General features: G+C 41.8%; 1 long non-coding RNA gene across 1 annotated transcript; it reads left to right on the forward strand.

Moving 5' to 3' along the window:
* Window positions 1-5661: 5661 nt before the first annotated feature.
* Window positions 5662-173394, forward strand: LOC133233471 (uncharacterized). The gene is made up of 3 exons (XR_009731725.1): window positions 5662-5972; window positions 157417-157530; window positions 173146-173394. It is a non-coding gene; the product is annotated as an uncharacterized LOC133233471 (long non-coding RNA).
* Window positions 173395-234040: the final 60646 nt, after the last annotated feature.

A 234040-nucleotide genomic window follows, 5' to 3' on the forward strand; every position in this document is an offset into this window, starting at 1 on the left:
AGTTTCTTATCATATGCTTCCAGCCATCACAGCCTGAGGACAAAAGCCAACTGTCAGATTAGAAGAATATTGTGATTTTTGTATAATACAAAACTCAAGTTTTCTCGTTTTTTGGCTTCATAGTCAATCCATTCCCCTTATTCTTACTGAAAAAGTATTTAAATTGATTTAAAATTTTGTAACTGGAATATTGTACTATGGTGCCAATTTACTTATGGCATTGAAATATCCTGATGCGGATATCTTTGAGGAGGTAGGTAGATGGAATGAATTATATTATTACTGTTGTTGTTTTTCTTGTTATTTTTATCCTTTATCCATTTGTGGCAGAGCCTGCTTATTACACATCACAATATCCATACTGTTTCTTCCGGAGTAATATAATCCTGTATTTATGTGGGGATAATACATCCAGCTACAGGACAGCCTCCCTTGCAACAAGGTGTGAATGTGATTATGGTATGAAATTCTGTTAGTGATATATAAATGGGAAAACTGTGATTTATATCTGGAAATTCTCCTTAAAATGGAAAGAGTAGACTCTTTATTCTCTGAAACGTGAATATAGTGGTTGGAGCTCCAGCAACTAGCTTGAACCAGGAGGTGACCTGTCGAATGGCAGCCAAGAATGGCAAAGAACAGTGAAGAAAGATCTTGGCTCTCTAACACTTGGAGACTCCATACTGGCCAAGAACTGCCAATTTCTGGCCGTTATACGAAAGAGGTAGCTCAGATGGTAAAGAATCTGCAGAGACCTGGATTCGATCCCTGGTTAGAAAAGATCCCTGGAGAAATGGCAACCAGCTCCAGTACTCTTGCCTGGAAAATCCCACGGACAGTGAAGCCTGGCAGGCTACAGTCAATAGGGACGCAAAGAGCTGGACATGACCGAGCGAGCACACACACATACGAAAGAGGTACAAACTTTCTTATTTCCACCATCACTTTGGATTGCTCTGTTATATGCAGCCAAACCTATTCCTAATACATGTTCTGGGGAAATGAGAGAAACTTTAAGAGAAGTTGTCTGTATCAGTGTATTAAAGTACTTCCATGGTAGGATGTTTTGTTTCTGTTCACCTCTAGCTTGTTAGTCCTATCTTCCTTCCTTCAGTAATATTTTAGGCTTACCGTTAAGATGTCAGCTGTTTTGAGGATTCTTATTACATGTGTTAGTCGCTCAGTCATGTCTGACTCTTTGCAACCCCGTGGACTGTTGCCTGCCAGGCTCCTCTGTCCATGGAATTCTCCAGGCAAGAATACTGGAGTGGGTAGCCATGCTCTTCTCCAGGGGAATCTTCCCGATCCAGGGATTGAACCTGCATCTCTTACATTGCAGGCGGATTCTTTACCATCTGAGCCACCGGGGAAGTCTTTATTGCTATTCCTCTATCTTCAATATCTGTATAAGGCTGTTATAATTTCCTAAGTTCTCATCTCTCTCTTCACCAAAATCCCTGGGAGTTTCCAACATAAAATTACAGTTACATCAGTGGACTTAGAGGTTTCTCATTAATTCAGAAGGTACAAACTGTGGAAACCATTGTTCTAAGTGATTTTTTGTAGAAATCGATTTTAGATACTGTTTCTGTGATGATAGATTAGCAGACATTGACTTGAACATAGGCAGTCTTGATTCAACTGATAGTATTTGGTGAGAAGCAGTGGATAGAAAGAATTCCAAGCTTGAATCCCAGTTCTGATACTTAATAGCTATAAGAATTTGGAAAAAACACCTAAACTTCATGAGCCTCAATTTCTTTGAATATAAAATAAATTGTGATAAATATTAAAACGAGCTAATGCACATGTGAAAATAAACATTCTTGCACAAACCTTTGCAAATATCTGGCAGTTTGGGTCAATGGAAAATATCTAGGTCCAGCACTTAGCAGGATATTTTAGGTATTTGCTAGCAGGGTAATTTTGGCCAAATTAGTTAATGTTTTTGAGCCCCTTCTTGTCTGCAAAATGAGAAAAATAATATTGCCTTACAGGGCTGTTGTGAGTGTTAAATGCAATAATGTATGTGAAGATTATAAGATAGTACCTGGTGCCCCACTCCCCCAAATGATAGATAATAGTATTCTTGTGGTTCTTAACTCTCTTTAATTTTCTTGGTGATTAATGGTGAACTATGGCTTATTGACTCTTAAAGTAGGTAAGTAGCTGGGTTGTTGAATCATACTATAAATAGAGTATCTATTAATAGCTTTATGTCTGCCTAAAGTTACATATTAGGTAGAATACTGCAGCCTCAGTCAATATTTTTATTGATGCTATGCCTGAAGGTAAAGTTTGATGATAACACAAAGTTGAGATAGATGGAACCATGAACATGATATAATGAAAAGGACACAGGTATTGATGATTGAAGACTTGGGCTTGAGTCCCAAAATTCAGTCATGTGATGACTCAGTTTCCTCATCTGCAAAATTATAACACTAGCAAGAATAGGAGGCAGGTGCATTTTATGAGCATCTGTTCTTAAAGATACCACATAATATGATATGATATCTTAAAGATATCATATAATTCATGACTTAACTCTGAAAAATGATAATGGGTATGCTTGTTACCATCTAAACTAGTCCCAATAAGTGACAATAGTAAAAGCATAGTTCACCAGCTTCAAAAGTATATAATTATTGACAATTTCTTAAAAATTAGTGAATTTGAACTGTTTCAAATTTTATGCACAAAATGTGCCTTTACTTATATTTCAAATTCAGGTACTTAAGATTTGCATAAAATGAAAGCAAGTGAATTAATCTGGTCTGCTACCCAGGAGAAAGCTTCATTTTAGAGATTTTGAGGCCAGCTTGAGTCATTGGGAAGACTTGAGATGAGTAATTTGACCAAAACCTGATGATTGTTCCTAAAAAGATCAGCTTATAAGAGCATTGAAAATAAAAATCTTTCATCTTTTATCCCCATCTCTGAGACAAAAATATCTTACTGGTGTCAGGGAAAAAGGGCTGGAGTTAACTAGGTAAGTTAGATTTATGTATAAAGATGGATAAAGCTGGACTTTGTAGCTGTGCTGAGTGCTTGTCAGTCTCCTGTTTGTCATCCAGACTATAAGAAGGTTCTGACCACAGATATCTAAGGTATCTACCAACACTGGCTATACTGGATGCATTCTTTCAGCCTCTCCTGGTCCCTAAACCTTGGGTTTTTATGGCTTTGCCATAGCTACTGTGGTAAAGGGCTATGTGGGGGAGGGCCATGAATTTACGATACTTGAGACTGATGCTTCAAGTCTCTGGCCCCTCTTACCAATTCCAGATTTGTATGAAGTATGATGTATTTTCCCTAGCGGTTGCTGAAGAGGCCACAGTCTGGGTGCTTAGGGGTATTAAATCCTCATAGAACAAACTGTGACCAGTGGGGAACAGAAAGCAGGATGGAGCTAGCAGACAAATTCCCTCTCCATTTTTTCCTACAATAGACTGTTCCAAGTCATGGTTTTCCCTAATAGTCTGTCCAGACATGTCCTGCATGGCTAAGAAGGGAACCCCAGTAAAGCGATTATTTGTTACAGACTAGTAGCCAGTGTGGTCAGTGCATTACCTTGTATTTTCTTCCATCTTCTGACTATCTATCTTCTTCCATTTATCTTTTCCTTCATTTTTGCTGCCCTGGGATTGCACCTGCCAATAAGCTCTGGATTCAGATTCATTTTTTTTCCCCTGGAGAATTCAGATTAACTCACTATCAGCAGTGAATTGAGCTAGGTACTGAAGTCCCTGCTTTCTAAGAACTTACAATTTAGGCCAAAAGACAGGTATGTGAAGCATAACCTGTCATAATACAAGGTTATGCATGAGGACAACTCACAGTCTCATCTCTGAAGTCTTCCAAAATGTGGGTAGTTGTCTCTAGTTCTGGTTATTATTTTAATGTGTGTGATAATTGAAACATCTTGATTTGCTTATAACATTGCATATAGTCCTCTGAGATTTATTCAAGCTCCTCACTTTATTTTAGAGGCCAGCATTTTCCTTGGCATTTCAATAAGATATTTTGAATGTGTTCTTGTTGCTGCAGATATTTTGCTTTGGAACATACATCATTTTTTCATAATAGTAGCAGTTTATTATGCTTTTCTTTCCTAAAATCAAATTACTCTCAGATTTTTTTTTTTGCTTTCTCTCTTGAGCCAGATCATTGAATGCAATGATGTTTATCTGTAGATGCTGTCTAGACTAATTTTTTCCTGTTTTAAAAAATTAAGTTAGCAGACTTTGCAGCCTAGCTAGCTACCTGTATGGTACTATAGCGTAAATGAGTGCTTTGGACTTAGATTTTAATATTTCTGAACACTACTATCTCTAAGGGGAGTCAAAATTGTGACTGAATTTGAAATGTGCCAGAAATTTGCTTTAGTGCCAGAGATTTCTTTTGACCTAAGATGGAATATCGGAGAAGGCAATGGCAACCCACTCCAGTACTCTTGCCTGGAAAATTCCATGGATGGAGGAGCCTGGCAGGCTGCAGTCCATGGAGTCGCTAAGAGTCAGGCACGACTAAGCGACTTCACTTTCACTTTTCACTTTCATGCATTGGAGAAGGAAATGGGAACCCACTCCAGTGTTCTTGCCTGGAGAATCCCAGGGACGGGGGAGCCTGTTGGGCTGCCGTCTATGGGGTCGCACAGAGTTGGACACGACTGAAGCGACTTAGCAGCAGCAGCAGCAGCAAGATGGAATATAAAGCTTATTGTGGCACCAATCTCTTTGTTTTGAGAAGATTACTTCGGTAAATTGTCTTATTCATGTGGATATAAATTAAGAATATAGGTTAAATATTGCTGCTTAACGACTCTCCAAACTTGCAACAATAATGCTAATTTGTTGCATTTGTCTTGACATTTTTGAGGGCGAGGAATATAAGAGCAGCTGGGCTGGGTGCTCTGGTTTGGAGTCTTTCATGAGTTTGCAGTTAAGATATTGGCCAGAGCTGTCTTCAGAACCCATGACTTGGGCTGGAATATCCACTTGCAGGGTGTTTCACTCATATGGCCAGCACGTAAGCTAATTCTGACTGTTGGCAGGAGACCTGAGTTCTTCACCACTTGAATATTTCCATAGGCTGCTTTGATATCCCCAAGGCAGGGTAGCTGGTTTCCCCAGAGTGAGTAATGCAAGAGAAAACCAGGAGGAAGTGGCAGTGTTTTTTTGTTTTTGTTTTGACATAGCCTTGAAAGTCACACACTGTCACTTCCAAGTGTATTCTCTTGGTTACACTGACCAATGCTGATATGTTGTGGGAGGAGCCACACAAAGACTTGAATCATAGGGTAAGAAAATCATAAGGGAGTCATCTTAGAGACTGACTGCCAATTAAATAGTACTGTTGTGTGTGTGTGTGTGTGTGTGTGTGTGTGTTTTGGCTGCACTAGGTCTTAGTTGTGGGATCTTCATTGCAGCATGTGGGATCTAGTTCCCTGACCAGAAATCTAACCCAGGCCCCCTGTATTGGGAGCACACAGTCTTAGCCACCGGACCACCAGGGAAGTCCCTGTTTAATGTTCTTAAAAGCTCTTTTTTTTTTTTTTTAAACTGTGGGGTAATCCAAATGCAAATGTATCAGACTAAAATAAGGGATGAAAGTGAAAGTTGCTCAGTTGTGTCCCGACTCTTTGCGACCCCGTGGACTGTAGCCCGCTAGGCTCCTCTGTCTAGGGACTTCCCACACAAGAATACTGGAGTGGTTGCCATTTCCTTCTCCAGGGGATCTTCCTGACCCAGGGACTGAACCTGGGTCTCCCGCATTGCAGGCAGACTGTTTACCGTCTGAGCCACCTGGGAAGCCAAAATAAGGGATAGTTTGTTTAATAATAATGTTCTAAAAATCTGACTTGACTGGGGATCTGCATGCAACTCTCTGTAGAGATTAATTTGATTTTAAGTGACTTTTCTGTCTCCTTTGCTGGAGAATCCACAAGAGGAAGTGAGGACCACTCAAAGGTAGGGTAAAACTTCGTGTTCTTTTCAGCTGAAATCTTAGTAACTCAAGGTTCCTGTAACTCACCCTCCTGGCAAAGTTCCCCACAGACATTTCTGTGCTTATCCCAGAGGGGCCTGGCATCCATGTGCCCACAGGTCAACTGGCCAGGAACATCCTAGGACATTGCTTTGAGCTTCCTTTTCCCTACCATCTTCAGACAGGAATCCCTATCTTCGTCTCTACTTTGGAATTCTAATCCCAGGGCAGAGAGAAAACAACCCTTTCCTCAACTTTCTGGTCCCAGTGCCTTTCCAGGGCCCTGAATGGAGCTGCACTGCCTGTGCCTGGGCCAGCACGAAGTTTTTCAGGAAAAGAGGCCCCTTTTGCCTCTGAGTAACTCTCCACCAAGAACAGAAAAAAAGACAAGCATTTTTGGTTTTCGGGACTCTCATTTTGAATGTAACTGACTTACCTTTCACCTTAACTTATATTTACAGGCTGCTACTTTCTCCCATATATTTACATAGTCTGCTGGTTTCTCCCCATCCTGCCAAATGTCTTTCAAAACAATCAGCTGTCAGAGCTAACAAAATCTGTCAACACATGATGTGTGGCCTAGCACAGGGTTGTGATAAAAACTGATTTTGAGCATTAAAAATTCAAGCTGTCCTCTTCTGTTTAAGCATTAAACAAGTACTAATCATCTGCCCTAAGGTTGGTTGACTTTTGCCAGATCCTTGGCATGTTAAGCACTCTTATGATACCCCACACATGGCATCATTTACAACGGTCTCTTGCATACTGTCTAGATATTTTACGTGGAAGTGTTTAGCAAGCTGAGCCACGTGGCTTGGCTCCATCCATCAAGTCTCCTGAGCCAGAGCCCTGGGAATCTCTTTTTGGCTATTTCTCTGTTATGGTACACATTGCACATGTCTCTTGGGGATTCTGGCTCCTAAGCCTCTTCCACATCTATCACTTCCTCCTTTATTTCTACTGCCAATGACTTGGTTCAGGCCCTCATTAAGACTTGCATGGATCACTCCAGTCATATGCAAACTGGCCTCTTTCTGTTTTAATTCACCCTCCTCACTTCTGCTCCTGGAATAATCTTTCTAACAGTGAATTAAATCACATATTTCTCCTACCTAATGTCCCTCCATGAGTCTCCCCAAGGGTACTGGATCAAATTCAAGTTGTAGGTCAGCCCACAGATTTTTGCCTTCCTCTCCGACCTTATTGGGAGAAGGCAACGGCACCCCACTCCAGTACTCTTGCCTGGAAAATCCCACGGATGGAGGAGTCTGGTGGGCTGCAGTCTATGCGGTTGCACAGAGTCGGACACGACTGAAGCGACTTAGCAGCAGCAGCAGCAGCCAACCTTATTTCCCCATCCTTTCTTCTGTGCTTGTTTTCAGCTATGTAATTTGCAATTATCTCAAATTGATACCATTAATGTCCTAAACTTTTGCAAATATTATTCCTTCTACCTATGTGCATATCCTACTGGTTTTCAAGATCTAGATCAGGTGTCATTTCCTGTTAGACACCTTTTTATTCTGGGTTAGATGCACCTTGCATGTTCCACAGTATCTTCTAACATGTCTCTCTCCATGAGAGGTAAAGCAGGTACCGTACTTTAAGCGATGGGCTCTGGAGCTGGAGTACACGGCTTTAACCACGGTTCTTTTATTACTAGTTGTGTGACCTCTGGCATGTTTCTTAGCCTTTTTTTATGCCACAGTTCCCCTGATGGTAAATGATATTAGTACTCTTCTCAAGTGGTGGTCTTGGGCTTTATATTGAGTTGATACATATGGAGTACCTAGAATAATGTCTAGCTCAGAGCCTAGACTCTCTGTATGTCAGCTGTTCACAATAATTTCTTTTCAGTTTGTTGTTCCAAAAAGTTCTATGCTTTTATTTTTATTTATTTATTTTTTTAAATTTTATTTTATTTTTAAACTTTACAATATTGTATTAGTTTTGCCAAACATCAAAATGAATCCGCCACATGTATGCCCGTGCTCCCCATCTTGAACCCTCCTCCCTCCTCCCTCCCCATACCATCCCTCTGGGTCGTCCCAGTGCACCAGCCCCAAGCATCCAGTATCATGCATCGAACCTGGACTGGTGACTCGTTTCATACATGATATTATACATGTTTCAATGCCATTCTCCCAAATCTTCCCACCCTTTCCCTCTCCCACAGAGTCCATAAGACTGATCTATACATCAGTGTCTCTTTTGCTGTCTCGTACACAGGGTTATTGTTACCATCTTTCTAAATTCCATATATATGTGTTAGTATACTGTATTGGTGTTTTTCTTTCTGGCTTACTTCACTCTGTATAATAGACTCCAGTTTCATCCACCTTATTAGAACTGATTCAAATGTATTCTTTTTAATGGCTGAGTAATACTCCATTGTGTATATGTACCACAGCTTTCTTATCCATTCATCTGCTGATGGGCATCTAGGTTGCTTCCATGTCCTGGCTATTATAAACAGTGCTGCGATGAACATTGGGGTACATGTGTCTCTTTCCCTTCTGGTTTCCTCAGTGTGTATGCCCAGCAGTGGGATTGCTGGATCATAAGGCAGTTCTATTTCTAGTTTTTAAAGGAATCTCCACACTGTTCTCCATAGTTGCTGTACTAGTTTGCATTCCCACCAACAGTGAAAGAGGGTTCCCTTTTCTCCACACCCTCTCCAGCATTTATTCCTTGTAGACTTTTGGATCGCAGCCATTCTGACTGGCGTGAAATGGTACCTCATAGTGGTTTTGATTTGCATTTCTCTGATAATGAAAACCTCGAATAGCCAAAGCTATCTTGAGAAAGAAGAAGGGAACTGGAGGAATCAACCTGCCTGACTTCAGGCTCTATTACAAAGCCACAGTTATCAAGACTGTATGGTACTGGCACAAAGACAGAAATATTGATCAATGGAACAAAATAGAAAGCCCAGAGATAAATCCACGTACATATGGACACCTTATTTTTGACAAAGGAGGCAAGAATATACAATGGATTAAAGACAATCTCTTTAACAAGTGGTGCTGGGAAAACTGGTCAACCACTTGTAAAACAATGAAACTAGAACACTTTCTAACACCATACACAAAAATAAACTCAAAATGGATTAAAGATCTCAATGTAAGACCAGAAACTATAAAACTCCTAGAGGAGAACATAGGCAAAACACTCTCTGACATACATCACAGCAGGATCCTCTATGACCCACCTCCCAGAATATTGGAAATAAAAGCAAAAATAAACAAATGGGACCTAATTAAACTTAAAAGCTTCTGCACAACAAAGGAAACTATTAGCAAGGTGAAAAGGCAGCCTTCAGAATGGGAGAAAATAATAGCAAATGAAGCAACTGACAAACAACTAATCTCAAAAATATACAAGCAAATCCTACAGCTCAACTCCAGAAAAGTAAATGACCCAATCAAAAAATGGGCCAAAGAACTAAATAGACATTTCTCCAAAGAAGACATACAGATGGCTAACAAACACATGAAAAGATGCTCAACATCACTCATTATCAGAGAAATGCAAATCAAAAAGTTCTATGCTTTTAAAGGGATGGACTTTGTTTTCTCGGCGCCTAACACAAAGAACACATTTCTGTGAATCCATAGTAAACTATAAGTACCATATGTAAGGTATTATACTCTATGGTACTTTCCTATTTCCTAGTACTTTGACACGTTTAATTCACACAGGAGCAAGCTAGCAGTGTACATATCAGGACTTGAAAAAGTCATAGTAAGTGACAGCATATATTTATATATTACATTTTTCATTTCTAAAATAAGACTTCTAAGCTCAGAGAAGGATAATCTAAGTTTGCTGGAATTTTATTGCTTGGGTGATTTGTATTATAAAATCAGCCCTATTCTTTCTTGTTGGTATGAGACGTCTTTTATTATGTTGTATGCCACTATCTTCAAATTACCATGGAATCCACATATTGATCATGTTGTTGATTTAGTCAGAAGTTGTCTTTCCCATCATCTTTGACTCTCACATATTTTTGTATTTTAAGTAATGTTTTAAAATCACTTCATGTGTCCAATAGACTAATAAAAATAGAATTTTGCCATCTGCATTACATATCTCTGACAACAAATTGTTAAATAGCATGAGATTTCATTTTAGCAGCAACATCCTCTGGTAAATAAACAAGACATTTGCCATCCTCCATCTCTAGATTAATATGTTTTTATTTAATAAGTATACAATCATTTTGAAACTAACTGCATTGTTTAGCAGTCAATAATCTTCTGGATGTTTGTATTAGAACAAAATTTGACTATGAATGATAGAAACCCAAAATAACAGTGGCTTAAACAAGCTAGAAATCCCTCTCTCATGTAAATATAGGCAGTCTCAGGCTGGATGGCAGTTCAATCATCAGAGACCAAAGCTTTTTTATTTTTCTGCTCTACCATCCTTAATATATAGGTTTCTACTCCTAGTTTAAGATGGCTGCTTCAGCTCTAGTCTTTGCATCCCCAAGTCAGCCAGCAGGAAAGAGGAGAAGGGAAAAGAGCACTCTTGTTTTTTAAAGATACTTCCTGGAAGTTGCATGTTCCTTACAATTCGGCACAATTTGGTCCCTTAGATACCTAGTCAAAGGAAGATTTGGAAATGTGATCTTTATCCTGGGTGACAATGAATTTAGCTAAAATTGAGGGTTCTATTTCTGAGAAGATGGGGGTGAATGCATAGTAGAAGACTGGTGCGGAGTGCTACATTTTGTCTTTCATTTAACTGTCTCAGGTTCCTGGAGTTCAAGACTTTAAAAAGTTGGTAAATTGGCCCTGTTAATGTCAAAATTATGCATTGAAATAATTTTGACCCTTATTGTCTTAGCTAGTATGACACATTAAAAAAATTAAAAATAGAAGCTAATTTTAGAAGTATGTTGACTTTATGAATTGATTCCAAGTTAAAAAGTATATTAGTAGTATTGTATGTAACTTTCTCATAAAGGAGCAATACAAAATTAAAGTGGCATATTACACCAAAGGCCTGGATAACTAAAGGAAAAATAGGCAAATTGAATGTTATCAAGATGAATAACTTTTGTGTATCAGAGGACACTATCAACAAAGTGAAGAGGCAATCCATGGAATAGGAGAACTATCTGAGAGAGGATTAATATTCAGAATATATAAAGAATTTCTACAACTTAACAACAATAATTTAAAAATGGGCAAAAGACCTGAATAGACATTTCTCTAAATAAAACATACAAATGGCTAATAAGCACATGAAAAGATCATCACTATCACAAATCAGTAAGGAAGTGAAAATAAAAACACTTTATATTCATTGCTACTGCTAAGTCACTTCAGTTGTGTCTGACTCTGTGCAACCCCATAGACGCCAGCCCACCAGGCTCCCCCATCCCTGGGATTCTCCAGGCAAGAACACTGGAGTGAGTTGCCATTTCCTTCTCCAATGCATGAAAGTGAAAAGTGAAAGTGAAGTCGCTCAGTCGTGTCTGACTCTTAGCGACCCCATGGGCTGCAGCCTACCAGGCTCCTCCATCCATGGGATTTTCCAGGCAAGAGTACTGGAGTGGGGTTCCATTGCCTTCTCCGTCATATCCATTAGGATAGCTATTAAATGTAAAAATCAAGTAATAAAGGTTGATGAGGATGTGGAGAAATTGGAACCCTTATGCAGTGCTGGTGGCAATGTAAAATGAAACAGCTGTGTGGAAAACGGTATGGTGGTTCCTCAAAAAATTAAAAATGGAACTATCATGTGACCTAGCAATTCACTTCTGGGTATACACCTAATGTGGGATATTTGTATATGCTCAGAGTGGCATTATTCTCAAGAGTCAGAAGTTGGAAGGACCCCAAGTGATCATTAGTGGATGAATGGATAAATAAAATGTATTATATACATACAATGGAATATTGCTTAGTTGCTCAGTTGTGTCTGACTCTTTGATACCCTTTGGACTGTAGCCCGTCAGGCTACTCTGTCCATGGGATTACTTTTTAGGCCAGAATACTGGAGTAGGTTGCTACAATTTCCTTCTCCAGGGGATCTTCCTGACCCAGGGATTGAACCCACATCTCCCTATCTCGTACATTTCAGGCAGATTCTTTACTTGCTGAACCATCAAATATTATTCAGCCTTAAAAAGAATGGAAATTCTGACATATGTTACATTGGATGAATCTTGAAAACATTGTGCTAAGCGAAATACTTCTGTTACAAAAAGACAAATGTTGCTGGATTCCGCTTATATGAAGTATCCAGAGGAGCGAAATTCATGGAGACAGAAGGCAGAATGGTTATTGCCAGAGGTTGGAGAAGGGGGACATATGAAATTGTTATTTAATGTTTATGGAGTTTTAGTTTGAGAAGATGAAAAATTCTAAAAATGGATGGTGATGATAGTTCCATGACTATATGAATGTACTTAATGTAATTGTACATTTAAAACTGAGTAAAATGATGTTTTATGTTATATATATTTTTACCACAGTAAAAAATTGTTTAAAATTTTTTAAATGTGTTTTTTATACCCACATGCATTTATATAATCAGACTTGAAACCGACTCCAGAGTTTTTTCCAAAAATCTTAATCTTATTTTGAGATTCTATTAAAATGTTTCAAAACATATACAAAGAGAGAATAATACACAAGGAGCCCCCTAGTTCCCTTCAAGTAAGGCCCACTTTAACAGCTCAATATATAGTAAAACATTTTTCTGAATAATTAGGTCATTGCCCCATTTATGTACTCTCTCTACTACAGTGATTTGAAAGCCAACTATAAATTTTTCATCATTTTCAACTTTATTTTGTAGAGATATAGGTGTCCTAGGCAAAGCCTTAGAAAACCTGCTGTATCGCAGACCCTGCAAGAAAGAGCAGCATTGTGTAGATGAGATACTCTTTCTGTAAAGAGCCATAGCAAATATTTTAGGCTTTGTGGGTCACATTATGCCTGTTGAATATTCTTTTTCCTTTTAAATATCCCTATAAAAATGTAATAATCTTTCTTAACTTGTAGGGGGTTCAAACAAAAGAGGGATGCTTCCAGATTTGGCCCAAGGGCTGTAATTTATTGACCCCAGATAGAACTTGGAAGCCCTTCTAATGCCAACCCCCAGCAGAATGGCAGGTGTGGGCATCGAATAATGATTAAGTAGATCTTTCAGATGGCAAACAACTTCTATCTGGGCCTAACTCAAATTGGATGGTTTTGAGTCTAACTCAAATGCATGCATATAAAAACAAGAGACAGAATAGCCTCAGTTCCAATCTCAGTATATACAGGAAACCCCCTTTTCTTGAGGAAACTTAAGTGATGTTACTTGTAACCAGAAGAATCTAAATTCCTCTCATCTCCTGCAAATGTAAATTGGTAAAACACTTTGGAAGACAGTCTGTTAATATCTAGAAAGTTGAGTATGGGCATATTAATTACCCAGCATTTCCACTGTTAGGTTTTGTAACTAGAAAAATTCTTATACATTTGTGTGAGAAGGTGTATGTACAAGAATGTTCACAGCGTGCCTCATGTGTTCACAGTGGCCTCTCTTACCCTGTTCACGGGGCTCCCATGGCAAGAATACTGAAGAGGTTTGCCATTCCATTCTCCAGTGAACCATGTTTTGTCAGAGTCTGGACCATGTTTTGTTGTGAGTCTGAGTAAACTGTGGGAGATAGTGGACAGGGAAGCCTGGGGTGCTGCAGTCCATGGAGTAACAAAGAGTCGGACGTGACTTAGCGACTGAACAGCAACTGTTAACCTCGTCAGATCCCAGCTCTGCCACTACATAGGTATGTGACCTCAGTCAGCTACTTATTTCTCTGTGCCCCATTTTTCTCATCTGTAGGAGGGAAAAATTACTTAATCCTCACAAGGTCATCCCTATTAAATAATTTATGTAAGATGAAGGCACATAGCAAATGCTACATAAGTCGTAGCTGTTGTTATAGTTCATTATAGGAGCATTGGTCATAATAACAAAAAATGAAAACAACCCAAATCTCCATAAACAGAGTAAGCATACATAAACTTGTATATTCACATTATGGAATACTATAGAGTGCAGGAGTGAAAAGAATGAATTAGAACTATTTAAATCTTAGAAACAGTTTTAAAAGAAAAAGGCAGGCACAAAAAGATCTAGGTAGTATGGCCCCTAAATTATAAATTAGGAAAATTAAACATATTCTGTAGAGATGTATACATAGGTAGCAAAAGTACAAAGAAAAGCAAGGCAATGGGAAACAAAATTCAGTATAGTAGACAGGGAGATAGGACTGGGAAATATCTCCAGTGACATCTATAAAGTTCAAAGTTTATACATTGAGTGGTAGGTTCCTGTGTGGTGGCCTTATTATGCTATAAATATGGAATAATACATTCCAGTGAATTAAATATAAAGGTAGATTAAAAATTGCTTCAGCCACTATGAAAAGCAGTATGGAGGCGCCTTAAAAAACTAAAAATAGAGTTATCATACGATTCAGGAATCCCAATCCAGGACATATATCTGGGAAAAAAAGCTGTAATTTGAAAAGTTACTTGCACCCCAGTGTTCATAGCAACACTGTTCACAAAAGCTAAGGCATGGGAAGCAACCCAAGTGTCCATCAGCAGATGACGGGATAAAAAAGGGATAAAAAAGATGTGGTATATGTATATAATGGAACACTGCTGCTGCTGCTGCTGCTGAGTCGCTTCAGTCGTGTCCGACTCTGTGTGACCCCATAGACGGAAGCCCACCAGGCTCCCCCGTCCCTGGGATTCTCCAGGCAAGAACACTGGAGTGGGTTGCCATTTCCTTCTCCAAAGCGTGAAAGTGAAAAGTGAAAGTGAAGTCGCTCAGTCCTGTCCGACTCTTAGCGACCCTATGGACTGCAGCCCACCAGGCTCCTCCGTCCATGGGATTTTCCAGGCAAGAGTACTGGAGTGGGGTGCCTACTCAGCCATAAAACGTAAGAAATAATGCCATAAGCGGCAACATAGATGGACCTAGAGATGATCACACTAAGTGAAGCAAGTCCAACAGAGAAAGAGAAATATTATATGATATCGCTTATATGTGGAATCTGAAAAATAAGACAAATGAACTTATTTACAAAATAGACATAGAAAATTGACTCATGGTTACCAAAGGGGAATGACTGGAATAAAGGGATAGATTGGAATAAAAGATTAACAGATGTACACCACCTTATTAAAAAGACGCACACGCAAAGATAAAAATTACATGGTTAAGAGCTGAGCTTATTGAAAGAAATAGTTTACATGTTCTAAAGGGACTCCACTAAAGAACTAAGTGGTTGAATGTAGTTTGCTGTAGAAAATACTTTTTTGATGAAAATTTATCAGTGTTGGTATGCTTCTGATTAAAATGTTTGTGTTCATAAATTCAAAGTCATTGTGCCCTGGGAGTCAAAATAGCTGGATTAAATAATCATTTACATAGTTAACAATACCTTAACAATACAATTAGCATTGAATTTATATAATGAGATTTACACATTCATAGGAAAATCATGAGTTCTGGGAGGGAGTCACATGGGCAGCAGGTGTTGGAAAACCTAAATAGTAGGCAAATCATTAAAACATAAAATAGCAAGAGAGTAATTCTTCTCTACACATAAGACAAATAGGAAAAATACAGGGAAATATGACTATGTTATAAAAAAGAAGAATGAATTCAATATTGAAGTGATCATTTGGGAAGTAAGAGTTACTTTCCCCAAGATTTAATGAAGCTCAAACATGGAGTTTAGGAGTGGACATATCGTTGGACAGCTTCTTTTCCGAAAGCCACTGCATACTTAGCCAGTTTCTCAGGCAGCAGCAAATACACTGCCTTCTCGATGTCTTCAGGGGTGAGGGTACAGCGTTTCCTGTAATACATTAGGTTGCAGGCTTCAGTGGAAATGCGCTCAAACATGTCATTGATCATGGTGTTTATGATGTCAATGGTGCGAGATGATATGCCCTTCTGGGGAACCACTTCTTTTAGGACCCTGTTTATGTAGAGTGAGTAATTCCTAAGGCCAGATTCAGAGCTGGAATGTGATTTCTTTTTGGAGATTGCTTTTTGGTGTCCTCTGCAGCGCTTGTTCCTCTTGGTGATGTTTCTGGCCATTGCAGATGTTGTTCTTATCAGTTACAAGTGGAGAGGAGAAGGGCCTACAGGTGGTGGGAGTGCTCATATTTATACTGGCATGTCACAGTCAGACTTCTGGGGCTCCTCTCTGATTGGAGGTCACTCTTCCTATGTCATAATCCCCTAGCAACAACACTGGTTTGTTGTTAAGGGGAAATCTTGTTTCTGGGCAACTTAAAACTCTCCTAAGAAGATAGTGTTGCAGAAGGATTGAGGAGGACTTTATAGCAGAAGAGTACTCATTTTTCATACTTGATTTTTTAGCAATTTGTGTGCATAATATATACTATTTTCAGAGTTGGCACACTTCATCAACTTGAGAGGTTGGTTGTAGGAAAGTAAAAGAACAAAATGCCATAAATCTTTTAATAGGTGGAATATCTGTTTATAGAAGTATATAAAAATTCATTTTATAAGCAAATGAATAAACTATTAAAAATCTCATAATGATGTTATAATAAAAATAAATATGTAAACTAATCTGCTTTTAAAAATTGTGACTTATTTAAAAAATGAATTCTAATTTATTTTTTGGACCACAACTCCTTAGGAGTAACTCAATAAAACTAGAGAATAAAACAAAACTCTTCTATTTTATTGTTTAAATTAAGATATATGAACTGTGTTCATTAATTTTTTATAATGGTATTAATGTAGGCCTTGAAAATTTCACAAATTTTATTACATGGTCTGCTTTTTACAAGTTATTGTAGTTCTTCTGTCATTATTAACCAAAAGAATTTGTAGGGTCATTCTTGATCATGTGTCATGTTGATACTCATGCTTAAAAAAAAAAATCTCCATTTGCTTTCTTAATCAAATTCATCCCTGGATAAAATAAAAAAGAAATAGAAGTAACTATAAAAATCCCAACTCACAAGCATTTCAGTAACTCATGGTTGCCATAACTATTAATGCTGCCAAGAAATGTCTTTCACTTTGAACTACTTCACAGCTAAGGGAGTCTGGGTTATGTGTAATTTCTGGAATGCTATCTGTAAGCCCTTTCCTTTTACTCCCACTCAAGACAGTAAATCTGAAAGAAGGCAAGAAAGAGTAATGTTATTATAGAGACACCTTTGAACAAGCTCTAATTTTTGAAGCCAAGAGGCATCATTTGTAAATGTCTATGCTTTATTGCTAGTAACATACCTCAGACTGCTCCTCATCACTGAGTATGGAGGCTGTTGCTTCCATGTATGCTTTGGGGTGATGGATCTTTAGTCAGATCTTGCTAATACTACATTCAGATTACTCAAGATACAATTACTTAGCTTAATTATAGCATCGGAGAAGGTGATGGCACCCCACTCCAGTACTCTTGCCTGGAAAATCCCATGGACGGAGGAGCCTGGTAGGCTGCAGCCCATGGGGTCTCGAAGAGCCGAGTCGGACACGACTGAGCGACTTCACTTTCACTTTTCACTTCCATGCATTGGAGAAGGAAATGGGAACCCACTCCAGTGTTCTTGCCTGGAGAATCCCAGGGACGGGGGAGCCTGGTAGGCTGGCGTCTATGGGGTCGCACAGAGTCAGACACGACTGAAGCGACTTAGCAGCAGCAGCAGCAGCAGCATAGCTCTATTTGCTGTTGTTTAGAAGCAGCTGTCAGGTGAAAACCATTCATCCCCTATTCTTCTGTACCCAACTGAAGACCTTTTACTAGTGTAACACTTCCGGCCTCTCTCTTCCTTCTTACTCCTGACCTTTTACTAGTGTAACACTTCCGGCCTCTCTCTTCCTTCTTACTCCTCCCTGGGACAATCTTCCCAGGAAGGGAGGTTGGGAGACAATGGGCACACCTATTTTAATCCCTTCTGGACTCTTGCTGGGATTTAACTCTGGGCAGCTCTGCTCCTGATGGACTGAGTAGGTCATTCTGCTTAACATGGAGGTGCTGCATGTTGCCCTACACCTATAGTTGCCCTACACCTAATGGCTGTTCTTTAGTTTGTCAGTAATGAAGCTGACATTTTATTCCTGTATTTCTGATCCCTATGACTCTCTCAATTGGTTCTGTGCTGAGTGGGAAGAAGGAAGGGTACAATATATTACAGTAGTTAAAAAAGACTTTAAAGCCAAAACGATAAGCTCTATGCTAAAATACTAACTGATCAGAAAGTTCAGAAAATGAGAGATACTGATTCTGTAAAATTTCTGGATACTTTAGAGTTAAGCTGAATTTTCTTTTAAATTTTAATGAATCGTTCTAAAATATGTATGAATTCACCACTGATATGCTGTTTTCCTTTTCCTTCTCCCTTCCTCCTCCTCCAGACAGTCTGGAACAGGGATAGACACTTCTTAGCATAATGTCCTTTAGGAGATGCCTGCTATTATCAGTCTGGGCAGTGCAGCAAGTTTAATTATTTCGCATCTATGATAACCTGAGAATGGGCACCGTGAAGCCCTCTCTCCTCTTCCCCTTTCTCCCCTGCCCCCACTCTCAAGGTCCTAGCCTTAGAGCAGAGCCTGATGACCTTCAGTAGGGGACATAATAGTCATAACAGAGCACACTGATATCCAGTGTGCTAGAGTTCTGGAATCTCTGAGCTTTTCAAGTATAGCCAGAGTCTAAAGTTAAGAACTATTTCATACATTTTTCCAGGCACTTCTTTTTTTTTTTTAAGGTCATCATCAAGACTCACAGTGATTATTCAACAATAACTGTGGCAGAAGTGATATCAATTCAAAGAAAACATGTTCTGATGAGAGTGTGCCCAGTGAACACTTAAGTTTCCTGTGGCTGCTGTGGAAAAAAAAAAAGAAAACAACACCACAAATTTAGTGACCTCTGAAAACAACACAAATGTATTACTTTAGAATTCTGGTGGTCAGAAATCCAAATGGGTTTCGCTGGGCTAAAATCAAGGTGTCAACAAGGCTGTTCCTTCTGGAGGCTCTAGGGGAGAACCTGTTTCCTTGCCTTTTCTAGCTTCTAGAGGCTGCCTATGTTCCTTGGCTTCTCCTCCATCTTCAAAGCCAGTAATGGATAGTTTTTCTCACACTGCATCATTCTGACAATGAGCTTCCTGCCTCCCTCTTCCATGTAAGAGGACCCTTGTGATTACATTGGACCCACCCAGATAAGCTCCACATCTCAAAATTCACATCTTAGTCACATCTGAAAATTACATTTTGCCATGTGAGGTAGTAGTCACATAACTGGGGGTTTGGGATATGAGCATCTTTGAGGGACATTATTCTTCCCCCCATGGCCACTATGAACAGAATGAGATTGTCAGGGAAAATTTGGGTTACCAATAGTATAGACGTGGGAGATGACTAGTACTGTCCTTAGTTGATAACTAGAAATATGTTCAAAAAGTGCTTTCTATATGTAGGCTAACTTTCTTGTAATTTGTATATTTTTTTCTAAAAATGAAGAGTTGTTTTGGATTCCTACTTTCTGTGCTGTGCCTCTATATTATGGCTCCAAAAATATGCTAAGTATAATCAGTTTTATCCTTGGAAGGCCAGAAGATGACATAGAAGAGATATTTTTCTTTACTCTTCCTCATTTTCAAATTTCCTTCTCTTCTCTTTTTTTCCAACTTGCTCTCTCACCAGTATTTATTTAATGCCAATCATGTGCCAGGCATTGCATACGTTACATGTGGGGACACAGAGATAAAGAAGGTCTACTTCTTACTTTCAAGGAACTCAGTTTATTGAGGTAGGCAGACAGGAAAGTGATAATAACTATGAACAGGGACCTAAAGGCTATGTCATGGCATCCACTGAATATAGCAAGAACATAGGGTTGGCCCTAGATCACTCAGCCTGCCAGACCAGGCTTCTCAGAAGACGTGATGTTTTAGTTGAATCTTAACAGATATAAAAGTTATTCAGGTAGATAAGGTTGGTGGTAGGGGTAGAGGAAACAGAGTTGTATAAATAAAATACCTCCAAGAAAGACATTTTTTGTTGTTGTTTGCTTTTGTATGAAAATGGAAGACCCATGGTCTGAAAGAGCCTGAGCTTGATTGCCCTTTCTTGTCTGGTGGTATTCAGGTGTGGGAGAAAGTGTAGTCTGCAGAAGGAGGTAAAGGGAGCCTGTTTGCCAGGGGAGAATCCAGTCTTAGTTTAGGCTGTGGTTCTCAAGATTGTATATATCTTGAAGTCACCTAGGAAGATTAAACAAATAAGCCCATGCCAGGGCTAGACCCCAGACTGTCAGATTCTGCAGGGAGGGAGGCTCAGGTATTTTTTCTTTTGACTTCTTTTAATGTGAAGTCAGGTTTGAGAATCACTAGTTGAGCTAAAATAGAGAAATATTTGAAAGTGTTGGAGAGTTCTTTGTAGACACTGGAATGGGAGTAGTAAGGGAAAGGGTTAAGAGGCAGAGAGGTAAGAAGGGGAGCTAGGAGGAGAAAGGTGGAGTGATAGAATGAGTAGATGAGGGGCTGATGATGGGGAAAGTGGCTCTTGAGGGTGACACATGTTCTCTGGTTATAGGACTCCAGGTTCAGAGACTTGAAGAGATGCAGATTGATGTAAATTTGTTTCTGTACAGTTATTCATTTATGGCCACACTGCTAGGCTTGTGGGATCTTAGTTCCTGACTAGGGATAGAATCTGGGTCCTTGGCAGAGAATGCAGAGTCCTAACCACTGGACTGCCAGGGAATTCTTTAGTTCATTTGTTTGTTTCTGTGCATTTAAATCAGGCTAATTCAAGTCAAGGCTATGGTTTTTCCAGTGGTCATGTATGGATGTGAGAGTTGGACTGTGAAGAAAGCTGAGCACTGAAGAATTGATGCTTTTGAACTGTGGTGTTGGAGAAGACTCTTGAGAGTCCCTTGGACTGCAAGGAGATCCAACCAGTCCATTCTGAAGGAGATCAGCCCTGGGATTTCTTTGGAAGGAATGATGCTAAACCTGAAACTCTAGTACTTTGGCCACCTCATGCAAAGAGTTGACTCATTGGAAAAGACTCTGATGCTGGGAGGGATTGGGGGCAGGAGGAGAAGGGGACGACAGAGGATGAGATGGCTGGATGGCATCACTGACTCGATGGACGTGAGTTTGAGTGAACTCTGGGAGTTGGTGCTGGACAGGGAGGCCTGGCGTGCTGCGATTCATGGGGTCGCAAAGAGTCGGACATGACTGAGCAACTGAACTGAACTGAATATTGCCAAAAAGCTCTTTCAGTGCTAGACAAGAAACAAATCTAGGAGAAATGAGGAGAGATAACAGAGGAAGGTGGAGCCAGGCTGGAGCCCACTTTGTTGTGGAGTCTTACTGTTTTATATTTCCATGTTTTAGGAGGAGTCAAACAAGCGAACTCTTCATGTTCCTTTTTCCTGCTTTGTTGACAGTTCTGTGGTGTAGGTCATTTCTCTTTGTCTTCATCTGATCTTCTTTTGCTGGGTTTCTGGGCTGACACTCCTAACCTCACCAGTACCAAGCTCTCTCCCTCCCATTGCAGAGTCACCTGTGTCCTGCTTTGGCTAATCTGAAAGCTAGGTCATTATTCTTAGGTGACCTGGAAGAGAGTAATTAGATTAGCTCTGTGCAGAGTAAGAATGTAATAAAGGAATTAGCCTGGAAAGTAAGTAGAAGGTTGTCAGTTCCTGATGGATTTGATGTTCTTTAGCAGAAAACAGAAAATGTATTGGGACAATAGAGAGAAGAAAACTTTTAATCCTGTTTTCAGTTCTGATTCAGATATTATAGTAAAACATCAATTAACTAAAAAGCAAGTACTCCCCCCCCCCCCCAAATCAATAGATTATCACGGTAAAATGGATTTTCCTATAACTATAATAAGAGTGCTCTTGCTAAGCACACAGAACAGGAATAAAAGTTGCCCAAGGTCACCTGGCCAGGAAGTTGTTGAGCCAGTCGATAATGGAAGCCTGTTAGGCATCCAAGCTGGAACTCTTAACCACTGGATATACTGCCTCTCATTAGCTGGCCAAGAAGGGAGGATCTTCCAAGTAGGAGGAAGGGAATGATTAACAGCATGGAGGCATAAAATGACAAGCTGTTTTCTAGAATGAGGGAAAACTCTTCCTAGAGTAGAGGGATTATGTCTGAGAAAGATGTAATGGTGCGTTTAGTTTATAACACATTTTAAACTGGAATCTAAGAGTTAAAATTATTCTATAAGTATTTGTGAGTCACTGAGAATTTTAAGTATTCATGTGATTGGCTCAAAGTGATGTTTTCAGAGAATGGACTTGGTGCCGAGTATAGGAACAAATGGGCTTCCCAGGTGGCTCTGGTGGTAAAGAACCCGCCTGCCAGGGCAGGAGACATAATGAGACATGGGCTCAGTCCATGGGTTGGGAAGATCCCTTGGAGGAGGGCATGGCAACCCATTCCAGTATTCTTGCCTGGAGAATCCCATGGACAGTGGAGCCTGGCAGGCTACAGGGTCACAAAGAGTCGGACATGACTCAAGTAACTTAGCACACATGCACAGAAACAAATAGAGGGAGAAACAAGATCAGAGAACCGAGCGATGTCATTGGTGGCCCAGGAGTGGGACAATAGAGGCCTGAACTGAAGGGGAACAATGAGCTGTCTGAGAGAATTGGTGAGATCTGATGATTAAACCTAGACAGCGTGTTAAAAAGCAGAGACATTACTTTGCCAACAAAGGTCTGTCTAGTCAAAGCTATGGTTTTTCCAGTGGTCATGTATGGATGTGAAAGTTGGACTATAAAGAAAGCTGAGTGCCAAAGAATTGATGCTTTTGAACTGTGGTGTTGGAGAAGACTTCTGAGAGTCCCTTGGACTGCAAGGAGATCCAACCAGTCCATTCTGAAGGAGATCAGCCCTGGGATTTCTTTGGAAGGAATGATGCTAAGACTGAAACTCCAATACTTTGGCCACCTGATTTGAAGAACTGACTCATTTGAAAAGACCCTGATGCTGGGAAAGATTGAAGGTGAAAGGAGAAGGGGATGACAGAGGATGAGATGGTTGGATGGCATCTCTGATTCAATGGACATGAGCTTGAGTCAACTCTGGTGGTTGGTGAAGGACAGGGAGGCCTGGCGCGCTGCAGGCCATGGGGTCACAAAGAGTCTGACACAACTGAGTGACTGAACTGAGCTGAACTGATGATTGATTTACTATCTGTGGCAAAGGAGAAGTAAGAGTCTAATATAATGCTAACTTTTACTGAGTACTGACTAGGTGTCTAGACACTGTGCTAAGTACTTCCCAGGTATTAACTCAATTAGTGTTTACAAAAGCCGATGATACAGATACTACCATTATCAGCATCTTTGCATTGGTGTGGAAACTAAGACACAGAACAGTTGCATAACTTGCCTCAGATTATACAGGTGGTTAGCAGTACAGCTGGGATTCAAGCTCAGGTTTCTGGCTGCAAGTCCCCTGCTCTTTGACCTCAAACATCCCGTTTCTCTTGTAATCCTAATGTGTATGGTGCTCTACCTGCTGCATGTATTTGTTTGACCATTGCATCTCATTTCATCTTCACTAGAGTCTGAGGAAGTAGGTGGAACCAGTAGTTCTTCCTGTCTCACAGCTGTAAATTTGGCTATTGCCAGCAAGTAAGTGGATGAACGAAGACTTGAACCCTGATCTTCTAACACCATCCCCAGCACTCTGGCCAAAGCCTCATGCTCTATAGAGATTACTGTGGGGAGAGGAGGAGGGGAAGGGAAAGTTCATTAAGCAAAGGACAGATGGAGCAATGGAAAGGATGTGATGTTAGAATTTAGACCCTCAGAAAGTTGTTTCTCTCACTTTACATGCAATAGAGTCCCTAAGGCTATGGTATATATAAAGGAAGAATCATTTCTTTATTCCACAAGAGAGAAGATTCTGACAGCCATCATATAGCTTTACATTCTAGACAGGTCAGAGAGGAAAAAAAATAAACACCTTTACCTAGGGGGAAAGGATGATTGATTCTAAATTAGGAGAAAGGATTTAAGGAAGGGAGTCTATACTAAGAGAATCCTAATAAGGTTTTATAACCACATCTCTTCTTCACTTGTCCTGAGATGCCCCTTTAAGCTGGTTATACACAAAGAAACAAGACAGATATGTTAACATAATAAAATTAGAGGCTGATAATCATAATAAGAAAATTATTTTCATTTTTAAACAGCTAAACTGAAACCAGGAGCTGTCAAGTATCTTTCTTTAAGTACATCAATTTTTTTTTTTTTCCCATTCTAGGTGATATAATAAAGTCTTGCCCTGGTTACACTAAAAGGAAAAAAAAAAAACACCCAGTGTTCTTGAATTTAATAAAATCCAAATACCTAAATCTAATGTCTCTCCAGGGCCCAATAAAAGAATATAAATCTTTTGGCAGTTCAGACTGAAGACATTCACAACAAAGGCCAATTTCCAATTTTCTTGTTGAGCTTTATCTTAGGACCAGCTTCTGAAGCAGTGAAGTCTAAGTACTAATCTCTTTGGGTAAGGCTGTATCACTACAGTTTTCTTAGAGGAGTGATGGATCCCAGGGACAGGGGAGCCTGTTGGGCTGCCGTCTATGGGGTCGCAGAGTCGGACACGACTGAAGCGACTTAGCAGCAGCAGCAGCAACACTAACATTCCGGAATATGCTGGAAGCTGCCATCTGAAGATATGATCTCTCCATTCTGTTGTGTCCTGAAATCACAATACCTGATTAACACCTGCAGAGTACTTCCTACCTTCCAAAGTATTAGGAGTTTATTAAAAGAAGAGTACTGTCGGAAGAGTTCTCAAGATAGTATAGTAGGAAAACCCTAAACATACCTCCTCATAAGCATGGCAAATTTAAAATGACTTATGGAGAAACCATTGATGAGAAAGATCAAAACCTACCAGAAAAGACCTTCATTAACTGAGATATAAAGACTGTACCACAACCAGACAGGTAGAAGGGATGGAGTCATGGTATAGTCAAGACTCATATCCCTGGGTAGGTGACCCACAAATGAAAATTATGTTTGCAGAGGTTGTCCCCAGTGAGATGATGGGGAGAATTCCCTAAAAATTATGATAATCATTTCATGATATATGTAAGGCAGATCATTATGCTGTATACCTTAAATGTATATAGTGCTGTATGTCAAGTATAAAACAGGAAGTAAAAAATAAGTATGGACTCAGTGCCCATGAATTAATAGAAAACAATTTCCTGGAGACCAGGACAAAGTGCGTTTTGTAGGAGTTGGCCACTATCTTTGTGGAGCAGCTCTCGTTGGTGTGAGTGGTGACAAGGTTCCTCAGACACAACAACCCTCAGTACAGAGGTCATGCCAACTTATTTTGACTGAAGAAATATGACCAAAGTTGATTTTTAAAAATCAACTTTCAAGATGAGTGGCTAATGTAAACAAACTAGGAACAAATTATTAACTACATATTATGTGCTAAGTGGACTTCCTCAATGACTCAAGTGGTTCTGCCTGCAATTTAGGAGACTCAGGAGACAAGGTTCAGTCTCTGGATAGAGAAGATCCCATGCAGGAGGAAATGGCAACCCACTCCAGTATTCTCACCTGGAGAATCCCATGGACAGAGGAGCCTGGCAGGCTACAGTCCAGAGGGTCGCGAAGAGTTGAACATGACTGAGCATGCATTCATGCATGTGCTAAGCACCATGCTTCATTTTAGCCTCTCAACAGCTCTGTGAGGAAGATATTATTATCCTCAAATTGTGAGTTCATAGTTACCCTTATATTTATGTTCACTCACTTGCATTCTGATGTATTTCCTTCAATGAGAAAAAACTGAGTGGGTTCTAGGTTTTCTGTTGGAAGCTGTCCAGAAATTCAGATATTCATGTGGGAGTATGGTAATCATATGAATGGCATCCATGTATATCTTAGTGGGAAAAAATGAGAATGGCTAGGCTTTAGCTTGAAATGTAATCCCGTGTAGAATTTCTCACCTCTAGGGGAAATATGGAGAAGGCAATGGTACCCTACTCCAGTACTCTTGCCTGGAAAATCCCATGGATGGAGGAGCCTGGTAGGCTGCAGTCCATGGGGTCGCTAAGAGTAGGACACGACTGAGCGACTTCACTTTCACTTTTCACTTTCATGCATTGGAGAAGGAAATGGCAACCCACTCCAGTATTCTTGCCTGGAGAATCCCAGGGAGGGGAGCCTGGTGGGCTGCCGTCTATGTGGTCACACAGAGTCGGACACGACTGAAGTGACTTAGCAGCAGCAGCAGCAGCAGGAGAAATATTGGGTAGCATATTTATACATATTTTTACTTTTAAAAGTATGTGTTTAAATAAATGCTGGATAGAGTGTGGAGAAAAGGGAAACCTTTTACACGGCGGATGGAAATGTAAATTGGTACAGCCACTGTGGAGAACAGTATGGAGGTTCCTTAAAAAGCTAAAAATAGAGCTACCAGTTGACCCTGCAATCCCACTCCTGGGCGTATATCTGCAGAAAACCATCATTTGAAAGTATGCATGCACTCCAGTGTTCATTACAGCACTATTTACAACAGCCAGGACATGGAAGCAACCTAAAGGTCCTTTGACAGAGGAATGGATAAAGAAGATCTAGAACATATAAAGAATGGATTACCACTCAGTCATGAAACGGAAAAAATAGTGCCATTTGCAGAGACATGGATGGACCTAGAGATTGTCATACAGAGTGAAATAAGAAAGAAGAAAAAACCATAATATCACTTATATGTGGAATCTAGAAAAGAGGCACAGATGAACTTATTTGCAAAGCAGAAATAGAATCACAGATGTAGAGAACAAACTTATGGTTACCAAGGGAGGTGGGACAACTTGGGAGATTGGGATTGACATATATACACTACTATGAATAAAATGGGCTTCCCAGGTGGCGCTAGTGGTAAAGACCCGCCTACCAATGCAGGAGGTGTACAAGATGCGAGTTCCATTCCTGAGTCGGGAAGATCCCCTGGAGGAGGGCATGGCAACCCGCTCCAGTATTCTTGCCTGGAGAATCCTATGGACAGAGGAGCCTGGTGGACTACAGTCCATACAGTTGCAAAGACTCAGACATGACTGCAGAGACTTAACACACACACATGTATAAAGTAGATAACCAACTGTATACCATAGAGAACTCTACTCAATGATCTGTGATGACCTAAATGGGAAGGAAATCTAAAAAAGAGTGCATATATGTATACATAAAACTGATTCAATTTGCTCTACAGCAGAAACCAATACAACATTGTAAAGCAACTATACTTTAATTTTTTATGAAAAAGTTATCTGTTTAAGGTGCATATAAAAAATGTTGCCAGCATATAGCACCATAATTTCTCAGATTTTATTACTTAGGACCAGTGTGAGCAAGAAACCAGGGATGATTTACTTAAAAACAAAGTAAAGACAAATATTAAATAATGAATGTAAATGTTAACTAATGAATATGAACAGGTATTATGAAGATATAAAAAAATCTTGAAGATAATATGTGAGTGACTGGCATTTGGGGAAAAAAAGTCTCTTCCTGGCCTGAGGTCTGGAGCTCAGGCCAGAGGTAAGAGCTGGTGTACATCAGTTTTTGTTGAATCAGCATTCATTCACCTTCCAGGGCCCTAGGAATCTTTTTGTGACTTTAGTTACTCCAGATGGGAATGTTCAAGAATGGAATAAAGTTGAAACTGAGTCAGACAACCAGGACCCTGGAAGTGTCAGTTCTCCCCCTTAAGTATTGTAGTCATAAATACTCAGAATGAGTGGGCTCTCTGCCTTAGGGTCTTTTTCTGGGTGAAAGTCAACGGCTCTTCAACCAGCTTTCTGTGGAAAAGGCAGGAAGTAATGTTTTTCTTTGATATTGCTGAGTTTTCCAAGATGCTCTTTTTGTTTTTAATTGAAGTGGTTTTCTTTACTTCTCAGAGTTGAAAGTTGTTCAGGGACTGTTTATCAAATACCAGTGTGCCTGGTACAGTGCTGACCAGGGATACAGAGAGAAATAACAGGCTGTTGCCCTTGAAGATCTGTGGAGAACCTTTTTAAGAATGCCACACACTGGTCAGGGAGATGGACTAGATTAAGAAGCCAATTCAGGACAGACAAACTTAGAAAATAATGAAGATTTCTAAGAAAACCTCTATATAATATACTGTGATGGGAATGGAGTGAGAAAACAGAGGATCATAGTCACATACGTATGGCTATATCCTTGAAACTTTAGGTGTCCAGGTTTGGCCTTAAGCCATTAGTAAAAGACAGTGGCTACCCTTAGGATTCCTTAGTATCTTTAGGGATGGGGTTTCCACATTTTTCTTGCAATACTCATACCTAAGATATTTTCTAATGTCTGTCCTGTGTGTGTGTGTGTGTGTGTGTGTGTGTGTGTGTGTATTCTCAGTCGCTCGGTTGTGTCCGACTCTTTGTGGCCCCAGGGATTGTAGCTGCCAGACTTCTCTGCCAATGGAATTTTCCAGGCAAGAATACTGGAGTGGGATGCCATTTCCTATTCCAGGGGATCTTCCTGACCCAGGGATTGAACTGGAGTCTCCTGCAAAAGTGAAGTGAAAGTGAAAGCCGCTCAGTCGTGTCTGACTCTCAAATGTCTATCCTAAATCCCTATTATTGAAAGTTCAGTTCAGTTGCTCAGTCCTGTCCGACTCTTTGCACTCCCGTGGATTGCAGCATGCCAGGCTTCTCTGTCCATCACCAACTCCTGGAACTTGCTCAGGCTCATGTCCATCTAGTCAGTGACGCCATCAAACCATCTCATCTTTTGTTGTCCCCTTCTCCTCCTGCCGTTAATCTTTCCCAGCATCAGGGTCTTTTCTAATGAGTCAGTTCTTAGCATCAGGTGGCCAAAGTATTGGAACTTCAGCTTCAGCATCAGTCCTTCCAATGAAAATTCAGGGTTGATTTCCTTCAGGATTGACTGTTTTGATCTTGCAGTCAGGATTGACTGGTTTGATCTTGCAGTCCAAGGGACTCTCAAGAGTCTTCTCCAACACCACAGTTCAAAAGCATCAATTGAAAAGTTATTGAAAAGTTATATTGAAAGTTAACCCATCCTCTTTTACAGAAGAGCTGTCTGCTGTTTCTTTCAATATCATGAATGATTAGAAAGAACTTCTGAGTTTGCCCTCTCCATCTTCAAATCTATGTCTAGATCCTATTCCAAATTCTACTATTTTCAGCCACTCTGGTCATGAACTGTATCATTCATTTTTTTCTTCTCATTTTTTACCTCCCCCTGCCAATAATTACACATCACCTTTAATGTTTCCTTCTAGCTATATAAACATGAATTTCTTTTGGTTTATTGTCTCCTCTCTTACTGTCTTTCATTTGCCCTTCTTGCTTTTTTTTTTCCCCTTGAATTTGTCCTTCCAAAAGTCCTAAATTTTAATTTTATTTAAAGTCTAAATCTTTGTACCTTTTAGTTGGATTTAATTTTCCTTCTTGGGGAATCAGTATTGTCCCTTTTGTGCATGTGTACTGGGTGAGGTAAGGGGAGCCCACTGGTTTAAATTATGCTTTGCTGGGTCATGAGGTCTGGAGTCACACTCTAATGTGTGAAAATCCAAGAGAGAAAATTATCCTTCTACTACACTGAATGCTTCCTGGGCTGTAATTTCCAGGAACTGGATCTTTAGGGGTACATTAATGCTGTTGCTGGCAGGCAAGCAACAGATGAAAAATAAATATACTTGAGGGCTCAGAGGCTATTTCTGAGGCTGGAGGCAGGTAGTCAGGCAACAGGAAGTAAACACAGCAAAACAGTAGGAATAAGATAATTTACCTTTGGTCCTTTGAGCAGCAGGGAGCTGGGGAAAGACTGTCCCAAGGCTTCTGAAGGGGCAGCCCTAACAGGTGGCTTGTAGAGCCTTACTAGCCATACAGCAGTTGACTCTGAGCAGCTGCATTTTACAGACCTGAAAATAGCTTGAAAATGAGTTTTCTCAGTCCTAAGAGTTGCACAAAGCAGGGCTGGTGAGGGACATGACAGCTGGACATCAGGGATATATGAATAGCTCTTTGGAAAGTACTTTCCATGCCCACTGTTGGACGGGAACCTTGTAACAACCCTGTGAGGAGCACAGCAGTGATATCATTAACACTTTGTTGCATAGATGAAGAAACTGAGGCTCGAGGAACTTAAACTGCCCAAAGTCATATACGTGGTTTTAATGTTGTACCAGGCTTCCCAGGGCATAAGAGATCGTGGGTAGAACTGGATCCTCATGATAGTTTATAAGCATTAACCTTTACTCACCAACTTTAGAGAATTTCAGATCTCCTGAAATTCAGTGATGAAAATAATGATATGGATAATAGTAATTATAATAAAAAATATAGCCACTATTGTTTAAGCACTTACCACATGCTGTTTAAACCTCACAGCAAACCTAATACCTAACAGTGATCTTTTCATCCTTGTTTAGCAGATGAAAAAAACGAGGTCCAGAGAGGTTTAGTACTTTGCCCAAGATAACACAGCTATTAAGTGCCTGATGTAAGATTATAACTGAAGTATATATAATTCCGAAGTCACATATTTCCAGCAGGAAAAATTCAGGGGGTAACTTAAGCAGTCCCCAGGGATGTCCTCTTGTGCTCAGTAAACACAGTCTTACTGACCACAGTAGCATTTCGTCTTCTCTCGGGTAGTGGCCCCATGGGGCTGCCCTGACTCCTGGCCTTGGCAGGCGTGGGGTTTCTGTCCACGGCGGCTCTGACTACTCCACCCGTGACCTCGTTACTGTGCCTTGCTCCAGTGTGCTCCAGCAGTCAGCCAGTGTGGGAGGGCCCGGTACGAACTATGTCCCAAGCAGCATTGCCTGATGCTCTGGTTACTTATAGAGATTTCAAGAGTAAAGCTCTTTATCTCTCTTCTGAAGACCTTGGGCATGAACCCAGAGAGGCAGAGCCAAAGGGCCTTAACTGTATGCCCTATGCTCTGCTCTGAATTCCTCTTCTTTTTCAACAGCTACTTCACATCTTTACACAAATCAAGTTGTCCCTCCAATCTCCCATCTCTTAGCAGCACACTCCTTTGACTTTTATGCAAATAAAGGCCAGTGGGCCAGTGACAGCCAAGTGAATCAGATCTTTTAGAATTAGCATACGTTTGGACCCTTAAACTTGAAGCCCCATTACCCTTATTATTATGACCATTGCTTGTTATTTACATATTGGATCCTCTTCCATTAAATTATGCTTGTGATATATTTTAGGCAACATGTTCTTACATTCACACATACAATGATTGCTTGATGTGTAGTTTATTATATGAATAAATGAATGAATGAATGTAGGTAAACAAAAATAAGTGGTTTCTAGTTTTTGCTAACTTTAGGCTAGGTTCCTACCAGACTCCTTAAATCAGTTCTACTCATTTATGCCTCAGGGTATTTGCACTTGTTCCTTTTTCTTAGGAACAAGTTTTTTCTAGAAAACAAGAACTTTTTTCTAGAGTTTTCCATTATTTCTTCCTTCACTTCATTCAAATCCGACGTAATCTCCTCAGAGAGGCCTTCCCAGACAACTTCATATAAAAATATTACTCCTTGAAGGTCTCTACCCCCTTTCTGATTCAGTTTTTCTCAATAGAATTATTTTATGTTGGCTTATTTTCTGTTTTACCCACTCAGTTCCATGAAGGTTGAGGCCTTTGCTTCATTCCCTGCTGTATCTCTGTAAGTTTTGAATGATCACTGGCAGATAGGAGCTTAATAAATATTTGCTGAATGGGTGAATTAAACTGAGAAAGGCTCTCCAAAGGGAAGTGTGCCTACATGCAGAGGCTTTTTTAGTCTTTGTTAGGCATTACTCTAGTGAAGACATTCAAAATTCAGCAGTCTGGTAACATCTAAAGTGTTGACTCCTCAAATGAGTTAACTGTTTATTGATCTCTTCTTCTTGCTCCTTGAAAATGTGCATCCAGATCTATAAAACTCTTAGTTCAGAGTTCATCATGGTGTTTTCAGCTAGGCAGCCTCATGATGAATGACTGCTTATAGTAAAACCTGATTTATCTGCCATCAAAAGGAAAAGGTAGATTTTAGTGTAAGGTTTTTATATATCCTTATACTAAAAAAAATCCCTATTTGGCTGAGATTAAAATGGTTAACAAGTATTTTGGAGCTTCACTTCTGCACATAGTGGAGTAATAATGTTTAGATTTACCCTCTTGCCTGAAATAAGTTAAAAGCAGGGAAAAATATATGAAACAATGGTTCTCAACATATTGAATACAAGATAAGAAAAATAGTGAAAAACAAAGCATGTGAGTCTTACAGTTGCCCAAATTTACTGTTTTGAGGCATTTTCTATAGGCTGTGGTGTAGTGAGGGGAACTTAGGACAGATGTCCAGCAGTCTCCCCAAGTTTAAGAGACTGAAGCTAGAAGTTCAGGTAGGTCAAATGATCAAGAGTTCACAAAACAGAATAGAAAAGCGAGAGACACACACAGAGAATTCCAGAGACCTGCACAGAATCCCTTTGACTATTCAACTGAGTGCTGATCAGCTCACGCATGTGTACAACTCAGCTGTGTTGGAGGGAAAAACCACTCAAAACTCTCAGAGGGAGCGATCTCTCCGGCTCACACGGCACAGGGTGCAGCGCCTGCTCCTGCCAGCAGAGATGGGAAATGTCATATTCATGGGGTGTCAGGTAAAGTTCTTGGAGGTATGTTCTCTTAGTAGACTGAAATTATTTTTTTTTCTAAATGTTTTTCTGTCCTGCCTAACAAAGTTTAAAAGCAAGACCTGAAGTTTGCAAGTAACTTGACCACATCCCAGAGCAAAACTCAACAATAATAAATATCTGGCATCCACTAGAATGTTACCAGCAAATAAGCAGGGAAATATAAACAATAAGAAGATTAAAAACTCCTAATAAGATTTAAAAGTTTATTAATAGAAGCTGACAAAAAATGACACAAATGATAATATTAATAGACAAGAACATTAAAACAGTGATAACACTATGCTATATATTCAAGAAACTAAAGGAAGGATTAAATATGTTAAGTAAAGATGTCAAAAAAAAAAAAAAAAGACCCAAACTGAAATTCTGGGGGGTGAAAAACATACTCGACTGTATTATTGGCAGATTAGATATTACAGAAGAAAATACTAGTGAACTCTCCAAATTTAAAAATAAGAAAAATGTAATAATAAAATTAAAAAACCAATTAAATATAGGCAAAAGATCAGCACAAATGCTCTGCTAAAAAATGTGGATGGCAAATAAACACATCATCATCATTAGTTATTGTTGTTTAGTCAGTAAGTCATGTCTGACTCTTTGCAACCCCATGGACTGCAGCTCACCAGGCTTCCCTGTCTACTGTCTCCAAGTTTGCAGAGACTCATGTCCATTGAGTTAGTGATGCCATCCAACCATTTCATCCACTCTCACCCCCTTCTCCTCCTGCCCTCAATCTTTCTGAGCATCAGGGTCTTTTCCAATGAGTTGGCTCTTCCCATCAGGTGGCCAAAGTATTAGAGTTTCAGCTTCAGCATCAGTCCTTCCAAAGAATATTCAGGACTGATTTCCTTTAGGATTGACTGGTTGGATCTAGTTGCAGTCCAAGGGACTCTCAAGAGTCTTCTCCATTCCTTAAAAAACTGGAAATAGAACTGCCTTATGATCCAGAAATCCCACTGCTGGGCATACACACTGAGGAAACCAGAAGGGAAAGAGACACGTGTACCCCAATGTTCATTGCAGCACTGTTTATAATAGCCAGGACATGGAAGCAACCTAGATGTCCATCAGCAAATGAATGCATAAGAAAGCTGTGGTACATATACACAATGGAGTATTACTCAGCCATTAAAAAGAATACATTTGAATCAGTTCCAATGAGGTGAATGAAACTGGAGCCTATTATACAGAGTGAAGTAAGCCAGAAAGAAAAACACCAATACAGTATACTAACGCATATATATGGAATTTAGAAAGATGGTAACAATAACCCTGTGTACGAGAGAGCAAAAGAGACACTGATGTATAGATCAGTCTTATGGACTCTGTTGGAGAGGGAGAGGGTGGAAAGATTTGGGAGAATGGCATTGAAACATGTATAATATCATGTATGAAACGAGTTGCCAGTCCAGGTTCGATGCACGATACTGGATCCTTGGGGCTTGTGCCCTGAGATGACCCAGAGGGATGGTATGGGGAGGGAGAAGGGAAGAGGGTTCAGGATGGGGAACACATGTATACCTGTGGCGGATTCATTTCGATATTTGGCAAAACTAATACAATATTGTAAAGTTTAAAAAAAAAAAAGAGTCTTCTCCAGCACCACAATTACGAAAATCCAAATTAAAAGTGCATTGAGATACTTTCACATCCTTAATTGAAAATGACTGACTTTACTATGTGAGAGTATGGATGTGGTGCAACTGTAACTCTCATCCACTGCTAGCTGAACTGTAAAATGGTACAACCACTTTGGAAAACAGCTTGACATTTTCTCAAAATGTTAAACTTATACCTACTGTATCCCAATACTAGGTATTAATCCAAAAGAAGTGAAAGCATATGTATATACAAAGACTTATACATGAATGGTCTTAAGAGCTTTATTTTTTATAGCCCCAAACTCGATATAACTCAAATATCCATCAGCAGGTGAGTGGACAATACAGTTGTGATATATTCATGTAATGAAATTCTATTCAGCAACTTTGAAAGAATGAACTATTGATACATATAATGATATAGATAAACTTCAAAATAATTATGCCGAGTAAAAGAAGCTAAACAAAATAGAGCACATAATGTGTGATCCATCTATATAAAACTGTAGAAATGTGAGCTAATTTATAGTGATGGGGCTTCCCAGGTGGCACAATAGTAAAGAAACTGCCTGCCAATGCAGGAGACATAAGAGAGGCGGATTAGATCCCTGGGTAGGGAAGATCCCCTGGAGAAAGCAATGGCTGCCCACTCCAGTATTCTTGCCTGGAGAATCCCATGGACAGAGGAGCCTGGCAGGCTACAGTCTATGGGGTCACAAAGAGTTGGGCACAGCTAGCATCTGAGCACAAAGTTGTTAAACATGCATAACAATTTTTTTCATAAAAATCTTTCAAAAAATAATTTCCTTTTTTTTTTTTATTTCTTAAAAGAGCCAAATGAACACGGTTAATACCTTCTGAGGGGCTCTAGGGTCATCATTATTAATATGAATTATTACTAGACAGCCTCAAAAATGAACTCAGACAACCATGTGATTCAGCCTATACCTTGGATTTGATCTGCTCTTCAAGTTCTTCTGGCCCATCTCTCTGCTGTTAGCTTCATGACCTTCTGCCAACAGCATGTCCTCTAACCTGAAATTCTATTTCTTGCACTATTGGCCTCAAATGTGTTACCAAATTTATACAGAGTAAAGCTCACATGCCATATAGCAGTTGTTCTCCTTCTTTACTTCCCAGTACTAAGAAGTTCTCACTCTGCTTTCCTAGGCTGTGCCCAGCCTTCTCTCATTCATTTTAAAAATCAGTCCCAGCTGGTAAGACACTTATTGCTTTTCAAAGGCTTGGCCAGTAAGTATTCTCTGTTTAGTAAATGAATGGATTAAACACTGTTAAATAATTCTATTACCTGAAATATGCTATCTTCTTTTTTGTCCCTGTATTTGAGTTGCTGACCTTTCAATGCTGTTTTCTCTTTTCCTTTTTTTTTTTAAAGTGCTGCTCTTTGAGATCCCACTGTTCCTCATGGTGATGGGACATTAAAGACCAGAGCTCTAAGGTGTTAGTAACATTACATTATAAGCATCTAAGTCACAGAGATGAAAGGAACAGCCTCATGAATGCTGTGGAAATGGCATGAACTTGGTTTTACTGTCAGCTCTATGCATAGGAAGATTGGCATAAATTTTGTTTGCCAAGTGGAGAGTTCGATATTTTCATATTACTTTTTCTTCTCTTCATCATTCTAAAGGTTTTAAGTTATTTCTGGTCCCTCTCTTAATCATTTATTTTGAATGCAACAAGGTTCTCTCTGCAGGTTTGTTGACAGCTTTTCATTGGACTTTTCTGAGAACAAGCATGTTAATGGCATATTTAATGCCAGGATAAGCCATTGATTTGAGTGTGTGATATTTGCTGGAACATTGTGTCCTGAATAAAACATAAAAACACACTAAAATGTAACCTCAGAAACTGAATATTTAAATAGTCATGAATGAGAAAGCTTAATCCAAATATTTTCTCCCATGTAGTATACAGAATGTAGAAATTTAAATCTATTGGATCAGTACTTGATTTTAAGAAATATTATGTTTCAGGAAAATTCCTTTTGAGACCAGATGTAGAATATAAATAAAGACATCAGAAAAGTTTCTTACTAAAAATAGCTACAAATGGTGTAACATATATGATACTAAAAAGTCATTTATTGGCATTTACCACTGAACTGTTGGTCTTTAGAAATGAATTGCTTTAATGTAGATGAATTTGGTATTGCTTGCTGTTATAATAAAATTATACTAAATAATAACCCCTGTGAGGTTGATGGTTTATTTAGTCTTCTTCTATTATTCTGCTATTGTAGTCACCATTAATTAAACTTAATCTGTGTTCAGAAATCTTAAGTTTGAGATAATAAAACAAAACTAATTTTTTTTTTTTACCCACCATGTTAAATTGCAACATTGGCCATAGTTCTTCAACCCTCCCTGTGTTCATGTTCTCTGTTGCATGAAACTGTAGTTTTACTCAGTCCCATAGGTGGGGTATATTTTATCAGGCCTATAATATTGGGCTTCCCTGGTGGCTCAGAGGATAAAGCGTCTGCCTGCAATGTGGGAGACCTGGGTTCGATCCCTGGGTGGGGAATATCCCCTGGAGAAGGAAATGGCAACCCACTCTGGTACTCTTGCCTGGAAAACCCCATGGACGGAGAAGCCTTGTAGGCTACAGTCCATGGGGTCGCAAAGAATTGGACGTGACTGAACGACTTCACTATAATATCGTTTTTGAGGAGAATGGAGCAGAGGTGATAGTGTGCCAGTTTTGAGCTTAGATCTTACATGATTCTGCTTCCCTTGTGCCTCTGCCATGGCTATGAGAAGAATGCGTCTAGCTAGTCTGGGGGTAGTAGGACGAGGATGAGGGACGCATGGAGTAGAGCCATATGAGCTGAGCCCAGGCTGGATCAGCTGATCACAGACATGCAAGTTAAGTAAATGCTATTGCTATATGCCACTGAGGTTTTATATTTTTTATTACATATGTTATTGAAGCAAGAGCTAACTGATAAATCCATAGATAAAGAAAATTTCAATGCCAATGCCAAATAAATATAGTGGATAAATATATTAATAGTTATCCTCAGTGAGTTTTCTAAACATTTGTAGTAAAATGATATGTAATGTTTTGCTTGTGTTGTTAAGAAAGGTTAGAAATAATCATGACATCAATTTCTTGGACAGATAGAAGTTAAATCAAACCATGATAATATTAAATTAAATCAGTGACATGGAAAGCTTAAAACTTGGGTTGTGACTTTACCTATTGATCTTCTTAAAAAATTATTTAATTTTAATTGCAGATAATTGCTTTACAGTATTGTGTTTGTTTCTGTTGTACATCAACAAGAATTGGCCATAGAAGGAAATGGCAACCCACTCCAGTGTTCTTGCCTGGAGAATCCCAGGGACGGGGAGCCTGGTGGGCTGCCGTCTATGGGGTCACACAGAGTTGGACATGACTGAAGTAACTTAGCAGCAGCAGCAGCAGCATACATATGTCCCCTCCCTCTGGAACCTCCCTCCCACATCCCACCCCATCCCACTCTTGTAGGTTGTCACAGAGCTCTGGTTTGAGTTCCCTAGGTTATAGAGCAAATTCCCACTGGTTATCTATTTTACCTTGTCTAACTCAATGAAGGAGAAGGCAATGGCAACCCACTCCAGTACTCTCGCCTGGAAAATCCCATGGACAGAGGAGCCTGGAAGGCTGCAGTCCATGGGGTTGCTAAGAGTCGGACACGACTGAGTGACTTCACTTTCACTTTTCCTTTCATTCATTGGAGAAGGAAATGGCAACCCACTCCAGTGTTCTTGCCTGGAGAATCCCAGGGATGGGGGAGCCTGGTGGGCTGCTGTCTATGGGGTCACACAGAGTTGGACATGACTGAAGCAACTTAGCAGCAGCAACTCAATGAAACTAAGCCATTCCCTGTGGGACACCCAAGACGGGTGGGTCATGGTGGAGAGGTCTGACAGAATGTGGTCCACTGGAGAAGGGAATGGCAAACCACTTCAGTATTCTTGCCTTGAGAACCCCATGAACAGTATGAAAAGGCAAAATGATAGGATACTGAAAGAGGAACTCCCCAGGTCGATAGGTGCCCAATAGGCTACTGGAGATCAGTGGAGAAATAACTCCAGAAAGAATGAAGGCATGGAGCCAAAGCAAAAACAGTACCCAGCTATGGATGTGACTGGTGATAGAAGCAAGGTCCGATGCTGTAAAGAGCAATATTGCATAAGAGCTTGGAATGTTAGGTCCATGAATCAAGACAAATTGGAAGTGGTCAAACAGGAGATGGCAAGAGTGAACATCGACATTCTAGGAATCAGAGAACTAAAATGGACTGGAATGGGTGAATTTAACTCAGATGAACATTGTATCTACTACTGTGGGCAGGAATCCCTTAGGAGAAATGGAGTAGCCATCATGGTCAACAGAAGAGTCCGAAATGCAGTACTTGGATGCAATCTCAAAAATGACAGAATGATCTCTGTTCATTTCCAAGGCAAACCATTCAATATCACGGTAATCCAAGCGTATGCCCCAATCAGTAATGCTGAAGAAGCTGAAGTTGAACGGTTCTATGAAGACCTACAAGACCTTTTAGAACTAACACCCAAAACAGATGTCCTTTTCATTATAGGGGACTGGAATGCAAAAGCAGGAAGTAAAGAAACACCTGGAGTAACAGGCACATTTGGCCTTGGAGTATGGAATGAAGCAGGGCAAAGTCTAATAGAGTTTTGCCAAGAGAACACACTGGTCATAGCAAACAACTTCTTCCAGCAACATAAGAGAAGACTCTACACATGGACATCACCAGATGATCAACACCATTATCAGACTGATTATATTCTTTGCAGCCAAAGATAGAGAAGCTCTATACAGTCAGCAAAATAAGACTGGGAGTTGACTGTGGCTCAGATCATGAACTCCTTATTGCCAAATTCAGACTTAAATGGAAGAAAGTGGGGAAAACCACTAGACCATTCAAGCATGACCTAAATCAAATCCCTTATGATTATACAGTGGAAGTGAGAAATAGATTTAAGGGACTAGATCTGATAGACAGAGTGCCTGATGAACTATGGATGGAGGTTTGTGACATTGTACAGAGGACAGGGATCAAGACCATCCCCATGGAAAAGAAATGCAAAAAAGCAAAAAGCTGTCTGAGGAGGCCTTACAAATAGCTGTGAAAAGAAGAGAAGTGAAAACCAAAGGAGGAAAGGAAAGATATAACCATTTGAATAAAGAGTTCCAAAGAACAGCAAGGAGAGATAAGAAAGCCTTCCTCAGCGATCAGTGCAAAGAAATAGAGGAAAACAACAGAATGGGAAAGACTAGAGAGCTCTTCAAGAAAATTAGAGATACCAAGGGAACATTTCATGCAAAGATGGGCTCGATAAAGGACAGAAATGGTATGGACCTAACAGAAGCAGAAGATATTAAGAAGAGGTGGCAAGAATACACAGAAGAACTGTACAAAAAAGATCTTCACGACCCAGATAATCACGATGGTGTGATCACTGACCTAGAGCCAGACATCCTGGAATGTGAAGTCAAGTGGGCCTTAGAAAGCATCACTACGAACAAAGCTAGTGGAGGTGATGGAATCCCAGGTGAGCTATTTCAAATCCTAAAAGATGATGCAGATGGTGCAAAATCACTGCAGATGGTGATTGCAGCCATAAAATTAAAAGACACTTACTCCTTGGAAGGAAAGTTATGACCAACCTAGATAGCATATTCAAAAGCAGAGACGTTACTTTGCCAACAAAGGTCCATCTAGTCAAGGCTATGGTTTTTCCTGTGGTCATGTATGGATGTGAGAGTTGGACTGTGAAGAAAGCTGAACGCCGCAGAATTGATGCTTTTGAACTGTGGTGTTGGAGAAGACTCTTGAGAGTCCCTTGGACTGCAAGGAGATCCAACCAGTCCATTCTAAAGGAGATCAGCCCTGGGATTTCTTTGGAAGGACTGATGCTAAAGCTGAAACTCCAGTACTTTGGCCACCTCATGTGAAGAGTTGACTCATTGGAAAAGACTCTGATGCTAGGAGGGATTGGGGGCAGGAGGAGAAGGGGACGACAGAGGATGAGATGGCTGGATGGCATCACTGACTCTATGGACGTGAGTCTGGGTGAACTCCGGGAGTTGGTGATGGACAGGGAGGCCTGGTGTGCTGTGATTCATGGGGTCGCAAAGAGTTGGACACGACTGAGCGACTGAACTGAACTGAACTGAAAAGATGATGTTGTGAAAGTGCTGCACTCAATATGCCAGCAAATTTGGAAAACTCAGTAGTGGCCACAGGACTGGAGAAGGTCAGTTTTCATTCCAGTCCCAAAGAAAGGCAATGCCAAAGAATGCTCAAACAACTGCACAATTGCACTCATCTCACATGCTAGTAAAGTAATGCTCAAAATTCTCCAAGCCAGGCTTCAGCGATGTGAACTGTGAACTTCCAGATGTTCAAGCTGGTTTTAGAAAAAGCAGAGGCACCAGAGATCAAATTGCCAGCATCCACTGGATCATTGTAAAGGCAAGAGAGGTCCAGAAAAACATCTATTTCTGCTTTATTGACTATGCCAAAGCCTTTGACTGTGTGGATCACAATAAACTGTGGAAAATTCTGATAGAGATGGGAATACCAGACCACCTGACCTGCCTCTTGAGAAACCTGTGTGCAGGTCAGGAAGCAACAGTTAGAATTGGACATGGAACAACAGACTGGTTCCAAATAGGAATAGGAGTACGTCAAGGCTGTATATTGTCACCCTGCTTATTTAACTTCTATGCAGAGTACATCATGAGAAACGCTGGGCTGGAAGAAGCACAAGCTGGAATCAAGATTTCCGGGAGAAATATCAATCACCTCAGATATGCAGATGACACCACCCTTATGGCAGAGAGTGAAGAGAAACTAAAAGGCCTCTTGATGAAAGTGAAAGAGGAGAGTGAAAAAGTTGGCTTAAAGCTCAACATTCAGAAAACGAAGATCATGGCTTCTGGTCCCATCACTTCATGGCAAATAGATGGGGAAACAATGGAAACAGTGGCTGACTTTATTTTTTGGGGCTCCAAAATCACTGCAGATGGTGATTGCAGCCATGAAATTAAAAGACGCTTACTCCTTGGAAGGAAAGTTATGACCAACCTAGACAGCATATTCAAAAGCAGAGACATTACTTTGCCAACAAAAGTCTGTCTAGTCAAGACTATGGCTTTGGCACTGGTCATATATGGATGTGAGAGTTGGACTGTGAAGAAAGCTGAGTGCCGAAGAATTGATGCTTTGAACTGTGTTGTAGGAGAAGACTCTTGAGAGTCCCTTGGACTGCAAGGAGATCCAACCAGTCCATTCTAAAGGAGATCAGTCCTGGGTGTTCACTGGAAGGACTGATGCTAAAGCTGAAACTCCAATACTTTGGCCACCTCATGCGAAGAGTTGACTCATTGGAAAAGACCCTGATGCTGGGAGGGACTGGGGGCAGGAGGAGAAAGGGACGACAGAGGATGAGATGGCTGGATGGCATCACTGACTCGATAGATGTGAGTTTGAGTAAACCCCAGGAGTTGGTGATGGACAGGGAGGCCTGGCGTGCTGCAATTCATGGGGTCACAAAGAGTCAGACACGACTGAGATACTGAACTGAACTGAACTGGTCTATTTTACATATGGTAGTATATATGTTGCCATGCTACTCTCTCTATTTATCCTACCATCTCCCTCCTGCCCACCTCTGTGGCCATGAGTCTGTTCTCTATGCCTGTGTCTCCCTTGCTGCCCTGCAAATGGGTTCATCAGTGCCATCTTTCTAAGTTCCATATATACGTGTTAATATATGATATTTGTTTTCCTCCTTATCACTTACTTTACTCTGCATAATCGTGTCTAGGTTCATCCATCTCATTATCACTGATTCAAATGCATTCCTTTTTATAGCCGAGTAATAATCCACTGTATATATGTACCACAGATTCTTTATCCATTCATTTGTTGATTTACCTATTAATCTTTTATACAATGCCTATTTCTTAGTAGGCATTCAATAGAAATTTGATGAATGAATAAATGAGTGAGTGAGTAGTTTCTTTTCCTCCCTTAATTTTATTTTTCCTCTTAATGATTTACTACAAAAAAGGCATACATTTAAGGACGAGTAACAAACAAACCAATCAGCAATTCAACAAATCTTTGTTCTAGGTCAGTGGTTCTCACCTGGATGTGATTTCATATCCTAGGGGACATTTTGCAATGTCTGGAGACATTTTTGGTTGTCATATCTGGGGGGTGGTGTGCTAAAAACATCTTCTAGGTAGAGGCCAAGGATATTGTCAAACATTCTACAGTGTACAGAATAGGTATAATTGGGCCCAGTATGATTTGGCCCAAGTAATATTTGTGTGTCCTTTGAGCTTTTGGTTTTCTCTTGTCTTGCAGGACCATGAATCTTTCTCCCATGTTTCTTTTTCTCTTCCTTGTGTAGTGCCCAAAGATTGCTTCTGATTTTTTAAATCCTTTTCTTCTCCAGTCCTTCCAGAACTGCTTCATTGAATCTCATCACTTTTCTGTGTCTTCCCTGTATTCCATACTCTTATGACTAGAACGGTTTCAATATTTTGACACTTAAGATGGCCTTTCTCTTTCTGGGAGCTATTTTTGCTTAATTCCCTTTTCTCTTCTATGCAGATTTTCTGGAAACTCTCCCTTGTTTGTCATTGTTAATGTTGTTTAGTTGCTCAGTTGTATCTGACTCTTTGCAACTCCATGGGCTATATAGCCTGCCAGTCTCCTCTATCCATGGGATTGCCCAGGCAAGAATACTGGAGTGGGTTGCCATTTCCTTCTCCAGGGGATCTTTCCTACTCAAGGATTGAACCCAGGTCTCCTGCTTGGTGGGTGGATTCTTTACCACCGAGTCATCTGGGAAGTCAGAAGCCCTTCCTTAGATCTCTGCAAAGTCTTATGACGGGAGTCCTAGTGCTGCTGTACGTCTTTCCCCTAATTACAGATAATTGAAAGTTGGTAGTAGTGTTGTTTTTTAATTATGACGAGTTGTTGGATTTATGTGTGTGTATTTTTCCTTCTTATTGATCTGTATAGTTTTTTGGAAGATGTGTATAGAGATTCAGATTTAGTTGGCCACTGTTACCTCAGCAATCCAGAAATGATATCATTATCTTTTTTTAATTTAAATTTATTTATTTGAATTGGAGGCTAATTACTTTACAATATTGTATTGGTTTTGCCATACATCAACATGAATCCGCCATGGGTGTACACGTGTTCCACCTTTTAACTTTGCTTATAGCATCATTGCAGTACAGAGATTTTGCAATTTTATGCAATGAGATCTTTCTTTACTGTGTATGGGCTTCTGTTATGCTTGAGAAAGTTTTCCTCTCTGCACCACTGTAAAGCTGTAATTTAACATTTTTCCCAGTATATATTTTAAAAAATATTTTATTTTTATTTATTTGGCTGTGCTGGGTGTCAGTTGTGGCATGTGAACTCTTAGTTCACAGCATGTGGGATCTAGTTCCCTGACCAGGGATTAAACCCAGGCCCCTGCATTGGGAGCATGGAGTCTTAGCCACTGGACCACCAGGGAAGTCCCCAGTATAATTTTTTAATAATAAAAAACTTAAATCTGAATGCACCTTGGTTGTGGGAGATAGGAATCTTAACTTTAATTTTTCCTGTAATTATTAAAATAACTAGTTACATAATATAAAATAATGTATTCTTTCAGGGGTGTTATGGATCCTTCCTAAATTCTTAGGCTAAAGAAATATTAAAGCCTATATAGGGAATGTGTAAAGGATTCCAATGTGAAAATGCCTTGAAGGCAGGAACCAAAGCATGGGATCCATGACTGAATCAAAGTTTATTAAATGGGTTGTTGCTGTGGCTCCGGCACTCAGTCATGTCCAGCTCTTTGTGACCCATGGACTGCAGCACACCAGGCTTCCCTGTCCTTCTCTATCTCCCAGAGTTTGCTCAAACTCATGTCCTCTGAGTTGATGATGGAAACAGGTTGAGATCAATATTAATTAGAAATATACTCCTTTTCACATAAATATTTGCAACCTATACAAACTTTTTCAAGTATTTAAAGACTAGTAAATGATGTGCTTTATGCACTCAGTCAGGAATGGCAAATACATTTTTCTTTTTTTCTAATTTTATTTTATTTTTAAACTTTACATAATTGTATTAGTTTTGCCAAATATCAAAATGAATCCGCCACAGGTATACATGTGTTCCCCATCCTGAACCCTCCTCCCTCCTCCCTCCCCATACCCTCCCTCTGGGTCGTCCCAGTGCACTAGCACCAAGCATCCAGTATCGTGCATCGAACCTGGACTGGCAACTCGTTTCTTACATGATATTTTACATGTTTCAATGCCATTCTCCCAAATCTTCCCACCCTCTCCCTCTCCCACAGAGTCCATAAGACTGTTCTATACATCAGTGTCTCTTTTGCTGTCTCGTACACAGGGTTATTGTTACCATCTTTCTAAATTCCATATATATGCGTTAGTATACTGTATTTATGTTTTTCCTTCTGGCTTACTTCACTCTGTATAATAGGCTCCAGTTTCATCCACCTCATTAGAACTGATTCAAATGTATTCTTTTTAATGGCTGAGTAATACTCCATTGTGTATATGTACCACAGCTTTCTTATCCATTCATCTGCTGATGGACATCTAGGTTGCTTCCATGTCCTGGCTATTATAAACAGTGCTGCGATGAACATTGGGGTACACGTGTCTCTTTCCCTTCTGGTTTCCTCAGTGTGTATGCCCAGCAGTGGGATTGCTGGATCATAAGGCAGTTCTATTTCCAGTTTTTTAAGGAATCTCCACACTGTTCTCCATAGTGGCTGTACTAGTTTGCATTCCCACCAACAGTGTAAGAGGGTTCCCTTTTCTCCACATCCTCTCCAGCATTTATTACTTGTAGACTTTTGGATTGCAGCCATTCTGACTGGTGTGAAATGGTACCTCATAGTGGTTTTGATTTGCATTTCTCTGATAATGAGTGATGTTGAGCATCTTTTCATGTGTTTGTTAGCCATCTGTATGTCTTCTTTGGAGAAATGTCTATTTAGTTCTTTGGCCCATTTTTGGATTGGGTCGTTTATGGATTCAACGCAATCCCTATCAAGCTACCAACAGTATTCTTCACAGAGCTAGAACAAATAATTTCACAATTTGTATGGAAATACAAAAAACCTCGAATAGCCAAAGCAATCTTGAGAAAGAAGAATGGAACTGGAGGAATCAACCTACCTGACTTCAGGCTCTACTACAAAGCCACAGTTATCAAGACAGTATGGTACTGGCACAAAGACAGAAATATTGATCAATGGAATAAAATAGAAAGCCCAGAGATAAATCCACGCACATATGGACACCTTATCTTTGACAAAGGAGGCAAGAATATACAATGGATTAAAGACAATCTCTTTAACAAGTGGTGCTGGGAAATCTGGTCAACCACTTGTAAAAGAATGAAACTAGAACACTTTCTAACACCATACACAAAAATAAACTCAAAATGGATTAAAGATCTAAACGTAAGACCAGAAACTATAAAACTCCTAGAGGAGAACATAGGCAAAACACTCTCTGACATACATCACAGCAGGATCCTCTATGACCCACCTCCCAGAATATTGGAAATAAAAGCAAAAATAAAAAAAATGGGACCTAATTAACCTTAAAAGCTTCTGCACATCAAAGGAAACTATTAGCAAGGTGAAAAGACAGCCTTCAGAATGGGAGAAAATAATAGCAAATGAAGCAACCGACAAACAACTAATCTCAAAAATATACAAGCAACTCCTACGGCAAATACATTTTGATTCATGTGTCAGCTCCAACTGACTGACCTAGAACACTGGGTATGAAGGATTCTGAGCCCAAGGTGCATATGTCTGAGCCTAAATCTGAGCTCAGTTGGAAAGAAGGGCCTGTAGTGACTACTGATGGTTAGAAATGGGATGGAGGTGTAAATGCAACACGCTTGCCTATCCCCATAAGCACCTTTTGTCATGATCATCATTTCCCAGGGTGGCATCTGGCATATGACAGAGCTTGAATACAGAAGCTAGGCTGTTGGGGCTATAACAAAATACCACACACTGGGTGGCTTATAAACAACAGAAATTTCTTTCTCACAGTTCTGGAGGCTGGGAAGTCCAAGGTCAAGTGCCAGCATGGTTGAGTTCTGGTGAGAGCCCACTTCCTGGTCCACTGCTTTTGAGCCTTCTCATGTGTCACCATACGGTAGAAAGTGATAGGGAGTTCTCTGGGGTCTCTTCTCTGGGGCCATAATCCCATTCATGAGATCCACCCATATGACCCAACACCTCCTAAAGGCTCCACCATACCACCATCTTTGGGGGTTGGATTTCCACACAAGACTTTGGGGGTGGTGGGGATTCAGATGTTCAGACCATAGCAGTCACATAGAAGCTGTATAACCTTAGGTAAATTATTTAGCCTGTCAGTATTTCACTTTATTTATATGCTCCATGGGGCCAATAATTATATTTACGGCATAAAATTGTAAAAATAATGACTTTTTGTAAAACACTTAGATAGTCCCTGGTTTGTTATAAACATTAGTTATTATCCTTGTCTTTAGTATCAGTTATTTTATTATATGATATATAATAATATATTGTGTTAGTATTATTATTATAGAGCTAATAAATATTTGTGGAGTGAACATATTTAGCTGTTTTATTACAATGTTTCTTTTGTGCATAGGAAATTATGCTAGTATCTGTGAATCCATTAACCATGCTTTTGAAAAGTGAAGTTATACTCAGTAAGAGTCACATACACATCAAGTATGTTATACTTAGTATCTACTTACTCAAAGAACAGACAAATTAAATTGTTTTTCCTATTACTATTGCAAATCCAGATCTATACCCATTTCCTTATCAAACTCAGAAGTGGGAAGATGAATAGGAGTGTTACAAGCTCCCCAGAATAAAGTAGTTATTAAATACAGGGCCTTAATATCATTAATGGTGAACTAGAATATTCTGACCTTTGACATTGATCTCCACAGTTGAATCTGTATTAGGCTAATCAATTTCAAAGAGAATTAATTTGAATAACAGAAATCCTTATTTAAGTATGTCATAAATACACTTTGCACAGCAGAAGAGCATATGAACTTGAGTCCTATTTTCAGGAAGAGTGTTTTGAACTTAAGGGGAGTGTTTTTCAATTTGTTTGTGTACATTAACTGCAAAGAAAAAGTCAAGCCATCATCAATAGTACAGCTGGAGGAAAGTATTGGATTTAAGCTTTGCTTTAAATGAATCTGTTTGTGTTCTGTTTTGGATCACTTCCTGAAGTCAATACTCATCGACCTTAAAGGACCTCTTTGAGCTCTAAAAAGATGTCTATCTATGGAGATAACATTTAGAAAGACTACAATTGTATTTTGAAATTCACGTCTAAAATTGACTTCTCTTTAAACACAATCATTCTTCTCTTCTGGGAAACAAACCACATGAAATTATGTAATTGTGTTTTTATTTTCTGCTGGAAATTTTACAGAATGTTATTAAGGTGATCTATGGCCAATGTTAGAATCTCAGACCAGTAACATCAGCATTATTTGGGAGCTTGTTAGAAATGCAGATGCTCAGGCCACACCTAGACCTCTTGAGTCAAAATCTACATTTCACTCAGATCTCTGGGTAGTTTGTAAATGCACTCAAGTTTGGGAAGTGCTGTTCTCTGTATTTGGATAACTGAATGACCTGAGACTTTTGCTGAACATCTGGTAGGTCGAGTAGTCCATGACACAGTTTAGACTGGTGGTCACTTAGATTAAGCTGGATAAGGTGGAAAAAAAAATGTTGCTCAAATGGCATGTTGATTTTTATAAAAAGAAGGTCGCCTGAGGATATTAAAATGAAGAAAGACAGTCTGATCATTGTGTACCATGCCCCTTCCTGTCCTGTCATTTACTTAATTAGAAACGTATTGCATCTGTTGTCTGCTTTTATAGCCAGATGCACGCTGAAGAGCCCATCACATCCAGTTAGTGATATAGGAGTTGGATTTTCATGAGAGAAAGTTATCTAATTACCGTGTCACTAAGCTTGTGCTAATTTCACAGTATTCATTTTTCAGTCCTTTATAGAGAGTGAAATTTAGAAATATCCAAAAAGAGCAACTCAGGTCTGCTGTATGACATCTGCAGTCGTTGGCTAATTTAAAATAAAACAACCACACAGCGCGACCCACATACGATCCTCCTGTTACTTCTCCAGACTCTTTCTGTTAAAGCTGGTATCCAAGGACATTTATCCTCTCCTTCCTTGATTAGAGCACCAGTGGATTAAAAGCTCTTTTTCATATGGTTTGTCACGGAGTAAGGGTAACTGATAGATGATCTCCCTTCTCCCGGAGACAGAGCAAGCTAATGAGATGTGATGACTGCCTCTGGTTGAAGAAGCAGGACTGATGAGTGCGCTAGTGACTCTACTGACCCCAGTAAACAGATTTTTATTGACAACCTGTTGACATAACAAACTAAGAGTTTGTGATTTAAGCTTTTCTAAGCCCTTAAATAAATAAGATTTTTTCCTAATAGTACTTATTTTACTATTGTCTAGGTTGTCTTGATTAAATACACCTACCACATTCCTGGATGCTCTCATTTTTTTTCCAGTTATTTACAAAATATGCTTTTGTATGTATACATATAAATATATATGTGTGTGTGTGTGTGTGTGTGTTTAACCACTCCCAGCAAAACTCAGCAACATATAAAACCTGGCTCCTGTAATTGATGTTTCAATTTCAATGTTGTTGGGAGATGGAAGAAAAAGGGTTAGATTGGAACCCATCTGGAAACACTCTGCTCTAAATCAGACTACACTGGTGAGTAACAGTTGTTGCCTTGGTGAGCTTTATTGCCATCGCTGATGCTGCTTGCTCTAGCCAACCTCCCACAAGGGACACATAATGGGAGCCCTGTATTCAAGCCCCTCTTGGAAGAAATCCATAAAAGAGCAGAGATGTGAACCCAGCAATAAATCCTAGAGGCGTTTGTGCCGGAGTCATGAAATGATACCAATAACTCCTTAGTAACACATTGAAGGGACAATAAAGGGAATCCACCAGGTTGTTTTTGATGTATTAGGGCTATTTTTAATTGAAACTCATCAAAAACACAAGAGAGCATGTGACAGCAGCTGCATGCTCATTGCTCTTCATTTATTTGAGATTTTATCTTAAACTCTGCTTTTATTCTGCCACTTATAGTTTGTTATTTAAAACACCCTTGAAGATTGGTTCAGCCCTCGTTCATCAGCCTACAACAAGCTCCACGCTTGTGCTTACCTTCATAAAATCTCATCCCTTAATCTCGTCTCATTTCCCTCAATAAATCAGCTAAGTACTCAACCAATCAGTATAGGCTAAGGTGTATACCTTCTGTGTCTAGCACTGTGCTAAGTGTCACAAAAAACATGAGGAAGGAGAATCACTGCTTATATTTTCAAGGAGCTCAGATCACATTTAGAAATGCACAGAATTAAACATGTGGGTTGGGTAGAGAATAAAGCAAGGTATAATTAAACGCTAATTATTTAAGGAGGGGAGAACTCAGCGTAGCTGGAGAAGAGGGTTTCTCTGAAGAACAGGCCCCTAAGGTGGGCTCTGAACAAGAAGCAGAGAGTGAGGCCAAGTGGGAGGTGGTCAGAATGGTGTAGGTCATAATGCTGTCCAGACAGACTGAGCTATCTGAAGCAGAAGCTTTATGTTGGAGATTGGTGGGAAAACATGTCTGTACTGGGGTTAGGATACAGGGTGGAGAAGAGGGTGTAGGAGGACTTCACTTGGAGAAGATCAAACTGGAGTCAGAGAGGCAAATTTTTGAGCATCTTGTAATGTGTGAGAGGATAAGGGTACAGGCAGCAGGAATAGGGAAGGAGGGGAGCTGAGGAAACAGTTTAACAGGTTTGGGACCCCTTCCTCCCTCTCACAAATTCCTTAGTTAGCTTCCCTCCTATGTAGTGTTTCTTGGAATATGTTCTGTAAACCACCTACATTGGACTTAGGAGGCAGACTTCTGGGTTTTATCCAGAAATTGCTGGAAATGTAGATTTGTAGTGACTCTACATATTTTACGTATGAGGAAATTGAGGCTCAGGAAGGCCTGTTTCCTAGGCTACACGCAGAGGATTAGTTGGGCTTCCCTGGTGGCTCAGATGGTAAAACTCGCCTAGTCATCACAAAGTTCAGCACAAACCTCAGCTGGAGTTGTTTCGCAGGCTCTGAGGTCCATTCTGTTTCCACCCAACCAGGTGTCGTTTCATTCGCTCTTTGTATAGAGAGGCTAAACTGGCAATGTTTATGTTGTTGCAGCTTTGATGTTTTTTTTTTTTTAAGTTTTGTGTTTTTTTTTTTTTTTTTTAGTTTTTTTGTGGGATAAACTTTCTAATAGAATAAAAAAGGAAGCCATCCACAATATTTCATTTCACCAAGTCAACTGTTATTATTCATAATGTTTCTAACTGGCATGTTGATCTTCCCTTCATCCTGTGAGAAGTACTCCTTTATGTAACTTTCAGTATTTTCCTAGGTATATGAAGAAAGACAAGACAAACGCTGTATAATATATTCACAATTGATACATCTGGATGAGATGTTCTTGGGCTCTACTTTTTAAACATCTGTTTTTTTTCCTGTAGGTTTGAAGATTTACTGGGAGAGAGGGAAGCTGCTTCCCCTCCTCTTCCTCTTCCCACTGACTAGAAAATAGCAATTAGCCCGGGACAGACTTTCATATAGAGATAAAAGCCACATGTTGAGGAAACCAGATTCTTCCCTGCAGACCCGGATCCTGTGTCTTTGGGCTATAAGGCACAACCCAGAAACAAACATCTATCTAATTCAAACAAACAAAACAAATCCCAACCCCTCCCCCCCCCACAACAAAAATATCCCATGAGTAGTTATGAATGTGTTTGCTGGAGCCAGATTGTCTGTGTCCAAATCCAGCTCCACTGCTTGCTAATTAGGCAGGTTATTTAAAGTTGTCTGTGTCTCAGTGGTAAAGAATCAGCCTGCCCATGTAGGAGATGCAGGTTTGATTCCTGGATCGGGAAGATCCCCTGGAGAAGGAAATGGCCACCCATTCCAGTGTTCTTGCTTGGAGAATCCCATGGATAGAGGAGCCAGGTGGGCTATAGTCCTTGGGTCGCAAAGAGTCGGACACAATGAGTGTTTAACCTTTTACTTTTTATTTTCAGTGTCAAACTAGTCATGAATCGGTGTTTTATTCGTTTATGTCCAGACTCCTTGTGCTAGCAGAAGCAAGAATAACCTCTGGGGCTATCTGTCTGTGAGAGCCTGGGTAACACTGCTGTCAACTGAGGTCAGAGAGGGACCAATGAGTGGATGTTGGCCTGGTAGCTGGGGACCAAGGTTCCTGGTTGTGTGATATTTCTGCTTTCAGTTTTCCCATCTGCAAAAGAGGGTTTGATTTTAAAGGACTGCTGTGGCTCTAGAATTTTCAAGTAAGCCTTGCCTTGAAAAGTTCTTTGAATTTAAGTGGAAGTCATTCATGACCACTTCAGTTTTCATTTCTAACACAGCAAGCAGATATTTGTTCATATGCCAGCCCTCTGATGACAGTTTATTCAGATCTTGCCCTCACCTTTAGAGTCTGATGCACTTGGATCTATCTGGGTGAAGATGTCTGCCTTCCTGAATGGATTCTGGTGCATTCACTTGTCCAATACATATTTATATTGTATTTATGTGCCATGCTCTAGGCTAGGCTCTGGATATACAGTGATGAACAAAGCAGTCACAGTCTGTGCCTCCTGGCACAGTGAGTCTCATGGGTATGTGAGACAGCCAGTGAACAAATAGAGCAGGAGTCCCCAACCTCCAGATCTAATGCCTTACAATCTGATATTATAGTAATAGAAATAAAAATGTATAGAAAATGTAGTGTGCTTGAATCATCCTGAAACCATCCGCTCCTCCCCAGTCTGTGGAAAATGGTCTTCCCCGAAACCAGCCCCTGGTGCCAAAAAGCTTGGGAACCACTGAAGTAAAGAAATATTAATAAAAGAATATATAATTATAAAATTATGTCAGGCATATTTTGATAGGCGGGGCTTCCCTGGTGGCTCAGCAGTAAAGAATCTGTGTATAATGCAGGAAACACTACATTACAGACACCCTGTAATGCGGGGTTTGATCCCTGGGTCAGGAAGATCCCTTGGAGAAGGAAATGGCAACCCACTCCAGTATCCTTGCCTGGGAAATCCCATAGACAGAGGAGCCGCGGGGTCGCAAGAGTCGGACATGACTTAATGACTAAAAAGCAACAATTATGATAGGCTGGTACTTTGGCCACCTCATGCGAAGAGTGGACTCATTGGAAAAGACTCTGATGCTGGGAGGGATTGGGGGCAAGAGGAGAAGGGGACAACAGAGGATGAGATGGCTGGATGGCATCACTGACTCGATGGATGTGAGTTTGAGTGAACTCCGTGAGTTGGTGATGGACAGGAAGGCCTGGCGTGCTGCGATTCATGGGGTCGCAAAGACTCGGACACGACTGAGCGACTGATCTGATCTGATGATAGGCTAGCTAAGAGATTTCTGAGGAGATGCATTTAATCACTCATGTAAGAAAGAATCAGCCATTTGAAGAGTTGATGGAGCTGGGAGAATGATCCAAGTGAAGGGACTACCCTGTACAGAGCTACAATTACCAGGAGTTCTTGCTAGAGTTGGTGTTTCATGTTCTTATCATAAATATAGCAACTTAAAACTTTTTTCTAAACTTTTTTGAAAAAAAAAAAAAACCCCAAATAAGAAAAACATTAAAAAATTGTATAAATAAGTGTATTGATTATAAAAAGCTGGAAAATACAGATGTCATGGGGGAATAAACCCCCTCTTATTATATCCAGATATGATTACTTTGATATTTAAAAAATTTCTTCTTATTAAAGTATAGTTGATTTACAATGTTATGTTAGTTCCTTGTGTATAGAGAAGTGATTTAGTTTAATATATATTTTAAATTATATATTTTCTTTTTAATATTCTTTTCCATTATAGTTTATTATAAGATATTGAATATAGTTCCCTCTGCTATACAGTAGGACCTTGTCATTTGTCTCTTTTATATGTAGTAGTTTGTATCTGCTAATCCTAAATTCCTGATTTATCCCTTCCCCTGACCCCTTTCCCCTTTGGTAATCATAAATTTGTTTTCTATGTTAGTGAGTCTATTTCTGTTTTGTAAAGAAATTCATTTGTATCATCTTTTATTTTTTTGCACATTTATTGCAGTATTTTAAAAATTGAAGTATACTTGATTTACAATGCTGTTTTAGTTTTAGGTTTAAGCAATGTGATTCAGTTATATATATATGTATATAACTATATCTTTTTCAGATTCTTTTCCCTTATAGTTTATTATAAGGTATTGAGTATAGTTACCTCTGCTATACAGAAGGTCCTTGTTGGTTATCTGTTTTATATATCAGTTCAGTTCAGTTCAGTCACTCAGTCGTGTCCGACTATTTATAAACATATATACTATATATATACTATATAAAAAAGTGTGTATATTTTAATCCCAAACTCCGGATTTGTGCCTTTGTCCTGTCCCCTTTGGTAACCATAAGCTTGTTTTCTATGTCTGTGGGTCTGTTTCTATTTTGTATATAAGTCCTTTTATATCATTTCTTTTTTTTTTTTTTTTTAGATTTCACATGCAAGCAATATCATGTGATATTTGCCTTTCCCTGTCTGGCTTACTTCACTTAGTATGACAATCTCATGTTGCTGCAAATGGCATTGTTTCATTCTTTTTTATGGCTGAGTAATATTCCATTGTATAAATATAGCACATCCTCTTTATCCATTCATTGTTGATGGATATTTAGATTGCTTTTACGTCTTGGCTATTGTAAATAGTGCAGCAATGAACATTGGGGTGCATGTATCTTTTGGAATTAGGATTTCCTCTGATTATATGCCCAGAAATGGGATTGGTGGATCACATGACAACCCTTATTTTTAGTTTTTTAAAGAACCTCCATATTGTTTTACCTAGTGGCTGCACCAATTTATACTTCCTCTTATAGTGTAGGAGGATTCTTTTTTTCCTGCACCTTCTCCAACATTTATTATTTCCTGACATTTTAAATATGGCCATTCTGACCAATGTGAGGTGAAACCTCATTATAATTTTGATTTGCATATCTCTAATAATTTTTGATATTGAGCATCTTTTCATGTGTCCATTGGCCATCTGATTGTCTTCTTTGGAAAAATGTCTATTTAGGTCTTCTGTGCATTTTTTTATTGGGTTGTTTGATGTTTTATTTTATTGAGTTGTATGAGTTGTTTGCATATTTTGGAAATTAATCCCTTGTCGGTAGCGTCATTTGCAAATATTTCCTCCCATTCTGTAAGTTGTCTTTTGGTTTTGTTTATAGTGTTTCCTTTTGTTGTGCAAGAGCTTGTAAGTTTGATTAGGTCCCATTTGTTTATTTCTATTGCCTTGGGAGACTGAGCTAAGAAATATGTTTTGTCTATATTCTCTTCTAGGAGCTTTATGGTGGTGAGCCTTATATTTAAATCTTTAAGCCAGTTTTAGTTTATTTTTGTGTATAGTGTGAGAGAGAGTTTTAGCTTCATTGATTTACATGCAACGGTCCAGCTTTGTGATCACCACTTGCTAAAGAGACTATCTTTTAGCCATTGCATATTTTTGCCTCCTTTGTCAAAGATTAATTGTCTGTACATGTGTGAGTTTATTTCTGGACTCTCTATTCTGTTTCATTGATCCATTTCTTTTCTTTTTTTTCAATACCACTCTGTTTTGATTACTGTAGCTTTATAATGGTATCGTCTGGACTCTGGGAGACTTATGCCTCCAACTTCGTTCTTTTCCTTAGGATTGCTTTGGCAATTGCTTTGGTCTTTTATGGTTCCATACAAATTTCAGAATTATTTGTTCTGGTTCTGTGAAAACTGTTATGGGCAATTTGATAGAGTTGCATTAAATATGTAGATTGCTTTCAATAGTATGGTCATTAATTCTTCCACTCTAAGAGCATGGGCTATCTTTCCATCTTTGTATCATCTTCATTTCCTTTATCAATATTTTAGAGTTCTCAGCTATATGAATCTTTCATCTCTTTGATCAGGTTTATTCCTAAGTATTTTATTTTTTGGTACAATTTTTAAAGGGATTTTTTTTTAAACTTTCCCTTCCTCATATTTCATTGTTAGTGTGAATAAATGAAACTGACTTCTATATATTAATTTTGTATCCTGTTTCCTTGCTGAATTTATCAGTTCTAGTACTTTAGTGTGGAATCTTCAGTGCTTTCTATATAGAATATCATGTCATAGTCATATAATGACAATTTTACGTTTTCCCTTCCAACTTGATACCTTTAATTTCTTTGTCTTGTCTGATTGCTATGGCTAGGACTTTGAATACTATGTTGAATAGAGATGATGAGAGTGGGAATCCTTGTCTTGTTCTAGATTTTAGTGCGACATTTTCTACCATTGAGTATTATGTTTGCTGTAGGTTATATTGAGATATGTTCCCTCTAATCATTTGGTAAGAGCTTTTATTTTTTAAAAAAATCATGAATAGATGTTGAATTTTATCAAATAATTTTTCTGCATCTGCTGAGATGATCTTGTGGTTTTGCCTTTTCTTTTGTTGATGTGGTATATCACATTATTTTATTTGCATATGTTGAACCATCCTTGTGATCCTGGGATGAATCCAACTTGGTTGTGGTGAATGATGTTTTTTATGTGTTATTGGGTTTAGTTTCCCAATATTTTGTTGAGAATTTTTGCATTTATATTCATCAAAGACATTGGCCTATAATTTTGGGAGGGTAGTACTCTCTTTGTCTGATTTTGGTATCAGGGTATGATGGCTTCATACTGTTCATGGGGTCTCAAGGCAAGAATACTGAAGTGGTTTGCTATTCTCTTCTCCAGTGGACCACGTTTTGTCAGAATTCTCCACCATGACCCATCTGTTTTGGGTGGCACTATATGGATGAGCATGGCTCATGGTTTCATTGAATTAGACAAAGCTGTGGTCAGTGTGATCAGTTTGATTAGTTTTCTGTGACTGGTTTTCATTGCTGACATCCATTGTATCACAGAAAAAGCAAGAGAGTTCCAGAAAAACATCTACTTCTGCTTTATTGACTACACCGCAGTCTTTGACTGTGTGGATCACAACAAACTGTGGAAAATTCTTAAAGAGGTGGGAATACAGACCACCTTACCTGCCTCCTGAGAAATCTGTATGCAGGTCAAGAAGCAACAATTAGAACTGGACATGGAACAAAGACTGTTTCCAAATCAGGAAAGGAGTACATCAAGGCTATATATTGTCACCCTGATAATTTAACTTATATGCAGAGCACATCATGTGAAATGCTGGGCTGGATAAAGAACAAGCTGGAATCAAGACTGCTGGGAAAAATATCAATAACCTCAGATATGCAGATGACACCACCTTTACGGCATAAAGTGAAGAAGAACTAGTTCAGTTCAGTTCAGTCGCTCAGTTGTGTCCGACTCTTTGTGACCCCATGAACTGCAGCACGCCAGGCCTCCCTGTCCATCACCAACTCCCGGAGTCTATTCAAACTCACGTCCATTGAGTCAGTGATGCCATGCAGCCATCTCATCCTCTGTTGTCCCCTTCTCCTCCTGCCCCCAATCCCTCCCAGGATCAGGGTTTTTTCCAATGAGTCAGCTCTTCGCATGAGGTGGCCAAAGTACTGGAGTTTCAGCTTTAGCATCATTCCTTCCAAAGAACACCCAGGACTGATCTTCAGAATGGACTGGTTGGATCTCCTTGCAGTCCAAGGGACTCTCAAGAGTCTTCTCCAACACCACAGTTCAAAAGCATCAATTCTTCGGCCTTCATCCTTCTTCACAGTCCAACTCTCACATCCATACATGACTACTGGAAAAACCATAACCTTGACTAGATGGACCTTTGTTGGCAAAGTAATGTCTCTGCTTTTGAATATGCTATCTAGGTTGGTCATAACCCTCCTTCTAAGGAGTAAGCGTCTTTTAATTTCATGACTGCAATCACAATCTGCAGTGATTTTGGAGCCCCCAAAAACATAAAGTCTGACACTGTTTCCACTGTTTCCCCATCTATTTCCCATGATGTGATGGGACCAGATGCCATGATCTTCGTTTTCTGAATGTTGAGCTTTAAGCCAGCTTTTTCACTCTCCTCTTTCACTTTCATCAAGAGGTTTTTTAGTACTTCTTCACTTTCTGCCATAAGGGTGGTGTCATCTGCATATCTGAAGTTATTGATATTTCTCCCAGCAATCTTGATTCCAGCTTGTGCTTCATCCAGGCCAGCGTTTCTCATGATGTACTCTGCATAGAAGTTAAATAAGCAGGGTGACAATATACAGCCTTGACATACTCCTTTTCCTATTTGGAACCAGTCTGTTGTTCCATGTCCAGTTCTAACTGTTGCTTCCTGACCTGCATACAGGTCAGGTGGTCTGGTATTCCCATCTCTATCAGAATTTTCCACAGTTTACTGTGATCCACACAGTCAAAGGCTTTGGCATGGTCAATAAAGCAGAAATGGATGCTTTTCTAGAACTCTCTTGCTTTTTTGATGATCCAGCGGATGTTGGCAATTTGATCTCTGGTTCCTCTGCCTTTCTAAAACCAGCTTGAACATCTGGAAGTTCACGGTTCACGTATTGCTAAAGCCTGGCTTGGAGAATGTTGAGCATTACTTTACTTGCATGTGAGATAAGTGCAATTGTGCGGTAGTTCGAGCATTCTTTGGCATTGCCTTTCTTTGGGATTGGAATGAAAACTGACCTTTTCCAGTCCTGTGGCCACTGCTGAGTTTTCCAAATTTGCTGGCATATTGAGTGCAGCACTTTCACAGCATCATCTTTCAGGATTTGAAAGAGCTCAACTGGAATTCCATCACCTCCACTAGCTTTGTTCGTAGTGATGCTTTCTAAGGCCCACTTGACTTCACATTCCAGGATGTATGGCTCTAGGTGAAGAGCCTCTAAATGTAAGTGAAAGAGGAGAGTGAAAACATTGGCCTAAAACTCAACATTCAGAAAACTAAGATCATGGCATCCAGTCCCATCACTTCATGGCAAATAGGAGAAACAATGGGAACAGTGAGAGACTTTATTTTGGGGGGCTCCAAAATCACTGCAGATGGTAACTGCAGTAGTGAAATTAAAAGACACTTGCTCCTTGGAAGAAAAGCTGTGACCAACCTAGATAGTATATTAAAAAGCAGAGATATTAGTTTGTCAACAAAGGTCCATCTAGTTAAGCTTTGGTTTTTCCAGTAGTCATGGATGTGAGAGTTGGACTATAAAGAAATCTGAGCACTGAAGAACTGATGCTTTTGAACTGTGGTGTTGGAGAAGACTCTTCAGAGTCCCCTGGACAGCCAGGAGATCCAACTAGTCAATCCTAAAGGAAATCAGTACTGAATATTCATTGGAAGGACTGATGCTGAAGCTGAAACTCCAATACTTTGGCCACATGATTCGAAGAACTGACTCATTGGAAAAGACCCTGATGCTGGGAAAGGTAGGAGGAGAAGGAGATGACAGAGGATGAGATAGTTGGATGGCATCACGAACTCGATGGAGATGAATTTGAGTAAGCTCTGGGAGTTGGTGATGGACAGGGAAGCCTGGTGTACTGCTGTCCGTGGGGTCACAAAGAGTTCGACATGACTGAGTCACTGAACTGAACTGAATGATGGCTTCGTAGAATAACTTTGAGAGTGTTCCCTCCCCTTCAATCTTTTGGAAGTATTTGAGAAGAATCAATATAAATTCTTCTCTGTATGTTTGGTAGAATTCTCCAGTGAAGCTAAATGGTCCTGGACTTTTGTTTGCAGGGAGTTTTTTAAATTACAGATTCTATTTTACTTCCAGCGATTAGTTTGTTCAAATTATCTATTTATTCTTGATTCAGTTTTTGTGGGCTGTAGGATGCTTTTGGACTTCCCTGGTGGCTCAGACAGTTAAGCGTCTGTCTACAGTGTGGGAGACCCGGGTTCGATCCCTGGGTCGGGAAGTTCCCTGGAGAAGGAAATGGCAATCCACTCCAGCACTATTGCCTGGAAAATCCCATGGACAGAGGAGCCTGGTAGGCTACAGTCTATGGGGTCACAAAGAGTCGGACATGACTGAGCGATCTTCACCATGATGCTTTTGAACTGTGGTGTTGGAGAAGACTCTTGAGAGTCCCTTGGACTGCAAGGAGATCCACCCAGTCCATTCTGAAGGAGATCAGTCCTGGGTGTTCTTTGGAAGGAATGATGCTGAAGCTGAAACTCCAGTACTTTGGCCACCTCATGCGAAGAGCTGAGTCATTGGAAAAGACTCTGATGCTGGGAGGGATTGGGGGCAGGAGGAGAAGGGGACGACAGAGGATGAGAGGGCTGGATGGCATCACTGACTCGATGGACGTGAGTCTGAGTGAACTCCGGGAGTTGGTGATGGACAGGGAGGTCTGGCGTGCTGCAGTTCATGAGGTCACAAAGAGTCAGACACAACTGAGTGACTGAACTGAACTGAACTGAATTGTTCATAGTATTCTCTCATGTCTTTTTTGTATTTCTGTGATAAGAGTTGTTACTTCTCCTCTTCCATTTCTTATTTTTTCATTTGGGCCCTGTCTCTTTTTTACTTGGTATGCCTGGCCACAGGTTTGTTGATATTTTTTTTCCCCATTCAAAGAACCAGCTTTTGGTTTCATTGATTTTTTTTCTATTTTTGAAAATCTCTATTTTGTTTATTTCCTCTCTAATCTTTATTAGTTACTTCCATCTGCTAACTTTAGGTTTTGTTGTGCTTATTTTTCTAATTCTTTTAGGTGGTAGGTTAGATTGTTTATTTGGGGGTTTTCTTATTTTTTAAGGAAGGCTTATATCATTATGAACTTCGATCTAAGCACTGCTTTTGCTACCTCATATAGATGTGGTATGGTTGTGTTTTCATTGTCATTTTGCATAAAGTATTTTTTAATTTCCTTTTTTATTTTATTGTTGACCGATTGGGTTTTTAGTAGCATGCTGTTTATCCTCCATGTAACTTTTTTCTCATTTCTCTTTCTCTTGTTGATTACTGTAAGTGGTTTTATACAGTTGTGACCAGAAGAGATGCTTGAAATAATTTCTATGATTTTAAACGTGATGAGGCTTGTTTTGTGTCCTAGTATGAGATCTGTTCTAGGGAGTGTTGTATGTGCACTTGAAAAGAATGTGTTTTTGCTTTGGTTTCTTTTTCTTTGGATGCAATGTTCTGAAAATACCAGTTAAATCGAACTATTCTATTGTGCCATTTAGGGTCTCTGTTATGTTATTGATTCTCTGGAAGATCTGTCCATTGATACCTTTTCCATTGTAGCAGGTGTAGTGGGGTGTTAAAGAGTCTTACTTTTTTGTATTCCCTTTAATTTCTCCCTTTATGTCTGTGTTGTTCAGTTGCTCAGTTGTGTCCAACTCTGCAACCCCATGGACTATAGCATGGCTGTGTTAGTATTTATGTATTTCAGTTCAGTTCAGTTCAGTCGCTCAGTCATGTGGTGCTCCTATATTGGGATGCATATATAGTAACAGGTATATTTTCTTTTCATATCAATCCCTTTATGATTACGTACTGTCCCTCTTTATATGTCTTTATAGCCTTTGTTTTAAAGTCTGTTTCATCTGATATGAGTATTGCTACCCCCACTGTCTTGTAATTTCTATTTGCAAGAAATATCTTTTTCCATCCACTCACTTTCAATCTATGTGTGTCCTTTGCACTGAAGTGGATCTGATGTAGGCAGCACATCATATGTTCTTGTTTTATCGTCCAGTCTGTCACTCCATGTATTTTGATCACAGCATTTTGTCCATTGACATTTAAAGTAATTATTGATAAATATGTATTTATTGCTATTTTAAACCTTGTTTTCCAGTTGATTTTGTATTTCTTCTTTGTTCCTTTCTTTTTCTTTTTGTTTTTCCTTTTGTAGTTTGATGGTTTTCTCTTGTACTCATGTTCTTTTCTTTAGGCTTTTGTGAATCTATTGTGTGTTTTTGATTTGTGGTTACCCAGTTTTTCAAGTATGTTAACCCATGACTCTACCTATTTTCTTTTTTTCAGGAGTTTTATTTACTTACTCATTTTTGGTTGTGCTGGGTGTTCGTTGCTGCATGGACTTTCCTCTAGCTGTGGCGAGTAGGGGTGACTCTAGTTGCAGCATGCAGGCCTCTCGTTGTCGTGGCTTCTCTTGTGGAGCATGGGCTCCAGGGCGCATGGGCTTCAGTAGTTGTAGCAGGTAGACTCAGTGGTTGCGGTTTCTGAGTTCTATGCTGCTGCTGCTGCTGCTGCTGCTAAGTCGCTTCAGTCGTGTCCAACTCTGTGCGACCCCAGGGACGGCACAGGCTTAATAGTTGCGGCTTCGTTGCTGTGTGGCTTGTGGGATCTTCCTGGATCAGGGATCAAATCAATGTCTCCTGCATTGGCAGGTGAATTCTTCACCACTGAGCCACCAGGGATACCTGCTATTTTCTTTAGACTGATAATCATATAGGCTTAAACACATTCTAAAAAATAAATCTATAGTTTCTCACTCACTTCCTCCACATTTTATTATTTTGATGTCTTCTTTTATATTTTCATGCTTATCCTTCTTCTGTTCATTGTAGGTTCCATCACTCTCCTGGGAATTATTTTTTTTAATCTGTCTACTGGTTTATTTAAGTGATTTACTTTCCAATTGTGATTTTCTATTTTCTATAGTTCTTTGCTTCTTTTCTACTTAGAAAAGACCTTTCAATATTTCTTTTAGAATAGGTTAATATTGCTGTATTTTTTTAGTTTTTTGCTAAAACTAGAATAATTTTTTTTTGGCTAAGCAACAAGATAATCTTGGGTAGAATATCCTAGCTTGAAAATTTTTTCCCTTTCAGGGCTTTGGGTATATCATGCCACTCCCTTTTGGCCTGTGATGTTTCTGTAGAGAAGTGAGTTGGTATCCTTGTGGGGGTTCCTTTGTAACTAACTCTTTGTTTTTCTCTTTCTGACTTTAGAATCCTCTCTTTACCCTTAACTTTTGCCATTTTAATTATAATATGTCTTAGTGTAGGTTTGTTTGGGTTCATCTTGTTTGGGACTCACTGTGATTCCTGTACTTGGATATCTCTTTCCTTTTTAGGTTTGGGAAGTTTTTAGCCATCATTTCTTTAAATTTGGTTTCAATCCTCTTTTTTCTTTTCTTCACCTTCTGGCATTCCTTGTGTGTGTAGATTGGCATGCTTTATATTATTCCATAGGTCTCATATATTGCTTTCATTTTTTCATTTGTCTTTCTGTCTGCTGTTCTGATTGGGTGATTTCCCTTATTCTGTCTTCCATTTATTTGTTCTTTTGCATTCTTCAGTTTGCTACTTACTGCCTTTAGCTTGGCTTTTGTCTTGGCAAATAAGTTTTTAAATTTTAGTTGGCTCTTCTCTACACCTTCTAGTTACATTTTACAGTAATCTGCATTTCTAGTGATAGTTTTCCTTAATTCTTTCAGTATTTTATGCCCTCCTTTTTGAATTTGGGATCTAGTAGACTAGAGTAGTTGTTCGGTTGCTAAGTCACGTCCAGCTCTTTGCAACCCCATAGACTGCTGCACACCAGGTTCCTCTGTCCTCCACTGTCTCCTGGAATTTACTCAAATTCATGTCCATTGAGTTGGTGATACTATCTAACTATCTCATCCTCTGCCACCCCCTTCTCCTTCTCCTTCAATCTTACTCAGCTCCAGGGTCTTTTTCAGTGAGTCAACTCTTTGCATCAGGTGGCCAAAGTACTGGAGCTTCAGCTTCTGTTTTATTGTTTGTTCTTTCAGAAGAATTTTCTTGATCTTTTAGCTGAGAGTGGTTCCTCTTCTTTTTCATTTTACATATATTTCTCTGACTCTATGAGGTTAGGAGAAACTGTTATCTACTGTGGTCTTGATGATCTATTTTTAATGTGGGAATATCCCACAAAAAACATCCCTGTGTTGGTTGCATGAATCTGATATTTTTGGTGGGAGGGCTGTTTTTAATATGGGTGCCTGGCATGTCTTTCCTCAGAGTGTGCTGGCTATTATCCCTTGATTGTCAGTGTGATTGGTATTGTGGTGACCAGAGCCTGCCCTGGATATTGAGCAGGGCCTCCTGTTTGCTCTGTGGTTGTCAGAGCCCTGTCTGGTACGGGGTCTGCTCCCTAGTTGTTGGAGTAGGAACCCCCAAATCCATTTCTGAGCTGTGGTGTGAGGTAGATGAGACTGGAGTACTTCTACTGGGAGAGGAGCCACTGTGTGTTCCTCTACAGGAGATGTCTGCTGGGAGGTGCACTCCATGGTGTCACCTGCCACCTGTTTGTTGTGTGGGCTCACAAAGTATACTGTTGGCAGTGCCCCCAGCCCCACCTCAAACATGAGAATGAAGGTCTAGGTGCTCCTTAGGCACTGTGTTCCCAAAGTCACCAGTGCAGATTCATTGGCACAGATTTGCTGAAGTCAGGCCCCAGGACAGCTATAGTCATGCACCTGCTCCTGCTGTAGGAGCTATGCAATCATCTCAGACCCCAGCCCCACCTGCACATGCGCCCACAAAGCCTGTAGCTGTTAACGTTGGACCTGCCCTAACCTTGAGAGCACCAGTAATTTGCTCAAATGTCCTGCAGGCACTGAGCTTACAAAGCCATTGGCAGTGTATAAATCCATGGGGTAGCAGAGCCACTGGGAGATGACTCAGATTTCAGCCCTGCTTCTGAAGTTGTTAAGGGGCGGGGGAGGGGAGGGTTGCGGCCTAGGATGGGCTCAGATTTCAGCCCCACCTTTGTGTGGGGACAATCCGCTGGTGCTTGCACACTCCCAGAACCCACAGAGGTGGGGCTGTGCCTGCTAAGGACATGCTGAGAACAAGGCTGCTATGCAGGGCCCCACCTCTCTTTGCACCCATTAGCCATGTGGCTCCTATGGCAGACCCCGGGTCTGTCCTACGTCCGCTTCTGATTGCAGCTCAAAGCACACTCCAGTGCCTTCAGACTGTCTCTGTGCAGCAAAGCCCAGTCCTCTCCCCAGGTCTGTCCACTGAAGCCCAAGTTTCCAGCACTTAGCCCCCATGCACACCAGTGGATGCATGTCCTGGACTGGGGAGTCCAGGGAGGTGGGCATGACCCTCTGTGCTGGTCTCTCTGTTTTGCCTGCTGGAGCCCAGTTGCCGCATTCTCCTCTGAGACCCTAAAGCTTCCCATCTGTCCCAGCTGATCTCCCAGCCAATGAAGGGAGTTCCTAGGGTGAGGCAAAATTTCCTCTTTGACAGCTCCCTCCTTCCATCCCGATTCCTATTTTCTTTCATCTTACCCAGTTACATGATGATCTTTCTTGCAACTTTGCTTGTATAAGTTTTCCTAGTATTCAATAGGTATTCTGTGAGAATTGTTTCACATGTATAGTTACTTTTAATGTATTTGTGGGAGGAGTAAGTTCCATGTCCTTCTTTTCTGCCATCTTGATCTCTGCCTCCACTTTGATATTATTAGACCTTATATCTGTATCACTCTCCATGTCTCTGCCTCCGTTGCTCTCTATTTAGCTCGGTGTCTATATCCATGTTTCCATATCTATATCTCTCTACAAGGAAGTGCATAGCTTGTATTATTTTACAACTTGCTTTTTTAAAATTTGTTAAGCAAATCTCAGGCATCATATCATTTCATCTGTATTTTAGAATACATATATCTTTTTCCTATGGGTGTTCATACTGCACTGAGATGGTGAGAAAAAGTGACGATAATGTTGTATCAATTGTTGCATTTGGGTCACAGAGAATAATTGAACATTTCTTATTCTAATACCTTTCTGGTAATGGAAACAGCAGTCACTAATGTTTATATAATGATTACAACCTTTTCACTCTCATTTTCTCATTTCATTCATTTCTTATTTCATTAGGAAGCATTTTTGTAGATGAGAAAAGAAGGCTCAGAGAAATGACAAGACTTCCTTAAATTGACACAAAACAGTGTGAGTCTAGGTCTGAATCCTGTGCTCCATCAGCATCCAAGAAGATGCTTTGGAATTTTAATTAGGTATTAATTAACAATTTGGATTGGAAGTATTCTCTTATCAAGACAGAACTGGCAAGACTGAGGTAAATATTTGAAGATACATTTAATAAGATTCTACTTTTAAGAACTTAATGCCAAATATACAATATAAAATAATTATTCTCCTCTGAAATGATAAATACACCCTTAAATTTAGAAAAGATTACATACCAACTGACCTAATTGGTTTCATTTCTGCCTGAGTTTTTGGACATTTTTGTAAAGTAACTAACATGGTCTTCCCTAGCATACACATTTGATAACAAATTTTAAGCTTGAAGCCATATTGTTAAGTAAGAACAAAGAGCTAGAAATATGATCTATGGAAAGGTAGACAACAATGGGCGTGCCTCCTTTCCACCAGGGGAAATCAAGCTTTTCTCCTTGTTACTCCTGTCTATCAGAGCAAACTGATTACTTAGATGTGTTTTGAATAGCTCATCTAAAATGGCTCGAGGCAAGCAGACACTTGAGGTTTTATAATCAACCTTCGGGCTTCTATGGATCATTCTTATGCACAGAAGGCAGCTTTGACAGGCTGACGCTCACACACAGGTTTTGCTGAGGGATTAAATTGGTTATATGTTGTTAAAAGGTTTTCTATCTGGGTTGCCAGATTTCCACAGAGAGAGATAAACAAGTATCGTTTAACTTGAAAATTTCCATGATGCTACTAGTATTAATAGCTTCTATTTTCATAGTGCTTTGAAATTTATTAAGAGCTTTTAATTATTTTATTAACAACACTTCACTGAATTTGGTATTATTTTCACTTTCATTTCTTAGATAAGGAAATTGAGATTAAGAGAGTGACTGAAAACTATTTTTCAAGCACAGGTTCCAGTGTATTCTGTAGCAAAATCTTTGCCTTGCATACTCAGCAATCATAAAAAACAATGATTTCAGTTTAAGGGCTGATCCTCTCATGAATCAATGGTAAGGTCTGTCTTTGATGATAAAGGTTACCCAAAGAGGAAAGCATCTGGTTTACTACTTTTTGAGCTTCTGGCTCTACTGAGGGGAATGACTTTTGGTTCCAGGAAAGATTACTCACTTCATAGGCAGTCCCCATGAAAGCCCATGGTTTGCATAGGTATCTAAACACTGCCGGACATTCTGACCAGGAGCAATCTTCCTGGAGGCTACAAGCACCTTGCACCATTTGGTTCAGTTTCAAACTGGAAGACAGGCTTGGAAAGAAAAGGTCTTTCTTCTGCACCTCCCTGCAGAAGCCTTGAGAAGATGTCTTTGATAGTGGTTCTCAAATTGCCCTTTGAGTGGTCTTGGAGTGGTCTGCAAGAAGTTAAGGGGGACTAAGCATGGCCTGTGAATGAGATAAATGAAGTGTCTCCCATGGAAGTGTTACTATTTTTCAAGTAAATGAGGTTGCTATTGGACTTAATTAAAATAAAAATTAATTTAAGAGCAGTGCCGAACGCCTAGTACCGTTTTGTCACGGTGTATGTTTGTAAGCAATGGCTGTGAAAACTGCTGACACTATCGTGTGGAGAATGGCTGTTATACAGAAAGGCCAGAAGTGACTGTTTACCTGCAGAGGAGCACAGCGTCAGAAGGCAGTTTCTTACATTCTTTTTCATACTGCCTAAACTTGTAATATTTCCCATTGTTGATAACGATGCAGGTTTTCCTCTTATGAGGACTGAGCCACAGGGATCCTCAAGATCAGCCAGTCAGAGTCCTCATTTTAAAGACGAAGACCCTGAAGCTAGGAGAGGTGAAATGACTCACCCCAGGTCACACAGTTATGGCAGGCTGAACCCATGCATGGAATGCTCTGACTCTTCGAGTCCTCAGTACTCACTGTGATGCCGCTACTTATAGTAGCCCTTGATTATGGCCTCATTATCTAAATCTACACAGTAGTCTTGTGAGGTCGATAGTATCATTTCCTCTTTACAGATGGAGAAGTTGAGGCACAAATTACTCATTAGGAAGTTGCCCAAAGCCATACATAAATGGCTACAGACTCAGTGGCTTCAACAACAGAAATGTATTTTTTTGCGGTTCTGGAGGCTTGAAATCCAAGATAAAAGATGCAGCAGAGGTTGGATTTCTGGGAAGGTTTCTCTCCCTAGCTTGCGGGTAGCCACCATCTTGCTGTGTCCTCACATTGTCCTTTCTCTGTGCACACAGAAAGTGAGTTCTGATCTCTTTCTTCCCCTGCTTGCATGTGTACATGCTAAGTCAGCTTAGTTGTGTCTGATTCTTTGCGACCCTATGGTCTGTAGCCCACTAGGCTCCTGTATCCATGGGATTCTCCAAGCAAGAATACTGGAGTGGGTTTCCATGCCCTCCTCCAGGGGATACTTCCTTTCTCTTATAAGGACACTAATCCTATTGGATTAGGGACCCACCCTTATGTTCTCATTTAACCTTAATGAGACTTTAAAGGTTCTATCTTCAGATATAGTCACATTGGCTGTTAGGGCTTCAACATATGGATATTTTTGAAGGGAATGAGAGGGACACAATTCAATCCAGAGTACTTTGTATTTCAAAATATTATCCAGAGACATGTAAAGTTTATGTGCCTACCAGCAATTCATGAAGAGTCTCCCCCTGTATCCCTGTGTACCCTGTATCCAACACTGGGTATTACCATTTAAAATTATTTGTCAGTTTGATGTGGTAAAAAATGGTCTTTTGTGGTTCTAATTGTAATAGTTTTTCACACATGCATATATTTTTGTTTTATGGATTTCTGATTTATTCCATTTTTAAATTTGGTATTCATTATTCAGTGCGCTTCCCAGGTGACACTAGTGGTAAAAAAACAAAACCTGCCTGCCAATGCAGGAGGTGTAAGAGATGTGAGTTCATTCCCTGGCTTGGGAAGATCCTCTGGAGAAGGGAATGGCAATCCACTCTAGTATTCTTGCCTGGAGAATCCCATGGACAGAGGAGCCTGGCAGGCCTCAGGTCATAGGGTCACAAAGAGTCAGACACAACTGAAGCAACTAAGCACATTCATTATTCAGTATGTATATGGGCAGGTACAGTTTTTGTCATACGTTGTAAAAAAAATGGTGAACTTCCTAGGTGGCTCAGAGGTAAAGAATCTGCTTGCCAATGTAGGAGACACAGGTTTGATTCCTGGTCTGGGAAGATCCCCTAGGGAAGGAAATGGCAACTCACTCCAATATTCTTGCCTGAAAAACTCTGTGGACAGAGGAGCCTGGTGGGGTGGGCTGTAGTCCACAGGATCACAAAGAGTCGGACACAACTTAGTGACTGAACAATAGCAACATAAAAATATTTTAAAGGTCGCTTTTACTTTTAAATTCTGTTCAAGAGAATTATCTTTTTAATTTTGTTGTGATCTACTTGTTAGATACTATTATACCTTAAAAATAATTTTTAATTACCAGCATTTATCTCCCCCCATTTTTTTTAAATTTAATTTTATTTTTAAACTTTACATAATTATATTAGTTTTGCCAAATATCAAAATGAATCCCCTTTTTTATTTCATGCAGGAAGTAAAAGTTTATTAAAGCAAACCTAAAAATATATTTTGATAAGCAAAAAAGAAAAAAAAATCACTAGATGTAACCTCAGAAAATGTTTATGTGTATTTTCCTCCAAACGTTCCTATCCAAATACATATTTGTTGTTCAATCACTTAGTCATGTCTGACTCTTTGTAACCCCATGGACTGCAGCACACCAGGCTTCCCTGTCCTTCACCATCTTCTGGAGCTTGCTCAAACTCATGTCCATCGAGTCGGTGATGCCATCTAACCATCCTATCCTCTGTCGTTCCCTTCTCTTCCTGCCTTCAATCCAGCATCAGGGTCTTTTCCAGTGAGTCAGTTCTTCTCATCACGTGGCCAAAGTATTGGAGCTTCAGCTTCAGCATCTGTCCTTCCAGTGAATACTCAGGGTTGATTTCCATTAGGATTGATTTATCTACTTGCAGTCCAAAGGACTGAAAGTACATATATGCAAATATAATACATATTACAGCAGCAGCACACACATATAAATGTATGTATTAAAAAGTTGAGCAAAAATGGGATCATATTTGTATCAAATGCAAATTATGTACAACCTGAAGCTCTTTGGCCCTGCTTTGCCTTGCGTCCCTAATGAGACTGTCTTGGCAAGTTTCACCTGCTACCGTTGTCCTTGCCACCTAAAGGAAGGGACACTGTGCCTATCCTTTGGCTGGATTGGAACTGCAGAGGCTGTGTCACTCCCATTGGCTCTCTGGAGAGGCCAAGGAGGAAAGGGCTAATGCCCTTGACTTTGACTAGTGACAGGAAGGTAGGAAGGGACCAGCAGAGAAATTGTTCATCCTTTCTTCACTCAATGGATTGTTCTAAGAGCAGTGTTCCATGTCACCTCTCCGGGGGTGTTTCATTTGAGCCATCAGCCCTACTCCTTAATAAGACACCAGAAGGTATTTGCTCTCCCTCTTTCCTTGACCACTTCCCTTTTCCCTTCCCTAATGCATCTCTAAGATTGCAGCTCCAATAAAGCATTAGCATGAAAGCTTTAGCCTCATGTTCGATGAGAGAATTTTGGTAAGGCCAATATTATTTTTGAATTTTTATCCCAGGATGCAAATAGGTCTGTGTAATCTTACACATTAATTCTGATGCCCTATATTATACATAGACTTTTTGAAGTTGTGCAAAAATGAGATCATACTTTTATCAAACCCAGTTCAAACCAGTGTATGGGTTGTGGCTATCTTGAGGGTTGTATTGAGAATGATTCTGAAGCTCTATTCTAATTTCAGCTGGAAAGAGAGTTATGATTTATAAGCAATATCTGCAGTGCATGTTGGGTTTGGCAGAGAATTAGAATGCATGAGCCAAATTGATCTCCTGAGAAGTTATCCAAGTTTATATGGCAGGAGTGGATTTTTCCCACACCCAGTGTTGAATATTATCAATCTTTTTTTTTTTTAAAGACTTTTCTAGTTTTATGGGTTAAGATCAATTATTTTGTTTTCTAGTTTTTTGATTTGGAGGTAATTTTTCATACTGTTACTGAGTTTTCTTTGTGAGTTGTCCATTTTCTTTTTCCTGCATTTCTTCCTTCCCCTTTCCCTTCTCCCTTCTTCTTTCTTTTCTTTTTCCTTCCTTCCTTCCTTTCCTAAAATTTAATTTTGATGTATACGATTTAAAATTCAGATAATAAAATGGCTATAAAGAAAGAACAGCTGCCCTTCTCTAACTTTTCTATCCCTGGGTCCTCTCGCAATAAAACCATTGCCATTTCTTTCAGCTGTCATTTCTTTTTGGGGGAAGGAGAAATTTGTCTCACTGTTTCTAAATAATATGCTTACACTGCTATCACTTGATTTGTAAACTTTAGATATTATCAATGGACTTCCTCCTATAGAAGAGGAGAACTTCTTGTTTTATGTATTCCCAATTCTTATCTCCTCACACCTCCCCCTGCTTTTCCTTCTACTATTCTCCCGATACAGATGTATTGGTGTAGTAATTTTGGGATAAGTCAATATTCAGGATGTGCATAGTTACAACTGCATGTATACTGTAACAGCTAAATCTCAAAGTGTATTATGATTTCTTGTCCAACTTGTTTCCCCCCATTGCAGTTGATTGCCTCAGTTTTTTGTGTTTTATCACTAATGGAGCCCAGACTAGCTGGTAAAGCTGTATAAAGCTGTTCAGTATAACCAAAGACTTCAGCTAATCTATTAATTCCACTTTTTTTTTTTTTTTCTTGAATGCCCTTCTAAAGCTCCTGACCTCTGCTCTGATCTTTTTTGGTTGTTTTTTTTTTAAGCCTGCTGCCTAGCCATTCTCCTGAGATTTTTCACTATCATCCTGAGAATTCTTTTCATCTGATTGGGTTTAACAACTTCTTTCTTTATTTTACCCCCTCATTTTGATAGAGTGCATTCTCTACTTGCTTTTTCAAGAAAAGATACAGAGGAGGTACATTTTTGAAATCTGGATTTTTTTTTTTTCCTATTTGGCCATTTAATGGGTGATTTGTATGGGTACAGAATTTGACACTGCTGCATTAGTCAGAATAGGCTAACTGTTGTACCAAACAGCTCTCATATCTCAGGGTCTTAACACAAAAAAAGTTTCACTCACTTCATTTTAAGTGCAGTTGTTCAGTAGGTAGATTTCTACATGGTGTTTTTTAAGGACTCAGGTTTCATCTACCTGGAGGCTTTACCAGGGTCTTGGAGTCCTCAATAGGTCTTCCGCATCCCTTCAGATGACAGGGGAAGAGTCCATAAAGGATCCTGTGGAAGATTTTAGAGGTCTGCCCTTGAAATTGGTTTCATTTTCACGCATGCTGCATTGGTTAAAACTCAATTATGTGGACTGCTTAAGTGAAAAGGCAGCTGGGAAAACACTTCCCCTTATAATTTTAAAGGCATTCTTGTTTTGTTACTTGGCTTTGTTACTTTGGCTTCCCGTGTTACTACTGAACCAGTTCAGTTCAGTCGCTCAGTCGTGTCCGACTCTTTGCAACTCCATGAATCGCAGCACGCCAGGCCTCCCTGTCCATCACCAACTCCCAGAGTTTATTCAAACTTATATCCATGGAGTCGGTGATGCCATCCAGCCATCTTATCCTCTGTCATCCCCTTCTCCTCCTGCCCCCAATCCCTCCCAGCATCTGAGTCTTTTCCAGTGAGTCAACTCTTCACATGAGGTGGCCAGAGTACTGGAGTTTCAGCTTTAGCATCATTCCTTCCAAAGAACACCCAGGACTGATCTCCTTTAGAATGGTAGTCTGATACAATTATGATTTCTAATTCTTTGCTTCTAGGTTGTCTCATATAATTATTGATTGATGAAAAGTCCAGTGGAAAAACAGATGAATGAGGGAGAAAAGTCCACAGGAAATGTACTCCATTGTCATACTGTACACCTAGCCTGTAGGGGATGATTATGTCCTGCAGGGATATTTGGCAATGTTTGGAGACATTTATGATGGTCACAACTGGTGTGTGTGTGCAGGTGCTTCCAGAATCTAGTGAGTAGAGGTCAGAGATGTTAAGTAGATGCTAAACATCCTACCATGCACAGGAAAGCCGCCTACAACAAAGAATTATCTGGTCCAAAATGTCAATAGTGCCAGGGTTGAGAAACTCTGCACTCAGTGTTACATCTGGGCTTTCGGTTTAGAAAGAATGGTTACCACCAGCATAATAGAAGCATGTGTAATGATAGCACCCAGAGAGATATGATAAAATTTCCCTGGAGAGTAGGGAGGGTCACAGATGTGGTCCCTTGTCTTCTGTGTAAGGAACTGACCTTAATTACATTGCTGTATCTGGGCTTAGGTTATTGGAACAGGTGATTCTGATCACTATCGAATTAGACCAGTTGGTGAATAACTGGCATTATGATACTGAGTCTTATATCCATGAGCATGGATTTCTGTTTTATCTTAGTATTCCTTAGTGAGTTTTCAAAGTAAAGTTTTACAATTTCCTTCATTCAGGTTATTTTCTGCTTATGTTGTATTTATTCCTGCTGCTGCTGCTGCTGCTGCTAAGTCGTTTCAGTCGTGTCTGACTCTGTGCGACCCCATAGACGGCAGCCCACCAGGCTCCCCCGTCCCTGGGATTCTCCAGGCAAGAACACTGGAGTGGGTTGCCATTTCCTCCTTCAATGCATGAAAGTGAAAAGTGAAAGTGAAGTCGCTCAGTTTGTCCAACTCTTAGCAACCCCATGGGCTGCAGCCTACCAGGCTCCTCCGTCCATGGGATTTTCCCGGCAAGAGTACTGGAGTGGGTTGCCATTGCCTTCTCTGGTATTTATTCCTAGATATCTTATTTTTTGGTGTGACCACTAGTAAATGTTGTTTCTCTGTTTTCTTTTGATAATTTGTCCTATACTTCCTTTTTGTTTATTTAAAAAAATTTAAAATACATAGAATAGTACAACAAACAATAATAACTTTAAAATTTTATATTTACTAGGTGCTTTCTCTTAATATATAGAAATATGATTTTTTGACCTTTTATGTAATTTTCTGGTGAGACTCTTCTATTAATTCTAAAAATTAGTGTAGTTTTTCCTATGTAGAAGATAAAAACATTGACAAATAATGACAGTTTTGTCTCTCCCTTTTCACTTCTTATACTTTATATATATATATTTGTCTTATTGCAGAGGTCAAGGATAATATTGAACAAAAGTGGTGAAATAGCAGACATATATTTCTTGTTTCTGATTACAAAAAGAGTGCTTCTATTTTTTCTTCTTCTTGATTATTAGCAAGATGCCTCTGTTAAAGGAATTTGACTTCTTTAGTGTTAGAAGACTAGTTGGTATTGTTCAGTTGCTACGTCGTGCCCGACTCTGTGACTTCATGGACTGCGGCAGGCCAGGCTTCCCTGTCCTTTACTGTCTCCTGGAGTTTGCTCAAATCCATGTCCATCGAGTCGATGATGCTATCTAGTAATTTCATCCTCTGTCACCCTCTTCTCCTTTTGCCTTCAATCTTTCCCAGCGTCAGGGTCTTTTCCAGTGAGTTGGCTCTTCACATCAGGTGGCCAAAGTATTGGAGCTTCAGCTTCAGCATCAGTCATTCCAGTGAATATTCATGGTTGATATTGACTGGTTTGATCTCCTTGCTGTCCATAGGACTCTCAAGAACCTTCTCCAGCACCAGAATTTGAAAGCGTCAATTCTTCAGCACGCAGACGTTTTTACATCCAGCTCTCACGTCCATATACGACTACTGGAGAAACCATAGCTTTGACTATACAGACCTTTGTTGGCAAAGTGATGTTTTTGCTTTTTAATATGCTGTCTAGGTTTGTCATAGCTTTCCTTCCAAGGAGCGAGCATCTTTTCATTTCATGGCTGCAGTCACCATCTGCAGAGATTTGGGAGCCCAAGAGAATAAAGTACATCACTGCTCCCACTTTTTCCCCTTCTATTTACTGTGAAGTGATGGGGCTGGATTCTATGATCTTAGTTTTTTGAATGTTGAGTTTTAAGCCAGTTTTTTCACTTTCCTCTTTAACCCTCATCAAGAGACTCTTTAGTTCCTTTTCACTTTCTGCCATTAGAGTGGTGTCATCTGCATATCTGAGGTTGTTGATACTTTCCTGGCAGTCTTGATTCCAGCTTGTGATTCATCCAGCTCAGCAGTTCACATGATGTACTCTGCATATAAATTAAGTAAATGGGGTGACAATCCTATTTTGCTGAGGTTTTTTTTCTGAGAGTTTTTCATTTTGTCCATATTTTCAAAATTATGCATGTTATTATTTTTACTGTCTTTTAAATCTTTTTTTAAATCTATAGTTTATTCTTAATATTTTTTTATTTTTCAATAATTTCTTGCCTGAAGCAACTCTGGCTCTCATAAGCCTCTACAAATTTTAGTATTTATCCTTGAAATTTTAATAAAATAACCTATATGTTAGTAAATATGTTTTTCCTCTTCCAGAACAATAAAAGGAACTTACAAAATGGAAAGCCACAGTCATCCTTCCTTTCTGAATTGAAGCATTTTTTTCTTTAATTGGTATTTTTGCTTCATTATTTTTAGTCCACAAATTACAAATTATTGTTTGATTATTGTTTTTTTTAATTTCCATATATATATGTCATTTATTTGAAAGTAGATACCAAATACTGTAGGTCATACCGTTTTCATATAAGTGGCAAATCAGCCAAAATTCACAACTAGAGAATTCATTCAAAATATTACATTTTTGAATCTATTTTTCAATTTTATGGACATTTAAAATGGGGCCTCAAACTATTGTGTTTACTCTATTTTCTGAGTGAGAAACTTTAGTCAGAATAAACTGATAAGCAATCTCCTTGGGAGACTATGTAGAACCATCTGATGAACATAAGATTTTGGAAACAGATTGTCTTTTTTTCAAATTCTGCCTCTTTTTCTTTCTAAGTTTGTGACCTTAAGCAAATAACTTAATTTTTCCATATACTTCGTCTGTAAAATGATGATGGTACCTGGTGGCTCAGACAGTAAAAAATCTGCCTGCCATGCAGGGGACCAGGGTTTGATCCCAGGGTCGGGAAGATCCCCTGGAGAAGGGAATGGCCAGAATGTCCACCTACTGCAGTATTCCTGCCTGGAGATTTCCATGGACAGAAGAGACTGGTGGGCCACAGTCCATGGTGTCACAGAGAGTCAGACACAACTGAGTGATTAACACTTTCTCTTTTTCAGTTTTGTACTTACTTTAATGAGTTGTTTTGATAATTAAATGAGTTAATAATAAGGGTTTCCACATAGTACACATTCAGTAACAGTTGGCTGTTGTTGCTATAAATGCTTCCTATTTCAAAATTATGCATTTATTGCCATATTTTAAAATGCCAAAAAATGCAAATGATTTTGTTTATAGTGCTCATTATTTTAAAATGTAGCATGATGGAATAGAATATGGTGTTTTTTTATGAAAGTAATTAGATATTAACGAAAAATACCAAGTTGGTTTATTAAGCAAACATCATACACAGAAAATGTTTACTTCAGTGTACCAATTGCGCCAGTTTGATAATTGTTTTAATTCATCAGTGTTAATTTAGAGTTGTCTATATGGACTGTGAAGAAAGCTGAGCGCCGAAGAACTGATGCTTTTGAACTGTGGTGTTGGAGAAGACTCTTGAGAGTCCCTTGGACTGCAAGGAGGTCCAACCAGTCCATCCTAAAGGAGATCAGTCCTGGGTGTTCATTGGAAGGATTGATGCTGAAGCTGAAACTCCAATACTTTGGCCACCTCATGTGAAGAGTTGACTCATTGGAAAAGACTCTGATGCTGGGAGGGATTGAGGGCAGGAGGAGAAGGGGACGACAGAGGATGAGATGGCTGGATGGCATCACCGACTCAATGGACATGAGTTTGAGTAGACTCCAGGAGTTGGTGATGGACAGGGAGGCCTGGCATGCTGCGATTCATGGGGTCGCAAAGAGTCAGACATGACTAAGCGACTGAATGGAATGACTGATATCATTTCATGTTTTTAATTTTGGTCATTTCTTTTAGTATCTCAGACTTTCTTCTGGAAAATTTTCCTTTTTTTTTTTGAGTACATGATTTAGAAATTCTTTGTTGAGAATCTCAGATTTAGTTCTTCTGAAAATATTTTTATTTCATGCTTGTTAATTATTGAATGGCAGGGTTTTGTTCTTTTTCTGAACATAAAATTCTCAATTCACTTTTACTTATTTTACTTAGCATATTGAAGAAACTATTCTACAGTGGCTTCCACTGTTGTTGGAAAGTCAGCTATGAGTCTACTTGCCTCTCCTTTGTAGATAATTTGTAGTGTCTCTGCTGCTGCTGCTGCTGCTGCTGCTAAGTCACTTCAGTCATGTCCGACTCTGTGCAACCCCATGGACTACAGCCCACCAGGCTCCCTGCCCCTGGGATTCTCCAGGCAAGAACACTGGAGTGGGTTGCCATTTCCTTCTCCAGTGCATAAAAGTGAAAGTAAAGTAGCTCAGTTGTGTCCGACTCTTCGAGACCCCATGGGCTGCAGCCCACCAGGCTCCTCCATCCATGGGATTTTCCAGGCAAGAGTACTGGAGTGGGGTGCCATTGCCTTCTCCATGTAGTGTCTCTAGCTACTTTTAAAATAGTCTCTCTATCTTAGGTTGTATTCTACTTTACCATAATGTTTTGGGTGTCCCCTTACACACAAAGAAGGAAATGGCAACCCACTCCAGTATTCTTGCCTGGAAAATCCCACGAATGGAGGAGCCTGGTAGGCTGCAATCGATGGGGTCGCAAAGAATCGGACACGATTGAGCAACTTCACTTCACTTTACATTTATTTATCCTGTTTGGGATTCATTGTGATTCTTGATTTGAAAATGCTTAGAATATTTTTCTTACATCTCTCCAAATGTTGCCTTTCCTTTATTATTTCTATAATCCTCTCTGTTCCTTCTGAAATTCCAACTAGACATGTGTTGGTCTTTTTCATTATATCCTCTGTACCTCTGAACCTGGGTTCGATCCCTGGGTTAGGAAGATCCCCTGGAGAAAGGAAAGTCTACCCACTCCAGTATTCTGGCCTGGAGAATTCAATGGACTGTATAGTCCATGGGATCACAAAGAGTCAACATGACTGAGTGACTTTCACTTTTACTTTCTGAACTTTATTTCTATATATGTGAAAAGCGTGTGTGTTGGTTCTTTGTATGCTGCATTGTATATAATTTCTTTATGGTTTATTAGGTCTCTCTTCATCTATGTTTAATCTGTTGTTTAATATATCCATCAAGTTTTTTTTCATGGTTTCTCTTTTTAAAAAAATTAACAGCCCTTACTTTTTAGAGAAGTCTTAGTTGCACAGCAAAATTGAGAGAAAAGTATACATATATCTGCTTACCACACACCCTCAGCCTCTACCATCATCAATATCCCACACCACTGTGGTACATTTGTTAAACAATCAATAAGCCAACACTGACACATCGTTATCAACCAAAGTCTATACATTAGGGTTCACTTCTTGTGTTGTATTTCTGTGAGTTCTGACAAGCGTGTAATGACGTGACCCCCTTTCTAGTAGCGTGCAGGGCAGTCTCACTGCTCCACAGTCTCTCTGTGCTCCACCTATTCAGCTCTCCCTCTTCCTAAACCTGTTTCATTGGCTTTTAAATTCTGTTGTTTTACTTTTATTTCTAAATGTTCTATTTGGTTTTACTTCAAATCTTGATAGTTTGTTGCTCCTTATTTATTGTTTTAATTTTTTTCTTTTATCTCTTTAATCAAATTATAATACTGATCTCAAATTCTGTGTCTGGTCATTTTAATATGTGAAACATTAAGGTATCTCACATGTGTTCAGATCTGGTTCTGTTATATACTGTGCTTGTGTGCTTTGTGTACATGGTGGCTTTGGGGCTTTGTGATTGTGTGTGTGTATGTGTGTGTCTTCATGATGAAAAAATTTTGCTTGAAATTCTTACAGCCCTGGGTTGTGTCAGAATGCTTTTCCAAGGGAGATGTGTGTCTGCTTTATTCAGCTGTTAGGAGGTACCACAGACTTGGGGTCACTAACTACAATTCTTACATTATAGTTGTTTAAGGACCACATAGAAGTCATGCAGATTTGGGCCTTAGATCCACTTAAGGGCTAATCAGAAGGTATAAGTTACCAGAGGAAACTTTTTTATTCCTGACTTTTAGAGCCAGGATAGAGACAGATGCTCTTTGTTTTTCTTGCATTTTCTGTGGGTCTTCTTTTTCTTTCTTATTTCTCTTTCCCTGAGAGGGTATCCATTTCTGGGTCTCACACTGTCACCTCTGTCTACAAGTCATGGTATAGACACAGTTATCCAGTGGCTTCCAAGCTTGCTTACTTTCCTAGACTCGTGTTCTCAGCTTTGGCAGAATACTCTCACCTTCTTGTGGCCTCAGATATTCAATTAAACACACTTATCTGTCTATATGCCATCCATCTATGCTTTATTTATATTTAATTGAGGTTTCAGTATCACCATCGTGTCCCATGCTCTTCAGTCAGTTTTCATAGTTATATTTGCCATGCTTAAAATCTTTTAGCTTAGCCATTTTCTTTCTCCTGGTTTTCTGTAGAAATCCATCACAAACTTCTTTTAGTGAGAAGAATGAAGACTAGTTCAAAGTGATGATATTATGTGTCAAAAGTCATCAATTGCTTTCCTGGCTGTGCCAGTTGAGACTCATTAACCTCCCTGTACCTCTGATGTTCTGATCTAGAAAGAACACAGAGTATTGTTCCAGAGATCTCACAGCCTCCTTCTAGCCTCAGCATTTGCTACAGACCATGAATTCCTTCATGAGCCTGGCCCCTGTGGCTGTCGGCTCTTGATTTATAGTTTAGCACACTATTTGTCCTTCTGAGTATTTTTAAACACAGAAATTTATTTTAGCTTGACTGGACAGGACTCTTGTGTCGGCCTGTCTTAGTGCCTTGCCTAGCCTTGGAGATGTTGCTAAGCCTGTTCTGAGTCTGTGACATACTGGAGAAAGACAGTGTGGAGCCCTGGGGGTTGGATAGGGAGGTGCACTAGACAAGGAGGGCTTGGTTTTCAAGCTGCTATTTTAACACTTTACCTTCTTCCCTGCCTATAAAGGAAAAACTCAGCTTCCTGTTTTATGTAGGGAAAAACCAAGTTCTTTGCTACCATTTCTTTCCTGTAAATGTATTACTCATGCAAGACACTTCATGTTGATGCTTCTGGTCAAATGTGTGGTGGATTTTCACCACAAGCAAGTCTCCTATACCAGCTGGATGTCCTGTGATTGAGCTCAATTCTGACACTGTCTACTGGGATATTGTCAGATCTCAGAGGTAAGGGCTCAGTTCCATAAGTCTGTGCACCCCTGCACCCCATCCTCTTCCCACACCCCACCTTCAAAAGCCAGTCATAAGCTTAGGTCATCACCTGTGCTTCTGATCAACAGGCTGTAGTTGGAGGTTCCAATGACCTCCTCCTCAGATTTGATTAGGTTGCTAGAGCACACTTAGAGATACACATGCTTACTTTTACCAGTGTAGTGAAGTATGTGATAGAGGATACAGATAACAGCCAGATGAAGAGGCACACAGGGCAAAGTCTGGGAGAGTCCCTAGAACAGGAGCTTCTGTCCCTGTGGAGCTGTCCCCACCCTCCTGGTAGGGAAGATGTGTCCACCAATCCAGAAGCTCTCTGAACTCTCTACTACTGGGATTTTATGGCAGTTTCTTCATGTAGGGATGATTAATTTTTAACTCCATTTCTAGCACCCCTCCCCTCTCTGTAGGATAAAGGGTGAAGCTGAAAATGCCAAGCTTCTAATCATGGCTTGATCACCCAGTGTTACCTCATTAGAATGAAAGATGCTTCTAGTGCTCTCATCATTTAGGAATCTATAATCGTTTAGGAGCCCTGTGTTAGGAATGGAGTCAAAGACAGACATTAGAACAAAAGAAACTTGTAGTGTTCTTGTTGTTCAGTCGCTCTGTCATGTCTGACTCTTTGTGACCCCATGGACTGCAGCCCACCAGGCTCCTCTGTACATGGGATTTTCCAGGCAAGAATACGAAGTGGGTTGCCATTTCCTTCTTCAGGGTATCTTCCCAACCCAGGGATCAAACCCACATCTCCTGCATTGCTCGTGGTTTCTTTACCACTGAGCCACCTGGGAAGCCCAAACTTTAGGAATCTTACAGTCTCACGGAAGACATAGATATTAAAGAGATATGAATTTGTGTCATAACACTTGGGCACAAGAAATGGCACATCACTTTTTTTAAAAAGTCAAATTTATTTTAGTTTGGACAAATAGTTATTTGAGTCAAGGAATACATATGTAATTTGGGGATAGCCTGTGTCCCTTCCATGGGCCTTGCAAAGTCTAGGAGATAGCGAAATTTGGGGATTTAAGACATCGAGGAAATTTGGGAAAAGGCCTCTGTTCTTTATCCCATCAACTGGCCATACAATAGTCCCAGTCCAAGCCTGCAGAATTCACTCCAAGTGGGAGACACATATGTATTGCAAAGCATAATAAAACCTTTTAAAGAAAGGAAAGCATGCTCTTCTGGGTTTTTCACTCCAGTGTATTTTTAGCACAGAGATACTTTTTTCTTTTGGCTACACAAACAAAAGGAGTCTAGAGCTTTGATGGAAATACAGGATTTCTGCTCTGCCTAGAGCATATACATCTTCCCTGCAGATGTTTACTCAGTCGGCATGATGAAGACATTAAACCAGAAAAAGAACACATTTATGCTTCCATTTTATGTCTTTCAAAGTGGTGACTGGCATAAATACAGCACTTATGTACCAAATTGAACCAAATATATAATAAGCGGGACTAAATTTTCCTATTTGTATGTAAAACATTATTATATTCTTCCCAATTTGCAACATTTACATATCTCATTATGAATAGAATGCTTGAAATGCTATACAGAATTTCATTTTGCCCTTTGTGTGCAATACCTGGTTTCCAAGAAATATTAATGAGACAATCTCATAAATCTCTATTCACTAAGTCTGATGTCTACCCTGAATTTTCATTTGCAAACTATGATTGCATTATATCCCTAGCAGACTGGCATATGAACTTACCATTGCATATACAGACAGCTTCTTAAAAGCCTCCTTTATTCAGGAGTGTTGAAGGAGGAGAAATAGCCACAGATAAAGTCATATTTGAAATTCATCTGAACACATTCTTTTGTATGTGTTTAACAGAACTTAAACTTGGAAAAAAATTACTTTTGCCTCTTTTTAACCATTTCAAAGAAACTCCTTTTTAATTTTTTAGTTTATGTAACTAAATATATAAGCTTCCAAAGCCTTTCCTAAAAAGGAAAGAAATAAAGAGTATTGTAGTCATAGTAATTCTGAAACCCTCTATTCACTTTAAATTTGCCGGCTTTTGTACATTACAGTGGCAATCCTATATGTACATAATCTGGAGATCAAGCTGTTCAAAACCCTCAACCTCTGATGTTATGACCTATTTAGAAGGTGGACAAGAGGTTAATCTTCACTCTGGAAAACAGGCTTTTCTTTTGAAATTTTCTTGGTCCTAGACCATCACAAAGAATTGCCAAGGGAGGAAACACATTTCCTCTAGAAGCTTGCATAGTAAAGGGATGTCTTCCCAAGGATGGTATTTTGGTTGCTGGTAGTGCTGTAAAGACTTTCAGTAGTACATAGGCATTTTTAAAATGTCAATAGTCATACATTTTTTGTAATGTGTATTTGAAAACAATTCATTTGTATATTATTTCTCAAGACAAGTCTAAAGGCGGTGGCAATATTAGAGGCATTGATATAGAGAAAAATATATTCGTTAAATAATAATAATAATAATACAGGTGATATTCATATAAGACAGATTTTCTCCACCTTCTGTCTGAAATGTCTGAACATCCTCAGAAGACCTCTGGGCTGTTCTTTGCCAGACTTTTTCTCCCATCTTGCGTGTGCTAACAGTCTCCTCTCCCCTTCCGCAGCCTCTAGTGCCCTCACGCCCTCTCCCTGGTCTTGGGTGAGACCCTAGTGTGAGACAGTCACACCAAGGGGCAGGGTTAAGTATAACTCCGAGTCATTAGGTCAGCTTCAGCGCAGTGTTGCCACAGTGGGTCCAGGAATGGACTACATTGGAATCACCTAGGCTACCCGTTAAAAATGCAACTTCTATTCTGAGGTGAGACCAAGGAAGATAGATCTTTTTTTTTTTTTTTAAAGGAAATATTTATTTGGCTGCACTGGGCCTTAAATGGGGCACGTGGGATCTTCTGTTGTGGCATGTGAACTCTTAGTTGCGATATGTGTGTTCTCGTTCCCTCACCAGGAATCACACCTGGACCCCTGCACTGAAAGCAAGGAGTCTCAGCCACTGTATCCCCAGGGCCGTCCTGATAGATTTAAATTTTTTTAAGTTTTTAAAATTTTTTGGCCATGCAGCATGTAGAATCTTTGTTTCCCAACCAGGAATTGTACCTATAACCCCTGCATTGGAAGCACAGAGTCCCAACCACTGGACCACCAGGGAAGTCCCTTGATAGATTTTTAATAAGCACCCCAGATGATTCTGATCCTAAGTAAAGATTAAAATAGAGGCATTGGTGATGAAAATAGTTCAGAATAGTCCTAACTGTTTATCCTAGGGTAAGTAAAGGAACCCAGGAAACTCTTCTGAGTAACAACAACTTCTTTATCCAATGGACTATCCTCATCATCTAACTTGAAAATGATACCAGGAAAAATAAAAGCTCTTTCTGGAATTTTGAAGTCAAGAGTTTCCCAGTTTGCTGTACAGCTGCTTTCCTGGCTTGGGCCTGGCCTCCTTGAACATCAGCTTTGCATGGAGGCTGCTGATAGCCAAGTCAGAGCTCAGGAGGTGGCAGATCCCCAGCAGGAAAACAGTTAATCTCGGGCCCAGCCCAGTGATAGATACTGTAATCTTTTTAAAGAGAAGTGTTAGACTCATAAGGCTCCTACATTCCATCCTCATAACTTCTCTTCCCAAATTAGAGAAAGTGAAAGTCGATCAGTTGTGTATGACTCTTTGTGACCCCATGGACTATACAGTCCATGAAATTCTCTAGGCCAGAATACTGGATTGGGTAGCCTTTCCCTTCTCCAGGGGATCTTCCCAGCCCTGGGATCAAACCCAGGTCTCCCACACTGCAGGTGGATTCTTTACCAGCTGAGCCACAAGGGAAGCCCAAGTTAAAAAGGTTTCAATTTCATAAAATAACTTTGGTTACCTGAAAATCCAGGTAGAACATGTATTCTCATTCTTTACAAAGGACTTGATTTCAGTAATGCCACTTGGGCTGAGCTGAAGAAACCCAGTAAGGAAGATTCGGGGTGCAATGGGAATAATCTGGGGTACTGGGGGGTCACTGACAAACTCCTCTCAACTGCCATACATTAAAACATGACATCAACTCTGTGACCAGAAGAAGCCACCTGAAAACAGACTTTGGAGACAGAATTGCAACACTAGAAATTCATAGGGATCTCTTGGGGGAAGTTTATTAAAAAGCAAAAATCAGCAATCAGAGCAGAAAAAGAAATAAAAGGAATCCAAATTGGAAAAGAAGAAGTAAAACTCTCACTGTTTGCAGATGACATGATCCTTTACATAGAAAACCCTAAAGACTCCACCAGAAAATTACTAGAACTAATCAATGATTATAGTAAAGTTGCAGGATATAAAATCAACACACAGAAATCCCTTGCATTCCTATACACTAATAATGAGAAAACTGAAAGAGAAATTAAGGAAACAATTCCATTCACCATTGCAACGGAAAGAATAAAATACTTAGGAATATATCTACCTAAAGAAACTAAAGACCTATATATAGAAAACTATGAAACACTGGTGAAAGAAATCAAAGAGGACACTAATAGATGGAGAAATATACCATGTTCATGGATTGGAAGAATCAATATAGTGAAAATGAGTATACTACCCAAAGCAATTTATAGATTCAATGCAATCCCTATCAAGCTACCAACGGTATTCTTCACAGAGCTAGAACAAATAATTTCACAATTTGTATGGAAATACAAAAAACCTCGAATAGCCAGAGCTATCTTGAGAAAGAAGAATGGAACTGGAGGAATCAACCTACCTGACTTCAGGCTCTACTACAAAGCCACAGTTATCAAGACAGTATGGTACTGGCACAAAGACAGAAATATTGATCAATGGAACAAAATAGAAAGCCCAGAGATAAATCCACGCACATATAGACACCTTCTTTTTGACAAAGGAGGCAAGAATATACAATGGATTAAAGACAATCTCTTTAACAAGTGGTGCTGGGAAAACTGGTCAACCACTTGTAAAAGAATGAAACTAGAACACTTTCTAACACCTTACACAAAAATAAACTCAAAATGGATTAAAGATCTAAACGTAAGACCAGAAACTTTAAAACTCCTAGAGGAGAACATAGGCAAAACACTCTCTGACATACATCACAGCAGGATCCTCTATGACCCACCTCCCAGAATATTGGAAATAAAAGCAAAAATAAACAAATGGGACCTAATTAAACTTAAAAGCTTCTGCACATCAAAGGAAACTATCAGCAAGGTGAAAAGACAGCCTTCAGAATGGGACAAAATAATAGCAAATGAAGCAACCGACAAACAACTAATCTCAAAAATATACAAGCAACTCCTACAGCTCAACTCCAGAAAAATAAATGACCCAATCAAAAAATGGGCCAAAGAACTAAATAGACGTTTCTCCAAAGAAGACATACAGATGGCTAACAAACACATGAAAAATGCTCAACATCACTCATTATCAGAGAAATGCAAATCAAAACCACTATGAGGTACCATTTCACGCCAGTCAGAATGGCTGTGATCCAAAAGTCTACAAGGAATAAATGCTGGAGAGGGTGTGGAGAAAAGGGAACCCTCTTTCACTGTTGGTGGGAATGCAAACTAGTACAGCCACTATGGAGAACAGTGTGGAGATTCCTTAAAAAACTGGAAATAGAACTGCCTTATGATCCAGCAATCCCACTGCTGGGCATACACACTGAGGAAACCAGAAGGGAAAGAGACACATGTACCCCAATGTTCATCGCAGCACTGTTTATAATAGCCAGGACATGGAAGCAACCTAGATGCCCATCAGCAGATGAATGGATAAGAAAGCTGTGGTACATATACACAATGGAGTATTACTCAGCCATTAAAAAGAATACATTTGAATCAGTTCTAATGAGGTGGATGAAATTGGAACCTATTATACAGAGTGAAGTAAGCCAGAAAGAAAAACACCAATACAGTATACTAACGCATATATATGGAATTTAGAAAGATGGTAACAATAACCCTGTGTACGAGACAGCAAAAGAGACACTGATGTATAGATCAGTCTTATGGACTCTATGGGAGAGGGAGAGGGTGGGGAGATTTGGGAGAATAGCATTGAAACATGTATAATATCATGTATGAAACGAGTCACCAGTCCAGGTTCAATGCACGGTACTGGATGCTTGGGGCTGGTGCACTGGGACGACCCAGAGGGAGGGTAGGGTAGGGAAGGGAGGAGGGAGGAGGGTTCAGGATGGGGAACGCGGGTATACCTGTGGCGGATTCATTTCGATATTTGGCAAAACTAATACAATATTGTAAAGTTTAAAAATAAAATAAAATTTAAAAAAAATAAAATACACAAGAAAAAAAACAAAAAAACAAACAAAAAAAAAAGCAAAAATCATTCAACAAATAATACTGGGACAGCTAAAGATATCCACATGCAAAGAATGAAGTTAAATCCCTGCTTCACACAGTGTACAAAATTAATTCAAAATGGATCAAGGACATAAAAGTAAGAGCTAAAACTATACAACTCTTAGAAGACAGATATAAATCTTTGTGGCTTTAGACTAGACGATGTATTTTTCAACATAATACTAAAAGTACAAGTCACAACAGAAAAAAATAGTTACATTGGCTGTCATCAAAATTAGTAAGTTGTTTTCTTTGCTTCAAATAACATCATCAAGAAAGCAAAAAGACAACTCATATATATTGATAAAAGATTTGTAGATAGAGTATATAAAGGACTTTTACAACTTAATAAAAAAGCAGTCTTATTAAAAGTGGGCAAATATTTTAATAGATATATTTTCAAAGAAGACACAAAAATGGTGAATGAGTACATAACAGGATGTTCATCATCATTAGCTGTCAGGAAAATGCAAATAAAAATCACATTGCGATACCACTTCACATCCATTAGAATAGCTGTAATTTTTAAAAGTAACATATATTGACAAGGATATAGAGAGACTAGAGCCCTCAGACAATTGCTACTGAGAATGTAAAATAGTATGGCTACTCGAAAGAACAATCTGGCAGTTTCTTTAAAGGTTAAACATAGACTTGCCATATGACTCAGTAGTTTCACTCCTAGGTAATAACCAAGAAAAACGAAAACATACATCCTCAGAAAAACTTATACATAAGTATTCATAGCAGCATTGTTCATAATAGCCAAAGACCGGAAACAACCCAAATGTCGATCAACTGATGAGTAGATAAATAGAATGTGATATAGCCATACAATGGAATATTACCAACAAAAGGAATGGAGTATTGCAATATGCAACAGAGTGGGGGGACCCTGAAAGCATTATGCTAAGTGAAAGAAGCTAGTTTATAAAACATCACATGTTGTATGATTTCATTTATGCAAATGTACAGAATAGGCAAATTCATAGATAGATAGTAGATTAATGAGTGCCAAGGACTGGGATGGGAGTGCGAGGGTGGCAATTTAGAGGAAAATTGGGAGTGACTGCTCCAAGTTCCTTTTTAGGGTGGTTAAAATTGATTGCAGTGATGGTTTCACAACTCTTAAATATACTATAAACCATTTAATTGTACATTTAATGGGTGAATTGTTTGGTATGTGAATTTATAAGCCTCATAAAAAAAATGAGATGGCTAGGTGGGCTCTCCTAAAATAGGAGGAATGGAGGTGTGACAGTAAGTTCTTAGAAAGTCATTGTGTGAATACATGTGTTTTTGTTGTTTGTCTGTTTCGATCCCCTTGAGGGATCTTAGTTCCCCTATCAAGGACTGAACCTGAGGCCCCGGCAGTGAGAACCATCGGTCCTAACCACTGGACTGTCAGGAAATCCCTTACATGAGTGTTTCAATCTAGTGAGGCAAATCTTCTGAGTTCTCAGGGAACTGAGTGGACTGTGTGAAATAGGTAGTCCCCTTGAGAAGTGTTTACTGACCTTCCAAAGCAGATACTGACAATCAGCAAGATGCATGTGTATGGAGATTGGGGCCAGAGATAGGTTCAGGGCCATGTGCTTTAATAAGAAGGAAAGTCTGAATGTGTACTGGGGAGGGGAGTAGACAGAAGAAGAGGAAGAGGAGGAAGAGGGAGAGGAAAGGAGAAAAATAGATAATTTGCCTTAAAATGGTAAGTGGGGAAACTATTAGCACGGATCAAAGCAGGACTAAGAGATTCCCACCTCTCCTACCCTGGATTTCTATCTTTCAAGTATCTGTCTCTGCTGTGAATTCCTCTATGAACATCAAGGACAATTGTCATCCAGACCCTTTATTCCCAGTTTTGGCTCCTGTTCCTCTACTTTGCTAAATTGAGCTGAACATGTGTGAGCCTCATTTCTTCTCACAGGACTGTGCTACTTCTAACATTCTTTACTCCTTGAGGGCAAAAGGGGTGCTTCAGAAGCACACTCCCACTCTCCAATCCAAAGGGAGGAAGCTAAGAGAAGGAACTTAATTTATCCAGCCATTGGCATCACCGACTCAATGGACAAGAGTTTGAGTAAACTCCAGGAGTTGGTGATGGACAGGGAGGCCTGGCGTGCTGCAGTCCATGGGATTGCAGAGTCGCACACGGCTGAGTGACTGAACTGAACTGAACTGAACTGAGCTATCCAGCCATTAAAAGCTTGGTCCTGTAATTTGAATGCTCCACAGTGTGTCCTTCAGTGTCCTTGATGCATAAAGTTAAAGGATCCTAACAAAAAGAAAAAAGGAAAGACTTTCAGAAGCTTGGTTTTTGTATCAAAGTAATACTAATTATATTCATTTACATGATTTGTTTATGCCTGGTTACCAGGTAGCACAATGATTGTTTGTACTGGAAAACTTGAGTCAGATTGATTTTATCGTGCATTTTGATTACTAAATTCTTTCCTTGAATGCTCTATTTTCAGAGTTTATTATTTGTAACATGGTCATGAGTTCCCATAGCTGAAAACAAAATTAAAGGGAACATTTGTGTGAAATGTTTTCGACTAAACCTAATAATTAACTTTTTTCTCCAGTTGTGTTTCAAGACAAAAAAAAAAAAAGCCTCAATGTGGTCACATTTATACATGCAGCTTCCCAGGTGGCACTGAGAGGTGGGAAAGAGGTCACTTTCCCAGTGGAAAGAACCCGCCAGCCAACGCAGGAGGTGTAAGAGACACAGATTCAATCCCTGGGTCAGGAAGATCCCCTGGAGGAGGACATGGTGACCCACTCCAGGATTCTTGCCTGGAGAATCCCATGGACAGAGAAGCCTGGTGGGCTACAGTTCATGGGGTTGCAGAGTTGGACATGACTGAAGTGACTTAGCACACACGCACACATCCCATGGCAGTGCTAGGATCAGAAATGGACTCAGTTTACAAATTTCTACGGTACTTCTCTGTGCTGTATGATGGAATTAAGGCATATCCTATTTAGAAAATGTTTTTCTGGGGATAGAAAGAAAATCTGCAATATTTGGTCTTCCTGGTATATCCCTGAGACGATGCCTTCTCAGTGGCATATGTAGGCATTGCTCCTCCATTCTCCAGTTCTTTCTGCAACTATTGATCAGCCCTCCCAAACTACAGTGGCGTGTTAATGCTCTTTTGATGTTGAAGAATTTCAACCAATCCCTTATTTCTTGTTGATCTATACCCTTGATTTTCAAACCATTTTCAGGAAGGAGACTTGAGCTACCTTTATTATCCTTTATGGCCAGTGGGATTATCCCTTTGTTTATTTTCAGCAGATGAAGCATGGTTACTTGTAAGCCCTTTCTTCAGTCATTAATCATCAAAACTATCCATAGAAAACAAAATAATGGCTGGAGGACTGATATCATCTGAGTGAAAGGAGTAGATGGTGGCCCTCAGATTGAGAAAATTAAACTATGTCATGTTATTAATAGAACCCACTAACCACGTGTCACAAACTGTGAAGGGTCTGAAATTCTACCCTCCCTGCAAAGCAGCAAGTTAGCCTGCTACAGTTTCATGGATGCTGGTAGAAGATGTGGGACTCCTAGGTTAGGGTCAAAGAACGGTTCATTACTCAGAGCAGTAGCAGCAGCTAGATAGAGTATTAGCAATGTTGAGTGGGTTCCTTGAGCCCCAGTTCTCACAGTGTGCGGCTACTAGGGCTAGATGCTGCCTGCACAGGCAGAGAGTTGCCTTACGGAGAGCCATTAAGAACCCAGGTCTTTTACAATGGGCAGTCAGCAAGGCGACCCTTTGCTCTAGAAGGAGACACTAGCTCGGTATTCCAAGGTGTTTCATTATACAAACATTCGTGAAAAGATGGTCAGGAACAAAGGGCAGTCAGTGCCTTACTTGTAAGACCTGCAGGAACACAAGAGACCCACAGAGATTTGTCTCCCAGCACTAAGAACATGCAATAGCATGCTGTTCACTGCATGGACTGGCCATCAGTGAAAGAATCACACACTAACACACTATTCAGCACCAGAGTGAATTAATATAATCTATGTGTGACAAATGGGCTGTGCTGAAAGAGGTGTGCTCTTTTCTACCTACCTGATGCCTCTCTTACCTCTTCAACTGGCCTGCAAACTCCCCGGATGAATCTATATATCTCTTACAGAAGAGCGCAGAGGTGATTGACAATGCTCAGGACTGTGTAGGAATTGAAGGATTGTTTTTTCTTTAGAGTTTGGAAGACAGCTCTACTAGGTCTCCTCAGGGCTGAGGACTGTGAAGTGCTAGCATTTTCAGGATACTTTCCAGTGGCTTCCTAGTATTCTGGCCCGGAGTCCAGACAAACCCTCTCCAAGAGGTGACCACCTGGAAAATCTGTTTGCACTGGTTCTATTAATATAGACACCCGTGTCCTGGAGGACTCAGCTGGGATCTTGTTTGAAGCAGGCAGGGATGGTCTTGCTTCTCCAGTCTGATGGGAGAGGCTGCTCCCCGAGGGGCTGTGTGGTTGCAGAGGTCATGGGGGTCATGAGGAGTGAGGCGTGTGGGCCAAGAAGGGCAGGAGGAGAGGCTTCTGGCTACTGTGATGATCTCAGTGTGGGGTAAGGGGTGCAGGGGACAGGCCTAACATTTACCCCCTAAATGCAAAAAAAATAATGTTTCAGTAGGTCAAATTTGGGACATACAGGAGGTTAAAAAGATTTGACCCCAGAGTTTTCCTCAGCTAACGTCTTAGTGTGTACAGAGGCCAGAAGGTGCATGGTGGTGTGAACAGGGTGTGTGGTCAGTCAGCTCGGGTTGAGTTCCTGACTCCACCACTTGTACCTGGGGCTGATTTCTTTAATCTTTTCGGTCTCAGGGTGCTCATACCTGCCCTATAGCACACATGCACCACTGTACTGCTCCGAGGATTAATGAAATAGGTGGCACAGTGCATGGCACACAGTGGGCATTCAACAAAATTAGCTATTATTATTGCTATTTTTTTCTCCCAAAATACCATCATCACCTACTTATTCTTTTGTAAATTGGTTTTTAAATGCAACAATGTATGATGAACATTGCTTCTGACTATGGGGTTCTTCAGCCAAATGGATCTCTTCCTCAGCAGTGGGTGTAACTCAGATTGACCACCCAGGAGAAAACTAGCCAGTCCCTGAAGAGGTGCCCTGGCAACTCTGGACTTGATCTGGGCAGTAGCCAGTGAGGAGAAGGCTCAGGAGAAACAAATAGGAAAAACCTGATTGTTTCAAGGGCTATAGGACTCTTTGAATTCAGCCTGGGCAGGTGATTCCTGCTCTTTCACCTCCTTTTCAGAGCTGAAGAAAAACCTTTGGTTTGGGGACATGAACGAGAGTTGTTTGATCCAGTTCATGGAGCAGGTGACATAGTACATTTACAGGTGACCTGGTGTCAGACGCTTTTACATCAGAGATTTCCAGCTCCTGGCTAGAAACCTGTGGAGTTCTCTCCACTGAGCTTCCCTTGGGCCTGTGGGCACCCAGGTACAGGGCCTGGAAGGCAGCTTTGTTACAAGAAAGGAAAATCAATATCCATATTCTGCAACAGACAAGTAGTCACCCAGAGCCCCACAACACTTCCCAGCTTCGAAATAGTCACTCCTAATACTATCCCACACACATGCTCCCATAGGTTTCCCTGGGCCTCCTGAATTCAAATGCTAGCTCTGTCATTTTCTAGCTGTGTGATCTGGGGTAAGCAACCTAACCTATCTGTGCCTTGCTTTCCACATCTGTAGACAGAAATGATAATAATACTTATCTCATAGAGTTGCCTTGGGGGAGGAAATGGCAACCCACTCCAATATTCTTGCCTGAAAAATCCTATGGGCAGAGCAGCCTGGCGGGCTACAGTCCAAAGGGTCTCAAAGAGTCGAACACGGCTGAGCACACCCAGAGCAGGCAGCATAGAGTGGCCACAGATACTGAGTGCACGCGTAAAGTGGTTAGATCAGTGCTGGCACGTGGTGAATCATGATGGCTTTTGTTTCTAATCATTATCATCATTACCACATGAACCTCAAGTTCCTCAGCTTGATTAAGGCAGTTATTGCTGATTTTCCACCAGACTCCCCAGCTCCAATACACACTAGGTTAGGATCCTTCATGAGCTTAGCACTAAGAGGGTGCAGTATTTCTTTGTGGAGAAATAGCATGAGCCCCTCTGTTTTGAGGCCCTCTTTCCCTTTTGACCATGGGAGAAGCAGCAGCTTTCTAAAGAGCCAACTCATCAGCCCCAGTCTAGTCCCGTTTTGACAGCAGGATGCTGTGGCCCCTTTGCAGGCAACTCTGCTGCCTGGGAGTCCCCACTTCGCTCTCGCTCAGCACAGCTGGGAAGGAAGTAGGGATTCTCTCGGGAAGCTTTCCTGTGCCCTGCAGGCCCGCCTGTGTTTCTCCAGTGGGAGGTCAAGTGCCCAGGACTCACTGCTCCCGAGGAGGGCTCTGTGGGCACAACAGCAGCAGGGCCTTCAGGCATTTGCCCCCTTGAATGATTTTTAAACAAGTCTCTTCTGGAATACATCCATACTAGTAATGCCTTTTGGTTATGCCATGATAATAGCCTGAGCCTGGCAGGAGAGCCTGACAAGGCGTCCTCCCTACCACGGTTGTGTGTAGGTAGATAATGTGTTTTCTCTGGAGCGGAAGCGAACAGCTACCGTGGAGGGGCAGCATGGGGGTGGGTGTGGAAAGCCGTTTCCCAGAATAGCGCCATGCTGTGGCATTTATCCTGAAGGAAAAGGCCACGGTGGCAGGACTGAAAGTTTTGTGTTGCACCATGATGCTCCAGGCTGGCCTTTGCAGGACAATGGCAGCCACCACCAGCTCTGGCATGGCTATCTGAACGCAGCCCAGGGCTCAAGACTGGAGTCCTACGCTCAGCACAAAGAACGGAAGACACAGGGATGGCTAATGTCCAGGGCGCTCTGTTTGCAGTATCACCTGGCTCTTACTTAGCCTGCTCACGGGTAACCACCCGAGTTCCTAACTACTGCACAGCTCTCCCCTGTCTTGGGATGAGATTTCTGCATTTGCATCTCTGTCCACCATTTCACAAGAGACTCTGGGTAAGATTCTTGACCTCTCTAAGCCACAGTCTGATCCTCTGTAAAATGGAGATTAGTAATACCAACTCTAGGTAATGCGGATTTAAATTAGACATTTTATGTGGAGGCTGAGGAGAGGCCGGGGTTGCAGAGTCCGAGACGACTTAGCGACTGAACAACAAACTTGTCCTGCATCCCAGGCAATCAGTTTCTTGAGCAAAGAGGAGCCTCCACCTCCCCTCTGTGAGGCAGTGCAAAGAAAAAGGGAGTACACGGACTCTGGGTCCCCCTGACAGTCCGACCCTGCTCTGCCACCTTCCTGCTCTTTAACTTCGGGCACATTCCTTAACCTTCCTGTGCCTCAGATTCCTCTCTGTGAGTGGAAGAGCCATAGGATCCTCCAAGAGGCGTGGTGAGGATTATTGCTTTCATCTACAAGAAACTTTTCTGCTTGGCTTCAGCATCAGTCCTTCCAATGAATATTCCGGACTGATTTCCTTTAGGATGGACTGGTTGGATCTCCTTGCAGTCCAAGGAACTCTCAAGAGTCTTCTCCAACACCACAGTTCAAAAGCATCAATTCTTTGGTGCTCAGCTTTCTTCACAGTCCAACTCTCACATCCATACATGACTACTGGAAAAACCATAGCTTTATTATCCTCCATAGGAATGATATTTGATATATGGTTTCCCCCACCATCTGAGCTTCCCTGGTGGCTCAGACAGTAAAGAGTCTGTCTGTAATGCAGGAGACCCAGGTTTGATCCCTGGGTCAGGAGGATACCCTGGAAAAGGGAATGGCAACCCACTCCAGTTTTCTTGTCCAGGAAATTCCATGGACAGAGGAGCCTGGCGGGCTACAGTTCATGGGGTCACAAAAGAGTTGGACAGACTGAGCGACTTTCCCTTTCCTGCAATCGGAAAGTAGGGAAAGCTTCCCTAAGTTGAAATGGCATAAACTGAAGAAGCAAGATGAGGACGCATTTTGCTAACAGATACACAAAATAGATCAAAATAAAGCACAGATGCCCACAGATGCAGTTCAGAGCTGTAGTGGCTTGATGCTGAGGTGCTGAGTGTAGATCCTGGGGAAGGAGCCTGGTGGTCTCATTCTCACTGCTCTGCTTGACGTCCTCACTGTCTCCATGATGCCTGCAAAACAAACTCTGAACACTACTTTCACTTTCAACCTTTCTTCATAAAAGCTAAAACCCTCTTCTGATTTCTTTCAGTTAGTGAATACAGGTACTAATGTAGTTCTTTTGTAAAAGCAAATTGGCATAAACTCTGGAAAAGTGGCGGATATGTGTACTTGTACCCTTAAATCTCCCTCTAAGATTTGACTTCAAAGAATTAAATTCATAAAACTGTTTTATTTTATCTTTGGTATTAGATGATTAGCCCAATTCATCTTTTTTATTAGTAGAGTGTTCATAAATGCTAAATTTTTTTTACCAGAAGTCTGTATTTTTAACCTATCTGCATACAGCACCCCCCCCCATTATGGTTGTATTTTTAATAATGTTAGTGGAATTCAAATTTTAAATTCATCTAGTACACATTTTAACTCATTTCAAGCAATAATAAAAATACCTTGTATATACTGAGTACTTAGTCTTTGCCAAACAGTCTCATTTAATCACCTCAACATTCCTAGAAAATAGATGCTTTTATTATTGCCATTTTGCAGATGGGGAAACTGAGACAAAGGGCATCTAAGTGTCCTGCCCAGGGTCACACAGCTAAGAAGTGATGATGGGATATGAACTGAGCTAGTCTTTAAAGTATCCTATCCTGAGATACATAAGTGACTTTGAACAAAGCTATTTCTTTACATATCAAAAAAGAAATATTTTTCCTATAAACTTTACTTAAATGTGCCCAAGGAGATATTGAATTTACCCAAATTCTTGTGCAATCTCTAGGAAGCCTCTGGTGTTAAGGGGTGGTAAAAAAAAAAAAAGATACTCCTTTATTTGAAAGCAGGTAACAGCACCTACAATATTTGTGTATTTACATCCTCATTTAGAACATCTGAATTCCATAACCTTTCAGTTACGTAGGGTAGGGTGGCAGGGAAGACGTTCAGTATTCAGTGCATAGTAAGTAACGAGATGCTTGTCAGGTGGTAACTTGTTTGATAACACCCCACTTATTGACTTCCTTCTCTTACCTGTCTCACTCCCCTCCTCCCTTATCAGCTTCCTTGAATCACTGCCCAAGTAAATGACTTGCATTCAAATCTTTGTCTTGAGGTCTGCTAGGGAACTCAGAGTAGTCATGTTATCTACAATATCCACCCACCCACCTATCCATCCACTCATCCACCTACCCATCCACCCATCCATCCATATGCCCTTACTAGCCTATACAAGCCGGGAAATATACGAGGTACTCAGGATAAGAAAGAATTAAATCACTGCCCGTGAACTAAAGTTGCTCCATTGAATGGCTTTATGTTTTGCATATCACCAGGCAGAGATATTTAATACACTGACTGCCAAAGCAGCATTGGAAAGACTAGAGAATTCCCTTTTCAGAATCTTAAAGAGGGCTTTCCCAGCAGTTATCCTTGCAGGGGCAGTGCCTGCCATATGGTGGCTGTTCAAGAAATGTTTACTGAATCAGTGTGGAAATGGGACAGAATCAATGCTATATTATCAATTATGTGCAACCCATGAGCTTTTGCTTGTGATTCTGGTACATATGGGAGTTCTAAGAATGACAGTTCTTAACCCCTTCCATCCTGACTTGCGGAGGAGCCTGATGAGCCTCGGTCACTGATGAGTTGCCACAAGGATGAAGGATGCAAATAATCATTGTTACAGGAGAGTTCATGGTGGCTTTTGGTTCATGGTGGGCTGTTGGAGAACTTTGTGAAGAGAAGGGGCTTGAACTGATTCTTGGAACACGGATAGGATTTGGCTGGGTGGAGAGAATAGTAACAAGTCCTTTCTTATCAAGTACTTACTGTGTGCAGATTCTGGGGTAAGGGCTCTCAAGCAGAATTCACTTAATCCTCCCCAAACCCAAACAGGGGCTTCCCTGTGGCTCAGATGGTAAAGAATCTGCCTGCAATGCAGGAGACCCAGGTTTGATGCCTGGATCAGGAAGATTCACTGGAAGAGGGAGTGGCTACCCACTCCAGTAGGTAGCCTGGAGAATTCCGTGGACAGAGGAGCCTGGCGGGCTATAGTTCATGGGATTGCAAAGAGTCGGACACGACTGTGTGACTAACACTCACTAAACCCACTAACTCACTAAGCACTGCATCATTATTCCTATTTTAAAGATGAATTTAAGAAAGGTTAAATAATTTGGTTATATCAAAACAATGAATAAGAGGCAGAGCCAAAGTCAGATTCAGGCAATCTGCTAAGCAGACATTTGAACTGTTCTGCTGCTATGCTATTTTGGGGGGGAGCAGTATGGAGGAAAGTTAGAAAAAAATGTTTCTGCAATGATCTTGGCCTTGGCTGTTGGGATGAGATTCCATCCACTGTTTCCTTGGTGGTGTGTTTCAGACTGTAAGTCTGAGACAGAGTGGAAGCAGTAGCTATCTGTGTTCTTTTCATTCAGCGTGTAACACTCAGGCATTCACATCTGAGTGCTGGCAGTGAGTTCTTCAGGCATGGGCTCAGGCATCTTGTGCAGAGAAGGCTTCAGTGACCCAGGCAAAACCTTACAGGGAAGTAGGCTAAATTCTGATTGACATGAGTGCAGCACTGGGCTGTGGAACAGAACTGGGCCCCCTCTTTACAAGGGCTCTCCTTGAGACACACCAAGTGTCAAGTACTCTTGCAGCATCGTGGCCTTGCCACCAGATTCACTGAGGCACGTGAAGATGGGATCCACATAGGCCTTGCTTTTCCTCGTACCTCATCTACTGCCACTGTTGCTTCTTTCTTTAAAAAAATTTTAATTGCTGTAAAGTATGTATAACATAAATTGATCACCTTAGCTGTTTTAGGACTGGAGTATAGTAGTGTGTACATCATGAGAAACGCTGGGCTGGAAGAAGCAGAAGCTGGAATCAAGATTGCCGGGAGAAATATCAATAACCTCAGACATGCAGATGACACCACCCTTATGGCAGAAAGTGAAGAGGAACTCAAAAGCCTCTTGATGAAAGTGAAAGAGGAGAGTGAAAAAGTGAGCTTAAAGCTCAACATTCAGAAAACGAAGATCATGGCATCTGGTCCCATCACTTCATGGGAAATAGATGGAGAAACAGTGGAAACAGTGTCAGAAATTATTTTGGGGGCCTCCAAAATCACTGCAGATGGTGATTGCAGCCATGAAATTAAAAGATGCTTACTCCTTGGAAGGAAAGTTATGACCAACCTAGATAGCATATTAAAAAGCAGAGACATTACTTTGCCAACAAATGTCTGTCTAGTCAAGGCTATGGTTTTTCCAGTAGTAGTGTATGGATGTGAGAGTTGGACTGTGAAGAAGGCCAAGCACCGAAGAATTGACTGTGGTGTTGGAGAAGACTCTTGAGAGTCCCTTGGACTGCAAGGAGATCCAACCAGTCCATCCTAAAGGAGATCAGTCCTGGGTGTTCATTGGAAGGACTGATGCTAAAGCTGAAACTCCAGTACTTGGCCACCTCATGTGAAGAGTTGACTCATTGGAAAAGACCCTGATGCTGGGAGGGACTGGGGGCAGGAGGAGAAGGGGACGGCAGAGGATGAGATGGCTGGATGGCATCACTGACTCGATGGACATGAGTCTGAGTGAACTCCAGGAGCTGGTGATGGACAGGGAGGCCTGGCGTGCTGCGATTCACGGGGTCGCGAAGAGTCAGACACGACTGAGCGACTGAACTGAACTGATAGTAGTGTTAGGTACCTTCACAGTGTTGTGTAACCAATCTCCAGAACTTGCTTCATTTTGCAAAACTGGAACTCTGTACCTATTAAACAATTTCTCATTCTCTATTCCCCCAGCTCCCTGGCAACCATCATTCTATTTTCTGTCTCTGTGAATTTGATTGTTTTAGATACCTCCTATAAATGGAATCATACAATATTTGTCTTTCTGACCAGCTTATTTCACTTAGCATAACGTCCTCAAATGTTGTAGCATGTATCCAAATCTCCTTCCCTTTTAAGGGTGAATAGTATTCCATTATATGTACACATCACATTTTGTTTATCCATGTATCTGGTTATGAACGCTTGGGTTTCTTCTAACTCTTGGTTACTGTGAATAATATGGCTATGAATATGGGTGAGCAAATATCTCTGAGATCCTGGTTTCAATTCTTTTGGGTGTAAAGGCCATTGTATGTTATGTCCAGTGGCCACAGTCTAGGGGAAAGAAAGAAAAAAAACTACACACACAAAAGTAAAACTTCACAGATGACTTCTTAAAAAGCCCTAAAGGCAGTGTGACAGCCCAACCAAGGGAGGAAAGGAATCTGTAGCCATACTAAGCAGTTTCAAAGAAAATTTCTAAGCCACGAATGTTGGGCAGCAGACAATTCTTGAAGCTGGAACCACCGTATCTATTTCCCTCACGAACTTTGGCACCACTGCTGGGTCGTTGCTTTAGGTCCTGCATTCAACTGGGCAGTATTTGGAATTTGTTCTCATACAGGCTTGAATCTGGATAGGAAATCCTAGGTCCAAGTCATAACAACCAGCTACTTTTAGCTCTGCTCCAAAGACCCCAGACAAGAGTCAAGAATCTTGAAAGAGATTTTCCTGTCTCCTTAGCTGTGGAAAGAAAGGCTCAGCCTATTGCCAGAGCCTGACTGCACACCGTCTGAGCTCGCAGGGCAAGCTGCATGGTGTGGTGTGCTCTGGCCTTGCTGTTTAGGGATAGATGCATGGCAGATGGCCTTTATTTGAGACTGTATGCCCCCCCCCCCTCTTCTGGGAGAGGGTGAAGGGCTGTAGGATGTTTCCATGTGCCTTAAAGGGACCTGGTCCTGGAGGAAGAAGGATAGCCCTCAGCACGAGGTGAGCATGCATCATCTCTCTAGCAGAGGCTGTCTCTTCAAAGGCTCTGAGCTGCAAGTGCCAGGCTGTGACTGGCCCCAGGGAGATGGGAGTGAAGCAGAAGGCAGTGGAAGCCAGCTCAGTGTGCAATATTTTTGTGTAGAGAGCCCACAGGGGAGGCCTTGGTGCTCTTTGTCCCCACTCTGCACTCAGGGAGGTTCTAGTTGGCATTTTCCTATGGGCCAAGTGAAACAGGCCTGTCCCAGAGGTGTGCACCCAGAGGCTGTGCATCTCAGCTGCATCTTTGACTCGGGATAATGAGGACTCCCATGGCTGCACAGGCTAGCCCCTCCTCAGGGTCTGTACTTAGATTCTCTGTTAGAGCTGAAAGGGGCCCTAGAGATCATCTGGCTGAAGCCAGTCATTTTATAGAAGTTTAATCAAGTTGGACATGTGAAATGACCTGCCCTAGGCCACAGCATTAAAAAAGAGCAGATCTAGCTGCGTAACTTGGAAGTTTCTTTCCTGTGCCCTGCAGGGCCTTCTCTGAAGTTCGGAGGACAGACAGTCTCAGGCTAGTTGTCTCCAGCATGATAAACACAAGCTTCAGTCAGAAGTCAGCCTGTCATGAGGACCTGCACCACGTGGGCAGGAGGTAACAGGTGCATGCCGGACATGGAAAATTTCACTTTGGTCAGTTTAGGAGATGATTCTTCTGAAAATCTCTGCAAGTAATTAAGTTCTTGAAAAATATCCTCTTTACAGACAGAATTCATATTCTTAGGCTCCATGTAGTTAGTCTCTTGAGCTGAGCAAATGTCCTCTCTGCTTCAGGCATGCTCAATCGTATCTGACTCTTTGAGACCCCATGGACTGTAGCCTGCCAAGCTCCTCTGCCCTTGAGATTTCCCAGGCAAGAATACTGGAGTGGGTTGCCATTTTCTCCTCCAGAGGATCTTCCTGACCCCAAAATCAAACCTGCATCTCCTCTGTCTCCTGCCTTACAGGCAGATACTTCTTTATCACTGAGCCAGGGAAGCCCTCCTCTCTGCTGGTTCCCCAAGTCATAGGACTCTTCTGAGACTTTGAATCTATCAACCTAAGTGACCTTTTCTTTGTGGATCTGTCTTCCATTTTCTCCTTGATTGGCTTTCTGGACCTGTCTGACTTGCTCTTAGAGAGGCCAGCTCAGGAAACAGAGTCTCCCACATACAGCCTAGACCCCCTGGATTGCTCAACTATCAACAATCCCTGTGTGTCTTCTGTGAATTGAGTCCCCACCCATACCCATCATGCCCCAACACTGGTGAGATGCTTGAGGGGTCAACAGTAACATGAAAGACCCTAGGATTCACATCATTTATAAAGGGAGCCCCCAAAACCGGGCATCGGTGAACCTTTTGGTATTATTTGAAGCTGTATTTCGAGGGTTGGACTTCCAGAAGAATAATCATCAAAGGAGTTACCTCCGCTGCCCGTTCACCGTGTCACACCTAAAGGGATTAGAGCTGAGATAAATCTGCCTGTATCAGAAAGCTTCCCCAGCTAAACAGAGAGAAGTCTAAGGAGAATACCACGTTCTCTCAGACAGTGATGCCCTCTCTTCCTTTCCAAGGACACAGAAGCAGCTCCTATGCCTGCTCCCTCGGAGGCGTGTCCATGAGGGAGCTCGTGAGGCTGGACCACAGGGCCATTGGGCTGGAAGAGACTTCAGAGAGTCTCGAGAGCTGTGATTTTTCATATGTGTTTTAAGCAGAAGAAACTATCCAGAGTCTTACAGTAGAGAGGCTGAAGCAGGTGCTGGTCGGATACCCTGAATATATCCCCCTCACCCTACCCCAGAGATCACCTGTAGCAGATTCCAGGTGCTCCTAAGGCTCTAGTTGGCTGGGCCTAGGTCTTATGTACTTTTTGGATTTAAAGGAACAGCCTAGCCCTGCTCTATATCCCAAGAAGGGGTTTCCTGAGGCACAGGAGGGGATGTTACTGGAACAAGAGTAAGTGGATGCTGATCAGGCAAAAAAGTAGATTTCAGTTCTAGTAGTATCATTCGGATTCTCATGTGCATACAAGTCATCTGGGAATCTTCTTAGACATTGGTTCCTGGGACTCACATTTGAAGATTATAATTCAGAAAAATTTCAGCAAGGCCTAGGGACCTGCATTTCTAAGAAAGTCAAAGTTGCCAGTGTGAGGAGGGGAAGGAGGCTACAGAAGGAGGGGATGTGTAATTTTGACTGATTTGCATTGTTGTATGGCAGAAACCAACACAACATTGTAAAAATTTAGATGAAAAATAGAAAAAATATATAAGCATAAAAATTATTACTGAGATAGTCTGCATTCTTTTCTCCATATGAGATCTTTGAAATCTGGTGTCTATTTTACAGTGGCAGCACATCTCAATTTGGACTAGCCGTATTTCAAGTACTATCTAGTCACACGGGGCTAGTGGCTGGATTGGTCAGCACAGCTTTAGTCCCAGCAGGCCAAAGTTGTCCTTCATCTCTTCTCCATTTTCTTCCTCTTCCAGAATAATGTGTCACTTGGTTGCTGAACAGAGATAGTACCAGGCCCAGCAGGCAGAGGCTTAGCTGAAGAAATCTCAGACTGAAGGATGGCAACTGGCTTGTTCTGTGTGATCCATTCTCTTCGGTCTTGGTGGCTCTGTGAAATGTGTGTGAGTCATCATGGGGCAGGGAGGCTGGCAGGCATGGTAGGCGAGGTCCTCCCTATTCCAAGGCCTCCTTGAGGGCCTTTGTGTGTGTGAGGGTGGAAGGGAGGGACCCACACAGTGGAGGATGGGACGATGAGGGAATATTGGAGGGATGTGTCTGGATTCACAAAAATAGACCTGTATCTGTGGGCTGCTTTCAAAAACGCAAAATACCATTTCCTTCTGCAGGGGAGGGGCAGGATGAGGGAGATGTTAAAGAGCTACATGCTTTTGTGATTAAAATACTCAGGAAAGATAATGAAGACCAGGGCCCTCGGAAATGTCAGGATCTGGGGACTGTCTTTAAAATTTGGATCCTTGAGTTGTCTCAATTTTCCAGGGTCTGAAGAGCCATTTTTGTTTCCTGTGTCACACATCTGTTTTCAGTACTTCCTACTTCATTTGGACATTTAAGAAAATCTGCCTCATGGACAGTCTCCCATTGGCTTCTAAAATGTGCAGATGTGTTATCTTTGAAAAGCAGTTGGTCATTATGCTCCTTCACAGGATGTGGTCACAGAGCTTGGACTCTTTGGGGTGGAGTGCTTTACTCCAGTAATAGCAATAGACGCTGCGGGTGATTATGAGCTCAAGCTGGGCTTGAACCCCAACTTGTTACTTGCTAGGTCCCCACCAAGTTACCTAGCCTCCCTAAGCCTCAGTTTCCTCTTCTACTGCATGTGAATAATGATAGTTCTTAACCTCAGTGGGGTGTTGGGAAGATTAAATGAAAAAGGGCCCCTGCCACTGCAGTCGCTTCTCTGCAGGAGACGCCAGCTCCTCTGTGGCTCAGTGCCGTGGCAGCCAGGTACAATCCTCCCATTTACTAACGTGTGGTGTGTTTAAATTAGACAGTGCGTGACAGATGTGGAATATGACACTCAGAGAAGAGGGATTTGGCTGCAGCCGTTTAGGGAATTGATGGCAGAGCTCAAGACAAAACAGAATTTCTATTTTCTAGTGCTTATTTAGCAGGGCTTTTTTTGGGTCTCAGAACCAGTGTTATAAATTTCTGAAAGCATAAAGTGGTCAATTTCATTATGTCACTCTAAAAAAAAGAAGACAATGACATTTGTTGTTAAAGTGGTTACTATGTGAGATGATAAATGTGTTAATTAGCTTAACTGTGGTTATCATTTCACAATGTATACATGTATTAAATCAAGTTATACACTTTAGAAAATAAAGAAAGCATAAAAAGGAAACAATAAGGCAGGGTTTGAATATATAACCAAAGAGCAAGCATAACAGCCTGATATAAAAAGGCAAAAAAGAAATCCTGAAATATAAACACCAGAAATTCAATAGGATGGTCTAATATGTAGTCATTATAAATTCATATGCTAAATATTGATTTGACATGGGGAAATATATTTGGTCTACATTAAGTGAAAGAAAAAAAGGAAATAAAATTTCACATAACAATACTTAAACATCAAAAATGTTTTACATATATGTAATGCTCTAAAAACTGAACTACTCTAAACCAGATGTTATATTTGCTTATCTCTGTTGGATAATAGTTTTTTCTTGGTGCTTTCATATATTTTCTACAATGAACACTTGCTACTTTCGTAATCAGGAAAAACAGTGAAGGTTATGAAAGATTTCCAGTCTCCGGTTTCCACCAGGGAGCCTGTAGCTCATTCTCATCTCTCTCAGCCTTGCAGGACTCCTAGTGGCTTCAAAGCCTGCTTTGTTTACAAAAGGATGATTACGTGGGGTGTCCAGGGAGATTGACTGAGAGAGAACAAAGTGAGACATGTTTTATTGAAGACACTAACCAGAGTCAAGACACTTTCACAACAAAAACCCTTAATGAATTCAGTGGATGGCTGTTCTAGTCAAAGTGAATTGGGTAAATGGGAAACGGGAATGTCAGCAAGTTCTGGGAGGGAGAATGACAGACTTCTTTATCTGTCTCTGTAGGGCAGAGATTACAAATAAAGTTCATGATGACCGTGCTTTTTATTCAGATGGGGATGGGTTAACTCAGTTTATCAGGAGTCTGATGAGGTCACTGGCAGGATCTCATCCCTCCCCCTCATCCACTGACTTTCTGACCACCTTTCTCCAAATCACGTGTGGGTTCTGCTGCTGCTCTCCCAGGCCTCAGGGTCTCTCCTCTGGCTGTCTCCCTAAACTGCCTATTCTGTAAATTCTGCTCATTCAAGTTCTTTTGCCTTGGACCTAGTGGTTCCTCTCTGCCCAACCACTGTGAGTCTGTCTATTGTCCCCTCCCCACATTTATCTGTTGCCTCCATCCCTGCATTCGACACTGTCCGTTCCTCGGGTCCCTGCACTGCAGCTTTGCATGTACCCTAGCTCCTCTCCCATGTCCAGTTTCAGCTGCCAGAGCCCTCCCCGCCCAGGTCAGAGCCCTGCTCCTGCGTGCACAGGAGAGATGGCTGGACATCAGTGACCATTTGACTTTCTCTGTGCCACGGTCACAGAGACATTCTATAACCATAAGAGCATGGAAGACTGGGAGATAGGCACTGACCAGTCAATGCAGGCCCAGCCTATGAACCTGGTTCTGCCTCCTGATTGTGAGACTTTGGTCAATTTACTCTCTCAGCCTCAGTTTCCTCCTCTGCAAAACAGTGATAATAATAGTTACCTGAAAAAGTGACCAATGACAGGTAAAGTACCTCTAACTCATCTGGCACATAGCTAGCATTCAGTTAATATTAGTTGTTACCAGTATAATTCACGGGTGGTAAAGAGCACAGGCTCTGGTATCAGACAGACCTGCTTGAACTACACTTTAACTGAGGCTACCTGTGGCACAGCTGTACACTTTAATTTCTTCTATGAAATAGGATCACAAAGAGTACTGACTCTAGGACTTGCTGGAGGGACTGAATGAAATAATGCATGTAAAGCACTTGCGAAATGCCTGGTACCCAATGCTGCAAAATGTTTGCTGTTGTTTATGATACAGATGACGGACAGTCTCACCAGAATTTTCTAGGAGGGAGGACTATGAAATTATTATTACCTCTAAAGCACTCCAGAGTTGACATTTGAATTCTAAAGTAGATAAAGCTTTCACGGTTGTACTGAAGAACCAACCATGCATGAGTGACTGAACTTTTTCTCTGTCCAGGAGAATGAGCTCATTTTGTCCTAAACCAGCTCCTGTTTGTCCCAAGTGTACATGAGCTGAACCGAGGGCCTCTGAATGGGTGAATCTGGTGGCTACTGGCGCTGCGTTCGGATGCACGTGTAGATCGTAATGGTAAAGATCTAGTCTCTTCGATTTATATAATATAAAGTAGAAATGGTCATTCAGAAAACTATATTTTGTTCAAGGCTACAAAAGTGACTCAAAATCATCCTGGGAATCATTAGGAACAGGAAAATATGACCTCACGGAGTCAGCTACGGGTGGCTATTCATCTTCTAGAGAAAGCCACCCTTTGACATCATTACAAATCCTCCCTAGTTTAGAATGATCATAAAACCCAAGGAGGACAACTTTCCTCCTTGAAGAAAACATGCTTTATGAAAACCATATCTGGTCATCACTTATTCAGCTGCACATGAATTTCAATTTCCAAAAGCCTCTATGGTAAAATCTACCTGTTATAAAATATCATAATTGAATTTTAGATTTACCAACACAAATCACTCTAGTACTAATGCAATAAGAAGGGTTGTTTTCTACATGTAATGGGGCTTTTACATCAGATATTAAAAAGATTTTATATCCATTGATTCATTAATGATGACTGGGCTTTATGAACCAAATACTAGATGATTTTTGTAAGGAGAAAATCAGGACTGAGGAATCCAGGGACCAGGGCTAAGCTCTGAGTAGCTCAGTGGAGAGTTGCACATCAGATTGAGACTTCTGTTTTTCAACCTGGGGTCCAGGGCCACATGATTTGTCTACCCAATTCCTAGGTAATTGGTTTCTGCAGCAGGGAAGAAGTCCTTGAGGATAAACCTGTTTACAGAGAAGCTCAGCAGAGAGCAACTGTTGTTCCTAATTTTAAGATCTATATGAATTCAACAAAACTGACGAAAAAGGAAGGCAGCACTCAAAACCAAATAAAAACACAAACCTAATAGCATCTTCAACTAAAGACTAGTTTGCTTAGACATAAGTAAAAATGGAAGAGTATGCTTTAAAAAAAAAAAGCAATGTAAGACCTGTGTGCAAATGCTACAGTCAGTATTTTGTATGCCTCACCATGACAGTTATCAGAGAGTGTTTATTAAACGCCCGTGTGTGCCTAGTGCTATGGTGCCACGGTACCTGTTGTACAAATCAACCTAAGAAGAAGGGAGTCCTTCTCTTCCATTTTAGCATGCTAACAAAGTGCTGTAGATGCTGCTTAAAAACACTGACTCTCAGGCATCACCTCCAGAGGCTCTGATCCAGTAGGCCTCAAATAGCTCTGGGAATCTTCATTTGCCTTAAAAAGTGTCACCTCAGGTGGCTCTGATATAGATGGTCCAAAGACTGCACTTTGACAAACACTTAATTTAGCAAACATAATAAGTTATAAACCAAATCAGAGCGCTACACATTGTGAAGGAGGAAGGCTAATAAACCCAACAGTAGAGTTACCTAACAATTTCATAAGAAAGCCAAAGTATTTAAAAGTTGTCTGAAATTTGTGTTTTAAAACACTTGCAGATAAGTATTTAAAGGAACTAGTTAGCCTCTACAAGAGGCATGAAAGTGAACCTAAGCCTAGCAAGTTTATTTACCTGATGATATTAATTGATATCATGCATGTTATTATTTAGTAGTACTTGAGTGATTCTCTACCCTGGATGGATGTATATTAGAATTATTTGGGAGCTTTTAATAAAGCTGATCTCTCGGCCCCAGCTCCAGAGATGATCCAACTGATCTGGCCTGGGGCCCAGACACGGGCATGTTTACAAAGCTGCTTAGGTGACTCTGGTAGCAGGGAGTACTGAGAAGCACTGTCCACCTCTGTACCCTCCCCCTCCCCCGCCCTGCCCCACAAACTTTTTAAAATGATAGGTAGGGACTTCCCCAGCAGTCCAGTGGTTGGGATTTCGCCTTCCAATGCAGGGGGGGTGGGGGGGCGGTGGATTTGATCCCTGGCTGGGCAGCTAGTTTGCACATGCCTCGCGGCAGAAAACCCAAAATGTAAACACAGAAGCAATATTGTGACAAAGTCAATAACACTTAAAGATATAAAAACAAAAAGATAGGCAAGGAAATTACATTGTAGAGAGATTAAGCAATCCGAGGTAGGCTCCAACGTCAGAAAATTGGAGATCAAAATGGTCAGGGGAAGGAAGATATCCTGGTTGAGAAGAGATTGTGAAGTCAAGCTACTGCTGGTCTCCCTGAAGTCCAGGAGATGAAAAATCTGCACTCAACAAAGGGAACTGCTCTGGAAAGGCTTCTGTGGGGGTTAAAGGTTTCAAAAATGAGATGGTTTTCTTTGATGAAAAGGGATAGAAAAGCACTAGAAGGTATTCCAAGAAGGCAAATTCACCCCTTTTCTCTGTGTGTAGAAACTAGGTGGTTAAGGGTTGCCAGGCATTCAGGAGGCAGCATAGCATCTACCACCCTCTACCTTTGTCCCTGCAAGAGCCCTTGGAAGACGTCATCTGTTGTTAACTGCCCTCTCTCCCCTGAGCCTGGGCCCAAACCCAAAACGCTTCTTAACACAGCTCTGACCCGACGCCAGTGCATTGTCTTGGGCACATAAGTTGGAATCTGTCTGCCTTCTCTGCCCTGGCACTCAGACCTCACTTTGAGTGCCAGCTTGGCCCATCCCTAGCTGTGTGGTCTTGGGCAAGTTATTTATTTAAGTTCCCAAGTCTCAGTTCCCTGCAAGTTAAACAAAAAGCAGAACAAATGTCCAAATTGTAGTATTATGTAAGGCAAGTGACAAATGGAATATCAGGCACATAGAAGGCCCTTCGTAATGGTAGCTAGAATTATCAGTTCAGTTCAGTTCAGTCGCTCAGTCGTGTCCGACTCTTCGCAACCCCATGAATCGCAGCACGCCAGGCCTCCCTGTCCATCACCAACTCCCAGAGTTCACTCAGACTCACATCCATTGAGTCAGTGATGCCATCCAGCCATCTCATCCTCTGTCGTCCCCTTCTCCTCCTGCCCCCAATCCCTCCCAGCATCAGAGTCTTTTCCAATGAGTTAACTCTTCGCATGAGGTGGCCAAAGTACTGGAGTTTCAGCTTCAGCATCATTCCCTCCAAAGAAATCCCAGGGCTGATCTCCTTCAGAATGGACTGGTTGGATCTCCTTGCAGTCCAAGGGACTCTCAAGAGTCTTCTCCAACACCACAGTTCAAAAGCACCAATTCTTTGGCGCTCAGCCTTCTTCACAGTCCAACTCTCACATCCATACATGACCACAGGAAAAACCATAGCCTTGACTAGACGGACCTTTGTTGGCAAAGTAATGTCTCTGCTTTAATATGCTATCTAGGTTGGTCATAACTTTCCTTCCAAGGAGTAAGCATCTTTTAATTTCATGGCTGCAGTCACCATCTGCAGTGATTTTGGAGCCCCCCAAAATAAAGTCTGACACTGTTTCCACTCTTTCCCCATCTATTTTCCATGAAGTGATGGGACCAGATGCCATGATCTTCGTTTTCTGAATGTTGAGCTTTAAGCCCACTTTTTCACTCTCCACTTTCACTTTCATCAAGAGGCTTTTGAGTTCCTCTTCACTTTCTGCCATAAGGGTGGTGTCATCTGCATATCTGAGGTTATTGATATTTCTCCCGGCAATCTTGATTCCAGCTTGTGCTTCTTCCAGCCCAGCGTTTCTCATGATGTACTCTGCATATAAGTTAAATAAGCAGGGTGACAATATACAGCCTTGATGTACTCCTTTTCCTATTGGGAACCAGTCTGTTGTTTCATGTCCAGTTCTAACTGTTGCTTCCTGACCTGCATACAGATTTGTCAAGAGGCAGGTCAGGTGGTCTGGTATTCCCATCTCTTTCAGAATTTTCCACAGTTTATTGTGATCCACACAGTCAAAGGCTTTGGCATAGTCAATAAAGCAGAAATAGATGTTTTTCTGGAACTCTCTTGCTTTTTCCACTATCCAGCTAGAATTATAAGTTGTCTGTAAAGTTGTAGTTATGAATATGACTGTCAATAGCCTTGGGCTAGAAATATAAAACGAAGTAAAATTCCAACATGGAGCCTTGGAAGGCCTCATCCAGTAAGAGCCCTAGCCTGTGTGGAACCCAATATTTTACAAAAAATTTCAAGCTTCGGATGAAATAAAATGGATAGGATCTTCCAAATCACGTGAGTTCACCTTATGGCCCATTGACTGTACAGGGAGTAAATGCTTGTACAACAGGGCAATTCTCTGCGCTGTGATGTTTGCAGTTAGACCCTGAATTGAGAGAGCAGCAGGAAAGCAACAATAACAGTGAGAGATACTCAGAAGTCAGAGTGTGAAAAAGGAAGTAAATAGAGAGATGTCCCTGTTCACCCTCCTGTCCCACCTCCTCCGCCCAAACTGTGATCTTCTCTCATTATGTTACTGTGATGATGGTACCAATTTCACCAGTCAGAAAATCCAGGTCTTCATAGAAGTGGTGGAGCTGAGATCTGAGCTCATGCAGTTAGACTCCAGAACCTGAGTCTTTCCCAGGTACTAGAGACACAGTCATCAAGATCCTTTGACAAGTAAAATAATGATATCCTTCCAGTGGAGCATGTATGTCATATCCTTATATTTCTTGATCACTCAGATTATTGAAATAATCTGTAAGCAACAGTCCACTCCCATTAAATGAGAGCCCTGACCCTTCCCTGTCAGTTACATTTGGTTCATTTAGAGAAAAAGAGAGGGCCAAGGGGTTGTAAGTGAGTAAGCAATAGTTACTTGTGGGTATTTATCAATTTGCTTTGATTTTCCCAAGTTAAAGAACAAGGAGATTTAAAGTTAATCTTTGAAAATATCCTTCTATGTGAGAAACCTCATAAAGTAATGCTTTGAGGGTTCTTTAAGAGTTGGAACTGCTGTAATTAGTGGGGAACACAGAACCCAGTGTAAAGAAAAACAAAATAAATACAGCATCTTTATATGTTATGTGCTACAGAATCAAGGTAAATTCTCATGAAACAAAAATGAGATAAATTATTAAGCAAAATGATAGTTTTTCCTTGAAGTGTGTTATTTTGCACAGTGTGGTGCCGGCCTCTCTGGTAGCCATCCAATTTGGTATAGCCTTGGACATCACTACCTCCAAGATATGGGATCTTTTGTGGAGGGGCTAGGGTTTTGGTAGGTGTTTGAAAGAGAATTGAGTTGTCAGATGCTCAGAAATCAATGGGTTTTTAACCTGTACAGAATGCACTTTCTTTTCCTGCAGACATAAGAGAGAGGATTTTATTTTAGAGAAGGATTTGTGGTTTGAATTAGAATAGCACCATTGTAACAAAGTTGACTTTCAGTCTAAGTAATAGATTTGCTGAAAATTATGTCTAGGCCTTCAGTGGGAGCTCACAGTAGGCTATAGCTTAAGAGTGTATTTTGAAAATAAGTCCATAAACAGTAAGAGAGCAGAAGTTCTTTAGAGAGATATTGACTTAAATGTCATTTTTTGTCAGTCCAGGAATTATGATGATTTAGATTTGGTTTCCTGGATGAGTGCTGGAGGTAGTTTGTTAGTATAGCAACAGAGTATTGGATGCTTCTAGGGTTTCATGGGGTTGGGGAGAGGCATATGGTCATATTTGGACTATAACCTTGGAGTGCTTAAAAATGTGCTGGGAAATTCAGACCAAATTTTCTAAAACAGTGTATAGTTCTCTGTCATAAATCTACCTTTCAAAAGGTGAAGTAAAATGGAACACTGGGTAGATCAGAAAATATTCATTTGGAATGTTTATGAAATGATATGTTTCAGGTAATGAATAGGATTAAATATTCAATGATACCCAGAGAAACATCAAAGAGAATCAGGCTGGAGATCTCAGAATACCAAAATAGATCTTCAAACCTATCAGTTTCCTTCAAGCTCTAAAATGCATGGATTTCATGACCTGACAAATATTAATAATGGCATCTAAAACCATTTCTGCCAGAGTCCTCATGCCCTGGAGGTTGGATTGGGAATGGGCAGAGCATGCAAGGCACAACTGGAAATTCTTAAACAAAAAAGTGCTTAGAAACCTCAGAATATTTAGAATTATACTTTCAGGCTTCCCTGGTGGCTCAGACAGTAAAGAATCTGCCTGCAACACGGGAAACTTGGGTTCAATCCCTGGGTTGGGAAGATCCCCTGGAGGAGGGTAAAGCAACCCTTTCCAGCGTTCTTGCCTGGAGAAGACTCACGGACAAAGGAGGCTGGCAGGCTACAGTTCATGCGGTCACAAAGAGTCTAATATGACTGACTGACACACACACATACTTTTCTCATTAGGAAATGAATGACGTGCGGACAACTGTACCATTAAGTGTTTAAGGATTCTTTAGAGAAAGCGGTACTAAGTAATGGCTATCTTAAATCGCAAAGACAGAAGTCAGGAATTGCTATGCTTGAACATTTGACCCTTAACTTCTAAGGAAACTAAAAGAAACCAAAAGCTAATTGATAATGAGTTGATTAAATATAAAATACTCTTCTTGAAATTGGTTATGAATCACTTGGTTTAGGGACATTAAGAAGCAAGCAGATTATGGTATTCTGGGTATTTTGCTTCCTTTTTCACTTTATTATTTTATTTGCATTGGTATATTTATTATTTCTAATATTACTGAATTATTTTCTCAATTCTTTGTAACTTTTTAATGAAACTAATCCATCAGGTTATAATTCAATTTGGGAAATAAATAGACAATAAAATATTTTGGACACATTTTAATAGTAATATTTCTTAGGGGGTGGGGGAGGGAGTACCAATAAACGAAGGAAATAAATTATATATTGCTGAACCTAAAGTATCCTTTCATAGTTTACTGCGCATCTCTTTATAATTAAAATTTTGAGTTTTCTTTGTTTTCAAAAACTAATTGACAATGGAAATTTCTTTTAAACATTTCCATATGCATTTCTGCGCCATAATTAAATCAACTGCTGATGTTACGTTCCACTACATAAATCACATTTGTTCCTATTTCAAGAACCTTGCAAAACATCTATAAAGCTGTAATTGGAAAGAGAATTCTGGCCAAATTATTGTTAGCAAAATAAAATCTGGTGAATATCAAATTGTTCAGATAATCCCAGAGAGCTGGGGCCAGTGCTTTGGCCACAAGGACATTAGACTTGTGGAACAATTTGGGCCAATGGTATCAATATTTCCCGATGCTTTGCCCATCTTTAACTTTGCATGACTTCTGGATTAAGTGGGCAACCAGCATGTCCTGTCCTAAGGACAGTTATCTCTTGGTATCTGTGGGGTGTTGGTTCTAAGATCCCCTCTGGATACCAGAATTTGCTGACACTCATGTCCCTTATATAAAATGGTGTAGGAGAGACTGCCCTCCATGTTGGCCCATGTGGAGCCCATGGATACGGGGAGCTGACTATGCAGTCCTCCTCTGCAGCCTTGTGGAGTTCAAGAGAAAAAACCTGATAATTATAACCAGAAGGGAGGAGTACAAAGTTTTAAGCTCTCAGGTTTTAAAAAGCCACATTTAGCAGTATTATATTGACTTTCATTTTCTAAGAAGACTTGTTCTAAGGTGATTCCTCAGCCTGTAACACTTACTGTGCAGAGCTGCTGCTAATGCTGGTGGTTCCCCCTTTAGTGAGTATTCAGAGAATAGTGAGTTTGTCCACCATGGTTTGTTCACATGAATTCTTCTTTTCTAGTAGCTCAGCTTGTAATACTAAATAACAACAACAAAACAAAAAGTGAAAACCTTTACAAAACAATCAAGGATAATGCATGTGATAACTCGAAGAGGTTAAAAACAGGCTTATTCCTCCAATCTGTTGGCGGATTTAGCTTATTTTACTGGGCCCCTTAGCTGTCCTTTTGTGGTTTTTCTATGGGAACCAGAGATAAAATTGCCAACATCGCTGGATCATCTAAAAAGCAAGAGAGTTCCAGAAAAACATCTACTTTTGCTTTATTGATTATGCCAAAGCCTTTGACTGTGTGGATCACAACAAACTGTGGAAAATTCTTAAAGAGATGGGAATACCAGACCACCTGACCTGCCTCCTGAAAAATCTGTATGCAGATCAAGAAGCAACAATTAGAACTGGACATGGAACAACAGACTGGTTCCAAATCGGGAAAGGAGTATATTGTCAAGGCTGTATTTTGTCACCCTGCTTATTTAAATTCTATGCAGAGTACATCATGCGAAATGCCAGGTTGGATGAAGCACAAACTGAAATCAAGACTGCCAGGAGAATTATCAATAACCTCAGATAAGAAGATGACACCACCCTTATGGAATCGAAGAACTAAGAGCTTCTTGATGAAGGTGAAAGAGGAGAGTGAAAAAGTTGGCTTAAAACTAAACATTAAGAAAACTAAGATCATGGCATCTGGTCCCATCACTTCATGGCAAATAGATGGGGAAACAGTGGAAACAGTGAGAGACTTTATTTTTTTGGGTTCCAAAATCACTGCAGATGATGACTGCAGCCATGCAGTTAAAAGACACTTGCTCCTTAGAAGAAAAGCTATGACAAACCTAGACAGCATATTAGAAAGCAGAGATATTACTTTACCAACAAAGGTCTATCTAGTCAAAGCTATAGCTTTTTCCAGTAGACATGTATGGATGTGAGAGTTGGACTATACAGAAAGCTGAGCTTTTGAACTGTGGTGTTGGAGAAGACTCTTGAGAGTCTCTTGGACTGCAAGGAGATCCAACCAGTCCATCCCAAAGGAAATAAATCCTGAATATTCACTGGAGTGACTGATGTTGAAGCTGAAACTCCAATACTTTGGCCACCTGATGCGAAGAACTGACTCATTTGCAAAGACCCTGATGCTGGGAAAGATTGAAGGCGGGAGGAGTAGGGGATGACAGAGGATGAGATGGTTGGATGGCATCACCGACTCCAAGGACGTGAGTCTGACTAAACTCCGGGAGTTGGTGATGGACAAGGAAGCCTGGCGTGCTGCAGTCCGTGGGGCAGCAAGGAACGAGCGACTGAACTGAACTGTGTACTGTTCTACTGAGTCTCTTCCACTCCTTGCTCTCTGTACATGGCCCCTTGTGGGATCTGTGTTTAAAAGCTCTAGTGTGAAAAGACTTCCAGGACTGTCAGTTAGTGTTGGTGGCTCAGTCGTGTCCACCTCTTTGCAACCCCATGGACTGTAGCCCACGAGGCTCCTCTGTCCATGGAATTCCCCAGGCAAGAAAACTGGAGTGGATTGCCATTTCCTTCTCCAGGGGATCTTCCTGACCCAGGTATCGAACCCAGGTCTCCCACATTGCAGGAATATTCTTTACCGTCTGAGCCACCAGAGAAGCCCAGGACTGTAACTATTTAACCTCTAATCTATCTTTCTAGCTTCTTTCAAAGCTCTACCATTTACCTCTTCGTACAGAACCTCAAAGCATGGAGGTTTGGGGAGGTATTTGGGCTTTGGGGAAAGTTAGGGTTTTCATTGTGACTTGATCTCTTATTCACCGATTAACTGTTTATGCCATGTTCTGGGTGCTGGGGGGTTGGAGGTAGGGTGGGATGAGGGGGTATAGTGAACAAAATAGACCAGGTCCCTGCTTCCATGGAATGTATTGTCCAGTGGAATCACTAAGGACTTAGAACAGCATGTTTCTAATAAAGAAGTTGTGTCAGAGATCATTCAGTTCAGTTCAGTTGCTCAGTCATGTCTGACTCTTTGCGACCCCATGAATCGCAGCACGCCAGGCCTCCCTGTCCATTACCAACTCCCAGAGTTCACTCAGACTCACGTGCATCGAGTCAGTGATGCCATCCAGCCATCTCATCCTCTGTCGTCCCCTTCTCCTCCTGTCCCCAATCCCTCCCAGCATCAGGGTCTTTTCCAATGAGTCAACTCTTCACATGAGGTGGCCAAAGTACTGGAGCTTCAGCTTTAGCATCATTCCCTCCAAAGAAATCCCAGGGCTGATCTCCTTCAGAATGGACTGGTTGGATCTCCTTGCAGTCCAAGGGACTCTCAAGAGTCTTCTCCAACACCACAGTTCAAAAGCATCAATTCTTCGGCGCTCAGCCTTCTTCACAGTCCAACTCTCACATCCATACATGACCACAGGAAAAACCATAGCCTTGACTAGACGGACCTTTGTTGGCAAAGTAATGTCTCTGCTTTTGAATATGCTATCTAGGTTGGTCATAACTTTCCTTCCAAGGAGTAAGTGTCTTTTAATTTCATGGCTGCAGTCACCATCTGCAGTGATTTTGAGTCCCAAAAAATAAAGTCTGACACTGTTTCCACTCTTTCCCCATCTATTTCCCGTGAAGTGATGGGACCAGATGCCATGATCTTCATTTCCTGAATGTTGAGCTTTAAGCCAACTTTTTCACTTTCCACTTTCACTTTCATCAAGAGGCTTTTGAGTTCCTCTTCACTTTCTGCCATAAGGGTGGTGTCATCTGCATATCTGAGGTGATCGATATTTCTCCCGGCAATCTTTATTCCAGCTTGTGTTTCTTCCAGTCCAGCGTTTCTCATGATGTACTCTGCATATAAGTTAAATAAGCAGGGTGACAATATACAGCCTTGATGTACTCCTTTTCCTATTTGGAACCAGTCTGTTGTTCCATGTCCAGTTCTAACTGTTGCTTCCTGACCTGCATACAGATTTGTCAAGAGGCAGGTCCGGTGGTCTGGTAGTCCCATCTCTTTCAGAATTTTCCACAGTTTATTGTGATCCACACAGTCAAAGGCTTTGGCATAGTCAATAAAGCAGAAATAGATGTGTTTTTTTTGGAACTTTCTTGCTTTTTAGTTGCCTACCAAAATACCCATTCTCCCAAATTACAATGTGTTCTGCTGAAAAGAGAAGTTCCCACATTCCCTTACTGCTTGAGATGGTGAATGGGAGGTAATTGAAAGTCATCAAGTGGGGCTTCCGGGAAATCTATTTAAAATAGGGCTGACTCACTGGGAAAACACTTCCACTAGCAATTTTCTCTTTTCTTTTTCCTTCCTGGTTAGAATACAAATATAATGGTTGGAGATTCAGCAGCTGTCATGGGCAATGAGGCAGCTTTGAGACAGAAGCCTCTGGTTGAGGAAGGTAGAATGCAAAGATAGAAGACAACCAGGTTGCTAATGACTTTGGAGTCTCTATATCAGCCTTGGATTGCCTATCTTGGGACTTCTATGGGAGAGAAAAATACAGTAAATCTCTATCTCATTCAAATTTTTTTGAGTTGAGTTTTCTGTTTATGTACTTGGCCAAGTTTAAATGATACACAGTATAGCTATCCATACACAATCATCACTTAAATGCTAGATTTGGAAATCATGACTTTAAAGGATAAGTAACAAATCAGTTAACTGTACTCTTGATAATCATCTCTTGTTCTAGTATTTAAATAATCACAAAGATGATAAATAGTAAGGTAATATTTATGTAAATAAATATTACTTTCACATCATCTATCTTAAATCAGTTCTCAAGTTATCTAAAAATTGAGGACAAACTTAATCAATCCTGTGTCCATGCCAGACATTAATAATTATGGTATTTTTTTGTTTCAGGCTTTTTCTCATGACCCTTTTCAACATAGTGCCAGACAGCTCCTACTATTGGATCAGAATTGGTAGCAGATATATTTATTGTAAGCCACTTTCAATAACTGAAAATGTTGGACAGGTTTGAATATGATAAGTTAATTTTTTATTCAAATTGAAATATGAGGAGTTTTCTTTGAGTGTGACTCTAAACTTTCAGTTCACTGAGTGGACATTGATTTTATGTCTTGGGTTTTAAGGAAAGGCAGATGGGGACATATTTTGGTCACAGTAGCTCTAATATAAGTATAGATCAGTGAGATTTAGGGAGTAGAGCACATGTATTTGGGCACCTACTGTTTTTTAAGCATTAGAAAATAAGGATATATAGAGAAAGTGGGAAATATAATGGTCTCTTCTCTCCATGAATTTATAATCTAATAAGAAATATAGGATAAATCCAGAATTTAAAAATTATAGATATTAGCAGCAACAGCTAATGGTGTACCACAGCTCTCTAGGGGAAAGAAACTGAACTTTCTAAATGCTATCTCTATCATAATCATTGAAATAATAATAACTGACAGCCCATGAGGACTTCTATGTGATGGGTGCCCGATACTGTGGCCTTTCTCTAGATAGTGGAGGCCGCATGCTTCATCCAGATTCCTCCTTCCCCAGGACCTCCCTCTAGACACACGAGCGTGGACTCACAGTGCCATGTGCCCCACATGACTGCTGGGGCCTCTCCCCATCCCATGGTTGGTTTACCCAGTTGATTGACTTGATCCCTGCTGAGCCAATGAAATTTCTCTCCCCCTGGAATTTGTATTGGCAATGAGGAGGCTGGGGACTGTAACCATCGAAATGGAGCCACATAGTCATGTGTTCCAGAAAGAATGGGCACCCCAGCTATTGCTGGGATCCCAGAATGGTGCTACTTACTGTTATCTCAGAGATCTACAGAGCTTGAAACCATAAGAACTATGGGGAGGTCTGTGTGTGATATGAGCATTTTAACCCACTCTTTCCTCCCTTCTTCCTTGACCATCGAGGTATTCAATAAATTCTCTACTTCTCTTTTCTTTTTCTTCTTCCCTCCTACCTTCCCAGTCAGAATCAGATGCAAATCAGAATCAGATTTGCAATGAAAGGACTTCTCTTAATACAGATACATTATTCTCTTTCACTGTGACATGGTGCAAGGAGGAGCTGGTGTTTAAATAAGGACATTAAGGCTTAGTGAGAAGACAGAATTTGACTGAAGACCATCCAGCTATTTTTGTGGCTGAGCCAGGATGCAGACCAAACTAGGCCTATGTGATTCTAGAGCCAGGACTTTGGGAAAATATCTGGTCCTACAAGTGGTGAAGCAGCATTTTTCCATCCTCTGTTCTCTAGAAGATCAACAGATTGCCTCCAGATAGCCATGGTTATGAATGCAGCATTATTGGAGTCAGTAAAATGTGGCCTCCCTGTCACTGGGGTGTTTGCCTGCAAATATAGCAAAACCCATGTGGAAGATGATAGCAGATGATTTTTTTCTGTATTTGATAGATTAACAGTGATGTGTTTGTGCTATATTTGATAGAGCAGATGAAGATGACCACAATACCAATAACCTCTTCCATCAATAACCTCTTCCTATGATTTTCTTGACTATCCCCTAGCCATGTCCCCATCTTTCTTGGAATGTAGCTGAAGACCTACTTCCAGGAAAATTTTCTTAATTTATCTTATCCCATGCTTTTAAAATTTTTATCAGAGGTTGGAATGAAAGGAGAAAAAGGATGCTCATGCTCAAATCTTGATACATTGTATTCCAGGTATCTTCCCTTTTTTGGAATGGGGTGTATCCTCCTTTGCCTCGCCAGGATTTCCTTTTCTACCTGCTCTCTTGCCAGGAGGCTGACCTGTTTGGACCACAGAAGGGGGCTTTATTTGGTCTTGGCCAATGAGAGAGGATGAGCAGTAAATTACAGAGAGGAAGGAAATGGAGATGGGGGTATTATTCCCTGCCTTCTCCCTGTGGAGTCACCTCAGGCTGGCTGTTGTTCTGGGCTAAAGGTCATTTCTTCTCGTACATTATGTTTCTCCTCAGCACTTCTCATTTTGGGTTCCAGTAAGAGCTCCTTCCTCTGTCTATTCGGCTCTAGGAGTGGCAGCAGCTCCACGGTTCCTTGCTTGCGGCTTCTGCACTACTCCTTATGGTCTCCTGTGTCCTGTCTGCTTCCAGAACCAGTGCCTCCTTGGATCAGCCTTATGGAGGGTACCTTCGTTTCCTGCTGGTGTCCTGAGAGATACTAATTCCAAGTGCTTCTCCTAATTAGTCGGTCTTGTGCTCTGTTGTCTTGCATTTTCATTGACATGCAACCCTATTTTTCTGTGATCAGTCCTCTGTGGGGAACTCCAGTCATTCAAAGCTAACCATTAAACCTGTTATTCAACAGACAATCACTCTGTAGATATATACTGCATTAAGCCAACCAGAAGTCATAAGGTCACATTTAGAGAGAAGACAGCATTGGTAGTGGATCTGACTTACAGAAATCATTCATTATATTCCCTCCCCTCTCCTGCCCCTTTAATATTATTGCTGTGTGTATTTTCAGGGGCTATCCACATGTCTCTGTGCAGAAAAGCTGGAGGGACTGTGGATGTTGATGCTTTTTTGGACAAGCACTTATACTGTTTGCTTTGAAAATTCAGTTCAGTATGAATTCCTCAGGCTACCTGAAAAAATATGCACAACCCTCAAATTTGAGGACAAAATCAGACTTCCATCTCAGAGCTCTCTCCAGATTATATGTCACAATTTGTACCTAACATTTTTACAATCAAATTAGAAATGACCTGATTGTTAGAAACTAGCACGGCATTTTTTCTTCCAGTTTTTTTCCCATACTTGCCAACTTATAGTTAAAACTATGGCGTCTCAGAGGTCAGACAGCATCATCCAATGGTAAAATCCTGTGCACGATGACTCAGGGATGGTTTGGTTGTCCATGAACATTAGATTCTGATAAATGCTGTTGATTATGGACCTTCTCTGGTGGCTCAGTGGTAAAGACTCTGCCTGCAATGCAGGAGACGTGGGTTTGATCCCTGGGTCAGGAAGATCCCTGGAGGAGGCCATGGCAACCCAATCCAGTATTCTTGCCTGGAGAATCCCATGGATAGAGGAGCCTGGTGGGCTATACTCCATGGGGTTACATGACTGAGTGACTGAACAACAAGAAGGACCCTACAAATTTCTTTTGTTCTCGTATCTGTCTTTGACTCCATTCCCGACATAGAGCTGAAGTGACTGGGCATGCATACGTGCACACATGGGACATGCTTATGATGATTTGACTGTGATTTAGAATATAGCTAGCTTTATGAAGACTTATTCAGATTTTTTTTTTGCTTTTGCTTTTTGCTTTGCTCAAACTACTGCACAATTGCACTCATCTCACATGCTAGTAAAGTAATGCTCAACATTCTCCAAGCCAGGCTTCAGCAAAACGTGAACCGTGAACTTCCTCATGTTCAAGCTGGTTTTGGAAAAGGCAGAGGAACCAGAGATCAAATTGCCAACATCCGCTGGATCATGGAAAGAGCAAGAGAGTTCCAGAAAAACATCTATTTCTGCTTTATTGACTATGCCAAAGCATTTGGCTGTGTGGATCACAATAAACTGTGGAAAATTCTGAAAGAGATGGGAATACCAGACCACCTGACCTGCCTCTTGAGAAATCTGTATGCAGGTCAGGAAACAACAGTTAGAACTGGACATGGAACAACAGACTGCTTCCAAATAGGAAAAGGAGTATGTCAAGGCTGTATATTGTCACCCTGCTTATTTAACTTCTATGCAGAGTACATCATGAGAAACGCTGGACTGGAAGAAGCACAAGCTGGAATCAAGATTGCCGGGAGAAATATCAATAACCTCAGATATGCGGATGACACCACCCTTATGGCAGAAAGTGAAGAGGAACGAAAAAGCCTCTTGATGAAAGTGAAAGTGGAGAGTGAAAAAGTTGGCTTAAAGCTCAACATTCAGAAAACGAAGATCATGGCATCTGGTCCCATCACTTCATGGGAAATAGATGGGGAAAGAGTGGAAACAGTGTCAGACTTTATTTTGGGGGCTCCAAAATCACTGCAGATGGTGACTGCAGCCATGAAATTAAAAGACGCTTACTCCTTGGAAGGAAAGTTATGACTAACCTAGATACCATATTGAAAAGCAGAGACATTACTTTGCCAACAAAAGTCCGTCTAGTCAAGGCTATGGTTTTTTCTGTGGTATGTATGGATGTGAGAGTTGGACTGTGAAGAAAGGCTGAGCGAGGAAAGAATTGATGCTTTTGGACTGTGGTGTTGGAGAAGACTCTTGAGAGTCCCTTGGACTGCAAGGAGATCCAACCAGTCCATTCTGAAGGAGATCAGCCCTGGGATTTCTTTGGAAGGAATGATGCTGAAGCTGAAACTCCAGTACTTTGGCCACCTCATGTGAAGAGTTGACTCATTGGAAAAGACCCTGATGCTGGGAGGGATTGTGGGCAGGAGGAGAAGGGGACAGCAGAGGATGAGATGGCTGGATGGTATCACTGACTCGATGGACATGAGTCTGAGTGAACTCCAGGAGTTGGTGCTGGACAGGGAGGCCTGGCGTGCTGCGATTCATGGGGTTGCAAAGAGTCAGACACGACTGAGCGACTGAACTGAACTGATTCAGATTTTATAACTGAATGATTTACTTTCTTTATTGGGGGTAGAGTAAGTTGATTGAATCATGAACACAAATGCCCTGAAATATAGGGTAGAGAGTTCAAGCAGAAAATACACTGTTTGTGAAGTCATCACTGAGGGGATGCTTGATCAGACTGCAGCAAGCACTGCCTGGCTTGAGAACATGAGCCTTCAGGAGTCAGAGAGAGCTTTATTTTTTCCTGGTTGATGTCCTTGTGTACATGGTAGAATTTCCTCTTTATTATGTAATATCAGTTTCTCTATATGCTGTTTCTTCTGCCAAATCACCTGTTCTTTGTATGACCTCATTTTTAAAGTCTGTTCCCAATTTCCAAAATCATTTGTGATTTTGTTTGTGAATTAGTATTGACAAATACTAATTCACAAATTCATTTGTTTGTGAATTAGTATTCACACACAGCCATGTTCCATCCTCCTCAATGTTGGGTTCTACCGGTGGAGTCCTTACCAGGACTGTTGCTCTTAACAATTAACAAAAAAGAAATGGGGATTTTAGAGATTCTGTCAGCTCAAGAGTGATAGAAAGGAAGATGTGTGGCAGGTCAGGTTTCTGTGAAGCAGACTCTGAGATGGAGATTGGGGTGCAGTGTATTTAAGAGGGAGTGAGGGAAGTGGATCTGCAGAGGGATAAGTTGGGCTGTGATGCAGCCAGTACAGATGCTGCAGCCAGTCCCACGGTGATGCTCTGGAGCGCGTCTGACCTTGCAGCATCATCTGCAGTTGGAGCAAAAAGGCCAGGCTTTTATACTGTTGTGTACTGATGAGAAATGCTACTTCCTAGGCAGCTCCAGGGAATTGAGTCTTGGCCTTGGGTTAGGCAGCTGTCTTCAGTTTAGACAGTCCCTGACATGAGGGCTCAGCTATGAGCTAGCAACACCCAACAATCAATACTTGCAGCAGCTGCAGGACTGAGTGCTTCCGTCCTCAAGGGTGGTGAATGGCATGATGCTGGGAGCTGCTCCCAATTGTTCTCCTTGGTCATAGTCTCCCTTGCCCTGCCTAGCTGCTCCGGTACTTAGCTAGGAATGTGAACAAGTAGAAAGCTATTGGATTAGAAAATATTCTCTTTCTTTTCAAACTCTGCAAGAAATTTCTAAGAGGACCATCTTAAAGTGCAGGTGAGGTTCTTTTGTTCAAAATATAAGTTGCTTTACTAAAATATTTTCATAAAGAGAGTGTTCCCAGGGACACCCCCATTACATAATGCTGGATGCACAGGAATTGAATATGGATTGTGCACATTTCACAGAGGTCTTCTCTAGGGGACCTTAGTTTCCAGTGGTCAAACCATACTCTCCTCCAGAGGTAGCTCAAGATCTGGCCTGTGGACAGTCACTGCTTTTAGATTGGAAAACTTGAAAACTCACTTTTTTTGGTTTTAACTATTCTTTTTAAAAAATCACTTTTCTGTCATAGGAAATGAAAGCACAGAGGTGTCTTTGCTTCAGAGGTAGCCTGGGGTTATGACGTGAACATGGCTTTGGAGTCAGAAACCTGGTTCTCTAGTCTGGCTCTTCTATCAGCTCTGTGATCCCCAAGCAAATCCTTTATTGTCTCTGGGTCCCAGTTTCCTCAGCTCATTAGATGAGTTGTGGTGAAGACTGGGTGGATAGATGTGACAGGGCTTTTAAATTGTGCTGTACAGTTCCGATGTCTTGTTACATTCGTCAGAGCTGGAGGAGAGCTGGGTGATCATCTTGGCGAGTTCTTCAGCAGCCAGATGATCCACAGAGTCCCAGTGAGGTTAGAGGACTTGCTGGAGATTGCACGTCTGGTTGACGGCAGGGCTGGAGCCAGCCCCTAGTCCTCTGGACTCCCAGGCTAGTACTTTTCCTTGACACAAGTCTGCTCCTACCTCTCTCCCCATGGTTCCTCTCACTGCAGCAGGGGGAGCCTGTGGGCGCTGCTCACTCCCAGGGAGCTGCCGAGAGGATTTCAGAATGGCATAATGTTTGCCCAAGCTTTGAGTCTATAATCTGGAAACAAGGCCCTCTTCAAATCTGAAGAACTGTTATTCAAAAATTGTTACCTTACTCATTATGCTAAAATCCCCTTGGGCTGCAGTAAGGTGGAGAGGAGCTCACCTTGTATTGGTAATAGAATTACTGAGCATGTACCTTCGTTTGTGTGTGTGTGTGTGTGTGTGTGTGTATGTAGCTAGTCAGAGAGAGGGAGACAGGGAGAGAAGAGGAAAGAGAAGAGAGTCTCTTTAAAAAGCAAATTACTGTACCATTTTGTATCATGTCCTATCCTCTTTACTTAATACGTCTAAATTGAGAGTTCTTGTAATTCTCTTGCATCAGCAGATAAGCTCTCAGCATCTTTGAGTGCTGCAGAGGGCCTGTAGTTTTTCTGCTTTTCCGTAGGTATTCATTTCCAAAATTTCATTACCATCCCACATATGAGTCATTCACTCCCATGCAATCCACTTAAAACATCCAGCACACTCTGGGGGCCAGAAGAACAAAGCTCAGAAAAGGCCAAAGCTATTCATTTGGTATGTTGAGGACTTGCCAATGTGAAATGGGGGAGGAGGCCCAGCAGGGTTCCCTCAAGGTAGCCAGCAGAACACGTGATAGCCTCTGAGCCCACCCACCTGCCCTGTCTAGGAGGTGTCCTTTGGTTTTGCTCTACGCTTCATGCGTGGGAGTCTGAGAGCAACACAACTGGTGAGAGAGAACAGTGATGAGAAAAATCCCTTTAGCAGGATAATAAAGACGTGAGCTGAATATTGTTAAGAAATAATTGCACATGCCGTATATGGGCAGCCGCCTCTGATCACGAATCAGAAGAGCAGGACTCTGGTGCTGGCCTTGCCATCAGCTGGTCTCATGTGATTGGGAGTAAGTTTTGGCTGTGCAGTATGTGGGATCTTGGTTCCCCAATGAGGGACTGAACCCATGCCCCCTGCGTTGGAAGCATGAAGTCTTAACAACTGGACTGCCAGGGAATTCCCCGGGCAGGTTTTTCAACCTCCCTGGGACTTCAGCATCTTCCATTGTCAAATGAAGCTAATGAAACTTGCACAATGAATGTAAATGCTTGGGAATGTGCACAGCTTTATACAAATGTAAATGTATTTTACATATTAGCTATGAATTACCCGATTTCAGTATGCTTCTCCTATATGATAGGCAGGCATGTAGCTTCTAAGGGGGATATTGGTGGTTGGCTCCCTTTGCTTTTGAAAGTACAGAGCAGCACAGCCATGCTAGCCTGCTTTTCCTTGTTAAGAGGGAAGTCATCAAGAGGTAAATCTGACAAATGAGGCTCATGCAAGCTTTCGAGCGATTGCCTTGGGGTGCACTAACATAGAGTTCAGCATCTGGGGCTGTCATGCTAAGCAGGCCAGGAGATTCCTCACAACAAGTTGACTCTCGAAGGTGTGCCACACCTTGGCTCTTTGGCATCACTCATTTCCAGCTATGCTTTAGAAAAGCTAATCGATTTTTCATCATCCCCTAGGAGTGCCAGCTTGAAAAACACAGTGTGAAAAATGCCCGGGGGATGCCCATTCTCTGCCTTCTGCTATAGCGGGGTCCAAATAGAGAGTCCTGCTGGCAGGGGTAACTCCTACAAATGAGCTCAAGGAGCAGGTGGTGAAGAAGGAGGGGGCCCCAGCTCCCACATCCATTTTAGCAACTTTCTGTGTGTGGCATTTAAAACTGAAGGAGTTAGATACTAGCTCTTGGCTGAGCCTCAGAAATTCATGCATTAGGTTGCTGCTCTCAGAAACACCATCACGAGCATCATGGTGCTCTCTGCTCTCAGAATGCACTTAACTCTTTCAGAAATGCTTCTCTTCTTGTACCTGAATATCTCCTCTGTCCTCAAAATTCCTCTTGTGGGGAAGAGTCATGCTGCCCTGTACATGAAAAATTCACCATAGGGGTTGAAGAACTTCCAGAGACTGACTACATCAATATACCAGAGTTGGGTTGGGTGTATTGACATTTGGTAGGGCTTCCCACATGACGATAGTAGTAAAGAACCCACCTGACAACACAGGAGATGTAAGAGATACCAGCTCCATCCCTAGGTCAGGGAAGATCCCCTGGAGGAGGGCATGAAAACCCACTCCAGTATTCTTGCCTGGAGAATCCCATAGACAAAGGAGTCTGGCAGGCTACAGTGTTACAAAGAGTAGGACATGACCGAAGTGACTGAGCACGCATTGACATTTGGTGGCGAAGAGATTCTTTCCTCAAGCTTTTCAGCATCCAGCAGAATTGCTTCAGTTTTTATGCTGGAGGAAGAAGATGGAATTTGCAGCCCACAAGAGCACAGCTAAACTAAATTTGGAGAGAAGGGGGAATTCCATGACCTTGCCATGGATTTAGGCCTAAGAAGTAAAATGCAAGTCTTTTCTGATTCACATCATTTTGTGATGTGTGTTCTCTCAGATTCTAGGAGCCTGGATTCCTTCAAATCTGTTTATTTAATTCAGAAAAGGCAGAGGAACCAGAGATCAAATTGCCAACATCCTTTGGATCATAGAAAAAGTAAGAGAATTCTAGAAAAACATCTACTTCTGCTTCATTGACTACACTAAAGCCTTTGACTATGTGGATCACTACAAACTGTGAAAAATTCTTAAAGACATAGAAATACCAGACCACCTTACCTGCCTCCTGAGAAATCTGTATGCAAGTCAAGAAGCAACAGTTAGAACTGGACATGGAACAATGGACTGGTTCAAAATTGCGAAAGGAGTACGTCAAGGCTGTATATTGTCACCCTGATTATTTAACTTATATGCAGAGTACATCATGTGAAATGCTGGATTGGATGAAGCACAAGCTGGAATCAAGATTGCCAGGAAAAATGTCAATAACCTCAGATATGTAGATGACACCACCTTAATGGCAGAAAGCAAAGAGGAACTAAAGAGTCTCTTGATGAAAGTGAAAGAGGAGAGTGAAAAAGCCAGCTTAAAACTCAACATTCAGAAAACGAAGATCATGGCATCTGGTCCCATCACTTCATGGCAAATAGATGGGGAAACAATGGAAACAGTGACAGACTTTATTTTTGGGAGCTCCAAAAATCACTGCAGATGGTGAATGCAGCTGTGAAATTAAAAGATGCTTGCTCCTTGGAAGAAAAGCTTTGACAAACTTGGCAGCATATTAAAAAGCAGAGACATTACTTTGCTGACAAAAGGTCTATCTAGTGAAAGCTATGGTTTTTCCAGTGGTCATGTATGGATGTGACAGTTGGACCATAAAGAAAGCTGAGTGCTGAAGAATTGATGCTTTTGAACTGTGGTGTTGGAGAAGACTCTTGAGAGTCCCTTGGACTGCAAGGAGATCCAACCAGTCAATCCTAAGGGAAATCAATCCTGAATATTCACTGGAAGGACTGATGCTAATACTGAAGCTTCAATACTTTGGCCACCTGATATGAAGAACTGACTCACTGGACAAGACCCTGATGCTGGGAAAGATTGAAGGCAGGGGGAAACGGGAATGACAAAGGCTGAGATGGTTGGATGGCATCACCGACTCAATGGATATACATTTGAATAAGCTCTAGGAGTTGGTGATGGACAGGGAAGCCTGGTGTGCTGCAGCCAATGGGGTCGCAAAGAGTCATACATGACCGAGTGACTGAACTGAACTGAACTGATAGGGAGAAAATTCCAGAGGTTGTAGAGAAAGTAAAAATTAGAGACAAAGTGAATTGTAGGTTTAAGGCAATTGGAGTGGGGGCCTGGTGATCCAAGTTAAAACCCTGACTCTATCATTTATTAGCTCAGAGAGCCTAGAAACAATCACCATTACTTGTCTGAGCCTTAGGTTTACCTGGGGAAAAAATGGAAGCAATCGTAGCTGCCTTCTCCACTAGCATCCCATCTATGTCACTGTTGTTAAGATGGGAATGAAAGGTTTTTGCAAACTATAAAGCACAATGCTTCCAGGATGGAACACATCTTGCAGGTGAATGTATGTAAGTTAACATGAGGCAAGCATTTCTTTCTTGTGTGGGTTTGAGGTTTCACTGAAATTTTCCTTTTGTTTGCTCTTAGGGTAAATTAGATGTAAGCATGTCAGAGGAGAGAAATTGCCTGCAATGTTTATGACAGGGTGGACACATCAGCCAATCTATATTGCCCTGTAGACTGGAAATCTACAACCGCAGAAATTAGACCTCAGTTAAACTTTGCCCTGTGGTGGGTGTCACATTAGTCTTCAGAGAGACAGTTGGGCCTGTGACAAAGCCCCAAGAGTTAAAGCCCATGCTAGAAGAGAAGACTGTTAAAGAGGGCTCAACATTGCTTTTCTTTCTTTTCTTTTTTTTTAAAAATAATTTGTTTATTTTTGGCTACACTAGGTCTTCCTCGATGACATGGACTTTCTCTAGTGGCAGCCCGTGGGGGCCACTCTTTGTTGTGGTTCACGGGTTCTCATTGCAATGTCTTCTCTTGTTGTGGAGCCAAGACCCGAGAGCATGGGGGCTTCAGCAGCTGCAGCATGCGGGCTCAGGAGCTGTGACGCACCAGCTTTAGTTGCTCTGTGGCAAGTGGACTCTTCCCGGACCAGGGATTGAACACAGGTCCCCTGTCCTGACAGGCGGATTCCCATCTACTGTACCACTAGGGAAGTCCAACATTGCTTTTCTATTCCTAGAAAGTCCCATGATGATTTAAAATATTTTCCTTTACATCTTCCCAGTCTGACCAATCCTTTATCTGATCTTAAAAAAATATTTTCAAGAACTATTTTAAGATTTTGTTTTGATTTGTTTTTGGATGAGATTCTTTGGGAGAAAGAAATCTTTAGTTTTTTCTTTTTAAAACAGTCATTTTTACATGAAAATCCCCTTGAATTAAAGGGACAGTCTCTATGTAGGGAAAGATCACTGCTCTGCAGTGGTCATTATGGAACTGGTCACAGTCTTTGTATGCAAAAAAAAAAAAAAATATATATATATATATATATATATTGTTTTCCCTTCCACTACAAGGAAATCATCGAATTCCAACTCCACAGTACTAGGCCAAGCTCACTCAGTATGGCTTTCAAGTGCAATAGACAATTAAAGCATTGAATAAGCTTCCCGCTGGCCTTGCCCTAAAATTGCATTGCTAACCTTGGAAGCTAAAGCCATTGAAATTAAACAACAGACTAAATGTAAAGGTGACCTATTGTGTTTCAATGTAAAAAGGACCCTCAGGTTTTCTTGTGACGTCCAAAATCAGCGAAGGCTTAGAAATGTTTCCCAAGAATATTTTTTTAAATCTTTTTTTTTTTAATTCAAAATTTTATATATTCAAGTATAGTTGATTTACAATGTTCTGTTAGTTTCTGGTGTGCAATAAAGTGATTCAATGGTATACGTGTGTATATATATATATATATATAAGAATATACATATGTTATGGAATATATGTTATATATTTGTTATATATATGGAATATATACGTGGAATGTTATATATAACATGGAATATATGTTATGTACTTATATCCTTTTCCATTACAGTTTATTGTAGGATACTGGATATAGTTCCTTGTGCTTTACAGTAGGACCTTGTTCTTTGTCTACTGAAAGCAGTATTTTTAAGTGAGAAACTTAGTAGCTGAATTTCATGGCAATTAGTATCAATAGTTTCAATGTTTACTTTATAAAGATACCTTTTATCCAGAGAACTCAGTGAACCAAAATATTAAGCATTCACCAATTTCTTAGTCCTTACATCTTTAAATTCATTTACTCCATAGACTTTTTCATGTTCTCTCCATTTTTGGATGTGGATGGAGGAGGTGGTGGTGAAGGGGACACTGCTTCACTATTGGATCTGTTCATCAGTTGGGATGGAACTCAGGTTCAAAGGATCCTTCTTCCTGCAAGTCACATTGAGTTTTTTAGTGGAGCAAAGACTAGAGATTTATTGGCATGAACTTCTACTTCTATTGATCTAAACTCATGACAGTCTTTTCCAAAAGTATATTTCTGTATGACAATAAGTTACGTGAACCAGTAGAGCCTTCATTTGCTCTTCTCTTTCACTTCTGCTTTCATGATAAACCAAAGCTCTTAACCCTCATCAACATGAATGAAATAAGAGAGTGAAGAACTGGAAGGTGGTTGGTTTCTCCATGTTCTATTGGGCTTGATTCATGACTGGAAAATCACTGGCTTTGGGCTAACCTGAGTTTCTGCATCTTCATTTTTAAGGGAATGTTGCCCTCTTGATTCAACCTGTAGATGTCTACAGTAAATAAAATCATTGTCAGTAATGACAATGAAGCAGGAGATACACACTTTGAAAAATGTAACCTGTAGCTCTTATAAAGTGCTGTGAATTGTCTGCCAGCACACTTTATAATGTCATAATTTTAGTAGGAGAAAAAATGCTAACCTTTATTTTGCTGATTAAGGTCTTACCCCTACCATTTTATAATTGAGAATGTTCAAGATGTTCTCATTTCAACGTTAGTGTACATTGAGTATCACATTCCAAGAATTAAATCAGATGAAAGAGCTAAGGCCTCGTTCCAATATTATGAAGAAGCCAGGGGAAGATTGGGACCTGACAAGCTCCCAAGAAATCTGCAAACTTGTCTGTAAAGTCATGGTCAGTGGGAGCCACCTTGGTGGGAGGTTGTCCTGACCTTGGGGAATCTCTGAGCATTTTCCTTGGGGCAGATGAAAACTGAAGCACTGTCTATACTTTTCAATATACTCAACTTACACTAAGCCCCTGGATGATCACCCATGCTGCATGAACTTTGTAACTAGCCTTTGGCCAGCTTTAAGAGTGGCGGCTGGTTCTCGTCCAGTGATAACCACTCTAACTGCAGTTATAAATTATGAGGAAGTTGTGAAAGAGCCCTATCAGAGACAGCAACTTGAGGCTCTTTGGAGACTACAGAGAGACAGATACCTGTAGCTGAATCTGTCCTATTCAGAGGAGGGCACCCTATTCCTCTCTCTGTTGCTTTTTTCCGGTGTGCTAGTCTATGTTCCTATCCCATGATGATACTGCCTTGGTTTTTAAAGAGCACAACATTCTGCTGCTGTGAATAAAGCTACTAAGGTTGTTTTGAATTTCAGAGCATTTGATTGAGGTGGCTGTTGGTATAACAATATCCTCTTTTCTGAGGAATAATAGCGAAGAGGTCTTCTCGGTCTCCCTTTTAGAAACTGACTCATATCGGGGCTCTGGCACAGAAGTGAAAGAACTGGAGGTGAAAAGTGGTGTCTCCAGTTAAAACTGGAGTTGATGTTTAGAAATTATTATTTGAAACCCTGAAAAAAAAAGGGGGGGGCCTTACCTACTGACTCACTAATCTTATTTCCTTAGGACTTGTAATTCAGGGTAATATAATCTACCTCTAATTATCAAAATACTTTTTGTGTTTTACTATATCAGTAGCAATCAACATTACAGAAATTTAAGACAATATAATTTCTTATAATTTTAGAAGTGATGTCATAATATATTAAAATGAATCCTGAAGCCCAAGAAAAAAATCCAAGGGAAATTAACAAAGAGAGATAGATTGGTATCATAAAGACCCAGGGGATGTTTTTTAAAGAAAAACACCTAAACTATTTTTATTTTTACCCTTCTGTAAAGGCAATAATGCTGTCTGAGACTTGGGAAACCAGTGGTAGAAAACTGAAATGAAACAAAACAACCCAAAACAGAATTGGGATCAGAACATCACCAAATCTGTTTCCCTCTCTAAGAGCCGGCTGTAACTTTGAAACTTGATGCCAATGCTCAAGTGGTCCAAGCTAACGCCTTTGCTCTTTTTAATATGTCGGCTGATTGTGGAGCTAATAATAAATATAATTGAAAGTCACTGTTGGATCCTTTGAAGTTTGCTGCCAAATAACATTTTGTGGAAGACTATATATATACATATACATATATATATTTATTTATAAAATCCTGAGGGAAACTTCAAACAACATTTTAAATACTTCAGAATCAACAGTCACAATGTTAGACTTACTTCAAGAAGTTCAGAGTGATTATAAAATATAATGTTAACTCAGAAAAGCACTCTAATTTCCCATCTCTAATACATGTCACCAGGGCAGTCATTGTCCTAATTACTTCACTTCTGCCTGGCTTTGACTGAAGTTAATTTTTTATTCTGAAACAAGTATGTGACCAGTACAAGGTACCCAAATTAACCAGCTATTGTTAGTCAGTTTCATCCATATCTTTGGGAATGATGCCACAAGACAGATTGGTACTTTAGTAGAAACAATGTCATTCTGCCCAGACTTTCATTTTAGGACAGGGTTTCTGCAGTGAATTAATAGTCTCTGGAAATGGTGCAGAGCTACAATAACAGTTTTCTGGTTTTGATTATAGGGCAGAATGATTTCTGGTTTTCTGCAATATTTGCATTGTGAATGGAATTCCAACTTTTCTCATTTAGATTCAGTGATCAGGTGAGAGAAATCTGAACCTGTTTCATCAAAGTTCTGTATTGTGACCAGAATACAAATCACTTGATTCTGGTTCCTTAAGAAATATAGCTTACTTTAAAACAGAGAATATTTGGGGCAATGCACAAATGAGAATTTGAGATGGTGTTCAAGAAACCATGCACATTTGAGCTGTGTTTCATGGTAGCTAAGAGCATATCTCTCCTAAAATGTTCTCTTAACACTCTTCTAGGGCATTGAATTTTGAAAATCAAGTGTACACAAATAAATACAGCTTACACAGAGGCAGGGTGCTGGGATGTTATCCAAAACCATCACCATATTCATGACTGTCATGAGATGACTAGCTGAGATAAGGGGCATCAAAGCCCAGTGATTTCAGCAGAGGTGTGAAGAGTGAGAAAAATGGAGTGGTGAGTTCTAGTCTCCGTTCAAGCCTGAGAAAATTGCTGGAGTGCCTTTCCTTTACTTAATTGTCATCCCCTAAAGATGGGGTGGTGATGTGTATACCTAATCACAAGGATGGTCAAAATCTCTGGAAAGGGCTTTTTCTGAGAGATGGTCCTCCATGCCTAATGATCATTAAAAAGTGGCTGAAGGCTGAACTAGACTTTCTTCGAAGTAATATGAAACCTCTTATTTCATTATTATTGTTTATATTTTCAGTCAATTAGTACCTCTTCCAAACCCCTGTAGAAAGATTTTTTAAAGCCAGTTTGGCTTCACAGTGAACAACTCTTATTCCTCTCCCATGTGACTGTCCTAAAAATATTTGAAACAGCTGTCATGATGCCCTTAAGTATTCTCTCTAGGCTAAACAAGTCCAGTTCTTCATAGACCATGGTTTTAAGTTTTCTTGTTGTCTTAGGTTCTCCCAGCTGGATGAGGTTAAGTTTACAAAGTTCATTTTTTAATGGTGAGATATTGGGGCAGAACACAGGGTTCAGTTGTGATCTGTCCATGTAGAATCCGACAAGAATGGTTGCTTCGCATATGCAGCCTACCATGGCTCTCTAAAGACAGCTGAAGTTGAATCAGTTATTTTTGGAGGTCGCGTCATATCATTGGCTCATGTTGAACTTGGAGTCAATTAAAACCACAGGTCTTTTTCACACATGCTCCTGCTAAGCCACTGTGTGTACGTATAGCTATATATAGTTATTATCTGTTGAGCGCTTATTTTGGGCAAGGCAATGTGCTAAATACTTTGCATCTTCTGCATCTCATTTAATCTCACAAGAACCCAGGGATGTAGTAAGTATCCTTAGCCTATGTTGTGGGTAGGCTGAGGCTCATAGGAGTAGAGACTTGCCTAAGGAGGTCTGACTCCGAAGCAGTTACTCTTGAACTTGATGCTCTTTGGTCTTCTGAAATGGCATGATAATTTTTGTTGCTAAACTTTCTTGGAAGGAGAATGCAGAGGACCCAGCATAAAAGAGCAGAACCATTAAATGTAAATCGGGTTAGACCTGCCTTTCCTTTCAGCCAGCTGAGATCTTTTTGGACCATGGTCTTGTCCCCAACACCTTCATGGGTCACAGCTTTGTGGTGGTGAAGGGGCTTGCATAACCCAATGAAGTCATGCCATGAGTCATCCATGAAGGGGCACCCAAGATGGATGGGTCACAGTGAAGTGTTCTGATGAAACACAGCCCACTAGCGGTGGAAAGGGCAACCCATTTCAGTATTCTTGCCAAGAGAACACCATGTGCATATGCTCTGTTGCTTAGTCGTGTCCGACTCCTTGCGAACCCATGATCTGTAACCCACCAGGCTCCTTTGTTCATGAAATTTTTCAGGCAAGAAAACTGGAGGGTTGCCATTTCCTACTCCAGGGGATCTTTCTGACCCAGGGATCGAATCTGTGTCTTTTGCATCTCCTGTATTCTCAGGTGGGTTCTTTACCACTGTGCCACCAGAGAAGCCCGGAAAACCTCATGAACAGTATGAAAAGGCAAAAAGATATGACACTGCAGATGAGTGCCCCCAGGTCAGAAGGTGTCCAATATGCTGATAGGGAAGAGCCGAGGGCAATTACTAATAGCTCCAGAAAGAATGAAGCGGCTGGACCAAAGCAGAAACAATGCCCAGTTGTGGATGTGTCTGGTGGTGAAAGTAAAGTCCAATGCTGTAAAGAACAATATTGCAGAGAAACCTGGAATATTAGGTCCAGGAATCAAAGTAAATTGGGCTGGTCAAGTAGGAGATGGCAAGAATGAAGATCGACATCTTAGGAATCAGTGAACTAAAATGGACAGGAATGAGTGAATTTAAGTCAGGTGATCGTTATATCTACTATTGTGGGCAAGAATCCCTTAGAAGAAATGGAGTAGACCTCATAGTCAACAAAAGAGTCTGAAATACAGTACTGGGGTGCGACCTCGAAAATGATCTATCTTCATTTCCAAGGCAAACTGTTGAACATCAAAGTGATCCAAGTCTATGTTCAACCACTAATGTTGAAGAAGTTGAAGTTGACCAATTCTATGAAGACTAATGGGCTTCCCTGGTGGCTCAGAGGTTAAAGCATCTGCCTGCAATGTGGGAGACCTGGGTCGGGAAGATCCCCTGGAGAATGAAGACTAAAAGACCTTCTAGAACTAGCACCAAAAAAAGATGTCATTTTCATTATAGGGGATTGGAACGAAAAAGTAGGAAGTCAAGAGATACCTGGAATAACAAGCTTTTGGCCTTGGAGTACAAAATGAAGCAAGGCAAAGGATAACAGAGTTTTGTCAAGAGAACACGCTGGTCACAACAAAAATCCTCCAAGAGACAACTCTACATATGGACATAACCAGATGGTCAATACTGAGATCAAATTGATTGTATTCTTTGTAGCCAAAGATGGAGAAGCTCTATATAGTCGGCAAAAACAAGACCTGGAGCTGACTGTGGCTCAGATCATCAGTTTCTTATTGCAAACTTCAGGCTTAAATTGAAAGTAGAGAAAACTGCTAGGCTATTCAGGTATGACCTAAGTGAAATCCTTATGCTTATACAGTGGAGGTGATGAATAGATTCAAGGGATTGGATCTGGTAGACAGAGTGCCTGAAGAACTATGGGTGAAGTTTCATAACATTGTACAGGAGGCAGTGACTAAAACCATCCTAAAGAAAAAGAAATGCAAGAAGACAAAGTGGTTGTCTGAGGAGACTTCACAAATAGCTGAGGAAAGAAGAGAAGTGAAAGCCAAGGGAGAAAGGGAAAGATGCACCCAACTGAATGCAGAATTTCAGAGAACAGCAAGGAGACCTAAGAAGGCCTTTTTTTTTCCCCCTCCAAGACTTTATTGAATTTATTACAATATTGTTTCAGTTTTATGTTTTGGTTTTGGGGCCATGAGACATGTAGGATCTCAGCTCCCTGATGAGGGATCAGACCCACACCCCTTGCATTGGAAGGTGAAGTCTTAACCACTGGACCACTAGGGAAGCCCCAAGAAGGCCTTCTTACATGAAAAATGCAAAGAAATAGAGGAAAACAGTAGAATGGGAAAGACCCGAGATCTCTTCAAGAAAAATGAAGATATCAGGGAACATTTCATACAAAGATGGCCATGATAAAGGACAGAAACAGTAAGGACCTAACAGAAGCAAGAGAGATTAAGAAGACGTGGCAAGCGACTCATTGGAAAAGACCCTGATGCTGGGAAAGATTAAAGGCAAAAGGAGAAGCGGGTAGCAGAGGATAAGATGGTTAGATGGCATCACAGACTCAATGAACATGAGCAAATTCCAGAAGATAGTAAAGGATAGAGAAGCCTGACGTGCTACAGTCCATGGGGTTGCAGAGTCGGACATGACTTAGTGACACAGAAGGCAACAAGGAGTAGTCTGGCAAGATTTGTTCATTGTGAATCCGTGTTATTCTTAACTGATCACCATTTCCTGTGGTAAGGAGGTATGGTCCAGTCCTAGCTCTCCATTCTAGCCTCTGGTTTAGGACTGATATCTGGTGACTGATATAGATCACCACTTTCTAGTTTACAGCATCAGTCTTCTCTTTGGAAAATTGTTCTACATGTGACCACATTTAATTTTACTATTTTTAAAAAGAAATGTGACTATGGTTGGGTGTACAGGTTCCTTTCATATCTTGGAAGGCATTTTTCCCTGGCAAGTAGGTTTGAACATATTTATGACACCTTGGGCTTCCCCAGTGGCTCGGTGGTAAAGAATCCACCTGCAGCGCAGGAGCCGCAGGAGACACAGGTTTGATCCCTGGGTTGGGAAGATCCCCTGGAGGAGGGCATGACAACCCACTCTAGTATTCTTGCCTAGAAAATCCCATGGACAGAGTAGCCTGGTGGGCTACAGTCCATAGGATTGCAAAAAGTCAGACACAACTGAAGCAACCGAGCGTGCACACATGACACCTTACCGTATTTGTTGAATCGTTTTCAGACTGAATATAATTTTATTTTACAAAGGCACATGCGTGCATGCTTAGTCATGTCTAACTGTGACCCTATGGACTGTAGCCCCTAGGCCTCCCTGTCCATAGGATTTTCCCAGCAAGAATACTGGAGTGGGTTGCCATTTCCTCCTCCAGGAGATCTTCCCCACTCAGGGATGGAACCCAAGACTCCTGTGTCTCCTGCATTGTGGGTGGATTCTTCACCACTGAGCCATGGGGAATCCCGTTTTACAAAGCAGACAGAAGTAAAATGACAGCCAAGTGGTTTTTAGGGTCTTCCACTCAATGATCTGCATTTTATCCTTCCGCGTGCTTGAGATGCATTTGGTCCTATCAGTAGAGCTTAATTAACATCATAATTTCTCAGTTTTGGATCCGATTTTAAAAACTGGTGTTCCAAGGTATGTACCCACCCTTCTGATGTGAAATGAAGATAATAATATAGGATGTGTCAGTATCCTGGGAAAGTAATAGGTTAGGAGATAGAACTCATACTATACTGCTGCTGCTGCTGCTGCTAAGTCACTTTAGTCGTGTCCGACTCTGCGCGACCCCATAGACGGCAGCCCACCAGGCACCGCCGTCCCTGGGATTCTCCAGGCAAGAATGCTGGAGTGGGTTGCCTAGATATTTACAAACTTTAGCATACAGTAAAACTCTGCTGGATGGAGAGGATAGGACTTCTTCAGATTTTTGGTTAATTAAATGCCAAACTCTTATACTAACTTGAGTCTGATATGAAAATTTAAATAGTTTCTCTAGGAAATAATGTCATTGGAATAAAAACCATCAGTGTCTAAAGGTTGCTTTCACCTTTTCTTGATTCTTCCCCCAAGGTGACATTCAAGTGGGAGGGGAACTTATATGTCATGACAGCCTGTGCAAAGATGCAACGACTGGCCTGGTAATGGTTCTCTGTTTACATTGTCTCCTTCTTGATTGGCCTCTAATGTGATGGTCTGGGAACACTTGGCTTTCTGGGTGCTCTGGTAGCCTCCAAATTTGCTATATATGACCATTCTTTTGGTTTGTATGTGTTCCTAAGAAATATAAGCCATTTCTCTGGATGACACAACTTTTTTCCAGCTCTCACAGGAGACAAACTCTAGGATTTCTGTGAATTCTCTATCCAACACCCTGAACTGATGGTTCATCCCATCCTCTGCATCTAGGTCAGTTTGTCCCACCTTTTGACCTCATAGCTTGCACTCCATTAAATATTCATCCCATGTAGGAGCTGGGGTTAGCTCCTGAGTGCCAATTAGGCTTCTGTTTGTGGGACTATGGGGCTTCCCTGGTGGCTCAGGGGTAAAGAATCTGCCTGTGATGCAGGAACTGCAGGAGATATGGGTTCAATCCCTGGGTCAGGAAGATTCCCTGGAGGAGGACGTGGCAACCTACTCCAAAATTCTTGCCTAGAGAAACCTATGGACAGAGGAGCGGGCTACAGTCCACAGGGTTACAAAGAGCTGGGCTTGACTGAAGTGACTTTGCACCAGGCACTGTGTGATCATGCATTTTGACCTCTTTCCCAGAATCCAACATGGGAACTAAGCAAAGATAACTTTGCCCTTGGTGCTCCCTCAATGTCTTTAACGCCTCTGCTTCTGCAGTTCAAGGCTCGTAGAGGAAAAGTCAGGAACAGATCTTCCTGTTTCCTCCCTCTGGCTTCTCTCAATTCTCCTCTGCTCCTTTTCCAATTTTTCCAAGACAGGAAAGGAGCTGGCATTCCTTTCCTGTTGATTTCCCCAACATTATGACTTAGTTCTTTGTAGCTGCAGCTAAGCTATAATGGTAGGTGTTATTATCTCCTCCATATAGCAGTAATTTTCTCTCTGAGCTAAGTTCACAGAGTTCAGTTGTTGATAGGCTGAGAGGGAGACAGAAGAATTTGAACAATTTTGTCTCAAAACAATGGCCTGACTTTCAAAGCTATCTTCCTATTGCTTAATTTTATCTAATCTAATCTAACATGTATATGTTATATATATATATATAGTGTATATATGCGTATATATGATGTATGTTTGTACATCTGTATATATGTCTGTATTATAACTTATTTAAAGGTCTATTCCCTTGGCTGAATACACAAAGCTTCCTTACTGTGACTTATTCTGGCCTATCTAATGAAGTATCTGGCACCAAATGAATGGGACACCTGGGTTGTATCCCTCTTCATTTCTGGAGATCTGCCCTCATTCACTTAGGAATAGACAGCAATAATTGCTGTTAGACAAGGAACAGGAAGTTTCAGTATCTTTTCTTTGGATGTTTGAAAGTGTACTTTGCTCTCATAAAAACTTGTAGTGAACGACTATGCTACTCTTGGGAAATGAATTTTGGATACCGAAGGTTCACTTCCCTAAGCCCCAATGACGTGCATTCAATTAAAGAGGAAAATGGCTATGGGTCAAGGCAGGAGGGTGGAGTTGAAGTTAGGAGGGCTGAAAGCTCAACCACTGGTTGTCACTTGCTGGGCTGACTCAAGCCAATTGCTTGATCACTGCCTGCCTTGTTTCCCTGTGTCTAAAGAGAGACAAGAAATGCTCACATGGTTAACACTTGCAAAGTAAGATGATACCAGGAAAGGAAGTGACTGCAAGTTGCCTATGTCTTGCCCCTATCACTTTTGACCTCTTTCCATATATACTTTGCCAGTTGCCTCTAAAAATACAAATCCACTGCTTCCACAGTTCTAGGACCACGTGACTGTAATCTAACTCCTGTATCAAGCAGAGAAAGTGAAAATATGCCCTCCCATCAATGACACAGCGAGCAAGCAAGGCCAAGACTGAGGGGCAGAAACTCCTAGATGATAAAATTAATTTGTCTCCACAGAATACTGGGAAAATCTGTGTATGTATACATATACACACACATGTGTGTGTCTATATATATATATATATATATATTTAAAACATATACTTCATTTATTTCTCTTAAATTTTTAAAATTTGTGCTTCATCTACATATAAAGATAGAGAAATGGGAATTTTTTTTCCTATTATTTACAAACCAGTATTAACTCTTTGTCTCTTTTGAATCACTGCCTCCTTCCAGCAGTCTGGGTCACTGTCGCTTGGGGTCACTTGTAGCCCCCTGGATCCGCCTCCCTGTGAAGCTGGGATTGTAGTGCTAGCTGAGAGTGAGCAAGGAGAACAGAGTGCCATCCCGGCACTCAGCAACTTCTCAGTTCACCTTAGAACTGGCAAGGCCTGCAGTCATTTTCAGGGCTCTTGTCAACAGACCTAACCTCCTGAGAGACTGGAGTCTGATTTCCCTTGAAGTAGAAGTTAAAGCACTGATAAAGACCCCACGGTTACACCAAGCTGAGACAAAACCTTAGCAGCCAGTGTAGGCGGCAAAGATATTTCTTTCCTCTAAGGAAAGAAGGTAGTACCCTACCTCTCACCTTCAGGTAAAGCCAGGCCACAAACCACAGCTGACGGTGGGATTTGATGTGGTGACCGCCCAAATGCCCTCAGCCTCCAGTCTGTGCGCAGGGATGGTACGATTTGCAGTTGGTGTAAGCCTGTCCTTTTTATATCTCTTTCCATGCTCTGTAGGTTTTGACTGATTGTGGCAAAGGAAATTGTTAAATGTATGTATTTGTATCTTTATTTTGCTTATATCATTCTCCTCACTTCTCCCGTCTCACACAGGAGGGTCTTTCCCACTTATTTCCATTTGTAGGCTGGAGACCCGGCAGAGCTAATATTGCGGTTTGAAGGCTTGAGAGCCGTAAAGTGAATGGAGGAGGGTTCAGTCTGGGTCTAAAATCCTGAGAACCAGGGATGTTCCAGTCAGAAGATCGATGCCCCAGCTCAGCAGTAGGCAGAGAGTGAATTCCTCCTTCCTTCTCCTTTTGGTCTGTTTATGCTCTCGATGGATTGGATGATATCACCCACAGTGGGGAGGGCCGTCTGCTTTACTCAGTCCACCAATTAAATTACTAATCTCTTCTGAAAACACCCTCACCGGCACACCCAGAAATTATGTTTAACCAGCTACCTGAGTATCCTGTGACCCAGTCAAGTTGACATTTAAGAGTACTCATCACACCATCTCCATAGGGGACATTTTCATTTGATTTAAAAGAAAATATTCTATGTGCAAACCAAATTCTTTTAAAAATTAAGCACTAAATATAAGATATCAGCCACATGATTTATTTACAATTTGGGATAATCCTCCCCACACAATGGCTCTCTCGGTATATTCCTGCTATGCAACTCTAGTAGCCTTTTTTAGATTTCCTTGCTTAATCGATTCATACCATATATGTCCTTAGCCTTAGTAGCAAGGTTAGAATCTTAAGGAAAGGTAGTTTTACTCTGTTCGTGCAGAGAGGAATTGGGGGAAGGAGTTTGCTGCCAGGAGGGTTCCCACGACTCTTCAGTGACTAGTGGTGTTCCATCAGCAGGTACAGAGCTAAGGGACTTTGACCGTAAACAATCCCTAAATCCCTTTAAGGATTCATCCCACTGGCCTGGCACAGAATGCAGGCTCAGTTTGTTTCCTGGCTGAATGAAGGAGGGACTGCTCTGGCATGCTTGGACTTGACCTGAACACCCCTTCTTGGACTCGCTCTAACCCTTTCCCAATCTTAAGGCTCAATACCTTATTTAGACAGAAGAAAAAAAAAGAAAAGTGAATATAATAAATTTAATGAGTTAATGACCAAAGTTCTGATGCTATGCCATACCTAAATACCCTGGTGACAATTTGTAAAGCTTGAATCCTAGTGACCAGCCCTTTTCTGGTTGTGAGCAGCATTAGCTTGAACCACATACTGAGGATTAATGGTTCTTTACAATTACAGGACCCCGAACTGGGAAATATTTGCTTCTAAAGATGGTGAAGGAGAGTCAATAGATTATATAATGGTATAGATTTTCCTTTGTTGTGTCTCTTTTTTTAAAGTTAAAAAGAACAGTTTTAGGCTTAAATGTATTCACCAGCCATTTAGTACTCTTAGACACATTGCATATTTAATGTTCTACTTTACTGCTTGATGCAAGAAATAAATGTATAACAAAATGCTTTGAAAAAGGCTTAATTTTTCAACTGTTGATTTAATGTGTAACGGTTCAATAAGGTGGTGAATCGCCTTGGTCTATAACTACTGAAAAAATAGAAAAATTACCCACACTGGTAAGCTGAATCTGTGAATATTAAGTTTGTCAATGTAATTTATGACTCAGCAGGTAATATACCGGTAATTTGCATACTAATTGCCATGGTGGAAGCCAAACGACTTTAATTCAGTAAATTAGTCTGCCTAAGCAGAAGCCAGAGATTGCCTAGCATTGTAGAGAGATGAAGTTTATTTAGGAGTGAGAAAATGGAGCTCTGGCCGGGAGGTCTTTCAGAGCTGTAGAGGCCCCCTGCTGGCTGGCAGGCCACACGGCTCCAGAGCCAACCCCACCTTGCTGAGAGCCTACAGTCTGCTTCTCAGAGCCAAAGCCCACTGGACTCTCCAAGTGATTCAGATTCAGAAAACAAAGACTGAGGTCAAGGCAGTCCACTCTGAGTAACAACAATGCGTGTTTGTGTGTCCGTAACAGAAACAAATGGAAAATTGAAGGCAGAAAAATAATCCATTCTGGCTTCCTAAAAGAGGTTATTTTAATGAGGCACATGCTTTTAAATTCTTTTAAAAACAGGTTTGATTTTCTTTTTTTAAAATAGAAGTGTGTCTGGAGAGTTGTAGGAGAATCAAATGATATTTAAATACTGTGGGAGCAAGATGCCTACAAAAAGATGTTCAGCCTCCTCAATAATCATGGAAGAAAAGCAAATCAAAATACTGAGGTGTAATTTTCTAGCAAAAATGAAAAAGATTAAAAACTTTTATTGTTGTCAAGGGCATGAGAAAATGAGCATATAAATTGGCATAACCTTTTAGGTGAGCAGTGTGGTAGTAGCTGCAAAATTTTAAAATGCACATATACTCTGACTCATCAATCCCACTTCAAGAAGTGAATCTATAAAAATATAAATGTATAACGTGAATCATATGAAATTACTGTGATCAACAATTTTGATACACAAAAACAGCAATTTAAATGAGTCAATCTAATACAAGGATGTTCACCGTAGTATCTTGTAATGTTTACAGTTTGGAAAAAGCCTAAATGCTTAGAAATAGGATACATATCTTATGAAGCTTTTAAAAAGCATGAGGTAGAGCTAATCTGAAACACTGAGATGGAAAACGGACCATGGAATATTAGTAAACAGACCAAGTTGAGTGACATTATGGATAATCCCATTTTCTACTCTTAAAAAGTATTTGTGTATATATATTTACAAATTTTGATTTGTGTATAATGTAGGTATAGAAAAATATTGGATAGTTCAGTTCACTCGCTCAGTCGTGTCTGATTCTTTGTGACCCCATGGCCTGCAGCACGCCAGGCTTCCCTGTCCATCATCAGTTCCTGGAGTTTACTCAAACACATGTCCATTGAGTTGGTGATGCCATCCAACTATCTCATACTCTGTCGTCCCCTTCTCCTCCCACCTTCCATCTTTCCCAGCATCAGGGTCTTTTCCAGTGAGTCAGTTCTTCGCATGAGGTGGCCAAAGTATTGGAGTTTCAGCTTCAGCATCAGTACTTCCAATGAATATTCAGGATTGATTTCCTTTAGGATGGACTGGTTGGATCTCCTTGTAGTCCAAGGGATTCTCAAGAGTCTACTCCAATACCCCAGTTCAAAAGCATAAATTCTTCAGCGCTCAGCTTTCTTTATGGTCCAAATGTCACATCCATACATGACTCCTGGAAAAACCATAGCTTTGACTTGACTAAATTGGACAGTTAAGTCCTAACATTTAACCATGACTACTTTTAGAGAGTAGCAGTCAGGATGGAGTGTGGGGAAAGGCATTTTCTTTCAACTTTTTGTACTGTTTGAATTCAACACAATAATCATGCCCTTTCTATGGTTAAAAAATCCCCCACAAAAAAAGATAAGGAAAATAAGACATGAAAATCATGGGGGATTTACCCAATTAATGAGAACACTTTGTGAACTAAGTTAATATTCAGTTATATAATATTTGCTCTGTTTTGCATGCTGAGATTTTTACATATTAAATGTTTCAAAAAGTGGGTGTACCAATATGTTGTGCATGTGTATGTGCATTTTATGAGCTGAGGTGAAACAGGATAAATATATTGAAAGTGGTGATATGGGAACTAAATAAGTGCATCAGCTTCCAGAGTACCCAATGTCAAATCAACTATTTGCTATAATTATGGTGACCCTCAGTTTTGGAAAACAGAACTCATGAGGACTTGCCAAGACATATGAGGGCATGAAGTCAAGGATGAATCACTGAGCTAGATCAGTAATTGAAGACACTATTTTATCCTCCACCTTTATCACTGCTAGAACTATAGGAAACTTTCTGAATCTTGTGTTGATGAAGTTTGACAAATGTATTCAGAGATGTGCTGGTAAACTGGCTCTCTAGAAAAAAAGCTAAAGCCCGATTGGTAAGATTTGTTGATTTTCCTGGTTTAAATAATCCCATCATGACTGATTTCAAGCTAGCAATGGTTTAACAACCAGCTCTCAAAATCACCCTGATTATTTAAGAATTGTCTCTCAGGAGTGTGAGAAACAGACGTGTGTGTGTTAGTAGCTCAGTCGTGTCTGACTCTTTGAGACCCCATGGACTTCCAGGGTCCTCTGCCCATGGAATTCTCCAGGCAAGAATACCGGAGTGGGTTGCTGTTTCCTTCTCCAGGGGATATTCCAGACTCAGGGATCGAACCCAGGTCTCCAGCATTGCAGGCAAATTCTTTACCATCTGAGCCACCAGGGAAACCCACCAGGGAGAACCAGACTTAGCCCACTGCCGAATGTATTCAACAGTGTAACCAGCACCCACATCAAAATGCAGAACTTTTCTTTATCCAGGAGATGCCCTCATAGTCCCTTCCAGTTAATCTATTACTTGCTTTTCCCTAGAAAACCCACAATTCTGCCTTTTATTGCCAAAAATTAGTTTTTAACTTCATATAAATGAAGCTATAGAGAATATTCTTTTGTTTCTTTAGGGCTTCTTTTGCTCAACTTAATATTTTTGAACTTTATCCATGTTGTTGCAAAAGACACTATTTAAAAATCATTGTTTTCTTATAAATCTATTTTCTATGTCCTTGTACAGATCTTTGATCCATTACTGGAATAGAACGGTTTTCTTTCTTTAAAACTCCTCTTATTTTCTTCCTCTAGTTGCTCAATGTAAAGAAGGACACACGGCACATAGGATGTAAGAGAAGCAGAAGATTCTATGATTCTTAAGTGTTTCTAAATTTCAGATCTCACATTTTCCAAAATGAGAATTGGGTGGGAAAAAAAAATCATGGAATATCATCGTACAGCGTTCCCCCATTTGACTTCTCTTTTCTTGATGTGTGTATGTGCGTATGTGTGTTGTGAATCTCAGAATATGGCCACAACAAAGCCTGGCCATGAGGTCATATGTACCAGCCAGACTCAAACCTCAAAGCAGCCTGACTTTGATCCACCAGCTGGGAGTGTTTTCCGTGGCAACACCCTAGTCTCACCATAAAGACGTTAGATGCCAGAGGGTAGGGATGAAGGCCTGTTCTATCCAAGCAGAGGCCCCAGGGCTGAATGCAGGCACTTCCCAGATAAACTGAGGAGTTTGGTGGCCATGATGCTGTACATTGTCACTAAGAACTTCTATGACACTTTTATACCATTTATGTGGTATTTTTAAGTCATTTCCTTGGGGCTTTCCAAAACAGTCATTTCCAACTGTCTTAGAACTGTTCCTGTTTTTACCAATAAAAAGGGAAACAATGGGACATTGAACCAGTGGGCACTTCAAATCATCTGTTCCTGGTGGGAAGCCACCTCCCTAAATTTTGATCAACATTTATTTAAATGTATTACTTGGAGTTAGTTAAAACTGGGAATAGATTTCAGGGAAAAATGTTGTTGTTGTTCAGTTGCTAAGTCATGTCTGACTTTGTGATCCCATGGACTGCAGCATGCCAGGCTACCCTGGCCTTCACTATCTCCTGGAGTTTGCTCAAACTCATGTCCATTGAGTTGGTGATGCCATCCAACCATCTCCTCCTCTGTTGTCCCCTTCTCCTCCTGCCTTCGATCTTTCCCTGCATCAGGGTCTTTTCTAATGGGTCAGTTCTTCGCATCAGGTGGCCAAAGTATTGGAACTTCAGCTTCAGCATCAGTCCTTCCAATGAACATTCAGGACTCATTTCCTTTAGGATTGACTGCTTTGATCTCCTTGCAGTCCAAGGGACTCTCAAGAGTCTTCCCCAACACCACAGTTCAAAAGCATCAATTCTTCGGTGCTCAGCCTTCTTTATGGTCCAACTGTCACATCCGTACATGACTACTGGAAAAACCATAGCTTTGACTAGACAGACTTGACAGCAAAGTAATGTCCCTGCTTTTTAATATGCTGTCCTAGATTTAGCTTTACTTCCAGGGAGAAAGCATCTTTTAATTTCATGGCTGCGGTCACCATCTGCAGTGATTTTAAGGCCCAAGAAAATAAAGTCTGTCACTGTTTCCATTGTTTCCTCATCTATTTGCCATGAAATGATGGGACCGGATGTCATGGTCTTAGTTTTTTGAATGTTGAGTTTTAAGCCAGCTTTTTCACTCTCCTCCATCTTTTTCACTCTTTCTCTTCCATCAAGAGGCTCTTTAGTTCCTCTTCACTTTCTGCCATGAAGGTGGTATCATCTGCATATTCGAGTTTATCGATATTTCTCCCTGCAATCTTGATTCTAGCTTGTGCTTCATCCAGCCCGGCATGTCTCATGATGTACTCTGCATTAAATTAAATAAGCAAGATGACAGTATACAGCCTTGACATCCTTTCCCGATTTGGAGCCAGCCCATTGTTCCATGTCCGGTTCTAATTGTTGCTTCTTGACCTGCATACAAATTTCTCAGGAGGCAGGTAAGGTGGTCTGGTATTCCTATTTCTCAAAGAATTTTCCACTGTTTGTTGTGATCCACACAGTCAAAGGCTTTAGTGTAGTCAATGAACCAGAAGTAGATGATTGACTGGTTTGATCTCCTTGCTGTCGGGGAAGAATTTCTGAGTGCTTATATTGATTGGGTTTTTAATATCAATAGAGCTACAGTTTTAGGTTAAAATAAAATGCTACAGACACAGCACATAGCCCTCTCCTTTCATCTAGGACTAGCTGGAGCCTTGCCGCCGCTGCTGCTGCTGCTGCTAAGTCGCTTCAGTCGGGAGCACTGGTCAAATGGCTGTCCCAGGTGCCCACAGGAGGCAGGTTTGAGTTTCTGCTTCTTCCTGCTTTCCAGGTGTGGCTTCTTTCTGTTCTGGCCTGGCTCCACTCAGATGTCTGGTTGTCCTTTCTCTCCTGTTCTGTGGGTGTGCTAGGCTGAGACAGGGTAGTTTAAATTGCTGAGCTCACAGAGACCTGGTGGGAAGAACAGACACCACCACTGTGTCTGCACTGAGGGGGTGCCTCCCATAGGCTGCTCCCTGCCAGTGATCACCTGTGGCGGGGGCGCTAAAGCAGACTCAGTCCAGGGAAATATGGGACTACTTTGCCAGCTGACTTTGGGGCCAAGAACCTCCCAAAGGTTTTGCTGAAACTTCTTGAATCGCATGGCAGTCTAGGATGCTTTCACCCAATCTACTTCTTTTGTCTGTTATTTAGGGTCAGAATTGCATTTTGTTGGTATTCTCCTAGCTTTCTCTGGTTCCCGACGTATTTTTTTTCATTCAGGCACCTCCACTAATAAAAATCCTTATGGCTTTAATCCTTGCTTGACATTTGCTTCTCAGAATATCCAGTCTAATACAAGCTATTCAGGAACCTCCTACATGGCTATAGGGAAGGATAGTGAAAGTGGGAGTCAAGTATCAGGTAGATGGGGACTTCCTGACCTGTAGGTTGTAGGTTCTACCCAACACTGGCATCTGGAATCCACTTTTCTGAGTCCCCAGAAGTGCTCAGTCTGAGGAAGGCTCCTCAGCAGCAGCAGGCCTTGCTGCTGAGAGGGGACTGCAGAGGAGCAGGCGGCAGCATTGTCTGGCATGGCCTCCTTCCCCAGAATGTGCTCTCATCTTGTTCTTGTCCACGCCATCTCTGTGGTACACAGGATACCTCTGGATGTTAAAGGGAACCTGGGCTTGAAAACCACAATGGAGATGGGAGTGAAGGAAGAGCAGACCTCTTAAGGTCTCATCAAAAAGAAATTAGAAGCCAGAGGCTAGGTTAGGGATGAGGCCTGAAATGTCCAAGCAGATGCCCTGGAGGCTGAATGCAGGAGCTCCCCAGATAAACTGAGGGTGTGAGAATCTGGACCAACATCCTCAGTTGCTTTAGAATTGGTCATAAGACAAAGGAATGCTGTGCAGACACTGCTTCTTCCAAATGAACTTCATGGAGCTTTCCAGCCAGTCCAAATGTCATCAATAGACAGTAAATGATGGCGAGGCCAAAGAATGAGAGAGAACAGACTGAGGATCTCTGCCTTTCCACTGTGTCTCTAGCTTCTATGTGTAGTCAACTACTGTAAATCTCATAGGAAAGTAGTGGGACAAAGGTTCTAAAGCAAAGATCTTCTACCTTCAAAGGGCCACTGACTCATTATATCCTAAGAATGTGGCCAGAATCAAAGTAAAGAAGCCTGCTTTTTTTCCTCTGGCGATCCAGCTCCACCAAGTTTTGGTCATTCTGGGTCTCTGGGATTCTTGGGGTTGGTTTGTTCCAGTTTGGCAGGGACATCTGTCTCTTGTATAGTGTCCCAGAGCCCAGGTCAGTTCAAGGCCATGACGATCAGGAGAGAGCCACAGCTGGGTCCAGCTTTTGAGCCCAACCCGATTCAGATTACACTCTGGGGACTGGGTTGAGCCATATTAACATCTGCACATTTGAGCAGGATTTGGGACGAGAAAGGGGTGGATGATGTTTTCCAGGGCTTATGCTTGGACCACAGCACAGTCAGGCTTTGCTGAACCGCCTGACCCTCTCAGTTTTCAAGTCTTTCTGGTTGTATAAAGAAGAGACCATGTACCCCAGGGTACCAGGCCATTACCTTCTTCTCTGGTTAAGGGTTTCACCAGGGCTGAATCTGCACACATGTGAATCACCACAGAAGCGTATCTGGTGAAATTGTTGTTTTACTTAATTTTACAAAACAGATTGGCATATTTTCATCAAAATGGTAAACTGGAAAGATAAAATAGAAATTTCCAAACTTGGGGGACAGAGAAGGGATATAGGGGAGACATAGCACCTTGATATGTGCTTGCTAAACCATCAGTCTTTGAGAGCAATATTGAACTGTTCCCTGTCCCAATTTACAAGGCAACCCTAAGCATTAAGAGACACTTGGCCAATAAGAACTGGACACACTGAATTAGCTTCCAGATGCACGATCTAAAATATAGGCATACAATTTGAATATTAATTGTCCCCTTGCCAAACCTAGTAAATAACAAGAGTTCTTGGGGAAAATGGCCTCATTTCAATTCATGCTGCTCTTGAAATCTTTGCAGCCAGCAGAAATATGACACATCTATATCTTTCCTCTTCTCTGAGAGAAGAAGTCTTTCCTAAAGTTCAGCCCCCTGGCAGAGTCCTCTGAGGCTCTTCTATTATGGGCTGTAGGACATGAATTAATTCTCTTATTTATATTCTAGACACAATTGCATGCATTTGGATTCCACAGGTGCATGCTTTATATTTTTTTAAAAAAGACAAGGGAAATGGAGTGAGACCTTGGAACAATTTGTTCCGTAGAAGAGAGTGAATCATCGCCCATAATGAGCAATGTCAGCCAGAGCCACAGCAAACACCGAACAGTCCCCTTCATCAATTATTCAAGAGCCCTCTGCCGACCAAGGACGTTCATTAGTATATTGAGGGCCAATTGGTTCTTTCCCCTGTTACTTGTGTCCATCCAAAGGATCTGGGCTTTCCCGCCATTCTGACTCAACAATGGAGTGCATTTCTAGTAAAGATAAGGGGTTTGGTTAGAGAGAAGTTTCACCAGAATATTTCTCCCTTGTCTGAGGATCCAGTGGCATGTGGCGTGAAGCCCTTTTTCAAAGGCCAGGAAGCAGGGCAGGGATGTGCTCTGTAAGTCTAGGTTCCAGGAACAGTTCTTGTTCAGTCAACAAGTCTGCGTGCTAAGCCCTTGCTGGCACGCAGCTGGGAGCTCACTAGATATGCAAATACTCACCTCCACGCAAGAACCTACTGACCCAATTCTGCACCTTAATGAAAGTTTGAGAAGCCCTGTAGGAAGTGAGAGGATAGTGAATGCTGGGGATACAGGGTGTCTGGGTGCTGCCTTCTCAGAGCTGTGGTTTGGAGGTGGACTGAAGATGATGCATTACAGAGAACTTCCTTAAGGGGAGTGCTGTGGGAGAGGTCTGTACAAAGCCTGGGTAACAGGAGAGGCAGTGGTTCATTCTGCCAGGAGCTTGTCAGGTGGAGGAGTGGTAGTAGATCTCCCGCTGCCTTAGCCCATCATCGTCTCTTACTTAGACTTCCCTGGTGGCTCAGACAGTAAAGTGTCTGCCTACAATTTGGGACACCTGGGTTCGATCCCTGGGTTGGGAAGATCCTCTGGAGAAGGAAATGGCAACCCACTCCAGTACTTTTGCCTGGAAAATGCCATGGATGGAGTAGCCTGGTAGGCTACAGTCCATGGGGTCGCAAAGAGTCAGACACAACTGAGTGACTTCACTAACCTAGTCTAACATCTCTTACTTGGACTGCAGTATGAATCTTCTTGCCTCCATTCTTTCAGTTCAATTCAGTCGCTCAGTCGTGTCTGACTCCTTGTGACCCCGTGAATCGCAGCACACCAGGCCTCCCTGTCCATCACCAACTCCTGGAGTTCACTCAAACTCATGTCCATCAAGTCAGTGATGCCATCCAGCCATCTCATCCTCTGTCGTCCCCTTCTCCTCCTGCCCCCAATCCCTCACAGCATCAGGGTCTTTTCCAATGAGTCAACTCTTCGCATGAGGTGGCCAAAGTATTGGAGTTTCAGCTTTAGCATCAGTCCTTCCAATGAACACCCAGGACTGATCTCCTTTAGGATGGACTGGTTGGATCTCCTTGCAGTCCAAGGGACTCTCAAGAGTCTTCTCCAACACCACAGTTCAAAAGCATCAATTCTTCGGCACTCAGCTTTCTTCACAGTCCAACTCTCACATCCATACATGACCACTGGAAAAACCATAGCCTTGACTAGATGGACCTTTGTTGGCAAAGTAATGTCTCTGCTTTTTACTATGCTATCTAGGTTGGTCATAACTTTCCTTCCAAGGAGTAAGTGTCTTTTAATTTCATGGCTGCAGTCACCATCTGCAGTGATTTTGGAGCCCCCAAAAATAAAGTCAGCCACTGTTTCCACTGTTTCCCCATCTATTTGCTATGAAGTGATGGGACCAGATGCCATGAGCTTAGTTTTCTGAATGTTGAGCTTTAAGCCAACTTTTTCACTCTCCTCTTTCACTTTCATCAAGAGCCTTTTTAGTTTCTCTTCACTTTCTGCCATAACAGTGGTATCATCTGCATATCTGTGGTTATTGATATTTCTCCTGGAAATCTTGATTCCAGTTTGTGCTTCTTCCAGCCCAGCATTTCTCATGATGTACTCTGCTGCAGAAGCTGAAGTAGAACAGTTCTATGAAGACCTACAAGACCTTTTAGAACTAACACCTCAAAAAGATGTCCTTTTCATTATGGGGACTGGAATGCAAAAGTAGGAAGTCAAGAAACACCTGGAGTAACAGGCAAATTTGGCCTTGGAGTACAGAATGAAGCAGGGCAAAGGCTAATAGAGTTTTGTCAAGACAATGCACTGGTCATAGCAAACACCCTTTTCCAACAACACAAGAGAAGACTCTACACATGGACATTCCCCAGATGGTCAACACTGAAATCAGATTGATTATATTCTTTGCAGCCAAAGATGGAGAAGCTCTATACAGTCAACAAAAACAAGACCAGGAGCTGACCGTGGCTCAGATCATGAACTCCTTATTGCCAAATTCAGACTTAAATTAAAGAAAGTAGGGAAATCCACCGGAGAAGGCAATGGCACCCCACCCCAGTACTCTTGCCTGGAAAATCCCATGATCGGAGGAGCCTGGAAGGCTGCAGTTCATGAGGTCGCTGAGGGTTGGACACGACTGAGCAACTTCACTTTCACTTTTCATTTTCATGCATTGGAGAAGGAAATGGCAACCCACTCCAGTGTTCTTGCCTGGAGAATCCCAGGGATGGGGAGCCTGGTGGGCTGCTGTCTATGGGGTCACACAAAGTCGGACACGACTGAAGTGACTTAGCAGCAGCAGCAGGGAAATCCACTAGACCATTCAGGTATGACCTAAATCAAATCCCTTATAAATATACAGTGGAAGTGAGAAATAGATTTAAGGGACTAGATCTGATAGACAGAGTGCCTGATGAACTATGGATGGAGGTTCATGACATTGTGCAGGAGACAGGGATCAAGACCATCCCCAAGAAAAAGAAATGCAAAAAAGCAAAATGGCTGTCTGAGGAGGCCTTACAAATAGCTGTGAAAAGAAGAGAAGTGAAAAGCAAAGGAGAAAAGGAAAGATATAAGCATCTGAATGCAGAGTTCCAAAGAATAGCAAGGAGACATAAGAAAGCCTTCCTCAGCAATCAACGCAAAGAAATATAGGAAAACAACAGAATGGGAAAGACTAGAGATCTCTTCAAGAAAATTAGAGATACCAAGGGAACATTTCATGCAAAGATGGGCTCGATAAAGGACAGAAATGGTATGGATCTAACAGAAGCAGAAGATATTAAGAAGAGGTGGCAAGAATACACAGAAGAACGGTACAAAAAAAGATCTTCACAACCCAGCTAATCACAATGGTGTGATCACTGACCTAGAGCCAGACATCCTGGAATGTGAAGTCAAGTGGGCCTTAGAAAGCATCACTACGAACAAAGCTAGTGGAGGTGATGGAATCCCAGGTGAGCTATTTCAAATCCTAAAAGATAATGCTGTGAAAGTGCTGCATTCAATATGCCAGCAAATTTGGAAAACTCCATTCTTTGGGGCACTTCAAATCCACTTCTAACATGATCCCCAAGCTAGCTAGCTAAACACCAACTACACGTCCTCTGCTTAAAGCCAAGTGCACACTCTTTAGTTAGCGCACAGGGCCTTTATCCCTCACCCACGGACCAGGGCCAATTCCTGTTATTCTCCAGCCTGTCTCTCTCTGCCCAGCTCTCCAGAACTGCTCTCACATGTCTTTCTGTTTTTGCCACTCTGCCTTTTCAATGGCTGTTTCCTTCTGCCTGGACTGTTTTTCCTCCATGCTTACTCAGTAGACTTCTCTTCATCCTTCAAAGTCTTTATTACATCCTCTGTGAAGCTTTTTATGCACTACTCCTAGAGAGAGTTAATAATTTCCCATTTTGCTCTACTTATGCACTTTGCAAATCTATTGTTTTCTTTATCAGCTTCTATTGTTACAATCTGTTTAATGAGAGTTTCACCTACAATGAGAGCTGTGAGTTTGATCTTTGAAAGCAGGAAATGTGTTAATTTGAATACCAGAACTGACACTTGTTTTTTTGGATTAACTATGATTTTAAAGAGTCTTTAAAGCATGAAGACGCTGGACATGTTGACAGATTTCAGTTCTTTTGGTCTGGCTTGAGCGCTAACTGAGTGACTGAGTGTAGATATTAACTGGAAAGGGAGGAGGAGCCTAAGTCAGGAAGGGTTTGAACCCTGAGAAATGCTTGGTGTTATTTACAACTGGAGAACCATGTGACTAGTCTTTGTTTGAGTAGTTGTCTGGGGACTGGTAGGATATGGATATCAGCACTGAGGAAGCCCCGAGACCCGAGAAGCTGCTTTCATAAGAGCCTGGGAACAGAATGACAAAACAAGGACTAAAAGAAGGATAAAGACTTAGGGCTTAGCTTTCAGAAAAGTACCTTAAATGTGGGTGCTAGCAATGATCTTACTGTTTGGGGTGTTGATCCTGAGTGTTATTGGAAAGTTATTGGTGTGTTATTGGAGAGTTGACATTTACAGAGCAGAACTTTGAGAAGTTGGGTCAGTGAGGGTGAAGCGAGATGGCAGGTGTTAATAAGGGAAACAAGGTGGGGATTCTGATTAATTTAATTTTATAGTGAGCTCAGCTTACCTGAAAACTCATCCTTTTTGTTTTCATCAATATTGAAAAGTTTTTTCCTACAATGACTACTTTCCTGTCCTAAGTTATACAGAAGAAAGAGCATCTTGTATTGGCCTTTGAGTGGGCCGCTGGTAAAAGGGGCACCAAGCGTACACAGGTGATTTGATTGTAGTTCTGGCTCTCTCAATATTGTAGTATTTCAAGGTAAATGACATTTTTTATTTACATGAAACGTCTAGAGCTGGCAAATCTATGGAGAGACAAGGTAGTTGAGTGTTTGACAGGGGCTAGGGGGAGGGAGAAATGTGGAGTAACTACTTAATTGGTACAGGATTTCTTTGAGTTAAGTGCGTGCCCAGTTGTGCTGGACTCTTTGCAACCCCATGGACTGTAGCCCACCAGGCTCCTCTGTCCATGGGGTTTTCCAGCTAAGAATACTGGAGTGGGTTGCCATTTCCTTCTCCAGGTGACCTCCCCAATCCAGGGATAGAAGCCGTGTCTCCTGCGTCTTCTGCTTTGCAGGTGGATTCTTTTGGAAGGATGATAAAAATGTTCTGAAACTAGATAGGAGTGACAGTTGCGTAACATTGTGAATATACTAAAAGAAACCCCGCTGAATTGTACACTTTAAATGATGAACTTTATATTCTGTTTTAGCTCAAATTGAAAAATGAGAAAGTTAAGCTCAAATTCTAAGACTTCATAATTTACTGAAACCTCTCTAGCACACAATAGATGCTCAAGAAATACTTAACGGATTGAATTGAAAGAAACACTGGCATGTGATTCTTTGGATGAGAGACAGTACATTACTATGTAGAGCTATCTGTGCATGCATGCTACGCTGCTTCAGTCATGTGCTTTGCAACCCTGGGGACCCATAGTCTGTCAGGCATGAATACTGGAATGGGTTTCCATGCCTTCATCCTGGGGATGTTCCTAACCCAGGGATCAAACCCACATTTCTTACATCTCCTGCACTGACAGATGACTCTTTACCACCAGCACCACTGGGAAGCCCAGAGATATCTGTATTAGATGACATCTTCAGTGTCTCAATACAGTATAATCTATGGGGCAGAATCACCTTTAAATGAATGTACTTCATCTGCAGTGTCCTGTTAAAGGTTTAACAACCAGCTCTCTAGGGGAAAAGGAACCATTCAATATGTATGTCTGTAAGTTTATTATAAATGTTACTGATGTAAAGGATGTGCAGCACACAATTTACAAATAATAATAAAATATATAATACTCCTTACTGTAAATTCCATATAACCAATTGATTCTCATGAAATGCTTTAGTCGATTTTTGCTGAGCTCTTGTATCTGCAGCCAAGCTATGGTTGCAACTGAACCATGATTTAACAAATGGAGCTGCATCCAGTCTTCTCTTTCCCCGATCAATTTATCATCATTTCTCTGATATGTAATCTATTGTTAAATGATTTCTTTCCCCTGTACAGATTATATCCAGTAAACTGAAGCCTCTTTCAGCTTTGGTACTGTGCATGTCAGAACCTCACTTACTCATCAGTGATGTTAGCAATTCCTTTGCCGAATCAGATTATAGTTTTTGCATATTGGAAGAATATTTCCTCATTTTATGTGTGTGTGTTATTCATAGAGCATTGTCTATAGAACAACAGCTTTTAAGTTTAATCTACATTAACATTTAATCTTTTGTGTCAGTCTAGACAAATGATAAAATGATAAGTCAAACCTTGAACTATAGCATTTTCTGATTTCTGTAAGTACTCCTGACTGATTTTAAGCTACCAGTGGGACTTGACTGAACAGGAAGCTGGGGAGAGAAGCACAATATCTCACCACTATACAGCATTTCCTCTGTACTGACAATGGACATAAATCATCCACGGACCAGATAATAGTAAAATAATTACACAATAATGAGTTTTGAGTATTTATTACCTCTGTTTTTAATAAAACATATTTAATTATAAGCACATATGATTTTATTTTTAATAATGGCTTTTTTATCAACCAGCTCTTAAAATTCTAGGAAATTTAACACTGGTTCTCACAAGCCAGTGCAGGCTGGCCTCAGCACTCTGGCAGTTTTTCTGATATTTAGTTGCTTATCATACTTTTTTTAGTTCACGACCCTACCAGAAACTGTATAAAGTCCCTGTCCTAGACATATCAATACTCTTCTTACTGAGGATTCATTAGTATTTCTTAAACTTTGTGCTATGGAATATTTTTCCCTTGAGATTGTAAAAGGTACCCCACATTGAGAAAAATGGGAAGGGGTGGCATTGCAGACTGAAGGAAGTTTTGAGAAATGTCTTAGGGCTTCTCAGGTTTTAATATGCCAGCACGCATTTTGAATCTATCAGAACAGATATTCAGTTATTATATTTATGGCACCCCACTCCAGTACTCCTGCCTGGAAAATCCCATGGACAGAAGAGCCTGGAAGGCTGCAGTCCATGGGGTTGCTGAGTGTCGGACACGACTGAGCGACTTCACTTTCACTTTTCACTTTCACACTTTGGAGAAGGAAATGGCAACCCACTCCAGTGTTCTTGCCTGGAGAATCCCAGGGACGGGGAGCCTGGTAGGCTGCAGTCTATGGGGTCGCACAGAGTCGGACACGACTGAAGCGACTTAGCAGCAGCAGCAGCGGCAGGATATAGTTTAGAAAATGCAGCCGAACCATGGATGGACTTGTGGTAACACTGCATCTTTACCACAGCAGTCTTTGTACTGTTCCCTCAGCACTTCTGAGGCCCCCAGTCCCTACAGTGGAAATCGAAGCTGCCCTCCTCCAGATCCCGTGTGCTCCTCTGCCCACTCTTAGGGATTTGGGGTCAACCCGAATGGATCCTGTGGTTCATGAACCCTGGCGTTACTACCTTGTTACCCACTGAGGACGGAGGCCTGATCACTCACATTCCAAGGAGTCTGTGGTCCCTGGGGACTGATAGATCCTTATCTGGAGCTCTTCTTCATTCTGCTAGTGTAGGAGTGCGTGCAGAGAGGAGGTGGTAAGGGAAACTGATTTCATGCCCTCCAGTGCCATCCTAGGCCAGTTTACATTTAATTCTTTTCCTTGCTCTTCCGCTGCTTTGCTCTGTATCACAGGTGGAGGTGAGGGGCTTTAGAAGGTGGAGGGTGAGCGGGTGGGCACCAGCCCTTGCAGACTCCACTTTCCAGCTCCCCTGTTAGCTGGCTCCCTGCTAGGTTTGATCTCCGGTGAGAAACTAAAGGGAGGAAGAGAAGAGCCAAGGTTATTTTCCTCCTACTCCTGTCTTGGGCAGTGTCTCTGGCAGTTGCTGCATCTTCTGCATTTTTCTGCTCCTGCAAGACCATCTGTCTCTTCTTGGTTCCATTTGCTAGCCATGATCCTAACCCCTGGATCCAGGAAACTGGCTTCCCACTGTTGTCTTTCCAGCCTAGAAGTAGTAGACCCTTTAGGCTCTTGCTCACTGTCTTTCCTTTGACTTCTGAACTCTTCTATCACCTGCCAAAGCAGACACTAAGGCGCCCTACACTTATCCTCTAAGTAACCCAAGGCTACTTACTGGAACATCTGAGACTCACTAACCACTTTAACAAGCGCGAGCTGGAGAATGAATATTCCCAGAAGTAGCCACAACTCAACACTCATTCAGGAGTTTGATGCAGAAACACCCCATCTCCCCCTCTCCATGGGGGCTGGGCTAACCCTGAGGCTACACTGGCTTCCAGGGTTCCCTGGGATTGGGCTCTCTCTCCACACTGGGAATATGTTTGTTAATATTGAAACCGCTTCAAACTGGTTTCCTTCTCTTGCCCATCCCATTACTTCTCCACTTGTATTCCCTGGGGTCACCTCTCTGTGAAACTGCTTGCACTGGAATCCTTGTCTCTGACTCTCCTGGGACCGCAGCCAAGAAACCTGTGTAACTTATTTCCTGTATTGAATCCTCTCTGCTTTAAGTACTTGTGTGCTTTGGTTTCCTTGGCTAGGCACCAGCTGACACGCCTGCCTCTGACACAGGAGCCCTGCTGTCGCCCACCTTTCTGCTTTGCCGGGAAGCGGGAGGAGACCTGCCTGGCCATACTCAGCACTGCCCCACAAAGGTAGGTCTGGGGGGCAAATTATGTATTTAAGAGGTGGAGAATCCCCATGACCATGGTGTGTGGCATCACTTAACAACTGGGCAAGGCTGGCAGAAGTGTTGGAATCTATCCTGTTTCCATTTCAGATTCTTTCAGATGCGGTCCTCCAGTGAGTCGCTCTTCTAGAAGGGAGATCTCGGTGCTCTTCTCCCTCTTCTGTTTCTCAGGGTTGTGCCCGCTCTCATTCTCATGGGGGCACCTAACCTTCTGGCAGGTTTGCTCAGTGCTGGATCCCTCAGTGGGTGGGCTACCTGTGAGTTTATGGCACCAAACAGAGACCAATGGAGGGTAATCCATATGATATTTCAAAACTGTTAAAGTCGTCACAATGAGCAAAAGTCCCTAGAATTTTGTTGCGTTATGTTTGTTTTATGACTGAGTATTGTGCTTGTTTTCTAGGACATCTGTGCAAGACACTGTAAGACTATCAGATAGGTACACGTCCCTGTGTGAAAGATGCCCCCGGAGTCGTGTGCTGCAGCAGCCCTGGGAGAAGGAGGCGCTAGCCTAACTTTAGATGCTGTCTTACGGTGATTCACTCTTCTCTGGTGCTGGTGGCCTCCATTTCAACTCAGTCTTTAATCTACAGGGGAATCTGAAATAAAGGCATTATCAGTGACTGCAAGGCAACCTGACTCTTAGGAAGTCAAAGGAAGCAGAGATCTAGGGTAAAAGGGTATCTGTTAAAAAAGAACCCCACTGGCCAAAGTGGAAGCAGGCTTGGTGGGATGTCCCAAGGGACATCTCCTACTCGGGGAGTTAAACACAGAGAGAGACTGAAGAGGAGAGAGGACCCTTGGCTCATGTAGCTATTGCAGGCAGAAGGAAGAGAAAAATAACATGATTAGCATGTTTCTCTCCTTCCCTCCATTAAGATGACAGAAGCAGGCAATCTGCTGTTTGTGCAGAAAGGCCACCAGGAAGGAGGGAAGAAGCATCTGTTCTGAGAAAGTGCTGTTTAAAAATGCAAGACATACACAAAGCAAAGGGAGAACGCTCTGGAGGGCAGGCCACTGGCTGGGGAAACAGGGAGAACCAGGGTGTCCCCTCTGAGGAAGTTTCAGGTTGCCCCAAATCCCAGTAGTAGGGCTCTGTGGTCCCAGGGAGGGCCTACTGGTCTTCCCCTCAGAGGGCTCCTGGTGGTGATCCCTGGCTCCGAGATATGCCTCAGGGATGCCCTCTGTCAAGACAGAAGTGCCATCCCACTTTGCGGCCTCCACCCTCATTCCACTGACTGACGCTGTCCATTTTCAGAATGAGTTACGGAGCCCACCCTCACACTTGCTCCTCCGTTCTCTGCCCAAGGGGTGACAGTCACTGTTTTTGTTGCAAAATAGGGCCAGCCAGTGATCCCTTCAGTGACGGGATCACTCAGAACTTCTGAAGTCTGAAGGGCCTGCATATATCTGGAAGGATCAGGAACCTCATTCGAACGTGCCAGCAAAACAGCCTGCCAGCTGGACCAAACTATCTGAGGCCCTGAGAGTTACATTTGGCCTCTAAACCCTCCTTCTCCTGGGGCACTCAGTTCAGTTCAGTTCAGTCGCTCAGTTGTGTGTGACTCTTTGCGACCCCACAGACTGCAGCACACCAGGCTTCCCTGTCCATCACCAACTCCCGGAGTTTACTCAAACTCACGTCCATTGAGTCAGTGATGCCATCCAACCATTTCACCCTCTGTCATCCCCTTCTCCTCCCTCATTCAATCTTTCCCAGCCTCGGGGTCTTTTCCAATGAGTCAGTTCTTCACATCAGGTGGCCAAAGTATTGGAGTTTCAACTTCAGCATCAGTCCTTCCAATGAATATTCAGGACTAATTTCCTTTAGGATGGACTAGTTTGATCTCCTTGCAGTCCAAGGGACTCTCAAGAGTCTTCTCCAACACCACAGTTCAAAAGCATCAATTCTTCAGAGCTCAGCTTTCTTTATAGTCCAACTCTCACATCCATGCATGACTACTGGAAAGACCATAGCTTTGATTAGACGGACCTTTGTTGGCCTGGGGACCTAGATGGACCTGGGGGACTCAATCGGGTACAATGCAAGCTCCCCCATCAGGCACCTAGGGCTGCCTTTGATATTTAAATTCACCACCACAAAGGCTGTTGGTCAGAGGGAGGTGACCCAAGGTCACACCTTCCTGAGGGCATAGATATGCTATCTTGGTTAATTTGTAGACCAGACTAGATTGCAAGCCTGTGTGGACAGCAGCCGTCTGCACATTCCTTATGTGATTAGCTTAAAACTCTTCTCTTAGCAGGTACTCAATCACTATTTATATTTGTGAATAATCAGTCAGTCCTCAGGCCTCGTACCTCTTCTAGTTAAAGTAAACCAGATTTGTAAATCAATAAGAATAGAAAATTGAACAGTGTTCTTTTCCAGAGTCCCAGGGTCTTTTTACCCCTACTTACCAGGTAGAAAGGATCATCTTCACCTGATTTTCTCACAGTAAAATGGAAGTAATAATAGAGCATATTTTTTACAAGGGTTTAATGAAATAGGCATATAAAAACAGCACAGTATGTAATGATTACATCTGTGATAATAATTGTTATTAGTAGTTATTTCTAAAAGGAAACATATTTTTTCTAGGAACTCTGTGAGCAAAAGGTGACTGTCTGCTTCGAAAGGGAAGAGGGCCCCATATAAATGTGGCTGATGCAGAAAGGACCTCATGATAGTTACACTGATACACCATCGGCTCCTGGCAGCCAATTCGCAGTGACTAAGCATTTGCATTCCATAGCCTATCTGCAAATCCAGTGGTATACACAGACACGTATCTTTCCTTCTCTTACCACTCTGGTCAACCATTGCCAATTCCTTGAAAGAAGTTTAGCGACTTTCCTGGCGGTCTCGTGGTTAAGACTCTGAGCTTCCACTGCAGTGAGTGTGGGTCCAATCCCTGGTCAGGGAACTAAGATCAAAATTTAAAAAAAGAAAAGAAAGAAGTTCGGCCTGCAGTTCTGCCTTGGGTTTGGACGGGCACTCCCATTTGCTTGTGGCTTGCTTTTAGGTCAAGATAACTTATTCTCAGGCGCCAGGCTGCAGAGATTATTAGCAACGGTAAAGGCAAGACTCACTGACATCCCTGTGTTCTGTGATGCCGCAGCCCGAGCATCGTGTGTTTGAGAAGTTCAAGAGACAGGTGGTCAGCCAGGATGGCTTTCGTTTTTTGACCTACCTTGCCAAAAAGGCCTTTGTTGAATTACATTTTAATGTTGTGTCCTAGTCTTTTAAATCAAGGAGGAATGTAATAACAGTCATTTGAAGAGTGCTTATGTGTGTTTCATGAAACCCTTGCAGAATGCATGGTGTCCTGGTCTCGGTGTCCTTAGTCCTAGCTCTAGTGGTAGTATCTGATATTTGTAATGTGTTTAGTGTGGCAAGTCACATTCTAGATGAATAAATGAGGTGATAGAGTGGAAGTGACAGGGTGAGGCCAAGCTGAGCCTCAGGCCAGGTGTTCCGGGTGTTTGGGCTCCCTAAGCTCCTTCCCTTGGGACCACACTGGCTAGCAGGCTGTTTTTTGTATAATGACCCTTATGATAAAGGCCTCCAAGAACTGGGACCAAACAAAAGCCTTGGTTGCCTGGGTCCTTGTATCAGATCAAGTTTTCTTTGGGCTTTGGGCCACCAAGAAGTTGAGAAGCAAAGTAAAGATTGACCACAACCATATGGCTTTTGGAGTTCAAACTTCCTCATTGCTTTCTATTTCTTTTGAATTTCTATTTCTATTTTAATGGGTTGCTTGTCTGTGCTTTTTACATTTTAATCCTTTTGGGAAGTGAAGGGGGAGTACATTTCAAGAAAGACCCCATTAGTTGGCCACTACAGTTTTACTTAGTAGGAAAAAGGACCACAGAACTTTTCCTTTATTCCAGATGTTTTGCTGCTCTGCTCTCTAGGGAAAGATCTTTTCAGAATAAGGTTGCCAGAGAAAACACAGGGCATTCAGTGAAGCTTGAATTTTTTTCTAAATAATGAATAATTTTTAGTATATTGCATACTAATTTTTATACTGAATATTATTTATTGTATCTGAAATTCAAATTTACCTAGATATCCTGTATATTATCTTCTAAATCTGGAAACCCAAGTTTAGAGCAACAAAGATCCTTATTTTTGCACCTATGCTAGTTATAGAATAGGTAACCACAAAGGTCGCTCAGTTGCTCAGTCGTGTCCAACTCTTCGTGACCCCATGAATCGCAGCACACCAGGCCTCCCTGTCCATCACCAATTCCCGGAGTTTACCCAAACTCATGTCCATCGAGTCGGCAATGCCATCCAGCCATCTCATCCTCAGTCGTCCCCTTCTCCTCCTGCCCCCAATCCCTCCCAGCATCAGGGTCTTTTCCAATGAGTCAACTCTTCACATGAGGTGGCCAAAGTATTGGAGTTTCAGCCTCAGCATCAGTCCTGAACACCCAGGACTGATCTCCTTTAAGATGGACTGGTTGGATCTCCTTGCAGTCCAAGGGACTCTCAAGAGTCTTCTCCAACACCACGGTTCAAAAGCATCAGTTCTTTGGCACTCAGCTTTCTTCACAGTCCAACTCTCACATCCATACATGACCACAGGAAAAACCATGCCTTGACTAGACGGACCTTTGTTGGCAAAGTAATGTCTCTGCTTTTTTCTATGCTATCTAGGTTGGTCATAACTTTCCTTCCAAGGAGTAAGCATCTTTTAATTTCATGGCTGCAGTCACTATCTGCAGTGATTTTGGAGCCCCCAAAAATAAAGTCGGCCACTGTTTCCACTGTTTCCCCATCTATTTGCCATGAAGTGATGGGACCGGATGCCATGATCTTCGTTTTCTGAATGTTGAGCTTTAAGCCAACTTTTTCACTCTCCTCTTTCACTTTCATCAAGAGGCTTTTTTGTTCCTCTTCACTTTCTGCCATAAGGGTGGTGTCATCTGCATATCTGAGGTTATTGATATTTCTCCTGGCAATCTTGATTCCAGCTTGTGCTTCATCCAGCCCAGCATTTCTCATGGTGTACTCTGCATAATAAGAGTTAAGACCCCCTAAAATGAGCTGGAAATCTTTAAAGTCAAATTTTGAATAACTGGCCTTTGGAAAGAAGTTCACTGTCCACACCAGAGGCGGCAGGTTCCACTGAGTCAGGGTCTGACTGAAGTCTGGGGCCCTTGAAGACCATGCAGACCTGCCTATCATTTCCCAGGAGCTTCTGGGCGGCTCTCGATTGGGTCAGCCTCTCCTTGATGTACCAGTACAAGTTTGGGCCAGTTTTCCCAAACTTTGATTTAGAAAATTACAAATTTAGTTCTCATTCCATGTAAAAGACATCAAATTCTTTCTCTGCCTGTATAAAAAACATCTGCTAGCGACTTCTGGGATCTTTGAGGGTGTTTTAGAGGAGCTTCAGAATTGTATTGGGCCTCCTCTTCCATCCCCACATAGTGATCCGCAGCCATCACCCATGTGAGGAGACTCGGCTGCTCCAACACAGTCTGCGAGCCAAGTGGGTCTGGCTACTGGTTCCCTGCACCCAAAGTCCCAGGAGATGACTTCATGGCCCCACATTTCCTCCAGCTTCACCACCTTGCCATGCTTCAGGGGTGAATGGAGAGGATCATCCTTCATGCACTCTGCCCCACTGCTAACACAGGGCCCTCCACAAGCCACTGCATGCTTCAGGCCGTGGTGCCTTCTGCCTCTTTCTGAAGCCCTCCCCATAGTACTTAAATGGGGGCCTGACAGGGGCAGACAACCCATGTCTGCTTTCTTTTACCTGGAGAGCAGAGCTCAAAGCTTCCTCCCTATAACAATAAAAACCTTCATGTAAATCAGCTTATGATATGGACTCATTTTGAACCTTCTCCAACAGTTTGCTAGACATGCTTAAACTTAACTGAAATTCAGTGGGGAGTAGCCCCTCCAGCTTACCCTGCAATAGCTCAGTATAAATCACAGCTGACAAGGGGACACCAGTTGGTCTTAGAGAAGGCTATGGTTGTGATCTCCATCTGCTTAAATCTGTATTTCAAGGACATTGGTATAAAAGGACACTAGGCTGCTTGTCAGATGCTATTTCTCTTTTCTCCTGATGCTTCTCTTTTGGGGACATGAAGTCCCAGATTTCTTAACTTTCCCATTGGTTGAGTGATTTAAGCAGCCAACAACCAAAGCTGCTGCAGGAGTGACCTTGTGTCCAGGGGCAGCGTGTCCAGCTGCGTCAGAGTGTGCTTCCCACTGAAGACATGGACAGTCAGTGGCTAAATCGGGCCTTTATAGATCATGTACCACGACCTCTCTTTTTGCTCCTGTGCCCCTCCCTCTCTCCTCTTGTGCGGGTGATGGATGATGGTGCCTCCAGGGCACTTGGACATGCCATCTCCATGTGCCAGAGCATGGCTTCTCAGTAGGGTGCTCTAGCATGGCTTTGCCCTGCAGGTGTCCTTGGGCATTAATTTCCACGTTAAATTCTGACCTAAAGGTGCTGAAAGGGACAGCTACTCAGCATCTGTCCTTCCTAAGGAAGGCACCTCTGATTTTCTCATTGTGGTCACTCAAGTGAATCTGCATCCTTATAATAATACACATGTCCTAACCACTAAGTCAAAAGTCCCTGGGGGGCAGGTTCCCCACCAAAGTATATTCTGAGACAAGGATTTGGGTGTAATTAGTTTATTTAGGAAATGATCCTAAGAAGCACAGTGAGCCAGTGAGGAAGTGAGACAGGGAATGGAGAGACAATGGACAGAGCATGAATGACATTTCAGACTTGGATTCTAGAACTAGGGCTCAGTTCTGTTGGGGGCGAGGCGTGAATAGTCTATAAAGGGCGTACATCACCTTGTCCCGCCTCAGGGCAAGGAAGCTGGGGCACATATCCACTAGCTTCCTCCTCCCCTGGGCTGAGGGATGCTCCTCTGCAGTGGCCAAGGATGCCAGGGCCAGAGAAAACCCTGAGGCACAGAGTGGCTGAAAGCCATTGGCCTGGATGTGACCTGTCTGGAGGTGACCTCCAGGATGGGTTGACTATGAGTGGGCTGTGGACAACTGTGGCTACATAGGCTGTGCCTTCTTCCTTGCTGTATCCTTAGCACCCAGGCAGCGCTTGGCACATCATGGATATTCAATAACCACTAGTTGAATGAGCAGATGGATAAACGAAGAGCACATATGCACAAATACAGCTTAATGGTTCATCAAATGCTGCTCAGTTGTCAAAAACCTTTTGCGACCATTTGAAACCAGCTCAAGTGTCAGTGACAGTGGATATTAGTGGGCAGGGCAAGATAATCTGCTTGCGGTTTGAAGTCCTTGACCAGAGTAGGTGGGAAACAAGCAGCAGGGCCATCAAGTCCAAAAGAAAGGGAGGCTCCCTATAAAGCACCTTGGAAATCATAAAGTGGATGTAAACCAAAGATGTTATTGTATTATTACTTCTTTTCCTGGGTGTTCCTGGGCACAGGGGATTCAGAACCCCACTGAGGTGCCTGTTGTTATGAAACTTTGGTAGTTAGACAAGTCGTAACTATTATATTGAATCACAATTTGCCTCCTAATTGCTCATTAGTTTCCAATGGCTTCAAATGACACTTCATCTCTGTTAACTGTGGTTCGGTGGCTCACAGTTTCTGTGTGTTATCATCCTCACCTGTAAAGTGCCTATGATAACACTGCATAAGACCTGGACTCTAACTTTCAACCGCATCATTCAAATTCAGGCTCTACCATTTACTAGCTTGACTTGGAATGGGTTCCTCTCATACCTCTGCTTTCTGATCTGCATAATGAGGATAATAATACCTAACTCATAATGTTGTTGTGAAGCACTTAATAAGTGACTTTTGTGTTAGTTATTATTTTATCTCTTTGTTATTGTTTTCAGTTGCTAATTCATTTCTGACTCTTTGCGACCCCGTGGACTGCAACATGAAAGGCTTCCCTGTCCTTCACCATCTCCTGGAGTTTGCTTAAACTCACGTCTATCAAGTCGGTGATGCCATCCAACCATCTCATCCTCTGTCGTCCCCTTCTCCTCCTGCCTTCAATCTTTCCCAACATCAGGGTCTTTTCCAATGAGTCTGCTCTAAGCATCAGGTGGCCAAAGTATTGGAGCTTCAGCTTCAGCATCAGTCCTTCCAATGAATATTCAGGACTGATTTCCTTTAGGATTGACTGCTTTTATCTCCTTGCCGTCCAAAGGACTCTCAAGAGTCTTCTCCAACACCACAATTTGAAAGCATTGGTTCTTTGGTGCTCAGCCTTCTTTAGAGTCCAACTCTCACATCCAGTACATAACTACTGGAGAAACCATAGCTTTGACTATATGGACCTTTGTCAGCAAGTAATGTCTCTGCTTTTTAATATGCTGTCTAGCTTTTTTTCCAGGGAGCAAGTGTCTTCTAATTTCATGGCTGCAGTGATTTTTTTCACAGTGTTGACAGTGAGTTTGGAGCCCAAGAAAAGAAAATCTGTCACCATTTCCACTTTTCCCTCATCTGTTTGCCATGAAGTGATGGGACCAGATGGGACCATGATCTTAGTTTTTTGAATGTTGAGTTTTAAGCCAGATTTTTCACTTTCCTCTCTCACTCTTATCAACAAGCTCTTTAGTTCCTCTTTGCTTTCTGACATTTGAGTAGTATCATCTGCATCTCTGAGGTTGTTGATATTTCTCCCCAAAATCTTGATTCCAGCTTGTGATTCATCTAGCCCAGCATTTCACATAATATAAGTTAAAATAAGCAGGGTGACAATATACAGCTTTGATGTACTCCTTTCCCAATTTTGAACCATTCTGTTGTTCCATGTCCAGGTCTAACTGTTGCTTCTTGACCTGCATACAGGTTTCTCAGGAGACAAAGTGGTCTGGTTTTTCCATCTGTTTAAGAATTTTCCACAGTTTGCTGTGATCCACACAGGCAAAGTCTTTAGTTGGTTAATGATGCAGAAGTAGATGTTTTTCTGGGATTCTCTTGCTTTTTCAATAATCCATCAGATGTTGCAATTTGATCTTTGGTTCCTCTGCCTTTTCTAAATCTAGCTTGAACATGTGGAAGTTCCCAGTTCGTATGCTAATAAAACCTAGCTTGAAGGATTTATCTCTTAAATGTGTTTAGGTATTAAACAAGATAATACATGTAAAGCTTATGTAGAGTTCAGTGCCCGATGCAGGCTCCATCAATATCAGTCATTATTACTGTTTTTTAACTGCAGCAATATTAAAGTACTTTGTCAATTATTTGTGCCTCTGGCTTCCTTTCTTTTCCAGCTAAATATCCATTCCTCCCAGCATGCATGGTAAAGTTTCCATCCCATCTATCACCTGACCTGTGCAAATGTGGTGTGACCAGCATCCTGTCCTCCCTACACTGACGTGCAGCATGATGTTGTTTTTCCATGAAGTGTGTCCTTTTAACTTTCTTTGTAATCACTCACACAGCAATTATCATCTGTAAATGGCATCAAATTAAAACACAAAAAGACTGGAAAATCAGGCTATACCCTACAGTTTCTGCTTGGTCTGCAGAAAACCAGCTTTATATTTTGGTCAGATAGCCTCATTTTTTTTTCCTTTGGGCCAATAAAGACTGCTTCATCAGCCCAGTCGAAACAAACAACAGAACCTATGTTAGGAACTGATAAACAGAGAGTATGTAACAGTGAGTTAAACTGTGGTTGAATTATGAGATTATGGAAGCGGAAGAAGGTAGGAATTTAAAAAAGAGGAAGTTGAGACTCAGGTGAAAGGTAATGTTGCAGAAATGAGGTTTCAGGATCCAACTGGGACAAGCGTCTCCTGTGGCTGCACCCTGGACACTGTCACCCGTCTGACATTGGCTTTCCTTGAGTCCGAATCACCAGTCATCCTTTTGATATCCTTTTCTCCCCCAACTTTTTGATCTCTTTGAGGCTTTGGGCTATTGGTTTTACTGACTACAGTCACCATCTTGTGTTCCCACCTCCACAGGCCTCAGAGTATCACCCTGGTTTACCTGTTAAGCTTATGGTAGCTTTTTCTCAAGTTCTTTCATGGACCTGCCTTAGATCTACAACCCCAAAGTCTAAACCCCTACTCCAAACTTCCCTCTTCTCTTGTGGACTGGCCCATACATTTGTAACTTCTAACTGGACACTTTTTCTAGATTCCCCCAAACTCAAAATATCCGACATGAAATTCTTTACTTCTTCCCACATCAAATCTCTGTATCATGCTGCATTTCTCATTTTGGATAATGATGCAACTATCCATGCCTGAAACCTAGGAGTCATCGTATTTTCCCTTCTCCATTCCAGTGAGATTCCCACTGATGGTATTTTTTTTTACGTATCTCTAGATTCTTGTCTTTCCCTTGATCCTTGTCTTTGCCATTATTCAGACATTTCTCCACCTGGACCATTTCAGCAGCTTCCAGAATATTTCCCTGAAGGTATCATCTACTTTGACCTGACATTTATAGCTCTTCATCAACTGGGGTCTCCTTACCTCATCAGCTATTTATGGTCGTCAACTCTAAGGGTTTTCAAAACCCTTAGACATGAAAAGAACTAGTGCATAATTAAGGCCTTAATTATGTGATGCAGATCATAAAAGCAATATGAAATCTCTTTCCAAGTTGGTTTTCTAAGGTTCACAAAAATCTGCAAATATGTGTACAATTTAATTATGCATGTGTAATTCCTTGATAAAAAGTTTATAATATGGTTTTGCCAGGGTAAAATTAGTTATTTATACAGTGAAGCAGGAAGAAGGTCACCTCTATCAGGCAACAAGCCTTGATTAGTTTGAGTGCTTACTTCACAAAACTACTTATTTTTATTGCATATTCATCCTACTCTTATCTCAGTAGGAAGGAAAATGATCTCTGTAATAGAAATAAAAAACGGGCCATTGCCTATACTTCTTGGAGGGATATACATCAGACAAAGTCAGTGTCAGGTCACATAGGCAAGGTAAGGAAGAAAAACCACGCATACCTGTATTATGAACTGCATGCTGGCACTACACACGCCCCCAACTCGTATCCTGAAGACTGGTCTCCAGTGTGTTGGTATTTGAAAGTTGGACCTTAGGGGGGTAATTATTAATAGGTCATAAGAGTGAAGCTCTCGTGAAAGAGATTAGTGTGCTTATAGGAAGAGACGGGAGAGAGAAGACCTCTCTCAGCCACAGGAGGATGCAGGAGAAGTTACCTAGAAGCCAGGAAGCAGACCCTCAAAATATATCAGGCCCTTTGGTGTCTTGATCTTGGACTTCCCAGCCTCCAGAACTGAGAGAAATAAATGTTTGTTGTTTAAGCCACCCAGTCTGTGATATTTTTCTTATAGCAGTCTGAACTGATTAAGACAAACTCTTGAGCCTGACAACCTAAGTCATTGTTTTGCCCAGTTGCAAGATAAAGAAGTCGAGCTCAAAGCAGAGAAACTCTTGAACAGATGGAACCCCTCTATAGTCTAATACAGGTCTAGCTGTTTCATTATGAAGCCTGGACAGGCTGCCCATTAGGATGCTGTCATCTTGTCAAATCCATGTGCAGAACTTCACAGGGAGGCCATAAGCAGCTAGTTTCCTCCCCGGAAAATAGATTTGGCCCTGCAAAATGGAAACCAATTTAGATAAATCATGGTGCCCATTACTTTCCCTGTGAAAATTGTTCTTAGATGAGATATCAGAAGTCCAGGGAAGTAATATCATCTCTTCTTGTTCTTGCTCATTAAATTGTACCTTGAAACAAAGGAAACTGATGCTGATGGTTTTTTAAATCATATAGGAGGGTTTTCCTGAAGTGGCCTGAGCTTTCAATGATGATCCAGGAAGCTTGAGCTTAGTCCTAACTTTGCTGTTAACCAGTTGTGTGTACTTGATAAACCCATTAATTTCTGGAGTCTCAGGCTCCTTATTCCCTGTAAGGTCTCACCAGTGATAAACACAGTTTATGTAAAACATTTCAGGAAGTTTGGGGCCCTAAAAATACAGGCTATCTGAGATTCCTACTGTGACCCTTTAAAGTGCCTGTGAGCCACTTCATTTATTCCTGAGGGCTGCAATCCCTTCGTAATGCCACTCACTGCATTTCCCATTGTGGTGGCACCTGCTTACTCGTTCCAGTGCCAACAATAGCTTTAAAAGGACTCGTTATATTGATACAGTGTTTTTAAGTTTTGAAAACACTTTTCACACAACATTTCATTTAATCCTTATAATACCACTTTGAAACAGGCAGAAAAAGTATGATTCTTATTTTAGGGGTAAGGGAACTGAGATCAGAGTCCAAGAATGTTTCCCTTCTTTTGACCTCTCCCTGCTCCCTAACTTCTCTCTCTGTTTCTCCTGAAGTCCACACGTCATCCTCTGCACCTTCCAGGTTAAAACCTGGAAGCCTGGATTGATCTCCCTCATCTCTCAGACTCCGCTCCCTGCCCAAGACATATGTTCTCTCTTGCTCCTTTAAGTCTCAGGTTTTCTGCAATTCTCTACCTGGGAGAAAATGAAAAATCTCAGTCTTTCTGCAAGCTTATATTCCCTGCCTACCCTAGGCCAGATATTCTGCATACTCTCATTCTTCCTGCCTTCCTTTGTACTCTGTATCACTATGAAAATCATTTAGTGAGCAAGTATTCCTTGAGTTTCTACTTTTTCAGGGCACTATTTAAATATTTAGTAGTGAAGGTGGCAGGTACATGCAAGATGCTCATAGTTGGTGGGGCGACTATATTTGCATTTTTAAGTATTGTATCTATTTTATGACTTCACCTTGTTCCTCTACATTTGTATTTTCAGTCTTAGATTATAAATTACATGAGGATGGGTCCTTGCATTTTAAAAAAATTTTATTGATGTATAGTTGACTTACAATGTTGTGTCAATTTCTGCTGAACAGCAAAGTGACTCAGTTATATATATATATATATATATATTTTTTTTTTTTTAATGTAAACTCTTCATATTCTTTTCCATTATGGTTTATCACAGTACACTGAATATAGTTCTCTGTGCTATCCAATAGGACTTTGGTGTTTATCCATCCTATATAGCTTGTATATATGTCCTATATATAATAGTATGTCTTTGCTAATCCCAAACTCCCAATCCTTCCCTCAGCGCCCCCCTTTCCCCACGGCAACCATAAGTCTGTTCTCTATGTCTGGGAGTCTGTTTCTATTTTGTATATATGTTCATTTGTGTCGTGTTTTAGGTTCCAGGTATAAGTGATATCATTCCAATAGAGTTCCCTGTGCTATATGGCAGGTTCTTATTAGTTATCTATTTTATATATAGCAGTGTGTATACGTCAATCCCAATCTCCCAGTTTATCCTCCCCTCTCCATCACCTGGTAATAAAGTTGTTTTCTACATCTGTGACTCTCCTTCTGTTTTGTAAATTCATTGTACACCCCCTTTTAGAAACCACACATAAGTGATGTCATACGATGTTTGTTTTTCTATGTATGACGCACTTCACTCAGTATGACAGTCTCTAGTCCATTCATTTTGCTGCAAATGGTGTTATTTCATCCTTTTTTATGACTGAGCAATATTCCATTGTGTATATGTACCACATCTTCTTTATCCATACCTCTGTCGATGGACGTTTAGGTTGCTTTCATGCTCTGACTATTGTAAATAGTGCTGTAATGAACTTTGGGGTGCATGTATCTCTTTGAATTATGGTTTTCTCGGGGTATATGACCAGGAGTGATTGCTGGGCCTTATGGTGGTTCTATTTTTAGTTTTTTGAGGAATTTCCATACTGAATTCCATAGTGGCCGCACCAATTACATTCCTACTAACAGTGTAAGAGAGTACCCTTTTCTTCACATCTTCTCCAATATTTATTATTTGTAGACTTTTTAATCACGGCCATTCTGACTGACATGAGATGGTACCTCATTGCAGTTCTGATTTGCATGTCTCAATAATTAGTGATGATGAGTATCTTCATATGCCTGTTGGCTATCTGCATGTCTTCTTTGGAGAAAAGTCTATTTAGGTCTTCTATCCATTTTTCAGTTGGGTTTTTTGTTGTATTGAATTGTCAGAGTTGCTTGTTTATTTTGGAAATTAAACCCATGTCTGTCTCAACATTTGAAAATATTTTCTTCCAGTCTGCAGGTTGTCTTTTCATTGAGTTTATTGTTTCTTTCGCTGTGCAAAAGCTTATCAGTTTGATTAGGTCCCATTTGTTTATTTTTGCTTTTATTTCTATTGCCTTGAAAGACTGATCTAAGAAGACAATGGTACAATTTATCTCAGAGAATGTTTTGCCTATGTTCTCTTCCCAGAGTTCTATGGTATTATGTCTTATACTTAAGTCTTTAAGCCATTTAAAATTTATTTTTGTGTGTGGTATGAGGGAGTGTTCTAACTTCATTGATTTGTATGCAGTTATTCAACTTTCCCCACACCACTTGCTGAAGAGATTTTCTTTTCCCCATTGTATATTCTTGCCTGCTTTGTTGAAGATTAATTGACCGGAGGTGTATGGGTTTATTTCGAGGCTCTCTATTCTGTTCCATTGATCCATTTTGAATTTATCTCTAGTTGATGTATATATAGAGAGATACTTCAACAGAGAGTTTTTGTTTACTTCAATGATTTCTACTAATATCAGGCTGGTAGAAACATGAAAACAAAGCAAAACAGTTTGTCTCAAAAGAAATAGTTAAATGGTTGCAAAAACAAGATCAATTTAATTATTGAGTGGTGCACATTCTTTAATCATTATTTATAAGACTACAGAGAGCTGCTGGGTTAATGGAAAATTTCTATGAAGAACCAGCTACCTTTACAAACGCTCATTTGTGCATCTGCTGCATGAACCCGGTAGTGAAGTGTAAGTTCAAGACCTTCTTAATTCATTAGTTGGGAACTTATTGATTCTGAAAGCTACAGACCCTGTGCCTTGTCATCATTTTTGTAAAGCATTTCTCAGGGTAGTGTTCACTGTAAAATATTGAGCTAATTAAGAGTTTTGGGGCCCCTGATTAACTTTCACAGCAAAAGCTATGTTAAGTAAATTAGGTCCCAAATAAATCTAAAATGATTGTGGAAAGTCATCAGCTAAATTAAGATGCCGACAGCTCACATAACAAGATGTGAAGCAATGGTAATTAAGAAAAATAATCACCTTTGCTGCTGAGAGGACAGGTTTGACCCCCAGTGAGGTAACTCCCAAGGCATCTGTTTTCTAAAAGACAACTCTTGCTGCTTTGTTCTGCTGTGAAGGGCAAGAGACACTTTTCTGTATTTCAACATTCACTACATACTCTAACGGAGAGAACTAGGTTTAGGGAATAATCAATCTCGTGTGAGGCAGAAGGACAGAGTCACCGAATTACCCAAGATCTCTTTCAACCTGAGGTGTGGCAGACTCACAACTCCCTTCTTCCTGTTCTCTGTTGAAGAGGCAAGAAAACCAAAATTTCACCTTTTAGACTCCTTTACAGGTAGGAATGATCATGTGACCCAGTTCAGCCACTGAAAAGTGGATGGAATTGTGGATATGGGTTCTGGGGAAGCTTTTCAGAAGGGACAGGTGTGACTAACTTGCCCGTTCTGTCTTTTGTGCCCTTTCTTCTGCTTGGAAGGTGACTGGGACGCCCACCTGGAGCAGCGTGTTTGAAGAATGGCAGAACCGGAGGCCCAAAGGAGCCCGGGCTGCTCAGGCCTGGGTGCTCTCACTTGAGAGAGCTCCTACCTGTTTAAGCCATTTTCTGCAGGGCTTTTGTTGTTTTCAGTCAAAATACAAGCCTAATTTTAGGATCTTTCAGCTCGTAAGGTAATTCCACATCAGTACTGTTGGGTTACAGTTAGTGGCTCAGACGGTAAAGCGTCTGTCTGCAATGCAAGAGACCCTGGTTCGATCCCTGGGTTGGGAAGATCCCCTGGAGAAGGAAATGGCAGCCCACTCCAGTATTCTTGCCTGGAAAATCCCATGGACAGAGGAGCCTGGTAGGCTACGGTCCATGGGGTCGCAAAGAGTTGGACACGACTGAGTGACTTCACTTTCACTTTCACTGTTGGGTTTAGTAGAAGTAAAAAACAACAACCACATCGTATTTTTCAAGGTACCAATTTACATTAGGAATTTTCAGACAGTGGCATGAATTCTGGAGAGCTCCGGGCTAGACACATGAATACAGGCCCAGTGAAAGCACTGTTCTCATTGAGTCCTTCAACCTCTCAATCTGATGATCATTCTCTTCTTCTGAGATAACGTTCCATCAATTCCAGTGAACTGATTTGAGAAGTGGGATTATTTCTTCTTTGCTGAGTTCTTGTAATGATACATCTATGTTTGCTCTCTTGGGATCAAGTATTTAAACCCTTCCTGCTCTAAGGAATACTTCTAAAGGTATAAAGATAAGATAGGGTTTCCTGGTTGTATCACTTTCACCTGCCACGCTTGGATTCTTTATGTTATCTCAGAAAAGAGAGCAATGAGGAAAAACACAAATTCAGAGCACAAAGGGAGGATGGCGAGAGGGAGAAAGAGAGGGCGGCGAGCATTCGCTCCTGTATGCTATGATCTCCTAGGCCATGGTCTCTTTGTCACGCCCCTCCACAGACACATGGGACACCCCTTGAGCAGCCAAGTAGCAGGACAACAATGGCCAAGTGGAAAAGCGGATCATGATGCCTCTGTGTGCCTCTGCTTTGTACTGGGTGTCCACACGGAAGAAACAGGGCCAAGACTCAATTTCTCTCCCTGCCGATGGCCTAGTCATATACATTTTAGGAAATTTTTAAAGACAATTATGCAACATACTGGTGATTTGAGTATATTCCTTCTTGAGATATTATTTATTTAATTTCCTCAACAAATATTTACTGAACATAAATTTGTTACCTATCAGTCCATTGCACAAGACCCTCACACTTAAAACTTGAGAAAAAAATAAGTATTTATTATCTCACACAGTGTTTGAGTGTCAAGACATCAGTGGGATGACTGCAGTCATCCAAGGCTTGACAGAGGCTGAAGGGTCCACTTCCAAGATTGCTCACTCCACATGACTGCTGGCAGGAGGCCTCAGTTCATCACAGACTGTTCACAGGAGACCTCACCATGCATGCCGCTCCTCCCCAGCATGGTCCTCAGCGACTCTTAGCTTCACTCTCTGAGTCATCTTTCCTTTTCCATCAAAGGTAGCTCAACAAAGGTAGCTGTATTGTTTTCTCAGCTTGTTTCTTCCTGTAGGAGTTTGAGTCAAGAGGCTGCTTTTGCTTTTTTGTAGTATCTCTGTCCCTTTTAACACTAGCTGGCTATATTTTTGAAAATATATTCTGTGGGTCTGATAAAACTTTGTAGGTTTGCAGTTCTATTGGGGTTCACTCCATTAGCAACATCCACAAACTGCTTTAAGATAAGCCCTTCTCTTCTTGAGTTTTTCTTAGACTGCAAAGGGCCAACATCTTTAAACTTCTTAGCTGCCCTGTTGATTTAATAGCTCTCTAAGCACAACCTGGGATCTTTCTGAGATCCTAAAGGATTTAATGGTCAATTCCTTGGCTTCATCTTTAGACCATATTTTTCTGAGAGTATCTTCAAAAACATCTGCTAGAAAGGCAAACTGGGGAACTTTAAATATAACACTTCCTGGGCTCTCTGTGTTTATCAGTTCTTCCTGCAGCTTCTCTCTCTCCTCTTAAATCTTACCATAAGCAACAAGAAGAAACCAAGTGGCTTCCTCAACGCTGACTGGAAATCTCCTTTGATCAGTCCGTTCATCAGGTATATTTTCTAATAAATACTATGTTGCTGAACATTTTGTTACCTCATAAGAAGGATCAACTTGCTTCTTAATTTCCAATAGCTTTTCCCTTCCTTTCTTTTAAGCCTTACCTGCAGCCTCCTCAAAGGCTATCAAGCTTCTACTGTCAGCACCTGTAAAGTTTTCTAATCGTTTTCTTCTAAATCTGTTCAACTTCTGCCTGCTTCCCAGTTTCAAAGCCATTCCCATGTTTCAGACTTTTATTACAGCAGCAGTATTACACCTACGGGTACTAAAATCTGAATTAACTATCTATTGTTGTATAACAATTACTCAAAAACTTAACATCTTAAAACAAAAACCATGGATTATTGCACACAGTTTCTGTGGGTAGGGATTTGGTAACAGCTGAGAGGTTATGACCCAGGTTCTCTCATAATATTGCAGTCAGGAGGTCAGCTAGGGCTGCAGTCATCGAGGCCTTGACTGGAGCTGGAGGATCCATTTCTAAGACAGGTCACTTGGCTATTCAGTCATAGGACTGCTTGAGTATTCTTATGACACGGCAGCAGGCTCCTCCTAGAGTGAATGATCTTGCAAGAGAAAGCAAGGCAAAGCCATACTGCCTTTCATGACCAAGTCTCAAAAGTCACAAACCATAATTTCTTCAGTATCCTTTTAGTGGCGTAGGCCAGCTCTCTTCAATATGGGAAGAGACTACACGTTGGCATGGCTACCAGAATGTGAGGATCTTTGGGGCCGTCGGAGAAGCTGACCACCACAAACACTTTTCAGGACCAAGGTTCTATGAAGGACTCAACTGGAGACAGCAGCAAAAGGTCTCTTTCCTCAAGGAATTTTCATTCTAACTCAGTTGATTAGATATATACACAAAATAATGTGAAAAAAAGTATCATTGACTTTTGTAATCAGATTGCTGGGTCTGTAAGAAAAAATTATTTCCTTAATGCATTTCTGTATTTATTTCTTCTACTAGCTTTTAAGTTCCTGGCAGGGCCTCATTCATCTTGATTCCCCACAGGGCTCAGCTCAGGGCCTTGCCAAATAGATGTTTAGTAAATATTTCTTGAGTGAACAAAACCCTGTAGCAAGGTCAAGGAAAACTAAAAACTAAGAATTGGCCATTGGGTCCTAATGATTAAATCTCTATTGTTTTAATTATTTAGAAAAGTGATTTCAGGAGGCTACTGGAAAAAAAATTGAGATTACAAGGGGTTAAGGAGGTGATGAGAGTAGATCGAATTTATCAATAAAAGAAGGGTAGAGATGGGGTTGAGTTTAAGAAGAGATGGCCAAAATGTTGCATTCTATGTTTAAAGGAAATTTGGGCAATTTTCTAGGCAAGAGAGAAGTCAGAAAGCAGAGAAAGGAAAATGGATAAAGATAGGAACTTTGATAATTTGGAACGTTGTCCTAGGGAGGATTCATAGCACAAACAGAGGACTAGACTTGGAAAAGAAAAGGGATATTGCTTCCTTTGAGAAAGCATGGAAGATAAACAGGCATTATAAACTGACAGAAAGGGAAGTTTTGTTAGGTCATGTGGAATGGCCTTGAGTGTTTTTCAGTGAAGTTGAGACGAGATCATTCGTTAAACTGAGGGCATGGAGAGGGGATAGAAGCATAAGAACACTGGAAAGGGGAAGAGCTGTTGGAAGGAGTTTGAGAGGGAGTGACCCCAATACTCCTGGGTGGTAGTAAGTAGCCAGCTGAGGTTGGGTCATTTGGGTCTCTAGGAGAACCAACGTGCACAGTGGCATGATGCCCTCTGGCTTCACTCAGCAGGCTGTGGGCAGAAGGACAGAACATGGATAGAAAATAACAGCTGTTGATACAAATGGCCGTGATGGAGAATCTCGGGAGAACAGGTCCATCTGATTTCCACCCTGACTGATTGTTCCTTTTACACGGTGTGTTGTTTTCTTTCCTTTGCAAATCACTATAAACCTTTAGGCTGAGAAGAAATGGCATAATCAGTCACTTAAACGTGTGGTGTGCAATGGGAAAAAAATTGGAAAAGGGTTTAAATCTTTTTAACAGTTCTTAACATGAACAAGTTAAGATTCAGTCACTGATTAGCACTGCTTCAGATCAAGTAAATAATGTCAGTATCCTCTTTATAATTCAGCTCATAGGAAATAAACACTAAGTTTTTTTTATAATCTTCCATAGATCCTATAATGAAATACTTAAAGCCAGCAGCAGTTTTTGGGAAGTATTCTCAAAGGTACAGGAAATAGTATTGGACCAGGACTTAGAAGACCTGGGCTCCACTCCAGCTCTGCCACAGTCTGTCTGACTCTGGGAAAGTCACGTAATCACTGCTGGGCCTTAATCACTGTTTTAAAATAGGAGACTGGATCGGATGCTCGCTAATGCTTCTAGCTCTAATGTTTCATTTCATCTATGACTTCCAGCCTATCACAGCCCCTCTATTTCCATGAAAGTTGGACACTAGGGGTCACATTTAGATAACCACTCAAGCACATCTGTCTGGGTCTGGTAAACATGCCCGTTTCCCTCAATAGGTGGCTCTCCACAGCTAGGTGATGATGGGCCTCGTTTATCACTTAAAGTGTTCTCACTTGGCATTGTGCTGTTTCCCTTTCTGGTGGGCTGAGAATTCTGGGGGAAAGTGAGGAACTTTCTCTGATTCAGGCCTTTCTCTTTGGGTTCATGCTATTTTCTCTCTTTTACACAAGACCCCAAATCAGGGCTATTGTTCATTCATGGGGCAGATACATTCTTCCTGAAGCTTTCATATTTTTCCTTATCTTTACTCTTTCTTGGCTTGGTGAGTGGTACCCCCAAGTAGGTCTCTTTTAAAAAATCAGTTGCCTTCATGGAAAACTGTTTTTGAGAGCTCCACTGCGTGGTCGTTGAATGATCCGAATTTCTTCCCCAAGCTGTTTTTGTGACCTGTTTTGCTTTCAGGAGAAGTCACCCAGAAGGATGGGCTCCTTCCCCAGTTTCTTTGCCAGAGGTCTCTAAAATCTTTCTTTATCATGTTCCAATTTCAACATTCCTCTGTCCAGCCCAAGTCACATTTGTCCTATCCTTAATGTTCAGTTCTCAGGGAAGATAGGGAATTAAAATTATTAGTCAACACGGGGAAGGAAAAATGTTATAAACCATTCCCGTACTTAATAGCAATGCTTCTTCCTTGCATCCGCGTTGCCTCTTTGCATCACAGTTTTCAGGGTGCTGCTTCTTCCTTGCATCCACGTTGCCTCTTTGCATCACATTTTCAGGGTGCTTTTACATATTTTATTTCCATAGAGTATCACTTGTTTCCTTATGCCCCCATCTCCTTTGCTAAGAAATAAAACCTGAGAGGGACTCAGGAAGGAAGGTAAAGCAGTGAAAGCAGCCAGCCTGGAAAAGTGGGTGAAACTCTTGTCCTGGAGACCGGGATTCAGTCCTCAGTCCGTGTGTCTTTGGGCAGGTCACACTCGCTCTCTGAGCCTGGATTCCCTCCACTGAAAATTGTGGATAGAAACACCCATTCTACCCATGGGCTAAGGGCTCTGTCATTCCTTGCCTTCCTGCAACCAGTTTGCCATGCTCAGCTTTCTAATGAACGTTTAAAGGAAATGCCAGTCAGAGGTCCAGTATTTACTCCTGGGCAGAGTGACCGTCCTGGCTGCCCACTCCTCCCAATCTTGGTACTCTGAGCTACGCAGACAACCTGGAAGAAACTGGAGGTTTCTTAGAGACAGCAGAAGGACAGGGTTCCATGCCTCCTCTCCTCAAAAGCACAAAAGACAGTCCTCTCCTCTTTCCCCTGTTCCTGTTCTCCCAGGAGCCCCTGGTGCCTCAAGCTTAACATCATCTCACTGCTCCAAACCCCTCAGAACAGAGGACTTCCGGTGTGAAGCTTGGGTACCACAGTGGATCAAGGCTTGAATGCCCTCTGCTTTTTCCACTAATGCTTTGCTCCTACTGCAGTCTTGTGGTAACTCTCCCAGGGTAGGAAGTTGTTTAATTTCCCCTACCTTTTTTTCTAGACTTTGAATATTTTCGTTTACAGCAAAACATACTGGAAAGGGTTGGCGTTAGAGTCACAAAGATCCACGTTCCCCAGGTGACTAGTTTGGCAGGTTATTTAACCTCCCTGAGCCCTGGTTTTCTGCCAGTGCAGGATATGGCACAGTGTGGGAGCTCGGGAGGCTGCATGGGACTTCTCCAGTTGTCCCAGAATTGTGGAGAAAGCAAAAGAGACCACAGTCAATATAAGCACTCTGCGTTTGAAGTTCCATGAACAGCTAGTATGCTTGGGAAGAAAAGAGAAGGCACTCCACCCCATCTATGGCGCTCAGAGGATGTGGAAGTGGACCCTGGTGCCCATAAGGAGCTTAGAGGGCAGTGGAGAGGTGGGTGGTGTGGGGCTGCCCAGTGGCCTCAGAGTTACAGGATGGGATGCCCAACTCAGCAGAAAAATACAGTGTGTGGGCCCCAAGGGAGGATATAGATGCCTCTTTGGGGAAAGGGGTTCAATAGTGGAGGGGCTGGAGTGAAGCTGAACCCCACCCTAGGAAAACATGGAGTGCCATCCATGTGTAGAATACCCACTAGTAGAGGCCACCAGCAGTAAGCAAGACTTTGGCTCAGAGTCGGTTGTGTGGAGAAGGAGAAGTTTCAAAGGTAGAAAAAAAGGGAAAACAGTGTGAAGAGTACATTTCATTTACTCTCGTCCCAGAGCTAAGGGAAGGGGAAGAGTTGAAACTGGAATCAAGTTTTAAAATGAGATTGAGACTTAAATATCAAACTGAGATGGTTCCAACCTAGGTGGTTAAGCGTATTCACAGAAAGAAGCTGGCAAAGGAGTGTTTGTGGACTAGTTACTATAAACAGGAAAGGAGGGTATCAAGAGAGCCTATTTAGGAGTAATTAGGAAAACTAAAAAAATTAATGTTTATACCTCAGTGAGCTGAGTTTTCTCCTCAGTAGTCCAGTTGTATCAATAATTGGTAGTTTATTGTTTTGGTGGCACTTAGAGCCTTTCTAGCTGCTGTTGCTTTCTCCATCAGAGAGATTATATTTTTGTTGTTGTTGTTACTTCCTAAAATTTTTTAAAATTTATCTTTAAATTGGTGGAAAATGGCTTTACAATTTCATGTTGGTTTCTGCTGTACAACGTGAATCAGTCATAATTATATAATATATTCCTTCCCTCCTTCCGTACTCCCTCCTCCCCTTCTAGGTCATCACAGAGTGCCAGCCTGGGGAGATTCTCTTTTAAAAAATATTTTTTCATTATTTGCCTTTCTATTTGGTTCCCTTTCAAATCTCTGTGTGCTTTTCTTCAAAATGCCCCATTTTGCTTCATGAATTCTATTTCTTTTCTCCTCTTGATGAATATTTTAAATGTATTTGTTTTAAGATCACTTTCAGAGTAATCTAATATTTGTAGTTCTCTGGGTCTAATTTCTCCTATTTTTGCACCGTTGATTATCTCTGATCAAGCCGCATTTCCTTATTTGCTTCCTCTCACGTGCGGTGGAAATCACCTGCTTCAGTGTCCTATGCATGCACATGTGTGTGCATACCTGGGTCATAGAGACAGCCTTTCAGCTCCAGTCTGTTATCGCCTCCGGCAGGGTCCTCGGGCCTTTGCCAGTTTCCCAACTCGGTGCGTCTCTCCCTGTGCCTGCGTGCATCTCTGTGTGTGTACACAGAGCAAGGGGCTGGCTGTACAGCTGGACGCACAACCATCTGGGGCTGACTCTTCTGCCCCTAACAGGGATTAGAACTTGCTTCTGAGCCAAATCCTTGAACTGCAGACAAAGATTTTCTCAACTTCCAGCTTTATCCATGGAGTCAGTTCTATTTCCCTACTTGTGCAGGGCCTGTGGGCTCTGTGATAATTTTCTTTGTCCACTTGACTAGGCTCTGGTGCCCAGGCATTTCATCCAATGCCAGTCTGGATGGTGCAAGTCATCCTGCTATTCAGTAGCCCTCAGTGCCTAACACGTTGGCAGGCACGGATCTAGGACCTTCGGATAAAACAGTAAAGAAACCAACAAAAGGGATTGTCTCTCTAGAGCTTATGATCTAGTGGGGGTGTGGGGTAGGGATGGGGAAAAATATAAAATAAGATTTATATACAAAGTATGTATTACATCACAGGGCTAAAAGTGTTTCAGAGGAACTACAACAGAGAAGAAGAATGGAGAGACATGATACAGAACAGGGAGTAGAGGAGGGGCTCATTGAGATGACGATTAGAAAAATCAGAACAAAGGGAGGAAATGAGCAAAGAGAGAAAAGTGGCTGGGGAGGGGTAGGGCTGAGGTCAGATTGCTGCGGGGCAGGATGCAGACTGGGCTTCCTGGGCGGCACTGCTGGTAAAGGTCGCACCTGCCAATGAAGGAGACCTGACGTGTGGGTTTGTTCCCTGAGGTCAAGAAGATGCCCTGGAGGAGGGTGTGGCAACCCACGCCAATATTCTTGCCTGAAGAATCCCATGGACAGAGGAGCCTGCCAGGCTACAGTCCATAGCGTCACACATAATCGACATGACGAAAGCCACTTAACCACACGTTCATTTTTTTACATTTAAAATCGCTCAGTCGTGTCCGACTCTTTGCAGCCCCACGGACTATACAGTCCATGGAATTCTCCAAGCCAGAATACTGGAGTATTCTCCAGGGGATCTTCCCAACCCAGGGATCGAACCCAGGTCTCCCGCATGGCAGGCAGATTCTTTACCAGGTGAGCCATAAGGGAAGCCCGAGAACATTGGGGTGGGTAGCCTATCCCTTTTCCAGGGGATCTTCCTGACCCAGGAATCGAACCAGGGTCTCCTGCATTGCAGGGGGATTCTTTACCAACTGAGCTACCAGGGAAGCCAAAAATCTGACACTTGTAGTTTGTTTCCTCCTGCCACTTAATTAAGAGAGAGAGAAAAAAATGTCTGACAATTGCAGCCTATTTCCTACATTTGGAGACCCCTTAGCCTTCCAAAGTGCAGAGAAGGCAATGGCAAGCCACTCCAGTATTGCCTAGAAAATCCCATGGATGGAGGAGCCTGGTAGGCTGCAGTCCATGGGGTCGCTAAGAGTCAGACACGACTGAGAGACTTCACTTTCACTTTTCACTTTCACACAATGGAGAAGGCAATGGCAACCCACTCCAGTGTTCTTGCCTGGAGAATCCCAGGGGACGGCAGAGCCTGGTGGGCTGGCGTCTATGGGGTCGCACAGAGTCGGACACGACTGAAGTGACTTAGCAGCAGCAGCAGCCTTCCTGCCTGTTACCTTCTCATTCCCTCCTTTTCTTTTAGGAGAATTATGTTGCCTAGGGACAGAGGCGTAGTTTTCATTTTGTAACTGCTTCTGAGCTGATAAGGGGCATGGTCCCTAAATTGGTGAGGTAACATATTCTCCTAACCCTCATATTGAGGGTCTCTTATCCAGGGGCCCCAAGTAGTAGTTGGAGGAAGCTGCCACAGTGGCAGGAGTTTGAGCAACCATTTGTAACTTAAAAGCCTTCATGTGGCTAGAAACAAATCCAGTCACACAATTACAGATGCAGGGAGCACACAGCAAAAACGGAACAACCAGCAAAGTTAAAAGTCACATTATGTCCACAGTTAGGGTACAAAATGTTGCACCAGTCCATTTTTAGGATTGTTAGATGTCATCAGACTAAAAAGAGACATCATATATGATTGTTGTTGTTGAAGGTATTCGCAGACTTGGAGGAAGTCCTTTCCTTGAAGTGGAGATGCGCACCATGGGAAGCCTTCCACAATGAAGAGAGGAGCACTCCGCAGTCTCAGCAGTTACACCGATTGTGGAATGCAGCATAGGGGTGAGCTCAGGACAGGAAGGCATTTTCTTGAGGATCAAACGGCAGACTCAGGATTTTTGGAGTCAGCAGAAGCAGGCTCACATAGATTATCAGGCCCATCAGATCAAGTTCAAGGGAAGTTGTGATGCTCATTGTCCTTGCAGGAGTCCACATGGTATGAGGAAGCACTGTGGGGAGAGTCCATTAGTAGCCACCATGTCGAGGGGCCTCTGGTTGACCTACTTGTCTTGAAGATCCCGGACTAGCCCCCAAGATGTCAGATTCGTGATCTCTGCAGAAGATTTAGCTTCAGGATCAGGGACCAGGCTTGATCACTCAGAGCTTTTGTGCGGCAGAAGTTTTATTACAGTGAAGAAGGGCAGAGAAAGCTTCTGACATAGACATCAGAAGGAGAATGGAGAGTCCACACAGAATGCAGGTTAGGAAGGCCCTGAGGGCCATGAAGGTTTTGGCTTTTACTTGGGGTGAGATGCAGAATTTTGAGCAAAGGAATTCTCTGTTCTGACTCCTATTTTAACAAGATTACTTTGATTGTTGTGTTGAGAACAGACTGTAGGGAGACGAGGAAAGAAGAAGGGAATCCCTTTAAAAGGTTATTCCAGTAATCTGGGAAGGTTATCTGGTAGCTTGGATCACAGTGGGAGCAGCCAGAGCCTCTTACTACCCTGGTATGGTTGAGGGTCAATTCTTTTTAAAGGGCTTTTGGAATGGATAGGGCAGAGACCAAAACACTGATCAAAAATGATTAAGTCCTCTATCAATAATCCTGCAGATGATTGCCACACCATCTGTGAGCAGATAATCACCAAATTTGTTCACCAAATCCTCCATCGTCACCCCCCTTCCCATCTCCTTGGGGTGTTGAATGGCACTTGTTCTAAATGGGGAAACTAAATTTTAACAAAATTTGTTCAGTGAATCATTTAATTAGAAAGGAGCCTTTGCATATTTCACAGGCTTTTATCTCTATTCTGAAATTAGTTGATAACTCCTTCCAGGAGACCTGTAGTCATCCTGTTGATGTTAAACAGGTCGAAACTGCCCTGATGGGATTCCAGAGTGAGATTATGCTACAAGGCATTAACCTCTTGCAGACCCCACCATTTATCTAGTTGATGCATGCAGCCTTGAGGTAATTTTAAAACTTTTCTCCATCTTATCTTAAGAAGATAAATGAAATGAATTGAAACATTGGAAAACTTATTAAGATAGTTTGAGGATTATGTGGGAAATGGCACCCCACTCCAATACTCTTGCCTGGAGAATCCCATGGACAGTGGAGCCTGGTGGGCTATAGTCCATAGGGTCCTACAGAGTTGGACATGACTGAAGTGACTTCACACTTAGCACTAAGTGGAAAAGTCAGATTACCTCCAGCAATCTCACTTTGTGGAGAAGGAAATGGCAACCCACTCTGGTACTCTTGCCTGGCAAATCCCACGGACAGAGGAGCCTGGTGGGCTACAGTCCATGGGGTCGTGAAGCGTCGAACACCACTGAGCGACTTCCCTTTCACTTTTCACTTTCATGCGTTGGAGAAGGAAATGGCAACCCACTCCAGTGTTCTTGCCTGGAGAATCCCAGGGATGGCGGAGCCTGGTGGGCTGCCGTCTATGGGGTTGCACAGAGTCAGACACGACTGAAGCGGCTTAGCAGCAGCAGCAGCAATCTCACTTTGGAGGACTCGTTCCCTCTGCTCACTGGGTCGCCTCCTTCTGCGCACAGTAGGTCCTCCAGGGACAGAGGGAGGATGAAGTTCTCCCTGGTAACATATTTCTTTCTGGTCTTCAACGGCAACTGTGCTGCTTCTGTTCCAGGCCCATAAATAATGGAAGTAACCAGGCCTGGCCCCAAATCCAGGTGTCCTGGGGAGCCTGTATCTGACTCTCAAAGTCACCCTCAACATGCCTCAGAGATTGGAGATGTACAGAAGGAAAACATGGCCAGAGTGGGGGGTTGGAAACCAGGTGAGATCTAGCTTTATCGTCCCTGGGCCAGGCCAGAGGTGGGCAGCACACAGGGAGAGAGTGCCCCATTGTTTATTCCATGGTGCCCACAGTCCCTTTCAGAATGAAAGATCTGAAGGCTGCCTCCATACCACTGCTTCTCAAGCTTGTGAATATTAACCTTTGGTGTCTAAAAGGCCCTGCCAATTTTTCTTTGGCTTTATCCTATTTATTAATATAAACTAAGTTGAAAGAGTACACACTCACACAGGAATCCACGAAGTCAAGCTCACTTTGAATGAAATAGAATGTAGGTTGTAAAGATATAGTGTTAATATAATTTTCCTGACCTGAACTTCAAACAGATAAAACTATTGCTCAGTCTGGGAGGAAAAAAAAAAGGCCCAGAAGATGAGTAAGGAAATTCACAATGCCCTGGGGCTGACGTGGGGCATAAGGTTACCTGCCTGTCTTGGGCATCTGTCCGTGGCAGGGAAGGTGCTCAGGCCCATCCCTGACCTAGATGGAGGGCTGGTGGAGATCCCAGTTTCATCCTCAGTGAGAGCTTGTGTCCAGTGTGTGTAAAATGACTGTCAGCTGAGCTGAAGGGACTCTGCTATGGTGATGTGTCCTACACAAAGAAATGCTGAACCCAAGCTATGACTAGAAAGGCATATTGGAGACTGCTGGGGCAGTGTTCACAACTGGTGGGTGCCTTCTGGTTTGGGTGAGAAAGAGAAAATGAGAGGGAGAACCCCTAGCTGCATTCAAGCCCTCTGGCCTCAACCCCTGTTTCCCCTTTTGGGGTGATTACCTTTTGATGTGTGGATCACAACAAACTGTGGAAAATTCTTAAAGAGATGGGAACACCAGACCACCTGATGTGCCTCCTGAGAAATCTGTATGAGGTCAAGAAGCAAGTTAGAACTGGACATGGAACAACAGACTAGTTCTAAATCGGGAAAGGAGTACATCAAGGCTGTATATTGTCACCCTGCTTATTTAACTTATATGCAGAGTACATCATGAGAAATGCAGCACAGGTTGGAATCAAGATTGCTGGGAGAAATATCAATAACCTCAGATATGCAGATGACACCACCCTTATGGGAGAAAGTGAAGAAGAACTAAAGAGCCTCTTGATGAAAGTGAAAGAGGAGAGTGAAAAAGTTGGCTTAAAATTCAGCATTCAGAAAACTGAGATCATGGCATCCAGTCCCATCACTTCATGGAAAATAGATGGGGAAACAGTGACAGACTTTATTTTTGGGGACTCCAAAATCACTGCAGATGGTGACTGCAACCATGAAATTAAAAGACACTTACTCCTTGGAAGGAAAGCTATGACCAACCTAGACAGCATATTAAAAAGCAGAGACATTACTTTGCCAACAAAGGTCTGTCTAGTCAAAGCTATGGTTTTTCAAATAGTCATGTATGGATGTGAGAGTTGGACTGTGAAGAAGGCTGAGCGCCGAAGAATTGATGCTTTTGAACTGTGGTGTTGGAGAAGACTCTTGAGAATCCCTAGGACAGTGAGGAGATCCAACCAGTCCATCCTAAAGGAAGTCAGTCCTGAATATTCTTTGGAAGGACTGATGCTGAAACTGAAACTCCCATACTTTGGCCACCTGATTCGAAGAACTGACTCATTTGAAAAGACCTTGATACTGGGAAAGATTGAAGGCAAAAGAAGGGGACAACAGAGGATGAGATGGTTGGATGGCATCACCGACTCGATGGACATGAGTTTGAGTAAACTCTGGGAGGGACAGAGAGGGACAGGCTGGACAGGGAGGCCTGGCGTGCTGCAGTCTATGGGGTCACAAAGAGTTGGACACGACTGAGCGACTGAACGCAACTGAAGTGAGTCAGGCTGAGCCTAACAGGGAAGACAGAAGCTTACCTTTCTCCAAAGCAGGCGGCAGTGTATTAGGAGGCCTAAGTTTGGTGACTGTAGTAAGTCCTCAGGATGCTCTGGAACTGATACTAGGGCTACAAATCAAATTATTCATGCATCTGTCACCCTCATGGAGAGATTTTTTTTCCCTGAAGATACAGGGAAAAGGCACCTCTGCAAAAAGAAGCAGAATCTGCCAGGGTGGCTGTTTGTTCCTGGCACTTGAAAGACCTCTGGCACTGTGTTAGAGTTGGAATTCTGGTAGTAGGGCTAGAGAAGTACATGTGGACAAATTCAGAGCAAGCAGGCCTAAGGTATACAGGGAGCAGGCTGGCAATGTCCAAAAGATGGAGGGGGCAAGAGGAAAAAGTGTGAGCCGTCTGCACTGGAGCAGGCACTGGGACAGCAGGCTGGCTTGGCAAGTTCCCAAGAGTCCAGCTAAGTGGACAGGCAGTCTGGTTAAAAACTAGGGACCAAACAAACAGCAAGAGCTTATTCCTCATACAGTAAAGTGAGGTGTTGAGGAGAAGCCTTACCAGTCTCGTGTCTCTTTACCCACCCCTCAGGAAACAGAGGCCAGCACCACGTCTCGAAAGTCTGAAAAGCCCTCACATACCAATCTGTGCTGAAAGATCCCCCTGCTCCACCCCATCCAACGTACACAGGCACATGCAGATGTACCTCTGGGATAGGAAGCAAAGAGCTTTCATGTTTTCAAGCCCCTTGAGGAAATTTAAACTGGTAGGCCCTCTGGAGGGGTTAGGGTTGATGGAGGATAGATCCTGAGTCAGTAAGCAAAATGTTTGCTCGGGTTTTCCCATAGGATGTTATGGAAAAACCCAAATGAACATTTTGGCCAACCCCAAAAAGTGGCTGGACCCAAAAGGGATTGCTGAGGGAACTCCCTGAGCCTGAGAAGACGGAGAATAAGCAGACAGGGGACTGCATCATGAGAAAGTGCAGTGAATTTGCACTTGATTACTAGCCAACCATCCCTCCTCCCCATACAGACTTGGCCACATCATCAACAGCCTTTCTCTGACCTCTCACCCAGCATTCTGTCTCCTTATTTCAGAACTTAATGAAATGGCCATAATTTCAGGAACACAGGAGCTTTAAACAATCTTTTTTAACCATTGTTTTGTCCTGACTGCAAATTCTGCTTTTGCTTCCCAGTGTCAAGACCTAAGAACCCTTTTAAAAGGTAGCCATCCTTTGGAATTAGACATCTCTTAATAGTACTCTTTTAAACTGAAGATAGATTCCAGGGTCAACATAAAAGACAGCCAAAGAAAAGCTTAATCCCCATTGTTTATCATTTTCCAAAGTCCGCTTCCCATTTTTGCCTTTGCACTATATATGTGCGTTTACATATACAGAAATAGTCTATGTTAAATTATGGATTGTTTGTTTTCAGCAATAATGCAAATGTTTGAAAGTCTTCAGACTCTCCAACAACTAACTTCTACTTTCTTTGTGCTATCTATACATAAAAAAGTAAATTTAACTTGATACTGTTTTGAGTCCTCATCATAAGAACTGTCATCTCAGTTGACTGGCTTAAGTGTAAAAGTAAATGTTAGTTGATTTTCAAAACAAGATTTTGAGTCCCCTTGGTTCACATGTGTTCATGTGCATTGCTATAAAACTGTATTCAAAAAGAAAATCACTACTCACTGAATTAACTCTAAAAGATAATGTAGAGCCATAGTAGCCTCCTAGAAATCACTTTATTGGCCACAAAACTTGGAATAATTGTTTCTGCATTTATTTATTTGGTCTACACCTCTCTTTCCATAAAGGATCTGAAGTAACCCTTTGGAATATCAATAAACATCTATCTCCAGCTCACACATACAATAGTTCACAGTTGTACTTATATGTTTTCCTTTTTAACGTGTTTAAATGATTTTGTCAAAAGCTTAAACATGATATGTTTTTATATATTTTATATTATCTAGTGGTAAATAACCCGCCTGCCAATGCAGGAGATGCAGGTTCAATCTCTGGGTCGAGACGGAAATGGCAACCCCCTCCAGTATTCTTGCCTGGAGAATCGCATGGGCAGAGGAGCCTGGCGGGCTACAGTCGTTAGACATGACTGAAGCAAGTTAGCATGCAAGCACTCACACAAAACAATCAACTTCAACTTTGTACATTTCTGTGTTCCTGACTAATGTAACCCCGTGGAACCTGAAATTTACACTATCATGAACAAGTTGACCATACATATGAAGACCAGCCAGAAAACCCAAGGTCCCTACACCTTTCCCTATCGCCGTGCGCCAGCAGCAGCTGCCCTACTGGTTTTCACTCATCAGCATCAAGTATGAGGAGAATCTTGTCAGTTCTGTTTTTACTCAGCTCGTTGACATGATTTTTTCTTCAATTGAAACTTCATTATTTCCTTTTGTGGGTATCTTCCTCAAATTTATCTTTAGCCCAACAATCTTTTTCTCTGTGATGATTTCACTCTGAAGTTGTGCCACAGTTTTCCACTGCAGCTTCCAAGGTCATTTGAAACCTGTGCGCTCATAACAATTGGCATCTGCCGTAATGTTACAGCAAAGGCAGAAATTATAATTTATTTTGTATTGGCTTTTCTCAGACTATATTCCCCAAAACACTAGTTCATCCAGGTGTTAACATGTGTTATGAACAAAGGTTCCATGGTTAATAATGGTTTGTGAAACACTGGCCATTATTACACACATTAACATTTTAAAGACTCCAAGAAGTCCTTCAGTACAGAAATTTGCTTAGTTTGACTTTTTCCAATTTTACTTGCCACAGACTCTCCCACTAATACCAATTTCATGAAAGATAATTTGGGACATAAATATTCATGGTTCTTACAGATCACTAGGGTAGACAGTCATTATCCAGATGATATAGATGAAGATATATTTACAAACTGAGATAATTACTCTTAAGACCCTGACTTGGGCTGAAAGTTGGAGAATATTTTTATCAAGGATGTCACTTTTTTGGTCAAGGCCTGATTAGTGAGTAGGAGTTAGCTACCTGCTGTTGGGGGCGGGGTGGCATAAGGAGCCTTCCTTAGGTCATGTGGTCCATTCTTCTGTCTCAGTGAAATGGCTCCCAGGCTTCTAGGTCAGCTTAGAAGACACGGGCTAGGAAAATATATTTCAGTCTCTGTGACATATGGCCATCCATTTTCGTCCCTGGTAATACTGCGATTTCCTTAGAGAGGGAAAAAGAAAGAACAGAGAAGCGCCACTGAAGCTTTTTGGGGAAACAAAAAGCCTCATAGGATTAGGAGACAGCTGGGATGTGGGAGGTGGTAGCTGCAGAGAGAAAAGAGGGAGATGCCAAAGATAACACCCATTTTTATAAGACTTCGTTATTTTTACAAATGATCGTACAGACTGTTCAACTGTGGTCTGGGAAACAGAGACTGTCACTTATCATCACTCATCAGTAGTCAGAGGATATTGTGTAGTACAAACCTCAGGAGTTCAGCATATTTTCCATCAGACACTTGTTACTTGAATGCTGAAATTATTCACCTTCACCAATGAATGGACTAAATTTAGGGTTTAAAGGATTGAAACCAGATGCAGGAGGCATTCACAATTAGGGAAGCAATTGTGAGTTTATTTGAAGACCATCATGTTGAGGATTCTTTCTTTGATCTTTTTTTTTGCAATTTTCAGAGAAAATGATCTGAACATTCTGCTCCCTCTGGCAGAGCATCTAGTTTTGAGAAATTTGATATTCGCCTCCTTCAAGGCTCCCCTAAATGCAACACAGTGCAGTAAGGCAGACCTTATTGCAACATTGAACAGACGGTGGTGGCTTGTCTGGAGTAACACGGCTCTTGATGACAGACCAACGGAGGACTTTTGATATATGATTTTACTTTAACAGGCATGTTCTGGCCTGGGAGATTAGATGGTCAGAAATCCAGGATTCTAGGAGAAGGAAATGGCAACCCACTTCAGTGTTCTTGCCTGGAGAATCCCAGGGACGGGGGAGCCTGGTGGGCTGCCGTCCATTGGGTGGCACACAGTTGGACACGACTGAAGCGACTGGGCGGCAGCGGCAGCAGCAGCAGAGAGCAATAGAGAGAAAGAAAGAATGAAAAGAAACAAAATACTTAGTCCTAAGAGTGCAAGTAGGATGGATTATCAAGAAAGGATAGGGTCTCCAAGGGTTGAAGCTTAGGGGAGGGGCAAGAAACCAAGAGTGTTAGAAAGAAACTGTATTGCTCTGAAGCAGCACAGACCTATAGAACATCATGAGACTTCAGCCTGCCCCAAAGGTGCACACTTGGTGTTGTGAGAACTCCTGTTCTGGCACAAATCCAGCACTATTAGATTGGCCCTGAGGGTTTAGGGAACAGAGTTGGAACAGAACAGGGTCAAGAGTTGCCAGAGGCAGCCCTTAGAAGTGAACTCGTCTGACCACATTTTGATCTTTGGGTCGGTGGCATTGTAAAGTTAGCACATGACTGTGAGTAGTGAAAACACAAAGTGAGAAGCCCTTTCTATGAGGACTTGCTCTGAAGGAAACCTCACTAGTTCATAGTTGAAGTTCTGAGAAATCTGTCATTAACTTTCAATATAATGTGTTCTTCAGAGTGCAGGTTCTGAAATCAAATGGATTAAAGCTCGACTCTTCACTCAGCCACTCAGTGACTGCTGTATCAGTCAGGTTCCCTTCAGGAAAACAGAGCCATGTCAGTTACTGCTGCTGCTGCTGCTAAGTCGCTTCAGTCGTGTCCGACTCTGTGCGACCCCATAGACGGCAGCCCACTGAAACTTAATAAAGAAAACTAATTACAAGTGGAAAGAAAGATGAAAAGCTGAACAGGAGACATTGTGATCCATCCCTTTTGCCTCCTCTCCATCTCAGGATCTTTCAGCTTTAGTTCACACTGAAAATTGTTTACTTCTTCATATATTTCCCAATCTAATTTCATTGGAACAAGAATCTTATGAGATCAGTTCTTTTTCATTTGGTGAAGCTCTTTATTCCAGGGCCCTCCTAGGATCCTGCCTTATGGTCCCTCATAGGAGCCCTATGGCTTGGATGCTTTTGAGTAAGGAGCTCACCCTTGGTCCAGTCAGCAGTTTTGGAAGGAGTAGGGCAGGATGATGTGGTCCAAAATATGGCTTCCTAGGGGCTTCACTGGTGGGTCAGTGGTAAAGAGTGTCTCTAATGCAGGAGTTGCAAGAGACACAGATTCGATCACTGGGTCAGGAAGATCCCTTGGAGTAGGGCATGGCAAACCACTCCAGTCTTCTTGCCTGGAGAATCCCATAAACAGAGAAGCCTGGCAGGCTACCGTCGATAGGGTCGCAAAAAGTTGGACACAACTGAAGCAACTTAGCGTGTATGTATGCGTGACTTCCTAGTGCTGTTCCTCTAGAAGGGCTGTGACTGGGCAACCAGCAGGCGTCTCACTTCTGTTCCCATGTTCCTGTGCGCTCAGGAGTATTTTGGTTCCCATAATTCCACAGGAGCTAGAACTCCTGGCCACTTCTGCTCACTTACGGCTCAGACCTCTATGGTTCCTCTTTCTACTTTTTCTTTTCTGATTATAGTACTTATGGATATTTATCTTGTTTGAAAATGGTCATTTTTTTTATTTTCTTTTTTGTATATCACAGCAGTGCTTTTAGTATAAAGCAAAGCCTCAAATTTTAATTCACCACACCATCTCAACTAGAGTTCATGTCACTAATTTCTAAAATTTATGTGTAATACAAGGTTGGAAGTTATCAAAATTAAGTTCATATGAGAAACTCTTTTAAGAATAACAGGTGACCAAACAGAGAAAATAAGAAAGAGATAGAGGCAACCTTAACTCACACGTTGAAGGGACATGACATTGATGCCAGAGAAGGTATATAAAGAGTATTGTGAAGATTCTAACTTCAGGCATAGACAGTTTTGATGACCAAGGTCTCCTTATTTTAAAATCAATAACTCTCTTATATTAACAAAGCAAAAACAAAACCCATAAACAATAATAACAATAAAATAAAAAAACAACTAACATTCCGATATTGGTGAATGGATGACTCAAGTGATGAAGGGAACATGAGCTCAAAGACAGTTGCAGAGACTGAGATGAGGGTAAGCCACTTTGTCTTAAAAATCATCAAATCCTCCTTGCCTCCTCCCAACACACTGGCCAGAAATCCCAAACCAACCAAGAAAAAAATCATGAATAGACGGGGACTAGGCAATATATGAAAGCATGTGAAAAAAGTGAACTGCCCACGGGGTTAACTGTTGAGTGAACAGAGTTTCTAGGGAGTAAGGATCATGGCAGAGGATTTCTCAGCCCATCTCAGTTTCTGCCACAGAGGTAGACGGAGAGGAGGGGAAGGCAGAACCAAGCAACTCAACTCTGACCCCCAAACTCCCGGGTCTGTGTGAGTCCTGAGCACCTCCCCAGACTGGCTGTGGATGAGGACTGTCTTTCCTCAGGTCCTCAGTGGTCTGTCGGGACTCACACCTAAGCATTTTCTGGTGTTTTCTTCACCCAAGTATTTGGGAGAGTCCTCTCACCCTCTGGGTTGGGGATATGGCAAAGGACGACTGAGAGTGTTCTGGCCTTGGCATCGAGGGAGAGAAAATCAAAGCTTCCTGATGATTAGGATGCAGTGGAATGTGGGGCTTCCTACTACCTTTCAGACTTACAGAGTGAGCCCAGATTGATTAAGGAGTGAAAGAACTGTCTTCAGCGACAGGATTCTTCCTGGCTGGAAATGTTGTGGCTGGACTTGCTGATTGGAGAAAGGAAGGCTCATTTAGTGCTGCCAGAAAAGAAAGGCCTGGATGACATCTGCAGGGTTGTTCTTGTCCTCAGAACAGACAGGATATCGACTACCTGCCTCCTGAATGATTGCACTGGGGCTGAAACGTAGATCAGGCCCTGGAGACTCAGAGGGGGAGAAGTCCAAAGTGAGGTGAAACTGACGTGGAGGAGGGGAGGGTGAGCAGGGGAGTCGAGGGGCCTGAGACCTTTTCTGGGCCCTGAGACCCTCTCACAGTGTGGCTTGGTCTTTTCTTTCCTCTTCAAGAAAAAATGAGGACAAGATCATTTTCAAAGTCCCTCCAAGTCTAATACTCATTCATACAGGTTGGGTAGAGGGATGGGGGCACCCAGGGCATGGAGACCAGCTCAACTGGATGCTAAGGGGACAGTTTCACTTTAAACATCAAAATGGCAAAAATGGTAAAGAGAAGAAAGGACCCAGTTTCTCTTCTCTCAGAAATATCAGAAGATTTTAGATCTGATTTCATCAAAGTTTTTTCTTTTTTTCTCTCTCTCTCAAAAAAAGATTATACTGTGTTTTACTCATAATCACTTCCAATGACTTCAATACTTCACCAGCCTCAGTGTAGCTGCTGGTTTTCACATTTAAGGTGGAAGATCTTCATTTAATGATCTTAAAAGTGGTTGTATGAAGCTGGCCCATGGCCACACTCCTGGAAATTACAGAGGTTGTGTCTAATGTTTTTGTTCCTTTATTGTTTATTCAGATCCAACCCTCACCTTTTCTTCCAGATAGAAGAGTCCCAAGGGAATGCCTCTTTAGAGTCACTCACTATTTATCCAATATTTGTTAAGAGCCGCTGTGTGTTGAGATCTAGCACTGAGACAGACGCTGGTGACAAAGAGGAAAACAAAACAGATGAGATCTCTGTCTTCTTGGTAGCTACGGACAGGTGTGCACACGGAGGGGCACAGCCTGAAACAAGAAAGCAGAAAATAAGTTATGAAGTTATGTACTGTGATGAGAGCTGTGAAGTGGACAAAGAGCTGAGAGAGGGGAAATGACTGGGTGAAGGTGAAGCCCTCTGGGTGTGGGGCAGAGGTGAGGGGAACTCTGGTGTGTGGGCAGAGGTGTCTTTGCAGTGGCCACATTTCTTCTAAAACTTTTCAGGCAAAGCAGCTATGCCAAGAGTGCAGCCCTGACTCTAGGCAGAGCAGAACTGCTGTGGCGTCTGACAGGTAAGAGTAACCAGTGAAAGGAGTTGATCGGACACGACTGAGCGACTTCACTTTGACTTTTCACTTTCATGCGTTGGAGGAGGAAATGGCAACCCACTCCAGTATTCTTGCCTGGAGAATCCCAGGGACGGGGGAGCCTGGTGGGCTGCCGTCTATGGGGTCGCAGAGAGTCGGACACGACTGAAGCGACTTAGCAGCAGCAGCAGCAGCAGAGAACTGGAAAGATGAATGCATGTGCTCTTTTCTACACACTGTCATATGTGGGATTTTAATTTGTAAGATTTAGTTTAGCTATCAGGAAAACCTTCCTAAGTCTACAATATTAGTATGAAACATTGGCAAAGGCTCTCAAGATGAGCTGGAACCGCTCACAGGCCTGCCCCTCTTCAGTCCAGGACCTGTCAGAAATGAGCTTGCTGTGTTGTCACTTTCCACGTGAAGACCAACAGGCGTACTTGTTTGCAAAGTTTGGGACTGGAAAAATCTCCCCTTTAAAAAAAAAACAAAAACATTATTCCATCAGTGGAAGCCCAAATAATGGAAAATGAATTCGAATGATAAGTTAGCCCTTATTGAACCTAATCTTTGCCAAGCTCTTAGAAATTGTTTATTTTAAACTTCATCTTTATGAGGTGAGAGTTATCATTATGCCAGTTTTACACATAAAAGCAACTACAGAGAAGTCCATCTGCTAAGACCCCAAGGCCATAGGACCCCAGACCCTGTTCACTTAACCATTAGGTCACACTGCTTGAAGCATCAGTTTCCCATAAGGAATTCAACTTATACAACATTAGCAAGAAGGTGTGAAGTTTCTCTGTTTCTAGACTTCTTTAAAAGAATGTCAATATTTCATCCATGGGTGAGATTTGTGGAACTCAGGATTTAGATTGTTGTCTGCTGCTGCTGCTGCTGCTGCTGCTGCTAAGTCGCTTCAGTCGTGTCCGACTCTGTGCGACCCCATAGACGGCAGCCCACCAGGCTCCCCCATCCCTGGGATTCTCCAGGCAAGAATACTGGAGTGGGTTGCCATTTCCTTCTCCAATGCATGGGTTGTCTAGTTGATTCTAAATGCTATTGGCTAATGTTTGAAAAGTACACACAGGGCATTCACAAGTATGGAGCAAAGAGGCTGGATGGACTCTGAATTCCTTCAATAATAACAGTAGTAGTAGTAGTAGTAATAGTAGCAATATAATTTCTTGAGTGCCTTTTCTGGGTCAGACATTATATTCTGTTCAGTTCAGTTGGTCAGTTTTGTCCAACTCTTTGAGACCCCATGGTCTGCAGCATGCCGGGCTTCCTGGTCCTTCACCAACTCCTGGAGCTTGCTCAAACTCATGTCCATCGAGTCAGTGATGCCATCCAACCATCTCATCCTCTGTTATCCCCTTCTTCTCCTGCCTTCAATCTTTCCTAGCATCAAGGTGTCTTCCAGTGAGTTGGCTTTTCCCATCAGGTGACCAAAGTATTGGAGCTTCAGCTTCAGCATCAGTCCTTCCACTGAATATTCAGGACTGATTTCCTTTAGGATGGACTGGTTGGATCTCCTTGCTGTCCAAGGGACTCTCAAGAGTCTTCCCCAACAACACAGTTCAAAAGCATCAATTCTTTGATGCTCAGCTTCCTTTACGGTGTAACTCTCACATGAATACATGACTACTGGAAAATCTATGAGATGAGTGCAATTGTGTGGTAGTTTGAACATTCTTCGGCATTGCCTTTCTTTGGGATTGGAATGAAAACTGACCTTTTCCAGTCCTGTGGCCACTGCTGAGTTTTCCAGATTTGCTGGCACATTGAGTGAAGCACTTTCATAGCATCATCTTTCAGGATTTGAAACAGCTCAACTGGAATTCCATCACTTCCACTAGCTTTGTGCATAGTGATGCTTCCTAAGGCCCACTTGACTTCATACTCCAGGATGTCTGGCTCTAGATGAGTAATCACACCATTGTGGTTATCTGGGTCATTAAGTCCTTTTTTGTATAGTTCTTCTGTGTATTCTTGTACCTTTTCTTAGTATCTTCTGCTTCTATTAGGTCCATACCATTTCTGTCCTTTATTGTGCCCATCTTTGCATGAAATATTCCCTTGGTATCTCTAATTTTCTTGAAGAGATCTCTAGTCTTTCCCATTGTATTTTTTTCTTATATTTCTTTGCACTGATCACTGAAGAAGTCTTTCTTATCTCTCCTTGCTATTCTTTGGAACTCTGCATTCAAATGGGTATAGCTTTCCTTTTCTCCTTTGCGTTTAGCTTCTCTTCTTTTCTCAGCTATGTGTAAGGCCTCCTCAGACAACCATTTTGACATTTTGCATTTCTTTTTCCTGGGGGTAGTCTTGATCACTGTCTCCTGTACTAAGTTACGAACCTCTGTCCATAGTTATTAAGGCAGTCTATCAGATCTAATCCCTTGAATCTATTTGTCACTTCCACTGTATAATTGTATAGGATTTGATTTAGGTCATATCTGACCTAAATCCCTACTTTCTTCAATTTAAGTCTGAATTTGGCAATAAGGAGTTCATGATCTGAGCCATAGTCAACTCCTGGTCTTGTGTTTGCTGACTGTATAGAGCTTCTCCATTTTTGGCTGCAGAGAACATAATCAATCTGATTTTGGTATTGACCATCTGGTGATGTCCATGTGTAGAGTTGTCTCTTGTGTTGTTGGAAGAGGGTGTTTGCTATGACCAGTGTGTTTTCTTGACAAAACTCTGTTAGCCTTTGCCCTGCTTCATTTTGTACTCCAAGGCCAAATTTGCCTGTTACTCCAGGTATCTCTTGACTTCCTACTTTTTCATTCCAGTCCCCTGTGATGAAAAGGATATCTTTTGGGGGGTTAGTTTTAGGTTTTATAGGTCTTCATGGAACCATTCAACTTCAACTTCTTCAGCATTAATGGCTGGGGTATAGATTTGGGTTACTGTGATATTGAATGGTTTTCCTTGAAAATGAACAGAGTTCATTCTGTCGTTTTGGACATTATATTAGATGTTTTGTGAAGAGATACCCCACACCCAAGGTAAGAGAAACCCAAGTAAGACAGTAGATGTTGCAAGAGGGCATCAGAGGGCAGACACACTGAAACCATACTCACAGGAAACTAGTCAATCTAATCACACTAGGACCACAGCCTTGTCTAACTCAATGAAACTAAACCATGCCCGTGGGACAACCCAGGATGGGCGGGTCATGGTGGAGAGATCTGACAGAATGTGGTCCACTGGAGAAGGGAATGGCAAACCAATTCAGTATTCTTGCCTTGAGAACCCCATGAACAGTATAAAAAGGCAAAATGATATGACACTAAAAGGTGCCCTATATGCTACTGGAGATCAGTGGAGAAAAAACTCCAGAAAGAATGAAGGGATGGAGCCAAAGCAAAAACAATATCCAGCTGTGGATGTGACTGATGATAGAAGCAAGATCCGATGCTGTAAAGAGCAATATTGCATAGGAACCTGGAATGTCAGGTCCATGAATCAAGGCAAATTGGAAGTGGTCAAATAAGAGATAGCAAGAGTGAATGTCGACATTCTAGGAATCAGCGAACTGAAATGGACTGGAATGGGTGAATTTAACTCAGATGACCATTATATCTACTACTGTGGACAGGAATCCCTCAGAAGAAATGGAGTAGCCATCATGGTCAACAAAAGAGTCCGTAATGCAGTACTTGGATGCAATCTCAAAAATGACAGAATGATCTCTGTTCGTTTCCAAGGCAAACTATTCAATATCACAGTAATCCAAGTCTATGCCCCAACGAGTAATGCTGAAGAAGCTGAAGTTGAATGGTTCTATGAAGACCTACAAGACCTTTTAGAACTAACACCTCAAAAAGATGTCCTTTTCATTATAGGGACTGGAATGCAAAACTAGGAAGTCAAGAAACACCTGGAGTAACAGGCAAATTTGGCCTTGGGATATGGAATGAAGCAGGGCAAAGACTAATAGAGTTTTGCCAAGAAAATGCACTGGTCATAGCAAACACCCTCTTCCAACAACACAAGAGAAGACTCTACACATGGACATCACCAGATGGTCAACACTGAAATCAGATTGATTATATTCTTTGCAGCCAAAGATGGAGAAGCTCTATACAGTCAGCAAAAACAAGACCAGGAGCTGACTGTGGCTCAGACCATGAACTCCTTATTGCCAAATTCAGACTTAAATTGAAGAAAGTAGAGAAAACCACTAGACCATTCAGGTATGACCTAAATCAAATCCCTTATGATTATACAGTGGAAGTGAGAAATAGATTTAAGGGACTAGATCTGATAGAGTGCCTGATGAACTATGGAATGAGGTTCATGACATTGTACAGGAGACAGGGATCAAGACCATCCCCATGGAAAAGAAATGCAAAAAAGCAAAATGGCTGTCTGGGGAGGCCTTACAAATAGCTGTGAAAAGAAGAGAAGTGAAAAGCAAAGGAGAAAAGGAGAGATATAAGCATCTGAATGCAGAGTTCCAAAGAATAGCAAGAAGAGTTAAGAAAGCCTTCCTCAGCAATCAATGCAAAGAAATAGAGGAAAACAACAGAATGGGAAAGACTAGAGAGCTCTTCAAGAAAATTAGAGATACCAAGGGAACATTTCATGCAAAGATGCACTTGATAAAGGACAGAAATGGTATGGACCTAACAGAAGCAGAAGATATTAAGAAGAGATGGCAAGAATACACAGAAGAACGTACAAAAAAGATCTTCATGACCCAGATAATCACGATGGTGTGATCACTCACCTAGAGCCAGACATCTGGAATGTGAAGTCAAGTGGGCCTTAGAAAGCATCACTACAAACAAAGCCAGAGGAGGTGATGGAATTCCAGTTGAGCTATTTCAAATCCTGAAAGATGATGCTGTGAAAGTGCTGCAGTCAATATGCCAGCAAATTTGGAAAACTCAGCAGTGGCCACAGGACTGGAAAAGGTCAGTTTTCATTCCAATCCCAACGAAAGGCAATGCCAGAGAATGCTCAAACTACCGCACAATTGCACTCATCTCACATGCTAGTAAAGTAATGCTCAAAATTCTCCAAGCCAGGCTTCAGCAATACGTGAACCATGAACTTCCAGATGTTCAAGCTGGTTTTAGAAAAGGCAGAGGAATCAGAGGTCAAATTGCCAACACCCGCTGGATCATGGAAAAAGCAAGAGAGTTCCAGAAAAGCATCTACTTCTGCTTTATTGACTATGCCAAAGCCTTTGACTGTGTGGATCACAATAAACTGTGGAAAATTCTGAAAGAGATGGGAATACCAGACCACCTGACCTGCCTCTTGAGAAATCTGTATGCAGGTCAGGAAGCAACAGTTAGAACTGGACATGGAACAACAGACTGGTTCCAAATAGGAAAAGGAGTACAGTCAAGGCTGTATATTGTCACCCTGCTTATTTAACTTCTATGCAGAGTACATCATGAGAAACGCTGGACTGGAAGAAGCACAAGCTGGAATCAAGATTGCCGGGAGAAATATCAATAACCTCAGATATGCAGATGACACCACCCTTATGGCAGAAAGTGAAGAGGAACTAAAAAGCCTCTTGATGAAAGTGAAAAAGGAGAGTGAAAAAGTTGGCTTAAAGCTCAACATTCAACGAAGATCATGGCATCTGGTCCCATCACTTCATGGGAAATAGATGGGGAAACAGTGGAAACAGTGTCAGACTTTCTTTTTTGGGCTCCAAAATCACTGCAGATGGTGACTGCAGCCATGAAATTAAAAGACGCTTACTCCTTGGAAGGAAAGTTATGACCAACCTAGACAGAATATAAAAAAGCAGAGACATTACTTTGCCAACAAAGGTCCGTCTAGTCAAGGCTATGGTTTTTCCTGTGGTCATATATGGATGTGAGAGTTGGACTGTGAAGAAAGCTGAGCGAGGAAAGAATTGATGCTTTTGAACTGTGGTGTTGGAGAAGACTCTTGAGAGTCCCTTGGCCTGCAAGGAGATCCAACCAGTCCATTCTGAAGGAGATCAGCCCTGGGATTTCTTTGGAAGGAATGATGCTAAGGCTGAAACTCCAGTACTTTGGCCACCTCATGCAAAGAGTTGACTCATTGGAAAAGACTCTGATGCTGGGAGGGATTGGAGGCAGGAGGAGAAGGGGATGACAGAGGATGAGATGGCTGGATGGCATCACTGACTCAATGGACGTGAGTCTGATTGAACTCCGGGAGTTGGTGATGGACGGGGAGGCCTGGCGTGCTGCGATTCATGGGGTCGCAAAGAGTCGGACATGACTGAGCGACTGAACTGAACTGTAGATGTTTCGATATGTAATTTTATTTAATCTTGATAATTCTGCAAGGAGCATATGATTTTACATTTTACAAATGAGGAAATCAACGCAGAGAGAAAAGTAACTTGTCTAAAGCCATGCAGACAGTGAGTTGCAGAACTGACATTCAAACTCCATCTGTCTGTTCATGTTCCACAACATCATACCTGGTATCCGTCATTCTGCAGGGTCATTTTTCAATTCTGGGTAGCCAGATCAATCTTGATTTTTTTTTCTTGTCTCATCTCAAAGCGTAGCCAGATATTTAAATGAAATCTTTCCAGACATCTGGCCTTTGACAAATTGTTTAGCCTTTTATTATCTTCTTTGCAAAACTGGAAAAAATAGTGCCTACCTCATAAACTTATTGTAAGGATTAAGTGAGATAGTCTACATAAAGTATTTAAAGAAGTATCCCACATTCAGTAAACACTCAATGAATGAAAGCTGTTATGCCATTATGCTGTCCAATTCTTCCTCAAATGAATTTGGACAATTGTCCCATGATCAGAATTTATGACAACCAAGAATAATGCTGGTTTCCTCTTGACCCTCTTGTACTGGCAAAAATCAGCCTACTCTGTAAAAAGCAAAAGCAAAGAGTCCTCAGATATCTTTGACCAGCCCTCACAAGATAACAATCATGGCATAACATTTCTCATCTCAGAACCCTCCAGGGGCAACTCGAGCTCTACTTGTGCATTTGCAAGTTCATCTTCTCATTCCTGCTGTTTTTCCTTTGTTAGGTAAACTTACTTTTCACTAATCATTAACATCCTCCCCATCTATCCATCCATCCATCTATAAAATAATTGTTGAGGACGTATTCGGTGCCACACACTCTTCCAGGCACTGTGGATGCAGCAGTGAAAAAAAAAAAAAAGATCCCTCCCCTCTTGGAGCTTAACATAAACAAGGCAAGTATAAAATCTATTAGATGATGATAAGTTCTATGGAGGATCCTAAAGTAGGGAAAGGGTATTAAGAATGCCAGGGAGTGCAATGGCAATTTTGAAGAGTGTTTTCAAGTAAACCTTCACCAAGAAAGTAATATTTCAACTAAGGCTTAAGGGAGGTGAGGGAGTAAGTCATGTGGATTTCTGGGGGAAGAACTTTGCAGGGAAGATTTTAGCAAGTAAATAGTCTTGAGGCAAGCATATTTGAGGGGGAGAGATGGTATTGGTAGCAAACTCAGAGGAACCATGTAGACTTTTAGGTCACTCTAAGTCTTTGGCTTTTACTCTGAGTGACAAGGGATGCCATCAGAGCTGAGAAATGTTATGTTATGACTGACGTTTTCATGACAACACTCTAGTTCCTCCATTGAGAATAGATTATAAAGATTATAGATTATACTTCAGTATAATCTATACTGAAGTATAGGGGCAATTTCATGACTGCAATGATGCAAGGTGACTAAGGAGAAAAGAAAATTTTTATTAAAATAATATTGAGTAGCTCATCAAATATGAGAGGTCTGAAAGCCAGCTCTGTCACACTGTAGAACTGGCCCTGTGATGTCCCTCCACGGCCAGCACTGCACCCTGAATGCTGTAGCCTGCACTCCAGATGCCACTGATGCCAGACCCGTCTGTAGAACCACTGTCTAATGTCATCCTCTGTCACTTCTGATCATTGGGCTTCTGATTCTAGGTCTGGAGCTATTACTCTTGGATCAGGTAGCTATGCCCATGCTCTAGCTACAATTTGTTGTTCAGTCACTCAGTTGTGTCCAACTCATTGTGACCGTATGGACTGCAGCATGCCAGGCTTCCCTGTCCTTCACTATCTCTCAGAGTTGCTCAAACTCATATCCATTAAGTCCAAGATGCCATCCAACCATCTCATCCTCTGTTGTCCCCTTCTCTTCCTGCCTTCAATCTTTCCCAGCATCAGGGTCTTTTCCAAAGAGTTGTCTCTTCCCATCAAGTGGCCAAAGTATTGGAGCTTCAGCTTCAGCATCAGTCCTTCCAGTGAATATTCAGGGTTGATTTCCTGAGGGTTGACTGGTTTGATCTCCTTGCTGTCCAAGGGGCCGTCAAGGGTCTTCTCCAACACTACAATTTGAAAGCATCAATTCTTTGGCACTCAGCTTTCTTTATGGTCCAATTCTCACATCCATACTTGACTACTGGAAAAACCATAGTTTTCACCAGATGGATCTTTGTTGGTAAAGTAATGTCTCTGCTTTTTAATATGCTGTCTAGGTTTGTCATAGGTTTTCTTCCAAGGAGCAAGTGCCTTTTAATTTCATGGCTGCAGTCACTGTCTGCAATGATTTTGGAGCCCAAGAAAATAAAGTCTGTACTGTTTCCATTTTTAAGCCAGTCTATTTGCGCAGAGTCGGACACGACTGAAGCGACTTAGCAGTAGCAGCAGCATGGGACCGAATGCCAACGATCTTAGTATTTTGAATGTTGAGTTGTAAGCCAGCTTTTTCACTCTCTTCTTTCACTTTCATCAGGAGGCTCTTAAGTTCCTCTTCGATTTCTGCCATTGGTGGTGGTAGTTTAGTGGCTAAGTCGTGTCCGACTCTTATGACCCCATGGACTGTAGCCTGCCAGGTCCGTCTGTCCCTGGGATTTTCCAGACAAGAATACTGTATTGGGTTGCCATTTCCTTCTCCAGGGGATCTTCCCAATCCAGGAATCAAACCGGAGTCTCCTGCATTGTAGGCAGATTCTTTACCAATTGAGCTACAAGGGAAGCACCAAACAGTTTTGTCCCAGATCATGTTTGGAACATTTTTTTCCATGTTAATACTGGAGTGGATAGCCTTTCCCTTCTCCAGGGGATCTTCCCAACCCAGGGATTGAACCCACATCTCCTGCATTGCAGGTGGATTCTTTACCAGCTGAGCCACAAGGGAAGCCCAACATTCTGCCATTAGGGTGGTATCATCTGCATATCTGAGATTATCTATATTTCTCCTGGCAATCTTGATTCCAGCTTATGCTTCATCCAGCCTGGCATTTCACATGATGCACTCTGCATACAAGTTAAATAAGCAGGGTGAGAATATACAGCCTTGACGTACCCCTTTCCAAATTTTGAACTAGTCCATTTTTCGCTGTCTGGTTCTAAGTGTTGCTTCTTGACCTGCATACAGGCTTTTCAAGAGGGATGAAAGGTGGTCTGGTATTTTCATGTCTTGAAGAATTTTCCACAGTTTGTTGTTATCCACACAGTCAAAGACTTTAGCATAGTCAATAAAGCAGAAGTAGAAGGTTTTCTGGAATTCCCTTGCTTTTTCTGTGATCCAACAGATGTTGGCAATTTGATCTCTGGTTCCCCTGCTTTTTCTAAACCAACTTGCACATCTGGAAGTTCTCAGTTCACGTACTGTTAAAGCCTATCTTAAAAGATTTTGAGCATTACCTTAATAGCATGTGAAATGAGTGCAGTTTGCGGTAGTTTGGCATTACCGTTCTTTGGGATTGTAATGAAAACTGACCTTTTCCAGTCCTGTGGCCACTGCTGAGTTTTCCAAATTTGCTGGCATATTGAGTGCAGCACTTTCACAGCATCGTCTTTCAGGATTTTAGATAGCTCAGCTGGAATTCCATCACCTCCACTAGCTTCGTTGGTAGTACTGCTTCTAAGGCCCACTTGACTTCACATTTCAGGAAGTCTAGCTCTAGGTGAGTGCTCACACCATCGTGGTTATCCAGATCATTAAGACCTTTTTTGTACAGTTTTCCTGTGTATTCCTGACACCTCTTCTAGTTACAATGGAAACAAGAAAAGTAAGTGCCTGACATGCTCGATTTCTATAGTGGGAGGTGGGCGACTCCCAACCACAGGACATGGATTTCAAATGTTAATTGGCTGTAAAAGAATGACAAGTGTCCACAGCTGGTGGGTCCTCCTGTTCTTTAGCTCTTCTGCCTCATTGTGTACCAAACAGCAGTTTGGGGTAAGTCTTCTTAAGGTTTTTCCACAATGGCAGCAGCAGTAGAATACAACTGTTCTCATAATTATCCACACTAGTTATCTACACCTCACCTTCACAACACTGGTGATTCAGGTACATAATGTGAGCCATGTTGAGATGTTATTTCCATTGTTCTATGGCATTTTACCTATCCCATCATTGAAGGAATATTGATTCCCTCCTCCTGCTCCTTTCTTATCACTATAACTGACAGTTCAGAATGGAGAATATACAGGGAAATACATTGAAAACTGACAGGTGAAGTCAGGGATGAATAACGAACACCCTGGTATCCTCATAGCTGTCAATATATTTACCTCAAGCACTTTGTCAAAAGATGACTCATTATTGAATGAACCAAACATTCGAGATAAACAGAATTTACCATCTGCCATTCCTCACTTATCTTAGAGAGACTAGACAACCAGCCATTATGTTACATCCTGTAAAGATTTCTTCTCTCCCCCCACCCACTTTCTATTTAAATTCAATATTAATAGATACACAATGGCCAAGAGGAATTCACATGACTTTCAGACCTATACGCTGAAATGGCCTAAAAAGGCTAATTCATTGACCCTACTTGCAAAATTGTTAACTCAAAAGTTAATATTTGCAGATACTTATTAGAGATTGCGAGTATATTACCCTCTTCACTCTTGTTTGATCTGATGTTTGCAATTTTTACTTCTTGCTTAAACCTTTCAGTGTTGTTAAGCAAAACCTTGATGAGATTTTAGAAGATAGTTCCCCTGCTGAAATAAACTGGGGAGCTGTTAAAAATGCCTACATCTGAGCTCACCCACAACCAATTAAGTCAGACTCTCCAAGGCTCAGCCCCCCACCCTCCTTCATTCTGCAGCCAGGGGCTGAAAACCACTGGTCTAGGCCTTGGAAGCATTTGGATATTGAAATCAAAAAACATCCAGGTGGTGGCTCAGCTGGTAGCTGAACTTGACTCAGATGAGACAAGGCAAAGTATCAAGTAGTCTAAAGATAGCCTAGGCTTTACAGCAGGAAGAGGTAAATATTAACACAGGGCTGTGAGAAGGTAAAGAGGTGAGGCGGTAGGGAAAATTGGTGCCTCCTGCCAAGGTCACGCTGTTCTATTCTTGAAGAAGAGTTAAAAAGCTGAATTCCACCCAAGGGTAGCTGCTGCTGCTGCTAAGTCACTTCAGTCGTGTCCGACTCTGTGCAACCCCACCAGGCTCCCCTGTCCCTGGGATATTCCAGGCAAGAACACTAGAGTGGGTTGCCATTTCCTTCTCCAATGCATGAAAGTGAGAAATGAAAGTGAAGTCGCTCAGTCCTGTCCGACTCTAGCGACCCCATGGACTGCAGCCTACCAGGCTCCCCCATCCCTGGGATACTCCCAGGATACCCCCTGGGAGGGGGGTGCCATTGCCTTCTCCAACCCAAGGGTAGAATCAGCCTTAAAAATGGGCAGATGACTGTCTCAAGTAAATCAAACAAGACGTAGGAAAATGGGTTGGAAAGGGTGTGTCTTGTCAGGGCTAGAGAGAAAGATCCTCAGGGATGATAACAGAGGGAACCAGAGACTTTGGTTTGGAAGGCAAGGCTGCAAACGAAGGCAGTATCCTGAGAAGTGCAGCTCTCAGAAGCAGCAATGGCAGAAGCCCTATTGAAGCCCTGCAGGCCTAGGACTAGTCAAGTAAGCCACTGGGGCCTGTGCAGCTGCTTGCAGGGTGGCAGGGGGCGGTTGGGAAGACTTCCTGGTTTCACTGCCTCCAGATCTGATTTCCCTGGCCTTCTTAGGGATTGTGGCCCCTCTGCACCTCTTGAAAGTGTTAGTTGCTCAGTCGTGTCTGACTCTTTGCGACCCTATGGACTGTAGCCCTCCAGGTTTCTCCATCTGTGCAATTTTCCAGGCAAGAACACTGGAGTGGGTTGCCATTTCCTTCTCCAGGGAACCTTCCGGACTCAGGGATCGAGCCCAGGTCTCCCACATTGCAGGCAGACTCTACTGGCTGAGCCACCAAATAAACTGCTGTTGTTATTAAGCCAATTGGAATAAGTCCAGTTTCAAAGAACTCTGAATGATACACAAACATTCTTATATAAGATTCATTCAAGTCAACAAGACAGATAATATTATTTCTACTGAATAAAAAAAAAAAAGTGAGATTTAGAAAAGTTAAGATGTTTCACGAAAGCCAGATAGCCACAAAAGGGGCAAAACTGAAGTCAAGTTCCCATGTGAATGATCGCAGAGCCCATGCCTATTCCTCTGTACAGAGCCTGGAAAGGGGCCGCAGAGGCTGTGTAGGGGAAGTTTGAACACATTTGACTGGGCATTCTTCTCCTTCATGGTTCGGCTGAGGGCAACGACTTGGAGCTCAAGTTTGCCTAAAATTTGCTAACAAATGTGTGCTTTCTTTTCAAGTTATTCAAAGAATGTGTGCTCTGACTGGATGTTTCCATGGTTTTTTGTTTTTGTAGTTCATAATTTCCTAGCAATACAGTCTTTCTGAAAAATTTCTTCCTTTTCAACACAGAACTTGAAGGAGAAGGGATTTTCCCCTACCCGTCAGTCAGTGTCAAAGTGGTCACATGTCTGTGGCCTGGAGACCTGGTTTTAGAAGAGCTAGGTAGGCAGTGAGTGTCCAGGAGAGAAGAAACCAGGGGTCACTGTGGGCTCCCCTTCTGGGTGGGCGCTCACAGAGACCACCCACCTATAACCTCCAGAAACAAAACATTTATTCCACGAACCACTGCAGCCAGAGCAGCTTTATCCAGCAAACTAACTCCAGTTCTCTTTGGGAAGGCCGTGAATTTAAAGCTGGAAGGACCTTAAAACTCTCATTTTGCATGTGAGAAAGCCATTCCAGAAGGATTTTCCTTTAGTCGTGTAATTAGAGGCCTGTAAGGTTCATTGCTTTGAGTTGAATACAACAGGAACTACAGAAGCCGTTTATAATTCGAAGGAAAAAAAAAGAAGAAGCTTAAGAAAAAAAGAGCATATGGATCTTTATGTATTTTATAACCGGGGAGACACAGAACACACCAAGAGTGACCGTGTGAACTGTGAAAGCGCTGCAGGGACTCAGGGGCGGGCGAGCCACGAAGAGCGGGGTGGGCAGACAGGCTTCTGGAGGAGTGGAGAGGCCGCCGAGGGGCCGGGCAGCCGGCCGGGGCGCGGAGACCAGCCTGAGCGCGGCGGGCCCGCTGCGGCACAGCCCAGGAAAGGGAGCCCGCGTGCCCCCTGCAGCTCTGGGTCCCGGAGCAACGCCGGGGAAAGCCGTGGAGACGGCTCTGCAGAGAGCCCCGTTAGGGAGCGGTTTCGCCATCCCTTATCCCCGGGGCTGCGGGAGGCTGGCTCCTCGCGGCCTCTCCACTCGCTTCCTTGGTCGCCTGCAGCCGCTTCAACCGTGACGACACTGCGGAAGATGCAGCACACCCAGCTTTTTTCCAGCTAGCTGGGGGTGGGGACACGGGCGGAGCCGGCGCTCCCCTCTTCTCCCCCACACTCCTGGCCCCGCAGCCCTGCTCGCTTTCCCAACCGCCTCCACCCTGCAATCCCTACTCTTAAAAATGAGATCCTGCAACTCCAGATGCAGCTTTCAAATCTGTTTCAGTGTATTTGTGTTTCCTGTCTGCCGAATCCAACTAACTGCTAGTCATGGTGCAGAGGGGAAAGAAAAATGTACCTGGATGCTTCTTCAATGTATTTATTCACAGTAACCATGATGTGGAAAGAACAGGCGCACACTGTAAAATCCAGGAATAGGACTGTCCGAAGAATGGGAGCAAGACAAGCAGGTCACACAGCCACTGTTCCAGAAGGTGGCAGGGACCTTGCCCTTCCTTCGCTGGTGCCTCCACCTCCTCTGCAAGGGAGAAGGGGAGAGGAACTGGGGGGAACCACTCTTGCTCCAACCCACCCTTTATAGTTTGCAAGAAAAATAGGGTCTAAGTCAATTGCCCAAGTTTTGGTTGATTTTGCCTTTTGAAGCACTAGCCAAGGGCCGCATGGTCCTTCCAGTATAGATAGAAAGCTTTTTTCATTCATTCATTCCACACATATTTACTGAATGCCAGGCATCCTTCCAATGAAAAAACCTAACTTCTTTGCCAGCCAAAGAATTTACATTCTCAGGGAAGAAAAGGAAAATAAAGGACATATCTAATAAATAAGTGAATTACATGTTCCAAGGTATTTAAAACCATAAATCACAGTAAGCGGGGAATCAAGAGCATGGTGGGTTCCTATTTAAAGTCAAGTGGCCTAGGTAAACCTGGGTAGGACCACACAATGGAAAGTGCCAGGCAGGAATGAGACCATCTGCAGATTAGTTACCCCTGCCCTAGGGCAGTCCCTTAGGAATGCTTCTTTGTGTTCACAGATTTGCATAGAGAGAGACCCTGGAAGAGGCTGGCTGCCTTTCTCTCCTAGAATAGGATGGGAAGTGAAGCATCAATAATTCATATTTTAGTAGAGCAAATAAAGCATTATAGCTCTGACTTCCATTCCTAACCTCTGGAGAACTGGGGAAAGGGTTATGATTCTCGAAAACAGGTAGGAAGCTAGGAGAGGGGAAAGATGATAAAATGCAAGGAATTTTGTGTTCTGATGGGCACAAGGGTGGGAGGTTTCTTCTGGGAAAGTTAGTGTGAGATGGGTCCAGCTTTAGTGCAGAAAACAGCTATATATGGCATAATGTCAAAGGATATACTTTAATAACACTAAATTAGGGCTAAAAATAACAACAGTAGTTAAAATAGCTGGTGTTCATTGTGTGCTTACTATGGCATTGTGCACAGGTTTCACCCCTAATCAACCTCTTAGACTCTGGCTTTTCTTCTACTAGTGCTTCAGGTAAGCTCCATGAGAGGACTTGCTCTGTTCGCTGCTGTGCCTGGAACAGTGCCTAGCACATGACCCGCGCTCTCCATCCATGAATGAGTGATTGCTTGGTGCTCCTGCTGCAGGCCTTACAGTGAGAGGTTGAGGAGGTTTTAGGCCCTTTATGGTCTTCAGAGTGTGGCAAACATAATGACATACCTCTTTATTCTTACAGCTAACTGTTCTGCCAATGACACCAGGCCTTCTTAGAGTCCTTTTTCTTCTTACGATGTTACCACTTTCCCCTCCCAGATGGTGGATGGGTGGGTAGAGGAGGAAAAGATGAAACTGAAACCATGCCCCCTAGAGAAACAGAAACTGATGGCTTACAGGAATTCTTGAGCTTGTCTTACAGAGCAACAAAGTAAAGAATAGTTTGTTAAAACCCTTCTGCTTGTAACCGGCCTCACTGATTAAGCTCCTCACTGATTAAGCTCGCCCAAGTTATTTTGTTTTTCTTTCTTTAACTGCATCCCCTCCCAGCTTCAAATAGCCCAGTTGTTTTACAAGAATTTGGAGTCAGCTCCTGCCCAGTGTGAGCTGGTTAAGGCTGGTTGGGACCACCCACCCTACAACTAGGCCTGTGCAGGTGTCCAGTGAATGGCCTTTTGACGTCAGAGGGCTGGAAAACTCCACCCTCGGATCATTATGAGTATGTAACTTGGATGTGTTTACACAGTTCACCAATTGCCACACTTTTTAGCAATCTCCACCCTTTCTCAGTGCCCAAGAACCAGCCTCCCCCCCAACTTATTCCATAAATACCCCAACCCTCTCAACCTCAGGAAGGCAGATCTGAGAACTGTTCCCGTATTTTCTCACTTGGCTGCCTTGTGAGTAAACACTTTCTTGTCTGAAAACTCAGCTTCTCAATGTTTGGCAAGCTGCACATCTGGCAAACATACCTGGTCATAAAGGAGAGGATGGGGGGAGAAAAAAACCATATCTTACCATTTATCCATTACCTCATTTAGTGCTTACAGCAACCTATTTTACAGAAGAGGAAACTGAGACAGAAAAGTTTAGTAGTTGCCAGGACCTTATGGCAAGTTAATGCCAAGGAGCTCTGGACTCCAGAGCTGTGCCTTTACCTGTCACAGTAGCTGGGAGGAAAGAAAGCATATGTCATTATGTTGCATCACCTCCACTGTCCTTCTTGCCCCACCTCCAGGTGTAGGGCAATATTTAGGGCAGTTTCCTTGCTCTCTAGGGGCCTCTCTAATAAAAGCATGCAAGTCCTTTAACAATGAATTCAAAGCAAGAGACCATGTTATTTTATTTCTTGGAACAGTGAACTGGGTTGAATTCACTATAACTTATCATTGGCTCATTGCTTGAGGAGTTTTGGGCCTCCTCAAGATAATTTGGGAGCAGGGTTGCTGTTATCACTGTCTGGCCTGTTTACTGCCTCTGAGGTTGTCAAGGGACTAGAGTTCACTAGTGCCTGTCTTATACTTGGTGCGAAGCAAGTCCCTGAGTGGGGAGCATCAGGAGGGTCGAACACTGCAGCAGAAAACCTCCTATTCCATCTGACTACAGTGATGTTGGCAGTTACTGTGGAGAATAACTGAAAAATGATACTATACAAATTTTCGTTTTAATTGTATATATACACGTAAATTAGTAGGTACACACATGAATTCATCAAATACCTGTAAATTCACTTGCCATCTTTTCATGTAAGGCTACTCTTTTGCTTTGATTATGGATTGGCTGATGGGAGTTCTGTATTGCCTTTCTGGAATAAATCACACCCCTAGTGAGTCACCAACTTTTTCCAATTCGGGTTTCTCTCAAGTGAATCAACAACCTAAAAACAATTTTCAAGTAAACTGAGTACAGAATACTTCTAGATTTGGGGGCTATTTCTCCCTAATCTTTTAGAGTTGTTTTTATCACATCTACTTTGACAGCGAGGTTTCTGTGTGTGTGAGATTCAACTTTATAAGTCTTTTCAAAGCATTCAAATGAGTTTTTATAGAAACAGTTCTCTTTTTTTCTATTTACATGCTTTGAGTTTACCTATGAATTAATTAAGTTATGTAATTATAGTAATAACACTCCTGGTATAGGCAGATGTGGGAACAGACCTATGCTTGGCAAACTGAGTGACATAAAAGCTGGAGCTGAAGACTCCATGAAGGCCTGTAAGCAAGCTCAGTTCTGAGGGAGCAGATGAAAAGTTAACTGAGGGAAGGTGGAGGAGCCTGTATGCAGAGAGAGGCAGGGTTTCTGGGGACTCTGATGTACAAGGAGGAGGGAATAGCTGACTCCTTGAGCCATCTTATCCTGATAGCTTTCCAGTTCTGAATTCTGTTGTGATATATACAAGGATTCTTTCGGTAACTTCCCTTTTTTTCTGGGGTCATGAGTAGATCTCTGTTCCTTAATGCTCAAAAGACAGAAATGGAGCAAGGACCCATTACCTGAATACCACATATAGACCACCAGAAGTCTAAGGTGGCCAGGGCATGGGGGCCAACACTGAAGGCTTCCAGTCTGCTCAGCACTCTGGCCTGCTGCTATTTTTCCTAGGTTGTCTTCTGGGTTTCCCTTAAGTCCCTTCTCTTCACTCTTGAGGACTCTCTTTCTTCCCAAATCATCAACATTTCTAGCTTTGCTCTGGCTTCTCTTGCCACTTGCTTTTCATTTTTCATCACTTTTTTCTGCTGCTTCTGTTTTTCTCCCACTTAATCCTCCTGGGCTTCTGAGTTTTTGACATCTCCATGACTGACTTCTATAACTTTCAGAGGTCCTGCTCTCCCAGATGTGCTCTTTTGTCTGAGGGAAGAACTGATTGCCTTATGTCTTCTGTAACCTTCAGGGTTTGAATCTGCCCAGAGTCTTCACTCCCAGAGGCCTTGGGGAATATTTTCAGGTTTGCAGCTGTTGTGGAGGATAAGGGGTGTCAGATGTCTGAGTAATATCACTTGACTTTTAGTGCGTTATTATTATTATTATCAGCAAAGTCTTGCCTTTGGAGTCTTTTGCTTATTTTAAAATTAGCTTGCATTCCACCAGCTCAAACTAGCTGAGCTGTAGGGGGCAAATGAGCCAAGGTGTTTGTTATGCTAAATTTCAGGAAAAAGTCAACCTGAATTAAAAATTGACCTCAGGGGGTAATGAACAAAATAAATGTGTTATATAATTAAAAACTGATGATAGTGCTGATTTTAATGCTGTCTAGATAATGCTTGAGCATAGTAAGCGAATGTCCAATCAGGAAATCTCTTACAGTTCACTTTCTTAAGAGATTGGGAAACCTATTCTTTGTCTAGTTTCTGGAGTCCCATGGGTCTTTTACCTCTTAGGTAAAGCTGGAAACAGAGATCACATTGGCCTAATAACAGGAGAAAGTAAAGTGACCCAACATGTTTAAAACACCGCTTTCTCCTCTGTATGGTTACAGAGAGAAAATATGAAGTAAATTGGTTCAGAGTACAGCTTTCCCCCTTTTCCCTTGTCCCACCTTAAAATGTAGAAAAATAGGCTTCTCATCCCCGCCACCCCCCACCCCAGTCTTCCTGTGGAGCCTTATTACCCTGGGGTGTAAAAGACTTCTGAGCACCAAACAAATAAACACTCCAGGAATGCATCCCTTCTGAGAGAGTCACATGAAAGCAAAGCAAAGGAAGCGTTGGGAGGAAATATTGAAGGTGTGGCGCTTGGTTTCCTTCAGGGAAAAAGGTCATGGTGAGTTTCCAAGCCTCCACCCAGGCCTCCATCCCTTCCTCCAATCCTCCCTCCATCCCTTCTACCATCCATCCATATATGTAGCTTGGAATTAAAGTTTAGATGTAATTTTTGCCAAGGCATGTGTATTAACATGTTTATTTGAGGTGATAAAAATAAAAAAACAGAAAGCCATATTTTCCATGAGAACAGTTTTGACAATTATGTAACATGGTGGACCATTTTCTATAAATTGTATGAGCTAAGTTTGTAGTTTTCAAGTTTAAAAAAATTAAAGTACTGTATTGATTTAAAACACAGTGGAAATTCCACTCTTTGCATTTATTTACACTGATGATAAAATTTTTCGATGCCAGCTTAAAAATGTGTTAATGGGTATAGAGTTTTCCAAAAATATTTTGCCCTGGGAATATCAGAGCCAAAGAGGAGAATACAATTGGTGAAGAAAATTGTTAAGGGAGCAATGATGTTTTATTTAGAGAAGATGAAGAGAGGTGAGACTTCCTGCTGGTGTGTGTGGAGATTGTGTTCCAACAATTCAGTGCAATCGAACAAATGTTACAATCACTTGCTCTGCACAGGACAAGGTGTAATGGGCCCACAGAAGTGAGTGAATGCTGATGGTATTTCCATGTCCTTAAACTAGGTTAATTTTTATTTTTAAAAAGTCTATGCAAAAAAAGAAAAAACGAAAGTCTATGCAATACACCTTTGGGCGAGGGAGGTAGTAGGTGCCCTAATAAAATAAAAATAGGGTATCATAACTCCAAAAATGTTGTGAGTCTTGCAAGTGAACTGTCTTCCTCGTAGAGCGGATCAGAGCATCAAACTATTAGAACAATATCTGGCGTTTGCGGGACGTTCATGGCAGCGCCCTGCACATCATGGCAAACCAGACAAAGCCAAGTGTCCGCGGACACACACAGCCTGTACATTTAAGCAGCGGAATACTTTTACAAGCATTGCAAGAATCGACAAACTACAGCTACACACAGTACGGTCGAATCTCACAAACATAAAGGTGAGGAATAAAAAAGACACAGAAGAGGACGCAGGGTATGACTCTAGGTTCAGAAACAGGAGAAGCAAATCCTCGGGTCAGAAGGTAGCCAGGATCAGAGTTATTCCTGAGGAGGCAGTTGCTGAAAGGGACTTGAGGAGGCTTCTGGGTGCAGACTGGATTCCATTTCTGGACCTGGCTGGGTATAAAGCTGACCACCTATGATTTGTTTATTTTTATGTATAAATATTACACTTAAAAAATGAAATAAATAAAACAAAGACAACAGTAGTCTGGTGTTAAATCAGTTTGGGATCAAATGGACAGATTTGCTACTCTGATTAATTGGACTTGAAGTAGGAAATATGAATAAAGATGTTTCAGGTGGTGGGAAGCGATTTGAATGAGTTGAGGATTTGGGAATGGATATTCAGAGTTCTGTGGTATTGTTTCTACCCCATCAGTTGTAAACCAGAGTTCTCATCTTTATCACACCTGACCTCAAGGGCTCTCAGACCTCTGGCTCTTATTTAAACTGTAAATCTTACACAATGTGAGCTCACCTTCTGGGTCAGAGGCTGGCCCGTGGTCCGCTTCTACACATGCCTTTCCTCAGGTGTCTGCAATACGAATATCCATTCCCTTCACTCCCCTTCTGTGTCTGAATAAATCCTGAGGTGGCTGGAGAGGAAGCTTCACCAGCCTGAGTGACCTGATGAGAAATCTCTCCCGTGAAAGCTGAGGGGAAGGACTTAGGAGTTTCAGCTTCTAGACACCCAGTGGGTGATGTTATAAGTATTAGAGGATCATCTTCATATGATTGACAGAGCAGGGAAAGAGAGAGAGGCCCATTCTATGAATCTCACAGGAGGTGACAACGAGCTACCTGAATGGAACAGCTTGGCACAGGCAGGGCTGAGAATCCCTCTTGAAAAACCGAGGCTGACTTACCTAAGACCGACACTGCTTTACAGTACTTTGGAAACACTAGAAATCGCTTTCAAGTTTTCCCAGAGATGACATGGCCCACTCCCGACTGGGTGCAGCTCCATGACATCAAAGCCATCCAGCTCGGATCGCACATGGCCCTGTCCAGGCTGTCTTGGGGCGGGTCAGCTGGCTTGGAGAAAACAGCACTCCTCCACGTGACAGTCCTCACATGCTGCGGACCTGAGAGGGAAATCCTCTGGATTCTGACAGGGCTCCTGGGGCTCAGCCCCAGCCCAGCCCTGAGGCTGCCGTGGGAGGAGAGCCTGGAGAGGCTGCGTGGTGCTGCCATTGCTTCTCCAGGGACCAGAGAGAGCTGCAGCCTGAACTCCTTTGTTCTTCTCATCCCCCCATGGCCTCCTCTGACTGGGGCCTCAGAAACCCAGCCCGGCCTTTCCCTCTTTCTCCTCACTCACCCGCTCCTCACTCCCTCCCGCTTACTTCCACGTTTTATTGGAGAGCAGAGCGCTTCTTAAACCTCACAGTCACCCAGAGTTTGTTCCCCAGTATTGTTACTGCTCTACAGGAATCAGTTCCTATCCCTCCCATTCTCTCATGCTCCTCTCTCGCTTTCTCAGATTCTCCTGCTTGTGTTCCTTCCCGTGTCTTCAAAGGCAGGAGAGAGAGGAAGGCCAGCAGAGGGCAAAGAGCACCAGAGCTGAATCAGGACACAGAGGAGCTGTTTGGGTTTGGTCACTGATGTGTATGACTTTGGGCAAACAGTACAGATTCTTGTCTGGGCACCGGTGTTGTCATCTGTAGACGGAGTTGGGTGCCCCCAGGGCAGAAACCCAATGCCACATGTTGTGTCGGTATTGGTGCCATGAGGATGCAAAGAATAAAACTGTCCTGGCTTTTACAAACTTACTGAATAACATTACATTCTTTCTGACAAACGTGCCACCCCCCCCTCCCCCCCAGGGACTGGATCATAGTAGCTTCTTGTTGTCAGGTATAATTTAACACCTCATTTTATTTTTGAAAATTTGGTGAAATGGAGACGATTCAAAGCTTTTCTTTTGCTGCCACAGATGTCCACATAATTGCTGGATCCTCTCAGTGGCGAAAATGGTCTTTGTCCTTACCTCAGGGTAGACAAGAACATGACAGCCAAATCCAGAGAGATGAAGTAGATAAAGCAAACCAGAGGTTTATAGAGCTGAGCCTGGCAGAGCTGGAGATAGAATTGTACTAGGGAAGAGCATTGGATTATGTCTGACTTTTTGCAGAAACCGCTTAACCCACTTCTTTGTATCTTATAGCTCCCACTAACCCTTATGTTCAAAGGGACAGTCTTCTTTTGATTAAGCAAACCCAGATTCTTCTTATATTTGTGCCCACACCCTGGTAATGATGTGAGCATGTTTTGATTACCTTCAAGCATCAAGGATAAGTGAGAATAAATGTTTCTCACTTTCTGAACAATTTACATGGAGATGGGGTTTTGTTTGATAAGAGGGGAGGAATATAAATGGGGATTTCTGTATGAATATTCAAAATACAAGCCAAAGACTCTGAAGTTTATGCTGGACTCAATACTTCAGTATGACCTAAGGATTAAATTTCTATCAGAATATGAACTATGTTGCTTTGCATTAGGAAGGAGAAGAAAATAAATATATCTCAGTGCCTGCTGTGTGCAAGGCACTTTATATATGTTAATTTATTTGATCCTGAACATAAATCTCTAAGGAGATATTTTATTCTCTTAACAAATGAAGAAACATGAAGAGGATATTCAGCAGCTATAGAACCAAAGCCAGAATTATAACCCACACTCTGAAGCCACTGTTCCGTGGTCTTGTTAAACCACATCTCTGCCATCTTTCCCCATCACATTTAATTTGGCTTTTAAAAATTAATGCATTCATTAGTTTATTTATTTTTGGCTGTGTTGGGTCTTTGTTGCTGTGGGGGCTTTTCTCTAGTTGCGCTGTGCGGGCCTCTCGTTGCAGTGGCTTCCCTTGCTGCAGAGCGCCGCTTTAGGGCACACGGGCTTCAGTGGTTGTGGTTCCCAGCCTCTAGAGCACAGGCTCAATAGCTGTGGTGCGCAGGCTTAGTTGTTTTGTGACATGTGGGATCCTCCCTGACCAGGGATTTTCCTGCATTTGCAGGTGGATTCTTTACCACTGAGCCACCAGGGAAGCCCTTCATGTAAGTGAAAGTCTCTCAGTCTTGTCTGACTCTTTGTGACCCCATGGACTATATGGTCTGTGGAATTCTCCAGGCCAGAATACTGGAGTGTGTAGCCTTTCCCTTCTCCAGGGGATCTTCCCAACCCAGGGATCGAACCCAGGTTGCCTGCATTGCAGGTGGATGGTTTACCAGCTGAGCCACAAGAGAAGCCCAGGGAAGCCCTTAGTCAGTTCAGTTGCTCAGTCATGTTCAGCACTTTGCGACCCCATGGACTGCAGCACGCCAGGCCTCCCTGTCCATCACCAACTCCTGTCCCAAACTGATGGCCATTGAGCGGTGATGCCATCCAACCATCTTATCCTCTGTTGTCCCCTTCTCCTCCTGCCCTCAATCTTTCCCAGCATCAGGGTCTTTTCCAATGAGTCAGTTCTTCACAGGTGGCCAGAGTATTGGAGTTTCAGCTTTAGCATCAGTCCTTCCAATGAATATTCAGGACTGATCTTCTTTAGGATGGACTGGTTGGATCTCCTTGCAGTCCAAGGGACTCTCAAGAGTCTTCTCCAACACCACAGTTCAAAAGCATCAATTCTTTGGCACTCAGCTTTCTTTATAGTCCAACTCTCACATCCATACATGACTACTGGAAAAACCATAGCTTTGACTAGACAGACCTTTGTTGGCAAAGTAATGTCTCTGCTTTTCAATATGCTGTCTAGGTTAGTCATAGTTTTTCTTCCAAGGAGAAAGTGTCTTTTAATTCCATGGCTGCAGTCAAGCCCTTAATTTAGTTTTAATTCATTTTGTTCCTGGTCATGTGCTAGTGGTGTGGCAAATACCAAAGAACAAGATGAACCCCTTTTGGAGGGTTAGTAATTTGAGAGAAATTAGAGCCACAGAAACGAAGTGAGTATATTTCATGTATAAAACTCAACATGTAGGAAGATGTTGAGTTAACAAGTAAATGAAATTCAACTGAGTGAAAATAAATGGGTATTAAATGAAGGCCTATTAGGAATCCATCCTGGAACAGATGCAAAAGGCTTCATGCGAGAGGTGGCACTAGGCACTGAGAGATAAAGTTGGCAAGATGAGCAAGGAAGTGTGGTCTTGCTGGTTTGGATTAAGAAATTCAGTCCTCTGTATAAAGAAAAAAAATAGTTCTTTTTTTCTTTAGCTATACTGCCAGCAATTGAAGGCGAGAACTGAGGCATCTTCTGATAATTACCGTAGTTCAGCACTGGTCACACAGTAAGAATAAACAAATACTAGTTAACAAACGCTGGCTGCCCTGGTGCTCAGATCGGTAAAGCGTCTGCGTGCAATGCTGGAGACCCGGGTTCGATCCCTGGGTCAGGAAGATCCCCTAGCGAAGGAAATGGCAACCCACTCCAGTACTCTTGCCTGGAGAATCCCATGGACGGAGGAGCCTGGTGGGCTACAGTCCATTGGGTGGCAAAGAGTCGGACACGACTGAGCGACTCCACTTTCACTTTCACAGTTACCTGGTACACTCATGCAAGCTCTGAAAGTACATATATATATATACACCTGCTGCAAGTCCTTTAAATTTAAATAACCCAAAGAAGGGAACCTAAGTCATAGGTCACCTTCACCGTAAGTTTCTCACTTATTCAGATGATTTTTGCAACTATGTCAGGCTGTATGGATCTTCCCTCATGGCTCACTGGGTAAAGAATCTGCCTGAATGGCAGGAGACCCTGGTTCGATTCCTGGGTCAGGAAGATCCCCTGGAGAAGGAAATGGCAACCCACTCCAGTATTCTTGCGAGAATTCTTGGAGAATCCCATGGACAGAGGAGCCTGGCAGGTTACAGTACATGCGGTCACAAGGGTCAGACATGACATAGTGACTAAACCACCAACCACCACGGGCTGTACAGTTTATGAAAAGACCCTGATGCTGGGAAAGATTGAAGGCAGGAGGAGAAGGGAATGACAGAGGGATGAGGTGGTTGGATGGCATCCCCGACTCAATGGACATGAGTTTGAGCAAGCTTCGGGAGTTGGTGATGTACAGGGAAGCCTGGCATGCTGCAGTCCACAAGGTCTCAAAGAGTCAGACATGACTGAGTGACTGAACTGAGCTGTATAGTTTATAAAGCGCCTTCAAATATGATGTCTATGTCCTTACAGTAGACTTTTGAGTAGAGATGGCAGGGATTAGATCCCCATTTCACAACTGAGGAAACCAAGGGGAAGGAATTTCCACGTGTTTAGGCTATGATGTGTGTAGAGCCTGAACTAGAGCAAAAGGCTTTCAAATCATTTTTATCCTGTAAAGATCTTACTACATCCAGTGCTGTGTATAAAACTGGAGGCTAGCTTAAAGTAAATTTAGCATATTTTCTTGAGAATTATGATCTTTCAATTTTATGACCATCCTTAAAGAAGTCCAGCAAGGTGGTTATTTTAGGTTATTTTGCTTAATGCTTAAGAGTTTAGATACTGTCATCAGCCTATCCAGACTTCACCATTGAAGCTCTGTAAGTTTCAATTTGCCCAAGTTTAAAATGGAGAGAATAATTATGCTTACCTTATAGGTTCTTTCTCAAGATTGAACGAGGAAACATATAGCAAAGATTGAGCATAGGACCTCTTAAGACATTAGAAGTTACTTCATTACTCCTTTGTAATTTTTTCTTTTTGCTTTTCTTGTAAATCATTTGCCATTGTTTTGTAACTTTATTGGCTTGAACTTTTTAAGATTTTTTGAGAGAAATTTTGCATATAATTAAATGCACCCACCAGCAAGATGTCAAAGTTTTAGTTGCACTATATGCTTACCAATCCTCTTCTTCATTTTGGCTATTTGTGGGCTTCCCTGGTGGCTCAGACGGTAAAGAATCTGCCTGCAAAGTGGGAGACCTGAGTTTGATCCCTGGGTTGGGACAATCCCCTGGAGAAGAGCAGGGCAACCTATTCCAGTATTCTTGCCTGGAGAATCCCCATGGACAGAGAAGCCTGGTGGGCTACAGTCCATGGGGTCACCAAGAGTTGGACACAACTGCGTGACTAAGTACATAGCACAGACGTTTTGTAGTTGTATCTCATTGTGGCATTTCTGATGATCAGTGATGTTGAGCATCTTTTCATGTGGTTTTTTTTTTTTTTTTTGCCATTTGTATGTCTTTTGTAAAGTGGATGCCCAAATCTGCCCATTTTTCATTGATTACTCATTATTGAATTGTAAGAGTTCTCTATATATTCTGGTACTTCATCAGAAATATATATTATAAATATTTTCTCCCAGTCTGTATTCTTTTCATTTTTTAGTGGTATTTTCCAAAGAACATAAACTTTCAATTTTGATGAAGTCCAATTTGATAAATTTTCCCTTATGGTTTGTGCTTTTTGTGTCCTGAGGAGTCTTTACTCACCAAGATTGTCAAGGCTTTCTCCTGTATTTTATTCAAGTTTTATGGTTTTAGCTCTTATGTTTAAATCTATGTTCCATTTTGAGTTAATTTTTGTGTGTCATGTGAGGGAAACGTTGAAGTTTATCTTTTGCCTAGGAATATCTAATTGTTTCTTCAACGTTTGTTGAAAAGATTATCCTTTCCCCATCAAATTGCTGTGGGGGAAAAAACAAATTTTATTTACCATCTTCATGTAGGCCTATATCTGGACTCTCCTTTGGTCTATATGCCTATTGTTCCAATGACACCAGACAGTCTTGATTACTGTAGTGTTATTATGAGTCTTAAAATACACAATGTAAATTCTCCAGCTGTGTTCTTCTTTTTCAAAATTGTTTTGGCTTATCTAGGTTCTTTTTATTCTCTTATAAATTACAGAATCAGCTTGTTGATTTCTATCCAAAAAAAAAAAGGCTAACTGCTCTATCTAGCCTTCCATTCCACACCATTCATCTCTATTGCTTCTTTTCTTTGTAGCATTACTTGTAATTATATTATTATTTCTTTATTTACTTGGGTGTGTCTGCTTCTCTTGCCGAATAGTAAGAATTGCATTGACTCTATATATCAATTTGAGGAGAATTCACATCTTACATTTTCTAGTTTCCCAATATTGAGCATAGCATATTGCTGCATATATTTAGGTCTTTAATTTTTCTCAGCAATATTTTCTAGATTTCAGTGTAGAAGAATTGCAAAAACGTTGTTAAATGTATCCCAATGTATTTCATGTCTTTAAATGCACTTATATATTGAATTTTAAAGTTTTAATTATTTTTTCATTGTAATGTATTTGAGTAAGATGATTTTGTAAACCATATACCATATGGCCTTGTTAAAGTCACTTACTCATTTGTAGACTTCTTAGCATTTTCTATGTTTATAGCTATGTTTGCTGAATGTAAAGGCAGGTTTACCTCTTCCTTTCCAATCATTTATTGTTATTGTGTGTATTTGTTTGTGCATTGTGTAATTTGTTCCTTTTATTGTTGAGTCTTACTCTGCTTTTGGATAACCCCAACTTTTTTCATCTATTTACCTAGTAATCAATATTTGGGGTTATTTTAAGTTTTGAGGTATTACAAACAAAGCTTCTATGAACATTTGTTTACAGTTCTTAGTGTGTGCATGGGCTTTCATTTCTCTTTGGTAAATACCAAGGATTAGAGTGGCTGGCTCATGTTCACAGGTGTACATTTACCTTTGTCTGCCTGTAACGCAGGACACCCAGGTTAGATCCCTGGGTTGGGAAGATCCCCTGGAGAAGAGAATGGCAAGAATTCTTGCCTGGAAAATCCCATGGACTGAGGAGCCTGGCAGGCCACAGTCCATGGGGTCGCAAAGAGTGGGACAAACTGAGGGACTAACCCTTTCACTGCCTTTGTGAGAAAATGCTAAACTACTTTCCAAAGTAGTTGTACTATTTTACATTCCCACTAGCAGAAAACTCCATGAATTGGGGCTGCACGTAGCAATCACGTAAGGGAAATTTTGAAAATGTTGATGTTGGGGTCCTTCTTCCAGAGATTCTGGGTTAATTGGTCTGGGGCACAGCTTAGACATGGGGACTTTTAAAAGCTCTCCAGGTGGCTCTAAAAATAGGAAACTTTGAGGAACATCATCATAGTAAATTATTTTACACATTCCACATAGAAAACAAAACTAGATATGTAGTTGCTATTAAAAGCTAATGTCAATAAGTACAGGATGATCAATATCTCGTGTTTTTTATCCGTGATAATTGTATGGCCTCTCATGTGTACCAACAAGGTTAAAACTCAATTTTAGTGTTCAGAATCATCATGTGAGTCCTCCCACCCCATCCCCCAACTGCTGCTGCTGCTGCTAAGTCGCTTCAGTCGTGTCCGACTCTGTGCGACCCCATAGATGGCAGCCCACCAGGCTCCCCCGTCCCTGGGATTCTCCAGGCAAGAACACTGGAGTGGGTTGCCATTTCCTTCTCCAATGCATGAAAGTGAAAAGTGAAAGTGAAGTCGGTTAGTCCCCCAACCTAACCAGCGCTAATTCACAGAAAGCCCTGCATCCCTCTCCAGACCTCCCCCTCATTTTGATCTTGGAGTTGTCCAAGGTCAATTACTTGCAGTGTACTCAGTTCTAAGGGCCCGTTCTGGTTCTAAGCATCTCACAGTGAAAGGGGTGTAGAATCTACTCCCTCCTCCGGTAGGCCCTCCATCTGTTCCTGCCACACTGACACGTGACCCTTACTTACGGTGGGCTGTGGCCACCAGGGACGGCTTTGCTGGAAGCAGCCAGCAATAGCTCTTCACTTACTAGAAAAATAATAAAGTTGTACTTCACCAGGCACCTGCCATGTCTGTTTATCTATACTTCCAAATCTCCAACTGAAAGAAAACATGAAAGGCTTTTTTCTTTGGTTTGTTTTTTCAGTTTTGTTTTGTTAGCTGGTTAGATGGAAATTGAGCCAGAAATGCTTCCTTTTAAAAGTAGCTACTGATATCTTTGCCTGCCTGGGACTTAAGTGTCCCCTCTCAATTATCCAAGCATAAGATGAATTGACACTTAATGCCCTGGAAGGTAGAATGACATTTATGACCTAAAAAAAGTTTTTTGCCCATTGCAGTGGTCCATGTTATGAAGTAGTGTCACTCAGTCATGTTCGACTCTTTGCCGCCCCATGGACTGTAGCCCACCAGGCTCCTCTGTCCATGGAATTCTCCAAGCAAGAATACTGAAAGTGGGTTGCCATGCCCTTCTCCAGGGGATCTTCCCGACCCAGGGATTGAACCCAGATCTACATTACAGGCAGATTCTTTACCATCTGAGCCACCAGGGAAGCCCCTTTGTTATGAAGAGGTGGTCCATAGAGTTAAAAAAAAAAGTTGTAGGGAGGGAGATGAAGAAACTTTCTGGGACGAGAGATAGAAATTCTCTTATGTTTTAAAGTCCGGTGTGATTCTGACTGAAGTATGCGCCAACAGGAAAAGACATGGAGGGCTCTCTCAGGAAAACCCACGGGGAGGAGGAGGGTCTGGCTGGTGATCTGGGCTGAGTAACAGGCCTGGATGTCCTGTGAAGAGACCTGGTTCAGGTCAGCCCACGGTTGTAGCTAGAACACATCTCCAACTTGCCAAGTGTAAGAGGCTCAATCAAAATGCTTATCTTAGGAGCCCCAGCAGGGGGTCCTAGTTGGCCCATTTCCAGCCCTGCGTGTCGCCTGCGTGAGAGGGGCAACCCAGTCCCCAAAGCAGCCTGCTGGAGAACTTAAATCAGCAGCTAGTAGTCACACAGAGAATAAAAAATGTTTTCTACTGAAGTATAGTTGATTTACAACCTTGTGTTAATTACTACTGCACAGCAAAGTGATGCAGTTACACACATATACACATTCTTTTTTCATATCCTTTTCCATTATGATGGCTTTTGAGCTCTAAATCAAGATATGTGCTGTAAGTGTAAAACGTAAACTGGACTTTGAAGACAATAAAAAAAAGATTGTAAGATATCTCAATAATTTTTATGTTGACTACATGTAGAAATGACAACTTTTTACATGCACCAGGTTCAGTTCAGTCGCGCCCGACTCTTTGCGACCCCATGAACCACAGCACTCCAGGCCTCCCTGTCCATCACCAACTCCTGGAGTTTACCCAAACTCATGTCCATTGAGTCAGTGATGCCATCCAACCATCTCATCCTCTGTCGTTCCCTTCTCCTCCTGCCCTCAATCTTTCCCAGCATAATGGTCTTTTCAAATGAGTCAGCTCTTCGCATGAGGTGGCCAAAGTATTGGAGTTTCAGCTTCAACATCAGTCCTTCCAATGAACTCCCAGGACTGATCTCCTTTAGGATGGACTGGTTGGATCTCCTTGCAGTCCAAGGGACTCTCAAGAGTCTTCTCCAACACCACAGTTCAAAAGCATCAATTCTTTGGCACTCAGCTTTCTTTATAGTCCAACTCTCACATCCATACATGACTGCTGGAAAAACCATAGCCTTGACTAGATGGACCTTTGTTGGCAAAGTAATGTCTCTGCTTTTGAATATGCTGTCTAGTTTGGTCATGATTTCCTTCCAAGGAGTAAGCACCTTTTAATTTCATGGCTGCAATCACCATCTGCCATGATTTTGGAGCCCCAAAAAATAAAGTCAGCCACTATTTCCCCATCTATTTCCCATGAAGTGATGGGACCGGATGCCATGATCTTTGTTTTCTGAATGTTGAGTTTTAAGCCAACTTTTTCACTCTCCTCTTTCACTTTCATCAAGAGGCTCTTTAGTTCTTCTTCACTTTCTACCATAAGGGTGGTGTCATCTGCATATCTGAGGTTATTGATATTTCTCCCAGCAATCTTGATTCCAGCTTGTGCTTCATCCAGCCCAGCATTTCTCATGATGTACTCTGCATATAAGTTAAATAAGCAGGGTGACAATATAGAGCCTTGATGTACTCCTTTTCCTATTTGGAACCAGTGTGTTGTTCCATGTCCAGTTCTAACTGTTGCTTCCTGACCGGCATACAGGTTTCTCAGGAGGCAGGTCAGGTGGCCTGGTATTCCCATCTTTCAGAATTTTCCACAGTTTATTGTGATCCACACAGTCAAAGGCTTTGGCATAGTCAATAAAGCAGAAATAGATGTTCTTCTGGAACTCTCTTGCTTTTTCGATAATCCAGCGGATGTTGGCAATTTGATCTCTGGTTCCTCTGCCTTTTCTAAAACCAGCTTGAACATCTGGAAGTTCACGGTTCATGTATTGCTGAAGCCTGGCTTGGAGAATTTTGAGCATTACTTTACTAGCATGTGAGATGAGTGCAATTTTGCGGTAGTTTGAGCATTCTGTGGCATTGCCTTTCTTTGGCATTGCAATGAAAACTGACCATTTCCAGTCCTGTGGCCACTGCTGAGTTTTCCAAATTTGCTGGCATATTGAGTGCAGCACTTTCACAGCATCATCTTTCAGGATTTGAAATAGCTCAACTGTAATTCCATCACCTCTACTAGCTTTGTTCGTAGTGATGCTTCCTAAGGCCCACTTGACTTCATATTCCAGGATGTCTGGCTCTAGGTGAGTGATCACACCATTGTAATTATCTGGGTTGTGAAGATCTTTTTTGTATAGTTCTTCTGTGTATTCTTGCCACCTCTTCTTAATATCTTCTGCTTCTGTTAGGTCTATACCATTTCTGTCCTTTATTGAGCCCATCTTTGCATGAAATGTTCCCTTGGTATCTCTTAATTTTCTTGAAGAGATTTCTAGTCTTTCCCAGTCTATTGTTGTCCTCTATTTCTTTGCGTTGATAGCTGAGGAAGGCTTTCTTATCTCTACTTGCTATTCTTTGGAACTCTGCATTCAGATGCTTATATCTTTCCTTTTCTCCTTTGCTTTTCACTTCTCTTCTTTTCACAGCTATTTGTAAGGCCTCCCCAGACAGCCATTTTGCTTTTTTGCATTTCTTTTCCATGGGGATGGTCTTGATCCCTGTCTCCTGTACAATGTCATGAACCTCTGTCCATAGTTCATCAGGCACTCTGTCTATCAGATCTAGTCCCTTAAATCTATTTCTCACTTCTACTGTATAATCATAAGGAATTTGATTTAGGTCATACCTGAATGGTCTAGTGGTTTTCCCCACTTTCTTCAATTTAAGTCTGAATTTGGCAATAAGGAGTTCATGATCTGAGCCATTATTGTCACAACTTTATCTATTTATTTATTTTTTAGTTTTGGGTGTGCTGGGTCTTCACTTCTGCATGGGCTTTTCTCTAGTTTCACTGAGTGGAGGACCACTCTCCAGTTGCAGTACACGGACTTCTCGCTGTGGTGGCTTCTCTTGTTGTGGAGCACAGACTCTAGGGCACTCGGGCTTCAGCAGCCGTGGCACGGTGGGCTCGGCAGTTGTGGCTGCCAGACTCTAGAGCACAGTCTCAGTAGTTGTGGTGCGTGGGCTTAGTTGCTCTGAGTCATGTGGGATCTTCCTGGGTCAGGGATCAAACCGATGTCTCCCACATTGGCAGATGTATTCTTTACCACTGAGCTACCAGGGAAGGCCTAAAAATACATTATTGAAATTAATTTCTTCCTAATGTGGCCACTAAAAAATGTTCAGTCACATACATGGCCCATATTTTTAGCTTGCATTGTATTTCTTTAAAAAATTTTTTTAAATTTAGTTAATTAATTGTTTTTGGTTGCATTGGGTCTTTGTTGCTGCGTGTGGGCTTTCTCTAGTTGCGGTGAGTGGGCTTCTCACTGCGGTGGCTTCTTTTGTTGCAGAGCACAGGCTCTAGGCACATGGACTTCAGTAGCTACAGCATGTGGGCTTAGGGGTTGTGGCTCGTGGGCCCCTAGAACATAGAGGGCTCAGTAGATGTGGTATTGTGTTGTATTTCTATTCCCATTCTCAAGTCTGGAGTCATTTGGAAGCAAGGACTATCCACTAGGATGCTTCAGTGTTCTTATGAGAGAAACCTCAACTCAAGTGGGGTAAATAATAATGAGGAAACAGTCTGAGGCTACAAGTGCTGGGGTTGTTAACACAGTGGTCCAGCGGCTTCGTTAGGACTGGGGGCTTCGCACTCTTCCACTTTACTTTGATCTGGCTCAGCTCAAGGAGAATATGTATCTGTGGTGGTCCCCAAAGTCACATGCACACAGTTTTAATGTCCAGAGGAAATAAAGGGGAGGGAGTGGTGACTTGTCTTATCTCTCTTCTTAGGCGCGAGGAAGTCTTCTCCAGACGTGCCCTCCCTTCCCACCTCTGCCATGCTCTTATGTCCGATGGACCAGAATTGGGTAACACAGTTCATGCTGAGCCACTCACCAGCTAAGTAACTGGATACTTCATGGCTTGAAGTAATGTGGGCTGAGACATCTGTTGGAAAGAGAACCAGGACCAGGACAGGAAGAATGGCTATTTTGGACTAAATAAGAAGCCCTGACATTCTTGGACAATTCAGAGAGAGGGCACATTTCTCACAAGGGTGTTTATACATTCTGCTATTCCAGCTGAGCTGATTTAGTTTGAAACATGATACAGCTGCTGTTTTATTTGTATCCTCAGGCTACTGAAGTTTAATAAGTATGTTTACATAAATATACCAACAAAGCAAATAAAATCTCATAGCTCAATGTGGTGACATGGAGAGAGCACTGTATCTTCATCAAGTGAAAGTCACTCAGTTGTGTCCAACTCTTTGCAACTCCATGGAATTCTCCAGGTCAGAATACTGAAGTGGGTAGCCTTTCCCTTCTCCAGAGGATCTTCCCAACCCTGGGATCAAACCTAGGTCTCCTGCATGGCAGGCAGATTCTTTTACCAGCTGAGCCACAAGGGAAGCCCAAGAATACTAGAGTGGGTAGCCTAGCCTATCCCTTCTCCAGTGGATCTTGCTGACCCAGGAATCGAACCAGGGTCTCCTGCATTGCAGGTGGATTCTTTACCAACTGAGCTATCAGGAAAGCCCTATGAATGGAAAACAAAACATTAAAAAAAATGCCATACCAAAGGGTTCAGGACATTTTAATATGGAGGGGGAAATGGGGTGGAGGGTGGTTTCCACACCATGCAGCAATTTTGGGAACACCAGCTTAGCGTCCTGCAACTTAATTCTGACACTGTGAACTAGAAGATAGTGTCAGACCCCACCAGTTAGGGCTCAGGCTCCGTCCCACAAGACTGCCCCCACATTGGTGTCAGATAACAACTGAGAGTCCAGGTTGTCACCTGTGCGTCGGGCTCGGAAGCTGCTGCTTAAGGCTCAGAGGTTCCCTTGACCCCCTATTCAGGTTCACTTGATTTGCTAGAGTGACTCACAGAATTCAGGAGGAAACCAGTTTACTTACTAGGTTACTGGTTTATTATAAAAGGATCTGGGACTTCCCTATTGGCCCAGTGGTTAAGACTCTGAGCTCCCATTGCATAGAGCATGGGTTCCATCCCTGGTTGGGGAACTAAGATCCCACATGCTGCTTGATGCGGCAAAAATAAAACAAAATAATAAAATAAATCTCAGAAACAGCCAGATTGAAGAGATACATAGGGCAAAGTTATGGGGAAATGCTGAGGACCTTCCCTGAATCTCCATGTGTTCCTCAATCTAGGAGTTCTCCGAACCCCAGCCTTCTGGGGTTTTATGAAGACTTTATTACCTAGGTAGGATTGTTTAAGTCATTGGCCATTGGCCTTTTTTTTTTTTTTTTTTTTTTTGAGGAAAAAACAAAGACAATTTTTTTAAATTGGAGGATAATTTCTTTACAACGGAGAAGGAAATAGCAATCCACTCCAGTATTCTTGCCTGGAGAATCCCATGGACAGAAGAGCCTAGAGGGCTACAGTTGATGGGGTCCCAAAGAGTCAGACACAACTGAAGTGACTTAGGATGCATGCAATTACTTTACAATGCTGTGTTAGTTTCAGCTATACAACAAAGTGAATCAGCTATAGGCATGCCTACATCCCCCCTGCCCTCCAACCTCCATCCCCCAGCCCCATATCCCCCTCTAGGTCCTCACAGAGCACCCAGTGGTGCTCCCTGTGTTATATCGCAGGTTAGCATTATCTGTTTTACACATAGTAGTGTATATATGTCAACGTTAGTCTCTTGATTCAACCTCCGTAGTCTCCACTCCTCTGGGGGACGAGGGTGGTTTAGGGAGTGGCACTGAAATTTCCAGCCCTCTAATCACATGGTTGGCTTCACTGGCAACCAGCCCCCAGCCTTAGGTGCCTCTAAAGTCAAATCTTTAACATAACAAAAGACTCCTTTTGACTCACATCTCTTCTGAAATTCCAATGGTTTTAGGAGCTCTGTGTCAGAAACAGTGTTGAAAGACCAAATGTACGTATTTCTTATTACAAAGCACAGTATCACTGATACTCAGAAACTAAAGGAAAAATCTCTTTCTAAAATTAAAAATAGCAAATGTTTGGAAAGTTGAAGTCATGGGGCACGTGGAAAGTAGATTCTGTCAAAGTTCCTTTGTAAATGGGGCTAAGTGAACTGTGCATCATGGTGGACCAAGTTTTCTGAGTTAAGCAGGGTGCTGGGGCAGTACCTCCACAAGGGAACTGGGACTGAAATAACTCAGCTGACCATTCAGCAATGGCCAGACAGGTTCCACTTGCCCAGAGGGGCACAGACTAGAACTGGAGTCTGTCTAAGGTAAGAGCCACTACATGGTAATACTCAACCGTTCTGATCAAAGGACCTGTGGCCATTCAGTTCCCAGGTAGTCCTAGGATTCATGTCATTCTCAAGGTCAGCCCCAGGGATTTGGGGCTTTAAGTAGGCCTAGGGTCTCCAGATTTTTTTTGTGTAGTGCCCACTCCCTACACCCACCCCACCATTTGAGCGTATATCTCCAAAATGTCTGTCTAATTATACAAGCAAGCAATCATATCAATTCACTATAAAACATATGCAAAAGAAATTTTTTAAGGATAGAGAAAAATGTAATAAACCATGCTTTAAGGTTTCGTGCTAATATAATGACCCTATTTGATCATGAGTAGACATCAACTGATATTAATTGAGGTTTTCATTGATGTTGACTTCAGTTCAGTCGCTCAGTTGTGTCTGACTCTTTGCAACCCCATGGACTGCAGCATGCCAGGCCTCCCTGTTATCACCAACTCCCAGAGTTTACTCAAACTCATGTCCATTGAATTGGTGATGCCATCCAACCATCTCAACCTCTGTCCTCCCCTTCTCCTCCTGCCTTCAATCTTTCCCAGCATAATGGTCTTTTCAAATGAGTCAGTTCTTGGCATCAGGTGGCCAAAATATTGGAGTTTCAGCTTCAACATCAGTCCTTCCAGTGAATATTCAGGACTGATTTTCTTTAGGATGGACTGGTTGGATCTCCTTGCAGTCCAATGGACTCTCAAGAGTCTTCTCCAACACCACAGTTCAGAAGCATCAATTCATCAGCGCTCAGCTTTCTTTATAGTCCAACTCTCACATCCATACATGACTACTGGAAAAACGGTAGCCTTGACTAGATGGACCTTTGTTGGCAAAGTAGTGTCTCTTCTTTTGAATATGCTGTCTAGGTTGGTTATATCTTTCCTTCCAAGGAGTGAGCGTCTTTTAATTTTATGGCTGCAGTCACCATCTGCCATGATTTTGGAGCCCCCAAAAATAAAGTCTGACACTGTTTTCACTGTTTCTCCATCTATTTGCCATGAAGTGATGGGACCAGATGCCATGATCTTTGTTTTCTGAATGTTGAGTTTTAAGCCAACTTTTTCACTCTCCTTTTTCACTTTTATCAAGAGGCTCTTTAGTTCTTCTTCACTTTCTACCATAAGGGTGGTGTCATCTGCATATCTGAGGTTATTGATATTTCTCCCGGCAATCTTGATTCCAGCTTGTGCTTCATCCAGCCCAGCATTTCTCATGATGTACTCTGCACACAAGTTAAATAAGCAGGGTGACAATATAGAGCCTTGATGTACTCCTTTTCCTATTTGGAACCAGTGTGTTGTTCCATGTCCAGTTCTAACTGTTGCTTCCTGACCTGCATACAGGTTTCTCAGGAGGCAAGTCAGGTGGTCTGGTATTCCCATCTCTTTCAGAATTTTCCACAGTTTATTGTGATCCACACAGTCAAAGGCTTTGGCATAGTCAATAAAGCAGAAATAGATGTTCTTCTGGAACTCTCTTGCTTTTTCGATAATCCAGCGGATGTTGGCAATTTGATCTCTGGTTCCTCTGCCTTTTCTAAAACCAGCTTGAACATCTGGAAGTTCATGGTTCACGTATTGCTGAAGCCTGGCTTGGAGAATTTTGAGCATTACTTTACTGGTGTGTGAGATGAGTGCAATTTTGCGGTAGTTTGAGCATTCTGTGGCATTGCCTTTCTTTGGGATTGCAATGAAAACTGACCATTTCCAGTCCTGTGGCCACTGCTGAGTTTTCCAAATTTGCTGGCATATTGAGTGCAGCACTTTCACAGAGTCATCTTTCAGGATTTGAAATAGCTCAACTGGAATTCCATCACCTCCATTAGCTTTGTTCATAGAGATGCTTCCTAAGGCCCACTTGACTTCACTTTCATTGATGACATAGCATATTTCAAAAATACAGATTCAGTCTTTTAGTATTTTTGGCAGATTTCTTTGCAGATCTGATTATTTTGTTTTTACTTTGTAATATGGATGAAAGTGTAGGGAAAATGTCAGCTCTTCCGTCTTCTTGTTCTTTGCTTAAGCTTGCACTATTAATATTCTATTTAATTTGTAGTTTTTTGGCAGGAATATTTTTAAGCCAATTGTTTAAATTGTTAGTTGGCAGCATACAAGCTGTACAATGTTACAATGTACTGAAAGAAAATGAGGCAGGATGGTGTAAGGGTGAACCCCTTTCCATTGTGGAATTCCCAGTTTTCCCTCAGGATAATTTCAGCTCTGTGCTGTATGACCATCTTATATATGGACCAGGTAAGAGCACCAGTGTCATTAGGTATATTAAATGTTGATAAATATAAATTTCTTATGGAAGAGGATAAATACAAATATCTTTGAAAGTTCTACCCAGCCTTCTTTAGAGACCAGTGGGTTGTACTTTTTCATTTCCTAATTCAAGTTGGAGATTCTGGTGGGAGTATGAATGGTTGTTTAAAGGATGTTTGTTGTTGTTCAGTCGCTAAGTCATGTCCGACTCTTTGCGACCCCATGAACTGCAGCACACTGTGTTTTCCTGTCCTTCACTATCTCCCAGAGTTTGCTGAAACTTACGTCCTTTGAGTTGGTTTTTATGCGATGTTTAACTAAGTCCTTTTCACCTATAAATATACCATTTCTATATGCCATCTCAGGTATCTTCTTGCCCAGTAGCTGCCAAAGGCTTAAGAGAATTCAATTTTGTCTCAGTAGAGGGCGTCCCTTCCTTCTAGGACTGTAGCAAGCCCTTAGCAACAAGAGGCTGTCTTCAGACCTGGGACCTATGAAAACAGGCCATGAGAGCAGTCTGTGTATCTGTAAGGGCTGAATGAAGTTCACTCATTATTCATTTCCTGCGGAGACTGAAGTCCAGAGAACTGCTTAGAACTACATGACTGGCTGATGACTAAACCCACACCTGAATTCAGGCCTGCCACCCTCTGTCCAGTACACTCTTGAATATTCCTCACAGCCCTCTGATGTGTGCTTGTTAAGCAATAGTAACACTAGCCCATTTTTACATAACGTGATTATTGATATAGTTGAGTTTTAATCTATCATCTTATTTCATGATTTCAGTATGTCCAACCTCTTTTATGATTCTTTTCTAATTTTTAAACTTTGTGGCTGCACTTGGTCCTCTAGGTATGAGCCAGCTTTCTCTAGTTGCTGCGACTGGGGGCTACTCTTCACTGGGGTGTGCAGACTTCTCATTGTAGTAGCTTCTCTTTCTGCAGAGCACAGGCTCTAGAGCTCAGGTTCCGTAGCTGCGGCATATGGGCCCAGCTGCCCCAAAGCATGTGGGATTTTCCTGGATCAGGGATCAAACCCACGTCCCCTGCATTGGCAGGCAGATTCCTAACCATTGGACTACCAAGGAAGTCCATCTTCTGTGATTCTTTGTTTTCTGACTTCCTTTGGATAATTTTTTTCTCCTGTCTCTTTTTCCAGTGTTAGATTAAAAACTATTTTCTTAATATTTATTACTTTGTTTTTAACTTTGGATTAACTTCTCTAAGTGAAGTGAAGTCGCTCAGTCATGTCTGACTCTTTGTGACCCCATGGACTGTAGCATACTACGCTCCTCCGTCCATGGGATTTTC

Source organism: Bos javanicus, chromosome 20, assembly GCF_032452875.1.
Source record: "Bos javanicus breed banteng chromosome 20, ARS-OSU_banteng_1.0, whole genome shotgun sequence".
Taxonomy (NCBI): domain Eukaryota; kingdom Metazoa; phylum Chordata; class Mammalia; order Artiodactyla; family Bovidae; genus Bos; species Bos javanicus.